At 40.6% G+C, this 288358-nt stretch overlaps 1 protein-coding gene across 1 annotated transcript; it reads left to right on the top strand.

The window, feature by feature from the left end:
• The first annotated feature begins 20361 nt into the window (after positions 1 to 20361).
• On the top strand, positions 20362 to 153467 carry hsd17b4 (hydroxysteroid (17-beta) dehydrogenase 4). Its single transcript, XM_063068703.1, has 24 exons — positions 20362 to 20460; positions 24685 to 24738; positions 30879 to 30986; positions 39347 to 39406; positions 45740 to 45761; positions 51364 to 51410; positions 52873 to 52957; positions 53076 to 53263; positions 56096 to 56187; positions 56296 to 56320; positions 70561 to 70689; positions 72814 to 72914; positions 74066 to 74299; positions 88197 to 88248; positions 90506 to 90577; positions 92300 to 92403; positions 95098 to 95163; positions 97108 to 97177; positions 124958 to 125064; positions 126622 to 126708; positions 135993 to 136082; positions 144673 to 144811; positions 151065 to 151192; positions 152791 to 153467. The coding sequence occupies exons 1-24, from the start codon at positions 20403 to 20405 to the stop codon at positions 152878 to 152880; spliced, it is 2208 nt and encodes a 735-aa protein (XP_062924773.1). The 5' UTR covers positions 20362 to 20402; the 3' UTR covers positions 152881 to 153467.
• The last annotated feature ends 134891 nt before the right edge of the window (positions 153468 to 288358 follow it).

Below are 288358 nucleotides of genomic sequence, written 5' to 3' on the forward strand. Positions count from 1 at the left end.
ATCTGCCGTTGACCTGTTGCTCCGGTAGGCGAATTGCAAAGCATCGAGGTTGACCGGTAGGCTGTGGTTGATGTGTGCCATAACCAATTGCTTGAAGCACTTCACAGCAATTGATGTCAGAGCCACAGGTCAATAGTCATTCAGGCATGCCACCTTGCTCTTCTTCAGCACTGGGATTGTCGTTGCCTTCTTAAAACATGAGGGGATCCTAGACTGAAGCAAGGAGTAGCTGAAGATGTCAGCAAACACCCCAGCTAGCTCGCTTGCACAGGCCCGGAGAACCCGTCCTGGGACGCCATCTGGGCCCATTGCCTTCCTTGGATTTATCTTCAGGAAGTCCCTTCTAACGTCCTCCTCGGTGACGATGAATCTCAATGCCACCAGGTCTGGTTCATCCGGAGGGAGCGGGACACTCCTCTTCTGTTCGAATCTTGCGTAGAATACGTTAAGTTCGTCAGGAAGAGAAGCACCACAGTTATTGATATTTCCGGCCTTTTCTTTGTGCCCAGTGATCTCACTTAGACCCTGCCATAGTTTACTGGCATCCCTCTGGTTAGCCTGGGCTTCCAACTTGGCTCAATATTGTCTCTTGGCACCCTTAATGGCTTTCCAGAGTTCACGCCTGGATTCTGTGTAGCGACTGGTATCCCTGGACCTAAAAGCCACAGCCCTAGCCTTCAAAAGGGACTTGACCTCATAATTCATCCAAGGTTTCCGGTTAGGGAATACCCGGATCGTCTTGCGAGACACACAGTCCCTTGTGCATTTCCAGATAAAGTCCGTGACAGCTGAGGCATACTCATCGAGGTTAGCTGCCGAGTCCTTGAATATTAACCAGTCCACTGATTCAAAGCAGTCAAGGAGCACCTCATCGGTTTCCTCCGTCCAAGGTGACACCACTTTTGACACCGTAACCTCCCACTTCAGTTTCTGTTTGTAAGCCGGGAGGAGGAGTACGGCCTGATGGTCCAATTTTCCGAAGTGAGGTCGTGGGACGGAATGATAGGCATCCTTGACTGCTGTGTAGCAGTGGTCAACTATATTCGGGCCTCTAGTGGGGCAGGAGACATGTTGGTATATAGACAGGATGCAGAGTTGGGCAGATCGGGACTACACAGTGGCGTTGTAGCTGAATTCTGAGGGAAGGCAGTTTTTTAAAAAAACTTCTTCAAGTGCAAGAAGGACGAGACTGTGCAGGCGCATGATATAACAGGACAGCGCAGTGAGTTTAAAAAGGAGACCACCCTATACAGCGGGCAGCGGAGTGAGTGGTAGCAGAGTGTAGGGCTTTGGCTTCAATGGCTTCAGCGGTAAACAGGAAGAGGCGCTTCTTCCCCCCTGCTTTCGTGAATCAGCCCGGACAGACAGAAGAACAGCAGGGCTCTCACAGCTAACGGCAAGAGCTAATGGTTTAAAAAGTTATTCTGTTTGGTGAGGTAAGTGGGTGAGTAGACTTATTTTTCCTGTTTCATTCCTGTAGAATTAGATAGTATGCCTGCAGGGTTAGTGCTTTGTTCAGAGTGTCAGATGTGGGAATCCTGGGAGACCTCCAGCCTCCTTGATGGCCACATCTGTGACATGTGCACCGAGATGCAGCTCCTCAGAGACCGTGTTAGGGATCTGGAGCTGCAGCTTGATGACCTACTGCTTATCAGGGAAAGTGAAGAGGTGATAGACAGGAGCTACAGGGAGGTAGTCATCCTTAGGCTACAGGGGTCAGACAACTGGGTCACTGTCAAGAGAGGGAAGGGAAATGCCCGGACAGTGGAGAGCACACCTCTGGCTATCCCCCTCAGCAAAAAATATCTTGTTCTGGATGCTGTTGAGGGGGATGACCTGACAGGGGACGCCCACGGTGACTGGGTCTCTGGCACTGAGCCTGGCGCTGTTGTGCAGGAGAGAAGGCAGGAAAAGAGGAATGCGGTAGTCACGGGAGATTCCATGGTCATAGGACAGGAGATTCTGTGAGCCTGATAGAGATACCTACATGGTGTGTTGCCTCCCAGGTGCCAGGGTACAGGATGTCTCGGATCGGGTCCAGAATATTCTGAAGGGGGAGGGTGAGCAGCCAGTTGATAGGACAAAGGAGGAGGTCCTGATGAGAGATTTCTGGGAGTTAGGAAGGAAGCTGAGAAGTAGGACCTCCAGGGTAGTAATCTCGGGATTGCTACCTGTGCCACGTGCTAGTGAGGGCAAGAATAGTAGGATCAGGCAGATGAATGCGTGGCTGAGAGACTGGTGCAGGGGGCAGGGCTTCAGATTCTTGGATCATTGAGATCTCTTCTAGGGGATGTATGACCTGTTCAAAATGGACAGGTTACACCTGAACACGAACAGGACCAATATCCTGGTGGGGAAGTTTAATAGAGCTGTTAGGGAGGGTTTAAACTAATTTGGCAGGGGGCTGGGAACCGGAATGATAGAGCGGAGGAAGGAGAAAACAGAAATAAATCTAAGATAGTGAGCTGTAAAGATGTCAGGAGCCAATAGGCTGGTCCTGGACTTATTTCCTGGCATAATTTACATATTACTATTTATGGTTTTATTACTAGTTAATTATTTATGGTGCAACTGTGACAAAAACCAATTTCCCCCGGGATCAATAAAGTATGATTAAAGTATGACTATGACTATGAAAAACAGGCAGGTGATGGGGCAAATTTGTAGCCATTGGGATAAGTTGCAGTGCAATAAAGTTGCAGTGAAATAAAAGCGAAAAGTACCAAATACTGGTCTTAAGGTGTTATACTTAAATGCACGCAGCATAAGGAATAAGGTGGATGATCTTGTCATACAGCTACAGATTGGCAGGTATGATATTGTGGCCATCACTGAGACGTGGCTAAAGGATGCATGTCTCTGGGAGCTGAACGTCCAAGGATACACGGTGTATTGGAAGGATGGGAAGGTAGGCAGGGGGTCGTGTGGCTTTATTGGTAAGAAATGATATTAAATCATTAGAAAGAGGTGCTATAGGATCGGAGGGTGCAGAATCTTTATGGGTTGAGCTAAGAAATCGCAGGGGTGAAAGGACTTGATGGCAGTTATTTGTAGGCCTCCTAACAGCTGCAGTGATGTGGACTACAAATTAGAACAGGAAATAGAAAAGGCTTGTCAGAAGGGCAGTGTTATGATAATTGTGGGGGATTTTAACATGCGAGTGGATTGGGAAAATCAGGTCGGCACTGGATCTCAAGAGAGAGAATTTGTAGAATGTCTGCGAGATGGCTTTTTAGAACAGCTTGTTGTTGAGCCCACTAGGGGATTGGCTGTACTGGATTGGGTATTGTGTAATGAACCGGAGGTGATTAGAGAGATTGAAGTGAAGGAACCCTTAGGAGGCAGTGATCATAACATGATTAAGTTCACTGTGAAATTTGAAAAAGAGAAGCCGAAATCTGATGTGTTGGTATTTCAGTGGAGTAAAAGAAATTACAGTGGCATGAGAGAGGAACTGGCCAAAGTTGACTGGAAAGGGACACTGGCGGGAAAGACGGCAGAGCAGAGTTTATGCGAGAAGTGAGGAAGGTGCAAGATAGGTATATTCCAAAAAAGAAGAAATTTTCGAATGGAAAAAGGATGCAGCCGTGGTTTACAAGAGAAGTCAAAGCCAAAGTTAGAGCAAAGGAGAGGGCATACAAGGAAGCAAAAATTAGTGGGAAGGCAGAGGATTGGGAAGTTTTTAAAAGCTTACAAAAGGAAACTAAGAAGGTCATTAAGAGGGAAAGGATTAACTATGAAAGGAAGCTAGCAAATAATATCAAAGAGGATACTAAAAGCTTTTTCAAGTATATAAAGAGTAAAAGACAGGTGAGAGTAGATATAGAACCGATAGAAAATGATGCTGGAGAAATTGTAATGGGAGATAAGGAGATGGCAGAGGAACTCAATGAGTATTTTGCATCAGTCTTCACTGAGGAAGACATCAGCAGTATCAGACACTCAAGGGTGGCAGGGAAGAGAAGTGTGCGCAGTCACAATTAGGACAGAGAAAGTACTCAAGAAGCTGAATAGTCTAAAGGTAGATAAATCTCCCGGACCAGCTGGAATGCATCCTTGTGTTCTGAAGGAAGTAGCTGTGAAGATTTGAGAGGCATTGGCGATGATCTTTCAGAAGTCGATAGATTCTGGCATGGTTCTGGAGGACTGAAAGATTGCAAATGTCACTCCGCTATTTAAGAAGGGGGCAAGGAAGCAAAAAGGAAATTATAGACCTGTTAGCTTGACATCGGTGGTTGGGAAGTTGTTGGAGTCGATTGTCAAGGATGAGGTTACAGAGTACCTGGAGGCATATGACAAGATAGGCAGAACTCAGCATGGATTCCTTAAAGGAAAATCCTGCCTGACAAACCTATTACAATTTTTTGAGGAAATTACAAGTAGGCTAGACAAGGGAGATGTGGTGGATGTTGTATATTTGGATTTTCAGAAGGCATTTGACAAGGTGCCACACATAAGCCTACTTAACAAGATAAGAACCCATAGAATTATGGGAAAGTTACAAACATGGATAGCACGTTGGCTGATTGGCAGGAAACAGAGAGTGGCAATAAAGGGATCCTATTCTGGTTGGCTGCCGGTTACCAGTGGTGTTCCACAGGGGTCCGTGTTGGGGCCGCTTCTTTTTACACTGTACATCAATGATTTGGGTTATGGAATAGATGGCTTTGTGGCTAAGTTTGCTGATGATACGAAGATAGGTGGAGGGGCCGGTAATGCTGAGGAAACGGAGAGTCTGCAGAGAGACTTGGATAGAATGGAAGAATGGGCAAAGAAGTGGCAAATGAAATAGAATGTTGGAAAGTGTATGGTTATGCATTTTGGCAGAAGAAATAAACGGGAAGACTATTATTTAAATGGGGAAAGAATTCAATGGTCTGAGATGCAACGGGACTTGGGAGTCCTTGTACTGGGTACCCTTAAGGTTAACCTCCAGGTTGAGTCGGTGGTGAAGAAAGCGAATGCAATGTTGGCATTCATTTCTGGAGGAATAGAGTATAGGAGCAGGGATGTGATGTTGAGGCTCTATAAGGCGCTGGTGAGACCACACTTGGAGTAATGTGGGCAGTTTTGGTCTCCTTATTTAAGAAAAGATGTGCTGACATTGGAGAGGGTACAGAGAAGATTCATTAGAATGATTCTGGGAATGAGAGGGTTAACATATGAGGAACGTTTGTCCACTCTTGGACTGTATTCCTTGGAGTTTAGAAGAATGAGGGGAGACCTCATAGAAACATTTTGAATGTTGAAAGGCATGGACAGAGTGGATGTGGCAAAGTTGTTTCCCATGATGGGGGAGTCTAGTACGAGAGGGCATGACTTATGGATTGAAGGGCGCCCATTCTGAACAGAAGTGCGAAGAAATTTTTTTGGTCAGAGGGTGGTGAATCTATGGAATTTCTTGCCACGAGCAGCAATGGAGACCAAGTCATTGAGTGTATTTAAGGCAGAGATTGATAGGTATCTGAGTAGCCAGGGCATCAAAGGTTATGGTGAGAAGGCGGGGGAGTGGGACTAAATGGGAGAATGGATCAGCTCATGATAAAATGGCAGAGCAGCCTCGATGGGCCAAATGGCTGACTTCTGCTCCTTTTTCTTATGGTCTTATGGTCTTATGGAAAAGTGGCAGATGGAGTTTAATCTGGCTAAGTATGAGATGATGCACTTTGGAAGGACAAACCAGAAGGCTGAGTACAGGGTTAATGGGCGGTTACTTAAGGGTGTGGATGAACAGAGGGACCTTGGTGGTCAAATCCATACGTCCCTCAAAGTCGCTGCACAGGTTGATAGGCTAGTTAAGAAGGCCTATGGGATGCTAGGCTTCATTAAGAGAGGGATTGAGTTCAAGAGTAGAGAGGTCAAGTTGCAACTTTACAAATTTCTGGTGAAACCACACTTAAAGTATTGTGTTCAGCCCTGGTCACCTCATTATTGGAAGGATGTGGAAGCTATGGAGAGGGTGCAGAGGAGATTTACCAGAATGTTGCCTGGATTGGAAAACAAGTCTTATGAGGCAAGGTTAGCAGGGCTGGGACTTTTCTCTTTGACGTGTAGAAGATTGAGAGGGGACTTGATAGAGGTCTACAAGATTATGAGAGGCATAGATAGGGTGGATAGCCAGTACCTGTTTCCCAGGGCACGAATAGCAAACACCAGAGGGCATATGTACAAAGTTAAGGGAGGAAGGTTTAGGGGAGATATCAGCGGTAAGTTTTTTTACACAGAGGGTTGTGGGTGCCTGGAATGACTTGCCAAGGATGGTGGTGGAGGCTAAAACTTCAGGGGTATTTAAGAACCTCTTGGACAGGCACATGGATGAAAGAAAAATAGAGGGTTACGGGGTAGTATATGTTTAGTATTTTTTTAGGATTATATGGGTCGGCACAACATCGAGGGCTGAAGGGACTGTACTGTGCTGTAGTGTTCTCTTCTCCGTGGATTGTCGCCTTGTCGTGGTGGAGAAGCTTGTGTGGTCCTGTGATCCCGAGAGCAATGCCGTCTGGAGCTATGCTCCTGGTAGGGTCACCCATGGCGGTAAGGTCAAGGGTGAGGTCCCTGACAAAGAACAATCCAACCAAGATCTCAATGGTGGAACAGGTGGACGAAGTTACTTCGAACTCAACGGCTGTGAAGGCGGATGAAGGCTGTAACAAATCCATCAGCTCCATTCATCGCGGTCTCCATGCCACTGGAATCAGTTGGCTGATTTGTGAAGTATCGTGTGCTTCTTGGAGTGCAACATCAAGTACACGTTAAACAAATACACGCACAGGCGTCTTCACTCTGTGGGCCACTTCTTCAGAATGAAGGCCATCATCCTCGACCTCGACGGATAGCCATGATGACATAGTGTTCTATGGTTCTATGATACCCAGTCTACTGTTTGAGATCTAATAGTCTTTACGTATGGTCTGTAGCTTGTCCATTGATTAAATTGTACAGGCGTTTCACTGCCCAGTACGACTTTAGAAATGGTGGTATAATTAACCAGCCTACAAACAAAAACAAAAGATGGTGAAAACCCTCAGCCGATCACAAGTTTTATCCATTCCTCCCTCATCCAATCAGTGATTTTAGATGAATCAACAATTCATTTGTACTTCTCCCAATCAATGTACTGCACTCAGTGTCCATAGTGAAGTTTCCTATACTAATGTAGTGGATAACCACTTTAACATTAGCCGTGGGTTCTTGGGTTACTATTTTAAAGTTTTTCTTCATTTCTTTCAAAGTCAAGTCAAATCACACTTACTGCCATATTCACAAGTACATGTCTGCACTGCACAGGTGCAATGAAAAACTGACCTGCAACAACATCACAGGCAGATAGCATTAGAGATACAACATTCAGGAAAAAACCATAAATCATACATAAACAAAAATTGTACAAGGAAGAGCACTATTAAACCAAAAAGTGAAGAAAGTTCATTGTAGAGCAAAGTAGTCATAGTGTAACTACTGAAGCAATGATTAGAGTTATACAAGTGCAGTTCTCTGGTTTTTCAGAATTATGACAGTATTTGCATTTGTGCTTTGAGATCGGTAAGTTAAACTAGTACTAACTCACCAAACTAAACTCTACCAGGCCCTTGTAAGAGATGTGCCTGGACAAGGTACTGAGTACTGTTTGAGCTCCTCCACACCTTCCCCTTAACATGACATCTGATGATTAACTGATGATTAAAGGCTAGCTGTACATCCTGATTAATATTTCACTTAGGACAGATCTCTTTCAGTCCGGGTGAAAACAGCATGCACATAAAAATGCAACACTCACAATCCTTTCCGGGGCAAAGTCTCAGAAGAGGAGTTCAGAATTTTATATTAGTATTTTAATCTGTTCAGGGTTGCTGGCTGTTCACCTTGACCTGGACAATGTTGCTGAATTGGGCTCAGACTGTCCAGTTATTATTCATTGGTTTCATTGCCCTTCCAACACGAATTGTTTTGAAGGGAATCCTTTTCCACCACACACATAGAAGTGGATTGTTCAACTGTGTGATTTAAACATTTCTCTTGTGATTTCAAGACCCCATTGGGCATGGTAATATAGAATACTGTAAGAGTGGTACATTGGTTCCTTGGCGAGACCAATGGCAGAGGAGCAGAGTGGCCTCGGTGTTGCACGGAGTAGGCCCTCGTACCACAGTGCCACCTGTTGCAGACAGTCAGGGGAGGAGGCCCCGGAGGCGGTGTGGGAGAGAACAGAGACAGAGCAGGCGCACTGGAAGTATTACCCTAAGCGGGTTGGGGGCTGGCTTCTCCCATTCTCCAGAGTTCATTCCTTTGAAGGTGGGCCACATCGCCCGCAGCTGACCCAGTGCCAGACAAGCCAATTTGCCTTCATCTACCGAACCAGGGTGAGATGAGGAGTTGCTGCATACTAGTTCCTGCAGAAAAGTGGCCCCAGGACAACATCGCATGCGTTAGGGCATATTCTGGAGTTAGGGAACGCAGCAGTTACTAACTTCAGCAACTAACTTAAGCAACCAATCTTTACACCTGAATGAGGAGTGTAAATTTAATTTAAAACACAGCCATGGACCATAGTTTCCTGGAGCTGTGGATACCAGTTAATTGAAAACTAGGCAATGCAGATTAATGTTCATTTTGGGTGTCTGGAGTGTGGGTGCGAAGATCGAGGTGTGAAAATTATATGTAATTCAAAGGAAGCATTGTAGATACAATGTAATTATAGAATTGTCCTTTGATCTTTAGCATAAAAAATGTTGTATTTTGACAGGTCAAACAGGCCTCTTCCTGTCAGAGTGTCTCATTTTCTTGAATAAAGCACTTCCGTGCTTTGTTCTGTGTCTCTCCAGAGACTTTGTTCATGTTACAGAACCATGCACCATCAATCTTCAGGTCATAGCATTCAGGAGCTTGTGCTAATATTAGTTTTCATGATTGTCTGTGGTATTGTAACTATTTGTGCAGTTTGTCATTGCATGTACTATGTTTTGCACCTTGATCCTGGTGGAACCCTTTTTGTTTAGCCGTATACATGTGGTATCAAAATGGTTGTTGTGTTGCATCTGGTATGGTAGTGTAGTGGGTAGTGCTTGTCATTCTTACTTTCAGCTTCCACCACTGGCCAGCAGGCTTTCGAAAAGGAAAGCTGAATGCATAATTCTCCCTGCCAGTACATAGCCTCTCCAACAGCAAGTCTCATGTAGTTTCTCCTCGCTGGTGACACATGGAAACTGAACTCCTTTCAGACTCAGGATGATCTACTGAGGAAGGGGAGGAGGTCTGGCCCCTGCAGCACACGTAGCACACAGGCCCACTGGTGTGCGGACACACCCTGGTGCTCACGAACCAGATCCCCAGCCATGGGCAAATAGCCCCACCCTCTTGTGGGAGGTCTCAGAAAAGATGAAGACCACAGGAGTAAATCCAGACAGCAATTCTGGAGTGGAGCACCTAAGGCGGCTGGACATCATTGAACATCCTTCCAGCAGCTCCTGTATTGCCAAATGTATTACTTCGTAAGCTTTCCTTTGGGCTACACTGATGAGGTCAAGAGGGGGACCTTGATGACTGGGCATCTCAGGATCTCCATACCTTCTGTCCAGGCTTGTGATGATGATCATCGTCACCCATTGTCATTGGAGACAGATGGATGCCAACCATACATCTGTATGATTGAATGACAATTACACTTGAACTTCAACACTCTCATCAAAGACTGGGACCCTGCAACTTTATAACATATTTAGCAAGTTTCCATTCCTATAAATACTTTGGTATATCTGATTATTATAAGATTGATTTCAGATAGCAGTCTCCTCTATATAATCTAATAACATAACCACACACCAAAATGTTCTACATGAGTCATTATTTATCTCCAAAGCTGTCAACAATTGTAAAATTCTGCTACATACATTCTGATTTTTATCATCTTTCCTCTCACTATATTTGCAAAGCTAATAGTAGATTTGAAATAAAATGGCCCCAAGAAAAGCATAGTATTTGGGATGTAAAATAAGCAGAGTGAAAGTCATTTTAGCGAAAGGATCAGCTGCATTTAATCTGTGCAGGCTGTGTTCTTCGTGCTGATCTTGTAGTACCCATTTTTGAAGGAATTAAATTGTATGTCCTTAGCACCATCTAGAGGCAAAACAGGATATAAATTAAATCCCAGTGCCAGTTGTTCCTCTGAAGTTGATCCTGGGTGGCAATGGTACACCTATCACTCTTCTCCATCAAAGGACTTAACATGGAGCCCAATGCCAAAGTCCCCATATCCATGGTACTGGAGACACTGTTTCCTGTAATCCTGTAACTTTCCGTCAGTTCACCCTCCCGAAGGATGCTCTCACATCGGCCTCAGAGACTGCAGTCACAGGGTCATCAGGGGCTATGGGAGTTCATGATGGTCCCTCCATGATTTGGCGGTGTAGGTGAGTATAGAAGGCATTGATCTTATCTGGGACTGAAGCCTTACTTCACCTTTGTCGCTTGGTTTCACTTTTTAAGAGGTAATAGCATTCAAGCATCCTTCTGTGATTCAAGTTTGGACTGGAATCACCACTTCGCACATGAAATCTTGCCCTGAAGTCCTTAATTCTCTTCTCCAGCGACTGTACATTTGCTAACAAGATACTGAGTCAAGGGAGTTTCATTCCCCTGTGTTCTAGTCTTGCTGGGAGTCCTCCCCTCCTCCCTGTTTCTCAGCTGTGTCAATGTACCTTTTCCCACTTAAAGGTGCCGTGCCTGCCTGCTTGACAGTTAAGTCCACCAAGTCCTCAAGAAGATTATGAAATTGCTAGTTCATTAAGACAGTTCAAAAGTATGTTGCTTCATAGGAAACTGCAGGTTGCAGATTGCTATGAGAGTAATTCAGTAGAAATATATTTAGAATCGCTAACATGAGCAATTTGGAGATGCTGGAAATCCAAGTAACACACACAAAATGCTGGAGAAATTCAGTAAGCCAGGCAGTATCTATGGAAAAGAGTAAACAGTCGATGTTTTGGACTGAGTCAGTCTTTGCCTGCGACTGTCTTGGACCGCTGCCCGTCTACAGGATGGGAAACCAAGGGGAGACGTCAGACTAAGATGATGGGGCGAGGGGAGGAAGAAGTACAAGGTGGCAGGTGACAGGTGAAAACAGGAGAGTGGGAGGGACGTGGTGAAGTAACGAGCTGGGAATTTGATTGCTGAAAGAGATAAAGAGCTGGAGAACAGAACCTGATATGAGAGGATAGAAGACCATGGAAGGGAGGGAAGGAGAAGGAGTACCAGAGGGAAGCAATAGACAATTAAGCAGATAAGGTGAGATAGGGAAACAGGAATGGAGAGTGGTGGGGGTGGGGGTGGATGAAGCAATTACCAGCACTTCGAGAAGTCGATGTTCATGCCATCAAGATGCAGGCTATGGACTGACATGTTGGAATTGGAATGAGAAGTAGAATTCAATTGGGCGGCAACCGGGAAATCCTACTTTTTCTTGAGTGAAGGTGCTTGGCGAAAAGGTCTCCCGATCTACATCAGGTCTCACCGTATACAGGAAGCCACACCAGGAGCGCCGGATACAGTAGATGACCACAACAAACTCATGGGTGAAGTGTTGCCTCACCTGGAAGGACTGTTTAGGGCCCTGGATGGTAGTGAGGGAGGAAGTGTAGGGGCAAGTATGGCACTTGGCTTGCAAGAGTAAGTGCCCGGGGGGAGATCAGTAGGGAGGGCCGAGTGGACAAGGGAGTCATCGTTACTGAAAGCGGAAATTGCGGGGGAGGAAAAGATGCTCTTGGTGGTGCAATCCTATTGGAGACGGCAGAAGTTATGGAGAATTATGTGCTGGACACAGGCTAGTGGGGTGGGGGGAGGACAAGGGGAAACCTGTCCCTGCTGTGGTGGCAGGAGGAGGGGATGAGCAACACTCACAACACACTGGTGGAACTCAGCAGGTCGGGCAGCATCCATGGAAACGATCAGACAACGTTTCGTGCCGAAACCCTTCATCAGGACTGAAGAGGGAAGGGGTAGAGGCCCTATAAATAAGGTGGGGGGAGGGTGAGAAGGAGAAGGCTGGTAGGTTCCAGGTGCTTCAGGATGTGGTTGAAGAGTCGGAGAGAGGCAGAGATACCCCCGAAACGTAATGAAGGGTTTCGGCCCGAAATGTTGACTGATCGTTTCCACGGATGCTGCCCGACCTGCTGAGTTCCTCCAGTGTGTTGTGCGTGTTGCTTTGACCACAGCATCTGCACAGTATTTTGTGTTTGGGATGAGGACAGATGTGCATGAAACGGATGAGATGCGGGTGAGGGCAGTGTTGATGTTGGAAGAAGGGCAGCCCCTTTCTTTGAAGAAGGAGGACATCTCCATAGTTCTGAAATTAAAAGCCTCGTCTGGAGAGAAGACGTGGTGGAGACAGAGGAACTGAGAGAGGTAATGGCATTTTCACAAGTGACTCCATGGGAAGAGGCATACTCCAGATAGCTGTGAGAGTCAGTGGGTTTATAAAAGATACCAGTAGATAGACTGTCCCCAGAGGTGGAGACAGGGAGATCGAGAAAGAGGAGGGAGGTGTCAGAAAAATGTGGTCTGATCTTCATCTAAGTCACAATAATAGACAAACACAGTCTGCCTAAATTATTACCACACAAACAATTGTACTTCTTCTCATCAATACTAAGTACACCATTTAAACAATCACAGTCCAGGTTAAAAAAGTAAGTGTACCTCTGGGGTAATGTCTCCTACAAAAGCTGTTTGGAGTTAGGTGTTCCAATCAATGAGATGAGATTGAAGGTGTGGGTTGTAGAGGTGCTCTGCTCTATTAAAAAGACACACAAAGTCAGGTTACTGACAGAGCCTGCTCTTCCCAAGAAAAATCTGTTTAAGTGCACCATGCCTCGATCAAAACAACTTTGAGAGGACCTTAGAAGAAGAATTGTCGAGATGCATGAAACTAGAAAAGGCTACAAAAGCATTTCTAAAGACCTGAAGTGTTATCAGTCCACAGTAAGAGAAATTGCCTACAAATGGAGGAAATTCAGTTCTGTTGCTACTCTCCCTAGGAGTGGGTGTCCTACAAAGATCAAGAGTACAATGTGCTATGCTGAAGGAGGTGAAATAGAACCCTAGGGTAACAGCAAAAGACCTGCAGAAATCTCTAATTCTTGCTCAAGTCTCCGTTCATGTGTCCACTATGAGAAAATTACTGAACAAGAGTGGTGCTCATGGAAGGACACCACAAAGTTGAATGATGCAACAAGACAATGATGCAAAACGCAAGAGTAAACCACCAAAAGAAAGTTTTTAAAATAAGAAAATTCTTGTTTTGCAATGGCCAAATCAAAGTCTAGATCTTAACCCAATTGAGATGCTGTGGCATGACCTGAAGAGGGCTGTTCATGCAAGATATCCCAGAAATATTGATGAACTTAAACAGTTCTATATGGTGGAATGGTTTAAAATTTCTCCTCGCCGTTGTGCAAGTCTGATCAGCAGCTACAGGAAATATTTGTTGGAGTTTATTGCTACTAAGGGAGGTTCTACCAATTACTAAATGCAAGTGTTCATATGTTTTTTTCCAGCCTGGACAGTGAATGATTAAACATTGTGCTTAATAAAGACATGTAAAGTACTATTGTGTGTTATTAGTTTAGGCAGATCGTGTTTGTCTATTATTTTGACTTAGATGAAGATCAGACCACATTTTATGAGTAATTAATGCAGAAAATCAGGTAATTACAAAGGGTTCACAAACCTTTACTTGCAACTGTCAGTAGATAGACTGTCTCCAGAGATGGAGACAGAGAGATTGAGAAAGGCGAGGGAGGTGTCAGAAATGGACCAAATAAATCTGAGAAACAAGAGGAAATCTGCAGATGCTGGAAATCCAAGCAACACACACAAAATGCTGGAGCAATTCTGTGGGCCAGGCAGCATCTAAGAGTAAACAGTTGATGTTTCGGGCTGAGATCCTTCAACAGGACTGGAGAAAAAAGTTGAGAAGCAGAGTAAGAAGGTGGGGGAAACTGCTAAGACTGTCCAACGTTGGGATCACTGTGATGATGGCAGTCATTATTCCCAACTCCATCGATACTGGTTTCATCCTGAAGGCGGTGTTTACCTGGGTTAAGAACCTGAGGCAAGAACCTGAGGCAGGTGAAGGCATTAGTAGACTCTGGGAGAGCAGATAACTGCCTGTTGGTTCGACATAATGCTGCAGCATTTGAGTCAGTTTTTGCCTGCAACTGTCTTGGACGGCTGCCCGCTAGGTTCCAGGCAGATCCAGCAACAGACTGAGGTGTTCCAGATGAGGAGAGGGGATCATGTGTAAGACATTAGTTTCTACATCATTGTCTCTCCACTTATACCCCTTGACTTTCTCAGCATAACCCATCCATTTGCTGAAGGGTGGGGAGAATCACTGCTTGGTCCAGGCATTGTAAGAGGGTTTGTTTCTGGCTTGGCATTCTGACCCTCAAACTCTCCTGAGACCAGCAGCCAGTGAGGGGGAAGACTTCTGCTCAAGGTAATCTGGAGCCTTCAGAATACCCAGTCCTACCTTCAAGGGAAGACAAACCAGCTCCAACCATGAGGCCCCTGTGAGTCCTGATCCAGTTCAGTCAGGGGTGTGCTGGAATGAGATCTGTAGTTCGAGCATGCCATGGAGGTGCCCAAGCAGTTTGGAACTCTAGCAGCTAATCCAAGGGGTTCAAGTTGCCAGTTCCCAAAGGGGAAGGCTTCAAGATGGAGTTCCTTGGAACCTAGTCCCAGAGGCATAAAGGCCCATTTGTCAAATTTCACTGTCGAAGTCTAAGGAGATGGATGAGTACTTGGACTGTGAATTGGCTTCTGTTTTCTTTAAAGACTCTTGTGGACCAATGGGGGAGACTCTGGGGTTTGCTGAAGCATCCCCAGTACCGATAGAGTCTCAGAAATCGTCCTCATAGGAAGCTTTGGGGGGAATTGCGAAATCCCTTCCACCTACAAGAACTTGGAAGAGGTCTTCAGTAAGAGAAAGGCCTTGAATCTTCCATTGCACCATCCCTATGACTGTGCAATAAACCTACTGCCAAGTATGTGTCTTCTGTGGGGTTAATTATATGTGCTCTCAGGCCCAGAGAGAAGAGCTATGGTGGAGCCTATTAAGGTCTCTCTTGCCCTGGGATTCATTCAGCCCTCCATCTCTCCACCTGGTGCTGGCTTCTTTTTCGTACAGAAGAAAGACTGGAGTCTGTAGCCTTGCATTGATTATAGAGAGCTGAATTGCATAACGGCCAAGAATCATTATCCTCTTCCATTCATGCTTTCAAGATTCTCCAAGAGGCAAGAGTATTCTTGAAGCTGGACTTGTGGGGTACTTACAACCTGGTCCGCATAAAGCGGGGTGATGAGTGGAGAGAGCATTCAACACACTGACAGGACACTATGGGAATGCTCTTGCCCTGGAATTCATTTGGCCCTCCACCTCTCCGGTTAGTGCTGGCTTCTTTGTACAGGAAAAGGATGTACAGGAAAAGGATGGGAGTCTGTGGTCATGCATTGATCATAGAGGGCTAAATCCCATAATGGCCAAAAATTGTTACCCCTTCCACTCATGAACAATGCCTTTGAGATTCTCCATGGAGCAAGGGTATTCTCAAAGCTTGACTTGTGGAGTGTGTACAATTTGGTTCGCGTAAAGGAGGCTGACAAGTGGAAGACGGCATTCAACACACCGACAGGACACTATGAGTACCTGGCCATGCCCTTTGGCCTTGCAGACATGTGAGCAATTTTCCAGGCTTTTATAAATGATGCGCTCCGGGATGCTCTCTGTAAGTATGAATCCGTCTACTTGGATGACATCTTAGTTTTCTCGAAGTCCATAGAGAAGCATGTTGCTCACGTCAGAGATATCCTAAAGAAGTTTCTTCTTCATGGACTTTACATCAAGCTGAAGAAGTCCGAATTTCACATAACCACTATTTCTTTTTTGGGCTTCATCATCTTTAATGACTACCTCAAGATGGACACTAGTATGATGCAGACTGTTGGAGATTGGCTACGACTATCCAGTGTGAAACAAGTCCAACTATTCCTGGGATTTGCCAACTTTTACTGAAAGTTCATCAGAAACTTCAACTCACTGGCAGCTCCACTGACAGCACAAAGCAAGGGATCCACAGGCCCTTTTATTTGGACTACCGAGGCAGAGGCTGGTTTTGCAGAGCTCAAACAGCATTTCACAACAGCTCTAATTTTGGTCCCATCTAACCCGGACCTTCCCTTCATTGTGGAAGTGGATGCCTCGGATGTCGGGGTGGCTGCAGTGTTGACTTAACAGACATCTTTGGACAATAAATATAACCGTGTGCATTCTTTTCCAGATGACTATCCTTGGCAAAGGTGAATTACAACATTGGGAAAAGAGAGCTACTTGCAGTCAGGGTGGCTCTGGTGGAATGGTGTCACTAGCTCAAGAGGGCCAGAACCCTTTTATCGTATAGGTGGACCAGAAGAGCCTGGCTTACATTCAGAAGGCCAAGAGACTGAATTCCAGGTAGGCCAGGTGGTCTCTTTTCTTTAATCATTTGAATTTCATCCTGACCTATTGACTGGGATCTAAGAACCAGAAGCCAGATGCCTTGTCCCATCAGTTTGAATAACCCAAACGAGAAAAGTAGCCTATCAACATTTTGCCCCAAGCCAAGGTGATAGCATCAATTCATTGTGGGATCGACTCACTTGTTCACAAGGCCCAGGCGAAAGAGAGATTCCTCAGAACGGCCTTCCAGGTAGGCTGCTCATTCCAAACCCGGTCTCAGGACATGCTATGAGATTGCCATTCCACCCAGGGATTGCCAGGACCCTCAAGCTCATTAAGAGAAGATATTGGTGGCCTGGAATGGCAAGGGAGGTCCATCAATATGTGCAGGCATGTGAGGTGTGCACCCAGAACAAGAAGCCTCATACCCAACCTCAAGGGCTCTTTCACCCTCTGCTTGTTCCAGAAAGACATGGATGCTCATCTCCATGGACTTTGTCACGGAATCTGGATATGCTCCACCACTCTTCCTTGGGGTTCCTGCTGCTGAAGATCTCGTCCCATGCTGCAAGGAGAGATGGACTAGGGCAAGAGAGATTTTATTAGCTTCTACCCAGAAGGCTGAAATAAAGGCTAACCGCAAGATAAGACAAGGACCAATTGTGCAGCCTGGGCAACAGGTCTGGCTGTTGACTTAGAGGATTTGCCTCTCCAAATGGAGTCTGGGGAATTGGTGCCCAAGCTCATTGGTCCCTTCAGGATTCTCAGGAAAGTAAACCCAGTGGCCTAAACCTTGCAGCTCCCCAAGACCCTCAAGATCAATCCCACTTTCCATGTTTCCAAGTTAAAGCTTATGAACATCAGCTCGTTAGGCTCTCCACCATCAGCCCAGCCGCCACCCAGGTTTGTTGATGGGGAACAGGTTTTCATCGTGAGAAGAATTTTGGACTTGCATACTGTTTGAGGGGTTTGGCAATATCTCGTGGACTGGGATGGTTTCAGACCGGAGAGAAAGTGCTGGGTGCCTGAAAGAGACATCTTGGATCTGGCTCTCATCCACAACTACCATCATCATCTCTCTGAGCAGCCAGGGCCGTCAGGAGTCAGACGTAGGGGAGGAGGTCCTGTTACTACGTGTATCGATCCACACAAACTTCTGAGGTTTAGATGCTCTGGAATCTCAGAGTATGCCCCTTTAAAGATTCAGGACAGTCCCGCTAATTGGTAATCATGTTTTGGCTGCCGAGGACTGAGCATTTAAGGAGCACCTGAACTGAGGTTCGGTGCTCAATCATAAGCCTAGTCGTGATCCCGGCTAGTATTTGTTTTGTGCTCAGACTCTCGATCCAGTTTGAAGCCGTGTCTCAATCCTAGCCTTGGATACTCCAGCATTTGGGTCCAACCCGTTCTCATCAAGGACTCTCGTCACATGCACACAGTTTGATGAAGCTTTAGTTCCAGGCCATAACTGAAAGGTTTTTAACCTTGTACTGGTACAGTCAACACAGAATGACTGTCGAGCTGATAGGGATTGGGACAAAGGTCTGAGCCTGCTGTTGGAAGCCATCTCTCAGGCAGAAAGGGGGGTAGAGATGGCAGGAAGCGATGGAGAAGATGGAGGAAGCAAACAGGGTTTGGTTCTGGGTGATAGAAGCTGTATGGAGGAATGCAAATGGCAGGATTCTGGGAAATGAAGAATTAAACGGCAGATTGAGAATTGTAGTGGCTTATCATTCAGTGATGAATGTAGGAGAGAGGATTTAAATAAAAGAAGGAATGAAGAGCTTGAGGTTTTTTTGAGATTTGAATGTGGACCCATTTCAGATATCAATCCAATTATACTAAATAAGGATTTGAAAGAAGCATCAGTAGATACTTTGTGTGCAAAACCTTTAAAAGATGGGGCACTCAGTATCTTGCAATGAAAGTAAGCAATGTGAGAAAGCGGAGTTAAAAACTGTGGGAGGAAGGAAAGTAACACCAAGAAATTACATTGAACGACAGTGGCTTTGGGGGAGTAATTTATATTATTATAAATAATTTAGTTGGGAGAAATGTTGTGGACACTCAACATTTTAGGAGTTCCATGGTGGAGTTAGAACAGGTAGCTTAAAGTGCCGGATCGGGTTAATTTAGGTTATATGAGTTTGAGTCAATGTGAAATGTTTTCAATGCCAGAAGTTAGTTCAGGCAGCAGCTGTGTGTAAGGGTAAAAAGTGCTGTGGTGGAAGTGATGGAGAACATGATTATGAGAAGACATTAGACTAAGTTGTAGTGACTGTAGAGAACATTGCTCTGCTTATGCAGGGGGTCCTGTACATAAGAAAGCAGTGGAAATGTTTGGGTGGAAATGGCCATATCATATGTAGAGGCTCTGCAGAAAGAACAGAAAACAATGCCAAGGAGAGCTATTAATAGCCGGAGTACAAATAGTTTAAAGACAGTGGGCAAAGTGCATGATTGTATAACAAAGTGTTCTCTGATTGTTGATAAAATAAAGTCTGCTACTCTCATGGCAGAGGTGGTCAATTGTTCAGCACAAACCAAAAGTAGGACAGAAAATATGTATTAAAAGCTGTAGAAAAACATCCAGAGATATAAGACTTAACTCTAGAAGTGATTAATGATGCCTAACAAGGAGTAGTAAATAATGTTCAGATTTAAAAAGAGAGTTTTTACTGGTTTTTCAAATCTTACAATGGAATGATAGAAGACTGTTAGCCAATGGTCAAGAATTAAAGAAATTTCTTGAAGATTTACCAAATAAACCTGATGTCAAATGTGTACAGAAAACCTGGTTGAAAAGTCTAAGTTTTAAGATGCAAAGTTATATTGATATAAGACGTGATCGGAAAATGGGCAACAGAGGAGGAGCGGCTACCTTTCTCAAAAATGGGTTAGCACACCAAGTTTTGGAGATTGGGATTGTCTGAGTCAATTGTGGTTGAAATTTGGGGAAACAACAGTAAAGAACATAAAATAAAATTTTATAGCTCTTGTCAATACATAACACCTGATATATTGGAAAGGCTGGGCGGAAATGGGAAAAATTAGGTTATATGGTGTGGGGATTTTAATGCTCATAGTACTCTGTGGAGTAGAAACGACACAAATGTGAGTGGGATGGTAATTAGAAACTTTCTGGAAGGAAAGTGTCTGGTGTGCCTGAATGATGGCCGAAGTACAGTAATAAATCCATTTAACATCTCTGTTTCTGCCAAAGATCTTGCACAACTATCTGAGGACATAACAAATGTGTGTAACTGGGAAGTATATGATACAACAGTGGGGAGTGATCATTTCCCCATAATATGTACAATGGGAATCGATGCATATCAGAGAAAAGGTTCTAATCCCCAGATGGAATTTTTAAAAAGTAAATTGGGATATATTTGATGATTTATGTGTAAGTGGATTTCCTAATAATTTTGTAAGGATATCGAGTTGAGTAACAATACCTTATGCCCTGCACTCAGCTCAAGAGCTAAGAAGTCAATTCCCAGATCACTGGGAGATAATAAACGGAGAGCTGCACGAATGGAAGTAAAGGAGCTGTGGAGTGGAATAAATTGCTGTATCAAGATCTTTGGGACAGACACAACTTAACATGGGAAGTTTGTTCGGATATCACTGCCAACTAATGTATATTAGTGTCTATTCGACTCTTGTTTGAGGTTTTTTCTGGAGGGAGGGGAAACTTAGTAGGTATATTTCCTGTCTCTTTGCTCCATACTCGAATGCACCTTATGTTGGTTTGCCAATCACCATTAAACTTTACAAACAGAAGAAGTTAACGGTGACTGACCACATCCTCCTTGGTTGGCGATGCGTCGCAGGTGGGAACTACACCACCCAGGGTGCAGTGCGTGTCAGCATTGCGCCTGCTCAGCGGCGTCCGGCTCAGGGCTGCGAAATGGCCGTCCCTTTGCGCTTCGACGGAAAGGTGGTACTGGTGACGGGGGCTGGAGGAGGTCGGTAAATGTCGGTGTACTTTGCGTTTGCTGAGGTTTACAAAAAATGGTTCTGTATGTTGGGAAACGGCGAAGTGTTGAAATGAGGGAGCCAGAGCAGCTGGGCCGAGGTTAAAAGCTGGCAATTTGCAATCACTGATAATGCTCAGGGTTTACAAACTTGCATGAATTCACTACTTTTAGTTTTTATTTGCTTTTCTTTGATGACAGTATGTTTTTTCCCCAAATCCATGTATTCTGCTGATGTGTGTTGTCATTTTGAGTTTAAAATGGCACTTTCTGCTGGTTCTGTTTATTCGAAAACATAAGTACAGCTCTTTGCATTTAAACAGGTTCATTAACTATTCTGGAAACATCACTAAGCTAAAAGCTGTACGTTTGGCCTTAACATTTACCTAGAACAAATAATAAACACAACAAGTGATGCAAGGAATTGACTCCCCAAGAAGTTAATTTATCTTTTAAAACATTAAACATACAAAATAAGTGGTACATTCTTAGGCAGTCTCTTGTGATTGAGGATGACATCTGCTCGGTTATGGGGGTTCTGGAGAGGCCAATGTGGTATCCAGTGGCAGGACAAGAGGTAGGTGGTAGATAGTGTTCCTTTTGCTTGTTTTGTAGGGCTTCTCTGTGCTTGTAATGCAGTGTTGGGAAGGTTCAGCAGGTTGGCCAGCATCTTTGTAGATAGAAGCAGAGTTGACCTTTCATCAGATGATCTGCTGGAAGAGCTCAGCAGATTGAGCAGTATCTGTGCAGGCAAAGAGGTGGCTGACAATTCAGGCGGAGACCCTGCATCAGGACGTTGGCTGTGTACTTGCCTCTGCAGATGCTGTTTGACTACTGAGTTTCTCCAGCAGTTCTTGCTCCCAAGTTCCTCTACCTGCAATCCTTTTTGTCACTTTTAATTAGACAATCTTCAAATAAAAGAGGACATACAACTTAATGTTAGCAAGCTGGTAACAGTTGCAGGGGTTCCAATTTACTTTTAGGAAATTAACTTTTTTGCTTTAATTTTTTTTAAAATTAAGTATGCTTTGTTTCATAGTGATTCCAGGAATGAGGCACTTCGGTTAAGTAACCCATAGTTCCTGCTTGTTCCGCTCTACTGAACTTGTATCCTTGTATCTTGACTCCATACTCTATCAAGTCTCATCCTTGCATGCTTTTCACCACTTGATCAGCTTTTAGTACTCTGGCCCCTAGCTGCCTCATTTTCACCATGGATATGTGGTCCTTGTATGCTTTCATTCACCCCTCCCCCTTTAGGAAGCCCTTGGGGCTCTCAGTTTCTTTCTGGATAACAGACCCAACTGGCTCCTCCACCTCTAACCTCCTCCATCTGGCACAACTGATGTTTACGCTCATTAACTCTTTTGGATCCTTGCACTTTCTCCAGACCAAAGGTGTTCCCACGGGCGCGCGTATGGGCCTGACAAATACGTGTCTTATTGTTGGCTATGTGGTGCAATGCCTTTTCCAATTCTACACCGGCAATGCTCCCCAACTCTTTCTCCACTGCATTGACAGTTGCATCAGTGCAAAGCTTGTCAGTTGCATCAACTTCTTTTTAAACTTCCACCCTGCCCTCGTATTTACTTGATTAATGTCCAACACCCCTCTCCTTTCTTCATCTCACTGTCTCCATTTCAGGAGACAGACTCCCACAGTTACCTTGACTATGTCTCTTCCCACTCTGTTGCTTGTAAAAACGTAATTCCCTTTCTCTATTCTTCTGTCTGTTACAGAAAATGGGATCTTCCATCTTCCTCACTGCACATTGCTAAAGATGGAGCCCTCACCTGCATCTTCCTTTACCTCATTACACCTTCCTCCCCAGCCCCCCATCAGCCTACACAAGCTATCCTCTGCATCTTCCATTATCTCCAGTGGCATCCCACCACCAGGCACTCTTCCCTGTACTCCAAGCGTCATGTCCTGCAGGGAACCCTCTCTCCATGACTCCCTTGTCTGCTCCTCCTTCCCTTTCCAGGCTCTTATCCCTGCAACTGGGCTGAGTGTTGCACTTCAGTCCTGACGAAGGGTCTCGGCCTGAAACGTCGACTGCACCTCTTCCTAGAGATGCTGCCTGGTCTGCTGCGTTCACCAACAACTTTGATGTGTGTTGCTTGAGTGTTACACCTGCCCCTCTGCCACCTCTTATCACCAGCATTTGTGCACCTAACAATCCTTCTAGTCCTGGCCAGCTACTTTAAATTCATTTCTCAGTCCCACACCAACATGTATGCCCAGGGCCTCTTACCCTGCTGAGTTGATTCTGGACGCAAATTAGAAAAACACCATCTCTAATTCCACTGTGGTAGTCTCCAAACTGACAGCACAGATGTTGATTTCTCTAACCTTTGGTAACAATTCCCCTCTGACCCTTACCTTTCTTGATCTGATTGGCTCCTATCACTGTCTTTCTCCTCCCCTTCCCTATCTGCCCATCATCCACACAATCCTCTCCCTGATTTCCTTCTGCACCTGCTTCCCTTTATTTCATGGTCCACTGTCCTCTCCTATCAGATTCCATCTTCAGCCCTTTGCTACTTCCACCTTTCACCTATTTGCTTTATTCCCACTCTTCTCCCTTCATCATCCACCAATTACACCCACCCCCTCGGCTGGATCTATATCACCTGCAACTCTTGCTCTACCCCTTCTCCCTTCCCCCTATCTTTTTATACTGGCCACCTCCTTTCTTACTTTCCAGTCCTGATGAAAGGTCTCAACCTGAAATGTCACCTGTACATTTCCCTCTACAGGTGCTGCTTGACCTCTTGAGTTCCTCCAGGTTTTTTGTGTGTTGTCGTCATCTGTAGTCTCTGGTGTCTTTAGTTATGTGGAGAGACTGGGAAATCGAATTTTACCATAAACAGGTAGTGCACTGATGCAGGTATTTATGGGCATAGCATTGAAGACAAAGAGAACTTGATTTAGTTGATGGAGAAGTCGAGTGTTAGGGGGAAAAAAAAGAGAACAAAAGTGTTTAGCAAAAGAACCAAAACTGACATGATCTATTTACACAATGAGTGGTCAGTGGTTGGAATGTATCGTCAGCATCTCCTAGTCTCATGCTGAAGTCATGTCTCAAAGCAGTAGTTGTCTGAATGATGTTTATAATTAGCTAGAATGTTTGTGAATGATTTAAGTGAATTGTATTGCTTGAGTAAAGGATTGTATTTTCTTCCATTCACAATTGAAATTGAAGATTTTAAACTGTAGAGCAGTACTAACATTACAATAACCAATAGTGTGTTCATAGAACTTTATTGTTTTGGTATCATCTTATTTTCTTTCTTGTAATAAGTTTCACACTCCATTTTCCAGCTTGTGGTTTTTAATATGCTAGATAATTATCAAGATAAATGTTACTTCTCAAAGTAATTGAAATTCAATTAAAAGGAAGTCAGAGGAATTAGATATGGAAAGAGGTTATGGTTTGGGATGAGGATTGATGTGGACTACTACCTACAGTATCGGTCTCCTTGTTTAAGGATGCATTAATGTATTCCAAAAAAGGTTCAATACATTAAAATCTGGGATAGACAGGGAAAGGTTTGAACAAGCTTGTTTTGAACCTGCTTAGTTTAGAAGAGTGAAAGATGATGTAATTAAAACACACATTCCTGGGAGAGTGGATGTAGACGGTGGCAAGAACATGACGACCTTTCGCAAGAATTAAGGAAAAGAGAACAAAATTGACAGGGAAAAGAACCAGAACTGACATGAACAATTCACACAGTAAATGATTCGTGAATTGAATATATTGCCGGGGTAGTACTGGATGAAGAGTTCTAAAAGGAGTAGATGAGTTTCTGAAAGGAAATAATCTATGAGGCTTTGGGAAGAGGTTGGGGGATTGGAACTGGCTATAGTTTTTTTTTCATAGACATCTGCAAAGACCAATGGGGGGGGGAAGATTCTATGTTTCTATCATCCAGTGATGTGTGTGATCAATTCCTAAGTTTTAGTGACAGAAGAAGATATTTTCTGTACCCTATCAGGTCATTAGGCATCTTCATTGAATTGCCCCAAAATCACTCTGCTAGCCAAAAGACTGCAAGCATAATTTATACATTTATACAAGTGGCTTATTGGGCCAGCTGCTTAATTGGGCCAAAATGTACTGGTCCCAGTGTGTTTCAATTAATCAAACTCCACTGTATAAAAATGTTCTTGGCTGCTCGGCTTTTCAAAGTTTACTTTTTGTTTTTAAAGGTTTGGGAAGAGCTTATGCATTATTATTTGCGGAAAGAGGAGCTTCTGTTGTTGGTGAGTGCTCTTGAAGGTCAAATTCCTATTCCCCATAATGTATATTCTGTGTTTTAAGTTGGTCCTAAATACCCCAGATCTTCTGAGATGTTGACTTGCTGGATTGTGCTGCTGTGGGCATGAAAAACTGAGAAACCATCTTCCATGTACTCTCAGCATTGGTGAGTTCCATTTGCCTGTATGACTTTGGAAGACACAAGTAAAACCATTACAATTGTTAGTGCTGTTTGTGCAAGCAATGCATTTTCTGCAGTCAAGGTAAGAATGATGGTCAATTTTCTTCCAACTGCAGTTGTACAGGGCCCTGGTGAGACCACACCTGGAGTATTGTGTACAGTTTTGGTCCTCAAATTTGAAGAAGGACATTCTAGCTATTGAGGGAGTGCAGTGTAGGTTCATGAGATTAATTTCCGGGATGGCGGGACTGTCATATGTTGAAAAATTGTAGCGACTGGGCTTGTATATACTGGAATTTAGAAGGATGAGAGGGGATCTGATTGAAACATATAAGATTATTAAGGGATTGGACATGCTAGAGGCAGGAAACATGTTCATGATGTTGGAGGAGTCCAGAACCAGAGGCCACAGTTTAAGAATAAGGGGTAGACCATTTAGAATGGAGTTGAGGAAAAACTTTTTCACACAGAGGGTTGTGGTTTTGTGGAATCCTCTGCCTCAGAAGGCAGGGGAGGCCAATTCTCTGGATTTTTTCAAGAAAGAGTTAGATAGAGCTCTTAAAAATAGTGGAGTGAAGGGATATGGGGAGAAGGCAGGAAAACGGTACTGATTGTGGATGATCAGCCATGATCACGGTGAGTGGCGGTGCTGGCTCGAAGGGCTGAATGGCCTACTCCTGCACCTATTGTCTATTGTCTAACTGCTTGCTTGGGTGAGATTTTATTAACATTTTAGCACAGTTCAAAATTGAGCGAGGGTTTCCTGGTCTCAGTGCCTTAAGTTGTGTTCTCAAAGCAGTAATTCTCTGAATGCTGATTATAGTTAGATAAGACTGCCAGTGAATGATTTAGTTGAATTGTTTTGCTTCAGTAAAGCGCTGTATTTTTTTCCTTTCACAATTGCAATACAAGATTTTAAACTGTGGGGCAGCTTTAACATTGTAATATATAAAAACCCAATAATATGTTCATATAACTTCATTGCCTTTGGTATATTGTTATTTTCTTAAAAATGCTTCCTTCTGATAAGTTTTACACCACATTTTCAGCTTCTGGTTTTAATACTGAATTAATTATGTAGATATTGTTATTTCTCAAGGTGATTGAAATTCCATAATAAGGAAGTCAGCTGAATTATAGAGGGTATAGACCAGAGAACATTTGTTTTATTTGTCCTCATTGAAGGATGAATGTCTTAGGAATGAGTGTAGTGCACCTTAACCAGAATGGTATCAAAGGGATGTAGGTGGGTTAAGTAAGTGGAAAAAGATCGGCAAATGGAGTATAAAGTGGGAAGTATATATGACATTTTCCATTTTGATAAGATTTTTTAGTCAGAAAAAGAAACACGAGTTCTGAGGTGCAAAGAGGTCTTGATATTCCAGTGCTAGGATACATGTGGCAACAAGTAATTAGGACAGTTAACAATGTTGTTTACTTCGAGGAACTGGATTATGGTTTGAGAAGGGATGGATGAGACGACAAATAGAGTACTACCTCAGCAGTGGTTCTCAATCTTTTTCTGCTCATTGCCCACTTGTGATTTTCATTTACTCCCATGAATCCCACCCTCCATAGTTTCCATTAGTTCCTAATTTTTTTTTTGGTCAACTGTACTAACTATTCTAATATACAGTCCATATTTCTGTTTTAGCAGGTTATAGGTATATGTTAAATATAATTTTACAGGTGTATATGAAAAATAAAACTATTTCAAAGCTCTGAATCGGATACTTTATAATATATATGATATTCTTTTAACAGCAATGAAAAAGTGTTTAATATTGTTTGGGTATTTAGTGAGATCCTTGTGACTGATGCAAACTAGCAAGTTTTTTGAATATCTGGTTGCAACTTGGTTAAAGATAATCAAAGATCACCTCTTTTCACAACATCAAAATAGTACGAGCTTTTGATAGCAGATGAAGAGCTTGACTAAAACCACACTCAATTAGATGAGTGTTGGGAAATCCACTTATAAACAACTTTGCTTTCTCTCAGAACATCACTAATTATCCAGAAATTTTGCTTTCTGTGTTCGAGTTTTGCTTGAGTTGTTATATCACTTTGCAGCTCAATAAGACATTCTTGCGATGTGGTGTCAACATCATTCACATTCACCTCAAATGGATCCACCACCCAATCTGGAATATGCATCTCCAGTAGGCCTCTGAACTGAAATTCCTTATCAGTGTAACCAGATCATCATTTGTAATTCTATATTAAAGTGACCAGTGAAAGGAATTCCATAAACTCGTGACGTCCAATATTGCTGCTGAAAAGTTTGAGTTTTCCAAGGAAAGTGGTAATAGCCTCCTTGCATGATATGAGATTACAGACTTTTCCTTGTAACTGTTTGATTAATAAATTCAGTTTTTCAAATATATCTGACAGATAAAATCTGTCATACTTAGCAGCAATTTGTTCTCTAAGATGCTTTTCACTTAGAAATACTGCAGTACTATCCTAAAGTGCAACAAAGCAACAAGGCTTTTGATTACCTTTTGATTACCATCAGAGCTCTGTATGCATAAGTAGCCATTCAAAATCTCAGTTTTCCTCACAAAGTTGATGGAAAAGACTATTTTGAGCCAAACCCCACGCCACCCCACCCATGTAATTCAAGAGCAGGGAGGTCATGCTGCAACTGTACAGGGTACTGGTGAGGCCACACCTGGAGTACTGTGTGCAATTCTGGTCTCCATACTTGAGGAAGGATATACTGACTTTGGAGGCAGTGCAGAGGAGGTTCACCAGGTTGATTCCAAGGATGAAGGGGTTAACCTATGAGGAGAGATTGAGTCGCCTGGGACTATACTCTCTGGAATTCAGAAGAATGAGAGGGGATCTTTTAGAAACATACAACATTTTGAAAGGCATAGATAAGATAGAAGTAGGAAAGTTGTTTCCATTGGTAGGTGAGACTAGAACGGTTAAGCAACCTTAAACACAAATGATTTTCTAGCATGCGTTATTCATTAATATGAGGCAAAACATAACTAGATGTATTTAAATGGATAATTCCCATATTTCAAGTTATTTTTATGGCATTTATCTGGCCCACCGTTCACTCATTAATCCGCGATCCGGCCTACAGAGGCAAAAAGATTGCCGACCCTTGGACTAGAACTAGGGGACATTGCCTCAAGATTCAGGGGAGAAGATTTAGGATGGAGATGAGGAGAAACTGTTTTTCCAAGAGAGTGGTGAATCTGTGGAATTCTCTGCCCAGGGAAGCAATTGAGGCTTATTCACTAAATATATTTAAGATACAGTTAGATAGGTTTTTACATAGTAAGGGAATTAAGGGTTATGGGGAAAAGGCAGGTAGATTAAGGGCTTAATTAGGAAAGGGAAAAAGATTATGAGAGAAAGCTGGCAGGGAACATAAAAACTGACTGTAAAAGCTTTTATAGATATGTGAAAAGAAAAAGATTGGTTAAGACAAATGTAGGTCCCTTACAGTCAGAAACAGGTGAATTGATCATGGGGAACAAGGACATGGCAGACCAATTGAATAACTACTTTGGTTCTGTCTTCACTAAGGACGACATAAATAATCTTCCGGAAATAGTAGGGGACTGAGGGTCCAGTGAGATGGAGGAACTGAGGGAAATACATGTTAGTAGGGAAGTGGTGTTAGGTAAATTGAAGGGATTGAAGACAGATAAATCCCCTAGGCCAGATGGTCTGCATCCCAGGGTGCTTAAGGAAGTAGCACAAGAAATAGTGGATGCATTAGTGATAAGTTTTTCAAAACACTTTAGTTTCTGGATTAGTTCCTGAGGATTGGAGGGTGGCTAATGTAACCCCGCTTTTTAAAAAAGGAGGGAGAAAGAAACCGGGGAATTATAGACCGGTAAGCCTGACATCGGAGGTGGGGAAAATGCTCAAGTCAGTTATCAAAGATGTGATAACAGCACATTTGGAAAGCGGTGAAATCAGACAAAGTCAGCATGGATTTGTGAAAGGAAAATCATGTCTGGCGAATCTCATAGAATTTTTTGAGGATGTAACTAGTAATGTGGATAGGGGAGAACCAGTGGATGTGGTATATTTGGATTTTCAAAAGGCTTTTGACAAGGTCCCACACAGGAGATTAGTGTGCAAACTTAAAGCACATGGTGTTGGGGGTATGGAATTATTGTGGATAGAGAATTGGTTGGCAGACAGGAAGCAAAGAGTGGGAATAAACGGGACCTTTTCAGAATGGCAGGCAGTGATGAGTGGGGTACCGCAAGGTTCAGTGCTGGGACCCCAGTTGTTTACAATATATATTAATGACTTGGATGAGGGAATTAAATGCAGCGTCTCCAAGTTTGCGGATGACACAAAGCTGCGCGGCAGTGTTAGCTGTGAAGAGGATGCTAAGAGGATGCAGGGTGACTTGGATAGGTTAGGTGAGTGGGCAAATTCATGGCAGATGCAATTTAATGTGGATGAATGTGAAATTATCCACTTTGGTGGCAAGAACAGGAAAACAGATTATTATCTGAATGGTGGCCGATTAGGAATAGGGGAGGTGCAACGAGACCTGGGTGTCATTGTGCACCAGTCATTGAAAGTGGGCATGCAGGTACAGCAGGCGGTGAAAAAGGCGAATGGTATGCTGGCATTCATAGCGAGAGGATTCGAGTACAGGAGCAGGGAGGTACTACTGCAGTTGTAAAAGGCCTTGGTGAGACCACACCTAGAGTATTGTGTGCAGTTTTGGTTCCCCAATCTGAGGAAAGACATTCTTGCCATAGAGGGAGTACAAAGAAGGTTCACCAGATTGATTCCTGGGATGGCAGGACTTTCATATGATGAAAGACTGGATCGACTAGGCTTATACTCACTGGAATTTAGAAGATTGAGGAGGATCTTATTGAAACGTATAAAATTCTAAAGGGCTTGGGCAAGCTAGATGCAGGAAGATTGTTCCCGATGTTGGGGAAGTCCAGAACAAGGGGTCATAGTTTGAGGATAAAGGGGAAGCCTTTTAGAACCGAGATGAAGAAAAACTTCTTCACACAGAGAGTGGTGAATCTGTGGAATTCTCTGCCACAGGAAACAGTTGAGGCCAGTTCATTGGCTATATTTAAGAGGGAGTTAGATAAGGCCCTTGTGGCTAAAGGGATTGCGGGTATGGAGAGAAGGCAGGTACAGGGTTCTGAGTTGGATGATCAGCCATGATCATACGGAATGGCGGTGCAGGCTCGAAGGGCCAAATGGCCTACTCTTCCTATTTTCTATGTTTCTAGATGGAGCTGAGTTTACAGACAGATCAGCCATGATCTTATTGAATGGTGGGGGAGGCTCGATGGGCCGGATTGCCTACTCCTGCTCCTATTTCTTATGTGCACATACTCACAGACTAAGCTGTTTTGATGCCTCATTTGCATCATTAGCATATTTTCACATTCGTTTCGTTCGGGTTTCAATTAAATTACATATATTTGTTTTTTATTTATATATTTTAGCAATATTTCATTAAAACAGCAAACTTAGCATGGTCCATTCAGAAACTCTTGTGACCCCTAGTTTCTTCTATTTTTTACTTGTGGCCAGTACGACATCGGCATGGCTACCTGGGTGTCCATATGGCCCACATTGTGAACTACAGATGTACATATTAATCTCTTTATTTAAGGAATAAATGATACATTAGATCCATTCTGAAAAATGTTTAGCAGACTTGGAATAGACCAAGATATGGACTGTATGTGCTGGAGTTTAGAGGGATGAAAAATGACATAATTAAATTGAACTTAGATGAGGAGATATTATGTTTTAATTTTAGGAGATGTACAGAGATACTGTTAAAATGAAGTATACATTTCTAAATTTCCTAAAATATTTTTTTAGGAATGGGGAGTTCAGGGATTGAATTTGCTACTCTTGCTTATGTGTCCCTGCCCACATCATAGAAGCTTGAAATAATGCTTTCTGTCTGTAATACGTATCATTTTTTTTTCTCTTCAGTAAATGACCTTGGCGGTGACATCAAAGGAGAAGGCAAATGTTCATCTGCTGCAGATAGAGTGGTGGAAGAGATAAGGGCAAAAGGAGGCAATGCTGTGGCCAGCTATGGTATTGTGTTTATCTTTTTTTAATTTCAGTTTAACAAGTTCCCTTATTTTACTATAGAAATGCATCAGTATCTGTTTCCTGACTACGCTGTAGAAGATCATAACAGTTTAACTACCAAGAAAAATATATTTGAGACAATTTAACTATTCTTTTTAACTATCAACGTACAACAAATTGCAGTTTTTGTAAATGTCCTAATTATATCCATTGTTCCCTCTAAGGTGTGCATGTGTGCACATCTTTTGCTACTAGCGCGCAAAGGAATTTAAACTGCGCAAAAAAGGTTGTAACCCAATACCTCATTGGTATGTTAAGTATGTTTTATGATTGTATGCAATTACATTTCCTTCTCTGGTTTGTCATGTGGACGGTGTTGACAACTTGGAGTTTGCGATGACTGTCTGCAGTTTTTAGAACTGGCTTATTTATACTCCTTTTATTGAAGGAGGAGGAGAAGATGGCAGCGCGACGCAGTGCGCATGGCCACTCTGGTGAATGATATCTGTAATCTGTCAAGTAGAGTACCGTGCACAATTCTGATTTGATGGAGACAGACGTGAGAGTATGGAAGAACATCTGGAGAAACTTCTGAAATGCCCGCTTCGCTGCCGCTGCTATTGTGTGGTCCGGAATCTCCGGAGGAAAAGGCCCCGAATCCTCGGCTATGCTTGTTTTGGCAGCCGGGGCGGGGTCGGAGGCGCTCGGTAGAGGATGGTGCTCGGGAGGTTGTATCGGAGGGGCTGGTTGGAGGCTCGAAGTTTTCGGATGGATGGACTCAGTGTCGGCTGTTGTCGGGTGCTTCCAATGGATTGGCAGTTGTCGGTGCCTAGAGGTTTATGGCAGGGAGTTTCTCCCTTTTGCCGCCTGCTATCGGGGACTCGGGAGTCGATCGGGACTTTGAGACTTTTTTTTTTTACTGTGCCCATGGTCTGCTCTTCATCAAATTATGGTATTGCTTTGCACTGCTGTAACTATATATTATAATTATGTGGTTCTGTCAGTGTTAGTCTTTGGTTTGTCCTGTTTTTCTGTGATATCACTCTGGAGGAACACTATCATTTCCTAATGCATGTATGCATGTCTAAATGACAATAAACAAGGACTGAGTGTTATCATAATCTAAATTATTCAGTGAGCACATGTTGTTGTCACTGGGCAAAAAAAATGCACAGCACAAGATTGTTGCGCACACTGGTCATTACAAATGAGAGAGAACATTGATTATATCCTTGATAGAATTAGGCTTGAAGTCTTCAGTGAAGAATGATTTCATGATGTTGTAACAATAGGTTCTGGTCATACTGTTGCGGTTTTATTTTTGGCATAGTTTTTTTGTGTATTGTTTATTTACCTTTGCTATTTGTAGTGGGGGAAAAATTATCAGTCTTTCAGTCAATTAAAACAGAAAGTAGTGACAATGTTGATTGAACACGGCATTTTGAAAATGGTATGGCATGCAGTCTCTTCTGACTTTACCAATAAAAGGGTGAAAATTCTAATTTTTTTTCCATCCATATTCTTAGTGTTGCAAAAATTGCATTTGGGTAGGTAATTGAGCTAGATAAATTCTGGCTAATACTTGCTGTTAACTAATTTGTAAAGAATGTGTCTGAATAATGTTGTTTGACAGAGTGTGAATTCTGCCAGGATGACTTTACTTTATACTTTATTGTCGCCAAACAATTGATACTCGAGCGTACAATCATCATAGCGATATTTGATTCTGCGCTTCGCGCTCCCTGCAGTACAAATCGATAGTAAATATTAAAAATTTATATTATAAGTCATAAATAGAAAATAGAAAAGGGAAAGTAACGTAGGGCAAAAAAAACCGAGAGGCAGTTCCGGATATTTGGAGGGTACGGCCCAGATCTGGGTCAGGATCCATTCAGCAGTCTTGTTACAGTTGGAAAGAAGCTGTCCCCAAATCTGGCCTTATGAGTCTTGAAGCTCCTGAGCCTTCTCCCAGAGGGAAGAGGGATGAAAAGTGTGTTGGCTGGGTGGGTTGTGTCCTTGATTATCCTGGCAGCACTGCTCCGACAGTGTGCGGTGTAAAGTGAGTCCATGGATGGAAGATTGGTTTGTGTGATGTGCTGGGCTGTGTTCACAATTCTCTGCAGCTTCTTCCGGTCTTGGACAGGACAACTTCCATACCAGGTTGTGATGCACCCTAGAAGAATGCTTTCTACGGTGCATCTATAAAAATTAGTGAGGGTTTTAGGGGATGGGCCAAATTTCTTTAGCTTTCTTAGGAAGTAAAGGCGCTGGTGGGCCTTCTTGGCAATGGACTCTGCTTGGTTGGACCAAGTCAGGTCATTTGTGATATTGACCCCGAGGAACTTAAAGCTTTTGACCTGTTCCACTTGAGCACCACCGATGTAAATGGGGTTGTGCGGTCAGCTACTCCTTCTGAAGTCAACAACCAATTCCTGCGTCTTGCTGACGTTGAGGGATAGGTTATTGTCTTTGCATCATGCCACCAGGTTCTTAATTTCCTCTCTGTACTCAAACTCATCATTACCCGAGATGCAGCCTACAATTCTGGTGTTAACAGCAAACTTATATATTGAGTTCGATGGAAACTTTGCTACACAATCATGGGTGTACAGTGAGTACAGCAGGGGGCTGAGTACACAGCCTTGTAGGGCACCAGTGCTCAGAGTGATTGTAGAGGAGAGTTTGTCCCCTATTTTTACAGCCTGGGTCCTGTCTGTGAGGAAGTTGAAGATCCAGCTCTAGATCTGAGTGCTAAGGCCCAGGTTCCGGAGCTTAGGAATCAGTTTATTTGGAATGATGGTATGGTTGGAATGAAGGCAGAGCTGTAGTCAATGAAATGGAGCCTTACTTATGTGTCTTTATTCTCCAGGTGTTCTAAGGAGGAATGTAGGGCCAGAGAGATGGCATCTGCCTTTGACCTGTTGCTCCGGTAGGCGAATTGCAAAGCGTCGAGGTTGACCGGTAGACTGTGGTTGACGTGTGCCATAACCAATCACTCGAAGCACTTCATAGCAATTGATGTCAGAGCCACATGTTGGCAGTCATTCAGGCATGCCACCTTGCTATTCTTTGGCACCGGACTTATCGTTGCCTTCTCAAAACACGAGGGGATCTTAGACTGAAGCACGGAGCAGTTGAAGATGACAGCAAACACTCCAGCTAGCTCACTTGCACAGGCCTGGAGAACCCATCCCGGGATGCCATCTGGGCCCGTTGCCTTCTTTGGATTTATCTTCAGGAAGGCCCTTCTGACGTCCTCCTCGGTGATGATGAATCTTGATGCCACCAGGTCGGGTTCATCCGGAGGGAGGGGGACGCTCCTCTTCTGTTTGAATCTCGCGTAGAATACGTTAAGTTCGTCAGGAAGAGAAGCGCCACGGTTATTGATATTCCCAGCCTTTTCTTTGCACCCAGTGATCTCATTTAGACCCTGCCATAGTCTACCAGCATCCCTCTGGTTAGCCTGGGCTTCCAACTTGGCTTGATATTGCCTGTTAGCTGCTAATGTGTTGGCAGCATCAGTTTGAGTGGCTTCCTGCTTACGATGAAGCCTTGCACTCTTCCACCTACACTTGCTTCATGTGATTCTGTGTAACTAATTGAGTAGGAGGACTGCAAGTGTACTGTTACCTGAAGCCAAACGTTTGTCAAAGGACACTAGGCCTTGGCCTGGCAACCAGAGCATCACCCTTCCCACACCTCCCCAAAAGAAATATGGAAGTCATTTCATTGTTTTCTGCTGTCAAGAGGTCTTTCTTATTGTCTTTAAAGCACTTTGATGGTAAGATGCATTCAAATAGTTCTATTAAAAAAGGTGCAAGTAATTATGAAAAATAAAAATACTTCAGCTACTAGAAATTAATATTAATGAATGATAAAGTAAAATAAAATCAATGATTTAACTGCATTTTCTTTTGTAAACAAGTTCAGTAACCTGTTAAAATGAATGGGCCCATGATAGCTGCACCAGCTATAAGCAATGGCAGGCATAAATATTGTACAGGTGAAACAAAATGCACCTGGTTACTTGGCTTAGCAGGTGATGCCTCTCAGCTGGTCTGAGAAGTCAGGGATGCTGGTGGCTTGTCATCAGAGTCTTGAAGACACAAGGTATAAATGAATCAAACATGTAGAGCTGGAATGTGTGGATATTTAGTCTGAGGTTCTTTGGGATATGACTAGGGTGACTTAATTCTGATTACTTCAATATTTATTTTTTCAAATGTAGAATTACGGTTTGCAGATGTAATGTTGGGATTCATTGATTTTGAAATTCGTATTGTTTTAGAACTTCTGTGCAACTCCCTTATTTTCCCTTGCTGTACACTCAATGGGCACTTTATTAGGTACACCTGTTAATACAAATACCTAATCACCCAATCAAGGCAGCAACTCAATTCATGAAAGCATGCAGACATGGTTAAGAGGTTCATTTGTTGTTCAGACCAAACATCAGAACGGGGAAGAAATGTGATCCAAGTGGATTTGACTGTGGCAGGATTGTTAGTACCAGACCTAGTGGTTTGAGTATCTCAACAATTGCTGATCTCCTGGAATTTTATGGCACTATAGTCTCCAGAGTTTGTACAGAGAATGATGTGGAAAACAGAAAACCACCCAGTGAGTGGCAGTTCTGTGGGCAAAAATGGCTTGTTATGAAAGAGGGCGAAGGAGAATGGCCTGACTGGTTCAAGCTGTCAAGAAGGCAATAACTATGCATTACAATGTTGGTGAGCAGAAGAGCATCCCTGAATGGAGAACACTTCAAACCTTGAAGTGGATGGGCTTACAGCAGCAGAGGGCCATGAACAAACATGAGGTACCTAATAACGTGACCACTGAGTATCTACATGAAACATAAGTTTCTGAGCTGTTTCATTCTAGCCTGTAATGGACTTGAAGCCCCATCAACATTTTCTGGTGCCAGTGTCTTGATCAGTAATGTGAAATAACTGTCTGACATTTTATCTGTCAAGCACATTCCAATGCTAGGCTACTCCTATTTAAGAATCCCCCCCATCTCCTAGAGAATATTTTATTTCTGCCTCCCTTTATAGGGGTTCCTAATGGAGATTGATGCCCCTGTATTTCAGCACCATTATTTTGGTAACCATTTACTCTTCTCCTAATTTTTCCATCATTTCCTATGTTTGTTAATGGCTGACTATTTATAAATCATTGGCTCTTTTTTATGGTAAAGGCTATGTTACTGTAGTAAATAAAAGCAATTGGCTCAGCTGTTATTGACTGTACATGGGCTATAACTGAAAATCACCAGTCTTTGCTGCACCATCAAGTATAATTAAAAGATAAATCATTCTTAACTGTAGTCTGGTGCCTCATATACGCTGGTTTTGGATTTCACAATGTGTTGCATACTCTAACAAAAATTACTTTGGGTCGTACAGCCTTAAGGTTGGTGAAAGACTGAAAAAATGGAATGGACAAGTGCAGCTCTGTTATGCATCCATCAGTCTATAAATGTGAACCCGAGCTTCCAGTGTCTCCCATCGTGTTCTCACACTGCACATTTGCCTCCTTCATATTGGATCTTTGTTTAGTTTCTGATCCTTAGGGTTCTTCTGGGAGTCAAAGATGGCGAGCGGTCATAATTGGAAGATTTTAGTTTATTTCAGAGTACAAACAGACATACAAATCCAAAGTAAGCTAAAGAGACCGCTGAGAAATTATGCCAATGACCACAAAAGGGTGTAAAAGGAATAAAAGACAGCACTTCTGAATAATCTGTCAATTTTATAGATGAGATAAAAGAAATTCCTTAGTGATAAGTTAGTTAAGACTACATAATTAACACAGTAACATCAAGTGGGTAACGTGCTAATACTTGCAACATAGAACATAGAAATTTACAGCACATTACAGGCACTTTGGCCCACAATGTTGTGCCGACCTTGTAACCTACTCTAGAGACTGCCTAGGATTTCCCTAGCGCATAGCCCTATATTTTTCTAAGCTATCTAAGAGGCTTCTAAAAGACCCTATTGTATCAGCTTCCACCATCGCCGGCAGTGCATTCCACGCACCCACCACTCTCTGTGTGGAAAAACTTACTCCTGACATCCCCTTGGTACCTATTTCCAAGCACCTTAAAACTATGCCCCCTTGTATTAGCTATTTCAGCCCTGGGAAAAAAGCCACTGACTATCCACACAATCAATGCTCCTCATCATCTTGTGCACCTCTGTCAGGTCACTTCTCATCCTCCATCACTCCAAAGGGAAAAGGCCAAGTACACTCAACCTATTCTCATAAGGTACACCCTCTATTCGAGACAACATTCTTGTAAATCTTCTCTGCACTCTCTCTATAGTATCCACATCCTTCCTGTAGTGAGGTGACCAGAACTGAGCACAGTATTCCAAGTGGGGCCTGACCAGGGTCTTGTATAGCTGTAATATAACCTCACGGCTCTTGAACTCAATCTCTTGAATTTAGCCAATGAAAAATGAGAAGGGTGATAAACTACTGCTTTGGCTGCTATACTGCTGCCAGTAAGTGTGAAAAATACATGAGTTTGTTAAAAACTACAAATCTTATAAAAAGTTATTAAGAAAACAGTGTTCAACATTCGCTAATTCAGCTAAGATTAACATAAAACTAAGAAACAGCGAATTATCTTCTGACTCACATGTTGCCACACTGAGTTTGGCTATTCCATATCATCTGCATTTGGTGTTTACATTCCAGATTTCCAATGTTTGTTTCTGAATTAGACTGTTTTATATTTTTACTTTTTATTAGTACCTATTTAGGTTTATTAGTATCAACTTAGGTAATTTTACATTTTCCATGCTTTTATTACTTAATCTCTTTTGTTTTCTCTTTCCTTCTCCATTTTCTCTGTACCTTGATCCCAATGTGTCTGTAACAATGAACATAACAGGAAATCCTGGAAATATTCTGCATGGCTGTCTGCGTTTCTGGAGATAAAAGAGAACAAGGTCTTATAACCTGGGTGGCTTAATTCAGCCTTTCTTTCTTGTATGCTGCCTGAATATTTGCAGCTCTTTTCTTATAACATTTCACTCTCCATGGCTTGTGTCTCTAAACTGATTTATTTTCAAAACCAACATTTGACTGCTGCACTAGGGCATCTTTGTTTTGAAAATCAAACTGCATTATGATTGAAATCTTAAAAATTACTTTTGAAGTTGTCTGAGATGTGTTTCTGGATCTCAGAATTTTTATGAGACTATTTGACTTTGTATTACCAGAAAAGCATGTTTGGGCTGTCAGTCTGTTCCAAGTTTATGACTATAGCAGTGTCTTCTGAGTTACATGAAATTAATAAATGTACCCAGGATGGAAAGAGAGCTGCTGTAGCAGCTCTAAAACAATATTAGCCTGAAAATCAAAATGGAATACTAATCCAACCACTACATTTTGTAGGTTTACTTCACATGGAGAAACGAAGAATAAACATGTAAGGATTGACATGGCACAGTATTTCATAAAGTTATTGTGACAGCACTTCCTTTGGCCTTCAATATTGCTCTGCTTTTCTGTTCTTGTTTCTGCTTAGTTCATCACTGGTTTCTGTAAATATTCCCTTTTGCACAATTGCGATAGAGATGTTTGTTGTGTTAGAAATACGTATTATGTTTTATTGATCTTTAAAATAGAATGTAGGCATGGGTTGTGTTAGATGTCAAGTAATATTTGGATGAGGCTAACAGTATGTTCCAATAATAAGGGATAAGTTCGGTTTGGATTTTTTTTTTAAACCGCAATATGTTCCACTGTATTATAGTAACCTGTGGGATCTGTGCGGATCAAGCTGTTTCCTGAAGCTATGAACATCGTGAAATGATAAAGGAAAAAGATGTAATACAGTAAAACTCTTAACTGTCTGCTGTCCAATTATTTGAAAATCCTAATGGTTTGGTAACTGGCTCGTTAAGTAGATGTTTTCTACCCTCCCTTTTCTCTTACCTGGATTTTGGTTCCCAACTCATTCTTACGCATTCAGACCCTGATTTCTGAGCTACATTTCCATTACTTGGCTCTGGTTTCCGTGCTCGCTCTAGCATTTCATGGCTCGTTCCCATGCTCCTTTGCTCAACGGGGCTCTGATTCCCATCCTCTCTTCCCAATCACCAGGTCTGTGATTCCTTTTAAAGCACTGGCAACTGATTTAATTAATCTGTGGCAAATGTTCAAAGACTTGTTCAGTAAATGCATTAACATTTAGAAAATTGAAATAAGATTAAAGCTATGGTTGAGTTGTGCAATAAAACTGCAATATACATTCTATGCACTTGGAATTCTGAGGACTTTTTACAAGCAATATGCAATTTGACTTTCATTTAGCAATTCTAAATGTGGTTTCCTGTGACTTCCAGATTCTGTTGAAGAAGGAGAAAAGGTTGTTCAGACTGCTTTAGATACCTATGGAAAGATTGGTGAGTGATGATTTATTTGATGGTATTTACACTTAATGACGACCTACAAAAAATGAGCTTGTTGCAATTTAATGGGGCCAGTATGTTGTCCATGTCCTTAGGGATGTTAGCTGGTGCTGCTTGTGTTGTATTGAGGGAGGTTGAATTAATTTGGTGGGGGTGGGGGTGGGGGGAGGGGATGGATGCAACGGGCTTAAGCAGAGAGAGATAAGAAAAAGAAAATATTCAGGGAAGTAATAATATAGTAATGAGGTGAATGGGACAAAAAGTTACAGGTTTGTCTAAGAAGGTGTTACATACATACTGTATACTTACAAATACTTGTAAGTCTAGTCATACTATTGTGGACTGCAGGCACAAATAACCATGTGCCATTTTGATACAATGGCATTAACTGAGGACTGGCTCAAATGCAGAATGTGCACTTCCTACTTGGGAGAAATGCAGGAGTTGGAGTAGTAGAGATAATGAGAGAATTTTAGTTATCCTATTAATAATGGAAATAACACTGTAAAAGGAAAAGTAGAGTGATTCCTGAAATTGTACAAGGGAACATCCTTGGTCAGTATGTTTTCCAGTCCAGTGAGAGAAGTGTTAAAGAGAGGAATAAGCTCTCATTCCAATGGTGGATGAGCTAGTGGGGTTAGTGGAAGTCATTTGGGGAATAGTAATCATATAATTAGGATTAGATGCGATATGGGAAAGAAGAGGATAAGGAGGAGGGATAATTTCAGTGAGTTGTTAAGTGATCTGGGTATGTTTGTAATCAAAGATTATTAAGCAAAGTAGTAAATGAACAACAAGTCACCTTCAGAGAAAATAGTCTGATTGAAAATCAGAGACATTACCACAAAAGGAAAAAGGAAAGTCATTGTAAAAACTTACTGGTTTATGAAAGATATTGAGATTAAAAATAAATAAATGAAATTTATGATAAATGTTGGGATCATAATTTAAGAATCTGGCTGAATTTAAAAATTATATGGGGGGGTAGAAAAGGAATCACAGTGAAAGTAGTGACTAACTCAGATAGCACTCAAATCATCGTAACAGCAATCGGGTAGTTTTTGTTAAATATGGATTGGGTTGATTCATGGTCAAATAGACAATTGTTTACTGTTGTTTAAGGTCTACAACCTACAAGAACAATTCCATTGCTTTTCAATTATTTTAAGTTAGAAAGTTTGATTTAAATGTTGAGGACTTGGCTCTTCACTTGCATTGCATAAAAATAGAGATGGTTGGTAGCAAAGAAAATGTACAAAGGTCACATTAACCAGGTAGTTTGCATCCCAGAACACTGAGGAAAATAACAAAGTTAGAAATTATATAGCATTTGACCAACATTTTCTGCTCTAGTAAGTGAAAATAAAAAACAGGTACTGTAAATCTAAAATGGAAACAAAAATGGTCTAAATATTTATTAGTCAGGGTGCATCTTGGAGAAGAGAAATGGCTAAGGATTCAGGTTGAAGGTCTTTGTAAGAAATAGGAAGTAGACAAAAGCTCGAGAGAACTATAGTGTGGTGATACTTGTTTGTAAAAGCAGTGTGACCATGGGAATAAGCTGCAAACAAGGTTATCTGGTTAGTAAGTGAACAGGAGCAGTTAGAGTGAGAACATGGACAAAAGTATGAAAACAAAGAATGTAGGAATAGCAGAATCAGGTTTATTATTACTATCTTATGTGAAATTTGATGTCTTACAACAGCAGTGTAGTGCAAAAACATAAAATGACAATTCAAAATGAAGGAATAATGAGGTATTTTTCATGGACTGTTTAGCAATCTGTTGATGGAAGGGAAGAAGTTAGTCTTGAATTGTTGAGTGTGGGTCTTCAGGCTTCTGTTTCTCCTCATTAAAGATCGTAATGAAAAGAGGGCTGTCCTGGATGGTGTGGCCCTTAATGATGGATATACCTCTTTCTTGAGGCACTACCTCTTGAAGGTGTCCTTGATGTGGGGAGGGTTGTGCCTGTGGAAGTCTCCAACCCTCTGTAGCCTCTTGCGATCCTGTGCATTGGAGCCTCCATACAAGGCTGTGATGCATCCAGTCAGAATGGTCTCCACTGTTCATCTGTAGAAATTTGTAATGGTTTTTGGCAACATAACAAATCTCCTCAAACATATAATGAAGTAGAGCTGCTGGTATGGCTTCTTCGTGTTCATTTCAGTGTGTTGGGCCCAGGACAGTTTCTCTGAGATGTTGACACCTAGGAACTTAAAGCTATTCTACCTTTGTATCACTGGCCCCTTCATGAGAACTGACGTGTGTTCTCCTGAGTTCCCTTTTCTGAAATCTGTGATCAACTCCTTGGTCTTGCTGATGTTGAGTGTGAGGTTGAGATTATCTCACTCCTGTACATCATCTCTTTTCCATCTGAGATTTTGCCAACAACCATGGTGTCATCTGTAAATTTATAGTTGTTATTTGAGCTGTGCCTAGCTACACAATCATGAGTGTAAAGAAGATAGAGCAGCGGGCTAAGCTCAAGCCCTTGAGGTGTGTCTCTGTTGATTGTCAGCGAGGAGATATTATCGTTGCTCTATACTGACTGTGGTTTTCCTAAGAGGAAGCTGAGGATCCAATTCCAGAGGGAAATACCGAGCCCCAGGCAGGTAGGGAAAAAAAGAGGAGGGTGTGTGATTATCCACTTTATTAGAATAAATAGAAAAGGGGATTTTTTTTTTGTTTAAATCGAAGAAATTGGGAGGTGATTGTATCGAGAGGGACCTGGATGCCATTATACATATTGTAATGGCAAGTTCAGATTCAGGTTCAGATTTACTTGTCACAGGATGAAGCAAACAATTGGGAAGGTAAATAGTATGCCAAGAGGATTTATTACAAGAATAAAGACTTTTTATTGTTAGAAAGGGCTCAGATGAATAAATTAAATAAATAAAATAAAAGCAGTTTTGGTATTCCTATTTAATGATAACAGACAATGGTTCATGAGATAAATCCTACTTCCCAGAACCTATCTTGTGATCAAATATTAAGTAGCACGAGTCTGTACTGTCTTGGGTTCAGAAGCATGAGAAGTGATCGTATTGAGACATAATTCTTATTGTGCATAAAAGGGTAGAAACAAGGATAATGTTTCCCCGGTAGAGTGTTCAGAATTAGGACCACAGGTTCAAAGTAAGGGTGTTAATCATTCAGGACTGACGTGAAAAGAAGTTTCGCCACCCAGAGTATTAAACCTTAAAATTCTCTACCTAAGAGGGCTGTGGAGATTCAGTCACTGAATACTCTATAGAAAGAGATCAATAAAAGGATAGATTGTCAGTGCAGGGAGGTTCCTAACTCAGTTTATTGCAGCTACTTCTGATCATCTCACTATTGGGTAACTCGTTGACAGTTTCAGAGGATATTTATTGGGATGGTAGTTTGTGAGAGAGGTTATAGAAATTGAGATTATTTCCTTAAAGCATAGATGAAGAGATTTGTTAGTATTGATGGAACCTGCTTTTACTATACTGTGGGGAGAGGGAATAATTACCATTCATAGGGAATACTTTAAATCTGTGATAAATTGTCAGAATTGTTTGCATTTGTTATGTATTGAATTCCAATGTGTCAATTTTTATAATCATTTGTATTTTCTGGAGTGAAAATTAGCTGATGTTGAAGCATGATGTTCCTGAGTATGTTGTTGTATAAATTTAATACATTTTAAATATTTAAAATATGGTGGTGATATCACTCTCACTGAATGATTCAATGGGAGGCTTTTTCCTTTGGGAAAATAAGTGTAATTATTGAGTTGAATGTCAGAGATGACAATAGTGGTACATGTTTGGAGGGTGGCTAATGTAACCCCACTTTTTAAAAAAGGAGGGAGAGAGAAACCGGGGAATTATAGACCGGTTAGCCTAACGTCGGTGGTGGGGAAACTGCTGGAGTCAGTTATCAAGGATGTGATAACAGCACATTTGGAAAGTGGTGAAATGATCGGACAAAGTCAGCATGGATTTGTGAAAGGAAAATCATGTCTGACGAATCTCATAGAATTTTTTGAGGATGTAACTAGTAGAGTGGATAGGGGAGAACCAGTGGATGTGGTATATTTGGATTTTCAAAAGGCTTTTGACAAGGTCCCACACAGGAGATTAGTGTGCAAACTTAAAGCACACGGTATTGGGGGTAAGGTATTGGTGTGGGTGGAGAATTAGTTGGCAGACAGGAAGCAAAGAGTGGGAATAAATGGGACCTTTTCAGAATGGCAGGCGGTGACTAGTGGGGTACCGCAAGGCTCAGTGCTGGGACCCCAGTTGTTTACAATATATATTAATGACTTGGATGAGGGAATTAAATGCAGCGTCTCCAAGTTTGCGGATGACACAAAGCTGGGTGGCAGTGTTAGCAGTGAGGAGGATGCTAAGAGGATGCAGGGTGACTTGGATAGGTTGGGTGAGTGGGCAAACTCATGGCAGATGCAATTTAATGTGGATAAATGTGAAGTTATCCACTTTGGTGGCAAAAATAGGAAAACAGATTATTATCTGAATGGTGGCCGATTAGGAAAAGGGGAGGTGCAACGAGACCTGGGTGTCATTATACACCAGTCATTGAAAGTGGGCATGCAGGTACAGCAGGCGGTGAAAAAGGCAAATGGTATGCTGGCATTTATAGCGAGAGGATTCGAGTACAGGAGCAGGGAGGTACTACTGCAGTTGTACAAGGCCTTGGTGAGACCACACCCGGAGTATTGTGTGCAGTTTTGGTCCCCTAATCTGAGGAAAGACATCTTTGCCATAGAGGGAGTACAAAGAAGGTTCACCAGATTGATTCCTGGGATGGCAGGACTTTCATATGAAGAAAGACTGGATGAACTGGGCTTGTACTTGTTGGAATTTAGAAGATTGAGGGGGGATCCGATTGAAACGTATAAGATCCTAAAGGGATTGGACAGGCTAGATGCAGGAAGATTGTTCCCGATGTTGGGGAAGTCCAGAACGAGGGGTCACAGTTTGAGGCTAGAGGGGAAGCCTTTTAGGACCGAGATTAGGAAAAACTTCTTCACACAGAGAGTGGTGAATCTGTGGAATTCTCTGCCACAGGAAACTGTTGAGGCCAGTTCATTGGCTATGTTTAAGAGGGAGTTAGATATGGCCCTTGTGGCTACAGGGGTCAGGGGGTATGGAGGGAAGGCTGGGGCGGGGTTCTGAGTTGGATGATCAGCCATGATCATAATAAATGGCGGTGCAGGCTCGAAGGGCTGAATGGCCTACTCCTGCACCTATTTTCTATGTTTCTATGTTTCTATGTTTCATAAACACAGACTGTGACTACTATTCATGACTCTGCTGTTGCTTCCAGATAGGGATGCTTGAATGCTCTTCATTCGATAGCATCAGCAATGACAGATTACGAGAGTGATCAGTTGGAGCTGGAGCAATTTTTTCTTCGCTCATTTATCTTGCATTGCTAAACCTGTGCTTCAGCTTGTCTGTTTCATTACTCTGTTTCTGGATTCCTGTTCCAATAGGCTTCATTGAAGTTTAAAGAAAATATTCACTAGAGTCATGGAGTTGTAGGGTCTGCAAACAGGCCATTTGGCCCACTGACTATGATTTTCATCTATGCTGGTCCCACTTGCCTGTATCCCTTTAAGCCTTTCCTATTCATGTACTTATCCAAATACCTTTTAAATGTTGTTAACTGCTTCAATTACTACTTCTGGTAGCTCATTACATATATCAGCTACCCTCTGGGTGAAAAAGTTGTTCCTTAGATTTTTAATATGTCTTTCCCCTTAGATTTTTAATAAATGTTTCCCCTCTCATATTAAACCTATGCCCTTTTTTAGTTCTTGATTCCCCAACTCTAGGAAAAATTCTATGCACATTGAGCCTATCTATGCCCCTTGTGATTTTATACACATAATATCACTGCTATCTTGTCCTCTAATGAATGAAGTCTAAACCTGCCCAACTTCCCTTCAAGACTTGGCAGCATTCTTACAGATCTGTTCAAGATTAACTATCAGCTACATCAGACATTCTTGTTCTCCTTGCTTCAGCCCTTACGTGTTTTAGAAGATTTTGTTACTCAAGGAAGAATGGCAAGTGAGAAGTTTCAGGGGTTTTCAAGTTAATTTTGGAAGCTTTGAAAGTCAGGCAGGCAGGTCACTCAGATAACTCAACCTTTTTTAAATATGCTTTTATCGTGGAATATTTCTGGCACAATATAGGTCTTCATCCCCACAATTTAAGGTTGGTATTCTGGATGATTGTGTCATATTTTGAAAACATTTTTGAAAAATTGATTTTAAATTCTGGTTCAGCCTTCCAACTTAATAAATTCTTTTTTTCTTCTTCCTTGTAGATATTGTTGTTAACAATGCTGGGTGAGTAGTTTCTGCAATACCTCATTTATTTATCTTTTCCAAGTATTTTGATTCTAATTGCTGGCTACCATAAATGTTGTACATATGGAAATGCTGATGAAGGTGAGCATGTTTGACATATATGCACTGATTAAATATTTTTTTGAAACAGTGCATGTTCGCACTGAGAGTGCTGGAGGAACTCAGTGGGTCAGACAGCATCAATGGAGGGAAATGTTTAGTTGATGCTTAGTAGACCTTTCACCTGGAGCTATCTGACATGCTGAGTTCCTCCAGCACTTTTTGTTTTGCTCCAGGTTACAATATCTGTAGACTCTTCTGTATCTATGTTCAGTCTGAAGATTTGATGTGAAGTACCTGCCATAAAGTTGCGTAATTCATTGTGGCTCAAAAATCTAGTGAAATGACACAAGTTTGTTTGGCCTTGGCACTGAGGTGACCCACCAGTCCCAGACATCCCACCCTGCAAAAACTCATTTTAGGGAGGTAGCACCATCAATTTGCAGGAGACTTCCGGAACTTCCGGGAGAGGTGGGATGTCTGCAATAGAGTAGCTCCTTAGCAGCTAGCCAGCTAGTTTAAATAACGTTAGCTATGCTAATGAACGAATGACATCTGTTAAACTCACCTCAACGTGTCTTTTACAGTCTTAACCCACCATGGGCAATAGAAAAGTCACTGTTGCAAACAGTGCAGTGAGCAACACTGTCATTATTTTTGACCCCTATTAGGCAGGGGTACACTTTAGTGTAGTCTGGGGTGACGTACGTTTTATATTTTCTTTTTTTGGAACACTCTGCCATGTTCTCTCCCTCTTGTGGTTGTGTGCTTGCTCTCTCTCTCTCTCGCTCAAAAAAATTGATTTCTGGGACATTTTATATAATTTGCGGGCATCAGGGAGCCACTATTAATACGTGGGAGGCTCCCTGAACTTCCGGGAGAGGTGGGATGTCTGTAGTCCCATAGCATTGCTGTGCTTTGCCTGACCTCTTTTCAACTTCCCAGTCAGGTTTAATTATTGATCTCTCAATAAAGGAAGCCTAAGGAAAGAGTAATCATTGCTTGATAGAATTTTGAATTGAATTTTAATGTATAAAGCTTTGGTCAGATACTATTTTAAACTCACTAACAAGAAGAAGATGTACTACAGGAAGAATGCAACATCCACGGTCAACTAAGCAAGTTAAGAGTGCTAGCAAGTTGAAGAAGAGGGTTTACAATGTTATGAATGTTAGTGGTAGGCCAGAGGATCGAGAAATCACTAGAACCAAGCAAAAGGTGCTGAAAAAATTGATAGCGAAAATTAGGTTTTGTGAGTAATGTAGCAGATTATTAAAAAATCTTAGCTAATCATTTCATCTATGTCAGAACTATTTTTTGTTTCCTTAATTTATAGAACTGTGAAATAAATAATGGGTAATAGGTTAAGAATGTCAGAAATTCAAAATAAATTCAGTCCTCCTGGTAGAATACAGATTTAATGATAATAGGTAATCAAAGAGGGGAAAAATATAAAGCAGAATGAAAAGTACCATGCAAATTAATGAACGATTGTCCAGCAAACCACCTGAGTTTAATGGCTCACATCATAGGGTTTTATAGAAAGTGGCTGTCTGGTGAATATTTTGATTGTAATCTACTAAAATTTCCAGGATTCAGGAAAGCTCCAAGTGTATTGGAAAACTGAAAACATAATACCACTATGAGGAAGGAAGTGGATGGTGAGCAGGAAACATTTTTAAGGAGGGGCACTAGATTCCTTAATTAAGGTGGAATAGCAAGATATTTGGAAAAGCGCAAGACAGACAAACAAACAAGTTCAGTTTGACTTTTAGAAAAGGTATTTTAAAACAGAATTTAGTGTTTTGTGGGATGTAACACAAAATGGATAAAGGAGTATTAGCAGAAGTGAGGTATTGCCCTGCAGAGGGCACATAACAAGTAACTGTTATAATGCTGTTCGGCACATAACATCTTCCACGAAACGTAACCTGGGACTGACTGTAATTAGGAAGGTATGAGAATCTTAAGGGCTATGGAGCATAAAGGGAAAGAAGATTTGATCCAGCTTTACCAGAGCTGGATACGGTGTACTGCCATTTTAGTCTTTAGCCTTCTTGGGAAGGATGTGCTTGTGTTGATGACAGTGTAGAAGGTGGTTCATTATGTTGGTTACTGAGATGAAGGAATTGACATTTGAAGAAAGGTTGAGGAGGATGGCCTTGACACATTGAAGAAAAGAGAAATGAGAGGCATACTGACTAAAACATAAGAATTTGAGTGGGATTGACAGGATATATAATGAGAGGAAATTGCCTTTTGGGGAGATATCTAGAACTAGGTTGCATAGTTTCACAATATGGGATTGCCTATTTAAGACTGAAATGAAGGGGAATTACTACTTCTGTGATTGTGAATCTTTGGAATTTATTATCCCATGGAGCTGAGGAGGGAGAATTAGAAATTGCAGACTGAGACGAGGGATGTAACTAAGATGGGAAAAGTGGTATTAAGGCGAAGGATGAATTAGTTGCGCTCTTATTCAATGATGGAGCAGACTACAGTGGCCAGTGGTCTGCTCCTGCTCTTATCTTTTAGTGTATGTTCACAATCCTACAGATCAAGGAGAAGACACAGAAAGGCACTTTTGACTGTGTCTTTTCTTCCTGTAGACCAGTGGTCCCCAACCACTGGGCCGTGGACTGGTACCAGGCTGCGAGGAAACGATATGATTTAGCAATATGGGTCAGCTGCACCCTTCCTCATTCCCTGTCACGCCCACTGTTGAGCTTGAACGCACGTGAGGTCATTACCCATGCCAGAGGTCATCATTCAGTATGAGTAAAAAACAAACGTCGCTTGAGAGTTCCTTTGAAAGAGGTGGAAGAGGACATAAAAGCTCTAATGATGATGTTAACACAGACAGCTGAGGCAGAGACTGCAAAAAAAAAAGAAAGCTTCCTTTAACAGAAAATACGACGAGTTGTACATAAAATAGGGCTTTATTGCGACTGGTGACTCGCACGCTCCAATCCCCCTGTGTGTGATATGTGAAGACAAGCTGTCTAATGAGGCAATGAAGCCTTCAAAACTGCTTCAGCACCTTGAGTCCAAGCACCCTGCACTTAAAGACAAACCCGTTGAGTTTTTTGAGCGGAAAAAACGTGAGCAAGCGGGACAGAAGTGTTGAGAGCCACCACCTCCACAAATGCTGCTGCTCTGAGAGCGTTGTACTTAGTGGCTGGCCGTATTGCTAAGGCTAAGAAGCCTTTCACTGTTGGTGAAGAATTGATTCTGCCTGCTGCCAAGGACATGTGCTGTGAACTGTTGGGAGAAGCTGCAGCTAACAAGATGGCACAGGTTTCTCTTTCAGCTACCACAGTTTCAAGGAGAATCGATGACATAGCGGAGGACATCGAAGCACAGCTGTTGGAACAGCTTAACGAGTCACCATGGTATGCTGTCCAGGTCGACGAGTCTACTGATGTCGACAACAAGGCAATACTGCTGGTTTATGTGCGATATATATTTCAAGACGATGTGCAGGAGGATATGTTGTGTGCACTGCCGCTGCCAACTAACACAACTGGGGCAGAAGTATTCAACTTTCTGAATGACTACATGTCAGGCAAACTGGACTGGTCATTCTGTGTTGGAATATGCACAGACGGGGCTGCAGCTATGACTGGATGGCTGTCTGGTTTCACTATCTGAGTCAGAGAGGTTGCTCCTGAATGCCAGTCTACACACTGTGTCACACACAGGGAAATGCTGGCTAGCCGAAAAATGTCACCTGATCTTATCAGTGTATTGAGTGACGTTGTTGAAGTTATCAATCACATCAAAGCAAAAGCCCTTAACTCAAGTCTGTTTGAGCAGCTTTGCGAGGAAATGGATGCAGAGCACAAACACCTTCTCTTTCACACTGAAGTCAGGTGGCTATCAAGGGGGAGAGGCCTGGCCAGGGTTTTTGAGTTAAGAGAGCAGCTACAGAGATTTCTTTCAGGAATAAAAGTCACCACTGGCAGCACACTTCAGTGACGAGGAGTGGATAGCAAAACTCGCTTATCTGTGTGACACCTTCAACCTGCTCAGTGAACTCAATTTGTCACTTCAGGGGAGAATGACAACTGTCTTCAAGTTGGCAGATAAAGTATCTGCTTTCAAAGCCAAACTGGAAATGTGGGGACGGTGAGTGGATGGGGGCCATATTTGACGTTCCCAACATTAGCTGGGATTTTGGGACAGACTGAGGCTGTACCATCTTTCTCACAGCTGGTGTGCGATCACCTAATTTCTCTGTCGACAGAATTTGAGCGTTACTTCCCAACCGCAAATGACCCAAGACGTGCAAAGGAATGGATCTGTGACCCATTTGTGAATGTCCCTGGTGAATCATCCATGGTAGCGCGGGAAGAAGATCAACTCCTCAAGCTTGCAAATGACGGTGGGCTGAAAAGTATGTTTGACATAACACCTCAACTGGCATTCTGGATCAAAGTCAAGGCTGAATACCCTGAGATAGCCACGAAAGCACTGAAAACGTTGCTTCCATTTCCAACATCGTATTGCTGCGAAGCAGGCTTTGTGCAAAGAATGCAACGAAAACTAAATTGCGGAATAGACTGGACATAAAGGAACCCCCTTCGAGTATCGCTGTCTCCCATCACCCCTCGATGGGACCATCTTATTGCAGGGAAACAAGCCCAGGGCTCCCACTGATTCAGCGATATTGGTGTGTTGCAATGATTTTATATGTTCATATGGGGAAAATATGTGCTGTGTGTTTAATATCCAAACGTTACTTAAAATGTTATGATGCTATTGAGTTATAAGTGACTTATAATTGACTTATCACTATATTTATGGGAGGAAAATCTGCGCTGTATGTTTAATAAATTCGTTAGATAAATCCTTTTAGAAATGAAATTGAGTGTATTATTAGCCACTTACAAGTGACTTATAGTTTCACCTATATTCCAGTCGTGATAACATCCGCTCTACCCCCCGGTCGGCCAGTCCGCAAGAATATTGTCAATATTAAACCGTTCTGCGGTGCAAAAAAGATTGGGGACCCCTGCTGTAGACGACTCCCAAAATGTTTTTAGAAACAGTCCCAGAGAATTTCTGGAAAAAGTGCTTGAATGCTTAGTAAGTCTTAATGAAGTATTCCAGAAAGTCTTCCAATGTGCTTTAATTGTGCTCTTCAAATCTCCTGCAGTGTATTATGCAGCACATAAGATCCTGTGCAGAATAATTTATTCCTGATTAGTGAAGTGTGTTAGCTGCCCAAGTACCTTGAAACCTCTTTGATGCATGGCAGCATAGCAATTAGTTGTCCAAATATCCCATGGCTGGATTTCCTTAGGGCAAGTTTTATCTCCTTTACAAAAAATAGTATATTTCCTCAAATATGGACCAGTTAAATATTTTACATCCTAGTTTTGCCATCACTTCTTTGGCATCTTATGCGGAGGAAAATCATCTCATGCAAGTTTGTCTTTCTTTTACATCTTTAGAATTGAGTTTGTTTTTTAAAAATTTTATTTGGTGATATTTGATTAGTTCAAAATAGGTTATCATTTATTTTTAATATTTTCAGGATTTTAAGAGACCGTTCTTTTGCAAGAATAAGTGATTTGGATTGGGGTGAGTATGCGCAGAAATGAGCTGTGGTTTGAATTAAACCTTGTAACCAGATTTGCTACACAGCCAAGCTTTTATGTGAATCATTTTCCTTTATTAGATTTTCATTTGAATTATTCACCTCTCATAAGATATTTAATTATTTACAACTATTATATGAACTTATTGTAACTGCATAAGCAGACATGGTAAGTGTTGTTATACTAATGTCAGATCGGATGACTACATAGTATTTAGCACTATTTATTGGCTTAGAATTTTTGCTACTGTTTTAATTAGTTTAAAACCAACTATTTTTTTAAAGTACACAAATTTCTACAGGAAAGTTAATAAGCTTTCAAATCAATTTAGACATTACCAACAGCACCTCCTGTCGGTCACCTTTGAGTCTGCAGCTTATTTCTCAGTTCCAGCATTTTCAAACCGATTGCTCTCTTTGGGAAGCTATTTCCTCTCTATGTATGTGTTTAATTAAAGGTTCTAAAATTGAAATACTATATTTGTCCATGCATTTATTTTTAGTAGGCTTGACTACTCTGTAATGGTAATAGGTACTCTGTAATAGGTCTCCGTAAAAAAAAAATCCCTCAAGTGGCTGCAGCTCATTCAAAATGCTGTGGTTAGAGTCCTTACTAAGACCAAGAAAGTAGAGCACATCACTTCCGTTCTTAGATCACTACACTGGCTTCCTGTCCATCAGAGGATTGACTTATAAAAATATTACTACTGGTTTATAAAGCACTAGGGCCAAAATACATCTCTGATCTCTTGTTGCATTATGAACCTTCTCGAGCTCTCAAGTCATCTGGGGTGGGTCTGCTTACTGTCCCCAGGGTCAAAACTAAACATGGCGAAGCAGCTTTTAGTTTCTATGCTCCACATATCTGGGATAATCTTCCAGAGGATCTGAAGTCTGCTCCAACTTTAAGCTCTTTTAAATCGAGGCTTAAAACTTCTCTTTTTGTTGTAGCTTTTAATTAGAACCTCCTGCACTATAGCTTTTATTTCTTTATTTTTATGTTTGATTTTATCTTTTTATATTGTTTGAAATTTAATGTTTGATTTTTATATCTTGTTGTACGTAAAGCACTTTGAACTCCCTTGTGTTTGAAGAGTACTATACAAATAAACGCCTTGCCTTACATGGAACCTATACTTTCTTGCTCAGCTTTCACAATTCAATATAATACTATCTTCTGAATTTACTGTATCTATTCCTTATATTATCTTGTGTATCTCTGAGTGATCATTCTCTTGTTGCCATTTTGTTTGGTTAAAAAGCAGGAATTCAATTATTCCTTAGAGTCCTGATATAAGTATTCAGCCTGGTGACTTTCTCCCTTCAAAGCACTTTAAACATTTTAATTAATATTCCCTTTGACTTGAATGAAAGCACTTTGTTTTTGTAACTTATTATGCACCTTTTAAATTCAGCCACTGTTTAAAAGAAATATTTGCCTTTAAGATTTAATCCAGAGAGTTCACTTGAGGGGTTCATTCAAAGTCACAAGGGCAGCATGGAACTACATGAAGAATCAAAAGTATGGCAGGTAAAAAACTGAAAAATATGGTCCTTTTATTTAGTTGCAGTTTTATTTTGAAGACCTATTGCATTGTTCAGTCTGTTTTTTCAAAAAAGTCTTAGAGTTTGAAATTTTTTTTTGCTAGAATTATTATGACCACATCTGTTTCTGGAATTTACGGTAACTTTGGACAAGCAAATTACAGTGCTGCTAAACTAGGACTTCTGGGTCTGGCAAATACCTTGGCTATTGAAGGTCAAAAGTACAATATCCAATGCAATACTATTGCTCCAACGGCTGGTTCCAGATTGACCCAAACTGTACTTCCTCAAGGTAAGTAACGTAGGAGCATTAGAGAGCTGCTAAAGTTAACTGTTAATGAGAGTTGTTCACTAATACCTCCTTTAGGACCTCTGTTAGGCAATCTCTGGGGACTTACTTCCACTTGGGTTCTGAGGTATCTAATGGAGCCAGCTGAACTCTGGCACACGCTGGAGATGAGATGCCAGATGGGATGGACTAGTTGGTTAGTTTGTGAGGTAGTCCACTACTGCCATTGTGTTGGGCTTGCCTGTGTATTTCCAAAATGGACAGGAGTTCTTGATTTTAACCCAGATATCCCTCCTCCATATTGATTGGTCATGAACCAATGATTTCTAAGTGATGGTGGGGATCTGTGTGTTTTTCACGGAGGCTTTGAGAAATCCTTGAATCCTTTTCTTCTGTTAGTCTCTTTTTCCAACAGAGTTCATGATAGAGTGCTTTGGGAGCGCAGGTGAGGTGGTCTGCAAAGTATAGCTGAGTGTAATTTGGGATCTCAGTGGTGGGGAAATTGGCTGGAAGAGTACACCATTGTTGGCCCATGTTTCCTTATAGTAGATTCAAATGTTTCTGAGGAGAAAGCTCTGATGGTATTTCTGAGTTACCTGCTGTAGCCCATGTCTCAGAAGAATAGAGAAGAGCAAGGATATCAAAGATGGCAGGCAGACAGTGAATTTTGTTGCATTTGAACTCTTGACCTTAACATCCTTGTGCTCAATTCACCAAAGGTTGTGCTGGTGCACTGAAGATAATGGTGAATTTCATCTTTGCAGAGAAGTGTTTTACACAATCTCGAGAGTGGTCTGCATTTTCCAGTTTTTTGGTGTGAACTGTTCTCATCAACGGCGACTTTAGTACCGCCAGCACCTCTTGTTTGACAGGTGTTCAGTCTAAGAATCATCTTTTGCTATGGTTCGGTAGACTCAGACCTTAGTCTCCAAATATGTGCCAGTGTAGATCCCCTCTGCATGCTGTAGCTAAACTGCAGAGGTCCATAGAATATCATTTTAGTGGCTTGTGGAGTATTCCCATTTCAATAATCTCATTTGTGGTAATTATTGTGAATATTTAAACATGTATTTCCTTTTAAATAAGCCAATGTTCTGAATTTAATGAGCATTTTTACCACGAATTATGTGATGTCATTTTGGGATTTCAATCAGTTAAATATTTTAGGCTCAACATTATGAGTGACATTTTCACAGGAAGCTAAAAGTTCCTGTTTCCTTGGCAATGTGTATTCCTTGACTGTGGCTGCAGAGATGAGGACAATGGTGAACTCATTTTGTCCATGATTCTTATAGCCAGCAGAGAGAGCAAGAAGCCTTCAAAAAAAATCAGATGAGTCTTGACTTTAGCTCAGAGGCACAGCATACTCTATCTGCAATCTTTTTTATTTGTTAAAAGTTAATGCTGTATTTTAATTTAATTGTCTTTCCTTTGACAAGAATATAGTGGACTTCATAATTAGGTTAAATTCAAACTAAGATCAAAGACTTAATCAAACCATTTATCTTCAGTTAATAGTCCAGGTGATAGTAACTTTAAGTTTGTGGTCATATGTGCCTTTGTTGTTGACCTTATCCGGATCCTGTACTGTTTGTGTAAATTCAAGGCTATTTTTCGTCTTGATGTGCATCTTTCTGATATGAAAGCCTCTGCATATGGTACTTAGACACACCTGTTAGGGTTGCTATTTCTGAGATGCATCATTCTATTTAAATACCTAAAGTGACAAAAATAATTTAAATAAAAAACCAAAAGGAGTTAGGTCTGGATTTCCATCAGGGGAATATAAACCATATCCTTTAAATTGCTGTGAAAGGCTGTCCATCCAAACATCTTCTCTTCCCATAGAAGATTTTTGGATGGACAGCCTTCCAAGGTGAAGTAAACTTGGGTTTACTATATTTCAATCTTAGTATTGTGCAGAGGTATTGCTCAGCTGAATTCCTTTGGCACCTTATCTGATGCAATGATGATAATGTCACAAAGGGCAAATACCACACGATAAGTTCGTGGTCTAAGGTAGAAGGAGTCAATTTTAGAAAACCTAGCACATTTATTTTTCAACATGGTCCCCTCCTACATTTACACATTTAGTCCAGCGGTCGTGGAGCATACGGATCCCTTCTTTGTAAAGTCGGCGTCTTGGACCTCCAGAAAGTGGTCCTCAACAGGGGTGATTGATAAGTTCGTGGCCTAAGGTAGAAGGAGATGAGTTATTAACTTCAAACTTGCTGCATAATCATTCAAAGAGTTGAACTGCACGTGCATGTAACGAGAGCTGTATAACTCCTTCTACCTTAGGTCACAAACCTATCAATCACCCCTGCTGTAGACCACTTTCTGGAGGTCCAAGATGCTGATTTCTGCAAAGAAGGGATCCATATGCTCCACGACCGCTGGACTAAGTGTGTGAATGTAGGAGGGGACTATGTTGAAAAATAAATGTGCTAGATTGTCTAAAATTGACTCCCTCTACCTTAGGCCACGAACTTATCAATCACCCCTCGTAGAGATACTATGGTGCTTTTACGTGTCCATGCATGAATAGATCCTGAGGGGGAAAAAAATTACTTGCCATTCTACTTTCAGCAGTTCATTGGGCAGACCTGCTTCTGGACTTTATTTTTAAATGCAGCTTAAGTTTGTTTTGAGGGTCCTTTAAAGTTTAGTTATCTGCAGAATGCTGCATATGAGCTTGGAATTTAGAGGTAGTTGAGTGGGGAGGGAGGATGATTCTGTTTTAGATATTTGAAGAATTGGTATTGGTCTTGCATCTTGAAAAACTGTTACACTTTTTAATTAGATACACAAATCAATGTATTCTTTTCATTCTAGACTTACTGGATATTCTCAAACCTGAGTTTGTAGCACCTTTGGTGCTCTGGTTGTGCCATGAAAGTTGCAAAGAAAATGGCGGCTTATTTGAGGTAGGATATTTATCTCAATTTAGATCAGATTTCGATTCATCTTTTGTTTGCTTTTTACATGCAAATATGTTGAGAAATAACATTTCATTTTTATTTCTTTTCAATCAGGTGGGAGCAGGCTGGATTGGCAAATGTAAGTGATGATGTACGCTAGAATGTTATAGAATAATCTTCACAAATGCTGATACAGTAAAGCTCCATTAATCTGGCATGCTCACAACTTTGGTACTAGATAGGCATATTTTCCAGACTATTGATGTTATTCCTATCAATTACTCCAACTCAATTTACGTTCTTGGACTATATTGCCTGTCGACACATTTTGCTGTAGGTTTTGATGTACATATGACAAATAAAGCTAATCATTAACAAATCTTCCACTGAACCCTGAGTTGAATGGAAATGTATTAATGATTAGTATGGGATGCAGGGCCCTAACAAGTTTAAAAGGAATGCAGAAACTGATATGTTAATAGAGAATTGTCAGCCTGCATGTCAGATAGGTTCCTAAGGTTGTGTCATAGGCGGGGGTGGTAGTGGGGGTAAGCTCCCACTACCTATAGAGTGCGCCAAAAGCCGTGCATTTCTAACAGCCTCTGACAACCAAGTCCAACTCTTGGCCTCCAATTGTGGCTTAGCTACTAGGCCTGGCAGAACTGCTTTTGTTGGCGAGAAGGGACAAAGTAGGATCACTGGCGCCTCAAAACCAATTGCTTTGGGCAGGTGGGGCTTGTCAGTCTTGGATGACAGCCCACCTAGGAGAAGGAAAACTCTGATTTTAAACCTCCGCTGCCTCGCGGCCATACTCACCCATAGGAGAAGCTATGGGAGTAAACCCTGAGGAAGAAATCTGGAGCGGGGGACCCTAAGGCAATTTGATGTTGTTTGCAACTTCACTCTGGCAACCTCTGCGACAACATTGGTTCCAAGCTGTGTTGGTGCTTGTCCTTCCCTTGGACCACATCAGTGACATGGAGAGGGGGAACCCGCTGCATGGGCAACAGCTGGTTCTTCAAATCTTCCCGCCTAGGCTTGTGCCTTGGAGAGGACACAGAGGCGCAAACCCATGATCCCCTGGGATTGACGGCTGCCTACTATGCCAGATGTTGAACTATCTCACATTTTTCATGGAATGCATATTGGATTATTGGAGTTTTACTGTAGTAGACATTTCATACTTTATGCAGATATTTGTGCAAGTCAAAAAATCAATTTGAGAGGATTTAAAGTAAAAAAAAGTTTTTAAAACTAAAAAGTTTTAATGTGGGTTTTAAAAAAATTTTGGGGTTCAGTGTTTTAAGCTATAACTTCATGATTTTTAACTACTGTGGCATTTCTCTAATGGCTGCAGTAAACATTTAATTTTGTACAAATGTTACAGTTGTCCTTTTTTGCTAGAGACAGTGTCAGAGACTTGAGCACTGACACAACAATCCATATTGAAGCAGTACTGTAATTTTAGATTCTGGATAATTTGTATATTTGAGTTATTAAATTTTAGCTTTGTCACCTGCATATATATATAAAAAAATCATTGGACAATTCAAAGAAGGGTAGCAAATGATCCTATTTGACCTGGCTACTAATAATATTTCAGCCAAAATTTTGAAAGTAGATGATCTATTTCTGTGACACTTCTGTTAGTACTTGGTCATCGAGTTGTAGAACACTACAGCACAGAAGCAGGTCCTTCAGCCCTTCTAGTCTATGCTGAATGACTAGTCTGCCTAATACTATTAACCTGCACCTGGACCATAGCCCTCCATGTAAGATCACCTCAAGATAGGAAACACCTATATAACCATACTCTATATGGTTCATGACCTCACTGCTAATTTGCCTCATTTCCATAGACTCTTGTGTCCACCTCTTGAGTAAATACAGATACAAAAATTGTCCCACCTCTTTCAGTTCCCTGTATGGATGACCATTCTGATCTCACAGAGCCCATTTTCGTCCCGTGCTATCTTTTTGCTCTTAATATATGTTGAATCCCTTTGGATTCTCCTTCACCTTGTCTGCTAGAGCAGCCTCATGCCTACTTTTAGTCCTCCTGATTTCTTTTTTATGTGTTACCTTGCATTTCTTACACTTGTCAAGTACGTCATTTGTTCCTGCCTACCTATACCTGCAATACACCTCCTCCTTTTTCTTAACCAGGGCCTCAGTATCTTAAAAAACAAGTTCCCTAAACCTGTTATCCTTGCTTTTTTTATCTGACACAAAAATACAAACTCTGTACTTGCAAAATTTCACTTTTTCACTTACAAAGTACGCATTTGCCAGAAAGCATCCTGTCCCAATCCACACTTGCAAGATCTTTTCTAATACCATCAAAACTGGCTTTCTCCAGTTTAGAATCTCAGCCTGACAACCAGACCTACCCTTCTTCATAATTATCTTGAAATGAATGCCATTAGCTGCAAAGTGTTCCTCTACACAAACTGTCACCTGTACTGTCTCATTCCCTAAATCGAGATAGTATTGCACTTTCTCTAGTTAAGACTCTATGTAAAGATTAAGAAAATTTTCTTGAACACATTTGGCAAACTCTTTCCCATCTAGTCCTTTTACAGAAGGGGAGACCGGGTCAATATGTGGAAAATTAAAATTGCTGCTATCACAGCCTTATGTTAATTGCAACAGGCTTCAATCTTTCTACAAATTTGCTCCTCTGGCGTCAATAGATAAGCTCTCTGGTCTCTTCTTTCTGAACGCTGCCATGCCATTTTCTCTGAGTAGTAATGCTATCCCTTCTCCTTTAATCCCTTCCACTCTATCATGTCTAAAGCAATGGAATCCCGGAACATTGAACTGCCAGGTCTGTAACCAGGCCTTGCAATCAAGGCAACAATGTCATAAGTTTGTGAGCTGAGCTCCAAGTGAGCCCCAAGCTTCTGACTTTGTATGTAGGTTTAATTACATCTTTTCCCACAATCACTCCACTATCTGCTCTGGTTCCCATCTACCTGCAACTCCAGTTTAAACCCTCCTCCCCCCCCCCCCCCCGGACCTCACTTCCCCACTCACCATGTGGCACTAGAAAACCTTCCCGCTGGGATATTAATCCCTCTCCAATTTGGGTGCAAACTGTCCTTTCTGTAGAGGTCCCACCTTCCCTGGAAGCAAGCCCAATGGTCCAAAGATCTGAAGCCCTCCCTCCTGCACCGTCTCCTTAGTCACATGTTAAACTGTACTATTTTCCTAGTTCTGGCATCACTAGCACATGGCATGGGTTGGGTAGCAATGCTGAAATCACAACCCTGGACATCTAGCCCTTTAACTTAGCTCCTAGCTCCCGGAACTCATTTTGCAGGACCTCGTTACTTTTCCTACCCATATCATTGGTACTGATGTGGATCACAACCTCTGGCCACGCACACTCTGGATTAAGAGTGTTGTGGACTCGATCCGAGATGTGTCTGATCCTGGCACCTGGGAGGCAACAGATTATCAGGGAATCTAGTGGTCCACAGAATTTCCTATCTGTTTCCTTAACCAATGAATTCCCTATTACTACAGCTCGCCTCTTCTCCCTCATTTCCCTTCTAAGCCACAGAGCCAGACTCAGTGCCAGAGACCTGACCATTGTGATTTTCCTCTGCTAGGTCATAGGTCATCCCTACAACAATATCCAAAATGGTGTATCTGTTGTCGAGGGGAACAGCCACAGGGGAACTCAGCACTGGCTGCCTATCCCCTTTCTCCCTCCTGACAGTCACCCGTTTACCTGTGTCTTACACTTTGGGTATAACTTCCTCCCTGTATTTTCTGTCAATCAGGTCCTCAGCCTCCAGAATGATTTGGAGTTCATTCAGCTCCAGCTCCAATTCCTTAGCATGGTCTGTAAGAAACTGCAGCTGGATGCACTTCCTGCAGGTGTAGTTGTCAGGGCACTGGACATCTCCCTGCTTTTCCACATCCCGCAAGAGGTGCTTTCTACTATCCTGCCTGGCATCCCCACTGCTCTAACTCAGCAATAAGAAAGAAAGAAATATTAAACAAAAACATTTGTCTACAGTTTCCACCTCTCCTTGCCGAAGCCTTGGAGTCAAAGCCTGAGCTCCCCACTCAAACAATGGCCATTCACTTATACCTGACTTCTTTTTATTGGATCTTGACAAGTGCCTAATTACACACATTTCAATGTTTCCTTGGGAATTGTAGTGTGCAGAATGTCCCGACTCTTCCCCCATCCCGCTTGCTCGTTTTGAAACCTTTCTCCTGCTGTGCAATCCCATGTGTCCTCAGGAATTGTGGTGCGCAGCTTGTTCAGAGTACTGCTGATTCCACAGTACAGAGGTGGCCATAAACAAATCTCTTTTGTCTTCATAGTATGAAAAATATTGATAGACAAGATACATAGCTAAAATGTATAATAATTCTAAAAATTTAAATGTCACTGTTGATGTTAACGTCCTTTTGTAGAGCTGCGTGGCATATTCCTCTGTGTTCATTATTTGTGAGACCTTTTACACCTACATGGATGTGACTCTTTGTCTCCTTTTTTTGTATTATATCTTGCATAATATGTGCAATTCTTCATATTTTCACTGGCATGTGTCTTTTTCTTTATTTAGTTTATTAATATGTGGTGCTTCTTTCCACTGGTCTGAAAGTGAAATTCTTAAGTCACTTTTCCTTCAAAATGTATGGCACGTATCTTGCAAGCAAACTCCCAGATGATCTGTTTTAGCGACATTGATTAAGGGATAACTATTGGTCAGGAAAACGGAAAGCAACTCCACATCTTTCCTTCAGAATAGTTCCATGTGATCCTTTACATCTGTCTAAGACAGGAGTTTAAAGCTCAGTGTAAAATTTCATCCAAAAGAAAGCATTTCTGTTATTTAGTACACAGTCAGTTCTGTATTTGAATGCCAACTAAGATATTTGTGCACAAGTCCTTTGGCACAGTATTTGAAACTAACACATTGATTTGGATGACTTGAGCATTGGATACACTTAAAAAATGTATGTATATAAATTCAGAAATGTATGAATGGTCCTGCTTTGCAAGTGGAATGAAGCTTCCTCTTGGTGGTGCTATAGGTCAGTTTTTTTACAATATGATCATCTTGTCGCAACCATTTTACATGCTAAGTGGCATTCTTCATGTGATTTGTCCAGAATAGTAGCAATTACATATATTTTGAAACCATCTTGTCAAATCAACATTGAAATAAAAATGGAGTATATTTTCACTTGACTACTTAAGAGTTTTCATTCGATAGAGAAGAGCCAATGCGCTTGATAGTAAATTACTTATCCCTCAGATTTTGGCATGTTGTTAATCACTCTTTGAAAATGTGATCACTAAAGAGGTAATTACCAAGTCCTTGATAGTATTTGTAGATTTAACTGTGAATTAGAATAAGTTGGAATTTGGAAACAATATAAGAAATGTGAAATTCAATCTTTTGACGTGGAAGGTAATTCATCATTTGATAAAAATGAAATAACACTAATCCAAGTATAAAATCAGTTATTATTGTTTGGTATGCCAATACCAATTTTTTTAAGATGAGAATTATTAGATTAATCATTTCTTATATCCCTGCAACATGTTTGCTGTACATTTGGTTGAAGGACAGCTTATATCTTGCTGTAATAAGGCTATTAAATTTAACAGTATGGACTCTTGACCTCACAGTCTACTTTGTTACTGCCTTGCCCCATACTGTCCATCGGCACTGCACTTTTTCTACAACATTAAAACATTTTGTTCTGCATTTGATATTGTTTTCCCTTGAACTACCTCAATGCTCTATTGCAGTGAATCAATCTGTATGGATGGCATGCAAAACAAAATTTTTCACTGAACCTCGGGTTGTGTGACAATAATAAATGGATTTTCATTGCATCCAGCTTTGGGGCAATGAAATCTAAAGATATAGCTAAAGCTTGTTTTAATTTGAAATTGCCAAGCAAACTGAAGACTTATAAAAGTCAGCCACAGTTCACAATATGGTATTTTTGTGGCAGTCATCACACATACTTTGGTTGTAATGCAGCAACTCTTAAATTGGATTTTTTTGTGATGGCGTTAAGTAACTTGTAAAGTTCTTATTAAAGAGTATAATATTTTGAATTAATTTGAAGCTATTTTGAATGGTAAAGACTGCTCAGTACCATCAATATCTTTCATGGTAGAAGTCTGGGAATCGAGCACTGAAATTGGCCACCCTCTCATCTTTTTTCTAGCACCTCTTTTTTAGCTCTTCCTTCCGCCCACACATCGTAATCCTCAACTATATGCACAAAAGTATTGTACTATAGGGATTTCTTTTTAACTATTAAGTGTTTTGAAGGTTGCAGTTTACTGGATTGTTTGACTTTTCTGTTCAAGTAAAATACTATATAGGCCGTAAAGAGCCTATACCAATTTATTTGTGCTGCTTTGAATCAACTTCAGACCATTTGAAATGTAATTACAGACAAAATTATACAGAGCTACCACTTCTTCATAAAGACTCTCTACCAACTTTGTCACCTTATCATTTGAAGCTTGTAAACCAGTTCTTTGCAGGACCTGTACCCCAAAACAGTCCGAAATCTATCCAGTCATAAACAAGTTACCCTTCAATGGAAAAAATATAGATATTTTGACAATTGATTATCTGGAAACTAATGCCCAAGGCAAAATTAGCATTAAAATGTTTGACAAGATGTTATTTGGTCTGATCTGAGGTTTCTGAATAAACCAAGTTTGTCAATTTATCAATGAATACAGCTTTTATTAACAAGGTTAACAGCATGTGTTAATTGATTTGCACTTTTGTTGCAGATTAGCAAATAGTTAATAAGCCTTCTGGAAAGAAATTGGATAATTTTTGGCAAATTGCCCAGTGTTGCTGATAGCCTGAATAGATTTATGAGAATTTTGCCAGGTCTTGGGACTGAATTATGGGGAGATATTGGGCAGGTTTGGACTTAATTCACTTTACGGTAGAAGAATAGGAGGTGATTTTATAGCTGTGTTTAAAATTATGAGGGACATAGATAAGCTCAGTGTGTACAGCCTTTTTCTCAAGGTTGGGTTATCTAGAATTAGAGGGCATAGATTTAAGAGGGGAGCAATTTAATAGGAAACTAAAGGGCCATTTTTTCACTCAGAAGATGGTTCATATATGCTATGTGCTGCCAGCATATTGGTGATGATGAGCAAAAATGAAATTCATATTTGTAAATAACACTTGGGGGGAAAGAACAGCCACTCTAGCTAATTTTCAACCACCCTGCATAACAGGCTATTGAAGTCAGAGGATTTGTTACTCTAGTCTAGCCTTTCTCAAACTTTTTACCTTGGAGGAACTCTTAAAATAATTTTCAGGTCTTGGGGAATTCCTGCATAAAAATTATTATATATACAACTCACAGTACGTTAGCGTAATCAGTTAGTTATAGGTATAGTAATACAAGAATAATTGTCAATGCCCTTTTGAATAGAGAATTAGTTTTTAGCCAACGTTTCTTGGAAAAAAAAAGGTAGTTAAGTTTAGCTTACCATTCTTGAAATTATTCTCTTTCTTTCCCTTTCATAAATTTAAAAAACTTATTTTCACTAAGACTCGACTTTCTGTTATCCTTCCTCACTCTCAAGCCCGAGTAGCAGTGGAAACATTTCAAGATTTCCTTTTGTAAAATGATTTTTCCAAAGATTTAGTTTCCTTTTAAATCCAATAATCTTCTTGTCACTTGAAGTCAAAGCATTTTCTCCAGGGGCTTGCAGATTTGTTCAACTGGTTCATATGATGGAAAATGTCTGCCAAGTAGGTTAGTTTCTACAGCCATTCTTCATCCTCAAAGCTCTCAACAAAATCTTGAAAGTACCCCTGCAATTCACCTTTCAGCTCAAACACCGTGTTGAGAGCTCTTCCTTTGCTAAGTCACCGGATTTCTGTATGTAGCAGGAGATTGGTGTGCTCTTTGTCCAGGTTTTCACACTGTTTTTTAAATGTTCTCAAGCTGAAAAAGTTTTAATCATTATTTACAAATCTTACAAATGCTACAATTAAATTTATTGTTGAAGTCTGTTAACTTATCAAGCTAGATAGAGAAGCTGTTGTTTTTCTGTTTAGCACACAAAACTTCTTCAGCATTGTGGCATGTCATCAATGTGTTGACTTACTGTACTGTTTGAGAGTGAAACCTTTTCAATTTCTTGTACTGCATCTTCTATCACAGGAGTTAATAAAATATAAAAAAGATTGGTTTATAAATAACGAAATGAGAAAACCGTAAAAACTACGGAAACTTCACAGTACAATTCACCTCGAACCTACACAATTCACACTCTGCAACATTTACAACAGCAAAGCAGCAATCCAGCAATTGAATTGCAGTGCATAAAAAATTCCTTCTTTAGAATGAAAATTTCCCTCCAATTTTCTCCTACACCGGTAGGGTTTGTTTGCTCTCATAAGCGGAAGTTGCGTAGGATTATTCGGGGGAGAGAGGTGACGTCGCAACCTAAGTTGGGCGAGTCCATTCAATACTCAGAAAACGCTCTTCACGCTCCTCACCAGCCGACCGTCCTCTCCTCTGTGCAATACAGTGCTCGCCAATTATCATCGGCCTCCCCTACCTCGCATCAAGAAGAATGGACTCAATCCAATAAATATAGTCCCACCGTGCACTGCCATACTGGGCTGAGAGACCAGACTGCTAATGGGGCTTCACGGTCACAGTATACCGCTATGAGCGCTAGCATCACGAGTAGCACGAAGTTCAAAATCTATGTTTTTTTTAGTTGATCTCTGGTGGAACCCCTACTGACCTCTTGTGGAACCCTGGTCGAGAAGCCCTGCTTTGGTCAATGGTGTTGACTATATGGGTAAATGTTGCCGGAGGGAATAGTTGAGGCAGGCACAATAATAACGTTTAAGAGACATTTGGGCAGGTATGTGGATAGGATAAATATTGAGATATATGGGCCAAATGTAGGCAACTGGGACTTGTACAGAAGGTTTTCTTGGTTGACATGGATGATTAGGGCACAAGGGACTGTTTTTGTGCTGTATTACTCTGGACTCTAGCCCCATCAATTTACTTTTTATTTTTCATCTGGTGATAATTATTCACAAGACCTTAAGACAGAGGAGCAGGAGTAGGCCACTCAGCCCATTCAGTCTGCTCTAGTATTCTATCATGTTTGATTTATTTTCCCTCTCCACCCTGTTCTCCTGCATTATCTCTGTAATCTTTGATACCCTGACTAATCAAAAATCTATCAGCCTCCACTTCGAATATACCCAATGACTTGGCTTCCATAGCCATATGTCTGGCCCTATCCTCCCCCCAATGTAGGAAAAGTCCTTACCGCATTCACTCTATTTCGGCTTTTCAATATTTGACAAGTTTAAATGTGATTACCCCGCATTCTTCTAAACTTCTGCAAGTACTAATGCTCTTCATAGCCTTTTCATTCCTGGAATCATTCTCATGAACCTCTTCCGAACCCTCTCCATTGCCAGTACATCTTTTCTTAGATAAAATTGTTAACAGTGCTCCAAGTAAGGTCTGACCAATGCTTTATTAAGCCTCAGTATAACATCCTTGCTTTTATATTCTAGTCCTTTCAAAATGAATGCTAACACTGTACAAGGACTCCCAAGTCCCTTTGCAGATCTGGTTTTTGAGTATTCTCCCCACTTAGAGAATAGTCTATGCCTTCCAGCAAAGTGCATGACCATACACTTCCCAACACTCTATTCCATCTACCACTTTTTTTTTCCCATTCTCCCATTCTGTCTTAAAGTCCTTCTGTGGACTCTCAACTTCCTCAGGACTACTTGTTCCTCCACCCACTTTCATATCGTCTGCAGACTTGGCCACATAGCCATCAATCCCGTCATCCAGAGTGCTGACATATAATGTAAAAGAAAACAGTCTCCACACGACCCCTTTAGAGCACCACAAGTCACTGGAAGCCAACCTGAAAAATGCCCCTTAACTTCCACTCTTTTCCTCCTACCAGTCACCCAACCTATCCATGCTGGTGTCTTTCCTGTAATACCATGGGCTCTGATCTTGTTAAACAGCTTCATGTGCAGCACCTTGTCAAAGGCCTTTTGAAAATTCAATAAACCCCCATCCACTGACTCTCCTTTGTCTATTCAGCCTGTTACTTCCTCAAAGAATTCCAACAGATTTGTCAAACAATATTTCCTGTAAAGGAACCCATGCTGACTTTGACCTATGTTATGTGTCTATGTATATATTTAATCCACTATGATTCAATGTTGTAAAACAATAAGTCATGGAAAACCTTTTGACACTGATCAACAGAAAAAGACTCTTGTGTCAAAGTGAAAACAGATCTGTACAAAGTGATCTAAATTAATTACAAATGTAAAACACAAAATAGTTGATTGCATAAGTATTGGCCCCCTTCAAGTCAGTATTTAGTAGATGCACCTTTGGCAGCAATTACAGCCTTGAGTCTTTCTGAATACGTCTCTCTCAGCTTTGCACATCTGGACCATTCTTTACAGAACTGCTCAACCTCTGTCAGATTGCATGGGTATTGTGAGTGAACAGCCCTTTTCAAGTCCAGCCACAATTTCTCAATTGGATTGAGGTCTGGACTCTGACTTGACCAATCCAGGACATTAACTTTGTTGTTTTTAAGCCATTATTGGGCTTTGTGCTTGGGTCATTGTCTTGCTGGAAAACAAATCTTCTCCCAGGTCGCCGCTCTCTTGCAGACTACATCAGGTTTTCCTTCAAGATTTTCCTGTATTTTGCTGCAGTTATTTTGCCCTCTACTTTCAACCAGACATGGCATTTAGTCTGATGGCCAAAAAGCTCAATTTTGGTTTCATTAGACCATAGAACCTCTTCCAGTTAACTTCAGCATGTCCCACATGCCTTCTGTCAAACTGTGGCCGAGATTTCATGTAGCTTTTTTTTCAACAGTGAATTTCTCTTTGCCATTTTCCCATAAAGCTGCGAATGGTGTGCTCTTCCAATTCTCGGTATCCCCCTCCTGCTTTTCAATAACGATTTTGCGGAGTTGCTTGGAGTGTTCCTTTGTCTTCATAGTGTAGATACTGATTCATCAGCAGTTAGACCTTCCACATAAAGGTGTATTTTTTACTACAATCATTTGAAACACCTTGACTGCACATGGTGATATATATACCTTTGGTATGCTCTTTAATGCGTTACCTTCTGTTGGTTTTTAAAAGTTTCCCAACCCTCTAACGTCCCACTAATACTTGCTATATTATATGCCCTCTCTTTTGCTTTTATGCTGTCTTTGACTTCCCTTGTTAGCCATGGTTGCATCATCCTCCTTTAGAATACTTTTTCATCTTTAGTGTACATCTACCTTGCACTTTTCGAATAGCTCCCTGAAACTCCAGCTGTTGCTGTCTGCCATTATCCCTGGTAGTGTCCCCTTCCAATCAACTTTGGCCAGCTCCTCTCTCATGCCTCTGTAATCACCATTGTAACAGAATACATCTGACTTTAGATTCACTCTCTCAAACTGCAGGGCAGATTCTATCATATTACAATCACTGCTTCCTAAGGGTTCCTTTACCTTAAGCTTCCTAATCAAATCTGGTTCATTACACAACACCAAATGTAGAATTGCCTTCTGAACGGGGCTCAAACTCAATGGACCTTCTACAAATTCCATCTTTTGGAATCGAGCATCAATCCAATTTTCTCAATCTACTTGCATATTGAAAACCCCTATGACTATTGTAACATTGCCCTTTTCACATGTCTTTTCTACCTCCCATTGTAATTTGTATTCCACAACCTGGCTATTGTTTGGAAGCCTGTATATAACTCCCATCCGTGTATTTTTACTCTTGCAGTTTGTTAGCTCTACCCACAAGGATTCTACATTTTCTGACCCTATGTTACCTCTTTCTTAGGATTTTATTTGTTTTTTTTTACCATCAGAGACACCCCGCCTACCTGCTTTTTGATACAATGTGTATCCTTGGATGTTAAGTTACCAACTATGATAATCTTTCAGCCCGAATTCAGTGATGCCCCAACGTCATAACCTCCAATCTGTAACTGCACTACAAGATCATTTATCTTACTTTGTATAACGTGTGCATTCATGTATAACACCCTTTTAGATTTTGCCCCTATGTTACACTTCAAATCATTCCACTGCCTTCAATTTTGTCCTATCATCTGCTAGCCTTTCCTCACAATCTCACTTCATGCTGTATCTACTTGTATGCTACCTGTCCGATTCTCACCCCTATCACATTGGTTCCCACCCCCTGCTAAATTAGTTTAAACTCTTGCTAACAGTTCTAGCAGACCTGCCCGCAAGGATATTGTACTCCTTTTTTGAGTCATACCTTCCCCAGAAGAGATTCCAATGATAGAGAAATCCAAAGCCCTGCCCCCTGCATCAATTCCTCAGCCATGCATTTATCTGCCAAATCATCCTATTCTTACCCTTGCTGATGTGTGGTACATAGCAGTTCAGAGATTCCTACTCTGGAGGTCCTGCTTTCAGCTTCCTACCTTAACTTCCTATGTTCCTTCTTCAGGACCTCCTCCCTTTTCCTATGCATGTTGCTGGTGCAAATGTGTATTATGACTTTCGACTTCTCATTCTCCCCCTTTAAAATGTTGTGGACCCAATCTGAGGCATACCCGATCCTGGCATCTGGGAGGTAACATATCATCCAGGTGTCTCTTTCGCATCCACAGAATCTCCTTCTGTTTCTCTAATTATGGAATCCTCTATCACTACTGCACTCCCCTTCTTCCCCCCGCCCCCCCTTCCCCCTGAACCACAGAGCCAAACTCAGTGCCGGAGAAGCTGTTACTACTGCTTCTTCCTGGTTGGTCATGCGCTCCCCCCCACCCTTCCCACTCCAAACAGAATCCAAAGTGGTATTGAGGGGGAACAGCCACAGAGCTACTCAGCACTAGCTTCCTATTCCCTTTCCCTCTCCTGACAGTTACTTTGGGTGACTACCTCCCTGTAGCTCCTTTCTATCACCTTCCTATTCTTCATTATGAGTTGAAGGTCTTTGAGCTGCAGCTCCAGATCCTTAACATGGTGTCTAAGGAACTGCAGCTCAATGCACTTCATACAGATATAGTTATCAGAGAGACTGAAGATCTCCCAGAATTCCCACATCTCACATGAATGACGCGTCTAATCCTGGACAGATTCTCTCCACATTATGTACTAATTGATAAAGAAAGAGGAAAATTATACTTACTAGAAATTTACTTTGAGCCTCCATTTGTTGTCCCTAAAGCCTCTTGAACCACTCTAATACTGCTTCACTTATGCCTCACTTCTTTTATTGGCCTTTGCTGACTTCCTAGTAGATTGTTACGATTGCAGCCCGCTGAAAGGTCCTGAAAGGCTCAGAACTCTTTTTAAATATTGTGTCACCTCAGCCAAATAAGTGACTGTTCATGATGATTACAGCCCACCTTAGATCAAATATTGAAAGACCTGGGTGATCAGGTTTTTAATTTTGAATGAAATTGAAGGAGTACTTGGAAAGAAACTTATTGAGATGCAATAAATTGGTGATTACCCTTTAAGTTCAGAACCTTTGTTTCTGAATTAACTATGTCAGTCTCCATCTTAATGAAGAATTCCACCATATTATGGTCACTCTTACCCAAGGGGCCTCGCACGACAAGATTGCTAACTAACCCTTCTTCATTGCTCAATACCCAGTCTAGAATGGGATAATATCAATACCACTAAGATAAACAGCCATGTTGTTTTTGAGGAAACTTATTTTGCCAAGATGTCACAGCCGATTGTCTGTTAGAATCAGCAGAATATCACTTATAAAGATGCAAATCTCCTCCTGTACTATATGGAAATATAAAAGGTTTTAGCCAGGTTGTGTGCTGGAGCTCTGTGATGAGGTTGAGGCTCTAGTATGTTGATTTTGAGGTAAGTGCTATTACCTGAGGCAGGGGAGACAAAAGTAGCTATTTTGTCAGTATTATGACCAGCAAAAAAATGATGAAGATGTTGACATGTGCCAAGTTCCTTTAATCTAGAATGGTGGTATTTTCAGGGGGCTTATTCTTTCACAAAGCTAATTTGGTTTGGTAAAAACATTTTTAAATTGAAATGCTCCGTATATAATACAAGTATTATTTGAATCCTCATATCAATGCACTGTTTGCTTAGAAATTAAAATTAGTATTTCTCTATCTCGAGCTATTTGTTTTAAGTTGCATAATTGTGTTCAAACTTTTGAGAAATGTTTAGAAATGAAACAAATCTCTTAATTTTGAACAAATTTTATAAAAGTTAAGTTTTCTCCTTCAAAGGCAATAGGAATCTTGGAAACAATTTCTATTGTGCTTGGCTTAATTTAGCAACCTTTTTAATTGTTCTCTTTTAAGTGCGTTGGGAGCGAACTCAAGGTGTTACTGTAAGACAGAAGAATCAACAAATGACCCCCGAAGCCGTGCGTGACAACTGGAAACAGATCTGTGACTTTGATAATGCATTGAAACCCAAAAGTGGTCAAGGTAATTCTTGAAAATTTTGTAAAAAAAATATTAAGAGTTTGTGAAAGTGCAAGAGCCAAGTATTTGCTAGGGGTAGAGCTCTGAAATGGGCCACATTTAAGGAGCTAATTAAAATAAATATCACTGTGCATTGATAGCATCAACAGTAAAAGAGTGATGCTTAATATTGTTGTAACTAATAATAGACTTGAAATGAGGTATTTGGTGATTTTTGACGCAATTTTGGAATGTAACATGAAATTGCATAGAAGGAGGTCATTACACCTATTATGCATGTATTGGCTTCTTGAAATATGACCTCTGTATAACTCTGTAGACAATGTTTCTTCAAATTAAAGCACTATCCCCAAATACCAGCCTGTAGCATCTGATTTACCAATCATTCCAGTGTTTATTGACCTATATTGCCTTGATTTTTAACTGTTCCTATTTTTGTACATTCAAGGGTTCAAAGGTTGAATTTAATGGCAGAGAAATGTATACAATATACATCCTGAAATGCTTTTTCTTCACAAACACCCATGAGAACGGAGAACTGCCCCAAAGAATGAACGATAATTAAATGTGAGAACCCCAAAGTCCCCCTGTGCATAAGCTGCAGCAAGCAACGATCCCTCCCTCCCTATCAGCAAAAAAAAGGCGCATTGATACCGTCACCGAGCCCAAGCATGTGCTAAGCAATAGCAAAGACACAGACCAAAGTTAACCCAAAGGCTTCGCATTTCATCCGACGTTTGACAAACCACAGGTTCTCCCTCTCCCTGGTAAGGGAGAGGGAGGTGTCCCCCATTTTCACAGCAAGCAGGAGAACATAACAACAGCCCACTGGATAACGGTGTTAAAAGTCCGCTTCATTGCTTTGTTCAAGCTCTGTGTCCGAAGATCGCAAAGACTCTTTGGGCCCATAGCGAAAGATTTTCCGGCCTCCCTGACGACATACGAGTCTCCTGCCATGACACCGACTCTCGATCCGCCCGCCTCCGGAGCCCCGAGATCTTAGGCTTCCGACATGATCGAGACTCTCAGGCCAAACTCTTGGCATGTGGAGTATTGGCCAGTCGTGCAACCCCGAGAACAGGTCCCATTCCTGCAAAGGACCGAAGCCTGCGTGTAACTCCAGATCAGGGTCTGCAAAAGAACCCTGAAAGGGGAAAAGTTAAGATATTAAAGGTGGAAATAGAGCTATTTCTGAAGATGCAAGCAAAGGAGTTGCCGTTAAGCGCCATTATCCCTCCTAAGCTCAGCCTATGTATGCACGTATGAATCCCGCCATAGCTTTGCTGCGCCTCTTACCTTCTGTACAATCTAGTCTTTAAACCATCCAATATCACTGTGCTCTTCCAATTCTTGGTTCTTTGTCCTCAGTTTTAATTGTCTGACTGTGCCTTCAGTTGCCTAGGTTTTAAGTTCCATAATCCTGACCTTTAATTCCTTTACCTTTTTTTTTATGATGCTCTGTAAAAGTCTCTAAATGTTAGTCATGAAGTAATAACTTTTATATGGCTACTGCTAAATATTGTTTACTAACCTCTGGGAAGCAAGGAATTAGGATATTTCATGATTATAGTTCTTTTTAAGACGTACCTAAATCTTGTATCAAAGTTAACATGGAATTGGTTCCACTATCCTTTCCGGCACTTGACGCCTGTGAGTACTAGAACATTGTTAATCTGCTTATTCTATGCTCAGGATTACCTCAGACAATTCTACTTTCTTGCATCGATACTAACTGGGTGTTCAGATGTTGATTAAGTGACATTCTCCCCCCCCCCCCCCCGTGCGTAGTTAAGGGGTCAGGGTTTGGTTCTTCTGCTGTTACAGGTTGAGGGGGGTTGCTGCTTGTGCAAAGAGAGGGGGGCTTCGGAGCTTTGATGTTTCTATCATTCTATGGGTTTTTTTATTTTTTGCATTTTAATGAAGTAGATGAATTTCAGGTTGTACCTGATGCTCTGATATTAAATGTACCTTGAAACCTTTGTTACTTTGTTCTGCTACTCACTAAAGCAGATATGTATATATTATTTTTTTTTAAATTGCCTAGCCAAATGTAGCTCACAAGATTTATAAATGGTAAAAAAAATGTGAAGTATGAGTTGCAGGTTATGCTCTTGTATTTTGTTGCAGATGCACTTAATGAGCTACTGAACAAGCTGGACACTAAAGAGGGAATCTCCACAAATCTGACCAGTAGCCCAGTGCAGACTAGCACGTCAAGCATCAGTCCAGTAAGTGCCATGTGTAAATATGTTGCCAAAATAATTATCACAAAGAAAATCCTTCTATATCAAATACTTGTCTAGAATATGATCTATGCATTTTTGTTCTTAAATTTGTCTTTAAGGACTTTGCGACAGAATGCCAAATAATCCAAGTGGTTTATCTCCTTGGAATAGTTAGCTCGTTGGAAAAGGAAGTTTAGATTGTGCTTTATCTTCATGTATGCTACTTCTGTCACCAAGGTATCGAAGAAGAGCTCAATTTTCCTATTACTCATGTCCTAAAGTAAATCAGTATAGATAGTGACCCAAAAGTATTTCAAATCTTTAATGGACTCTTCAGATGTATCAAATATATCTTGAATCTCTGCTAGATAGGTTATCTAAATTTCTTTGTTCTACTCATTTAGATTTAACTTGCTAAAGAATTAAACTCATTAATTGCATCTCCCTTTTCATTTGCATTCATTTCAAACATTTTTCTCAGTTCCAAGTACTTAAACATCTTAATGTTTCAGTGTCTTATCCTTGTTTGAGTGCAGGGCGGTCTCCATACCTATGATATTTCATTACTTGAAACTCTTGTTCCCAAAGTTGGAAAGCTTCTTTTCAGGCAGCTATGTAATTCTGGAAATTCTCTAGTAGGAAGTCATTCTTGGTTGCTCAGGCACTCAGTTCTTTTTTCAGTTCCTCAGATATGAATCAGTCTATATGTGAATGCAACAAGATTCAGGTGGAACACCAAGTGGTGAATAACATCTCTTGCTTCTCCTTGATAGTTAGTAACCAATATCAAATTTTATGCCTCGATCCCCTAGGGTGGTCACCACTGACTTGCCATTTAACTTGGCCAATTGCATAAGTGCAGTAGCTTCTAGTGCTGACCAGAAGCTTGGTGTTATCTCTTTCTTTGTATTTGTGATGTTTTTCATTGCTGTCTGGGACTATTTTCTGCAGTTGAAGACATTGGTATTTAAATGTTTGTAGTCTTTTGTCCTAGTCAGTGGTTTGAAGGGCTATAATCTGATCTAGGAACCCATTAGTAGTGTGATACTTCTGTGCTTCAAAAATTATAGGTGTTTTTTTTCACCCTTAAATCTTTGTTGGGAATTGGTTTGAAAACTGCAGATTTAATCAACCTCAACGTCTTTTTAATACAGGTTGAAGCTATCGGGAAAAAAATGCCTTTGAAGGTATATACCTACAACAATTTTCAGCCTATTCTCTATGCTCTTGGAGTTGGCATGACCACAAAGGATCCAGATCACTTGAAGTTTCTTTATGAAGGAAATGAAGAGTTCTGTTGTTTGCCTACTTTTGGAATAATTCCTGCCCAAGGTTCTGTTACCGATGGTTTTGAATCACTTCCTGGACTGAATATCGACTTCACAAAGGCAAGTCTGGTGGTGATTTTGAATAACCTTTCACAAATTTTTGTTGTTCATGCATAAATTTCCTACAGTTAGTTTCTTGTAGAATCTTGTCATCCGTAGTAATTGTGGGATTTAAGACTTCATGGTATTAAGACTCCACAGTGTTAATATAACTTAGCCAAACTCATTTGTGTTTTTGACGCTGTCAAGATCAAGCATATTTAATCATAATATGTGTAAAACTTTAGTTATGTATTGGTTGTTGAATGTTTCTAGGTGCATTGTTCTTTTTGTGTGAAAGGAACAAAATGAAATTTGTCTGTATTTTACTGCCTACAGCCCCAGTATCTAAAGTCATTTTGGAAACACTACTAGTTATTTAGCTTTTTTCCACCACATAATTTTCTGTTATTTCCTATTACTGTTAGGGTTTGACATTAATACTGAAGTATAATTCCATATGCTTGTACCTTTATATAGAACTTTATATAGAACTGCAGGATATAGAACTCCATTAAGGACATAGCCTGAGGTTGAAATGGAGATTGTAATGCTTTACCTGAATTGGTCAATTTGTTTAGTTAACAGTTCATCCATCTACAAATATGCATCTTAACATGTATAATAATGAGTATATTCATAAATTGTCATTTTGAAGGAAATAATGTTTTTTTTGCATTGGGAACCACTAGATATCTGATCTAAATATTGGGAAGCAATTTTCTCCTTTACTAATTGATTATTCCACTGATTCTGGAATGGTTGAAAGCTGTGACCATACCTGTTTTCCAAATTGAGATGATTTGCAGTTGCTAATGGGATAACCAGTGATACCTTGTGTAAGACATGATGTACTTAAGGAACGTGATATTAAATATATAAGAATGAAGATCCGCAAAAGACTTGGCAGACACTTAGAAATCTTGAATGCAAAAGTTAATATAAATTTGCTAATTTTTTGACAATTTATATTTGTTTTATTGTTTAAGCTTAAATGTATTTCTTAGAGTTTGCAGAAATGATTTTTGCACTAGATGTTTCATATTGTTTTGTCTGACCAACACTTTGTGTAGGAGATCCTTTAATGCTTGGAGCCAGAAATTAATGTATATAAATTTAGCTGATCTTTAACCATCAGATTCATACAGTAAAGCCCAGTTACATAACATGGAGTGAATGATTCTTCTAAACACTGATTTATCCAATCTGTAGCTCCAGAGCTATCAGTTGACTCTCAATTCCAGTCAGTTTAACATTCTTCAACAAATGTACAAACTTCAATGGTTCCATTTAATATCAGAGAATATATATAGTATACAACCTGAAATTCTTACTCTTCGTAGACATCCATGAAAACAGAAGAGAACCCCAAGAATGAATGACAAAAAATGTTAGAACCCAAAGCCCCTCTCCCCCTCCCACACATAAGCAGCAGCAAAGCAACAACCCTTCCCCACTTATTTCAACAGAAAGCATCAGCACCCACAAGCCACCAAGCAAGTGATAGCCAAGCCCCCAAAATAAGACCATATTCTGTGGTCCAACAAAATCTATTGTTCACCTGACAATTCAACATGCCACTGGCTATCTCTCTCATTAACAAGGGACAGAGAGGTCCCTTTCCACAGCGAGAGAGGAGACCAACAAAACAAACAGCTCGCTGTTATGATGTTATAGTCTGCCACGTCGCTTTTATACTGAGTTTCTTCCAGGTCACTCCTGGAACTATCGAAAATGGCCAGTTGGCGAACTTATCTGTCGTGAAGAACCACAGCTGTAGATCATGGACTCTGACACGAACTGCAGCCACCCTGAAAAGGAAAAAAAAGAGACATTAATGATAAGAAATTAAGTTGTGTTGCACATGAACTCAGAGAAGCCATCCTCTATCAACATCTTAGCTCAGCCTCAAGCATGTAGGTTTTTGTCTAGGTAGCATTTCATTTTGTGGAATTAAGAAGGAATGTTTTGTTGGGAGGGTGGGTTGGGCAGTGGGGAGAAGAATGGTGACCACATCATGGTGAAAACCTTCACTTATAAAACCTTCACAAGTCTCCTTTTGGCAGCCAATGAAGTAAGACGCTTGTTGGCGCTACTTCTTCCTTTCACAACTTACTTTCCACTAACAACAGGAATACTGCAGATGCTGGAAATTCAAGCAACACACATCAAAGTTGCCGGTGAACGCAGCAGCCTGAAACGTCGACTGTACCTCTTCCTAGAGATGCTGCCTGGCCTGCTGCGTTCACCAGCAACTTTGATGTGTGTTACTTTCCACTGCTAGTTTTGTTTAAACTTTCAAGATTTATTACCTTTAGTGAAGGATTTACCATTTAATCACGATGGCTGGATCCTGAACTGGAATCGAATTAAGACGAGGCAAAATTGTTTCCAAACCTGAACAAACAAAGGAGTCAGAAGAAGTCTCTACTTCAGAAAGAATGTTTTCTTTGATGCAAGATATTAATATCACGATCAGAATGGTGGACACCAAGATTGATAAACTGATGAATGCTAATGAAAAGCTTGAAAAAAATGTCTCTGCTGTCCAGGAATCTTTGAAAAATCTGGAATTTCAGTATCAGACAATTAAAAAGGACACTAATAGAATCGGAAGAGAACTGGAAACTGTGAATCAAGTGATTAATGAACAAGAATTAAAGATACCTACCATGGAAAAGAAAATTCTTGAGCTTTCTTCGGAAATACTGAGAATTAAGAAGAAAACGACTGATCTGGAAAGCAGAAGTCGTGGGATGAATTTAACTATACAGGTTTCCCCCGCTATCCGAAGGTAGTGCGTTCCTATGAAACGGTTCGTAAGCCAAAAGGCCCTAAAGCAAAGAAGCAATTACCATTTATTTATATGGGAAAAATTTGTGAGCGTTCGCAGACCCAAAAATAACCTACCAAGTCATGCCAAATAACATATAAAACCTAAAATAACAGTAACATATAGTAAAAGCAGGAATGATATGATAAATACACAGCCTATATGAAGTAGAAATACTTCTCTACGATCATTGCCTGCACTGTTCTCCATAGCGAAAATCTCATGCAAGCGCTCTCCAATAACCTTTAAGCTATGAAGCTGCAAAATCATACCAAGTAACGCATAAAAATACACAGCCTATATAAACTAGAAATAATGTATGTACAGTGTAGTATCATATACTGGAATTGGGAAGACAGTGCAGAGCACACTGATGATGGTGTGTTAGGCTGAGCCGTCGGAGGTTGGGGTGGTGCAGTGGCCCCCACCCTCCAGGCCGAGGATCGATCCTGATCCGTGAAGCGTACAGCGGTAGCCGGGAGGCACCCAGCACATCTTTAAGAAAAAAGCCGAAATAAACAAGCTAATTAATTACGTGCCGGGCGGCACCTAATTAATTAGCTTGTTTATTTCGGCTTTTTTTCTTAAAGATGTGCTGGGTGCCTCCTGGCTACCGCTACATTCTCTGCGAATCGGTATCCGTCTGCGGCCTGGGGGTTGGGGTGGTAGGACACTGGGGTGTTGACTGTTTCTATCGGGGCAGGCAGGTCATCTTCTTCTATGTCTGCCTGCCTCGATGTCAAAGGTCGAGGTTCGTCGTCTGCTGTGGCTGATGTGGAAGGCTTGCTTGACTGCTAGCCTCGCGCATTTTTCTATCATACAGTTCTTTGTAAGCACTCAAGCCACCTTGCAAATATCCCCTAAACCGACGTACCCTTCCAAAATTAAAGTCGTACTTTTCTGCAATCATTGCAGCGAAAATCTCACGCAGTTGCTTCATGTTAAGTTCCTGGACGACTTCACTTTTGGTCTGTTCGCTACTACATTTGGTTTCGATTGTTATCCTTTCCTCTTCCAATTGCATCTGCTCTTCATCTATCAGTTCTTGGTCTTCAGCATCATCTTTGTCAACTTCCACAAACCAAACTCATTTTGTCCTTACTTCGTTCACCACGATAGAAACGCTTAATTATGTCTAGTTTTACGCTAAGTGTAACACCCTTACGAGCTCTTTTCGGCTTTTCCGATACCTTAGAACTCATCTTGCGAACGGCTGCTCACAGACACATGTTTAAGCAATGCCGGCTAGAATGCAGTTCCAAATCTGGGGGTGAGTGGGCTGCTCGGGGTATGCGCTGCTTTTTTCGCACGCTGCCTTTTTTCATAACGGTGAAAACGCCTTCTGTTAGCGAAAACAGGGAACTAATGTAGGTCTTTCGTAACAGTGAGGTTTCGTAAAGCGAACATTCAAAAAGGGGGAGACACCTGTACTGGGTTTGCCTGAAAACATGGAAACCGGTGAGCCACTAAAGTTTTTCATGAATATGCTACATTCACTTTTTAGTGAGATACTTGGAGCTCCTCCAATGATAGATAGAGCTCTCCGAATCCTCCGCCGGAAACCTTCTGTTGAGTTGAAACCTCGCCCATTGATTGTATGTTTGGATTACTTTACTACTAAAGAAGCAATTCTTCGAGATGCTAGGAAGCAGTGGAAGCTAATTTATAATGGAGTAGAGATTCGCATAGTTGAAGATTTTGCCCCAGAGGTTTATGCAGAAAGAATTAAATACCGGGAAGTGATGGCTGAACTTTATAAGAAGATCTGTTGCCCCACTTTGCGTTATCCAGCTTGTTTGAGAATTTCCCTGTCTAATGCTCACCCAAAACGATTTGATTCCCCAGAAGAGGCTTAGAAATTTATCAAGGAGTTTAAGCCTGTCTTGCAAGCAATGTAAGCAACTTAAACACTTAACCCTTGGCTGGAAGTCGTTTGTAGCTGGATTGCTGAAAGATTAATCTGCTTTTTATGTCTGCCCAGACATCGTTATGTCTGTTTTATTTTTTCCTTTAGGATTTGTAAGAGTTTAATACTAGTCGTAACATATTATTTGGTTGGATCTATCTTTTTTGAACATATGATCTATTTTTATTAAATGAATTTAAGATGGCCACTGTTAACTGCGTTTTAACCTCTGTTAGACATAATAAGCAAGCAACTTAAACACTTAGTCCTTGGCTGGGAGTCGTTTGTAGCTGGACCGTTGAAAGTTCAAACTGCATTTTATGACTGCCCAGACATCGTTTTGGCTGTTTTATTTTCTCCTTTAGGATTTGTAAGAGATTAACACTAGTTGTATCATATTATTTGATTGGATCTATCTTGAATATATGATCAATTTTTATTAAATGAATTTAAGATGGCCACTGTTAACTACGTTTTAACTTCTGTTAGACATAATATCAAAATATTTGAAATTTGTTTACTTTATGTATGTGTTGTGTCTTTAGTCAGTGGTGTTAGCGTATAACTTTTTCAAAAGGAGGCTGCCTATTGGAGACAAGGGGTTAAGGGATTATAGTTTAGCATGCTGTCCGCCTATTGGATGGTTATTGGGCTTTTGGGGGAGGAGTTGGGCTATTAGTTTAAGTTTTTTCGACTGGGCAGTCCTGAGAGGTTTTCCTGTCAATCATGTTTTTTTCCCTCTCTGATCGAATCCATAATTTGTTCTTCCCTGCGGGTGTGGTTTGTGCTGGCGCACTAACTTATTTTATTAAACCTTAAGTTAAAGCCTTATTATGGATGTTATTAAAATTAATATAATCTCTTGGAACCTGAATGGCTTGAACCAACCTATTAAGTGTAGAAAGATCCTTAAGAAATTAAAAACACTTCAAGCTGATACTATTTTTGCGCAAGAGACCCATATCTGTAGGGAGGATGACAACTTTTTGTCATTTTGGAGGGGTTTTCAGTTTCACTGTTCATCAATAACTAAAACTAGAGGGGTATCTATTTTTATTAATTTTAAAGCCCCTTTTGTACTTCTTAATACTGTCACTGATTCAATTGGAAGATACTTAATTGTTACTGGTTTGTTATGTGGTCAAAAGATGGCTTTGCTGTGCGTGTATGCACCTAATGTAGATAGCCCTGAATATTTTAAGAAGTTATTTTCTGCGTTGCCGAATTTAAATGAATATAAGTTGATCGTGGGCGGTGACTTTAACTGTTGCCTCAATTCTTCGATTGATAGATCATCAACCAATCCGTGGCTTCCTAACAAGGCTGTGACCTGTATTAATTCTTTTTTACTAGAATACAGCCTGGTTGATATTTGGAGATTTCTTCACCCTAAAGATAAGGATTTTTCTTTTTTTTTTCCACATGTACATCATAAATATTCAAGAGTTGATTATTTTTTTGTTGGATATGTGACTGGTGCCTTTTGTTGCTGACTGTGTGTATGACGCTATTGCGTTGTCGGATCATGTGCCCACGAAACTAATACTGAAGTTCCCTGATAATATAGGGAATGCACCTCAGTGGAGATTTAATGCTACACTGCTGCATGATTCAGCATTTGTAAGTTTTATTAAAGAGCAAATTTCTCTATTTTTTGAATTAAATACAACTGAGGGTATGTCAAATTTAGCTATTTGGGATGCGATGAAATCTTTTCTTAGGGGACAGATAATGTCATATTCAGTAGCTTTAAGAAGGAAAACTAAAGCGGAACTTTTGGTGATTACTAACAGGATTAAAGAAATAGAGAAAGTTTACTCAGTAATACCTAGTGAAGATCTATATAAGGAAAGGGTAGAATTTCAAACACAGTATGATCTGCTTCTGACTTTTTCCATTGAGCAGCAACTTTTGAAATCTAAAAGTCAATTTTATATAAATGGGGATAAATCAGGTAAATTGTTGGCTGGTCAACTTAAAGCACGGGTCCCCAACCTTTTATGCACCACGGACCGGTCTAATATTGACAATATTCTTGCGGACCGGCTGACCCGGGGGGGGGGGTGTTCAAGTAGGGTTAAACTAAAGATTAACTATGAAAGGAAGCTAGCAAATAATCTCAAAGAGGATAATAAAAGCTTTTTCAAGTGTATAAAGAGTAAAAGACAGGTGAGAGTGGATATAGGACCGATAGAGAATGATGCTGGAGAAATTGTAATGGGAGATGAGATGGCGGAGGAACTGAACGAGTATTTTTGCATCAGTCTTCACTGATGAAGACATCAGCAGTATACCGGACACTCAAGGGTGGCAGGAAAGAGGAGTGTGTGCAGTCACAATTACGACAGAGGAAGTACTCAGGAAGCTGAATAGTCTAAAGGTAGATAAATCTCCCGGACTAGATGGAATGCACCCTCGTGTTCTGAAGGAAGTAACTGTGGAGATTGCGGAGGCATTAGCGATGATCTTTCAAAAGTCGATAGATTCTGGCATGGTTCCGGAGAACTGGAAGATTGCAAATATCACTCCGCTATTTAAGAAAGGGGCAAGGAAGCAAAAAGGAAATTATAGACCTGTTAGCTTGACAATGCTCCTTTGTCTTATCGTCTTATGGTCTAAACTCACCTCAACATGTCTTTTACAGTTAGGGTAGCCAGCTTTCTCACTCATAAATAAGGGACAAAAGTAGCAGTCAAATCCCGGTACACTTTACCCCAGGAAAGACTACAATGACCATGAAGCCTTGCGCGTGCGCATGCGTGACGTGCGCATGTGATGTGCGCATGCGCGTATGTGCCGATTTTTTTCCCACAAATTGATTTTGCCGCCTTCTTCCTGACTATACTGTAGATACATTATTTCTACTTTATATAGGCTGTGTATTTATCATATCATTCCTGCTTTTACTATATGTTAGTGTTATTTATTTTCAGTTTTATGTGTTAATTTGGTATGATTTGTTAGGTTATTTATTGGGTCTGGGAACGCTCAAAAAATTTTCCCATATAAATTAATGGTAATTGCTTCTTCGCTTCACACCATTTCGGCATGAAAGGTTTCATAGGAATGCTCTACCTTAGCGGGGGAAATACGGGACAAGGGCAGTCCTGTACGGATCAAACCAATTTAGCTCAATATATGGGATGTCCCAGCAAATACGAGACAGTTGGCAACCCTATGTTCAAGTTTAACAGTGCGTGACAGGGAATGAGGAAAAGGTGCAGCTGACTCATATTGTTTCCTCACGGCCCGGTAGCACATGCTTTGCGGCCCAGTGGTTGGGGACCGCTGACTCAAAGCACCTATGGCTGGAAGACGGATTTTGAAAATACGAAGAGCTGATAGAACTGAAATGTCAGATTGTCAGGAAATTAATAAGGTACTTCTGGATTTTTACCCTAACCTTTATAAATCTGATTTTCCAGACATTCCTACTTTTATGAATAGATTCTTGCAAAGACTGAATATCCCCAAAATTTCTATTCAGGATATGAATACATTAGAAGCGCCTATTAAAGGAGAGGAAATAGTAAGGGCTATATCCTCTCTTCAATCAGGTAAAGCTCCGGGACCGGATGGATTTACAGTAGAATTTTTTAAGACTTTTACTGAAATACTTACACCTTATTTATGCCAAATTTTCACTGATTCTATATCCTCTGGGACACTTCCGAAAACTTTCTATGAGGCATCAATTTCATTAATTCCCAAAAAACAAAAATATTTATCTGAATGTGCCGCTTACAGACCAATTTCCTTTTAAAATGTGGATTCTAAAATTCTGTCTATGATTTTGGCCAACAGGCTCGAGAATATTTTACCTAAGGTCATTTCTAAAGATCAAACTGGATTTATTAGGAATAGATACTCATATTTTAATATTCAGAGATTATTGAATATTATTCATACCTCTCCATCTAAAGAATCTGAATGTGTTGTTTCCCCTGATGCAGAGAAAGCCTTTGATAGGGTAGAGTGGTCCTATTTATTTGAAGTTTTAGAAAGATTTAATTTTGGTCCAGGTTTTATTTCCTGGATTAAACTGATCTATCAAGCTCCAATGGCAGCAGTTATAACTAACAATCAAAAATTTCCTTATTTTAGGCTATACAGAGGTATCGGCAGGGTTGTCCTCTTAGTCCGCTGTTATTCAATCTGGCTTTAAAACCTCTTGCTATTGTCCTTTGGGACTCCAAGAATGTTCAAGGTATTAAGGGAGGAGATAAAGTGCATAAGGTTTCATTGTATGCAGATGACTAGTTAGTTTATATTTCAGATCCTAAGAAATCTATTCCTTCTATGTTATCTATATTTTCTGAATTTAGTAGTTTTTCTGGATATAAATTAAATTTGCACAAAAGTGGGGTATTTTCTATTAATAACTACTTGGATCAATACGATCAAATTCATTTTAGCATTGCTAAAAATAACTTTACCTATCTTGGTATTAAAATTACCAAAAATTTTAAGGACCTGTATAAATATAACTTTCTTCCATTAATTGAATAAACACAACAATTACTTTTAAATGGTCTCCTATGACATTATCTTTAATTGGTCGAATTAATGCTATTAAAATGATAGTGCTACTGAAGTTCTTATATGTATTTCAAGCAATCCCTTCCTTTGTTCCTAAACAGTTTTTTGATAGAATAGACTCTAAAATTTTATTTTATATTTGGAAAAATAAAAATCCTAGATTGAGTAAACCTCTGTTGCAGTAATTAAAAAAGCATGGCTTCGCCAAATTTTAGAATGTATTACTGGGCAAATAATATTTGATATAATTCGTTTCGGATTCATTATTCAGACATACATGATTGTCCTTTATGGGTAGATTTGGAGAAGAACTCAGTGAATGGATATTCTTTGGCCTCTTTACTGGGAGCTTCTCTTCCTTTTTTGCTTTCTAAGATTGATAGCTGAGACCGTAATCCCATTATTAAACATACATTAAGAATTTGGTTTCAGTTTCGTAGATTTTTTGAGTTTAATAACTTTGTTCTTTCTAGTAAAATCCATCTTAATTTTTTTTTTAAACCATCAATTTCTGATCAGACCTTTTTATTTTGGAAAGCCAAAGGAATAATAACTTTTTTGGATTTGTTTATGGGGGATTGTTTAATGTCTTTCACTCAGTTAGTGGACAAATATGATTTATCTAATGCACACACTTTTTCAGATATTTACAAATTAGGAATTTTTTACGTAGTTTACTTCTAAATTTTCCCTCTGCTTATCCACCCAGTATGATAGATACTCTTCAGGTTAAACCGTTTCAAAAAGGACTGATAGCTATCATTTATAAATGGTGTAGCCCCCCGCCCCCCCCCGGCCACCCTCAGGGTCGCTCAGCTCGCTGTCGTCTAGGGAAACAGCCTCAGCCTCGCCAAACTGGGTAATAGTTTGTGTGGATGCTGTGTGATGTACCCCACCCCACCCAAATAACAGACAATACACCAGATACGATTAAATCATTTACAGTTTATAGATATTACTGGAACTATATAATTAATAGAGAATAAAATATAAAAGGCGCCACATGTATCAAAGTTCAATCTCTTCGTGCACAAAACAGTTGGAGCTCAAGGACCTCCTTCTTCACGCTGCGACCCCTCGGACCACCTCGACCGGCCGCCTGGGACCACCAACGGTGGTCGACCAGAAGCTTCACATGAGTCCGTCTCTGTCTCCGTCTCCTCGCCGAACGCCCTCCTCGGGGTCCGACCCCATTAGCGGACATCACAGCACCTCATCCATCCTGTCTCGCTCTCCCGCCTTCTCCCCAAAACCTCGCGCATACAATATCTTCAAATACACCAAAACCATAACAACTATCCCAATTGGTTAATAGCCCTCTGTTATCACACTCTAAAGCAAAACAAGCTGCTAGCGCAAACTTTCTCAGCTTTTAACACAACAAAGCCGCATTCCCCAGATTAACGTAACAAAGACGCCATTTTAATTAGCCTCCGCAGTAATATAAAAGTTGAAACCCCCTTACAATGGTTATTGAATTTGCGAAAGGTATCTAACGATAAAATTAAAGGTGTGTGAGAATTGGAATTTCGAGAGTCACTTTCAGATAATCAACAGGATAAAATTTTTCATTTGGTAAATACCTCATCTATTTGTGTCCATCATTCCTTGATACAGTTCAAGGTAGTACATCGGGCACATACGTCAAAGGATAAATTAGTCTGTATTTTTCCAATATTAATCCTATTTGTGACAGATGTACAAACGTTTGTAATATTGAGGTGGCTACTTTAACTCATGTGTTTTGGTCTTTTATCAAGACAGACAATTTTTGGAAAGATGTCTTTTAAACTTTATCAAAAGTTTGGAACTTGGACCTACAACTGAATTTATTTACAGCAATTTTTGGGATCATTCCACCGGAAGCAGGATATGTTCCTGTTTCCCCTCAATGGATTATAGCTTTTACAACTTTATTGGCTAGAGGAGAGCCATTTTGCTTAAATGGAAGGACTCTAATCCACCTACTGTTTTTTTTATTGGTTTTCCTCCATTATGTCCTGTCTAAGGTTAGAGAAAATAAGAAGTCGGACACTTGATACATCCTTTAAGTTTGAAGAAACTTGGCGACCTTTTATTCAATATTTTCATATAGTTTGATTTATTGCTCTCCCAGTTACTCTCTTGAAACTTCGGATTTGATCAGAAAGTTTTTCTTTTTTGCTTTACTGTCAATATGGGCTGCCCAGTCCTCTTTTTCTTCCCTATATGTAAAATTATAAAAGTTTCTTTATCTTTTTTCTCTTTTTATGAAATGATAAGAGGAGAATTGAGTATTTTATTTTTTATTATATACTATTAGATTAATACTATGTATGATCTTGATGTTTATTTTACCTTATATATGTATTGTTATCGATATAGATATCTGAGATAATCCTCCTCTTGTTTGTATATATGTACTTTTTAAAATTAATAAGAAGATTGATAAAGAAAGGAAAAAAGAAAGAAAACCTTCACTTGAGACAAGGTAGTGATTGTCCTTTGAAAGAGGGATCCATTTTCTGAAAAATTGAACCGGCCGTTCTCCATCCCACTCACCCAATTCATCTGACTGAACTACAGCTATTCTTTATAATCATGTCTAATTCAACCTAGCTGCCTTGGGCCTTGTCCATTGCATCTTATGGTTTTTGTCTCTTAGAACCATAGAACCATAGAAACTACAGCACAGAAACAGGCCCTTTGGCCCTTCTTGGCTGTGCCGAGCCATTTTCTGCCTAATCCCACTGACCTGCACACGGACCATATCCCTCCATATACCTCCATACACCTCTTGTAGGAATTGTTATTTTCAAATAGATGGTTTATAGAATGTGGTCAACATTTTTGGTCACTTTTTGATGTTTGAAATATTTCTGTTTGGGGTACATCTTAATTGTGCTTTAATGTAGTCATGCTGCATGATTTTGTAAACAGTTCTTGCACTCGGGTAAGTGCAATGTTGACTTGGGGTTATAGGTCAGAAGGTGGGATTAGCAATGGCCAGAAATGAAGATAGTGGTAGTAGTTAACAGAGTTGAAGGATGTGGTGTACTGTTCGTTTGCAATAGGCTTCGGCTTAATATGAGGGGACAAGAGGAGTATTCTAGAAAGTTGAACCACTGCACAAGTCTGTGGCTTCCTGCACTATTACAATAAGGCTGAATGTAACTTGACAAACAACATCTTTCTTTCATTTGAGCACATTGCAGTTTTCAGAACACGATAACAAATTATTCAAATTTGAGAAAACTGTTCTTTCATTCCATTTGTATCAGAACCAGTCATTTCTGCCAGTCATCGTTTTGGCTTGGTTTTACCCTTTTTTAAAAATTTCTGACCCTTGCTGTTAAGTAACAACATATGTGGTTAGTTAACACTAACCATGCTATTTCTTGTTTTCTTAATATCTTCTTAACTTCTTCTTACTTAAGCTAACTAGTCTATGCTTATCCATGTTTTACCTTCCTCCCCCTTCTTAAAGTATGGGATCATAATTGCTCATTTCCAATCTGTGCTGTCTCCATAGCGAACTCTCTCCACACCTTGAGTTATAGTTCATCAGCCCTGAGGATTTATTTGTTTTCAGATCCATTAATTTCTCCAATACTGTATTTTAGTGTTTCTTTTTAGCTCCTCAACACACTATACATGTTGCTCTGAACTATTTTAAGGGTTTGTTTTACTGTCTTCTTTTCTGAAGGCAGAGTTAGAATATTTGTTTAATTTCCTTGCCATTTCCTTTATCCTCAAAACAATACAGGTGTCCCCTGCTTTTCGAACGTTCGCTTTACGAAACGTCACTGTTACAAAAGACCTACATTAGTTTCCTGTTTTCGCTAACAGAAGGTGTATTCACTGTTATGGAAAAAGGCAGCGCGCAGAAAAAGCAGCGTGTGAAAAAAGTAGCGCGCGATAAAAAAAAGCGCGCGCCCCGAGTAGCCGCTCTCCCCCGGATTCGGAACTGCATTCTAGCCGGCATTGCTTAAACACGTGTCTGTGAGCAGCCATTTACGACGTTCCGGCGATGAACCGTTTCATAGGAACGCTCTACCTTCAGATGGCGGGGGAAACCTGTATCTTCATTGTGGGTCTGTAAATAAGTCACTTTACTTTTCTCTAATGTTCTCCTTTTTACTTGCCTGTAGAATTTATTACTGTCTGTCTTTGTGTTAGACAATAGGTGCAGAATTAGGCCATTCAGCCCTTCGAGCCAGCACCACCATTCACTGTGCTCATAGCTGATCATCCACAATCCTTTTCCTGGCTTCTCCCCATATCCCTTCACTCTGCTATCTTTAAGAGCTCTATCCAACTTTTTTTTGAAAGAATCCAGAGAATTGGCCTCCACTGCCTTCTGAGTTGTATCTGTCTCTTTCGATATTAAAATTTTAATGGCCCTTTCCTGGCTTCTGAAACTTCCAGTTGCCTTGCTTCCTGCTTTTTTTTTAAATTCTTTCATCTGACCTAATATTACTTCAACTTGTTAACTAATAGATCACTTTTGCTGGGGACTTTTTGTGCCTTAATGGTTCGCATTTGTCATGAACTATGTCCTGATCCACTTGATTGTGCTATAATTTAAAAGCCTGTTTAAGTCTTAACTTGTTTTTCAAGGGATTCACAAATGTGTGTTGGATTTTCTTGATTTATTATAGATGTTACATGGGGAACAATATCTGGAACTATACAAACCTCTGCCAACTTCAGGTAACAGCAATTTTTAGAAAATCACACAAGAAATCTACTCCATTGAACTACTGCAATGCTGTTCCTGTTTGAAATTATCCCAATATGGTACCTTTCAGTGAAAAACTAATATCAATACAATAGCTTTGATGGAAGTAGATGAGGAGAAGCTGTTCGCTCTATCAGGAGGTCCAGTAACCAGAGGGAACTGATTCAAACTATTCGGAGAAGTACTAAATAATAGATGATTTACATAACAAATGTTAATGATCTGCAGTCATTCCATGATGATAGTGACTGTCAAAACTAAATTGAACTTGAACTAAATTGACTATATACTTGGAAAGTAAAGTAGAAGAATGAGGAGGCATCTCATTGAAACCTCTCAAACATTGTAAGGCCTGGATACAGTAGATATAGAGAGAATGTTTCCAATTGTGGAGGAGTCTAGGACCAGAAGGCACAGCCTCAGAATAGAAAGGCACCCCTATGGAGTAGAGATGAGAAATTTCTTCTGTGAGACGGTGGTGAATTTGTGGAATTCATTATCACAGGTGGATGCAGAGACCAAATCAATGGGTATATTTAAAGCAGAAGTTGATAGGTTGATTAGTAAGGGTGTCAAAGGTCAATACTGCTCCTATATCTTGCGTCTTAAATGTATTATAAATATTCCTTATAAGCATTAATGATATGCACAGTAAGCTGAATGATCTTTGTTCTGACATTGTATGAAGTCAGTTTTTCCAGCCTGATTTCCTTGAATACAGTGTGAAATCCTTAAAGAAGAAAATAATCATAAATTACCTTGAAAAGACCAAATAAAATCTTGTTTTATTTGAGATTACAGTTAAATGCTATGGCTAAGAAATTCAATTGCAACAAGTAACACAAAGAAGTATTTGATAGTGATCATTTGAGTATTATAGTGGTCATGGTACTTGTCTTGCAACCAGAGAATTGATCTTATAAATCTGTTAACTTGTTTCTTAGAACCAAGAAAATTGTAAAATTGGTGCCTTTCATGGTAGAGAAGCTGCCACTCATCCATGGTTTGGCCAATATTTGATGGGGATCTTGCGCTTTGTGAATGACTCTTAAACACTACAGTGAAATTGGAAAACCTGATCACACCCAACCTCTTTCTCAATGCTGAACAATTTAGGTTCTCAATGAACATGCTTTTCAAGCAACGAATTAAGCAATTGAATCCTTTGATCATATTGCAGTGCCTTTTATGCAGTGTATGTGTAATTTGTGATCTGAGTTCATGCTTGTACATCATGGCTTAAGTTTCTACCTCATACCTTTTGTTAACAACAGTCTATCAATCAAAGCTACTAATTGACCAAAATGTTTTCCAAATTTCTAAGCAGAGCTTTAGACTAAACACAAAGAATTGAATTTTTTCTCATCAATGTGTAACCTTTAGAGCAGATGCATTGACAGTTGCACCACACATACGCATGGACACAGCCATATACTTCTGAGTTCCACCAGCAGATTGTTTCTTGCCTTCAACTCTATTTGCTCTACCACTCACAGATTGGTCTCTTTTTAACCTCTTCCCTGTTGCCCTCTTGTTGCACTCTTGGTTTTATGCAGGCTATATTCCATCTTCACACTTAGCCCTCATACAGGGTTTTGACCTAAAATGTTGACAATTCATTCACCCAACCACCTTCCCTCCAAGATTCCTGCTCAAATCGCATTTTGTTTGGTGCTTCAGATTCCAGTATCTGCAGTCTCTTGTGTAATGAAAATTGTCCTTTCACACTCATTTCTCATTACCTTCGCAGATATTTCTCCATGGTTGAATATCTAATACTTGCAGTCACCCGATCTTACTTAAATGCAAGCTTTGCTGCGTGCATAATCTGTAATCTCCTGCCTGTTCAGAACACTTCGCCTTTACAAACACCAACCTCCTCACTAAGCTCTCCTGGGTTCTCATTGTCCCTGAAAACTAAGTTCATGATTCTTATTTGAAACATTAATTTCTTCCATTGGAACTCAGTGCACACCTTACTCCCACTGCATTCCGAAATTCTTTATTGCTTTCGGTCAGACATTTTCTTTGTACCTCTTAGGTACTTGTGCATTTTTTCCCAGTATTTAGAAATGTATGGATTGAAAGTTGTGTAATTAACATTGGTGCTTATTGAAGCTCTGACTATTGATCTGTTGGAAAGTGAAGCTGTTTTCTTAAGCAGCCTAAATATTTTAGAGGAAAGAAGTTTATTTTTTTAAGGCTAACTATGTTTGTTGTAATTGATAGGGACACTGAAATCAGAGGGTACCATTGCAGATATTCTTGATAAAGGATCCGGTGCTGTTATAATTCTAGATGGCAAGTTTCATATCATTAATATTTTCATTTTGTGGTTATCATTGTATATATTAACTACTCAAACCAGTTTTGCACTTTCTGTTTGCCTTTGGTAATTATTTTTTTCCTTTTCTTTAAGATTGTTTGCTATGTTTTTAATTAATTGTCAAAATGTAAAAACATAGGCCATTCCGTTGGTTCAGATCAATCTTGACTGTTGCATCCTAGATGTCTACATTCAGACGATATGCAAGCCAGGGCCGTACGATATAGAGCGCAAGCTGTTGCCCGTGCAGTGGGCTTCCCCTCCATGCAGCTGATGAATCGGAAGGAACAGCAGGGATTGATACAGTTTGACGTCAGTAGTGTTGCAGGAGTTGCCAGTCAGCATTGAACTCAACATAGAACAGCTTTAGGGACTCCAGCTTCGGAGTTTTTTTTTGGGGTGTACGCCCGAAGTGTTCCCCATGCAAGGCAGCGGAGGTCTGAGATCTGGGTTTTCCTTCTCCTAGATAAGCAGATGGCTGAGAAGCCCCATCTGCCCAAAGCAGCTGGTTTTAAGGCACCAGTAGCCCGCCTTCGCTCCTCCTCCTGTAGGTAAAAGCAGTTCTGCCGGGCTTAGTAGCTAAGTCACGTATGAAGGCCAAGAGCTGGGCCAAGAGGTTCTTTGAGACGCACACTATTGGGAGCTTTCAATAGGTAGTGAGAATTTATCCCCACTACCCCCTCTACCACAGCTATGACAATCTTAAGGAAAATATAGTATTACCAATAATAAAAAGGGATATTGGATAAAAATAATGTTGTTAAATACTTCTACTTTGAATATTTGCCCAGAAGGTTACACATTAAAGGCTACTTATTTCAGTGTTTATCTTTGTACTGAAATAACCTTTTTCATTGGGCAAAATGCAATAGCAACCATATTTGGGTCAATTTGCACCACTTTGGAAATTCATTGAGCATTTCCTTGTGAGATTCACACTTTCTGCATCAAATGCTATCACTTCCCCTTTCAATCATTGCTTAGGAAATTGGTTCATGTTGAGTTGATCACTGAGCACTCCCAGGACATAGACCATAAGCCAAATGAGTGTTAATTTGTTTCTCTGGTATGGGACCCAGCTAATTCAAGCCCTGTTATTTTGCTGTCCGCCCCTGCTACCACAGTCGTCTTGCTGGCTGCAGCCCTGAATTTTCCTTGTTCCAATAGCCCTTTCCCTTCTTCCACTCTCCAGATACGAGACGTCTTGATCTCCAGGTAGCTGACTATGCCAGTCTCTTGGAATCAATCTCCAGACTTCTCAACCACAGTCACCACCATTAGCTCTCCCATAGCTCTTTGACTGCTGGGTTTCACTTTTATTCCACCTTTTCAGCTTTTGAGATCTAGCTTTGTTTTTGCACCTGCAAAGACAAATGTGAAGTGAGGTTTGCTGTGGTAGACCAACAGCCAATTTTGAGATACTGTCACCTTGTTTGGAAAGCATTTGTATAGAAAATATCTGTAGTATCCTGCAATTGAAAGAAGAAATGGGATTAGACCAGCAGGCTGCAGGTTTTTGATTTCCTACATTCTAGAGTCGAAGGGTATGAGGTTATAAAATGCCTTGCCAATTAAACAAATATTAACCTTCTTTGTGTGCCATTAAATTTGTGAGTTTTTTTATTCTCAGTTCAATTACTGAAGCTTCCAGTGGACTGAATATATAGGAAACTGACAGTAATGCTATTTATTTTCAGTTCATACTTACAATGGAGGAGACTTGATCTGCTATAACCAGTTCTCTACGTTTGTTGTTGGAGCTGGAGGCTTTGGTGGAAAAAGGAGGTCTGACAAAGTTAAGGTAAGTATGCTTGAAGAATTTTTAAAAATCTCTTCTGTCATGTTAATTTCAAACAATTCAATCATAATAGTGTGTATGTGAGTACAAAGCATGTACTTCCAATCCAAGCACAATGAATATGTGATTCAATTAAAAACCGGCCATACCAAACATGGAATATTTCGTAGTAAAATTTGTGAGCCTGTAGGTTCTTGAACTGGTTATAAACTATAATCTTTGACTTCTTAAATTTTAGCAGTAACATTTTATCGTCATGAGTTAAAAATCGCTGCAGTCACAAGTGCTCGGAATACATACTTGGTCAAACCTGTAATCTGCTTTTTGTTGAGTTTTACCTTCCTCATTTTGTCTTGGATGAGCTGCAGTTATCTCCAGAACTGACATCTTTGGCCCCATCCTGACACAAATATGTGGCCATTGTCACAGGCTGAACCAGAACTTCTACATTACTAGAATCTTTTTGACCCCTGTAATTCCAACCTGATATATATCTATATCTATATATATAGTGTTGGCGCATGGCGAAGTGGACAACCTCGGTGGCGTGGAGAGGGGAGACTTGCAGCATGGGGCAACTGCTGGTCTTCCATACAATCTTGCCCAGGCCTGTGCCCTGGAAACCTTCCAAGGTGCAAATCCATGGTCTCATGAGACTAACGGATACCTATATATACTGGCTCATTTGCTGGTAATCTTATCTGTGGTTTTGTTACCTCACAGATTTGATTATTCTCTCCAGGCTTTCTGTCATCTTGTATATTCCCAATGCTTGCCGTTTAAAACTCTGAAAATGCAGTGGATTCCAGTTAATTAGGGCATATCAGACAGTACATTTTGGTCCAATTAAGCAGCTGCTCCAATTAGCCGAAGTTACATCGAACTAGGTAAAAATGTATTAAAAAAAGGCAAACCACCATTTAATTGAGTAACAAATTGTGTATTTAAATGAAATACAGAACGAATTAGAACACTATCAATACTACTGGTTGTTGTCGTTTGTCCGTCGGTGACAGGATATCTGTGCAAGACAGTTTGTAAAGCAGAAAAGCCACTGGGGCAGTTCTACACTCTTGACCTCAGAAGTCTGGGTCCAGTGGGACAAGCGGACATCACAACTGGGGTCTTCCATGGTTGCAGTGGATGACTGTAACTTCTTCTGTGCCTTGTGGTGTCATTTGCTCTCCATGTAGTTGCAGAGTCTTTGGATCTCCGCTCGGTTCACTGGAGATGACTTTGTGTGCTAGGATAGGCATGTCCCTATCTGACTGGGCTATGAGAACTGCCAGCTACTCTAACCTGACATGCACAGGACTGATGCTAGTTAGAATATGTTCAGCAACAATATTCTGCCCCAATTAAACGGCATATTGTCCCAAATAAACAAAGGGAATTCCAGCTATTTTCTCGATTTGATTTTTGTTCTTTAAGAGTGCCCCAAAATAAGTGGCTGCCCTGATTAATCAATGGCCCAATTAACCGAAATCCACACACCCCCTCCTGTTCATTCATCACTTTTGTGCATGATGATCTGTGTTAATTGCCTGAATTCCCCAGAGGCTTAGTCAGTCCCTATTTCTGTCACCTCCTCCAGATATATCATCAGTTGAAAAGTTGGGATTTCTCTATCTTTTTCATAGGAATCATGGTCCCTAGATATAAATTGTGCCTTGTGGGCAGCCTTGGGAGCGACAAAGTCTACGGGGGATAAATCCAAACAGCAAATCCAGAGTGGAGCCCCTAAGGCAGTTGGACATTATTGAACTTTATTCCAGCAGCTCCTGCGGCCAAGCTGGTGCCAAACATATTGCTTCATAAGCTTTCCTTTGGTCTGCTCTGGCGAGGCCAAGAGGGAGATTGCCATATCTTCCACCTCAGTTTGTGATGATGATCATCATCACCCACTGACCTCCAAGTCAGACGGATGCCAACAACAAATAAAACTGATAGCAAGGAATAATTTCCCAGCTGCAGGAAAGCACCTGTTGTCTCATTCAGTGGACACCTAAATTAGTTCTGAAGAAGTATGCAGTTTTGCATTTTGGTAGAATAACCATGGTGAGGAAGTAAATGATAAGTATCAGAAGCTAAACCATTTGGAGGAAAATGAAAGGCATTTGGAAGGCATTCGACTGATCCCTGAAAGTAGTGAGAAAAATATGTAAGGTGTTAAAAAGGCAAATTAAATATGACTTTATCTTTTCCATTGGTTACATTTCCCCACTTAGTTCCATGTAAACAATTCTCTCTTACATGTCGCCATATACACTGTGGTTTACAGCAGCCTATTAACCTGTCAGTCAATATATCCTTGGGTGTGAGAAGAAACCTGAGCACACAGGGAATGTATAAACTCTATATAGACAGCATAGGAGGCAAATTGCTGGAGCTATGAGGCAGCTGCATTGTTGCAAACACAAAATACTCTGCAGATGCTGGGGTCAAAGCAACACTCACAACACGCTGGAGGAACTCAGCAGGTCGGGCAGCATCCGTGGAAACGTTGACTGATTGTTTCCACGGAAGCTGCCCGACCTGCTGAGTTCCTCCAGCGTGTTGTGAGTGTTGCATTGTTGCAACATTGTGCCACCTGATGCATTTCACCCAGTACATATTGTGTGTCAATTATTCATTGGTTTTGCAGTTGAACATTATATTTGGTGAAAACATTAATAAAATAAGTCTTGTTTTGTCCAGGTTATTGTGCAACCTCCCAATAGACCGCCTGATGCTGTAATCAGTGATGCAACTAGTATAAACCAGGTATATCTTTCTTGCTTATGCCAGTTTTATAAGCTTTCTTTCAATAGAAAATCCATTGTAATGAGGATAAATTTAAAATGCTTCTTTGTTTTTATAACAATAGCCAATATGCTTTCAATTCATTATATTTTGGTAATATACTTATTACAGATCTGCCATATTATAGGAGCAGAAGATTGACATTGGAGACTATATAAATATGGAGAAATTCATTCAGTTTTCAACATTAAGAATTCTGCTAAATGTTATGTTGTGGGATGTGTGCAATTGATGGGAGTAAAAATATGGATCAACATGTTGTTTTCCTATAAGTTAGCTGCAACTTAGAAAATAAAAAGAACACAGGGTTACCTCAATTAATTGGATGAAAGGAAATTCAGTCCTTTCGCATTATATGTTGAATAACTCATTGTCTTTCATCCCACTTGTATATGTGCTTAGGAATACTTTAGGTTTAAAATAACATTCTATGGTACAGTACTGACTGCATGTAGAACAGCCATTAACATCAAAGCAATATTTGGCATTAAGAAGTCCTGGTGAAACTTAAGTTATCAAAGGGGAAACATTTCAGTGTTTTGAGGCATACCTTGTCTAAAGAAAGGTGGTTGTGGTTTTTGGAGGTCATTATCTCAGCTCCAGGGTAACACAACAGAAGTTGCTCTTAACAGTGACCTTGGTCCGAGCATCTTCAGTTGTTTCAATGAGATTCCCTCCATCATAAGAGAAAAACGTGAATATTTATTGTTGATTGCATAAATTCAATGCAACAATGAAACAATGCTTGCCTGCATACCCAGGGAAGCCTGTGTGCATAGATTCAGAATTGGCTTGCCCACGGAAGGCAGAGTGTGGTTGTAGATGGGGTGTATTCCGCCTGGAGGTTGGTGACCAGCAGTGTTCTGCAGGGATCTGTTGTGGGACCACTGCTCTTTGTGATTTTTATAAATGACTTGAATGTGGAAGTGGGAGGGTGGGTTAGTGAGTTTGTAATTGACAGGAAGTTTGATGGTGTTGTGGATAGAAACTTGTTGAGGCTTACAACAGGGCATTGATAGGACACAGTGCTGGGCTGAGAGGTGGCAGATGGAGTTCAGTCTGAAAAGTGTGAAGTGAGTCACTTCAGAAGGTCAAACTTGATGGCAGAATACAGGGTTAATATCATGATCCTTGGCAGTGTGTGGAGAAACAGAGTGATCTTGAGGTCCACGTACATAGATCTTTCAGAGTTGTTGCACAAGTTGATGGGGTGGTTAAGGTGAATGATGTATTAACCTTCATTACTCAAGGGATTGAGTATGTGAGGCAATGTTGCAGCTCTTTAAAACTCTGGTTAGACCACAGTGGTGTATTGTGTCCAGTGCTGGTTGCTTCATTATAGGAAGGATATGGAAGCTTTAGAGAGGGTGCAGAGGAGACTTGCCAGGATGCTTGCCTGGACTGGAGAACATATCTTATGAGGTGGAGCAAGCTAGGGCTTTTCTCCTTGGAGAAGGAGGATGAGAGGTGACTGGATAGAGGTGTACAAGATGATAAGAGGCATAGATTAAGTGAAAAACTAGAAACAAGGTGGCAGTGACTAATATGAGGGGCATAATTTTAAGGTGATTGGAAGAAAGTATGGGAGGATGTCAGAGGAAAGTTTTTTTTACACAGGATGATGGGTGTGTGGTACACGCTGCCAAGAGTAGTGGTAGAGGTAGATACTTTAGGGATATTTAAGAGATTCTTAATAACATTCAGGCTATGTCCTTAATCTCCATAGATCCAGCCTCTTAATTATAATGGTTACACAAGTAAATCAGACTAATGTAAAAAGCATGGAAAATTTAATTGAATATGAAATATGTGCTGAAATATTGCAAACTTGTAATGCATGACATGCACTTTTGAATGTTATGAAATACTGTACTGAATAAGAAGGGAATAATTCCTTTGTTACAGGCTGCTTTATATCGACTGAATGGAGATTGGAACCCTTTGCACATTGATCCAACTTTTGCATCTTTTGGAGGTAATGGTCTTTCATTCCATTAACATTCATACATATTGATTTCTACTTCGAATGAATACTATTTTGAAGCTTCCATGGCCTTCTAGGATAGTGAATTCTAAAGTTTGACACTCTGAATGAAGATATTTTTCCTTACCTTAGTCTTAAGTGCCTACCCATTGTTCTGAAACAATATACCCTGATTCTGGTTTCCTTTCCTTTCAACTAGCCTATCAAGACTTTTCAGAATTTTTAAAGTTTCAGCTTAGTTGTATCATTGGCAAATTTATAGGTGGCGTTTGAACTGTGCCTAGCCACGTAGTTGTGGTTGTAGTGAGAGTAAAGCAATGGGCTATACACATGCTTGAGGTCTGCCAGGTTGATTGTCAGTGAGGAGGAGATGTTATTTCTGATCTGTACTGACACTTGTTCTTCCGATGTGGAAAGCAAGGATACAGTTGCAAGGGGAGATACAGAGGCCCAAGTTTTAGAGCTTTTTGATTACTACTGAGGGTATGATGATTTTGAACACAGGGTTGCAGTCAATAAACAGCAGCTTGATGTAGGTATTGCTATCATCCAGGTGATCGTAGGCTGAGTGGAGAGCCAGTAATATTGTATCCTCTGTAGACCTATCTCACGAGGCAAATTGCAGTGAGTCCAGGTCCTTGATTAGGCAGGAGTTGATTCTAACCACGATCAACCTATCAAAGTACTTCATCACAGTAGATATGAGTACAACTGGTTGAGGCAACTCACCCTGCTCTTCCTGGGCACTGGTGTGATTGTCACCCTTATGAAGCAGATGGGAACCTCCGACTGCAGTATGAGAGACTGAATATGTCCTTGAACACATCCACCAGTTGGTTGGTACAGGTTTTCTTTCTTTTTCAATCTTTTTATTAGTTTCAACAACAAACACGTTACAAAAAGTACATAATAATTGGGATTATGTTAATTGATAATAATTACTAAAGTTTACAGTCAGGTAGCACATAGTTAGAAACATCCCAAAATCATACAGATTAACAACAAAATATAAAAAGAGTATACATAAAATATAAAATATTGTAGTTAAAAGAAAAGAAAAAGAAAAAAAAAATCCTCTTTAAAAAAAATCTACCCAAACTAAAGAAAAAAAAAGAAAAGAAAGGGCTATTATGATATCTCAGATAGAACCAATAGTGTCGCCACTTCCGCTCCTCTCTCTATATATTGAAATCACAAAATAGATTGGCAGGGGACAAATTACATCATGTGGAAGTATTGAATAAATGGTCTCTCAAGTCTCATCAAATTTAATAGATGGGTCAAAAATAACACTTTTAATTTTTTCTAGATTTAAACAAGATATAGTTTGAGAAAACCAATGAAATGTTGTAGAAGGATTAATCTCTGTCCAATTCAATAGTATAGATCTTCTAGCCATTAAAGTAACAAAAGCGATCATCTGACAAACTGAAGGGGTCAAATGATGTTTTTCAATCATTGGTAAACCAAAAATGGCAGTAATAGGATGAGGTTGTAAATCAATGTTCAAAACAGTGGAAATAATATCAAAAATATCGTCCCAATATTTCTTCAATAAAGGGCAAGACCAAAACATATGAGTTAATGAAGCTATCTCCGAATGACATCTATCACATAAAGGGTTTATATGAGAGTAATAAGGAGCTAATTTATCCTTAGACATATAAGCCCTATGTACAACTTTAAACTGTATCAACGCCTGTTTAGCACAAATAGAGGAAGAATTAACTAATTGGAAAATTTTTTGCCATTTCTCAGTAGGTAAGGTAAGCTTAAGTTCCCTTTCCCAGTCATTCCTAATTGTATTGGAAACATCTGGATTTATTTTCCTTATCATATTATAAATAATTGCTGTTGAACCTTTCTGAAAAAGGTTTAAATCCGAAATTTTTTCCAATATATCAATAGAATATGAAATCGGAAAGGTAGTAAGAACAGTATTTAAAAAGTTTCTGATCTGTAGATATCTAAAAAAAAATGTGATCTAGGTAAATTATATTTATTAGATAATTGTTCAAAAGACATAAAACAATTATCTGAAAATAAATCAGAAAAACGTATTATACCCTTTGTTTTCCAAACCAGGTATGCTTGATCCAAAAAAGAAGGTTGAAAAAGAAAATTAGATATAATAGGGCTAGTTAAAATGAATTGATTCAGTCCAAAAATTTTTCGAAACTGAAACCATATTCGAAGAGTATATTTAACTATTGGGTTATCCATTTGTTTATCCAGTTTAGAAAAGTCGAAAGGAAGTGGGGTCCCTAAAATAGAATCCAACAAAAATCCTGAAACAGAATTGCATTCAAGATTGACCCATTGTGGACTTGGAACTGTATCCCAATTCCATGTCCAAAATTTTAAATAACGAATATTAATCGCCCAATAGTAGAACCTGAAGTTTGGCAATGCTAAGCCACCCTCCTTTTTGGGCTTCTGTAAGTGTTTTTTACCTAATCTAGGATTTTTATTCTGCCATATGTATGAGGAAATTTTTGAATCAACATTATCAAAAAAGGATTTTGGAATAAAAATTGGCAATGCTTGAAATAAATATAGAAACTTAGGTAAAATAATCATCTTAATAGCGTTGATCCGACCAATTAATGACAAAAACATTGGTGACCATTTAGTTATCAAACCTTTAATCTGATCAAGTAAGGGTAAAAAATTAAACTTAAATAAATCCTTGTGCTTCTTAGTAATTTTAACTCCTAAATAAGTAAATTGATCAGTAACTAATCTAAATGGTGAATACTTATAAATTGGAACCATCATATTTAACCGAAAAAGTTCACTGTTATTAAGATTCAGTTTGTAACCTGAAAATTTACTGAACTTATCCAACAAGGATAAAGTTGCAGGAATAGATTTTTCTGGGTCAGACATATATAATAGTAAATCATCTGCATATAATGATAACTTGTGTATCTCCTTCCCACGAGTAATCCCAAAAATGTTCGGTGAATCTCGAATTGCAATTGCTAAAGGTTCTAAAGCAATATCAAATGATAAAGGACTTAAAGGACAGCCCTGTCTAGTGCCACAAAATAATCGAAAAAAGGGAGATCTTTGATTGTTAGTCAATACCGAAGCTAAGGGAGTATGATATATCAATTTAATCCAGGATATAAATATCGGGCTAAAATTAGGTTTCTCAAGCGTAGTAAATAAATATGGCCATTCAACTCTGTCAAAAGCTTTCTCAGCATCTAATGAGATAACACATTCTGGAGTTCTCACTGAAGGAGTATAAATAATACTTATTAATCTCCTAATATTAAAGGATGAGTAGCGATTTTTGATAAATCCAGTTTGATCCGCAGAAATAATTTGAGGTAATACCTTTTCTAACCTAGATGCTAGTATTTTAGAAAAAACCTTGGAATCAACATTCAATAAGGATATCGGTCTGTATGACGCACATTCAGTGGGATCCTTATTTTTCTTTAAAATTAAGGAAATGGAAGCTCCATAAAATGATTGTGGCAGTTTACCTATAATAATTGCATCTCTAAAAACTCTGCACAACTGGGGAGAAAGAATAGAAGAGAAAAACTTAAAACATTCTGCTGTATAACCATCTGGGCCGGGTTATTTACCAGGATTCATTGAAGAAATAGCACCCATTATTTCTTCATCAGTAATAGGTGTTTCTAACTTTAAACGTTTGTCGGGTGTTAATTTCGGAAAGTTCAAATTCCTAAAAAAACTTGCATCTCCCCAGGATCATGAGGAAATTCTGACTGATATAAAGATGTATAAAATTCTTGAAAAGATTTATTAATCTCATCATGATCAACTGTAGAGATATCATTAGGTTTACCAATCCTATTAATTTGACGTTTAACCGAAGCTGTTTTTAATTGATTGGCAATAATTTACCAGATTTATCACAATGTATATAAAACTCAGTTCTTGTTTTCATTAATTGATTTTCTATTGACGATGTTAAAAGTAAACTATGTTCCATTTGAAGTTCAACTCTCTGTTTGTAAAGCTCCTCATTGAGAGTAATGGCATATTGTTTATCGATATCTTTAATCTTGTCAATCAACACCAATATTTCATTTTTAGTGCGTTTTTTCAATGCAGCCGAGTAAGAAATGATCTGACCACGCATATAAGCTTTAAAAGTGTCCCATATAACCCCGCTGGAAATTTCATCCGTAGTATTGGTTAAAAAAAAGAAGTCAATCTGATCCTTGATAAATTTTACAAAATCTGAATCTTGAAGTAAGTTAGAATTAAAATGCCATTGTCTGGTATTAGAAGGTATATCCCATAACTTAATAGAGAGATTCAATGGTGCATGATCAGATATGGCAGTGATATCATAGTTACACTCAATTACAGATGGAATTAGACGAGAGTCTGAAAAAAAAAGTCGATCCTAGAATAAGTATGATGTATGTGTGGAAAAAAAAGAAAATTCTTTATCCTTAGGATGTAGAAATCTCCAAATCTTGGAGATTCCAGAATCAATCAAAAACGAATTGATAAGAGAGGCCGACTTATTCGGTAGCACCTGAGTTGGTACAGATTTATCCATCGAAGGATTTAAGCAGCAATTAAAGTCACCCCCCATTATCAACATATAGTCACTTAAATTAGGAAAAGAGGTAAATAATTGCTTAAAAAATTCAGGGTAATCCACATTCGGGGCATAAACATTAACCATAACAACTTTCTTATTAAAAAGTAAACCAGTAATTAACAAGAATCTACCATTCGGGTCAGAGAAGGTGTTGTGATGTACAAAAGCAATTGAAGAATCTATGAAATTGAAACTCCTCTCACTTTAGCTTTGGAGTTTGAGTGAGACTTAATTTTTCCAAAACTTGCTGATTATCCTCTTTCCTCACGAGTTTCTTGAGCAAAAATAATATGGGCATTCATTCTATGGAATACTTTAAAAATCTTTTTCCTTTTAATCCGATGGTTTAGTCCATTTGTATTCCAAGAAACAAAGTTAATCCTCTGAGCCATGTTAACCATAAATCAGTCTTTTGGTATATAAAGTGTTAACCAGAGTATAAACCCATGTAACCGGAAGAAGAACCAGCATTCAGAAAGGAAACGGAAGTTGCGACAAAGCAGACATTGTTGTAGTTCAGAATTAGCCCAATGAAAAAAAAAGCAAAAGCCCCCCTGCCTGCCGCCCAAGAAACCCTAAAACTAAGCCACGAGAGGCCAGAAAGCTAGATAAGACTAAATCTACCCCCATTTCTCCAGAAGGCAGCTCCCAAGTATATGTTGGTAAAAAGACCACCTGAGAAAATACTACACTATAACAGCAAAAAAAAACAATAAACTTAAGTACAGTAAAATAAAATATCTTAGCATTATAATCACTAACATGCTAATAAAATAAAAAGAAAAGAGATACCAATACGTATTATTCAATGTAAAATATTTGTAAGGCAAAACAGTTAAGTATAAGAAAAGGCGTAACCGGGAAGAAAAGTATTGTGGGGGGAAGAAAAGTATTATGGGGAGAAGAACCCAAAAAGATGGCGCGGTGAAAAAACAAAAGTATAATGGAAAGAAGAAAACAAAACGCCATCTTAATTATGCCACAGGGGAAAAAACTTAATATTCCCCCACATACATTATTAAAAAAAAAGAAAATAACCGATAATAACGGTAAAATTAAGTATAAAGAATAGCAACACTACTGATCAAAACTGAAAGTCTTATACTTATAAAAGTCGATCTTCAAAAATGAATCGTATGATTAATAGAAATTGAAAAAAAAACACGAGAAGCCAAAGCCAATATCCCAAAGATCGTATATTAATTAAACCGTGGCGGCTGATTCAAATTCTTCCAGAAATCTTCGAGCAGCACTTGTAGAGTTGAAAAAAAAAGTCGTGAGCTGTTCGGAGGAGAAATTCTTAAGCGAGCGGGATACAGTAATGCTGGTTTAAGATCTTTTTGGTAGCACTCCATCATCAGAGGTTTGAAAGCCAATCGCGCTCTCATTAACTCAGGGCTGGAGTCCTCATACAACTGGAATTGATGGTTTTCAAATTTAATCATTCCCTGCCGATGGGCTACTCGTATGAGTTGCTCTTTAACATGAACATAATGAAATGGGATAATTACTGGTCTCGGTTTAGCTTCAGAATCTGATTTATTCCGAAAAATTCTGTGAGCACGGTCAAGCAATGGAGGGTCATTCGGGAACTCAGAGCTAAATACAGTCTTTAAAAGTTTCGAGAAGAATACTGAAGGGTCTCCTGTTTCAACTCCCTCGGAGAGACCAATTAAACGTAAGTTCTTTCTTCTAGATCGGTTTTCCAAATCAGTAATCTTAAATGTAAGACTCTCCAACTGTTTATCTGTCGAAGAAACCTCTTGTTCCAAACTCTTGATTTTTTTCAAGCAGCACACATCATAAACGCAAACAACAGGAATTCTGCAGTTGCTGGAAATTCATAAACGCAAACAACAGGAATTCTGCAGATGCTGGAAATTCAAAAACGCAAACAACAGGAATTCTGCAGATGCTGGAAATTCATTTTTTCATCTTTCTTTTGTGCATCTTCCTTCAATTCAGTGATAGTGTTTTGTTGCTGTTGAACTTGATGATCAAGCGCACCAAAAGCTTGCAAAATTGCCGAAATCTCTTCTTTAAAGCTTCGACGTATTTCATCAGCATGATCTCAAAACACATTCATCAACACTTCTCAAGTTATCTCAGGATGTTTAGGATCGGGTTTCTTTTTTCCGTCGCCATCGGTGTCTTTTGCAGGTTTAGTGTCTCGAACTTCCGGTTTTGTAGCTGGTTCTCTGCTCATCTCTTCGAAGTTCAAAATCCAGAGCTAAAAGTAGAATTAAATAAAGGTGATCATAGATATAAAATGAAAAAGTAACAGAGTGAAGCCGAGAAGTGACCTCACTGCGTGAGCGCCATCTGGAGAATGGCACAGGTTTTCGGCACCCTACCAGGTACACCATCAGCTTGCGAGGGTTTACTTTCATGAAAGAAGTTCTGATATCAAACTCTGAAACGAAGTTACAGAGTCACCAAATACTGCGTGGACTTCCATAGATGTAGTTTCATTATCTGTTTCAAAGCCTGTATAAAAGGCATTGAGTTCATCTGGAAACATCACAGCCATTCATGATATTAAGTTCCTCCTTTTACGATGTAATGGCCTGTAAACCCTGCCAGAGATGATGTGCATCCTATTCGGTCTTTAACTTCAATTGGAATTGGTTTTTCACTCTTAAAATAGCCTTCTGCAGGCCGCACTTGGACTTGTTGTATAGTTCTGGATCACCAATTTTGAATGCTGCAGATCTAGCCCTCAGCAGACTATTAATCTTATGGTTCATCCATGGCTTTTGGCTTAGTTACGTCCAGTATGTTCTCAAAGGCAGACTATATAGGTGCAGTAAGAATCTGTAAGGAGTTTGTAAGTTTGTACATTCTCCCTGTGACAAAAGGGTTTCCTCCAGGTGCACTGATTTCTTTGAGCATTCCAAAAATGTATGGGTTAGTAAGTTGTGGGCATACTATGTTGTTGTCAGAAGCATGGTGACACTTGTAAGTTGCTGCTTGGACTGTGTTGATCATTGACACAAATTTCACAGTTTACTGTATATATTGATGTACATGTGACAAATAAAGCTGTTCTTTATCTTTGAAAGACTTCCTTGCCTCTGAAATCAAATATCTTTTGGTAAAGGCTAACATACCATTTGCCCTCCTAAATTGCCGTTCGTACCTGTGAATTGAGCTTGTGAATCAGTGCACCCAAGTCTCTTTGAATATTGACCTTGCCCAATCTTTCACCATTTAACAAATTGTGTACTTTTATGTTAGGTGCACTGAAATGGATGACCTCACACTCTCACATTGTATTCCATTTATGTTTTTATCTATTTGCTTGTCTTCTCCATGGCTCCTGAATCCTCTTTACATCTTTCTTCAAGTTCATAACTTGGCGCATTTTGTGTATTTTCTTCTTAAAGACAGATGCAAATTAGGAGACTTCCGGTAGAGCTCATGGAGTGAAGTCGTGCTCTTGACTCGCTCCATTACCTCTGAGTTTTTTTTCTTATGATCAGCTATATTTAACTAACCATCAAGGCATCGACTTTTACGATAATCTGAAACAAATTGGGCTTTTTGATATTCGGATGCTTTTAAGGTCTGCTATGTCCAAGAACGGAAAAAATGGGAAAAATGGCAAACCTCCGGTTAGACCGAGAGGTACTGATCTCTCTCCGACTGAACCACCGTTGACTCTGAAAGCTATATCGGATCTAATTCAAAGGGAAATTTCAACCTCTATAATGGAGCTGATTCGCGTGGAAATTTCAATTAATTTCCAGAAAATTGCGGATTCAATCGATAAAATGCAAACATCTATCATGGAACATCAGTCGGCTATATCTAATCTTCAAAAATCCACGCAACAAAATGAACTCAAGATGGAGAAAATTGAAGAAACAATTACTACAATGAAGAAAAAACTGGACTTTCTGACTTTTAAAAACTCTGACTTAGAATCCAGAATGCGACGGCAGAATATTCGAATTATTGGTGTTCATGAAGCTGTTGAATCTGACAACCCTATAAAATTTTTTTCTCAACTTTTAAAAGATGCATTTCCTACCGTATTTCCTGACCAACCACCGTTATTGGATCGGGCTCACAGAGTTCCATCATATTCGTCTAAGTCAGATAAACCTCGACATGTCATTTTACGTTTTCATTACTTTCAAGACAAGGAGAAACTGCTTCGATTTGTTCGATCTAAAGGTTATATTGATTTTTTGGATCTTCAGTTCCGATTTGTGGAGGACTTCAGCAACAGATTCGGGATGAACGGGTTCGTTACAGATCTGTGATGTCGGAACTCTACAAGATGGATTTAAAACCAGCACTGCTTTACCCTGCGCGTTTATGGATACGTACGCCTGATGGAGCCCTTCATTTTTTTGAATCTCTATCGGATGCCCAGAGTTATCTGGATCAATTTTCACCTTCAACATCTTAATCGTAATTTTTAATTATCTCAGTTTGATTGGAGGTTGTGAATCTGTTGGGTTTAATTTTTGGTTGCTTTATATGGGCAGAAAAGTTTTTTTTTGATTAATTAATATGATTGCCAAACTTTCTTTCTAACTGCGTCATTCCTTTCTCTTTCCTTGGGGATTCTGGGTGGCTATTCCCTCAGCATCATTTCGTGTATTTCCTTTGAGGCTTTAAATTTCGTAGTCTTTAAATGTACTTTTTTCTGTAGGTTTTCCTAACTAGTTTTATATTAATAATTCCGTTTCTTTTTTTTGGTTATCATAGGGTCTGTGGTCTGTTACGGTTTTCTTTATATTTTCCGGCTTTTTCTCTGTTTTATATCGTGTTTGTCTTAACTGTTCTACTTTTTTTATTCTTTTACTGTTTTATAACTAGCTGATCTTTTTATATTTACACTTTTTTTAGTGAGCGTCTATCGGAAGTAATGGGGGTAGTTCTAGTGCTTGCTTCTTTCTGGCGGGTCTGCTTTAGATTTAGCCTTGGGGTCATGGGATGGGGGTGGTGGGAGGGGCTTCACATTTTAGTTTTTTTCTTCTTGGGCTATTTACATTACTGAAGCATTGGTTGCGTTCTCCTACCCGTTATCTCTGGTTTGTTCTGTTCCCTTTCCTGGTTCGTGGGTCGAACCTATCGTCAATCCTCTTTTTTGCGGGTTGACTTTAGGGTTTATGGAGTCTATTATTAATTTTGTCTCCTGGAATACTAATGGTCTTAATCATCCTATTAAGAGGAAAAAAGTTTTTAAAGTATTCCGGAGACTTAAAGCACATGTTCTATTTTTACAAGAGACCCATGTGCGGAGGGGGGGACAGACTACGTTTTTTTAAAATCTGGAAGGGACAACAGTTTCATTCGAATTCTAACGCTAAGATTCGAGGCGTCTCTATTTTTATAGACTCCTCAGTTACTTTTGTACAACATGATATTATCTCTGATCCGAATGGTCGATTTCTACTGGTTAGTGGTATACTATTCAATAAAAAGGTAGTTTTGGTTAGCATTTATGCTCCCAATATGGACTGTCCGGAATTTTATAAATCATTATTTAATCAGTTCCCAAATTTGAATGAGTTTTCATTGATCTGGGGCGGAGATTTTAATACTTGCTTATCTCCAGTTTTGGACCGTTCGGCTCCTCTACGGACCTTACCTAATAAATCTGCAACTTTGATTAACTCATTCCTCTCTGATTCTGGGTCGACGGACATTTGGCGTTTTTTGCATCCTCAGGAAAAAGATTTTTCTTTTTTTTTCACATGTTCACCATTCCTATTCAAGAATTGATTTTTTTTATTGACTCTCGGCTTATCTCTTCAGTGATTAAATGTGATTATGATTCTATAACCATTTCGGATCATGCTCCACTTAAGCTTTCTATTAAAATTCAGGTCAATATACAAAATAATAGACACTGGCGTTTTAATTCGTTGCTGCTTCAGGACTCGGATTTTGTTAACTTTATGAATGAACAGATTGATTTCTTTTTTACAATCAACTACACAGAGGATACTTCTGTGAACATTCTTTGGGATACTTTTAAAGCTTATATTCGTGGTCAGATTATCTTGTATTCTGCTGCTTTGAGGAAGAAGTTGAAGCAGGAGGAGTTGGTAATTGTGGACAAGATTAAGGAAATTGATAAGAAATATGTTACAGCTCCCTCTGAGGAGCTGTATAAACAAAGAACTGAACTTCAAATGGAGCACAGCTTATTTCTTTCATCCTCGATTGTAAACCAATTAAAGAAAACAAGAAGTGATTTTTATGTACACAGTGACAAAGTTGGTAAACTGTTGGCTAACCAACTGAAGTCTAATTATACTAAATCTCAAATTAATCAGATTTATAATCAGAATGATCGACTGATATTTGATCATGCGGAGATCAATCAAACCTTCTTTGATTTTTATTCTTCCTTATATCAATCTGAGTCTTTACGAGACTCTAAATATATGAATGACTTTTTAGATAACCTAGATTTCCCTGAGATTTCACAGGATATGTCTTCTATGCTTGATACTCCCATTACTACTGATGAGATTAAGAATGCTATTTCCTCTCTGAACCTGGGGAAAGCTCCTGGCCCTGATGGGTTTACCATGGAATTTTATAGGTTTTTTGCACCTTCATTAATCCCTCGGTTCTGTAGCATTTTGGAGGCTTCGTTAAAACTTGGTAAACTTCCCGAATCCTTTTATAGAGCGTCAATCTCTCTAATATTAAAGAAGGATAAAGATCCTGCTCAATGTGCATCTTATAGACCAATATCTTTATCAAATGTTGATTGTAAAATTTTTTCTAAATTATTAGCAAACAGAGTAGAAAAAGTACTCCCTTTTGTTATTTCAGAAGACCAAACGTGTTTTATTAAAGGTCGTTACTCTTTCTATAACATTCGCATGCTGTTAAATATTGTTTATACCCCCTCACAAAAGGTTCCTGAGTGTGTTATCTCTTTAGATGCTGAAAAAGCTTTTGATAGAGTAGAATGGCCTTACTTATTTAAGGTGCTTGAAATGTTTAATTTTAGCTCGAAATTTATATCCTGGATTAAACTGTTATATCATTCTCCTATGGCCTCGGTCCGTACTAACTCTTTAAGCTCACCTTTTTTCCCTCTTTTTCGAGGTACTCGACAAGGTTGTCCTCTTAGTCCTTTATTATTTGATATTGCATTAGAACCTCTTGCAATTGCAATTCGAGAATCTCCAAATATTATTGGGATAACTCGGGGCCTAAAGTCCCATAAGATATCACTGTATACTGATGACTTACTTTTATATATTTCTAATCCTCAAAAATCTATCCCTGCTGCTTTAGATTTATTAGCACAATTTGGTCTTTTTTCAGGTTATAAATTAAACCTTAGTAAGAGTGAACTTTTTCCGATTAATAAACAACTTCCCTTGTATCATAACTTTCTGTTTAAATTGGTTAATAATTATTTCTCATATCTTGGGATTAAAATTACTTGTAAATACAAAGATTTATTTAAGACTAATTTTTTTACCCTTAATTGATCATATTACTCAACTTTCATCTAAATGGTTTCCATTATATTTAACTTTGATTGGTTGTATTAATGCAGTTAAGATGTTTATTCTGCCAAAATTTTTATATATATTTCAGGCATTACCGATTTTTGTTCCAAAATCTTTTTTTGATAAAGTTGACTCTAAAATTTCTTCATTTATTTGGCAAAATAAAAACCCGAGATTGGGTAAAATACATTTACAGAAAGCCAAGAGAGATGGAGGTCTAGCATTACCTAACTTTAGATTCTATTATTAGGCAATTAATATTCGACATATGAAATGTTGGTTACTTGACCAAGATACACTATCCATTCCTAAATGGGTAGTATTGGAATTACAATCTGCTCAGGGCTATGCACTTGGCTCTATTTTAGGTTCCTCTCTTCCTTTTGATTTGAAACGCCTTAAACTGGTCTCTAACCCGATAGTTAAGTATACCTTGCGTATTTGGTTTCAATTCAGAGAATTTTTTGATCTCAACCAATTTGGGCTAGCGATCTCTATTTTAGGTAACATTTTTTCCTCCCTCTTTTACGGATCGTGCGTTTCAAATTTGGAAGACTAAGGGTATTTCACGGTTTTTGGATTTATTTTTAGATGGTTCCCTTATGTCTTTTGAACAATTATCTAATAAATATAATTTACCAAGAATACATTTTTTAGATATCTCCAAGTTAGGAATTTCCTAAGTACTATACTCTCTTCCTTTCCGACGCTACCTCCTACATATATTTTAGATACTATAATTAACTTTAATCCATGTCAGAAAGGTGTAACGGCTATTATTTATAATATTATTATGAAACTTAGGAAAGCTCCATTTGATAAGATTAGGTTAGATTGGGAACAAGAATTGGGTTCTATTATTTCCGTGGATGACTGGGGGCAGATTTTACAATTAGTCAATACTTCCTCTATCTGTGCTAAACATTCCCTAATTCAATTTAAAGTTGTTCATAGAGCACATATGTCCAAAGATAAATTAGCTCGTTTCTATTCTCATATTAATCCTTTTTGTGATAGATGTCCAGGGCAGATAGCCTCTTTAACTCATATGTTGTGGTCTTGTCCTACTCTAGAAACTTTTTGGAGAGACATTTTTAATATTATCTCAAAGGTATTGAATATAGATATTTCTCCTCATCCTATTACAGCTATCTTTGGATTACCTAAAATTTCCAGTAATCTTTCCCCTTCAGCCCGTAGAATGATTGCATTTCTTACTTTAATGGTGAAAAGATGTATCTTACAACATTGGAAAGAGCCTAATGCTCCAACTACCTTTTTTTGGTTTTCCCAGACGATATTATGCTTAAATTTGGAGAAAATTAGAATTAGATTATGATTCCTCACTTAAATTTGAACAGACCTGGAGATCTTTTATTCAATATTTTCATTTAATGTAATTTTTTTTTTCTTTTGTTCCATATTTATATTCCCTTCTTGCCTTTTTTTTTTAACTTTTTAATGGAGGTCAGGTTTGATGATGTGATTTTAAGTTCTTTAACTCTACCTGTTTCCAGGTTAGCCCATTGCTTTGCTTTGCTTTTAGTTTAGTTGCACGGTGGGTTTTTTTTGGGGGTCTTTTTTTGGTTTTTTTTCCCTTTTCTCTATTGATATATATATATATATTAGTATACTATTATTTTACTATATTATTTTATGTTTAAATTGCACTGTTTGTATCAATTTTTTCTTCTGTATTAATATCTCCTGTAATTTCTAACAGTGTATTATTGCCTTTATGGGTTACCCTTTGTATACTTATTTAATAAAAAGATTTAAAAAGAAAAGAAAGACAGATGCAAATTAATCGATCTCACTGCAGATTCCTTATTCCCAATTATAAATGGTAAATACTTCTGCCAGTCTCTGCAATGGGACCACATTTGTCCATGCTAGTCTTTTGCTTTTAGTTCACGTATAAAAACTTACTAATTTTTTAGAAAAACGAGATTCTGCAGATGCTGGAGATACGGAGCAACATCCACAAATTGCTGAAGGAACACAGCAGGTCAGGCAGCATCCATAGAGGGAATAAACAGTCAATGTAATGTTTTGGGCCAAGACCCTTCATCAGGATTAGAAAGGAAGCCAGAATAAGAAAGTTAAGGGAGGGGGAGGAGGAGAAGAAATTGTTCAACAGCCTTCACATTTTCCACTTATCACCTCCCAGCTTCTCACTTCATCTCTCTTCCCAGTCATGACCCACCCACCTTCCCCCTATATGGTTTCACATATCACCTGCTAGCTTGTGCTCTCTTCCTCCCTCCACCTTCTTATTCTGGCTTCGGCCTTCTTTCTTTCCAGCCCTGATGAAGGATCTCAGCCCAAAACGTCAGCTCTATTCCTCAGCATAGATGTTGCCTGACCTGAGTTCGTCTGGCATTTTGTATGTGTTGCTCTAGTAAATATTTAGGTTTTATGACTGTGTACTCTCATCTTGCCTTTGTTCTTCCTTTGCTGAGTTGTAAATTTGTCCCAATCCTCAGGACTACTGCAGTTCCTGGCAATTTTATAAGTTTATACTGTTGGCTTAATACCATCTTTAATTCTTCTTGTCACTCATGTTTCACTTTTCCTCTTGGGTTTTGGGGATATGAGGCTGTGTCCACTATTCTTATCTTAGCAATATAAATCAAAGAGATATGATGTGTCAGTAAAAACTTTGTGAGCTAGCATAGTGCTTGAGAATAATACATTTTGCAGTTATCCTACAGCTGTGATAGACTAAAGGATATGAAAAACACAAGAGATTCTGTAGATATTGGAAATACAGAGAACACACTGAGCACTGGAAGAACTCAACAGGTCAGATATCATCTGTGGAAATGAATAAACAGTCAACATCTTGGGCTGAGACCCTGCTTCAGGACTGGAAAGGAAGGCGTGAGATGCCAGAATGAAAGCTGGGGGGAGGGGAAGCTCAAAGGTGATAGGTGAGGCCAGGTGGGTTGAAAGATAAAGGGCTGGAAGAGGAGGAGGAGAAGGATATCAATGGCAATGACTTGAGAATTGATATGAGCAAGTTGCTTCTGCTTGGGTGGTGTCATTACTTCATTATTATCGCAGTGGTATTGTTTCTGCTAAGCAATGAATATGAACTTTTCAGATAGGGGAAAGTCTTTGATGGGTTACAAATTGAGCTACCAGTCACTGTTTCTGTCCTTGTAGCCACAATGTTGAAATAATGATCTGACTAGATTTTGGGCAGTAATAGTAACAAGTTGTAGGCGGTAGTATCTTAGTCAAGAAGGTAAGTAGCAATAAACTCAGATTTATTTTTTGTTAAAATTGTTTATATGCGTGTTAACTGGCAAATGTAAACCAGTCATAAGACCATAAGACATAAGAGCAGATTTACGAAATTTGGCTCATCAAGTCTGTTCCACCATTCAACTCCATTCTAATGATTTCAAAGGTTCAAAGGTCCAATTTAATGTCAGAGAAATGTATACAATATACATCCTGATGTGTTTTTTCTTTGCAAACATCCACAAAAACAGAAGTGCCCCAAAGAATGAATGAGAGTTAAACGCGAGAACCCCAAAGTCCTCCACCAGCTCCCCTCCTGCATAAGTGGCAGCAAGGCAACAATCCCCCCTTGCCCCCCAACCAAAAAAAAGCGCACCCGCTGCTGAGCACAAGCATGAGCTAGGCAATAGCAAAGACACAGACCTTGCAGTTACCCCAAAGACTATCGCATTTCATTTGGCATTCGACAAACCTAATAAAGGAGAGGGAGTTGTCCCCCATTTTCACAGCGAGCGGGAGACGTAACAGTAACCAGCTGGCTTACTATGTTAATAAGTCCTTTTTGTCGCTTTTAATGAGCTCTGTAGCTGCAGATTGTAAAGATCTCGGGTCTTCGGGCCCACATCGAAAAATTTTCCCGATGACACACGAGTCTCCTGCCGTGACACTGACCCTCGATCTCCAGAGCCCTGAGATCTTAGGCTTCCAAATACAAGCCGGACTCACAGGTTGAACCCTTGGCGTTCTGAACAACGGCCGGTCCTGAAACCCCGAGAATGGGTCCCATTCCCGCAAAGAACCGAAGTCTGCATGTAACTCCAGGTAGGGTCTTCAGAAGAACCCTGAAAAGGAAAAATAGATTAGATTAGATTATGAGGACACGCAGTCCTCTTTTATTGTCATTTAGTAATGCATGTATTTAGAAATGATACAATATTCCTCCGAGGTGATATCACAAAAACACAGGACAGACCAAGACTGAAAAACTAACAAAACCACATAATTATAACATATAGTTACAACAGTGCAACAATACCATAACTTGATGAAGAACAGGCCATGGCACAGTAAAAAAAAGTTCAAAGTTTCTCGAAAGTCCCACATCTCACGCAGACGGGAGAAGGAAGAAATCTCTCCCTGCCATGCCCGACCACAGTCTGACTCTGAGTTGTCCGAAAACTTCGAGCTCTGATTAGCCCTCTGACACCAGTACCGAGCACCATGTCTATCCGAACGTTTCGTCCTCAGCCTCGGTCACCAGTAGCAGGCAAAGCTGGGGATTTTGGGGCCTACCCTCCGGAGATTCTCGATCGCTCAGTAACAACAGCAGCGAACCAAGCATTTCAGAAATTTCTCCAGATGTTCCTCTGCTTCTCACGTCTGTCTTCATCAAATCAGAATTGTCCATGGCCCCTATTTAACAGGTACGATATCATTTCACCGGAGAGCTGCGCGCGCTGCGTCACACTGCCATCTTCTCCTCCCAATTAAAGATGGAATTAGAGCTGTTTCCGAAGATGCAAGCAAAGGAGTCGCCGTTTAGCGCCATCTTAACTCCGCCTCCATCTGAGTTCATGTCATAATCTTTGATGCCCTAACTAATCAAGAACTTATCAACCTCTGCTTTAAATATATACAATAGCTTGGACTCCATAGCTATCTTTGACAAAGAATTCCACAGATACACCACCCTCTGGTGAGTGAAATTCCTCGTTCTCTCTGCTCTAAAGGGATTCCTTTCTATTCTGAGGCTGTACCATCCTTTCTTAGATAAGGGGCCCCAACTGCACACAATACTCCAAGTGAGGTCTCACCAGTGTCTCATAAAGCCTCAGCATTGCATCCATGCTTCTGTATTCTAGTTCTTTTGAAATGAATCTAGTTGCATTTGTCTTCCTTTCCACTGACTCAACTGGCATCTGGAGTATTGCCTTCATTTCTGATCACCCTATTATAGGGACAATGTCAAAGCATTGGAGATGATGTAGAAGAGGAGGGTGAATCCACGAAAAGCATTGGCCCAGTTGGGTACCTGATCAAGTACTAAAGACAGGGTCTGGTAGCACTTACATTTACAGTTAAGTGTCTTGAAAGTTTGGTGATGAAACATATCAACTCCTGCCTGCAACTTAGATCTGTTTCAGTTTGCTTACTGAAGCAGCAGGTCCACAGCAGATGCTATCTCAGTGGCTCTTCAGTCAGTCATGGAACATATGGACAGCAAAGATGCATGAATCAGGATGCTTTTTATCAACTACAGCTTAGCATTCAATACCATAATTCCCTCTAAACTTATTAATAAACTCCAGGATCTTGGCCTCAATGCTTCCTTTTGCAATTGGACCCTGGATTTCCTCAGTTGCAGACCCTAGTCAGTTCGGATAGGCAACAAACTCTCTTCCACAATCTCCATCAGCACAGGTGCACCACAAGGCTGTGTTCTCATCCCCCTGCTCTACTTGCTTTACACTTATGATTGTGTGGCTATGCACAGCTCCAATGCCATATTCATTTGCTGACGATACCACTGTTGTTGGCCAAATCAAAGGTGGTGATGAATCAGCATATAGGAGGGAGATTGAAAATCTAACTGAGTGGTGCAATAACAACAACCTTTTATTCATTGTTAGCAAGACTAAGGAGCTGATTATTGACTTCAGGAGAAGAAAACCAGAGGACCATGAGCCAGTCCTCATCGGAGGATCAGAGGTGGAGAGGGTCAGCGACTTTAAATTCCTCGCTGGTGTTATTTCAGGAGAACTGTCCTGGGTCCAGTATGTAAGTGCAATTATGGCAAAAGCACGGCAGCACCTCTACTTCCTTAGGGATTTGCAGCGATTTGGCATGACATCTAAAACTTTGACACACTTCTATAGATGTGTGGTGGAGAGTATATTGACTGGCTACATCACAGCCTGATATGGAAACACCAATGTCTTTGAATGGATACAGCCCAGTCCATCACAGGAAGCCCTCCCAACCATTAAGCACATCTATATGAAATGCTGTCATAGGAAAGCAGCATCCATCATGAGGGAACAACACCCTCCCCAATTCAGGACATACTCTCCTCTCGCTGTGGCCATCAAGACAAAGGTACTGGATCCTCAGGACTCGTGCAACACCACGTTCAGGAACAGTTACTTCTCCTCAACAGTCAGGCTCTTGAACCAAAGGGGAATAACTTCACTCACCACATCATTGAAATGTTGCCTCAACCAATGAACTCACTTTCAGGGGCTCTTCATCTTATCTTCTCAATTTTATTGCTTATTTATTTATTATTATTATTTCTTCTTCTTGTATTTGCACAATCTGTTGTCTTCTGCACCATGGTTGAACACCCTAGTTGGTCGGCCTTTCATTGATTCTGTTGTGGTTATTATTCTATAGATTTATTGAGTATACACCAGGAAAATGAATCTCAGGTCCATACATGGTGACATATATGTACATTGATAATAAATTTATTTTGAAATTTGAACCAGGATGCTCCCTGTATTAGTGGTCGTGTGGTGTAAGGAGATGTTGGATAAGCTTGTGTTGGTATCTGGAGTATCAGAGACTGAGGGGAAACCTGATGAGATTTATAAAGTTGGGGCATAGATAGACAGCCAGTATTTTTTCTCCGGGTTCGTATCCAATACTGGAAAGCATGTATTGAAAGTCAGAGGAGGTAAGTTCAAAGGAAATCTGCAGGGCAGGCGCTTTTTTTTTTACAAAGAGTAGTTTTATGTTTTGAGCATTGATTTTTTTCACTTTCTCATTTGATTTTTTTTTCATTTTGTTTTCCATTGTTTCTTTAAAAACATAAGGCTGTAGGCAGGGATGGTAGTGGACTAGTAGTAGAAAATGCGAGTATCTGTTAGGAGATTCAGATACAAAACAATCCTTAGAACAGCTTCCTATGGTGGGGTAGTGAGGCTTCATGATAATTTGTGTTGCTATTGGAACTAAGGCTGGAATTATCAGTAAACAGCTCCATTCATAGTATGACAAAGGTATATTGTTTAGCATGTTGAAGGTGGAAGTTCTTCATGAAGCATCCTGTAGACATAGCTTGGTGACCTGCAACTGTAATCACCTTACTGCACCTTGGTATGATTTCAGTGTAGAGAAAGTTTTTCATTTCATTCTGACTGGCCAATTCTATTAGGGCACCTTGTTATCATGTTTTAGTGAATGCTGCTATGATATTAAGAGTAACAACTCTCACCACTACTTTTAGGTTTGTGATACTTTCAAAAAAAAATCTATCAACTGATTTGATTGAAAGGGTAAAAGAAATAGGATATTGTTTTAGTCTTTTTTGTAGTAGGTTTTGTTTAATGTAATGTATTAAAATAAGGTTAAAGGCAATGTAAGAAAAACTGATTACTCAATTCAACATTTTACTCAATGATTCATTTTAATACAGTTCCTTCAAAGCAAACAGGAAATAAATATATAAACAGATAGGACATCCAACATAGGGCAGTACTGTGCTGTACTGTTCTGTAGCCCAAAATTCTGCACTGACCTTTTAACGCTTCCCTCTCACATAACCCTCCACATTCTTTGACGAATGTGCCTCTACTACCTTGGCAGCATGTTTCACGCACCTACTACTCTATATTTAAAAAAAACAGTACTTCTGAACCCCCCCCCCCCATACTTTCCTCTAATTATAGTAGTCCTTTGGTATCCGCGGGGGATTGGTTCCAGGGCCCCCCACGGATACCAAAATCCGTGGATGCTCAAGTCCCTTATATAAAATGGCATAGTATTTGCATATAACCTATGCACATACTCCCGTATACTTTAAATCATCTCTAGATTACTTATAATACCTAATACAATGTAAATGCTATGTAAATAGTCGTTTTACTGTATTGTTTAGGGAATAATGACAAGAAAAAAAGTCTGTACGTGTTCAGTACAGACACAACCATCGTAGTGCTTCTGGGAACGCTGATGCTGCCGATGCCGATTCTCCGGTGATCTTTAAGTTCTTGTGGCTGTAGCGCTTTACATAGCTAGCCAGCCATCCCTTACTAACCTTAAACTCCTTCCTTTCGCTCACAACACAAGTAGCAAAGGAACGAGACGCGAGGCGAGCAATGCTGAAACGAGTGCCAGAGAGAGACTGAGGATCTGTGAAATGGCGGGAGGCTACAGCAGGGTATGCCTACACATCACTTCATTCGCGTAGATTCAGCGTAGTGCTTGGTGCGTGGCAAATTCAAGTTTTGCTTTTTGGAACTTGCTGGAATTTTTTTTTCAAATATTTTTGATCCACAGTTGGTTGAATCTGCCAATGCGGAACCCGTGATAAAGAAGGCCGACTGTACCTTAAATTTATGAACCTTGATATTAGCTATTTCCACCTAAGGGAAGGGTCTGGTTTTCCACTCTATCTGTGTCTTTTATCTTATACACTTCTTTCAAGTCACCTCTTACCCTCCTTTGCTCCAAAGGGAAATCCCCTAGTTTACTCAACCTATCGTCATAACAAATGCTCTCTAATGCAGGCAGTAGCCTGGTAAATCTCCTCTGCATCCTCTCTAAAGCTTCCACTTCCTTACCGTAATGAGGGAACCAGAACTGAACCCAATGCTCCAAATGTGGTCTCATTAGAGTTTTATAGAGCTGTAACTCAAGAGTTACAGTACAGCAAATAAGACACCTGTAGCTGTGCAGGAGCTTCCTTATTTCAGTGGAAGAAGGCTGCACTATCACTACAACCACCTACACGAAGTTGCAACATGTATCCTGTACATCTTGGCAATGGGTTCAACATAGGTGTTGAGGAGAGGAACTTCCAGTGAGGGCTGATAAGAGATAGGCTAGCTGACAAGCTTTATTTACTATTTGGCAAGCAAGAGCCATGTGGTATGGTGAAATATAGCAATTCAAGAATAACTAAGATGTGCGTTGCAAGAAGCAGAACAGCCACATGTTAAAGCTGCAACCAGCAAATGGTCATATGCAATTTGGGATCTTACCAAGGCCAAGCCATGAGATACTCTATAATTCATGAATTTATTGGATGCACATGAGAAAATAATTCATCCATCTTATTTTAGCTGTTACTTTATATCTTGTATATAGTAGTAACTTGTGTTCACTCTAAACGTTATTTTAAAACTTCAAGAAGTATAGGGAAAATATAGGTCTATAGGAAAATTCAGATACATGAAGAGTAAAAGAGAGATGAGAGTAGATATTAAACTGCAGGAACATGATGCTAGAGAGATAGTAATGGGGGACAAGGAAACAGTGGACGAACTTAATAAATATTTTGCATTAGTCTTCACTGTGGAAGACACTGGTAGTATGCCAGAAATTCGACAGTTGTCAGGGAGCAGAAGTGAGTGTAATTGCTATTACTGAAGAGAAGGTGCTTGTGAAGCTAAAAAGTCTGAAGGTAGATAAGTCACCTGGACCAGATGGACTACAATCCAGGATTCTGAAAGAGGTGGTTGAAGAGATTGTGGAGGCAATAGTAATGATCTTTCAAGAAATGCTAGATTCTGGAATGGTTCCAGAGGACTGGAAAATTGCAAATGTCACTCTCGTTTTTAAGAAGGGAGGGAGGCAGAAGAAGGAAATTATAAGCTAGTTAGCCGGACTTCAACGGTTGGGAAAATGTTGGAGGATGAGGTTTTGGGTTACTTTGAGGCACATGATAAAATAGGCCAAAGTCACTATGGTTTCCCTTGAGGTGAAATTTTGCCCGAGAAATCTGTGGAATTCTTTGAGGAAACAACAAGCAGGACAGACAAAGAAGAGTCAGTAGATGTTGTTTACTTGGATTTTCAGAAGGCCTTTAAAAAAAAATGCTGCACATGAGGCTGCTTTAGATGAGAACCCATGGTATTACAGGAAAGATAATATCATGGATAAAAGATTGGCGGACTGACAGGAGACAGAATGGGAATAAAAAGGACCTTTTCTGTTGTCTGCCAGTGACTAGTGGTGTTCTGCAGGTGTCGGTGCTAAGACTGCTTCTTTTCATGTTAATATCAATGATTTGGATGACAACTTTGTGGCAAAGTTTGTGGATGATACATAGATGGAGGGGCAGGTAGTACTGAGGAAGCAGGGAGTCTGCCGAAGGACTTAAATAAGGAGAATGAGCAAAGAAGTGGCAGATGGAATATAGTGTAAGGAAATGTATGGTCATGCACTTTGGTAGAAAGAATAAAGGCACAGAATATTTACTAAATGGGGAGAAATTCCAAAAATCAGGGTAGAGTGGGACTTGGAATTCCTCATGTAGGGTTCCCTAAAGGTTAACTTGCAGGTTGAGTTGGTGGTAAGGAAGACAAATGCAATTCTAGCATTCATTTCAAGAGGACTAGAATATAAAAGCAAGGTTGTAATGCTGAGGTTTTATAAGGTATTTGCCAGACTGCATGGAGTATTGTGAGCAGTTTTATCTAAGAGATGATGTACTGCCATTGGAGAGGATCCAGAAGTTCACACGAATGGTTCTGGGAATGGAAAAGTTAACGTGTGAAGAGCATTTGATGGTTCTAGGCCTGTACTCATTGGAATTTAGAGGATTGAGGGGGATCTCATTGAAACCTATCGAATATTGAATGGCCCAGATAGAATGAAGGTGGAGAGAATGTTTCCTATAGTGGGGTAGTCTAGGAGCAGAGGGCACAGCCTCATAATAGAGGGTTGTCCATTTAGAACAGGGATGATGGGGGATTTCTTAAATCAGCGGGTACTGAAATCTGGAATTCATTGGAACAGATGGTTATGGAGGCCAAGTCATTGGATATTTATAAAGTGGAGGTTGATAGGTTCTTGATTAGTCAGGTGTCAAAAGTTATGGGGAGAAAGCAGGAGAATGGGGTTGACAATGATAATAAATCAGTCATAATGAAATGATGGAACAGAAGAGATGGGCTGAATGGCCTTAGTCTGCTCTTGTGTCATGGTCTAAAGTCTCAGCAGGAAAGTTCAGAACTAGGGTTAGGTTCTATGGCATATTTTAGCATTTATTTTTCTCTAAGTTGATCTGTGTTCTAATAAAAAGATCAGGTTACTCTTCTGCAGCTTTAGGATTACCTTAAATATCAAACACTATTTAGAAGCCTCAGTGTTGAGCACATGACTTACCAGGTATTGACTGCTGACTTGTCTTCCAACTGACTGGGATCTTGGTCCCTGTGCACGCTATAAACTTACCAGGTTCACTGGAAAAAATATTGTACTACAGTGCAGTAGCTTAAAAAAAGTCAATTAAAAGTAACTTGGATATTGATGGAATAACAACCAACAGTCCAGAAAATCTACTTATCTAGCACCTTCAAAGTCCCAGGCATGCTAGTTCATAGGATTTTAACTCTATTTATCTATTTCTTTAACTGATCAAAAGGAACAAAAACTGAAATCATTGCGCTAATCATCAAAATATTAATTTTTGGCATTGATTGCTTTCAGCACTATTTGAAATCTTGTAAATTAAATGGTGTTTAATTCATTTTTTAAAGAAGTTGGACAGAAACTGATATTGAACAGATTATAAAGATGCAAATTTACACACCTTAAAAGAAAATCTGACTGTCAGCCACAAAAGTCATCAGATGCTGGAAATCCAGAGTAACACACAAAATGCTGGAGGAAGTTGGCAGGTCAGGCAGCATCTGTGGAAAGGAATAAAGAGTCAACGTTTCAGGCCGAGACCCTTAATTAGGACTCAAAATAAAGGGAGAAGGAGACAGAATAACAAGGTGGAGGGAGAGGATGAAGTACATGCTAGAAAGTAATAGGTGAAGCAGGTGTGGGGGGGGCAAGGTGCATGGATGGTGGAAGGGGAATGAAGTGAGAGGTGGAAAAACTAAAGGGCTAACAAAGGAGGAGTCTGATAGGAGAGGAGAAAGGGAAGGAAGGGCACAGGAGAGAACTGATAACTAGTAGATAGATAGATGAACTGATTATTGGCTGTAGGAGGAGCAAATTGAAGGTCCATAAGCCTCTCCTTATCAGGGGATCAGAGTTGGAAAGAAATTATTATTTCAGAGGATTTGTCTTAGATTCAGCGCGGAAGTGCCATTACAAAGAAGACATGGCAACTCATCTACTTTCATAGTAGTTTGCACAGATTCAGCATGTCATCTAAAACTTTACGAACATATATAGATACACTGCTGAGAGCATCTAGACTAGCTGCAGTACAGCCTGGTGTGGAAATGCGAATCCGCAGGTACAGAAAAGCCTGGTAAAAATAGTGGTACAACGTAGAACATCACAGGGAAAGCTCTCCCTACAATTCAGCATATCGATAAGGATTGCTGCTGCAAGAAAGCAGCATCCATCATCAAGGACCCCCATAATTGAAGCAATGCTCTTTTTTTGCAGCTGCCGGCAGGAAGGAGGTACAGGAACCTTGGGTCCCAATAATCATCAGGTTCCTTAACTAGTGCAGATAACTTCACTCGCCTTAACACTGAACCGATTCCACAACCTTTAGATTCACTTTCAAGGACTCTAGAACTCATGTTCTTAATGTTATTAGTACTTATATATTTATTTTTATTATTATGTTTTTCTTATTGCATTTACACAGCTTATCATCTTTTGCACATCACCAATCTTTGTAGTTTTTCATTGATTCTATTGTGATTCTTTGTCTCTACTGTAAATGCCTGGAAGAAAATGAATCTCAGGGTAGTGTATCATGACATGTACAGTACATACTTTGATAATATATTTACTTTGAAATTTGATAGGCGGGGAGATAAACGGAAGAGGTAAGAGGGGAGCCAGAATAGGGAATAGAAGCAGAGAGAAAGGGCAAGGGAAAGAAATTACCAGAAGCTGGAGAATTTGATATTTATACCGTCAGGTTGGAGGTAATATCTTGGTAGTCGAGGAGCTATGACATGTCAGAATGAGAATCGGGATTGAAATTAAATCATGTCAAGTTAAGTCAGGTTTATTGTCATTTAACTATATACGTACAGTGCCTATAAAAAGTATTCAGCCAGCATCCCTTCCATACCTGCCCCCGGAAGTTTTCATGTTTTATTGTTTTACGACATTGAATCACAGTAGATTTAATTTGGCTTCTTTAACACTGATCAATAGAAAAGACTCTTTTGTATCAAAGTGAAAGCAAATATCTACTAACCAGTCTAAATTTATTACAATTATTAAACACAAGATTATTGATTGTATACTCACCCCCTTCCAGTCAGTACTTAGTAGATACACTAATTATAGCTTTGAGTCTGTGTGAATAGATCTCTATCAGCTTTGCACATCTGGATACTGCAGTTTTTCCCCATTCTTCTTTACAAAACTGCTCAAGCTCTGTTAGATTACATGAGGATAGTGTGTGAACAGCCCTTTTCAAGTTCAGCCACAAATCCTCAATTGGATTGAGGTCTGGACTCTGACTTGGCCACTTCAGGACATTAACTTTATTGTTTTTAATCCATTCTTTTGTAACTTTAGCTTTATGCTTGGGGTTATCGTCTTGCTGGAAAACAAATCTTCTCCCAAGTTTCAGTTCTCTTGCAGACTGCATCAGGTTTTCCTCCAGGATTTTCCTGTATTTTGCTGCATTCATTTTACCCCCTACCTTCACAAGCCTTCCATGGCCTTCTGCGGTGAAGCATTCCCACAGCATGATGCAGCCATCACCATGCTTCACCATTGGATGGGGGGGTTTTTGATGATGTGTGGTGTTTGGCTTATGCCAAACATAGTGTTTACTCTGATGGTCAAAAAGCTCAATTTTGGTTTCATCAGACCGTAGAACGTTCTTCCAACTTTTGTCTTCATGGTGTAGTTTTTGCCAGGATACTGATTCACCAGCAGTTGGACCATCCAAATAATGGTGTGTTTTTACCACAATTGACTGCACACAGTGATGTCTGTTTAACTAATTAAGTGACTTCTAAAACCAAATGGCTGCACCAGTGATGATTTGGTGTGTCATAATTAAAGAGGGAAAGTACTTAAGTAATCAATTATTTTGTGTTTTATATTTGTAATTAATTTAGATCACTTTGTAGATATTGGTTTTCACTTTGACACAAGTCTTTTTCTGTTGATCAGTCTAAAAAAAGCCAAATTAAATTCACTGTGATTCAATGTTGTAAAACAATAAACATGAAGACTTTCAAGAGGGGCTTGAATACTTTTTATAGGCACTGTATAGATAATGTATTTAACCATATAATGTATATAGATTAATCTCACATAATGACAAACTAAAGTGAGCAAATTGAACATTGTAAGGTATGATACAGGTTAACCAGCGACACTTCGAATACGATGCAGCAGGGGAGTTCAAAAGCCTAATGGCTTGAGGGAAGAATCTGTTTCCCACCATGACTGTTCTTGTTTTTATGCATTGGAGTCTCCTGCCTCATGGTAGAAAGTCAAAGACGATACTGATGAATGGGATCCTTAATACTAAGGGCCCTAGGTACACAGCACTCCTGATAAATATCCCCAGTGGATGGTAGGGAGAATCCTATTGTTCTCTCAGGTGTTCTCACAGTCCTTTGTAGCACTTCTGGTCTGATGCTTGGCTGCTTCCAGACCAGATGGAGATGCAACTTGTCAGGATGCTCTCAATGGTTCTCCTGTAAAATGCAGTTAAGGTGGGAGAGGGGGTGAGCCTTGCTTGCCTCAATCTGCTTAGAAAGTGGAGCTGCTGCTGTGTCTTGTTCAGGGGAGTGGTTTTAAGGAACCAGGGGATGTAATCTGTGATGTAAAATCCCAGGAACTTGGTGCACTTAACTCTCTCCATGGAGGAGCCATGTATTCACAAATTGGTTGGCCATTGGGAGATCCTCCTTGTTGCAGATGGAGCTAAGGTGCTCGACAAAGCAGCCTCCAAACCTACCATTGGGAGATCCTCCTTGTTGCAGATGGAGCTAAAGTGCTCGACAAAGCAGCCTCCAAACCTACATTGGGCCTCAATGTAGAAGGCTGCACCAGATACAGCTGATGTCCTTGACAGACTTAAACGTGAAGTGTTGCCTCATCTAGATGGACTGTTTGGGGCCCAGAATGGAGGTGAAGGAGGTGGTGAAATGGGCAGGTGCGGCACTTCTTTCACTTGCAGGGATAAGTGCCAGGAGGGAGATCAGTGGGGAGAGATGAATGGACATGTGAATCAAGGAGTGAGTGTTCCCTGCAGAGAAAGCAGAGAATGGGTGAGAGGTAAAAATGTGTTTGGTGGTAGGATCCCACAAAACATGTCTTTACCTGAAGCTAAAGCTTACAGTCTTCGGTAGAATGAGAAAATTGCAACATTTGTGCAACATTTGCAATCCTTTGGTGAAGGATTATAGCAACACTGAAGCCTGTTAAAAACTATAACTGTGGCAGGAAAATGTATATATTATGTAATATTTTAGTCTATTAGAACTATGAAAAAATATCAGATTGATCAAACTTTTTTTTTCTTCTATAAAGGGTTCAGAAAGCCTATTCTGCATGGATTGTGTTCTATGGGGTTTGCTGCACGGCATGTCTTAAAGCAGTTTGCAAATAACGATGTGACAAAATTCAAGGCAATCAAGGTATAAAGCTTCAGATTTTATATCTGATGTGGCATTTGTATTGTCTTATTCACTGAGCACTGGATTGGTTTAGCTCTTTGTGCAAACGTGTTATATTTATCAATTATACACAAACTGTGGTGTTAGAACATGTGCTCGTTCAGTTTCTTAAATATTTTTAGAGTACTTGATCCAGCAACCTTTCAGGCAGTGTGTTCCAGACTTCATCCACCCTTTGAGAGAAAAACTTCTACCTGAAATCCTTTCTAAGCCTCTTTAGTCACCCCTTCCCCACCTCTGATTTAGCCATCTCTGCTGTTCGGGTTGGGGTCAGGGGCAGGAATGCCTCTATATCAGTCCTATCTAAGCCCCTCATAATATTGTACACTTACCAGGTCCCCCCAGCTTTCTCCATTTCCAGGAAAAAATACCTAGTCTATCCAATCTCCCTTCATTCCATTGTTCAATCCAGGCAACATCATGATAAACTTCCTCAGCATTACTTAGTGCAATAACATCCTTCCTGCAGTGTGGTGACCAGAAATCTGCAAGGTATTCCTTCTGTAGCCTAACTTGTGTATTACGAAGTTGAACCATAACCTCTTGCTCTGATATTCTGACAATGAAGGCATAATTCCTATAGGATATAGATATACTGCCTAAACCACCTTTGCTGCTTGTGCTACTTCACTAGGTGGATTCATGGATACTAATACCAAGATACCTCTGTTCTTGTACTTCCTGGAATCATATCAATTTGTTCCTGCCATTAGTAGTCCTTCTAAAATGTAAAATCTCATACTGTTCAGGATTAAGTTCTTTGTGTCATTATTGCCTAAATTACTAACTCACCAGTGTTGTTCTCCAACAGAGGGTTAGTCTTTTCACTATCAACTGTACCATCAATTTTAATCAGATTTATAAGTTTACAATACGATTTGTAAACTTATTCATCTTGCCTCTCATACATCAGATTGGAGTGTTAATGTGACAAAATGCAAAGGTTCCTGTACTGATCTCTGCCACATGCCACTTGTCACAGATTTTTAGTCACAAAACACACCTTGATTGTCACTCTTTTCATCCAATTATCAAAACAATTTTGGATCCAGTTTCCAAATCCTGGGCAATGTGATATGACCTAAATGCCTTGCTTTTCTGGCATAATTTTGCTGTCTGCCTCAGTAGTTAAAACTAGTTTTATATATTTCCTGCTTCAGTGGTTTGTAATTCAAAGTAATTTGCAGACTTCATGTTGGCAAGAGAAATATGGTAAGTTTGTTATTAATTACAAAATCCATAATGCATTTGAATAAAATGTGCAAAATTATGTGCAAGAATAACAGGAAGAGCTGTCCTTGCATATAAATCTGCGGGCATGTTGATGTGCGCATTATCGTTAACGTAGGACTACACATTTCTATATATTTTGGTGTTTTTTGGAAATGTATCAATTTATGATGCAACAGACTTGACGATTGTTAGGAGCCAGTACATTAAACTAAATTTACCTTTTCAGTGGCTGTATGTTCTTTATAATGTTAGAATGGTTACTGTTAGAAATAATCTTTTCAACAGGTTCGTTTTGCAAAACCAGTCTTTCCTGGACAAACAATAGAAACTGAAATGTGGAAAGAAGGAAACCGCATCCATCTTCAGTCAAAGGTCAGAACTTTCTGATCTTCATTAGCGAAATGTTTTATATTAAAAACAATACAAGTAGTAAACAGACTTCAACCATTGCCTAATTATTTGTTTTACCTGATTGGAATCAGCTTTTTCAGTAAGGGGCTGATGTGTATGGAAACTCCTTTTCATCCCAGTCTTTGAAAATGTGAGATAGCAACAGTAGTAGAGCTCAGAGTTATAGGGATGTTTTTTTCTCTGCCTGTAAGATATCCTGAAAGAAAAGTTAGAACTCCTCAGTTTTATCTGAGAATAAATCAAAAAGTATTTTATTACGTCAACAGAGAGAGAAAAAAATAACCTTTATATTTTGAATTCACAAAGTCCTGGTTGAAAAATTGTTTCCGTGCCTGAAAGCGTAGATCATATTTTAACCCATATTACAGAATCACCAGAGGTTAAAACACTACAAAACACTTTTTTAAAGTTAAACCAAGCTCAAGGATTATCTTGTGAAGAATAGAATTATGAAGTGTAAGCCAAGCAAAACTTGCATCATACATTCATTCAATGAGTTTTCAACATTGTTCTGGTTGCCATATTATAAACAAGATAAGGAGGAATTAGCGAACATATAGAACGCTCAGCAATAAGATTATCAAAATTGCAGATCATATCCACCAGGAAATAGTATACAGGCTGGATGTCTTCTTAAAATAAATGGTTGAATTGCCATCTTCAAAAATTTTTAAGGTTTTGAATAAGAAAGAGATAGGGAGGTTAGACAAGCAAAAGCTATGAATACAAGGTGACAGCACCAAGATATCAAGCTCCAATTTCTGATGAGATGTGAATTTATTATTACAGGAAAGATAGGGTGAATAATTCATTTAAGTGAAATTTACATAAACGTGTAAGGGTAAAGAGAATAGATTTCTGTACAAATGTGCAAATTACGAGCAGGAGTGAGCCATTTATTTCTTTTTGTCTTCTCTGCCATGTAAAAAGTTTAAGCTGATTTGATTGTCCCTTTGACTCCATATTTCCACCCTCCCTCATTAACCTTCAACATATTGATAATATGATATCTCTGCTTTAAAACTATTAAAAATATGCAGATGCAAACCAGGCCAATCCAAACTTACCTTTGTCAACCCCATCCATTTCGGGTTTCAGTCTGTTAGATCTTTGAACTGCTTCCAATGCATTAACATCCTACCATTGATAAAGGGACCACTGCAATATGTGGTCTCACCAGTGTTCTGTACGACTGCGTAAGTGTCTTTTGGGAATTGTGCACAAAGACATTTGGATCCATCTGCATTAATGCTCTGTAATCTTTCATCATTAAGGTAGATGCATTTATTATTTTTCCTGTCAAAGTGCGCAGTTTCTCACTTCCTATTGTTGCACTCTATTTAACATATCTTTGGAAACTTAAGTATCTATAATGCTGCTTTATGTATTTTTGTGAGGCACATTCTATGTAGCATGGAAGTTGGATGCCTGCCAGTCATCAATTCTCTGCCACTTGGTAGAAAATATCAAGCAGCAGGTGATTTATATTTGCAGCCTTCTGAGATTAGTGTTTTCTGTAAACATTTTCTAACAGAAATAAATGTGTAAATTCTTGAACTGTTTTAATAATAATAAATATTTTAGAATGCATTTTTTATCTGTCTTAAACTTGAAAAGGCCTAAATGGGACAGTACTAGAAAACAGACACAAGCATTCAAACGTGGTATAAGTTTTCATTTCAGTTTTTGAAGGAAGCATACGTAAACAGACTCGGCGATCGTTGCATAGAACACATACACTCAGTCTGAGCTCCTGGTTGCAGACCATATCAGATCCCCCTCCTGTTCCTACACTGACTTGTCCATCCTACACCGCCTTTTCTTTTTTTCTCTCTCTCTCTGCTTCCATCTATCATTCACCTGCCACAAGCTTCCAACTACATCCCAGCTCACCCTCCCTATCTGGCACTACCTGCTTGTCATCTTACATTTCTCTTCAGTCCACCAATTGCCTCGGAATCCTTTCTTGCCACTCCCCTTTTCCTTCTCCTCTCCATGCTGGCCATCTCATTTACCACCTTCCTAAATCCATGCCTGCTTTCTCTCAAAATTTTGAGGAATCTTATTCTCTACTGTATTGAACTACGACAGGATTGTCATCACTTGTGATTTCAATATTCATAATGATCTTTCAAATATGAACTCTATGGCAACTGAATTCATGAGCTTACTAGACAGCCTAGATCTTACCCTGCATGTCACTGAGCCCACCAATTGACTTGGCAATACACTTGACTTAATAATGACAAAAGGTTCTCTCTGTCTGATAACACCATCTTTGATCATCTTTGTGTACTTTTTGATGCCCTCATACCTGTTGACCATTTGTCAACAGAACGAGGCTAGGAAACTCACTACGCCAACTGTACTTTATCGGCTATGCACAAACAACAATGTAACTATGCTGGCCCCAGGCCAACAAGTTAGTACATGAATTCTACTGTTCCTCTGTACCAATACTCACTCAGACAACTTTTCCAATTTATAATACCGAAATAGGGGATCTCTGTTGGCCGGATGATCAATCCTTTCTTCGCCCAGCCCCTGGCATGGAGGTCCTTCCTTGCGATGATGGGTCTCTTGAGAGTTATCGCTGATAGCACACTTGAAGTATCCACTTTTGTATTCCTTCCTTACCAATTCAAATACTGCATTCCAGTGCCATTGGCTGTAGGTCATCTGATTGACCTTTAACACCTTTCTATTGGCTCTACTCCAGGGCAGCATCCATTTATTGCCTTATCCCAGCAAGTGACACATGATAATTTATGGCTATTTGGTTGGTAACCAATTTGAATCACTCAAGGCAGGCATCAACCCCAACATTCAAAAATCTGCATGTTATATTATATCACCTCACAAATAACTTTTTTGGAAATGACCTCTAATTCAGCAGATTACCTGAAACGTAATTGTGTCTACTTTAAACCACAGAAAGCAAAGCAACTTCATCTCACAAAATGGAGGACATTAAACAGTTCCACAAAATGGCAGCCTCCATCCTCAATCACATGGCAGGAACAAAGACAATTGATCTGTCTGCTTCCACTGTCCATGACCCATTCGAGTTTGACATTTTCTTCCATATTTTAAATCCACCATGGCCAACATACCTAGAGCCAAGACCATGAAAAAAGTAGTTAGAAAACAGTTTCTTGATGCTGCAATACAACTAAGTTGTTTGAGCTGGGTGGTTTATCTGACCCATGTGATCTAAACTGCTCAGTAAATAAAATAGTTGATTTTCAACAATAACTTGACAAATATATTAAATACAGTTGCCCCACCTAGGGTTTAAAAAAAATCACTCAGTAAAACATCGCTTTAGTTAAATAATTCTGTCCGCAAACTCAAGCGATCATGTAGAGTAACTGAGAAAATGGAGGAGTACTAGGATAGAAGTCCACCACAATATTTTTGATGAAAAACTAGTCTCCTTTAATGCTGCTATCCGCTCTGTAAGAAGAGCCAGTTTTTCCAAAATTATTACAGAGAATAGATGCGATTGAAGAACATTTTTTTTTCAACTTTATACTGACTATTGAACCCTGTTCCAATCTGTAATGTCCTCAGTCGAGCATATGCCGCAAAGTGTGAGAAATTTGTGATATTTTTTATCAACAAAATTATTTCTGTTAGGGAAAGTATTGGTACCGATACTGGTAACCTTTATAGTCAGCTTTGTAAAGAGTCGGCAAACGTGTCAAAATTTACCAACTATTTCCATTTTGGACCTCTACAAGATTGTAACAAAGTGTAACCTGTCTACTTGCTATCTCACCCCTGTCCCTATCATACTTTCTAATGACTCTTTTAATAGTGTTTTCAATTAGGAAAATTATTAACCCTTACCTTGAAACTGGAGTTTTTCCAGATGCCTTTAAAATTGCTGCTGTCAAACCCCTACTTAAAAAGCCAAACCTTGGTTGTGAGATACTGGCTAACTACAGGCCTATGTCAAATCTTCGCTTCCTGGCCAAGATTCTTGAGAAAGTTATTTTCAACAAACTCAACACCTTTCTGAATGAGAATAATATTCTCAAAATAATTCAGTCAGGTTTTACAGCAAACCTGAGCATGGAGCCGGCCTTTACCAAAATTGACAGTGACCTTAAGCTCAGCACTGATGCCAGCAGACTCTGAGTTCTAATTCTGCTGGATCTATGTGCTGCGTTTGACACGATTGACCGCAACGTTTTCCTAGATTGCCTTGAGAACTGGGTTGTTCTCTTTGGTACTGCGCTTAATCAGTTTCATTCATTTACCTTGGAGAGAAAATTTTTGTCTTTCTTGGAGACCAATTTTCTAAGAGATACAGTGTACCTTTTGGTGTTGCTCAGGGAAGTTGTCTTGGTCCTCTACTCTTCTCCTTGTACATGCTGTCCTTCGGAGATAGCATTGAAGAGCATAAATGTGATTTCCACATTTAGATTAGATTAGATTCAACTTTATTGTCGTTGTACCAAGTACAGATACAAAGCCAATGAAATGCAGTTAGCATCTGACCAGAAATGCAAGGAATAGTGTTATTTACAAAATAACTGTGAATAAAAATTAAGTGCTACAGCACACAAATATAAAAGTACTGAGACAGTACAACATGGATGCAATACTGCTTAGCGCTGTGATGTGAGGTTCAGCAGGGTCACAGCCTCAGGGAAGAAGCTCTTCCTATGCCTGCTGGTGGGGGAGCGGAGGCTCCTGTAGCGCCTACTGGATCGGAGGAGAGTAAAAAGTCCATGGTTAGGGTGAGATGCATCCTTGATAATGCTTTTCGCCCTGCCCAGGCAGCGTTTATGGTAGATGTTCTCAATGGTGGGCAATTGGGTGCCGATAATCCACTGGGCAGTTTTCAGCACACGCTGGAGTGCTTTGCGGTCCGATACGGGACAATTGCCACACCACACTGAGATGCAGTTGGTGAGTATGCTCTCAATGGTACAGTGGTAAAAGTCCATCAGTATCCTGGGACAGAGGTGAGCTTTCTTGATGCGCCGCAGGAAATAAAGACACTGTTGCACCTTTTTGATCAGGATGGAGGAGTTCAGGGACCAGGTGAGATCATCGGAAATGTGGACACCAAGGAATTTGAAGCTTGATACACGCTTCACTACAGTTCTGTTGATGTAGATGGGGATGTGAGTGTGGTTCCTAGCATGCCTGAAGTCCACAGTGATCTCCTTGGTCTTCTGGGTGTTAAGGTCCACGTTATTGTCAGCAGACCACACAGCCAGGTGCTGGACCTCGTCCCTGTAGGCCGTCTCATCATCGCCTCTGATCAGGCCAACCACCGTGGTGGCATCTGCGAACTTGATTATGGAGTTAGAACCATGTCCAGGAACGCAGTCATAGGTGAAGAGGGCTCAGCACACAGCCTTGAGGCATGCTGGTGTTCAGGGTGAGAGTGGAGGAGGAGAAGTTGTCTAACTTAACTGATTGGGGTCTGTTATTTATGCAGATGACACACAATTGTATATCTCAGTTGAGCCTAATGATGATAACACTTTATCTTTTCTGACTTCTGGCATAGTAATAAACAATAGATAATCAATAATTTCCTAAAGCTAAATGAAGATAAAACTCAGATACTTTTGGTTGATCTCAAAGCCAAAGGAGATAAATTCTTTGAAAAATTTGGGAACTTGGCTTGCCTTGTAAATTGAGAAGTAACAAGCTTGGGTGTTATCCTTGATTTGGATTTGAATTTTAAATCAGTGCAGCATTTCTACACTTCAAGATTCAAAATTGTTTAATATCATTTCCTGTATAAAGTGTAAAGGAGAATGAAATAATTTTTACTCCAGATCCGATGGAGAACAGAAAAATATGCTATAAGATAAAGAATGCGATAATACTAATAAATATACTGTAAATGTATAAGATAGCTTATGTACATTGATTGTATGTTAATAAAGTGATGCTAGTCACAGGAGTGTCTACGTAAGGTGACTGACAGGAAATGATAGAATAGTGGTTGTTGGAGACATGGAGGGTTAGAGGGTGGAAACCTAAGAACAATTGCAAAGGTACATCCATTTCTGTCATGCGATGATGCTGAAAAAAACTAATTTGTGCTTTTTTTTATTGCATTGAATAGATTACTACAATCCATTTTTGACTAGCTTTCTAAAGCAATCTAGTGACAAATTTCGACTCATTCAGGACACCGCTGCTTGACTTTTAACCAAAACCTGGATGAGGGAGTATGTCACTCCCACCATAACTACTCTGCATAGGCTTCCTGCTAACTTTTAGAATTAATTTTAAAGTTCTCTTACTGGTTTTTAAAGCTCTTAATGGTCTGGGACCGGAATACATCATAGAACACAGAATCATTTTCATCTTATTATCCTGCTTGAGCTCTTGGATCTTCTTCAGCAGGTGTCTTAAATTTAAACAATCTCCCTCAAAAGATAGATGGCAGGTTAGCTTTTCTGAACTATGCTCCTAAACTGTGGAATTCAATACCTAAAACCCTAAGGGATGCTGACTCAGTTGACACTTTTAAATGTCAGCTCAAAACCTTTTTATTTAACCTGCTGTTAACTAACACCTTTTTGTCTTTATTTTCATGTTTATTTTTATTTTATTTTCTTGTTACACTTTATCCCATTGTAAAGTACTTTGAAATACGTTGTATGAGTATTGCTCTGTGAATAAATTATTCCTATTATTACTTTGCCTCTGATGCAAGAGTTTCAACCTGAAATGTCGATAATTTCTCCTCACTGATGCTGCTAATCCTACTGAATTTTTCCAGGAGATTATGTGTTGATATGTATTCCCACCTCATTATTACCATTTCGGTGTCCAGGCCTTGGCATTTGTGCATGACACAAGAATCACTTTAGTTGGTGGCTGAAGTAACTGAAATCAGCTAGCTTTGAAACCATCTGTACACCTCTGGCAGTTTGGATGCAAGCAAATGTTTGGGGCCAAGATAAGCAAGCATGAGAGCATGATGGCTAAAATACAGCTTTAGAATTCCGATAGCACAATGCTGTGACAGCTCGGGGCATCAGAGTTTGGAGTTCAATTCCAACGTTGTCTTTAAGGAGTTTATATGTCCTCCCCATGAACATGTGGGTTTCCTCTAGGTTTTCCCCCTGCTGCATTTGTTAGTAGGTTAATTGGTCATTGTAAATTGTCTTGTGGTTAGGCTAGGATTAAATAGGTGACTTGCTGGGCAGTTTGGCGTGTTGTCTGGAAGGGCCTGTTCTGCTCAGTTATCTCAAACGAATACAATAAAATAAATATCTGGACTTCAAAACCCACCACATTACATAGACGTATGAAAATTAGTGGAACTTTTTAAAAGGCTAGTTTTGCTAATGATTACTGTAAATTCTTACACTTCAATTCATTCAACAAACAGAAGTCATTCAGAACTCTTTTAACTAGTAGAATGCATTTTCCGTTGTATGGTTAAATAAGGTGTTAAGCTAAATCACTGTGGCCTGGTTTTGCAAAACCTTGCTAAATCAACTGCTTACTCTGCATACTTCAGGCTTGCCATGCACACACTAGCACCCTTTCTTAAAAGGAAATTGTTATTTATTTGTAGGTTCTGGACATTGTTGGGAATGTTAGCATTTATTTTCTGTCTCTGATTTCCCATAGGCAATTTCAGAGAGCACTACCACCCTTTCCAATTTGTGCAAGTCTCGATACGAAAGTGCAACTTTGAATCAAATCTGCGCCCATAATGTTGAAACTTAAATAAACCAAATAAAATTAAGTTTCTCTTAAAGGCCCAGTCACCTTTTTTCACACAAACCTACTTTGAATATTTACTCACCTTTTTAATGGTATATCGTGATCAAAATTGAAGGCAAATTTCAGAAAGTTTCCTCATTGATCACTGCACTCCCTCATTCGTATTATGCTGTTTGATACTGTTTCATTATGTTTACTTTTAGGAGCTATTTTATTAGTTAATTAGCTTCAAAAGAGGGAATGGTATTTGGTTTGATTTTGCAAGTGCTAGTGGTTTTGAATGAAACCATTTGGTTTCAGCCGATTAAGTGAGAGTAAATCTTGGGTCCAAAAGCAGAAACCTGAAACTGGCTAACAAATAAGGAATACTTTATAAGTTACACTATATTGCATCTAAAAGTTTCTTGATTAGAGAATGCAGGACTTGATGGGCTGAATGCCCTCATTCTGTTCCTATGCAGGGACAAATATTGTGCTAAGATTCCTTGATGTTTAAGCTAGTCAATTGCCCAACTGAGCTTGGAAAGAATTCCAGACAATAAGGATTTGAATTGGAACCACAGGATTGCAGATTGGGAGTTTTAAGGAAAAATAATGCCTTGTGTTTTGAATTAGTTTGCTTTGGTTGAATGTTCTTAATTATGTATTTTTGGTTAACATTTAATTAACAAATGTATTTTTTTTCTGTATTTGCTCCGATTTTAATTGTTTTCGTTTTCTCAGTCTCAGACTTGTTTTAAGTAAGTTCTAAATAACTTTGATTTCCAAGAAGGTCAGAAGCATGTTAAGGCTTTCTGAAGCATTTCAGATGGGAATTTTGTACAATTTTTATTGTTCAAATTATATTGCTAGAGTTTGGGACTTTTTGGAGTCAGTGATATTGGATCTGCAGTGGATCAGGTTAAGTGCAATGATGGGAGGTAATATGACAGGACGATCAAGATTAGAACATATTACCTTGTTAAAGATTGCTCTTCATCATGTACCTCCCTCCAAGGATCATTACTTTGTGGTGGAGAGGCTTGTGAGTTCCTTTGATCCCAGGAGCGATGCTGTCTGGAGTTTAGCCATCAGGCACTTAGCTTCTGGTGGGGTCACCCATGGCGGTAAGGTCAAGGGGGAGGAACAAGAACCCAGTGGTGGAGCTGGTAGCAGATGATGTCTCAAAACAATGGCAGTGAAGGTGGAAGAAGGCTGCAGCAGTAAAAGTTCCTTAATCATCTTGCATTCCATGCCACTGGACCCTGATCCCAGTCTATCAAGGACCATGTGGTGGCTACTGTGCATCACCCTCCCCATGTTAAACATGTTGCACACAGGCATTCTCCATTAAGGAAATCCATCCTAACATCCTGGATTAACGCTTTAGGAGAACATCATACCCGACTTGAGTGATTGCACTATTATACCTATCGACTTGTATCGTACTGCTTAACATTCAACTTTGTGATTTTTGTTTTTAAAGCTTGTATTTCCCTTTTGAATTTATTTTTAATATTTTGTTTTTTTTTTAACCCTCTTTTACTCAGGTGAAAGAAAACAATGAGTTTGTGCTTACTGGAGCATATGTGGATCTGCAAGACACTGTGTATAAGCCCAGAGCTAATGATACTGGCATGGTAAGCTGTATTATTCAAAGGGTGGAAAACACCCTGCTCTCAAATGCCATTGGTATTACGTAGTACATTACCTAGTGCTGCAAGGGATGTGTGAGTGATAGTAGAGACTTCAAAAAATTTGGAAGAATTTCTTCACTATGCTTAAAATTGATTCTTAATACAGTGTCTGAATTATTTCAGAAATAATTAAAACAAAGGATACTTTAGTCATAATTTTTGAATATAAAGACAATAATCAATTGAATGAGCATGCATTAACAAAAATCACTAATCATAATTTTGCAGTGTTTTGAGACGTTCTGTATTGAACGTATTATAAAAATTGTTCACCTTTAAAACTGCTTTTTCTCAGACAACTAGATTGCATGTTTGGACTGAAATTAATACAGATTTATAGAGCATTGCAACAGGCCCTTCAGCCGGCTGTTTTGCAGACCTTCAAGTTTCGTTCTACACTGAACTTTGCAGCACTTGATCTTTTCTACCATGTTTCAGATGCTCATTTAAAAACTTAAAGTTTTGAGACAGTTCCCCTGTAACCACCCCTTCAGGCAGTGCATTCCTGATTTCAAGCACACTCTGTGTGGAAAAACTCTTCCTCAAATCCCCTCTAAATCTGTCCTGGTTTCTAATGCTAGTTCATACCCCTTCCCATAAGTTATGGGTGGGACAGGGGCATAAACTTTTTCACAGATGTTTAGACAGATCCTTGTGTGCTCATGAATAAAATATCCAAAGATTTTGTAAGAATCTGAGAGTCAGAGAGAGATGTACATGGAAACAAGCCTTTTGACTCACAAAACTGTGTAAGCTATCACACATCCAATATTACAATGATCCTATCTGGCTCATTTTATTCTCTCCACATCCCCATCAAGATTACAGATTTTACCTTTGCACTGGCTTAATTTACGGTGGTCAAGCAACTTACCAACCCGTATGTGTACTTTAATATGTAGAAAGAAACTGGAGCATCCTGAAGAAACCCTGCACTCACAGGAAGAAGCTGTAAACTTCAAACCAGACAGTGCCACAAGTCACAATTGAAGTCATTGGTGCTAGGAGGGGGTAGCTCCACCATCTGTGTTACTCTGTCATTGCAAATTTTTGAATTTTGACTTTTTTTTCGTTTCATTGGTAATTCCAAAGTACTTGTGAAACATTCTGAAATTATTTGGAACTTTTATAGTTGTCCATCTTCCTTCATAGTAGATGAAATGAAGAAAATACAAAGGGTTGTGTAGCTAGCAATGCCAGTTGAGGTGTGTAGATACCTTTGCCCTGCAAATGTATTTAAGGGTCATGACAGAGAAAATAGACAAGTTAGTTATGCTTTTTGATGGAGATTGTCCACCTCGCAACAAGGTATGTGCCCAGTGTTACGAGAATACACATAAAATTAAGATGTTTGCTGGCCTGGGCTAGCATCAGTGGCATCAGCAGTTGGTCTGCCACCTGCCCTCAGGGGAAGGAGAGATAAGGAACAATGGAGCAGCGTCTGGAGATGTGTAATGAAGGGATGTGGGAGAGAGAACTGTCTGGAGCGGCTCCCCCCTTTGAACCCTGAACTGTTTGAAGTGATGGACAGGCGATACCCCAGCAGGGGGATAAAAAGGGACAGGTTCGCTAAGACAGGACACACGCCACCCGAGGTAACGAGACCCTGGAAGCGGTGCGCCTCTCACGAGTGGGTGAGAAGCACCAGACAACGACAAGGGTGGAAAGGTACGATCAGCGGGAACCCGGTGTGTGTCCGCCCTTGCCTGGGTGCCGGGTTCACTGCAGAGGATCGACCGCATCTGGAGGAGGGGTCACAGTCGGTGACCTCAGGTGACATCACCAAGGACCCGCCCAAAAGCTGTTTGTGAGCCATCTCGCTGGTCTGTGAGTGAAGCCGTGTTCTGAATGATCAGTTGTTCCTATTCTATGTCTCTCTTCCCCCACCTTGTCCATCGCCATGGCAACGATTACTGCGAACTGAACTACTAACTGGACTGAACTTTGAGTCATTTTGAAATTGGTCATTTACCCCTAGACAACGATAGAGCTTGATTGATGCTGTTATCTTACTTCTGTGCACATGTGTGTTTATCATCACTGAACTGTTGCATTTATTATCCTTTCGATTACTGTGTTGCTTGTTTCTTTAATAAAACTTTCTTAGTTCTAGTACTCCAGACTCCAACCGAGTGATCCATTTCTGCTGGTTTGGCAACCCAGTTACGGGGTACGTAACACCAGCTATTACAATATTTTCTATTATTTTGCCTGTGGTTCCTTCCACAGATCATATAGTGTCACATAGTAGTAGGAGAGAAAATTTATGAAGCTACAATTTAAAATTAATTGCTCAGGAATCAATCACAATTCTCAGAAGAGGTTTCCAAACTTGTATCATCCATGTTGCCTGTATAAGTACGGGTCCACAGTCCCTTATCTGAAATCCTTGGGGCCAGTTGCATTTTGGAATTAAGAATTTTTCAGATTTCAGAAAATTGATAATTATATTGATAATTAATCTGTCTCAGTGCAGGTGGACTTTAGGACCCAGGGAAGCTCCGGACCTACGCATATCCTCCCGTATACTTTAAATTATCTCTAGATTACTTATAATACCTAATACAATGTAAATGCTATGTAAATAGTTGTTTCACTGTATTGTTTAGGGAATAATGACAAGAAAAACAAGTCTGTACATGCTCAAACAATGAGTGCTGGAGAGAGAACTTCCGGGTTTTCCCGATCTGCGCTCTTTTACAAATATTATTACAGTTTATTTATAGAGTAATGTACTGATAAATGAAATAGTGGGATAATTATAGGCCATAAATACACTCGTTCATTTTATTTCCAATAAAACCACTCAATAAAACATAAAAATATACAGCTTCAAATGAACTGAATCAAACACATGGGAAATGACTTATTGGAATAAATGTAGAACATAAATACTCTAGGACATATACAGGTTCAAACTAAACTGAATACGTACAGGTACCTCTAGTTAAGCTGTATTACGTCTGGCAAACAAAGCTAAATACTCTACAAGTACCTGATGGGCCAGGAACAGGATTCTCAAGTTATGAAGCAGCACTACGACAGACGGCGTTTTTAAAGACTTCTTCAAGTGTCATCTGTCTCATTAACATAGGTTTATGTCTAAGCAATTTCTCTTTAACTGAGTAAACTGCCATAATCTCTTGCTCACTGATAAATGCATGTTGCTCAAGGCCAGCAATTAACTGATCACACATTTTCACCATATCGTCTATGGCGATTTTTTTTCACCTGTGTTCACTATGTCATCATCATTACTACTATCTTCATGCTTATCTGTATTTAACACCATTTCAGCAATTTCCCCATCACTCAAGGAATGCACAACCGGTGCATCATTGTCAATGTTCAGCATTTCTTGGATGTCAGCTTCCTCTAACTTATTTTTTAGGTTAGATTATGAGGACACGCAGTCCTCTTTTATTGTCATTTAGTAATGCATGCATTAAGAAATGATACAATGTTTATTTTACAATATTTGTAAAATAATACAATATTTACATTTTTGTTTGATAACATTTTAGCGTAAGTTGCGAGATTTGATATCATCATCTCATTAGTGACGCAAAATCCTTCAAAGTCTTGATCTGTAGGTTCATTTACATCAAACATCGTTGTAGGCCAAAGTCTGTGCCAAGCATTTGTTAATGTTAATTTATCAACATCATTCCAAGCATTAGCAATTGTGTAAATGGCATCCTTAACACTGAACTCTTTCATGAAGTCTTGGATTCCTACTCCTCTGTTGACTGCAGAAAGCATACAATTCAAAAAATAGTCTTTATACTTGCTGTTCATTGAGCGTAAAATTCCTTGGTCACAAGGCTGTAATACAGATGTCACATTGGGGGGCAAGTAAATTGTGAAAACATTACTTTTCACAAGAAGTTCGGCGGGGGATGTGTGGAGCAGTTGTCCAGGAACAATAAAATTTTACAGTTTTCTTCCAGTCCAGCTTGCCTGCAATGAGCTCGTGCCACTGGTACAAAGTGGTTATTGAACCTCTGAATATTGACACTCACCTTCAATGTTCAGTTCTTCATGGTATATTCTAGCTTGTTTCATGATCAACATGCCATTCAGTGGCATATGTTCACTTCTTCGTTGTCTAATCCACTCCATCAATACATGGTCAAGATCTTCATTTTTTGCCCTGTGCAGTGTTTTTTCCTATTTTTCATTAGTATGGTCATCACTGTCACTATAAAACTTCAGTAACTTGTCTTTCTGTTTCTTTAAATCATATACAGTGGTAGTTCCGACACCATATTCTTCAGTAAGACGCCACACAAACACACCATGATCAAGCTTCTGCAATAACTCCACTTTCTGCATTGTTGATATTGATAGATGCTTCCTTCTCCTTTTGTCATTGTTACCTATGGGGGTATCTGCAGCTCTTTTTGACATTTTCACAGTGAAATTAAACACAAAGTCAACAGTGAACACAAAATATCAGCGAACAGCAAATTCACGTGTAACCAGTACGAGTGCTGAGCCACAACTGATGTCTGGTGGCCTCTGCTAGTGCTGCCACGTCACACCTGAGTGACGTCAGCTGTTGGCACGACAAGTCTTGTTACGACACGCTCCGCACTTCACAAAAAAGCTTTGGTTTTTGGAGCTTTTCGGATTTCAGAATTTCGGATAAGGGATTGTGGATCTGTATTTTTTTCTGAAACTTTATCCAGTCCTAGTTATCAGAGTGGTTTTCTACCTATCCTATTTATTTCACTTAATATCCTGAATAAAATCACACCCCAACTTCTAAATTCCAAGTACCGTGTAAGGTGTTTCTTCTTTTATGTTACTGAGTATGTTAATCAAAATGGCTTCTTTGTTATGTTAATCTTTTATGTTACTGCGTATGTTAATTAAAATGGCTTCTTTGTTATGTTAAATTCTGATAAAGTCTCTAGCTAGCACTTTGTTTGGGTTATAACAGAGTAAATGAACCAATGGGTGTCCATGTTATTCTTTCTTGGGGTGATATGCTGTCTCATATGGCTGGGAACCAGGGGGTTTTGGCGGGGAGTCGGAGGAGAGACCGCGAGGACGATCATATGGCTGGGAACCAGGGGGTTTTGGCGGGGAGTCGGAGGAGAGACCGCGAGGACGATCATATGGCTGGGAACCAGGGGGTTTTGGCGGAGAGTCGAAGGAGAGACCGCGAGGACGACGGACGTGCAGGGAAAGCTCAGGTTGATCATTCCGGGTGGTCCCGAGCTGCGAGTCGACGGGGTCAGGGTGGTCCTGAAGAGGCCCCCGAGCTCCAACGTGTGCACGAAGAAATTGAACTTCGATAAGTCTGGTACCTTTTCCATTCCTTTAAATAGTGTTCTTTTTGTGTGATTATGTTATGTTATCCATTTGGCCTGATAGACACCGGATATGGAAATATGAAGATGAGGGAAATGATGGAGTGATCTGAACTTGAGCTAATGTCCATACAAGATGCCAAGAAATGTATTGTTTGCTTATGACATTATTTCATGCAGGAAGACAATGAAGGCAATTCATTATCTGCATTAAGTGTCTGCGCTGATTTTGTTCATCAAAAGAGCATGGTAGTATTAACTCAATGAATTCTTCTGTCAGTAATTATTAGGAACTAATACACATTTTTGTAGTACTGTAGTAGTATTGCGGCTGACTGTATCAAAGGCCTTGGTCAGGTCGCTGAATGCTGTGTACAATCCCGTGTTCTGTTCACGGCACTTCTGTATCTGGCACAGGACGAAGATCATGCTGGATATGCCTCTGTTAGCTCTGAATCCACACTTGACTGTCTGACGTTGCTGTCGACAATGGTAGGGATGATTCTATCTCAGAGAATTCTGGTGGGGATTTTCCCGGTGGTGGACAGCAGGGTAATGCCTCTAGTTTAAGCAATCTATTTTCTCCCCTTTGTTCTTGTACAGAGAGACAATTACAGTGTTGTGTAGGTCACTTGGGACTGAACCTTTTTCCCAACGGAGTGCAAACGGGTTTGTGAGTTCGCTCAGGAGAATGTCTCCACCTATTGTGTACGCATCCGCTGGGATCCTATCAATGCCTGGGGCTTCATGGCATTTCAGCTTGGAAATTGTGGTGTTTACTTCGTTGAGATTTGGTGGGCTGTCAAACTTAAGCCTGATCTCATGTTGGGGGTCATTTCAATGGTTGGTTCTTATACTTGATGATTATCCATGAAAAGGCTCTCGTAGTGCTCTGTACATCGCTTCATGATGGCTTCCTTGTCTGTCAGCAGGCTGGAGCCGTTGGATGAGCATAGAGGGGCTTGAATCTGACAAGTTGGACAATACACTACATACAGCAATTTGTAGAAGGCTCGATTCTTGCCAGTGTCTGCACAGTGCTGTGTTTGCTCTGTTAGGGCAGTCCACCAGTCGTTGTCCGTCTGTCTCATTTTGGCTTGGAGGGTTCTGCGTGCAGCTCTGTATTCTGTCTTGGCCACTTGGTCGTTGGGTCTAGGCAGCACCACTTGATGGGAGGAGCGTTTCTTCTAGAGCAGGTTTGCGATGGTCTCTGGGAGATTCTGTTGAAGCGCATCTATCCCCCAAAATCCTTCACCATCCTACAGCAGCTCCATGAAGGCCAAAGTGGTCAGGTTTAACACCTGTCTGTCCCTTTCCCCATCAGTACCAGGCTGTGTTTTGGCATCAACACTCTTTGCCATCTTTTTCAGCATGATGTTACGGGAAGTGAAAGAGACGACCTTAGAGAGCATCTACATTTGATTCCACACTAACGGAAATATTTTCACCCTCCGGTGACCAAAAACCATGCAAGAGCCCGTGTTCAAGCCACTATATGCGGATGAATGTGCTCTCCTCATGCACGCAGAGGACCCGCAACAGGCTGCAGTTACTCAGTTCACCAAGGCTGCAAGGGCTTTTGGGTTAACAGTCAGTTTGAAGAAAACAACGATCCTTTATCAGAAGCCCCCTCGTGGCGTTTACAACCCACTTTAGATCACCAGTGATGGCCATCCTCACACCACAGTTGATCAGTTCACTTACCTGGGCAGCATCAACTCCAACAACGCTACGACAGTAAGGGGCATTGACAGTCAACTTGCCTAAGCCAGAGTGCTTTGGGCACCTCCAGAAATGTGTGTGCAAGAACCACCAGCTATGTCTGTCCACAAAAATCCGTCTATGCAGGGCTACCGTCGTCACAACAGTGCTATACGGCTCCGAAGCCTGCGTCTTGTACCACACGCAAATTAGTTGCTTGAACGCTTCCTTCAGCGCTGCCTCTGCTCCATCATGGGTATCAGCTGGCAAGATCGTGTCTCCAACAATGAGGCCCTGGAGAAAGCTCAACTTCCAAGCATTGAAGTCACTTTACTGTTCAAGCAGTTCCACTGATGTGGCCACATGTCTTGCATGGACAACTCCAGGTTACTGAAAGCAGTACTCTACAGAGAGCTCTCTCAGGGCAAGAGAGATCGTGGTGCCCCGTGCAAGAGTTATAAAGACCAACTTAAGTAGCAGTTCCCTCAGGCAAATATTGAGGTCAGCGAGTTGCAGCAGCTGGCTTGTGACAGAGATCACTGGAGAACGCTGATCCACAGAGCTGCCAAGAATTTTGAGGAATCCAGGGGAGTGACTCCTGAAGAGAAGAGGAGACACAGGAAGGATCCTACTACCCATGTGACCACATCCCTGTTGTCACCGTGTCCCTACTTTTCCAGAGTCTGCAGATCCAGAATTGGCCTCTACAGTCGTCAACGATCGTGCCATTGCTCCTGAGGATTCTTCTTCCCTCCTGATCTTCGCAAGTGAAGAACCACCCAACATCAGTAGTATTGGTGGTGCTCTAATTTGTTCTGTATTTCAATTAAATACATAATTTGTTATTCAGTTAAATGGTAGTTTGTCTTTTTTTTGTACTTGTAAAACTATTTCCTTGAACTTTTGGGGCAGTCACTTAATTGGGCCAAAGATGTGCTGGCCCTGATGTGTTCAGCGAAATTCACTGTATCAAGTAACTTCATTGTTTTAAGTATCTGATTTTAAAGTGTTTTTATTTGTTATTACCATTTTGGAAATGATAGTAATACAGTATGTAATAACATGTTCAATCTTTGATAGTTTTTGGCAAGCTTTTGACTCAGTTTGTCTAATTGAAGTGCTTCTATTGGTGGGTTAGGCAATACTGGAATTTCTGCTGAATATCCTGAAAGCCTTGCTGTCAAGAATCTTGCACTGTGACAACCATACTGATAAAGTTATTTAATCTTCTACCTAGTTTAATTCTGCCCATTTTTCTAAGATTAACAGTAGTAAGTCAGATATTGGGCAGTGTCTAGAGAGAAAAACATTTTTAATCCTGAGTTATGGCATTATTTGTTTTCCCAAATATTCATCAATTCTAATAGAATTATGTTTTGAAAATTGTCATGTTTAAGCAGTACCGTTATAAATTGTGCTGACATTGCTGTTCCAGTGGTAGTGTTCATTTATTACAAGTAGTTTTTTTGTGAACTTGTGAATATGCTCAAAGTTGTATTATTTTCTTTTAACAGAGAGCAGAGCTGCAAAGTGATGTAGTGTTTGCAGAAATTAGTCGCCGCATTAAGGATGTTGGCAGAGAGATGGTTAAAAAAGTGAATGCAGTGTTCCAATGGGATATCACTAAAGATGGGAAGACAGCAAGACAGTGGAGTAAGTTGTACAGTTTCATAAGATGATATGTATTTTCAATGTAACAAATGTTCTCCTCTTTTAACCTTCCTGACTACATGGATTACAGCATTTGTGGCAAGTGAAATTCAGATAAAAAATAAACCAGGATGGGCTAGATGGGTTGAGCTTGAAAAGCCCAAATGTGATTGTAAGGTGCACCACAGATTGTTTCCAGGGATGGTTGCTTTGTTGTTTGAGGAAAGATTGAGTAAAATAGACTTTTAAAGTCTTGAGTTTGGAAGAATGGGGATTGATTGATCTTACTAAAACTTATAAATTACCAGAGTAGTTGCAGGCATGATGTTTCAGTTACAAAGATGAAAATAAATTTCTTCATGTTAGTTGTAGTGAATCTTTGGAATTATTTAACTTAGGGGGCTGGAGAGATGCTGTTTAGTATACTAAAAAAAATGGTTCCTAGGTTTTTAGATATTAAGGGAATCAAGAAATGCCAGGTGAGAAGTGCTGATGCCACAGATCAGCTTTGACCTTTTGAATAGCAGAGAAGGCACAAGAGTTAAAATGGCCATTTTCCTGTGTTTTTTATACCATTGGTATAACAAAAACCATGGACCTTGAGTAATAAGCTCAATGAATTACATTTAAATTTAGGTTTAACTTGTAATGAAATAAAATTAAAACATGTCAAATTGGAGAATGTACTAAAATAGATAACTAGATCTCAGCTGGTTGAATGGTGTTGCAACAGTGACATTCTCACTCATTGTCACCCAAGAACAAGGAATTGATTGTGGATTGTGGAAGGAAAAGTTGGTAGAACACACACCAGTCTTCATTGAAGGATCAGTGATAGAAGAGATGAACAGATTCAAGTTTCTGGGTGGCAACATTTTGGAGAATGCTTCTTGGGCCAAATATATTGATGCAATCATGGAGAAGACATTCCATCAGCTGTACTGTGTTAAGAGTGTGAGGGAATTTGGTATGCCCACCAAAGACTCTTGCAAGTTTTTATGGATGTTTTGTAGAGAACATTCTGACAGGTTGATATAGAGCAGTGTTTCCCAACCTTTTTTAGCCCATCACCCCCATAAAGCACTTTCATGATTGCCAACACCTCTCTTAGGCACAGTGTACTTTCTGGCACCCCCGTAGTGTAAAATTATGTCTACCATATGTTAACACGAGAAGAATGATTTTGCATAAAATTTTTATTTGTCTTTAAACCTAGCTTCTTCAGTACTTGTGCGCTGTACAGCAGCTTTCATATCAATGTGATCCTTGGCTTAATGGTTTTTAGCAAGAGCTGAAATATCTGGTTCAAGCTTTGGTAGCAAAAACCTTAAATCCCTAGCATAACAATGTCCATGTGGTTTGTTGTTGGTGAGTACGTGGTTCACTACCCTGAATCCTTTTTCAGCAAGGTAGCAGGATGGAAATGCAATGAGGAGCAATTTGGCTCTTTTTCAAACACTGGGAAACTTCATATGACAGTGTAGTCACATAACACAAAAGCTGACAGTTTTTGAAAAGCATTTTTGCTTAATCATCATTCTGAATTTGGATAATTTCTTCTTGCAAGCTCTCTTCCTGTTCTTCCACCTTGCAAAGAAAAATGGATTGCGGAATTTCCAGATCGTTCAAATCCCTGAATTAATTCTGAAAATCCTCCTCTGTGACTGCAGGTGTTAGCAGTACTCTTGCAAATCACCCTTTGAGAAAGAGAGTGTCATAATTTCCATTCAGGGAAACTGTAAGAACGTTCTTTTCCCAATATTTTGCTTATGTATTTCCAATTTTCTGATAATAGTGGACACTGCACTTCTTACCTGGATTACATTGAAATTCTGACCCTGCAGTTTCATATTTAGAATTTTTTTTTTGTCATACAGATTGGCTAGGTATTCCACATCTCCATGTAGAAGTTCCATCTTGTTTTTGCCTGATTTATGCATGGGAAACAAATGGGTTTTCGGGCTATACACAGAAAAACTCCAGTGCATCAAGAAAGGGTGAAGTCTTAATTTTTAGATGTGATCTTATTAGAAAATTTAATGTTTTTTGAAAAACAGTATTACGTAGATCATCTGGTGAACTTGTACTGAACGATGGTTAGACCATATGTAAAGCACCAAGTGCAGTTCTGAATTTAGTGGTACTGGAAAGGGTGTAAAAATGATTTATAGAATGACCCCAAGTATTTTTTAAGTCAGGCTGAACCTATTTTTTTGTTTGAAAAGAGAGGTTGAGGTTGACCTAATAGAGAGAAATTCTAACAAAATATCCTTATATTTGAAACATCAGGCAGAGTATATTCCCACTTGTGGTAAAGATGAAAACTGGGACCTTTAAGTAACTTCAAAGAAATATTTATATAATCTCAACAAATTTGGATTCTACTGAGAAATTAAAGCTCCATGCAGAGGTATTATTTTATGGCTGACTAAACAAGTTAATGATTGCACTGGATTGAAATGAGAGCATATGATATTACAGAGTTAGAAGTTGTGTGAAGGAGAATCAATGGATTTGGTATGCCTAAGACCTGGAACAGTAGGGCACTCTTATTGAGTGGAATGGTAGAATGACCGTACTACCTCTGGAATTTAGAAGAATGGTAGGTGATCTCATTGAAACACAAGGTTGGTTGTGCCCCTTTTCAGGCAAAGAAAGAATGCATTCTCAGAATGAGGTGTTGGAAATTAAAATTAATTTCTTAATAAGGTAGTGAACATAGGGAATTCTTGAAAAAGGATCTAGTGCTTTCCTGGCGTATATGACAAATAAACTCTTCTTGGCTGGGTAGAGGTATTGACTTTAACTGATGTTTCAATGACGAATTCTGCCGCCTTCATCAAGGGTGATGCCTGGACATGTCTAGTCCGGGGGTATATATACCCCCGTCATCTGTCCCTCCTGATTGGTTAGTCCTCATCCAGTCAGTTTTTACTGTCCCACCTTGTTTACAATCGAATTCCAATTTTTCCTTAGAGCGAGCCCTTCATCTTTGTTAAAATTCTATTCTTCTAGTTTTATTTCAATGGCTTCCTTCACCAGGTGGTCCCAAAAGCCATTGGTGTGGCACAGTAGTTTTTGTGCTGTTGAAGTCAATCCTGTGGCTGGTACGAATGCAATGTTCTACTGCTGATTCCTTTGGGTAACCGAAACAGATAGACCTCTTATGCTCCTTGATGTGGGTCTCCAGCGTGCACCCCTGATGAACTTGTCATTGGAACTTCGGTTAAAATTACCTGGCTGGTAGCCCAAGAAGAGCTTGTATGGAATTCTTTATTCCAATGGCTTGTTGATGGTCAGTCATTGTATTCATTCAAGACCCAAGTGTGACAGATTTTTGGAATCCACTTGAATCTAGAAATGTGGGATTAGTAGAAGACTCCGGTTAAGGAAACAGATCTGTTGGATGTGGCTCATGGCCTTGCAGCTTTCTCTTTCCATTTGTTATTCTTATATAATGCCTTCAAGTTTTTTTTGTTCCCTGTGAAATGGGTGTACGAGTATGTGGGGATTTTAATACCGAGGGAACATCATGTTGAATGGAATTACTTGGAGGAGAAATTCACTTGAAGCTATAAAGTGAGCAACAGTTAATCGGCTGCTTGTTACATTCACATGATTTTCCTGTCTGTTGACTTTAGTGAATCTTTTCTGATGGCATTTTGCATCCTGCCACAGTGAAGTTTCATTTACTGCAACTCAAGAAGAATAATTTTTTTAGTAACACACACAAAATGCTGCAGGAACTCAGCAGGTCAGGCAGTATCTACGGAAAAAAGTACAGTGGATGTTTCAGGACCTGCTGAAGGGGGTCTTGGCCTAAAACATCAACTGTAATTTTTTCCATAGATGCTGCCTGGCCTGCTGAATTTCTCCAGCGTTTTGTGTGTGTTGCTTGGATTTCCAGCATCTGCAGATTTTCTCTTGTTAATTCTTTAGTGTTATTTTTATTTTGATGAAGTTAGTGAAGAGTTTCTGCTTTAGTTGCAAGGAGTGAATGAAAATTGTAATATTTATTTTAATTTAGCATCTATTTGACAGTCGGACCTATACAGATAACGCAATTAAATTTTAGGAGGAAATAACTTGTTTGTGCATTTGATTTCCTAACGGAAGATTAGTGAAACCATTGAAGCTAACAGCAATCTGCAGAATACATATTTCTGGATGTTTTGACTTAAGGATTAATCAGTAATTGATCAAGTAGAGTTAAGACTAATGTTCAAGTAACTTTGTGTTTTGCTTAAAATGTAGATGCTGACATTGGAATTCCAAAATTTTACTTGTGTTCTATATAACAACGAATGAGTTTAGTCATTTATTACTGTAATGTGAACACAGTTGTTTTGAAGATTATTTGAGTTTATGCAACATTTCTGGTGTATTAGTACAGTATAGATGTAGTGAACATTTTTTAAAACTGTTGACATTGATATTAACATTCAGTACTCAAGGTTTTTTTCGAAGCATCCAAATTATTACCATACAATGACAAAAATAAGCCTATTTCAGAATTTCATTCTTGGTTTTCCCCGAGTATTTGACAAACTAACCCTCGAAGGGATCCACAAGATGTGTGACCCCAACACCTTCCCCCTGGCCAGATGCTGCAGACCATTTACTGAAAAGTGGCCATTTGTGTTGCCGGCACCTTCTGCTACATAACTTAAATAAACCTAGGTAAGAAACTCCTAGGTTGGTGTTGGGGACCTGACACACAAATGGAGAACTCTCTTTAGTTAACATTTAACAATTGTTAACTCTAATTGTTTTGCTGTATTTTCCTTAATGGTCTGCAGCATGCTTTTCAATTACTTACTCCCAGAGGCTGCAAAATATTGACTGTGTTCATCGATATTTTCTGCCTGTAATGTACCTGATGCTAAATGGGTTGTTCATTTCTGTTGTCACACACGTAATGTAAAATCTGTTATCTGCATTGTGGCACCAGTGAGCTACAGAAATGACAGCTATAAGAAATAATTTGAACCCTTTTAGCTCATTACTGTCATATATGACAAGTTGAACTGAAGCATCTTCAGTTATTGTCCTTGAGGCTGGGGAAAGTGAATTTGGCAGGTTCAGGATGATGTAAGTGTTACTAGGCCATAGCAGAAAGGAAACAGCACAATTTCAATCCTACATAGGTATCTACAGTATCTCGGGGTGAAAGAATATAAAATACTGGAATTCCCCTTTCCTGTTGGCTGAAGTTGGTGCATTTTCACTTATAGAGCCTTTCTAAATTTCAATTTGCTGTTTACTAGTTGGTTTCTATCTACTCAATGAGAACTCTGTCCTGGAGAAGCAGACTTTAAGCCAATTTTCCTTGTGAAGTTCTTTCCTTGGGAATTTTGAATTGACTTCTAGAATGTTGACAAGATTCTGTGTAAAGAACAATAAAAATAGTCCAGCTAAAAGTGATTTAGGTGTCAAATTGATGCCTCTGAATTTAAAAGAAAAGGTTGGTATTTGATTTACATTTCCAATGTTGCGTTGTTTCATTCCAAATTTTAAACATTTTCAGATTATTAGTGCCTATGGACTATAAAGCTCTCCAACCTGCAACACATGAAGGAAAAATCAAAAGATACAACTTTCTTGTTTGATCAAAGGATAGAACAGTTTAAATTTCAGTAAAGACCAAAACCTAAAACATTGTTTGAAAATGATAAAGATGTCTCATTGTTTTTCCTCATTTACTTGATGAGCAGAAAACTAAACAAATTTCATAATAGTTGTTTTATTTTATTATACTCCATATCATTCAATTGGATTCATTTACAGTCAAAATTGACTTTTCCCTATCTTATGGAAATCTTAAAGTAGAATGGAATTCTATTGAACCATTCTGTTTACTATAAAATGTTGGATTGCACTTCTCATTTGTATTGTAAAATGTTTCACCTAGAATATGTGCGGAATTACTTATTTTTGCATTATAAATGAATCCACTACTCTTGTTGTATAGGGCATTTTAACACATATTACTGTCAAAAATATAACTATTTTATAAAATTAACAAAGCTATGTTGTCTATTAGATTTTAACGCAAAATAGAAACAGAACAACAGTTTGTTTTTACACTTGTTATATTATATCTGTTTTTAATTTCTAACAAATTTCCCATATTTAATTGTGCATGTTTAATTTGACAATGCACTTTTCAAAAATCAACTTAAAAAATTCTGAAATGTTGGTATTAATCTAATAGCCTTTTTCCCCAATGTGTCTTCTAATAATCTGTGTCTTTCAGCTATTGATCTTAAGAATGGTTCTGGAGAATTGTACCAGGGAGTGGCACGGCATCAGGCTGACACTACCTTCAAGTTATCAGATGAAGATTTCATGGAAGTGATATCAGGAAAGCTTAATCCTCAAAAGGTAGATCTTAAAAATATAATTAAAAAAGAGAGAAAGATGTCTTGACAATATGTTAACACAAAATGGTCTAAGTGTTCCTCCTTCATCTGTGTCATGGTACTTTGGACAATATATTGTATAAGTATCCAATTGAGAAGGACTTAGCTGATTCCATTAACCAAAACTTGGTCCATATCCTTGATAATCCAAGTGCTTACTTCAATATTGTGAGGGCACCTGGCTGCATTATCCAGTCAGGGAATGCATTCCAGATTACATCTCTTGGGTAGAGAAATTCTTTCACAGATCCTCACTATTTTTCTCATTCCATAGTTTTAGATACTTTGCAATGAGAAAACTTTCCTATTATCTACCCATGTAAGCCTATCATAATTTTGTATCGAGTATCCCTTCAGCCTATACACTAACTCAACCAATCCATTTCCTCCTCTTATACCAAGGGTTGGATGTGGCAAGGTTTGTCCTTTAAGATCTCAAATTCATTAAGGGTTGAGCAGTAAATTCTTTGTTTCTCTGTTAGATGGTGCTAAAACCTACTTGACGGGAGTAGGTACAAAAATTATTACAGACCCTTAAATTATGACAACACAAATTGATTCAGGAAAGCTTTACTGTGCCAATAAGAGAGGATACTTCAGAATGATCTGAGGTCAAATGGATAAAGCACAGGGACAAAAATTCCATTAATTTTGCAGACTTGGGACGTTGGTGCTGAATTGGCAGGTTTCCTGATCTTTTAGATGTTTTTCCTTTTGATATATTCTTACTTCTCCTTGTTTTACAGTGTTGCACTGCAGTCAACAATATTTTCTAGTGAACACAGTAAATTTAAAGGGAATGTTAGAAATAGGTCCCTGGAGTGTTTCCAGGGAAGCATGGGAAATGCCATTCTGGTGCATTTAAAAGGAGTAAGGGACATATCACCCAGTGTGCAAATGCTGAATTATTAGGAGTCCTACATGATCAGAGGTTTATGGGGAGTTTTGCTGTGCTGCTTTAAAAAAAAACTTATGCAAGGTAACTAGTCAGAAACTATATATATTGTAGACTTTTACAACAGATTTCAATGTCCACCTAAGACCTGCTGCCCTTCCTCTCCAGCTTTAATAAATTTGAAAATGTTTTTGCCAGACGGATCTTGTTCTTGTATCTGGGTTCATGTCAGCTTTATTGTATAATACTGGTCTTAAAATAAATTTTCACTTAACCACACAAAAATAGTCAATTTTTGATAACCTGATGCGTCAGGAACAGTGGCTGGTTTTGTGCCCTCTCAGAAAATGGTCTTGTTGCTGCTGAAAATGGATGAGACCTCCAGAGGGTAACCTTGACAGGTTTCCTAGGAAATAAGGTGGAAGGCATGTGATGTTTCTGGCAGTTGCATGCCATTCAGTTATTTTTGCCTGTTCCTGTCGCCATTTCCACCCACAGGAAAAAAAAATTTCAAAATAGCAAAGAGGTTAAAATAATGTTCTTTCTTTATCTATTTGCATGTGGTAAATGCAAATTAGAATGCAACTTTTTAAAATTTTAGGACAACAATGTTACCTTCTCTATTATCTTGATACCTACTTGAGTTATTGTGTTTTTTTCAACAGGCTTTCTTTTCTGGCAAGCTGAATATTAAAGGAAACATCATGCACAGCCAGAAACTTGAAATGATTCTTAAAGATTATGCAAAACTATAAGAAAATCATGACTTTTGAGAATATGATGCTGTTTCTCTGCAGCACCCAAAGTCTTTGAAGTACAGTAGTAAAACTTCTCAAATGGTATTATGTTCTCTTTTTTTCATGCATAGCTATCGCTAAAATAAACTGACTTTGTTTCAAATGGTAAATTTGCCCAAATTACTCACTGGCTAACAGTTTTGTGCTTTTCTCTCATTTCTGTTTGCTACAGATTGTGGCAGGATGATGTTCATTTTTAAATCACAGAAGATAAATTGTCTATTATTTCTGTACTCTGCGTAATGGCCTTGATTTTCTTAATGTTTGTATTATTTACAATGTTCAGAACAAAAATTGTTCTGTTTTTTTTTGTAAAGCATCACTGTTTTTGAGGAATGGAGACAGCTGGGAGAGCATCCACTTATGTGCTTGCTTCAGGCGGCTGCTGGATTTAAAACATTCAGAGGAAGCAGTTTTTGACTGAACAGTTGTATTTATATTCTGGGACATTTTCTCAAATTAGAAAGGTAACTTGCTGCTACTGACATGCCTTCCTCCCTTTGTTTCAGTTTAACTTTTAATTCTGAATAAATTATCATTTAAAATTTATGAAAAGAATTGTGGATGATGTTGCATACGTGTATCTTTTCCAAAAAAAAACATTTTTATATTAATTTTAATGTGATAGAAATGTAATATAGATAGGTGGTTTTGTCTTTCACTGAACGCACACAAAATGCTGGTGAACGCAGCAGGCCAGACAGCATCAATAGGAAGAAGTACAGTCGATGTTTCGGGCCAAGACCCTTCGTCAGGACTAACTGAAAGAAGAGATAGTAAGAGATTTGAAAGTGGGAGGGGGAGGGGGAGATCTGAAATGATGGGAGAAAGCAGGAGGGGGAGGGGTGAAGCTAAGAGCTGGAAAGTTGATCGGCAAAAGGGATACAGAGTTGGAGAAGGGGGAGGATCATGGGACGGGAGGCCTAGGGAGAAAGAAAGGGGGAAGGGAGCCCAGAGGAAGATGGAGAGCAGGCAAGGAGTGATTGTGAGAGGGACAGAGAGAGGGAAAAAGAGGGGGGGGATAAATAAATAAATAAGAGATGGGGTAAGAAGGTGAGGAGGGGCATTAACGCAAGTTAGAGAAATCAATGTTCATGCCATCAGGTTGGAGGCTACCCAGACGGAATATAAGGTGGTGTTCCTCCAACCTGAGTGTGGCTTCATCTTGACAGTAGAGGATGCCATGGATTGACATATCAGAATGGGAATGGGACATGGAATTAACATGTGTGGCCGCTGGGAGATCCTGCTTTCTCTGGCGGACAGAGCGTAGGTGTTCAGCGAAACGGTCTCCCAGTCTGTATCGGGTCTCATCAATATATAGAAGGCCACACCAGGAGCACTGGACACAGTATATCACACCAGCCGACGCACAGGTGAAGTGTCGCCTCACCTGAAAGGACTGTCTGGGGCCCTGAATGGTGGTGAGGGAGGAAGTAGAAGGACGTGTGTAGCACTTGCCCCGCTTACAAGGATAAGTGCCGGGAGGAAGATCGGTGGGAAGGGATGGGGGGGACGAATAGACAAGGGAGTCATGTAGGAAGCGATCCCTGCGGAAAGCAGAGGGGTGGGGGAGGGAAAGATGTACTTGGTGGTGGGATCCCATTGGAGGTGACAAAAGTTATGGAGAATTATATGTTGGACTCGGAGGCTGGTGGGGTGGTGGGTGAGGACAAGGGGAACCCTATTTTTAGTGGGGTGGGGAGAGGATGGGGTGAGAGTAGATGTGTGTGAAATGGGAGAGATGCGTTTGAGAGCAGAGTTGATGGTGGAGGAAGGGAAGCCCCTTTCTTTAAAAAAGGAAGACATCTCCTTCGTCCTGGAATGAAAAGCCTCATCCTGAGAGCAGATGCGGCGGAGACAGAGGAATTGCAAGAAGGGGAAGGCATTTTTGCAAGAGGCAGGGTGGGAAGAGGAATAGCCCAGGTAGCTGTGAGAGTCTGTAGGCTTATAGTAGACATCAGTAGATAAAGCTGTCTCCAGAGACAGAGACAGAAAGATCTAGAAAAGGAAGGGAGGTGTCAGAAATGGACCAGGTAAACTTGAGCGCAGGGTGAAAGTTGGAGGCAAAGTTAATGAAGTCAATGAGCTCAGAATGCGTGCAGGAAGCAGCGCCAATGCAGTCGTTGATGTAGCGAAGAAAAAGTGGGGGACGGATACCAATATAGGCGTGGAACATGGGCTGTTCTACAAAGCCAACAAAAAGGCAGGCATAGCCGGGACCCATACGGGTGCCCATGGCTACACCTTTAGTTTGGAGGAAGTGGGAGGAGCCAAAAGAAATTATTAAGAGTAAGGACTAATTCCGCTAGACGAAGGAGAGTGGTGGTAGAGGGGAACTGGTTAGCTCTGGAATCCAAAAAGCAGAGAGCTTTGAGACCTTTCTGGTGGGGGATGGAGGTATATAGGGACTAGACATCCATGGTGAAAATAAGGCAGTGGGGGCTAGGGAACTTAAAATCGTTGAAAAAATTCAGAGTGTGTGTTTCACTGTTGCGAATGCACTAATTGAAGTCTATCTCTATTTGGCTCAATTGGAAGAAATGAACTATGCTAAGCAATCTAAATAAAGGACACACTGAGGACAAAATAGAGACTGAGTTTATTTAATGGACAATCCAAAATGGATTTTTTTTTTAACTTTGTGATGGTGCAAGGATCCAGTGATTAGCATAGTTCCGTGTGTATTGTGAAAATCTGTTATTGATTGAATTTCAATTTACTTCCATTTGTGTAAATATAAAACTGTGTTTATCATAATATAATCTCTAATGTGGGAACATGATAAATTATATTCTGATCAAGTAAAGATGAGTAACACAAACTGATATGAATTCCACAAGTGGGAATGAGGAAGGCTGTTCTGGGCCAGATTGCCCTGCATACTTTACCCCAGGTGCAGGTAGAGAACTTGCAGCTCTAATAATGGGAGCCAAGAAGGGGATATAATTCACAAACCGAGCATATTTTGAAGGTTTGAGATTTAGGAATCCAGAAGATGGTTAAGATTAGTAAGCTAGCAGTATGTATTCCACAAACAATTTTTCCATTGCAGTTGAAACAACAATGTCTATCTTAGATGTGGAAAATTGTCTGGGCTCTAATGAACATAGTTAACTATTACCCAATCTGTTAACTATCAATCATGATCTATATTTGAAGGTGACATCAAACTTGATCTATGATGCTCAGTTATGTTTTTCTTGAATCAAGCAACTCCAGACACAGCAGAGGTTTGGGCAAAACGTGGGTTGAAGAGCTGAATTCTGGGGATGGTGTGAGATTAACTGCTCTTAATATCAAGATAGCATTTAACTAAGTGTGGCATCAAAACAGCCTGAAAAAACTGAGTATCAAAGAAAAAATATTTCACTGATTGGAGTCATGTTTTGCAGAGCAAGGTAGGAGGTTGATAAATCTCGCCCCAGAACAGAGTTCTTAGTAAAATGTGGGACCAGCTGTCCTCAGCTGCTTCGTTAACAATCTTCCTTCCATAAAAAGGTCAGCTGTCTGTTCATGGTTTCACGATGTTCAACTCTTTTCACATCTTTTTAGAAAAGGTAATAGTTCACACTATGAGAGCTAGACAATCAAATAGCTTTTGATTTTTATTTAAAAAATGCATGTAACATTTTCATTTCAAGAATGATAATCTAGCTACCAGCCCATGATAATTGAAATTATCTACAATAAGTCAGCAGCTATGTGAAAGAGGTGGTATGTTGTTACAGATGTAGATACATTAAAGGATTGTTTCAGCAGGAAAAGAAAATAGTCTTTTCACCCCCCCCCCCCACCCCTGCCTCTCCAAGGAATCTCGCAGTTATATCCATTTCCAATATTTTCATTCCACACGTATTGGAGTTTGTTTTGTTTAATTTCCTCCGTGGCCAAGTGGTTAAGGCATTGGACTAGCTACCTGAAGGTCGTGAGTTTGAGCCCCAGCCGAGGGAACGTGTTGTGTCCTTGAGCAAGGCACTTAATCACACATTGCTCTGCGACGACACTGGTGCCAAGCTGTATGGGTCCTAATGCCCTTCCCTTGGACAACATTGGTGTCGTGGAGAGGGAAGACTTGCAGCATGGGCAACTGCTGGTCTTCCATACAACCTTGCCCAGGCCTGCGCCCTGGAGAGTGAAGACTTTCCAGGCGCAGATCCATGGTCTTGCAAGACTAACGGATGCCTTTTAATTTATTAGATTAGATTATGAGGACACTGAGTCCTCGTTTATTGTCATTTAGAAATGCATGCATGCATTAAGAAATGATACAATGTTCCTCCAGAGTGATATCACAAAAAAAGGACAAACCAAAGAATATCACTGACAAGACCACATAATTATAACATATAGTTACAGCAGTGCAAAGCAAATAACATAATTTGATAAAGAGCAGACTATGGGAACGGTAAAAAAAAGTCTCAAAGTTCCGATCGACTCCTGATAGTCCCCGATAGCAGGCAACAGAAGGGAGAAACTCTCTCTGCCATAAGCCTCCAGGCACTGACAACTATTGATGCATTGGAAGCACCCGACCACAGCCGACCCTGAGTCCGTCTGAAAACTTCGAGCCTCTGACCAGCCCTTCGACACCGAGCACTGAGCACCTCAACCCCATCCCGGCCGCTGAGCAACAAGCAAAGCCGAGGACTCGGGGCCTTCCCTTCCGGAGATTCTGGATCACACAGTAACAGCAGCGGCGAAAAAGGCATTTCAGAAGTTTCTCCAGATGTTCCTCGGTTCTCTCACGTCTGTCTCCATCAAATCAGGATTGTGCACGGCAACCTACTTGATATCATTAAGTATCATTCATATACAGATATCATTCACCGGAGTGGCCGTGCAAGCTGCGTCGTGCCGCCATCTTCTCCATTTCAATAGAAAATCAGGGGTTAATCAAGAGGGAGGAGCTTAAAACAATCCCATTTGAGGGAAAAAATACGATGTAAATTAATCGGACCAAAGGCTGACATTTCGTCAGGTCTCGCTATCTTGCATCTTAAAATAAGTGACTGCATTGCCTGTGTTCTTTCAAAATCCTCAAGGCCCAGTGGACTGGAAAATGGTAAACATGAATCTATTCATAAAGGAGGGAGGCAGAATGGAAGAAACAATAGGGCAGTTAACCTGACACTGAATGGGGGTCTAATACTAGGAAGACAGAAAAAAATCATGCAATTTAGCAAAGTCAACCTAGTTTCATGGAAAGGAAATAAAATCAAAAACTTCAGCAGGTCAAGCAAATCTGTGGAGAGAGAAACAATAGTTAAACGTTTAAGGAAGATAATGTTTCATTGTGATTAGCTCATTTCCTCCTCTCTGCATGTGGCCTAAATTTATAATGATTGCAGTATTTTCTGTTTTTTACATTTTGGGTTTCCAGTTTGTTGCTTTTTGATTTTCAAAACGTAGTTCATGTTAGACAAATTTATTAACATTCTCTAAAGATAGGTTAAGTGGGAACTTGTTGAGTGTTCATGGTAGTGCCACGTAAAAGATAAAAGAGGAAGGTAATGTGGATAAAGAATTGGCTAGCAGAATCTAAGGCTATACAAGATATAAATGCAGTGAAAGATTGTGCTGGCAGTTACCAATGAAATAATATTAACCTTTAGAGTCAAAAGATAGATAAAATTACAAGATGCAATTGTATTCACTAATCTTAAGTCATTGGTTTGTACTATTCTGTATACTGGCAGGAACCAAGTGCTTCTAACCTTGCTTTCTCTATTTAAAAGGGATCTCTTTGCTCTTGTATATCTAGGTACATTATTAACAAGTTGTGTATAGACCCTCATTATTAATAAATTTTTACCATCATGTTGGGATAAAATTTAGATCAGACCAAATGACAGGAACAGAATTAGGCCATTTGGCCCATCGAGTTGGCTGTGCCATTCAATCATGGCTGATCCTTTTTTATCCCCCATCCTCAGCCCCACTCCCCGGCCTTCTCCCCATAACCTTTGATGCCGTGCCCAATCAAGAACCTATCAATCTCCAGCTTAAATACCCCCAATAACCTGGCTTCTACAGCTGCCTGTGGTAACAAATTCCACAAATTCACCATCTTCTGGCTAAAGAAATTTCTCTGCATCTCTGTTTTAAATGTGTGCCCCTCTATCCTGAGGCTGAGCCCTCTTGTCCTCGACTCCCCCACCAGGGGATACATCCTTTCCACATCTACTCTGTCTAGACCTTCCTACATTTGACAGGTTTCAAAGTGATGGCCTTTCATCCTTATAAATTTCAGCTAGCACAGACCCAGAACCATCAAATGTTCCTCATTTGATAGTCATTTCGTTCCAAGTATCTTGCTTTTGAAGCTTCTCTGAACCCTCTCCAATGTTGGCACATCTTTTAGATAAACAGCCCAAAACTGTTCACAATACTCAAGGAGAGGCCTCACCAGTGCCTTTTAAAGCCTCTGCATCACATCCCTATTCTTATAGTCTAGACCTCTTGAAATGAATGCTAACATTGTATTTGCCTTCCTCTCCACTGACTCAGCCTGCAGGTTAACCTTCAGAGTGTTTAGCACAAGGACTCCCAAGTCCCTTTACAGCTCAGATTTTTCAATTTTCTCCCTATTTAAAAATAGTCTGCACACTTATTTCTTCCTCCAAGTGCATGACCATGCATTTTCCACCATTTTATTTCATTTGCCACTTTCTTGCCCATTCTCCTAATCTATCTAAGTCCTTCTGCAACCTTTCTGTTTCTTCAACACTACCTGCCCCTCTACCAATCTTTATATCATCTATAAACTTGGCAACAAAGCCATCTATTTCATCATCTAAATTATTGATATAAAGCATAAAAAGAAGCGGTCCCAACATTGACCACTGCGTAACACCACTTGTTACTGGCAGCCAACAGAAAAGGATCCTTTTATTCCCACTCGCTGCCTCCTCCCAATCACCCATTGCTCTAGCCATGCTAGTAACATTCCTGTAATACCATGGGCTCTTAACTTGGTAAACAGCCTCATGTGTGGCACCTTGTCAAAGGCCTTCTGAAAATCCACATATACAACATCCACTGCATTCCCTTTATCTATCCTACTTATAATCTCTTTAAAGAATTCCAACAGGTCCATCAGGCAAGACTTTTCCTTAAGGGAACCATGCTGACTTTATCCTATCTTGTCTTGTATCACCAAGTACTCCATAAGCTCAACTTAACAACTGACTCCAACATCTTCCCAACCACTGAAGTCAGGCTAACTGGTCCATAATTTCCTTTTTGCTGCCTCCTCCTTTCTTAAAAAGTGGAGTGACATTTGCAATTTTCCAATCCTCCGGCACCATGCCAGAGTCCAATGATTCTTGAAAGATCATTACAAATGCCTCTACATTCTCTATCACTGCCTCTTTCAGAACTCTTGGATGCAGTTCCTCTGGTCTGGGTGACTTATGTATCTTCAGGTCTTTCAGCTTTTGAGCACCTTCTCCCTTGTAGTAGTAACTCCACTTACTTCTCTTCCCTCAAACCCTTCAACATATTGCATACTGTGAGTGTCTTCCACAGTGAAGACAAATGCAAAATGCTCATTTAGTTCATCTGCCAGCCCCTTGTCCCCCATAATTATTCCTTCGGCCTCATCTTCTAGTGGTTCTATATCCATTCTCATCTCTTTTTTTTATATATACTTGAGAAAGCTTTTCCTACCCGACTTGATGTTGTTTGGTAGCTTGCTTTCATATTTCATCTTTTCCTTCCTAATGATTTTTTTAGTTGCTTTCTGAAGGTTTTTAAAAGGTTCCCAATCCTGTTATAGCTCCACCAATTTTCCTGTATTGTATGCCCTTCCTTTTGCTTTTACATTAGCGTTGACTTCCCTGTCAGCCATGGTTATATTATTTTGCCATTTGAGTATTTCTTTGTTTTTGGAATACAGCTATCCTGTACCTTCCTAATTTTCCCCAGAATCTCAAGCCATTGCTGCTCTGCTGTCATCTCTGCTAGCATCTCCTTCCAATTTACTTTGGCCAACTCCTCTCTCATACCACTGTAATTTTCTTTGCTCTGCTGAAATACTGCTATGTCAGGCTTTGCTTTCTCCCTATCAAATTTCATGTTGAACTTAGTGATATTGTGATCACTTCCTCCTAAGGGTTCCTTTACCTTAAGCTCCTTAATCACTTAAGATCGGTACATAACATCCAATCCAATATAGCTGATCCTCTAGTCGGCTCAACAACCAACTACTCTAAAAAGCTATTTCTTAGAGACATTCATCAAATTCACTCTCTTCGTATCTATTACCAACCTGATTTTTCCCAATCTACCTGTATGTTAAAATCTCCCAAGACTATTATAACATTGCCCTTTTGACACACCCTTTCAATGTCCCGTTGTAATCTCTAGTCCACATCCCAGCTACTATTTGGAGACCTGTATCTAACTGCCATCAGGGTCTTTTTATCCTTGCAGTTTCTTAACTCAATCCACAAGAATTCAACTTCTTCCAATCCTATGTCACATATTTCTAATGACTTGATGCCATTCTTCCCCAGCAGAGCTATGCCACCCCCTCTACCTACCTTCCTTTCCTTCCGATAGGACATGTCACTTTGTACATTCAGCTCTCAACTACAGCCACGATTGAGTGATGCCCACAACATCATACCTGACAAACTGTAAAACTGCAATAAGATCATCCACTTTAGTTCTTTTACTCCGTGGATTGAGATATAACATTTTGAGTTCTGTATTTGCTACTCTTTTTGATTCTGCATCTCCAATTCACTGATAATCACCCTGCTGGCTACAATTTTGTCCTATCATCTGCCTGCCCTTCCTGACAGTCTGACTGCATGCTACCATCCATCCTATCCTGCGTCCCTTCCCAACCCCCCGCCAAATTAGTTTAAACCCTCCCCAACAGCTCTAACACATCTGCCTGTGAGAATATTGGTCCCCCTCTGGTTCAGATGCAACCCGTCCCTTTTGTACAGGTCACACCTCCCCAGAAGAGATCCCAATGGTTCAAGAACCTGAAGCCCTGCTCCCCGCACCAACTTTTCAGCCACACATTAATCTGCCATATCATTCTGTTTCTACCTTTCTGGTGCGTGACACAGGTGCAATCCAGAATTTACTACCCTGGAGGTCCTGCTTCTCAGCATTCTGCCTAGCTCACTAAATTCTCTCTTCAGGGCTTCTGTGCTTTTCCTTCCTATGTCATTGGTACCAATATTTACCAAAACATCTGGCTGCTCTCCCTCCTCTTTCAAAATGCTGTGGGTGCAATCCAAGTTGTCCCTGACCCTGGCATCTGGGTATCCTGTTCACATCCACAGAATCTCCTGTCTTTTCCTCTGACTATTGAGACCCCTATCACTACCACTCCCCTGTTCTCCCTCTTTCCCTTCTGCACCATGGACCCATGCTCAGTGCCAGTAACCTGGTCTCTGTGGCATACCCCTGGGAGGTCATCCCCATAAAAGTATGCAAAATGGTATACTGTAATTATTATTCAGGGGAATGGCCACAGGGGTGTTCTGTACTAACAGCTTATTCACCTTCCCATTCCTTCTCTTGACGGTCACTCCGCTAGCCACCTCTTACAACTTACAACCTCCGTGCTGTGTGCTGCTCCCGCCACTGATTGGGTTTCTGAAATTTAGATGAGAATGTATACGTGTGTTAGTTTGGACAATGAAACTTAAGTAATTTAAAAACTCATCTTTTGCACTGATGGTTGTGCTGCAATTTGTTAACAAGTAAAGTTATTTACACAAGAATCATTTTACTGAATGAGAAGGAATGAATATATTTTCCTATTCTCTTTTGTTCTGTTTAAAGTGCAGATTAAACACTAAGGCACATAAGCAGTAAAGGACCAGAGGAATTAAAACAGATTGTACAGTAAGTAAATTACTATGCAGTAACTTAATTCCCCCACGTGGCGGTGCTCTTTATCTCATTAGGCCTTGGGGAAATACATTTATAGATAAAACATTCAGTGGGTGCCTAGTTTGAGTATAATTAGTATTTGCATTATACTTAAACTGTGATTTTGAGCATAATGCGAATGCCAATGCTGACATGGTGTCTATTGAACACAGAATGAAAGTTTAATATTCAAGAAGTTTTATTGGACGTAACAAACAGCTTGAAAATGAAGCCAGCATCACTACTGTTTAACTGATGCAATTTATGAAAACTCAGAGAATCATGTCAACAGCATAAAAAAAGGCCATGCTAGCTTCTGGTAGGGTTCATTTGCAGGATTAAAATGGTGCAAATGTGATCTGTGGTGCACATTTCTCCTATGGCAGTCAACTGCGCTGCCATTATTTAATCAAAGTTCTAACAAAAAACTTTAAATTAAATGCGGCATTTTACATGCCTAAAATGCCTCAAGGACTTCACAGCCAATGACATACCTTTGCTGTTTAATCACTCCTTTAACGCAGGAAATGTAGCAGACAATTCGTGCCTACGTTCCTACAAACAGCTTCACAATAATGGCCTGATGATGTTGAATTAAGGATAACCATTGGCCCTGGCAACAGGAATTATTCTGCTCTTCTTGAACTAGTGCTGGAGGGATTTTCATGCCCATCTGCGAGCAGTCGTGCTTAATTAAGTAAGTCTTCAACAAACAATACCCCCTCAGCTCTCCACCCAGTGTCAGCCTAGTTTTTTTGTGTGTGTTTTTTTAAAGCTTGTTCATGTAAAGTAGGCTTCACAGGAAATTCCAGCTTCCAACTCCAGACTGTCAACCACGTAAAGCAATGTGTAGTGTAAGGATAGCAGGTGGCATAGCAGGACAGTTGCTAAGATTTTAATGTTTATTATTATTGAGACCAGCTTAAAAAAACAGATGTACTTAACCTGAATTTTTAATTTCCAGTTGTCTTTGTCAATTTCACAAGCCTCTGGATCTCTTAACTGTTATGTCAGCAGGCTCTGGACAAGGAATATAGCTGAATAAATTATACCGAAAGTAAATGTAGTCTCCAGCCAATAACCTGAATGTGTCAGTGGTTATAGATACCTTGAAAGGCACTGAAGCAGAGCTTCTGAAGTTTAAAGATTAGATTTACTTATTACATGTATATTGAGCTATTGAAATATGCAGTAAAAATCCATTGTTTTGTGTCAATAACCAATGCTGTACAAGGATTGTACCGGGGCAGCTCGCAAGTGTTGCCATGCTTCTGGTGCCAAAATAGCATGCCCACAACTCACTAATCCTAACTATACATCTCTGGAATATGGGGGGAAGCTGGAGCAACTGGAGGATGTCCACACGGTCACAGGAAGAATGTACAAACTCATTATAGACAGTGGCAGGAGTCGAATCCCGATCAGTGACCACTGGCATTGTAAAGTGATTGTGATACGTGCTGCGCTGTCGTGCCACTCTGAAGAACAAATAAACCCCAGCTATTGAACAGATGCCACTGGTAATCAAATTTGTGCTGTCTGCTTGTAGAGTAATGATTTCACTTCAACACATACAAAGTGATGGAGGAACTCAGCAGGTCAAGCAGCATCTATGGAAATGAATAGACAGTTGACGTTTTGGACTGAGACCCTATTTAATCAACTTTTTACTGCAGCAGGCCACTTCTGTGAGTAGGTTGCAAACCTGCATAACTTATCAGGAAAATGTAGCAGCACTGGGCAACTTCCAAATGACGCTGACCAGCGAATTGGGAATAGGTCAGTAATTGCACAGTATGAGCAAGCACATTCCATGGTTTCCCAGTGAAACTGTAGAAAATGGAACATTAATATCCAAGTTCTACAGGTGAGTGAGAAGATACATTTGGAAGCCGAAACAGGAGTTTGGCTCTGAAAACCACTCAGATTTTGTAAAATGTTCAATAACACATGAATGATAGTGAATAAATTTTCACAAGTATTGTCTACAAGCTCTATTAGCCTCTGACATTGCTCTATGCACAACATCCCCATCACTTTACCCAAATACCCATGTTTACAAGTTCCACTAGACCCTGGCATCATAGGCACTGATCCTAGATTCATGCTTGCAACTCCTGCTGGCCGCACAGGCGGATATTTAATCATGACCGGTACATTCCTCAAATATTACACATCACACTACCATTCCTCCCTTTTTTTTGGTGCTATGCCTCAGGCCAGTGGTGTCACCCTACTACTGTAGAGGAGATTCTGCTTACTGTCACCGAAGAGGTGATTTTTTATTAAGTCTGATGACTGGCAGGACAAAAGCCAAAAGCGCTGGTGGTATCATTGTTCCCAGTTTACATCGTCATGTTCCTATCCACAAGTCCTTTGATTTACCAGCAGCTAATATTATAAGCTTGCATCACATCATCTTCCCCTTTACATCTCCCCTCATCTCACCTTGTGCTTCTTCTTTCAGGTAGCAAGGAATATTGAGATAATGTGAAAGAACATGTAGACACTCAAGATGAAGACATGCCATCTCTCAGTTTTATGCTTTATACTGAAGCTGCATGAGATTGAAAGATTCAATTAGAAGAGTGAATTTTTATGTATTGAGAACTATATGTGAATGGAATACTGTCAAGAAATGGGTCAAGAAGGGACTCAACTCAAAATATCTAACGGTTTATTCATAGATGCTGCCTGACTACTGAGTTCCTCCAGTGTTTTGTGCCTGTTGCTCAAGAAATGAGTCAAGATTAACTGTGGTGCCAGCTCATTGTAGGGTGAAGTTTCATGCCAGTTCTGCTGCATATGAAAAAAAAAGTTTTTGGTGGTGCAATCTAAAGAAGAAGACAACAAAATGAATGATGTATTGGCAGAGCTGACAGGAAGTCTACAACAGTATCACAGTAATGGAAGACCCTGTATAAGATTTTGTGCAGAGCCTGAAGCGGTGGACATCTCTATTAGACCAGACATCATGTAGCACCTGGTGGCCTATGCTTTGTTGTTTTCAGTAGTACTAGCTAAGATTCCCAAGAGCTGTGTGCTGCAGTGAGAGATCAGGCATCTTTCGTTATAGCTTTTATTGTCAGTGTTCAAAGGTGCTTGCAATGTCTCACAATATTCCTACAATACGTGCCTCAATGAGTTACTAAGATTGCTGAGAGGTTGGCTGTGGAGCATGGATCTACCACCCACTTTGAGGATGATAACTTCACTAATTTCACCACTGACACTCCATCAGTGCCCTTCCTGCTGCCTGTCAGCCAAATCAAACTATTGCTGTTTATTCTGAGAAGGTAAAATCTGAAGACAGGAATTTCCCATCCTTCAGGACTCTTTTTCATTAAAAGTCAGCAATTTTCATCTGCCAGTATGGCAGCCACTAGAACAGCACTGAAGAAGAGCTCTGGAACTGGCAAAGATAACTGGAAAGACAGGCAGCAAGCATATGTGTGTGGATTACTTTTGGTTTTGTTCTATTTGGCATACTTTGACTGAATAAAATCCATTTGGTTTATTTATTTAGAGTTGGCTTTTTTGTAGCACTATGGGAAGTAGATTTTCAGCACTAGGGAGAAGTCAATGAATAAGGAACTGGTTATGTGCTTTACTGGTCAACAAAGTTGGTCGTTGCATAGCTTGTCACCCTCTTTCCCCCTATACTTTTCCTTTCTCACTTGCTTCCTGCATCTTCTTCCTCCTGCTTAAGAGTTGCTTCCAATACAATGGATGGCAAGGCTTGAACACCCATAATAATGAGGTTGTGTAGCCATACACAGATAGTGAGGTCCATGTTGTCAAATTTTCACCATTCTACAAGGATGGTACAGGCAGTGGAACTTTGGTTGAAACAGATAATCACTGTTCATTCGATATTCATGCTCCTCTGATGCATGACACCAGGCTCTGACAACTCATCTGCCTTTAGTCCCACTAATTTATGCAGTACTTTGACCTTTGCGATAGTGATTGTTATAGGTATTTCCATATTGTTTGAAACTAGTCTCTCAGAAATCTTTTGAGATATTTTGTGAATACTAATATAAAGTATTAATTTAACTTACCTGCCATTTCCTTGTTTCCTGTTATTAATTCCTCTTTCTCACTCTCATGGCATCTCACACTTTTTCTTTTTATACAGCAAGAGAAATTCTCCCTGTTTGTTTCGATATTACTTGCCAGTTCTTCTCATAATCAATTTTCTTCCACTTTATTCATTTTCAGTCTCTTATTACTGTTTCTTCTAAAATTCCTTTGGTCTATCACAAGCCCATGCCATGTTTATGCTCCAATTTCTGATTTAATATTTTTCTAGACTTTTTTTAATCATAGATGATTCATCTTAGTTTTGGGACTCCTCTTTATAATTGGGATAAATTTCCGCTGAATCTTTTAAAGCAGTTGTTTTAATATGCTGGCAGGGATGACAGCAGAGCAGCAATGGCTTGAGATTCTGGGAAAAATTAGGAAGGAACAGGATAGATGCATTCCAAAAACAAAGAAATACTCAAATGGCAAAATAGTACAACCATGGCTGATAAAGGAAGTCAATGCTAATGTCAAAGCAAAAGAGAGGGCATACAACAAAGCAAAAATTAGTGGGAAGGTAGAGGATTGGGAAGCTTTTAAAAACCTACAGAAAGCAACTAAAAGAATCCTTAGAAGGGAAAAGATGAAATATGAAATCAAGCTACCAAACAATATCAAAGTAGATAGTAAAAGCTTTCTCAAGTATATAAAAAAATAAAAAAGAGATGAGAGTGAATTATAGGACCACTAGAAAATGAGACCGGGGAAATAATAACTGGGGACAAGGAGATGGCAGATAAGCTAAATGAGTATTTTCCATCAGTCTTCACTGTGGAAGACACTAGCAGTATGCTAGATGTTGAAGGCTGTGAGGGAAGAGAAGAGAGTGTAGTTACTACTATAAGGTAGAAGGTGCTCAAAAAACTGATAATCTAAAGGTACGAAAGTCACACAGACCAGTTGAACTGCACCCTAGGGTTCTGAAAGAGATTGTAGAGGCATTAGTATTGATCTTTCAAGAATCATTGGACTCTGGCATGGTTCCAGAGGACTGGAAAATTGCAAATGTCACTCCACTCTTTAAGAAAGGAGGGAGGAAGTAGGAGGGAAAGTATAGACCAAGTAGCCTAAACTCAGTGGTTGGGAAGATGTTGGACTCAATTGTTAAGGATGAGGTTATGGAGTACTTGGTGACTCAGGACAAGCCAGGACAACATCAGTATGGTTTCCTTAAGGGAAAATCTTGCCTGATGAACCTGTTGGAATGCTCTGAGGAGATGACAAGTAGGATAGATAAAGGGGATGCAGTGGATGTTGTATATGCTGATTTTCAGAAGGCCTTGGACAAGGTGTCACACATGAGGCTGCTTACCCAGTTAAGAGCCCACGGTATTACAGGAAAGTTAGTAGCATAGTTAGAGCACTGACTGATTGGAAAGAGGCGGTGAGTGGAAATAAAAGGATCCTTTTCTGTTGTCTGCCAGTGACTAGTGGTGTTCCACAGTGTTGGGACTGCTTCTTTTTATGTTGTATATAAGTAATGTAGATGATGGAACAGATGGCTTTGTTGCCAAGTTTGTAGATGATACAAAGGTTGGTGGAGGGGCAGGTAGTGTTGTGGAAACAGGTAGGCTGCAGAAGAGGAGAATGGACAAGAAAGTGGCAAATGAAATACAATGTTGGAAAATGCATGGTCATGAACTTTGATAGAAGAAATAAATGTGCAGACTATATTCTAAATGGTGAGCAAATCCTAAAATCTCAGATGCAAAGGGACTTGTGCAGACCACCCTAAAGGTTAACTTGCATGTTGAGTCGGTGGTGAGGAAGGCAAATGCAATGTTAGCATTCATTTCAAGAGGTCTAAAATGCAAAAGCAGGGATGTGATGTGTGTGGAGGCTTTATAAGGCACTAGTGAGGCCTCACCTTGAGTATTGTGAACAGTTCTTGGCTCCTCATCTCAGAAAAGATGTGTTAGGTTCAGAGGATGTTCACAAGGTTGATTCCAGGAATGAAATAGTTTTCATATGAGGAATGTTTGATGGTTCTGGGCCTGTACTCACTAGAATTTAGATGGATGAGCAGGGAATCTCACTGAAACCTTTCGAATGTTGAATGTCCTAGACAGAGTAGATGGAAAGGCTGTATCCCATGATGGGGGAATCTTGGACAAGAGGGCACAGCCTCAGGATGGAGGGGCGTCCATTTAAAACAGGGATGTGGAGAAATTTCTTTAGCCAGAGGGTGGTGAATTGTGGAATTTGTTACCACAGGCAGCTGTGGAAGCCAGGTCATTGGGTGTATTTAAGGCAGAGAATGATAGCTTCTTCTTTGGCCTTGGCATCAAAGGTTAAGAGGAGAAGGCCAGGGAGTAGGGATAAGGAGGGGAAAAGAAAGGATCAACCATGATTGAATGCAGGAGCAGATTCGATTGGCCAAATGGTCTATTCTGCTCCTATGTCTTATGTTCATATCTGTACTGCTCATTAACTGAATTTTCCCTTAGCTTATTTCGTCAGACAGATCAACCTTCCTACTATTGTTATTGCCTATATTTGAGGTAATTAGTTATGACCCCGAGTTATTGCCTTCAAAACGACTCTACAGTTCTACCACCTTTTGAACAGTACTTGCAAATCCTTAACCACTTCGTATTTTTTCATCCTACCTCATTGCAGATAAGCAAGATCTGGTTGTTATTGTGCACAGATTGCAAAAAGTTATCAGTTGGTACAGGAAGTAGGGAGGCAATGATCATATTTGGTTTTCTTGCAAGAGGAATCAAATTTAGAAATAGGGAACTGTTATTACAATTGTTCAGGGTACTGATGCACTCTGGAGTACTGTGTACAATTCTGGTCCCTTTATTTAAGGAAAGATAGGCTAGCATTGGATTCAGTGCAAAGGAATCCAAGTGTCTATCTCATGGAATGAATTGAGTCACCACTGAGTACATCTACATTAAATTCTGTGGTAGGAAAGTAGGATCCATCATCAGGGACCCCCACCACCCAGGACACACTATCTTCTCACTGCTGCCATCAAGATGAAAGTACAGGAGCCTCAGGACTCACACCGTCAGCTTCAAGAACAGCTATTACCCTCAATCATCAGGTTACCCCAAAGGGGATAACTTCACTCAACTCCCTTTGCCCCATCACTGAAATATTCCCACAACCAATGGACTCACTTTCAAGGACTCTTCATTTCATGTTCTCTATATTTATTGCTTATTTATTATTACTGTTATTTCCTTCTTTTTGTATTCGCACAGTTTGTTGCTTTTGCACTCTAGTTGAACGCCCAATTTGGTGCCGTCTTCTATTGATTCTGTAATGGTAATTATTCTACAAATTTATTGAGTATGCCCACAAGAAATGAATCTCAGAGTTATATATAGTGACATATATGAACTTTGATAATACATTTATTTTAAATTTTGAATTGTGTTCTATGCTTGACTATCCTTGGCAGCAGGACAGAGCAGATGTCAATGATTCCAAATATGTGGAAATCTCTGATGATGAGATATTAAGAGACAGTATTTTTAACTGATGCATAGGATCATCTCACAGGTGGTGGTGAATCTCTGGAACTCTCCATGTTGGAGCAGTGGTGGAAGAGAGATTATTAGAGAAATTTGAAGCAGAAATAGATACTTCTTTAAAAAAATTGGGGAACTGAGGGCGTTGGAAGACTGGCAAGGCGGTGGACTTGAGGCCTGAGGCAGACGAACCATATCATTTAAAATCTTGAAGCAAACTCATGACCAAGAGGCCTATTCCTGCTATTTTCTTATATAACCTGAGGGGACATGCTTAAGATAATTATTGAGAGAACCAAACATGGCATGAAAGCAATAAAATATACATAACAAATTGTTGTGATTTAAAATATACTACCGCAAGTGAGATTAATGCACTTTTTTTTTAGCTTTAAAAGGTTTAGTGGATAAAAATGGATTTAGAGTGAAAACTTTAGCAAGACTAAGGGAAAAAGCAAGGAAGTGAGGTGAATGAAATAACTTTTTCAGTGGTGTATGGCAGCCAAAAAGAGCACATTCTGAAATGTATCATTTCATGATCTGCGTGAGTAGATTTGATTTGTATGATGTCAACCGATATTAAGTGGAATATGTCTGCTGACAGTTTAAGTCAAACTAGGGGAAGTAGAACAGAGCACTGCTGGCAACAGTGTCTGAAGTGCATTAATGTCTCAATTCGCTCTAAGTCCCTTTTGGCACCTCAAATAGATTTATAAAATTTTAGTCCTGCACACTTTCATCTTCTGTAATTCATCACTAACAGAAAAGCCTATGCCTGAGTATTTTAACCAGTTTTCACTCAGCAATTTCTTATCACTTTGCTATTTTATTCAGCTGCAGTACTTTGTGTAAGGGCATTAAAATCCCTTCAGTTATGGTGCAGTCCCATTTGGCATTTCAAAGCAATTAGGATTTGTACTCTAAAAGCTTTGCAAATTGTGGCGGATGGAATGCAGTGTAGGGAAGTGAATGGTCATGCACTTTGGTAGAAGGAGTAAAGGTAGGCTGTTGAATATTCATGTATATTTTGACCCTTACGGGTTGCTCTCAAGCTTCCCTGCATGTTATGTACTGAACGGAACATGAGAGGGAATTCTGGGTAGATGACTTAAAGAAAAATAAAGAGCTGAACATTAGTTCCTCACCTCTCCGTCTCTCGTGTATGTTTTCCACAGCCGCCCTGCTTCCTAGTTCCACAAATGTACTGAAACTGACGACGAGGTGATGAGTCCTCATGGTATATTTATGGTTTTGTTCCCTTCCTTCCAATGCTGGCAGTGTATTGCTGTGTAAAGAAGCCACTGCATGCCACGGGTTGCTGTCAAACGTAATGCGAGAGGATATTTTGGGTAGATGACAGGCAAGCAAATTAAACAACTGCAAGTTTCTTCCTCGTCTCTGCATCTCTCGTGTTAATCACGACCACCTGGCTTCCCAGTCCCTCAAACATAACGGACTATTTTCTAAAATCAGAGGGGCTAAAGGACTTGGGAGTCCTTGTGCAGAATTCTTGAAAGGTTAACTTGCAGATTGAATTGGTGGTAAGGAAGGCAAATGCAGTATTAGCATTCATTTTGAGAGTCTGAGAATATAAGAGCAAGGATGTGATGCTGAGGCTCCATAAGCTTTTGGTCAGACAACACTTGGAGTATTGTGAGCAGTTCTGGGCACCTTATCTAAGAAAAGATGTGCTGGCATTGTCGAGAGTCCAGAGGAAGTTCACAAGAATGATTCCGGGAATGAAAGGGTTAATGAACGAGTTGCGTTTGATGCTCCGGCCCTGTTTGTGCTGGACCTTAGAAGAATGAGAGAGATCTTATTAAAAGCTTTTGAACATTGAAAGGCCTAGACAGACTGGATGTAGAGAGGATGTTTCCTGTAGTGGGTGAGTCTAGGACCAGGACCAGAGGGTACAGTTTCAGAACACAAGGGCATCCATTTACAACAGAGATGAAAAGGACTTTTTTTTCAGCCAGAAGGTGGTGACTCTGTGGAATTCATTGCCGGGGATAGCTATGAAAACAGGTTGATAGGCACTTGGGTAGTCAGGGTGCCAAAGGTTGTGAGGAAAAGGCGGGAGAATAGCTTTGAGAAGGATAATAAATCCGTCATGATAGAATGGCAGAGCAGACTCGATGGGCCAAATGGTCTAATTCTGCTCCTATGTCTTATGGTCATATGGTCTAAATTCTGTTGAGCATATTAAATAAATTTTCAGCAAATCTAATTATCATCTGCAAGGGCATCTGAGCAACTGTATAAAAATATAAACTTCTTTACAAAGTATGTGCAATTAAAAAGGAAAAAGGTAATGTTGGAACATTTATCCAGATAAGAATGATGTGCCTTACTGTTGAGCCCTAGGATTTGTTTAACATGAGATTATAATGAAAATTTGACATTCATAATTAAGCACAAAATCAAATGACTTGAAGCTTGAAATAATTTGGTTCCAAATTTATTTGCATGTTGATATTCTAAAATCCCAATCTCATCCTTAATATATTTATCTTCAACTAAACCAACACATTATTTTATTATCCACAATAGCTGAGGTTAGAGAGACAAAATAGAAATTAATTGAGGAGTCTTTCAATATTTATTGACAAGATTTGAGTTTAGCAATAAATTTCTTTACCTTCTTTTAATTTTGAAGCCAATATTTGATATTTGGATTGATTCATCTACTTTACGAGGTTAATAAGTATGATTAGAATGCATCATAATGGGAATGGTATTTGTGAAAAGTTGTTAAAATATTTTTACAAAATGTTGTACAAATCTACCAGAATGCCAGCACCTATGAATTAATTAACAATTAATTTGAGCATTAACTACTGACTCTATGCCTGTTCTTTACTGCTTTTGGCAGTAGAGTGAACATTACTTTTCAAAATCCCTGATTTAGGAGAGAAACATATTCCCCTTCTTTCCTTCCAAAGGCCTTTGTATCAACGTTGCAGCTTCATTCTTATTCAGACTGAATAAGCAGCACTTCTGCAAATGTTGTAAATGGTGCACTGACAAAAATGTATTCTTTGAATAAAGTTCCTTTAATGTAGTTCTAAGTCTGTGCTATCAGTCTAAAGGGATAAGCTCATAATAATAAACAAGCATTCAGACAACCCTCTTTTTCCATAAACTAAGAATTATATTTAGCAGCAAGAATACATATTAGTAAAGCCATTGTGTGAAAATGGAATCAGTGACAGTCATTGTTCAGGTGCTACAGAAACAATTTTGGAGACCTAACTGATGTATATATACATGCATAGTCATTAAGAACAAGAGCTGGCTGCTGTACAGTATGCTCATGTTCTTGTAGTTTAAACTTCCTATGCTTGCTTGTATTTTTATTATCATACTTCAAAATACGAGTGTAAAGAAGAACAAAATTGTTGTTACTCCATATGATACAGCATTAGTTCAAAGTTCAAAGAGCCAAAGTGCTGAAAACCTCCAGCTAGTTAGCTGCATCTGGTATGGAGTCTTGAAGCCAAGTTTCTGTGAGATTGAGTGCACAGATATTCTTCATCTCTCACTGGTTCAGTCTCAGGTGTAGGTGGTCCAGTTTGCTTTAAAGTGCACGGACGTTTAGCCGGAAGAACAATAGGAGAGCTGGCCTGTAGGGTTTCGATCTGAGTTTCTCCTGGATTCCAAAGCTCTTCTCCCTCTTTAGCTTCTGATAGTGTGTCCCGCGGATGTCTGTAGCAGCCGATGGCATGGGCGGTAAGCCCAAGCTGCAGAGCTCCTCTGAAATCCAACAGTTCACTAGCGAGCTGGAATTTAAAAGGCAGCAGCGTTTTCCGATCAGAGCAAAGATACATTGGATATGAACGAACTATTACAACTGGAGAGTTTCAACATAAATTTACTAGTAAAATACGTATACGTCACCATATACAATCCTGACATTCATTTTCTTATGGGCATACTCCTCAAATCTATAGAATAATAACCATAACAGAATCATTGAAAGACCACCCAACTAGGACGCTCAAGCAGAGTGCAAAAGAAAACAGTGCAAATACTAAAAGGTGAAACAATAATAGTAAATAAATAAGTAATAAGTATCGAGACAGTGAGATTAAAGTGAGTCCATTGGTTGTGGGAACATTTCAATAATGAGGCAAGTGCATTTGAATGAAGTTATCCCCTTTGGTTCAAGAGCCTGTTGGTTGAGGGGTAATAACTGTTCCTGAACATGCTGATGTGAGTCCTGAGGCTGTTGGATCTTCTTCCTGATGGCAGCATCAAGAAGAGAACATGCTCTGGGTGGTGGGAGTCCCTGTTAATGGGTGCTGATTTTCTGCGACAGTGTTTCATCCAAATATACTCATTGACTTGGAGGACTTTACCCATGATGGACTGGGCTGTATCCACTTTTTGTAGGATTTTCCATTCAAGTGTTTTGGTGTTTCCTTACCAGGTTGTGATGCAGCGAGACAATATACTCTTCACTACACGTCTATACTTTGCTTTACTTTACTTTATTGTTGCCAAACAATTGATACTAGAGCGTACAATCATCACAGCGATATTTGATTCTATTCTTCGCGCTCCCTGGATTACAAACCGATAGTAAATATTAAAAATTGAAATTATGAAAATAGAAAAGGGAAAGTAAGGTAGTGCAAAAAAAAAACGAGAGGCAGGTCCGGATATTTAGAAGTTTGTCAAAGTTTTACATGCCATGCTGAATTTTTGCAAACCCCTCAGGAGATGCTGCTGTGCTTTCTTCATAATTGCACTTACGTGCTGGGCCCAGGGTAATTCCTCCAAAATAATAACACCTAGGAAGTTAAAGTTGCTAACTCTCTCTCCTCTCATCCTCCAATGAGAACGGGCTCACAGACCTCTAGTTTCCTTCTCCTTGGAATTGGTTGAGAGGTTTTTTGTTATGACACCATTCAGCCAGATTTTCAATCTCCCCCCTATATGCCGACTCATCACCACCTTTAATTCGGCCAGCAACAGTGGCTTCATCAGCAAACATGCTTGGAGCTGTGCTTATCCACACAGTCATAGTATAAAGCTACTACTGTAGGGGGCTAAGCACACAGCCTTGAGGTGCACCTGTGCTTAAGCAGATAGTGGACAGTATGCTGTTGCCAATCCAAACCGACTGGAGTCGGCAAGTGAGAAAATCCAAGATCCAATTGCAGAAGGAGATATTCAGGCCAAGGTCTTGGAGATTATTGATTAGTTCTGAGGGGATGATGGTATTGAGTGCTGAGCTGTAGTCAATAAAGAGCATCTTTGCTGTCCAGCTGTTCCATTAAAAACACAAAAAAGCATAAAGAACACAATAAGAAAACAACAGAAAAACACAATAAGTATAAAAATAAATGCTATCCTTTAAAACATATGTATAAATAACTATTACTTATACAATGATTGATTATATATGTACATAGAGGGACGTTAGGTGAAATGTATGTAGTAGTGGTGGGGTGCGTTAATGGTTGGAGGTGCTCATCAGCCCGATGGCTTGGGGGAAGTAATTGTTTTTGAGTCTAGTAGTCCTAACATGGAAGCTGCATAGTCTCCTCTCTGATGAGAATGCGACAAACAGACCCATGAAAGGGTAGGTGGGATCCTTTGTGATATTTATGGCCTTTCTGTATATATGTCCTTGATGGCAGGTAGGCTGGTGCCATTGATGTGTTGTGCAGTTTTAATGATCCATTGCAGAGCTCTATAATTGCCTATGTACAAGCAATTGTTTAGTAAAACTTTCCAGTAATTGCAGTATAGCTGGTACTGTATCATTCTAGAAGCATTTTATGTTTAATGAAACCTGTATCATATTTTATTGAACTCTGAAGTCTAAACACAAAAGTGCTCTAAAAATCTTTACATAATCACGTCTTCACATCAGACCAACCTCTTAAAGTGAAAGCCTAACTTCAATGTCGGTGGTTGTGCATTATGTACAATTTTCCCAATTACCTTACCCTACACAGGTCCCTCCTAGAGTTCAGTAAAGTCAGCACCGTGAGCCTGTCTGGGGCTCGGAAGAGCTGGCCAGTTCGGGTCCTGTGTTTCACGGGTGGAGGAACAGCAGGTGCCTCTGGGTGCCTCTCATCCAGGGGTGTGTTGACACGCTCATGGTCATGTTATGATGGCAGCGGCATGGCAGCAGAATACTCCACAGATCTTGGTGGGCCGATTTAAGGTGATCTACCGAAATACATTCAGGTTTACCCTTCTTAGTTGTGATTAAAATCTTTTCTCCCCTTTCCAAAACGTGGAACGGGCCATTGTAATGGAGCCTAAGGGGATGATGGATGAAAACAAAGGAGATGGAATATAGTTTCCATAGGAACCCAGGAGTGTTGTAGGCCATGATGAGAGGTAGGCATAGTGAAAAGGAATTGAATTTACTGAGGGGGTGGAATGCTGTTCAAAGGCCAACCAGATGGTTGTGGTGTCAGGAATGGGATCACCTGGCATTCGTAATGGCTGCCCATATGCCAAATCTGCCACGGACGACTGCAGGTCCTCTTTTGGAGCAGTTCTGAGCCCAAGCAGGACCCACTGGAGATGATCGTGCCAACACTCATCATTCAGGGAAGCCCTCAGAGCAGCTTCTAAGGAGCAGAGAAACTACTTGCATAGGCCATTGGACTGTGCATGATACACCATAGTGTGATGTAGCCTAACGCCGAAGTTCTGGACCATCGCAGCCCAGAGGTCTGAAATGAATTGGGGACCGCGGTCAGAGGAAAATCAGATGGGGTGTAAAATTGAGCAAACCAGGTACTGATGAATGCCTGAGCCACGTCTGCATCCATCGTCAGTGCTAGAGGGATGACCTCTTGCCACCTGGTGGTATGGTAGACTATGGTAAGAAGGTGCATGAAACCGTGGGAGCAAGGCTCACATTGATTATGGTCAAACCGTCACTCAGGAACCTTAAAGGTACCAGTGGTGCCTGAACATGATGCTTAATTTTTACCTGCACTCCAATCACACATGTCCTTTCTGAGGCTGTGCCAAACAAGCATTAGTGCAACCAGTTTCTGTGAGGCCTTCTGGCCCAGGTGCAAGAGGCCATGTATGGAGTGGAAACAGTCTGTCTCCAGTCTGCGGGCACGATGGGGCAAGGGCATCTGGTTGAGACAAGGCACAGAGAGAAACCTTAGCTTCCCTGAAATTAATGCCAGCCAACTGCAGGCTCATGTCTGCGGTTCGGTAAGCCTGGACCTTTGACTCAGTGGCTTGGTTCGCTGCCATGCCGGCATAGTCAACTCCTATGTATACTGCCTCATCGGCTGGCCATGAGGTGCAACCAGCCAAGGCATTATTTTTCTCCTTGATATGTTGTATATCAGTTGTGAACTGTGATATGTAGGCCAGGTGGTGTTGCTGAAATGCAGACCAAGGGCCTGACATTTTGCCCATCTTGTGCATGAGGGTTTTGTGGTCAATGAACGCAGTAAAGTGGCAACCCTCCATAAGTAAATGAAAATGGCGGAAAGCCAGATAGAGCCCAGAAGCTCACTGTCAAACGCATTCTGGGGGACGGAGCTGCCAGCTGAAGAAGACGAGTGGCTGCCACATGCCTCTGATCAACTGTTTGTGTACAGTATCTACAGCCTAGTCTGAGACAGCAGACTATGGGTATGGGGAGCTGGTGTGCCAGTAGGGTCATGTTAAAAAGGGCTCCTTTGGTATTATCAAATGCTCTGGTCATGTCCACTGACCAGTCAAGCACTTGATTAGGGATGTTGCCTACAAGAACACTATACAGGGGAGCATAAGTTCAGCAGTTTGCAGAATGAAGCGGTTATTGAAATTTACTGTACCTAAAAACTCTTGTGGTTTTTTTATTAGTGCGGGGCAGTGGGAAATCCATAATAGCAGCTACTTTTGATGAGAGCGTTTCGCACCTTCCGCGGAGATGCGATGGCCAAGAAGGTCAATTGCTGACAACCCAAATTGGCATTTAGCAGGATTAATAATCAGCCCGTCTTGGCTTAAGCACTCAAAAAGTGTGTGGAGATGAGATCATGATTGGATTTGGATTCACTGGTGACAAGCATGTCATCCAGGTAAACAAAAAAATTAAGTTTTTTAATACAGAGTTCATTAGCCGTTGGAAAGTCTGTGCTGCATTTTTCAGTTCAAACGGTATGCACAGAAACTCGAAAAGGACAAACGGGGTAATCACAGTTGTTTTGTGAATGTCCTCTGAGCACACAGACAGCTGGCGGTAGCCCCGAAACAGATCAACTTTGGAAAAAATTAACTTTCCAGCTAAACATGCAGAAAAGTCTTGGATGTGTGGGACCGGATAACAATCGAGGGAGGTTGCCTTGTTAAGCTGTTGGTTATCACCACATGGGTGGCAATCACCACTGGACTTTGGGACTATATGAAGGGGTAAAGCCCAGGGGCTGTGTGTGTATATATATATATATATATATATCTATTTGACTGGCATACAATGCTGAGTCTTTCCAGGCTGGCAAACCCAGCCTTCGCAGTTTCCAGCTTTTCTGGGTCTAGTCGATGTGCATGGACATGGACTGGCAGGCCAGTTGTGGGAAGAGAGGAAGAGCGTTCAGCCTCTGGTGTTAAAGCAATGTGTCAGTTCTCTGCAGTAGGGAAATCAGAGACAAAGCCATGGTGTGAAAGAGCTGTGGATCATTTGGGAACTTCTGTTTGTGTCATTCCACAAGCTTATTGCAACTTGACCACTCTGGATTTGGAGCAGTTGCCTGCCTTGAGTCCTGCAGAATTGGCAGCAGCCCAGTGAAACAACCCCTGTACAGGTGCCATTTTGTCATCCGTTGCAGAAGAGGATATGGCTCAAGTTGAAAAATCCTACTATACCCCTTCCGATGAGAAAATGCAACAAACTGAAGTTGAGGAACCAGATTTTATAGAGGGTCACATCTCCTCCAGACAGTCCTTGGCTTTCCCAGTTGGTTTTGTCTGAGAAGCTTTGGAGGATTGTGTTGAAGTTACTTCATGATGATTCAGGTCATTTGGGGTTTGACAAGACCTACGGATTAGTCCGAGATCAGTTCTAATTGGCCCTGGATGGAGCCTGAGGTTGGGGTCGTGCATTTAATGTATTTGGAGGAAGATGCTGCCTATAAGAATTGCTCCATTATCCCATTTACAGAGTGCCGGGCCACTTGATTTGGTGTGCATGGATTTCCAGCGACACTGCGAATGACTTCGCCATCACTGATCACTATACCAGATATGGTCAAGCCTTTCCCACAAAGGATCAGAGAGCATCCACTGCCACCAAAGTGTTATGGGAGAACTATTTTGTTCATTATGGTCTCCCAAGAAGAGTGCACACTATTCGGGGAAGGGATTTTGAGAGTCAGCTCATACATGAGTTACCGAGCATGCCTGTAGTCAAGAGGTCAAGGACCAGGCACAATCATCCTCAGGGTAATCCCAGGCCTGAAAGGTTCAAACAGCCATTGTTAGACATGCTTGGAACCCTGGATATCAGCAAAAAGAGCAAATGGAGTCAGCTTACTGGGCATTTAGTCCACTACTACAACTGTATACAGAATGAAGCTACTGGATACTCGTCATACTAATTGATGTTCAAGTGCAAAGCCAGAATGACTGTAGATCTCTGATTTGGAGCCGGTGATGAGGACTTGCCACAGAAGATATATCTTAAGTATGTGTCTGACATGAGGAAAGAACTGCAGAAGGCTTATAAGTTATCAGCAGTTTCTGCTACCAAGCAAAATCAAGGAAGCAAGAGGATAGGATGTAGAATCAAAAGATTAGGTTTTCTCATATGATTTTTTTTTAGCATATCGTACCATACATTCAGCCATTCTTGTCTGGCACATGGTGTCAGGATTAACCGGGTCACGTTATGAACGTTCCTGACTCGACCTTTGTATTTTTTACGAGGCCGAGTGGCTAGCTCGACACTCAACCTGGCACGGATGGAAAGCGTGCGCACGGGTGACTCGACCTGAATTTGAACTCGGGAACCTTCGCTCCAGAGTCTGGTGCTGATCTCACTGCGCCACCAGCCGGCCTCATCCGATGTCTGGAGACAAGAGTTTTAATAAGGAATTTGGGGCTACCAGGGAAGCATAGGCTGGCTGATCGCTGGGTGTCTATTCCTTATGTAGTGGAGAGCCGTATGTCAAATGTGGAGGTTCCTGGGTGAAGCCAGAAGATGGAAATGGCCTTGTCAAAATTCTCCATCGGAACCACCTTTTACCCCTAGGGCAGGAGGTTCATGTTGACCCAGAGCCTGATGTGGAACCTACACCTGGTAGGAGAACTCTGCACAGAAGGAGGAGAACGGCAAGGCAATCAGCAGAAAGACCTGGAAGGGACCCATCCGCAGAATGCTGTATGAACTCAGAGGATGAGGGAATGGGTATGTGGTATACATTACCCTATGCAAACTCCCCAGGAAATGATGAAGAGATACCTGAATTTCCCAACCCTGACTCAGAGGTAATGGGGGAGACGAGCAGTGGACAAGCAGACCCGATACTAGACAGTGAAGGGAAGCTGGGCTCCAATGTAATTGGCAATGAAGCTGAGCTCAGTCAGGTGACGGGGACCTGAGTTGCCATAATGGACAGGAGGAGGCATCCCCAAGTAGACAGGGGTGCTTGAGGCTGAAGAAGCTGAGGATGAAATAAGTAGGTCTAGACAGTCTAGAAACCCCCAGACAAGCTGGCATATATTGCACCAAGGAAACTGAGTGTGCATCTATTCCCATAGAGAGATATGGTACGAACATTTAGAAATTGGTTGGGGGCCTTGAAATCATGAAATTCATTTGAATAATGTGTTAATGATAATGGTTTGATAAATTTCAAAATCTTGAAGACATGCCTATTTTTGGTGGAGGGAGAATGTAATGCCCTGATTAAGATTTTTACTGCTAATGCTGTAGCATCTAGTAACTTTCTGTAAAAAGCAGCATGTAGAATGTTTTGGCTTCAGCTAAAGATAAGGGGCTATAGTGTTCAATTTAGGACTGTTGCGTCAGCCAATCAGGATGGTGGAATTGGGTTCTAGAGAGAGCTGGGGGGAGAGAAATTTATGACGAACACTTGGGGGGGGGGAGGCTGGGGTCCTTTTTAATGGGAGATGCAGAGAGGAGAAGTCAGGAGAGATGACTGTAGGATTTGATCCGATAGGAAGACATGATTGCAAGGAGTGCTTCATGAGATGAAGGAGTCCAGGATGGGAAGTTCTAGTAGTGACTGGTGATGAGAATTCAGCATCGTGAGTGATGGTCATACCCAGCTTTTGGACAATGTGAGCTCCAACGCATGTGCAAATTTGGACGGGTTTAATTGTAATGGGTCCTTTTATTTTTTCCTTTTCTTTGTCTTTTTCTCTTTTAATAACTGTTTGATAAAGCTGAAATTAGTAAATACACTTCCTTTGTAATTGTGAGTGGTGTACGATCTATTATTTCTTGCTGATGGATAATTGTGTATGGGCAGTATTTTCACAACATTCGCTCAAATCAGGGTTCGGTTAATCAAAACAGCCCAACTTTCCTGCTTGGATGAACCCAAATCAGAGAATTGAATTGAGTTGAATTGAATTGACTTTATTTCTTACATCCTTCACATACATGAGGAGTAAAAATCTTTATGTTACATCTCTGTCTAAATGTGTAATATGCAATCATAGTAATTTATAATAATTTATAATAAATAGAACAGTCAATGTAACATAGAAATACACTCAAATCAGCGTGAGTTAATCAGTCTGATGGCCTGGTGGAAGAAGCTGTCCTGGAGCCTGTTGGTCCTGGCTTTTATGCTGTGGTACCGTTTCCCGGATGGTAGCAGCTGGAATAAATTATAACTGGGGTGACTCGGGTCCTCAATGATCCTTCGGGCCCTTTTTACACACCTGTCTTTGTAAATGTCCTGAATCATGGGAAGTTCACAACTACAGATGCGCTGGGCTGTCCACACCACTCTCTGCATAATCCTCTCAGCAATTAAGGGAGGTTCAGTTTCCACACCAGGCAGTGATGCAGCCAGTCAGGATGCTCTCAATTGTGCCCCTGTAGAAATTTCTTAGGATTTGGGGGCCCATACCAAACTTCCTTAACTGGCTGAGGTGAAAGAGGTGCTGTTGTGTCTTTTTCACCACACAGCTGGTGTATACAGACTATGTGAGGTCCTCGGTGATGTGGATGCCGAGGAACTTAAAACCGTTTACCCTCTCAGCCCCAGTTGATCCATTGATGTCAATAAGGGTTAGCCCGTCTTCATTCCTCCTGTAATCCACAACCAGCTCCTTTGTTTTTGCAACACTGAGGGAGAGGCTGTTTTCTTAACACCACTGTGTCAGAGAGATGACTTGTTCCCTGTAGGCCACTCCTTATTGTTTGAGATTAGGCCAATCTATGTAGTGTCGTCAGTAAATTTAATTAGCAGATTAGAGATGTGAGTTGCGACACAGCCATGGGTATACAGGGAGTAAAGGAGGGGATTTAGTACACAGCCCTGAGGGGCTTCTATGTTGAGAGTCAGAGGGTTGGAGGTGAGGGAGCCCACTCTTACAACCTGCCGGCGATCTGATAGGAAGTCCAGGAATTAGCTGCACAAAGCAGGGTCAAGTCCAAGGTCTCTGAGCTTCCTGTCGAGCCTGAATGGAACTATGGTGTTGAATGCTGAATTGTAGTCCAAGAACAGCATTCTCACATCAACATCCCTCTTCTCCAGATGTCTAAGGACGGTATGTAGAGCAATGGCTATTGCGTCCTGTGTTGATCGGTTGTATCAGTTGGTGAATTGTAAGGGGTCCAGTTTGGGTGGTAGCAATCCTTGACCAGCCTCTCAAAGCATTTGCTTATTATTGAGGTGAGTGTGACAGGACGCCAGTCATTCAGGAATGTTACCTTGGTCTTTTTTGGTACAGGGACAATAGTGGATAATTTGAAGCAGGAGGGCACTCTACACAGGGAGAGGGAGAGATTAAAAATGGCTGTAAACACACCTGCCAGTTGTGCTGCGCACATCATGAGTACTCGCCCTGGGATGCCATCCGGTCCCGCAGCCTCGCTACTGTCCACTTGTTGGAAACATCTGCGTACCTCAGCCTCAGAGACGACCAGGTTGCAGGTTGTAGCAGTGCTTTCCTGAGAGGCTCAGAGTTAGCGACATCGAACAGAGCGTAAAAGCGATTGAGCTCAGCTGGGAGAGAGGCCGTGATGTCGGCAGCACCACTACGTTTGGCTTTGAAGTCTGTGATGGTATGCAGCCCTCGCCACAAGTCACGTATGCTATTCTTTGTGAATCTTGACTCAGTCTTGTCCCTGAATTGTTGTTTTGCAATCTTAATACTGACCCTAGATGTATGTTGTTTAAGAAAGGAGGCCTTCTCACTGTTGAGTCCGGTGGCTGTTAGCAGAGCGAGCTAATGGGACAAGCTTCCATACGAGCCCAGAGACGTGGGGGGATGGAGTACAGAAAAAGAAAGTCTGTCTTCAATGGGTTATATCTTATTTTGAAACAATGACCACTCCTTCTAGATCCCACTAAAATGAAAAAAGTCCACTCCACATCCACCCTGTCAGGTGCTTATATGTTTCAGTCAAGATGCCTCTCATTCTTCTAAACTCAGACATATACAGGCCTAGCAATTGTTTTCTCATAAATTATGCAATATTTATTTTATTAAAGAACAAACATGAAACACTCATTTCCCCTTTTTAAATGAGAGATTAGGCTTCTCCATATGCATACAGGATAGTCCCTTCTTTTGGTTCCTGTTGACATTTTGGTTTGCCTTCAGACACTTAATCTCTACAACGTTTGCAATCTCCAAACACCATTAGGTAAAATAGAAGTTCTACCACCATAGCTTCCAGCTCCAAAACATATGGATTTGCCCCAATTCCACTGCTAGACCTCCCAATCAACTCAGCTGTGACTTTCTAACACCCACATCTAATGGTATTTCTGATACCCAATGGTGCTCACAAAGTTTACCTAGCCCCAGACAACAGTGCTGAGGACTGAGAATTGTATCCTCTCATCTTCCAAAATACTCCCATAATTCATGATATTTTTAACTGTTCCTGCAATAAATTCTATTCATGGAATATAAACCCAAATTATCCTCCAACAATTTTCACTACTATCATCCAGGAAGTCTATAGGTCAGCACGCTCTGCCAGATTCTCAATTGTGTAATGTGCTTAAGAAATCCTTGACATAAATCTGAATTCTTTCCTCTGTTAACTCAAGTCAGAAAGTAACTGCAATTTTGCAAAATACAAACAGGTTATATCCTGTTTTTCTTATGTTTGGTGAAGAAAGATCATATATTGCATCTACTGCAATGATGTCATTCTGAGCAATTTTACATTTAGGAAATATTTTTTTAACTTTGTAAGCCATAATGTATCTTGAGACTGGAAGTCATTATCGTTTTATAAATGTCAAGCGTGAATGTAATTAAATCATACATTCATTGTGGTAGTTGCTGACGATTGGTTTAGCAGTCCATTCATTTCTAAGAAGCTTTCTGAGATCTGGCAAGCTTCCTCGCTTCTTTGACCTCCCTTAGTTAAGTGCTTAAGGGAAAAGACTAACAACATGGGAAGATTTGTCACTTTTCTTTAAAGAGAAGTTGAAACACCAGTGAATTTTGGGGAATTTTGCCCCACAATTTCATGGCAGCGGCAAGCCTCCATTGTCGGAATGTTTCCTTTCTACTGGGTCCACACTGAGATCAGATCGTCACGAAACAGCTTTCTGACTAAAGCCGGTAAGGCACTATGTGACACAGAGTGTTCCAAATGTGAATAGCATTTACAGGCAGGCTTAACCAAACCCTAATCATGGAAATTATTTAATAGACATGCCTCCATATTAGTCTATCCTAAAATCAGTAATGTTTCTAAATGTCTTTGAAATTAAGAATATAATTCACTTCTCAATTTTTGCAAATAAAAGATGGCAGCACCATCACTTACGATAATCAAAACAAGTACATATACCAGGAGTTCCCAACCTGGGGTCCACAGACCACACAATTAATGGTAGGGGTCCATGGCATAAAAAAAAGGTTCAAACCCCTGTTTTAGACACACAGGCATTGCAATGTTCAATGGAAGTCCTAGGAGAGAAAATCTCATTCAAGTTGTGCAGGTGTTTGATGAAGCTGATACTGGGGCAAAACACATTTTGTGTGCTGTGAATGTCAGTGCTGTGTTGATTCACTCGGATGATTCCTGAGATGAGGAAGATGTCCTTTGATTCCCTCTGCTGTTTGGATTTCAGAAAAATTATACTGGCAGGGTAGATAATAGGCCACTGTTTCCTTAAAACAGCAGAAATAGTGGTTGGAGGTGGGGAAGCATAGTGGCACAGTTACAGAATAATGGACAGTCATTCAGGATTGAGGGGAGATTTTTCTATTTTTACTCTTTGGAATCCTCTCACTGGGGGCTACGTAGGCTTTGCTCTTTTGTATGATAACTGGATCAAAAATGACCTGACAGAACGATACAGCAAGCGCAAGCATTGTATACTCTCCCCCACCCTGCACCTCTTCCCTACTCTGACTTCCTATGTCCTCCACAATGCAAATGTCAACCTGACCGCGCGCTTATTTTTCTAGGCCATATTCCACTCGTAGAGGAGATGCTAAAATGAAATTAATTATGTTGTCGTGGAGAGTTAACATTTTGGATAGATATTTTCAAAGCACAGCAGTGAATTCTCTGAATATCTGAAACAGGTTATATGATCATGTACTTCTCTGCTATTTCTGGGTCCCTGCTGTGCACAAGTTAGCTTCCGTGATTTCTTACTCTGAAGCAATAAAGACTTGTCAAAAATAGTTAATTGAAAGTGATTACTAGGGATCATTCTGCAGTCTTGAAAGGAGGCTTATGCATGTTGTTTCTTTCTGCCTGTTCTTTTAATATTTTATCTGCATGTCTTTTAATTATTATACCTTGATATCATTGCATACTAACCAAACAAGGATTTAGAATAATATTTCATTTTAGAACTTAAAGAAGAGTGAGAACTGTCAGAAATGAAGCTCAGAGAGTCAGACCTAGATCAGAAATTTTACATTTTAAGTCCACTAACAGAGCAAATTCTTGGTTTTGTTATTACTCCTAAAAGCACGATGAATTTTTTTTTTCTCTGCAGGTCCTTCATGTGAATGTGCTCGATTAGGTTTCCCTTCTGATTGCCTTTCTTCACTAGTGAATCAGAGACTACATTTTCTTCCGGTGGATTTGACACTCTGGGAACAATCTGATGTATTTTGATTAAGAGTATAATCACAATGAAGAGTTAATGTTTATTTTAGAAAATAAACTTGATAGATAAAACGGAAGTTTGCAGAACTTTTTAACTTAATGTTTAGTCATTTGAAAAATGATCTGATGAAGAATTAAATAGTTGTGATGTAATACATGTTTGAAAAGGTGCTTGTACTGTTTTGCTGGTCTTCATTACTTATTTCATTAAGAACATTAAAGAAATGTGAATCGAATAATAACAGAGTCTACACAGACCATCAAGTATTTATATACACTAAATTTATTTTATTTATTATTGCATATTTCCATCAGCTCCCTTCAGATTCTATCACTCATTCGCTCTCATTACAGTGACCAATGAACCTAACGATCTGCATCTCTTTGGGATGTAGGAGAAAATCGGAGCCTTGGAGCAAATTGATATTGTATAGGGAGTAAGTACAAACTCCAAATAGTACCAAAGGTCAGGATGGTACTTTCCTCCTCGTCTATGCAGTTCCAATCTCGACAGTTGAAACCTTAGAGAGGAGGGTTAGCAACCACATCAGGAGATGGCTGGGGCTGCCAAAGAGCCTGAGCAGCATCGCACTCTATGGACACCACAACAAACTGCAACTACCCTTCAAATCCTTGGAGGAAGAATTCAAGGTAACAAGAGCGAGAGGAGTGCTACAGTATAGGGACTCAAGTGCCCCGAAGGTGGGTAGAGCAGGGATCCAAGTAAGTACTGGCAGGAAGTGGAGGGCAGAGGAAGCTGTTCAGGAGGCAGAGGCGAGGCTGCGTCACAGGGGGCTGGTGGGAGTGGTCATACGAGGCCGATCTGGGCTAGGATCCTTTCCAACTCCCCAAATGGACACCAGGGGGAAGGAAAGGCGTCATCTAGTTCAGGAGGAGGTGAGAGCAGTAGTGGAGGAGATGAGAGCCTGCAAGGCGGTGGGAATGAAGCAACAGGGAGCTTGGACAAGATGGGAGAATGTGGTTGAGAGGAAAGTGACCTGGGCTGATCTTTGGAAAGCCGACCACACCGCATCCAATTTCTCATCCAGGCAGTGTACGATGTGCTTCCAAGCCCATCAAACCTGCACACATGGGGCAAGGCAGAGTCATCTGCGTGCCCACTGTGCTCCAAGTGAGGAACCCTGGATCACGTCCTCAGCGGCTGTGCAAGGGCACTTGGTGAGGGACGGTACAGGTGGAGGCATGATCAGGTCCTGAAGACCAATGCTGAAGCCGTCAGCGCAGGAGTTGAGTGGGTGAAGCGGTCCCGACCCTCCAAGCAGACCATTGCCTTTGTCAGAGCTGGGGAGCAGCCAATACCTGCCAAAAGAACATCTGCAGGCATCCTGACCTCTGCAAGGACTGGCAGCTGTTGGTGGACCTCGAAGGGCTGCTGAAGTTCCCCAACCATATCGCAGCCACCACCCTGCGACCAGACATTGTCCTAGTGTCTGAGTCTACTAAGCAAGTGGTGCTGCTGGAGCTGACAGTCCCATGGGAAGATAACTTGGAGGAGGCCTTTGAAAGGAAGCTCTCCAAGTACGCAGGACTGGTCAGCAACTGTCAGCAGGCTGGATGGAGAGCGAGGTGTCTCCCAGTGGAGGTTGGTTGTAGGGGATTCGTAGCCCGTTCCTTAGTTAGAGCCTTCAGCATTTTGGGCATCGAGGGAGAGAGGAAGAGGAGAGCCAACCGCAGTACCACCGATGTGGCAGAGAGGGCCTCAAGATGGCTGTGGCTCAAAAGAGGGGAGCCATGGAGTCATAAGTAGCTAGCCATCTGGACACAAGCTGGGGTCTGATCGGCCCCGGCTGGGTCACCTGGAGGAGGTTGTATGATGTTGAAAGACCCGAAACACCCGATGATTCCAGGAACATCACTGAAGATGTGTCCAGAAGCATCAGTAGATGTACGTACACAGACTGCTGAAGCTGTGGGATTCTACTAGTTACACCATTGTGCTGCTTCATCGAGAAAGTGCAATAACTTGACAGCCAAATGCAAGAGGTCATTGCCAATAGATGTATGTTGAATTTGTGTATTAGGTGCAGAGATCAGTTCCAGTGAAATGCACTGAGATTTCCTGCTTGTACTGAATGCATTATTTCCATGTAAGACACAAAATAAATTGTATTATAGCTTATACCAAATAACGCCTGTGACTACTTCAAGAAGTTTTAAGGGGGGATATGAAGAATATTTGAGCGATTTGCAATTGAGATTGTGGTACCATACGGAGAAATGAAAAGCAGTACTTTTTGAGAGTTACAGTATCTGCTACTGTATATTGCATTTCAATGCTTTAGCTTTACCTGAGCAAGATCTCAAGGATTTAAGACCATAACACCATAGGATATAGGAGCAGAATTAGGTCCAGCCCATCGAGTCTGCTCTGTCATTTTATCTTAACCCTATTCTCCTGCCTTCTCCCCCATAACCTTTGACCCTCTTACTAATCCAGAGTTCATCAAACTCAGATTTAAGAGTTTAAGAAGAAGCAAGTGCAGTTTATCTGCAAGTAAAGTGCCTTTACCTGGCCTATTTTACTTAAAGATCTCTAGTAAATTAGTAAACCTTTACCTTCTTTTCATAAAATAATGGTAACACTGCTTAGTAAATTTTATGATCTTCGAGATGTCCGGCTACTACCTCCCCAGACATTTTCCCAATTACGGATTCTACGCTAACTAGACCATTATTCCTAGTTTCTTTCTTCTTTCTTAAATGGTGATGTTACAATTGCGTTTTTCCATTCCTTTAGGACCTGAGGTTACCTATTTTATGGAGCTCTGGAAAATGCATTTACAGCAGGATTGTTAGAAAAAAGGCCTTATTTTCTCATTCTCAGAATAAGCACCAAGGTCACATTATCTTTTTAATTATTTAATAACCCAATTATTCCATTATTACACTTGATACCCCATTGGTCAATATACTGTATGGCATCATACCCAGAGCTTCCTATTCAGAGGTTTAAAAAGAAAGTTCTTTTTTATTCTCCTTGAAGTTCTAAATTACGATTAGCTTCAACAGAGTTCCCGAGGTAAAGAACAAGTAAAAACCCTAAGACATCAAATGTGAAGCAGCTTGCAAGTGCACGTCTCTGGATGCAGTGAGTTGAAACAGATATTCCTTCTCCCTTAAGTTTATCTGCTGTAAGCAGTCAATCCAATTCCCTTGTTCTGATCAAAAGCACTGCAATTGCAGAAATCCAATTTGCATAATTAATAGAATGTGCTAAAGTATATTGTTATTTGGTTCCATTTCCTCAAACAACATTTTTTCTAGGATAGAATGATTAGCATTTTGAAAAAATGTCAAATAATTTATGTATGTGAATAAACAAGACCTGAAAAATGAGAGATGGTAAGTTGATTTTAACCTTACTCCTATTGAATTCTGGAATTTAAGCAGGACGAAAAATGCCTAGAGCACCATATCTACTCCAAGTTATCCAGATACTCTTTGACTCCATGTATTTATTTAAGCAGCTTTGTGTTAGAATGGGTAAGTTAGCGAGTAAAGAAGTATCTGGGTTTATTATTGATTTACTTTCTGGAATCTGGGCATCTCTGTCAAGGCCCATATTTATTTTCTAATCCTATTAGCCTTGAGAAGGTGCAGAAGAATTTCCTTTTCCTTGTCTTACCCTACTCTTTTCTCTTTCACATCCAGATAGCTCTAGATTTGGTACTCCCTCCCTTTTGGTTTGTGGGAAAATTTCCCCCTGAATTCTTTCTCGAATAACAACTGCTGCACTGACACTGGTTTGCCTTCTGATGATTTGGAAACCTTCATCTTACAGTATTCCATTTTTGTCTTTATCCTTTTCCATCAATGCTGTACATTTAACTGAATTAGATTTCAACCACAAAATGCTTTCTCCCATGTGTATACTTCAGCTTCATTCTCAAAACCTGAATCCAGAATTGTCTGAATGTTATTTAGAAATCCTGTGTACACTGTTTTCAGATTAATTTAGGAATTATTGAAATCCCCTGGCATGACTACTTGGGTAATATTGAATTTGCCAAAAAATTTGCCTGCAAGTTCACTCTTTTCTCTCATGTACTATTTGTAATTCTGTATAATTTACTCCCAGAAAGTGATTGCCTCCTTTTTCTTCTTTAGTTTAATCCTTAAAGTCTTATTTGATGATCCTTCTAATATTCATTCTTTCTCACAATTCTAATTATTTCTTTAACCAACAATCAATGAATGTGACGTTAGTTCTTGCTAACATATACTACTTTAATAATAAATTTACTTAGAATTTCGAACCTCCTCTCCTCATTGATCTACCTTCCAATCTGCTTGGAGAACCCTGTGGACAGGAGTGTTAATCTGCCACTCTTTCACCTTTCAGTAATCGCTAAGGGATCATTGTTCTTCTGTGTTCTTGTCCCTGCCTCTGCTCTTTTGCCTTTTTTTAATATACACTCACCATCATTATATGCTGTGTTATATGCCGTAGGCATAAGTGTGGGCACGTGGCCAAGTGGTTAAGGCATTGAACTAGCGACCTGAAGGTCATGAGTTTGAGCCCCAGCCAAGGGAACGTGTTGTGTCCTTGAGCAAGGCACTTAATCACACACTGCTCTGCGATGACACTGGTGCCAAGCTGTATGGGTCCTAATGCCCTTCCCTTGGACAACATTGGTGCCGTGGAGAGGGGAGACTTGCAGCATGGACAACTGCTGGTCTTCCATACAACCTTGCCCAGGCCTGCGCCCTGGAGAGTGAAAACTTTCCAGGCGCAGATCCATGGTCTCGCAAGACTAATGGATGCCTATCATGGTCTCATGACCATGATTATCCTCGGCAAATTTTTCTACAGAAGTGGTTTGCCACTGCCTTCTTCTGGGCAGTGTCTTTACAAGACGGGTGACCCCAGCCATGATCAATACTCTTCAGAATTTGTCTGCCTGGAATCAGTGATGGCATAACCAGGACTTGTGAAATGCACCAGTTGCTCATATGACCATCCACCTCCTGCTCCCATGGCTTCACATGACCCTGATCGGGGGGCTAAGTAGGTGTTACACCTCACCCAAGGGTAACCTGCAGGCTAGTGGTAGGAAGGAGCACGGTACACCTCCTTTGTTAGGGATGTAGCTCCACCCCATCACCCACTATATACTGTACATCTTGTATCTAATCATATACCATTACATGCCAACTCTGCTTTGTTTCTCTTCCATTCTTTGTTTTCATTATATTCCAAATCTCTCACTACTTGACTACTCATTGCTAAAATGACAAACTATTTTAATTCTACTTCCCATTCCCATTCCAACATGTCAGCCCATGGCCTCCTCTACTGCCATGAGAGAGGCCACTCTCAACGTCTCATTCTCTGTTTGGGTAGCCTCAAACCTGACAGCATGAACATTGCTTTCTCTAATTTACTGTAATTTATCCCACTTCTCTCTATTCTCTTGTTCCATTCCCCATTCTGGCTTCCTACTTAACCCTTCTTTTCTCACCAGCCCATCATATCCTTCTCGTGCCCTTCCTCCTTTCCTTTCTCCTATGGTCCTCTGTCCTATCCTATTAGATTTCTTTTCCTTCAGTCCTTTACCTCTTCCACCCAACTTCTCACTTCGTCTTCCCTCCCCAACCCACCGACCTTCTTCCTCACCCAATCTCATCTATCATCTGTCAGCTTATACTCCTTCCCCTCCCTCCACCTTCTTAATCTGGCTTCTTCTGCCTTCCTTTCCATTCTTGGTGAAGAATGTTGGCCTGAAATATAGACTGTTTATTTCTCTCCATAGATGTCACCTGACCTGCTGAGTTACTCCAACACTTTGGATGTATTGATCTGGATTTCCAGCATCTGCAGCATCTCTTATTCTAATTTTCTGACTTCTATTTCCAGCTCCGCTTTTCTCCTTTCTGAATCTTTGCTGAGTGAAGAATGGAATTAGTTTTCAGGGGCACAGGGACAGACTCATGGATGAATGAGGGTATGGCAGGTGAAATATAATCTTGAAAAATGTGAAGTCATCCAAATTGATAGAAAAAATAAAAAGGCTGGAGATTTTTGAAAATGATGAGAGATTGAAATTTGTTGGTATTGAGAGGGACCATTGCTCATAAATCACTAGAAGTTAACGTGCATGTTCAGCAAGTAATGAGAAGACAAATGTCTTTGAATACAATAGTGAAGATGTCTTCCTGAAATTATCTCCCAGAGAGACTGCAACTAGAGGATTTGTGCAGGTCTAAGGCAAGGTCTGAGGGAGTGAAGTGAAAGTAAGATCATAAGACCATAAGGTGTAGGAGCAGAATTAGGCCATTCAGTCCATCAAGTCTGCTCCGCCATTCCATCATGGCTGATCCCAAATCCCACTCAAAGCCATACACCTGGCTTCTCGCCATATACTTTGATGCCTTGACCGATCAGGAAACAACTAACTTCTGCCTTAAATATACACATGGACTTGGCCTCCACTGCAGAATGTGGCAGAACATTCCACAGATTTACTACTCTCTGGTTAAAAAAAAATTCCTCCTTATATCTGTTTTAAAGGGTTGTCCTTCAATTTTGAGGCTGTGCCCTCTAGTTCTGGATACCCCCACTATAGGAAACATCCTCTCCACATCCATCCTATCTAGACCTTTCAATATTTGGTGGGTTTCAATGAGATCCCCCGCATTCTTCTAAATTCCAGTGAGTACAGGGCCAAAGCTTCCAAATGCTCTTCATATGTTAGCTCCTTCATTCCTGGAATCATCCTTGTGATCCTCCTCTGGACTCTCTCCAATGACAACACAACCTTTCTGAGATACATAGAACATAGAATAGTACAGCACAGTACAGGCCCTTTAGCCCACAATGTTGTGCCGACCCTCAAACCCTGCCTCCCATATAAGCCCCCACCTTAGATTCCTCCATCTACCTGTCTAGTAGTCTCTTAAACTTCACTAGTGTATCTGCCTCCACCACTGACTCAGGCAGTGCATTCCATGCACCAACCACTCTCTGAGTAAAAAACCTTCCTCTAATACCCACCTTGAACCCCTTACCTTGAAGCCATGTTCTCTTGTATTGAGCAGTGGTGCCCTGGGGAAGAGGCGCTGGCTATCTACTCTATCTATTCCTCTTATTATCTTGTACACCTCTATCATGTCTCCTCTTATCCTCCTTCTCTCCAAAGAGTAAAGCCCGAGCTCCCTTAACCTCTGCTCATAATGCATACTTTCTAAACCAGGCAGCATCCTGGTAAATCTCCTCTGTACCCTTTCCAATGCTTCCACATCCTTCCTATAGTGAGGTGACCAGAACTGGACACAGTACTCCAAGTGTGGCCTAACCAGAGTTTTATAGAGCTGCATCATTACATCGCGACTCTTAAACTCCATCCCTCGACTTATGAAAGCTAACACCCCATAAGCTTTCTTAACTACCCTATCCACCTGTGAGGTAATTTTCAGGGATCTGTGGACATGTACCCCGAGATCCCTCTGCTCCTTCACACTACCAAGTATCCTGCCATACTAGGCCCAAAACTGTTGACAATACTCCAAGTTTCCCTGACTAGTGTCTTATAAAGGCTCAGCATTATCTCCTTGTTTTATATTCTATTCACCTTGAAATAAATGCCAACATTGCATATGTCTTTTTTACCATAGACTCAACCTGTAAATTAACCTTCTTTACTTTACTTTATACTTTATTGTTGCCAAACAATTGATACTAGAGCGTACAATCATCACAGCTGTATTTGATTCTGCTCTTCGTGCTCCCTGGAGTACAAATTGATAGTAAATATTAAAAATTTAAATTATAAATCATAAATAGAAAATAGAAAATGGAAAGTAAGGTAGTGCAAAAAAAACTTAGAGGCAGGCCTGGATATTTGGAGGGTATGGCTCAGATCTGGGTCAGGATCCATTCAGTAGTCTTATCACAGTTGGAAAGAAGCTGTTCCCAAATCTGGCTGTATGAGTCTTCAAGCTCCTGAGCCTTCTCCCGGAGGGAAGAGGGACAAAAAGTGTGTTGGCTGGGTGGGTGGTGTCCTTGATTATCCTGGCAGCACTGCACCGACAGCGTGCGGTGTAAAGTGAGCCCAATGATAGAAGATTGGTTTGGGAGATGTTAGTTCTTGGAGTCTTGCACGAGGACTCCCAAGTTCCTCTGCACCTCTGATGTTTGAACCTTCTCCCCATTTAGATAATAGTCTCCACTATTGTTCCTTTTACCAAAATGCATTATCATACATTTCCCAACACTGTATTCCATTTGTTACTTTTTTGCCCATTCTTCCAATTTGGTCCAACTTCCGTTGCAATCACATTGCTTCCTCAGCACTACCTACACCCCACCTGTCTTCATATCATCCACAATCTTTGCCACAAAGCCATCAATTCCATTATCTAAATCATTGACAAACAATGTGAAAGCAGCGGTCCCAATACTGACCCCTGAGGAGCAGCACTAGTCACCGGAGCCCAAACAGAAAAGGCCCCTTTATTCCCACTCACTGCCTCCTGCCTGTTAGCCATTCTGTTATCCATGCCAGTATCTTTCATGTAACACCAGAGGATTTTAACTTGTCAACCAGCCTCATGTGTGGCTCCTTACCAAATGTCTTCTGAAAATCTAAGTAAATGACATCCACCGCCTTTTCTTTGTCCATCCTGCTTGTTACTTCCTCAAAGAATTTAATAGATTTGTCAGGCAAGATTTCCTTCTACAGAAACCATGCTGACTTTGATTTATTTCATTATTAGTCTCCAAGTATCTAAAAACCTCATCTTTAATAATACTTTGTAGACTCCAACACTTTCCCAACTGAGGTTAAGCTAATTGGCTTATAATTTCCTTTCTTTGGCCTTTCCAGTCCTCTGGGACCATGCCAGAATCAAGTGATTCTTGAAAGATCATGACGAATGCATCTGTTATCTCTTTTGCAAACTCTCTCAGGACTCTGGGATGTAGTCCATCTGGCTTTGGTGACTTATCCACCTTAGGACATAGAAACATAGAAACATAGAAAATAGGTGCAGGAGTAGGCCATTTGGCCCTTCAAGCCTACACCGCCGTTCAGTATGATCATGGCTGATCATCCAACTCAGAACCCTGTACCAGCCTTCCCTCCATACCCCCTGATCCCTTTAGCCACGAGGGCCATATCTAATTCCCTCTTAAATATAGCCAATGAACTAGCCTCAACTGTTTCCTGTGGCAGAGATTTCCACTGATTCACCACTCTCTGTGTGAAGAAGTTTTTCCTAATCTCGGTCCTAAAAAGGCTTCCCCTTTATCCTCAAACTGTGACCCCTCGTTCTGGACTTCCCCAACATCGGGAACAATCTTCCTGCATGTAGCCTGTCCAATCCCTTTAGGATTTTATACGTTTCAATAAGATCCCCCCTCAATCTTCTAAATTCCAACGAGTATAAGCCTAGTCGATCCAGTCTTTCATCATATGAAAGTCCTGCCATCCCAGGAATCAATCTGGTGAACCTTCTTTGCACTCCCTCTATGGCAAGAATGTCTTTCCTCAGATTAGGGGACCAAAACTGCACGCAGTACTCGAGGTGTGGTCTCACCAAGGCCTTGTACAACTGCAGTGGTACCTCCCTGCTCCTGTACTCGAATCCTCTTGCTATGAATGCCAGCATACCATTCGCCTTTTTCACCGCCAGCTGTACCTGCATGCCCACTTTCAAAGACTGATGTATAATGACACCGGGTCTCGTTGCACCTCCCCCTTTCCTAATCGGCCACCATTCAGATAATAATCTGTTTTCCTGTTTTTGCCACCAAAGTGGATAGCCTCACATTTATCCACATTAGATTGCATCTGCCATGAATTTGCCCACTCACCCAACCTATCCAAGTCACCCTGTATCCTCTTAGCATCCTCCTCACAGCTAACACTGCCACCCAGCTTCGTGTCATCCGCAAACTTGGAGATGCTGCATTTAATTCCTCATCCAAGTCATTAATATATATTGTAAACAACTGGGGTCCCAGCACTGAGCCTTGCGGTACCCCACTCATCACTGCTTGCCATTCTGAAAAGGTCCCGTTTATTCCCACTCTTTGCTTCCTGTCTGCCAACCAATTCTCTATCCACATCAATACCTTACCACCAATACCGTGTGTTTTAAGTTTGCACACTAATCTCCTGTGTGGGACCTTGTCAAAAGCCTTTTGAAAATCCAAATATACCACATCCACTGGTTCTCCCCTATCCACTCTACTAGTTACATCCTCAAAAAATTCTGTGAGATTCGTCAGACATGATTTTCCTTTCACAAATCCATGCTGACTTTGTCCGATGATTTCACCGCTTTCCAAATGTGCTGTTATCACACCTTTGATAACTGACTCTAGCATTTTCCCCACCACCGATGTTAGGCTAACCAGTCTATAATTCCCCAGTTTCTCTCTCCCTCCTTGTTTAAAAAGCGGGGTTACATTAGCCACCCTCCAATCCTCAGGAACTAGTCCAGAATCTAAAGAGTTTTGAAAAATTATCACTAATACATCCACTATTTCTTGGGCTACTTCCTTAAGCACTCTGGGATGCAGACCATCTGGTCATGGGGATTTATCTGCGTTTAATCCCTTCAATTTACCTAACACCACTTCCCTACTAACATGTATTTCCCTCAGTTCCTCCATCTCACTAGACCCTCTGTCCCCTACTATTTCCGGAAGATTATTTATGTCCTCCTTAGTGAAGACAGAACCAAAGTAGTTATTCAATTGGTCTGCCATGTCCTTGTTCCCCATAAGCAATTCACCTGTTTCTGTCTGGTGGGGACCTACATTTGTCTTAACCAATCTTTTTCTTTTCACATATCTATAAAAGCTTTTACAGTCAGTTTTTATGTTCCCTGCCAGTTTTCTCTCATAATCTTTTTTCCCTTTCCTAATTAAGCCCTTTGTCCTCCTCTGCTGGACTCTGAATTTCTCCCAGTCCTCAAGTGAGCCGCTTTTTCTGGCTAATTTGTATGTTTCTTCTTTGGAATTGATACTATCCTTAATTTCCCATGTCTGCCATGGGTGCACTACCTTCCTTGATTTATTCTTTTGCCAAACTGGGATGAACAATTGTTGTAGTTCATCCATGCAATCTTTAAATGCTTGCCATTGCATATGCACCGTCAACCCTTTAAGTATCATTTGCCAGTCTATCTTAGCTAATTCATGTCTCATACCTTCAAAGTTACTCTTCTTTAAGTTCAGAACCTTTGTTTCTGAATTAACTATGTCACTCTCCATCTTAATAAATAATTCCACCATATTATGATCACTCTTACCCAAGGGGCCTCTCATGACAAGATTGCTAATTAGCCCTTCCTCATTGCTCAATACCCAGTCTAGAATAGCCTGCTCTCTAGTTGGTTCCTCGACAAGTTGGTTCAAAAAACCATCCCGCATACATTCCAAGAAATCCTCTTCCTCAGCACCCTTACCAATTTGGTTCACCCAACCTATATGTAGATTTTAGTCACCCATTATAACTGCTGTTCCTTTATTGCACGCATTTCTAATTTCCTGTTTAATGCCATCTCCAACCTCACTACTACTGTTAGGTGGCCTGTACACAACTCCCACCAGCGTTTTCTGCCCCTTAGTGTTATGCAGCTCTACCCATATCGATTCCAGATCCTCCTGGCTAATGTTCTTCCTTTCTATTGCCTAAGGACTTTTTCTAAAGACCTTTGAGTTTGCTTAATACTTTAACCTTTTTAATAACAATGGCACTCCCTCCTGCTCCCTGACACTCACGGACCTCTGGCACACTTCTGGTGTCTTCCACAGTGAAGGCAGATTCAAAGTACTCATTAAGTTCATCTGCCATTTCTTTGTCCCCCATTACTACCTCACCAGAATCATTTTCCTTTTGTCCAATATCAACTCTCACCTCCCTTTTACTCTTTATATAACTGAAAAAACTTCTGGTATCCTGTTATATATTATTGGCTAGTCTGCCCGCATATTTTATCTCTTCCCTTCTATTGCTTTTTTAGTTGCCTTTTGTTGGATGTTAAAAGCTTCCCAATCATCCAATTTCCCACTCACTTTTGCTACCTTATATGCCCTTTCCTTGGCTTTTATGCAGTCCTTAACTTCCTTTGTTAGCCACGGTTGCCTACCCCAGCCATTTGAGAACTTCCTCCTCTGTGGGACGTATATACCATCCACCTTGTGAACTATTCCTAGAAACTTCAGCCACCTCTGCTCTGCCCTTATCCCCGCCAGTATCCCCTTCCAATCCACCTGGGCAATCTCCTCTCTCATGCCTCTATAATTCCCTTTATTCCGTTGTGATACTGATGCATGTGCATTTTGCTTCTCCGTCTCAAACTGCAGTATGAATTCAATCATATCATGATCATTGCCTCCTAAGGGTTCCTTTAAGCTTCCTAATAAGATCTGAGTTATTACACAACACCCAATCTAAGATTGCCTTTCTCCGAGTAGGCTCAAGCACAAGCTGCTCTAAAAAGCTATCTTGTAGGCATTCAACAAATTCCAGCTCTTGCGATCCGACACCAACCTGATTTTCCCAATCTCCTTGCATGTTGAAGTCCCCCATTACAATCTATAAGGCAATCAGATCAATTCCTGACAGGACAGCCTTGCCCTCTGAAGAGACTGTGCCTATCCTCTCTTAATGTACCAAATCCCTATGGGGCTTGACAGAGTAGATGCAGGGATAATTTATTCATCCTTTGGCTGAGGTGTCTCGAACTGTCTTCAGTTATTCCGCTTCGGTTGGTTGGCAGACGCTATGCAGGCTGCCTGGGCACAGTGCAGTGCAGTGCAATGGGGTTTTGTGGAATCACCTTTAAGAGGGTAGGTGCTTTGACTTAGAAGGGATCTCAAGCTCTCTTGCTCTTTACACGTATCCCACCCCTCACTCTGTTTTCATGTGTCATTAGATTTTCAGAGAATGAGAAGGGATCTCATTGAAATATGCAATATTCTGGAAGACTAGAGAATCGTGGGACATCTAGAAGGAGGGGACACTGCCTTACGATGCAGATAAGAAATTTAGAACTAAAATGAGGAGAAATTTCTTCACTCAGAAGGTGATGATCCCTTGCCATCTTCTATCAAGGAAGGCAGTAAAATTCAAGTCATTGAATATATTTAAAAAAAGACAGAAAGATTTCTAGACATAAAAAGCATTAAGTTGTGTGGAGAAATCAGGATTCTGGTATGAGGATGGAGGAACACTGTTGAGTGCAGAAGCACTCTCAAATGCTGGCTTGCTGCCTCTTGGTTCAATTTCCTATGTGTCCCTGTTTCATCTTTCTCTTTCAGCTCTCTCCCCATTCTGGCAAATATCTAGAGCAGTATCTGACTAGCAGAATATTGTAGTCTTCAAAACTATTTATTACCCCCTCGTGCTTGTTTGGCAATATCTTCCATGAAGATTTACTTCTGAGGAAGAATTTAGTTTTGCTTTTTCCATGCTGAGAAACATAGGTAGGAAATACTTACCCTCAGCCTGCCGAAATTCAAGGTTGTGCGTGTCATGTTATCTCAGTGACATACTGTATAACTAATAAGAAGTCAGGTTGAGCATGGCCACTGGTTGGGTGGCGGGGTACGCCACAGGTCCAGGCTAAAACTAGCTAAAAGGATGAATGGAACTGAACAGAGCAACTGAGTATCAACCTAGCATTGGACTCCAACTCGGATATGATTTGTCTGCTTTAAATTTTCAGATTCAGATTTAAATTTATTTCATTTATTGCATATACATCAAAGTATACAGTGAATTGTGTCATTTGCATTATTGACTAACCCACCCAAGCATGTGCTAAGGTCAATCGTGAGTGCTGCCACACATTCTGATGCCAATGTAGCATGCCCCCCCCCCCCAGTGAACAACACAGAACACCACAAAGCAGAACATACCAAGCATCATAGTAACAACAGCAAAACAATTCTCGTTCCTCCCTTCCACCCATCCATGCACAGACACAGCCCTCTAGCTCCAGGACAGGCTGCCTTCTTTGGTCTGTAGTGGAGTCAAAGATTTCAGACGCTGGGCCTTGACTTCCCCAATGGACGCGCAGAGATTTGCAGACCCAGGTTACAGTCTTAGGGCCTCAACTTCTAGACTTCCGATCAACTTTCAGGCTTTGATCTGCACTTCCAAGAGCCCTTTGGGATTCAATTTGGACTTCCGATTGATTATTGATTGTAGGGATTTGAGGCAACACTGGCTGAACAATCCCTTAAATATGTCTTAGGCATGTTTATGGAATCATCCAGCATTTCAAAAGCTGGATGAACCCATCAGTGATAGAGCACAATGATAAACAGTCTCCACTAGGAAGGAACAATGATAGTGTATTCCATGAATTAATGGTATCAGATCAACCAATAACAAGAACACCTACCATTGAATGCCACCCTCAGCTGCTGAATCAACTACATTCTAAACCTAAAAGAGTCCTTAGATCTGATTGTTAGAACAGCCCTAATTAGGCCCGAAGCCTCAGTATCAGTCCATCATATTAGCGGGCACAGATGTCTGTCTTTATAGCCTCAGCACCACGGAGAGAGGAGTGAGCTAAAGTGGCTCTCGCCTCTGATCCTGACATACTGTCCAGTATATCTGGGCCAGGATTTAAATTGCCCAAACAGCAAAATGTACCTTGCACTAGCACCTGGTCACCACTGCAGCGATAGGCTCCGTGCCTAATTGTGCCAAGCAGCCTGAAGCGGCTCTGGATTTCTCCAAATCGGTTTGGCTCCCAGGGCAATCCAGGCTCGCACCTGGGCCAGTGGCAGAGGCATCAGAACTCCTCTGCCTCAGCTCCTCCTCTCCAAATGGCTCACTCCATCTGTGTCGATTCTGCAACATACCAGCACGGTTCATCCGCCAAGTTTACTTTGCCTTCACTCACCTCTTAATTGATTGCAGTGATAATTTACTGCAATTTACTTCAGGAAAAGTGTTATTAGTAATGCTTTTAGTCAAGATTTTGCCTTTTAAACTACCTTTGAGCTGTTGCAAGTGTTCGGTAGTGCTATCTTAAACTGGACTTCTTGTGTTACTTCGCACTGGACCATTTAGGTTTTGGCCTGAGGATTATCTAGTGACCCCAGACTGCTAATCACAAATATATACAGTGGATAGAATGGCTATAACTTGCACATAAGTACCAGTGGTTCTGGTTCAATTTGGTTACAGAGGATGTCCACTAGACTGAGTAAAAATCTAAAAGAGATGGGAAGTTTGATTGCACTAATGCCACTGTTTGGCACTGGAATACCAGCTAAACCCATTGGATTAATGTTATTAATAGCTAACCTCCAGGTGATCAAGAGAAAAGTTGATGAATTAAGGGTAATTCTGACCTACCCAAGAGAACTGAAGGATTGTTATGTGCCATGTCTCACTGAAACGTGGCTTACACCTGCTTCACTTGACTGTGCCATTCAACCTGAGGGCTTCTCAATTCACCAGATGGACAGTATGGCATCTTTGGGCAGAGGTAGCTGTGGAAGAACTGCTTCTTAATCAGCTCCTTGTACAACTCGGTCATGATGGTTCTGGTGAACTCCTGCTTACCCAGGTTGGAATATCTAGTGGCGAAGTTTTGCCCATACTATCTGCCATGGAGTTCACTTCAATAATCCCGAAAGCAGTCAACATCCAACCTCAGATGGTCAGAAAGCCTGCACTCAATGAACTAAACTGTTCTCAACAACCTTCAGATGGGATACCCACAGGCACTTTTCATCTTTGCTGCTGCCTTTGACAGGCCAGCAAGCGTTAACATAAAACTACCAGCACTTCTTCTGTGCCACTAGGGTCCTAACCATATTCGACATTTGCTGCACAAGCATCAAAGATTTCTACCAAGCCAACCATCCACAATTTGGTAAATCAGGCCACCAGACTGTGTTGGCGCATGGCCAAGTGGTTAAGGCATTGGACTAGTGATCTGAAGGTCGCGAGTTCGAGCCTCAGCCGAGGCAGCATGTCACGTCCTTGAGCAAGGCACTTAACCACACATTGCTCCTTTATAGCCCAGTGGCGGCCGTTGGTGCAGTATGGACAAGACAAGACTGTGCTCTTACTCCCTGAATACAAACAGTCAGTTGCACATTGCTGTTGTGAGGAAACATGTGCTTTCAGGTGATTGCTTTGAATCAGTAGACTGACCCATATTCAAAGGCTAACTGCCAGGCTAGATGGGTAAAGAGTGACAACCATCATGGACTTCACCAGCAAGCATGTTGAGGATGACGTACTAAGAGACAGTACCAGTCTAAAGTCGAATCCCCCTCCTGACATCAGCTGTGGCAGAGTTTACATACAATATCAGATTACAAAACAAAGTCAGGTAGCATTGCTGATAACAGCAGATCCCTTCCCAGTGAGCTTAATGCATTCTATGGACATATTGAACAGAAGGAGTGGGTATGTCACCATACATTCTAACTACCTGAATCTACAAAGTAAGATCAATCACCCAGGATAATGTCCTTTGATCTTGTGTGGATCACCTGGCAGGGGAATTTGCAGACATCTTTAACCTCCCTTTGCTTCAGCCTGTGGTTTCTGTCTGCTTTAAGAAGACCACTATCATCCCAGTACCCAAGAAAAATAATATGCATTAATGACTATTATCTAGTGGCTCTAACATCCACCATCATGAAATCCTTCAAGAGGCTGGTCATGGCACATATCAACTCCCGCTTTCCAGATAATCTCGATCCACTGCAATTTGCCTAGCACCAAAACAAGTCCATGATGGACATCATCTTCCTGGCTCTGGTCCATTGTTTATTGATTATTGACTACAGATCTGCCTTCAATACTATTTTTCCAAATGTAATCAAAGCAGCCAGTATTATTAAAGACCCTACCCACCCCAGAAATTCCCTCCATCGGACAGAAGATGTCATAATGGTGGGCGCATTGGGAGCAAGGGTGGACCCAAATGCAAGACACATTTTGTGAGGTTAATTAAATTTAGTTTATTGTTCGATACCAGGAGAGCAAGGCAGGAGCAGAAATAGCGAACTGGACAAGGAATCAGGGCTACGACTAGGCTGGGACTAAGGGTCTGGGCTGGGACTCGGAAACGGATCCCAAAACTAGAGGCGACATGAAGAGGCTGCGGTATGGACTCCGAGCCAGAGACTGGGCAAGGACCCAGTACCTGGGTCTTGCCTCGGGCTTGGATCCCAGAACTAGGCATGGACATGACATGGGCTAGGGAGAGGAGGAACATGGAAGAACAGAGCCTTGGTCTCGGGGAGCAGGTAGATGGAACCATGGACACATACACAGAACACGGAGTCAGGACCCCTCCTTGGGGACAGGACATAGGGCCGGGACTCACACATTGAACAGAGAGCCAGGACCCCTCTTGGGTACAGGACATAGGGCCGGGACTCATGATCCCCCCGCGGGGCAACGACAAGACAGCCTGACTTACCCCACGGAGGCAAGGACAAGACAAGACCAACACAAAAGAACACCAGGCAGTACCTATCTGCTCCAGCGACAGAACTAGACTGAGGTGCAGACGAGGAACTTGGATGCCGCCAGGAACGGGACTTGACTCGGAACTTGGATGCCGCCAGGGTCAGGACTTGACTGGGTACTTGGATGCCCCCGGAGCCAGGACTTGACTTGGAGCCTCCGGGTAGTGGCGAGTTCTCGACTTGGCCCAGGAGCAGTAGACGGCGGTTCTTGATTCCCTCCGGCGGGTTAACTGACGGACCCACCTCGGTGAGGAAACTTTGCAGGCTCGCTTTAATGAGGTAACTTGACAGGGTTGCTCCGGTGTGGAAAGGCGAATTACTGGCACTCGCTTCGGGCGGAGACTAGGCTTGCTCCGGCCAGATGACATTGGCACGCCGTACCTTTGGTGACTTTGCAAACTCTCACGTGCTGAACGGCTGAAAGCCGGAGACTATAAACTACCGGTTTAGTGGAGAGTAAATTTCCTCCAATCACCAAAGCCGAGGGACACGGGAAAACAGGGAACCAAAGGGAAACAGGGAGTCAACGGTCTGGATTGTAACATAAACAAAGTAAATTTAAAGGGACCCCGATCCGGACCATGACAGAAGATACAGAAACAGCTTCTATCTCACTGTTTTAAGACTATTGGATGGAGTTCTAGTATGATAAGATGGATTCTCGGCCTTACCACCTACCTCAATATGATTTTGCACTTTATCTGTGCTGCACTTTTTCGGTAGGTTTTACATTTCATTCTAAATTTTTATTGTTATACCTTATGCACTATGTGATGATTTGATCTGTATGAACAGTATCTTGGTACATGTAACAATAATAAATCACACCAATATAAATCTCAGTCTACTCAATAATCACTGGACAACCTTTGCCAGATGTAAAGTTGAGAGTAAGGATTGCATAAATTATATTACAGAATCCAACAAAACACAAGAAATAGGATTTTGCTTGTGGTTACATTTAACAGGCTAGCATCATTCGTTTGCAGATTATGTTCCCATCTGCTCTGTAGTTAGGAAAACAGTGCAGACGTATGAAGGAAATCTTCATATGCTTCCTTTACACTTGCAGCTTAATTATTTTGTATTCAAAAGGAGAAACTGCCTTGTGCCAGGATCTGAATACAAATACAACAGCTTCTACTCTGTGTCAAAGGAGATCCATGCTCTGTCAAACCAAAATGCACAACATCACGATTTTACCTTTACAAAAACTGGTATCTAACCTTAGCCATATGAAGGATCAAGATTGACATGAATAGCAAACATCCTCTTTTCACAGAAAACTCATTGTATCTTACTCTAGTTGAGAGTCATATTGAAATTGCTAATCCAATGGAAAGCATATTTACTTGCAGAGCACTGCAGGCAGATGAGGATCAGCTCTCCTGTTGATATAAAAAGAAAACCAGCACGAGCTACATGGGAAGTCAATTTCAACACTGTCTTTGTTTATGTGTGGTTTGTCATTCTCTGGGTGTAGTTTGCTTGTCAATCGTGTGTAGTTGCTTGTTGCCCTTTGTATGTGGTTTTTAAAAATTGACTTCATTGCATTTCTTTGTTATACTGTAAATGACTCCAAGAAAATTAATCTCGGTGTACGATATGGTGACATGTATGTACTCTGACAATAAATTGACTTTGAATTTTGAACATTGGAAGACAGTTAATATTTGCACCTGTTGAATATCATTGTATCAATCTGTATATGAGCTTCCTCCATACCCTCTTGAATAAGAAGGATTCATTCTGGAGCTTTAACACCATATTTTGTAATTTTGAGTTTACAGGAAAGCATAATCACTGAAGCACCTTGGAGAGGTCAAGCCTCCTGAACAGTGCAGCAAACCTGCATGTTCATAATGAGTTCCTGGCAACTGTCAATGATGGAAATAGTTGATTGATTTGGCCATATTAGAGGGGTGTAAAGGGGGGAATGAAATGAGAGGTATCTTAATTATGTGTAGATTTCACCACATTTATTCTCTCTGTATATTTTATCTCTTCCTATTGTTTGAAGGGTTTCTAAGTATAATAACCTCTTCTGCACACAGCGCAGATGTGACCCTGAATCTTAAGTGCCGATTGTTAACTCTGAAAAAACTGCCATCAGGTTTTGCTTCACTGTTACAGGGTAAATGCAATATTGTTAGATGGCATTGCTTACTGTCTGAAACATAGATTATACTTGTTTAATGTGGATCAAGTACTCTGGGTATCAGAAAGCAACGTCATGAAAATCAGATAAATAAAAAAATTGCTAATTCTTATAATCAAAATGACAATTAAAATATGCTACGTCAATCAAATTTAGAAAAAGAAAAGCATTAGTGCCACTCACAAAACGCTGGAGGAACTCAGCAGGTCAGGCAGCATCCGTGGAAACGATGAGTCGACGTTTCGGGCCGGAACCCTTCATCAGGACTGTAGGGGGAAGGGGCAGAGGCCCTATAAAGAAGGTGGGGGAGGGTTGGAAGTAGAACGCTGGTAGATTCCAGGTGCTTCAGGATGTGGTCGAAGAGTCCTACCAGCCTTCTCCTTCCAACCCTCCCCCACCTTCTTTATAGGGCCTCTGCCCCTTCCCTCTTCAGTCCTGATGAAGGGTTCCGGCCTGAAACGTTGACTCATCGTTTCCACGGATGCTGCCTGACCTGCTGAGATCCTCCAGCGTGTTCTGAGTGTTGCTTTGATCCCAGCATCTGCAGATTATTTTGTGTTTAGCATTAGTGCCACAACTGATGAGATATTTTTGAGGGACATTAGTGTCAGAATCATTAGTCTGTTGTTCATTTTCAGATGTTGTTATACATAATATATTTCTATCTTTTTCTGTTTTATATAAGAATATAAAAACATAAGAAATAGGAGCAGGAGCAAATAGTACTCCAGAGCGGCCTCACCATTCTGCTATACAGTTGCAGCATAACCTCCCTGCTCTTAAATTCAATCCCTCTAGCAATAAAGGCCAACATCTAGCCCATTGAGTCTGCTCCACCATTCAATAAGATCATGGCTGATCTGGCCATGGACTCATCTCCACCTACTTGCCTTTTCCCCATAACCCTTGATTCCTGTACAATGCGAAAATCTATACAAATTTGTCTTAAATATATTTACTGAGGTAGCCTCTGTTGCTTCATTAGGCAGAGAATTCCACAGATTCACCACAGTTTGGGAAAAGCAGTTCCTTCTCATCTCCATCCTAAATTTACTCCCCCAAATCTTGAGGGTATGTCCCCTAGTTCTAATCCCACCTATCAGTAGAAACAACTTTACTGCCTCTATCTTATCTATCCTTTTCATAATTTTGTATGTTTCTATAAGTTCTCCTCTCAGCCTTCTGAATTCCAGCGAAAACAGTCTATTGTGACTCAATCTCTCCTCATAGTCTAACCCCCTCATCTTTGGAATCAACCCGGTGAACCTCCTCTGCACAGCCTCCAAAGCCAGTATATCCTTCCCCAAGTAAGGAGACCAAAACTGCTTGCAGTACTCCAGAGTGGCCTCACCATTCTGCTATACAGTTGCAGCATAACCTCCCTGCTCTTAAATTCAATCCCTCTAGCAATAAAGGCCAACATTCCATTTGCCTTCTTGACAGCCTGCTGCACCTGCAAACCAACCCTTTGTGATTCATGCACAAACACTCCCAAGTCACTCTGCACAGCAGCATGCTGCAATCTTTTACCATTTAATTAATAATCTGATCTTCCACTTTTCCTTCCAAAGTGGATAACCTCGCATTTACCAACATTGTATTCCATCTGCCAGACCCTTGCCCACTCACTCAACACATGTCTGCAGACTTTCTGTATCCTCTGCACAATTTGCTTTTCTACTCAATTTAGTGTCATCAGCAAACTTAGCTACACTACACACGGTCCCCTCTTTCAGATTGTTCATGTATATTGTGAATAGCTGGGGCCCCAGCACCGACCCCTGCAGTACACCTCTCACCGATGATTGCCAACCAGAGAAACACCCATGCATCCTAACTCTCTGCTTTCTATTAGTTAACCAATCCCCTATTCATGATAATACTTCACCTCCAACTCTATGCATCCTTATCTTATGTGGCACCTTATTGAACACTTTCTGGAAATCCAAGTAAATAATGTCCATCTGTTCCCCTCTATCCACTGCACTTATTATATCTTCAAAAATCTCCAGTAAGTTTGTCAAACAGGGCCTGTCTTTGCTGAATCCATGCTGTATCTTTTTTTTAATGATAGCTTCAAGTATTTTCCCAACTACAGATGTTAAACTAACTGGCCTGACTTTTACCTGACTTTTGACTACATCCTTTTTTGAACAGTGGCGTGACATTTTCCTTCTTTCAATCTGCCAGGACCTGTCCACAGTCCGGAGAATTTTGGCAAATGATCGCCAAAGCCCCTACTATAAATAAACGTTGACTGTACCTCTTCCTAGAGATGCTGCCTGATCTGCTGCGTTCACCAGCAATTTTGATGTGTGTTGCTTGAATTTCCAGCATCTGCAGAATTCCTCGTGTTTGCAACTATAAATTCTGCCATTTTTTCAGTACCCTGGGATGTATTCCATCAGGACCAGGGGATTTGTCTATCTTTAGGCTCACGAGTTTGCTCAGCACTACCTCTTTAGTGATAGCCACTGTATCGAGGTCCTCACTTCCCATCGCATCCATGTCATCGCTCTTCAGCATGTTAGACTTATCCTCCACTGTGAAGACCAACACAAACAGTCATTCAAAGCTTCGGCCATTTCCTGATTATCCAATATCAATTCCCCTTCCTGTCCTCCAAGGGACCTACATTCACTTTGGTCACCCTTTTCCCCTTTATATAGTTATAAACACTTTTACTATCCATTTTTATATTAAGAGCTAGTTTATTTTCAAAATCTATCTTCCCTTTCTTTACTGCTTGCTTAGTGGTTCATTGTTGCTTTTTTAAGTTTTCCCAATCTTCCAGTTTCTCACTACTCATGGTGACTTTGTACGCACAAGCTTTTAGTTCGATGCCTTTCTTATTTCCTTAGTTATCCGTGGCTGGCTCTCCCCACCCTTACTGTCCTTGCTTTTAGCTGGAATATACTTCTGTTGAGCACCATGAAAAATCTCTTAGTAAGTCTTCCACTGTTCCTCAGCCGTCCCACCATATAACCTGTGTTCCCTGTCTACCACTACAAAAGCCTTACCTGCTACTTAACTGTGCCTCTTCACTGAAGCCTCTTGAACCAAAGTTGCTAAACTCCGCTCTCTTTAATAGATAATCATTTATCTATAATTTAATAGGCTTAAATCATCAATCAAAATGTGTTATTCAGAAAGTAGAAAACAGCAAATTGTATCAGTTTAAATTTACTTTATTTTATTTAGAGATACAGCATGGAACAAGCCCTTTTGGCCCAATGAGCCACACCACCCAGCAATCCTATTACAATGACCAATTTACCTATTAACATCTTTGGACTGTGGCTGGAGACCGAAGCACCTGGAGGAAACTCATGTGTTCATGGGGAGGACATAGAAACTTCTTACGGAGAATGCTGGAATGAACTCCGATCTCCAATGTCCCAAGCTGTTGCAATGTTGTGTTAACCACTTCGCTACCATGGCAACCTCCATTAAATACTTCTATAGAATGTTGTAGGAAAATAAACTGATAGTTCTAACCTTTTCCCAACTCTGCAGTCTTAACTCTGGCTGCTAAAGCAAACTGCATTTTGCTTTAACTATATTTTGAGGTCCATTGCATATGCAGTACAGTACCTCGGATCTGCCCAGACTAAATATTGTTATTTTATTTATAAACCTTTCAAACCATGACTTATGATTTAGTCTATGCATATTTTGAGCAGTAAGTAATCATTTCAATACATGTAGAGAGAGATATTCTTTTATGTTTGGCTTTTAAAATTAAAACTAGAGCGCAAATATAATGAATAAGTATTATTTGGGAATAGATTTTCCAATATTTTTACTTTTCCAATATTTTTATTAATTTACCTATAAGAATACAGAGTACAGGAAAAAAAATATATATCAATACATTATACTAAATCGCATATAAAGACTCCTTACCCTATATTCATACAGGTTAATTAATTCGTAACATTGAAATGTAGTAATTTTATTATATAAAAAAAATCTAACCCACTACCAAGACTGAAGCTGATTAGTAAAGAAAAAAAGGAAAAAAAAATTAGTCATCATCTGTACTTTAACAACAAATCAAAGGTTTTGAAAATAATTCAGAAAAGGTCCCCACAATGTTTGAAAGTCTTGACTAGATTCAGAGATTGAGCATCGAATCTTCTCTAAATTTAAACATGACATCACATCACGTAACCATTGGGCGTGAATAGGAGGGGCCACATCTTTCCATTCAAGCAAAAGCATCCTTCTGGCCATAAGAGACATAAAAACCAGCATGTGCAAGTCAGATGACTCCAAAATAATATCCTTTCCTCCAACAATACCAAGTAAAGTGGTCAAAGGATTAGGCTTAAAGTTTACTTTAAAGAGTATTGAGAAAGTTTGAAATACTTCTTTCCAATATTTTCCAAGACTCGGTCTATACCTTCATACAAGAGGTCTATTTAGTAGCCTTATATCACTGAGCCTGTTGGCATCTTCTGCCCAAAGGGAGGAGGGAGAAGAGAGAATGTCCATGGTATATGGGGTCTATCAGTGGACCATACTTCAGTGAAGGCATATAGGCCCTATCTTGTCCATGCCATCCTTGTGTTATCTACACTAACTCTATTTAAATGCACTGTTTCTGCTTCACTCCTCAGTGACTGCACCCTCTTCACATTTCGCCAACAACTCCCAGTCACCCTGCTCTCGGCTACGTACTGTTCCACGTTTACTGGCTAGTTGCTTCGTCAGTCAGTCTGCCCTTGCTCCTGGTTCATCCTACACGGCCCGTGGGGCCGTCACCCTTCCAGGTCTGCTTGAGTCCCAACCTATCTGCTTGCTCATTTCGTGGGAAATTGGTAATAGTAATGATACACAGTGGAGCTGGGATCCATCTGGAAAAAGGGTGAGAACAACGTTCTAGTGGAAAGGATAAAGTGAGTGTCAGTAAGATGTTAAACGTAAAAGAACTAATAAGAAGGGAGGAGGAGTCTGGTTAAAGTAACAGATAGGAAAATTACTTAAAACCTAAATTCAATTTAGTTTTAATAAATAATAATATTTATATTTGGGGCCTTTCTCTCTGGAGAGAAGACAGATAAGAGGTGACGATAGAAGTGTACATAATGATGGTGGGAGGCGTAGATTGAGTGGACAGCCAGAGATTCATTTCCAGAGCAGAAATGGCTAATATGTAGAGGCATAAATTTAAGGTGATTGGAGGAAAGTATGGGGGGATGTCAGAAGTAATCTTTTTTACACTGAGAGTGGTGAGTGCATGGAAAATACTGCCAGGGCTGGTGGCAGAGGCAGACACAGCTGGGACATTTAAGACACTCTTAGATAGGCACATGGATAATAGAGCAAAACTTACAGTCATTTAAAAGTTTGGCACAATATGATGGGTGAAGGGTCTATACTGTGCTGTAATGTTCTATATTCTATATTTAGGAATCCAAGAGCTTTTCCTTGCTGACCAGCATAATAGGCAGATTATTACAGTTGTACTTAGGAATAAGGGAAATAGAGATTATCTGAACAATAGTTGGTCAGTCAGAAAAGATATGACAGTGAATATACATGGTGACTTTCGAAATAAGAGGCTGAGGGGTAACTTTATACTTTATACTTCATACTTTATTGTCGCCAGACAATTGGTACTAGAACGTATAATCATCACAGTGATATTGGATTCTGCACTTTCACATTCCCTGGATTACAAATATTAAATATTAAAAATACTAAAAATTTAAATTATAAATCATAAATAGAAAATAGAAAAATGGGAAGTAAGATAGTGCAAAAAAACCAAGAGGCAGGTCCGGATATTTGGAGGGTACGGCCCAGATCCGGGTCAGGATCCGTTCAGCAGTCTTATCACAGTTAGAAAGAAGCTGTTCCCAAATCTGGCCGCATGAGTCTTCAAGCTCCTGAACCTTCTCCCGGAGGGAAGAGGGACAAAAAGTGTGTTGGCTGGGTGGGTCGTGTCCTTGATTATCCTGGCAGCACTGCTCCGACAGTGTGCAGTGTGAAGTGAGTCCACGGACAGAAGATTGGTTTGCGTGATGTGCTGCGCCGTGTTCACGATCTTCTGCAGCTTCTTTTGGTCTTGGACAGGACAACTTCCATACCAGGTTGTGATGCACCCTAGAAGAATGCTTTCTGTGGTGCATCTGTAAAAATTGGGAGGGTTTTAGCGGACAGGCCAAATTTCTTTAGTTTTCTCAGGAAGTAAAGGTGATGGTGGGCCTTCTTGGCAGTGAACTCTGCTTGGTTGGACCAAGTCAGGTCATTTGTGATATTGACCCCGAGGAACTTAAAGCTTTTGGCCTTTTCCACTTGCGCACCACCGATGTAAATGGGGTCGTGCGGTCCGCTACTCTTTCTGAAGTCAACAACCAAGTCCTTTGTCTTGCTGACATTGAGGGATAGGTTATTGTCTTCGCACCATGCCACCAGGTTCTTAATTTCCTCTCTGTACTCAAACTCATCATTACCCGAGATACAGCCTACAATTGTTGTGTCTTTATCTTTATTTTTAGGAGCTTAGGAATCAGTTTATTTGGAACGATGGTATTAAAGGCAGAGCTGTAGTCAATGAATAGGAGCCTTACGTATGTGTGTTTATTCTCCAGGTGTTCTAAAGAGGAACGTAGGGCCAGAGAGATGGCATCTGCCATTGACCTGTTGCTCTGGTAGGCGAATTGCAAAACGTCGAGGTTGACTGGTAGGCTGTGGTTGATGTGTGCCATAACCAATCCCTTAAAGCACTTCATAGCAATTGATGTAAAGGAGATAAATAAAGTGAACTCTGCCTGGTTGGACCAAGTCAGGTCATTTGTGATATTGACCCCGAGGAACTTAAAGCTTTAGACCTGTTCCACTTGCGCACCACCGATGTAAATTGGGTCGTGTGGTCCCCTACTCCTTATTTATAAAGGAGATCTTTTAAAATTGCATAAGATATTGAGTGCAAATACATGAAGGAGTGAGAAAGAAAGACTTGTTTGTGGGACAGAATAAAATCAGACAGCGATCGTACAAATTGAATAGGAAATGCAGGAAAATAAAACATTGTTAGTCCCAAGGTGATAAAGACATAGAATTTGCTTTTATAGAAAATGTTTGGGGAATAAAGGTGACTTTAAGGGAAATCTAAAAAATACATGTAGGGAGAAGGTAAAGGAGGAATGGTGATGGAATTAAATGAGGCAAGATGGAAAGAGGCTCAATGTGAGAGTCATACCAGCATGGTATAATGAGAATGGAAACAGAACAGTAGCATTGTGGTTGTACAACGGAATTAGTAATCTAGTGTCCTGAGTTCAAATCCCCATCACACAATTGGAAATCTGAATCTAGGTAATTAAAAATCAGTATTTAAAAATGGCATTAATAACAATAGTCATGGAACAGCTGGACTGTTGTAAAATTACTTCTGGTTCACTAACATCCTTTTGAGAATTAAATCTGTTATCCTTACCTAGTTTGGCACATATGTATCTCCATACTTGTAGTGCTGTGGTTGATTCATAAGCTCCTGTATAAGTCACCTAGTTCAAGAGCAATTAAGGAGGCACAATAACTATTAATCTTCCCAGTGAAATTTAATCCTGCGAATAAATAAAAGGGATGGATTGTTTGAGCTGAATGTCTGTTGCTGAGATATTAATTCTATCTAATCCACTTAACTTTGGTAATATCACACTTTGAGTAGACTGAAGAGTTCTGCTTCCTAAATCATTGAAGGCACGAGAAAAAGTGGAGAAAGATTTGTCAGGATGATTCTAGAAATTAATAATTATACCTAACAGGGAAGATTAGTCAGACTGGGGCTCATTTCTTATCAAATTCTTATTGGACTGACTTTCAAGGGTTCTACAGCTTATTGCACTCACTTTCAAGGACTCTGCAACTCATGTTCTCAGTTTTATTTATTTTTCTGTTTATTGGCTCCAATGATCCCGAGTGGATCCAAAACCCACTGTTGCTAATGCTGGTTCCTACAACCCTGGATGCCTTCAGACTGAAAATAGTGTGGCCTCTAGCACCAGCTCCAGCCTGGACCTTGACCACCAGTACTTTCAGGTTGAGACATTACTCTTTGCCGTTGGGACCCCGTTCTCCCCTTCCCTCGCTACCGCTCTCCAAACCCGTGTTTCTCAGGCTCCACAGTCACTTCTTGGGTCCTCAGGGACTCCATTTTCCCCCCACCCCACCTTTTCTGAACACCCCAGCCTCCTCCCTCCTCTGGCACCACCAACTCTTATTCCCCCACCCCCCCACCCCGATCCCAGCTCTAATCCTTGCTGTATCTTCACCATTCCCTCCACCCTTCCCCTCTCTGAGGCAGAATGTTCTGTCCTCAGAAAGGGCTTTACCTTTGTCTCCCTTCAACCACCCTTCAGTGAGTTCCGTGTCCACCACAATGCTGAGCTCTACTTTCATCACCTCCATCTCTGAGCCATCTTCAAGTGGCATGAATTCCACACCCCGCACTGATGGCCCCTTCTCCCATCTCCAGCCCTCCTCCTCTTCTTGAATATCCTGCTTGGTTCTCTGCCTGCTCTGGATCTTTTCATCTTGAATTGCCGATGAGACATCAACTGTCTTGACTTCAGCACTCCCTTCTCTCCTCGAAAAATACCCTTTGAAACTCACCGCCCTCCACTCTCTCTGCACCAATCCCAACCTTTCCACCAAACCCGCAGACAAAGGGGGTGCTGTCGTAGTATGGTACACTGACCTCCACCTTGTTGAGGCCAGGCGGCAAATCTCAGACATCTCCTCATACTTACCCCTAGACAAGAAGCTCATGCCTGACCATCAGAAAACTGTTTCCGACACCATCACTGACCTCATCCACTGCCATCAAACTTACCCCATACTGCTCACTTCTACCTCCTACCCAAGATCCTCAAACCTGTCTGGGTAGGACTATTGTCTGCCTGCTCCTTCCCCTCTGAATTTGTGTCCTCATACCGCGACTCTATTCTCTCCACCTTGGTTCAGTCCCTTATCACCTATATCCATGACGCTTCTCATACTCTTAATTTCCTCAGAAACCCTCAACACCGTGGCCCTGACCACCTCATTTTCACCATGGATGTTCAGTCCCTATACACTTCTATCTCTTATCATGAAGGCCTTAAAGCTCTCCACTTCTTTCTTAATAAAAGAACCAACCAGTTCTTAACTGGTTATCATAACTGGTTGTTATGCTCAACAATTTTTTCTTTGGCTCCTCCTACATTTTCCAGACTCGAGGGGTAGCCATGGGCACCTGCATGGGCCCCAACTATGTCTTGTCATGGCTATCCTTCGAGGTTGAGGATGATGGTCTTTATTCTGAAGAAGTGGCCCAGAGAGTGAAGACACCTGTGTGTGTATTTGTTTAATGTGTACTTGATGTTGCACTCCAAGAAGCACACAAATCAACCAACTGATTCCAAAGGCATGGAAACCACGACCATTGGAGCTGATGGTTTTGTTGCAGCCTTCATCCACCTTCACAGCCGTTGAATTCGAAGTAACTTCATCCGCCTGTTCCACCGTTGAAGTCTTTGTTGGATTGTTCTTTGTCAGGGACCTCACCCTCAACCTTACCGCCATGGGTGACCCTACCAGGAGCATAACTCCAGACGGCATTGCTCTTGGGATCACAGGACCACACAAACTTCTCCACCACGACAAGGTGGCAATCCATGGAGAAGCCAACTATGTCTACCTCTTTGTTGGCTACATATCTATGTTCTAACCCTTCCCTGTAATGCTCCCCAACGCTTCCTCCGCTACATTGATGACTGCATTGGTGCTGCTTCACGCGTTCATGCTCAGCTCATCAACTTCATCAATTTTGCCTCCAATTTATATCCTGCCCTTAAATTCACTCTGTCCATTTCTGATACCTTGCTACACTTTCTTGATCTCTCTGTCTCCACCTCTGGAGACAAACTGTCAACCGACATCTTTCATAAAGCTACTGATTACTATGGTTATCTTTGACTATATCTCTTCCCACCTTATCTTCTGTAAAAATGTGTTTGCCTTTCTTGGTTCCTTGGCCTCCGCCATACCTGTTCCCAGGATGTGGTTTTCCTTTCCAGGACTTCAGAGATTTCTTCTTCTCAGAACAGGATTTCTCTTCCTCCACTATTGTTGCTGCCCTCACTTGCATCTTCTCCATTTCCTGAACATCCATGCACATAGAGTCAAAGAGTCATGGAGTCATAAAAAATGACAGCTCAGAAACAGGCCATTCAGCCCATCTAATCTGTACCAAACCACTTAAACTGCCTACTCACATCGACCTGCTCTGGGACCATAGCCCTCCACACACCTACCATCCATGTACCTCTCCAAACTTCTGTTAAGCATTGAAATCAAGCTCACATGCATCACTTGTGCTGGCAGCTCATTCCACACTCTAACAATGCTCGGAGAGAAGAAGTTTCCCCTCATGGTCCCCTTAAACTTTTCACCTTTCATCCTTAACCCATGACCTCTAGTTGTAGTCCCACCCAACCTCAGTGAAAAAAGCCTGCTCACATTTACCCTATCTATACCTCTCATGATTTTGTATACCTTTATTAAATCTTCCCTTAATCTTCTATGTTCCAAGGAATAAAGTCCTAACCTATTCAATCTTTCCTTGTAGCTCAGCTCCTCCAGAGTGGGTGCCATCCTTGTAAATTTTCTCTCTACTCTTTCAACCTTAATTACATCTTTCCTGTAGGTAGGTGACCAAAACAGCACGAATACTCTAAATTAGGCCTCACCAACATCTTATACCATTTCAAGTTAACATTCCATCTCCTGTGTTCAGTACTTTGATCTATGAAGGACAATCTTCCAAATGATTTCTTTACAACACTATCTACCTGTGACACCATTTTCAATGAACTATGGACCTGTATTCCAGATCCCATTGTTCTACCCCACTTCTCAGTGCCCTAACATCCACTGTGTACAACCTACCCTGGGTCATCCTACCAAAGGGCAACACCTCGCATTTGTCTGCATTAAATTCCATCTGCCATTTTTCAGCTCATTTTTCTAGCTAGTCCAGATCCCACTGCTAGCCGTGATAGCCTTCCCCGCTGTCCACCCCACCGCTAATTTTGGTGTCATCTGCAAATTAGCTGATCCAGTTAACCACAATATCATCCACATCGTTGATATAGATGATAAATAGCAATGGACCCAGCACTGATCTCTGCTACACTCCACGAGTCACAGGCCTCCAGTCAGAGAGGCAAACATCTTCTACCATTTGTCTTCTCCCACAAAACTAATGTCTAATCCAATTTGCTACCTCATCTTGAATGCCAAGTGACAAACCTTCTTGACCAACCTTCCATGAGGGACCTTAATAAATGCCTTGCTAAAGGCCATGTAGACAACATCCACTGCCTTGCCTTCATTCACTTTCCTGGTAACTTCCTCGACAAACTCTATCAGATTGGTTGGACATGACTTACCACATGAAGCCATGTGACTATCTGTAATCAGTCCTTGTCTATCCAAATACTCATATATTCAGTCCCTTAGAATATCTTCCAATAACTTTTCTGCTACTGACTTCAGCCTCACCGGCCGATAATTTCCTTTATTTGTTTTCAGAGCCTTTCTTAAACAGCAGAACAACATCAGCTATCCTCTATTCTCCAGTCTTTCATCCTATCTTCTTGATGTCTTAATAGGGATAGAGTTCACCTTGACCTTACCTAGCATTCTGTGAGCCTCCATATCTAACAGATCGTCCTCTGCAACTTCCACTATCTCCAATGGGATCCCACCACTAAACATATTTTTACACATCCCCCCAAGCTTTCTGCAGGGATCACTCCCACTGTGATTCTCTTGTCCATTCGTCCCTCCCCACCAAACTTCCTCCTGGCACATCCCTGCAAACAGCCTAAGTGCTGCACCCTCCCCATTCACCTTGTCCCCCAACTCCATTCAGGGCCCCAAACAGTCCTTCCACATGAGTCCACACTTCACTTGCGAATCTGCTGGGATTGTCTATTGTGTCCAGTGCTCCTGATGTGACCTCCTCTACAGTGGTGAGACCTGTCATAAGTTGGGGAACTGTTGCGTCGAGCACTTACACTCCATCCACCAAAAGCAGAACATCCTGATGGCTAATTTTAATTCCAAGTGCCATTCTCATTTTGACATGTTGGTCCATGGCCTCCTCTTGTGCGAAGAATAGGCACACACAGAGTGGAGGGACAACACCTTATATTTCATCTGTATAGGCTCCAACTTTATGGTGTGAATATTGATTTCTCTTTCCTGTTTTAAAACATATCCCTCCCCTTCCCTTCTTCTTCCATTCCCCACTTCGGCCTTTCACCTCTTCTCATCTATCTATCACTTCCCCCTGGGTCCCCTCCTCTTTCCCTTTCTCCTATGCTCCACTCTCCTTTCCTATCCGATTCCTTCTTCTCCAGCCCTTTACCTTTCTCAGTGATCTGGCTTCACCTATCACTTTCTAACTAATCACCTTCCCCTCCTCCCACCTTTTTATTCTGGCATCTTCCCCCTTCTTATTCAGTCCTGAAGAAGAGTCTTGGCCTGAAACATCCAATGTTTATTCATTTCCATAGATGCTGCTTGACCTGTTGAGATCCTCCAGCATTTTGTGTGTATTGCTTTGGATTTCTGTAGATTTTCTTGTGTTTTTTTTGTTCTTGTATTTGCACAGTTTGTCTTCTTTTGCATATTGTGTACGTGTGTGTGTAGATTTTAATTGATCCTATTGTATTTCTTAGTTCTACTGTGAGTGCGTGCAAGAAAGTGAATGTCGGATGTTGACATATACATACATGGTTAATAAATTTACTTTAAACTTTTAACTTTTAAACTTTGAAATAAGAATGTTAAAAGGTTGCCTGACTGAGCTCTGTACGCTTATCAGCCAGTGACAACGGTTCAATTCCGGCCACTGCCTGTAAGGAGTTTGTACGTTTTCCCCTTGACTGCATGGGTTTCTTCCTGATGGTCCAGTTTCCTCCACAGTCCAGAGACATACCAGTTGGTATATTAGTTGGTCATTGTAAATTTCCCTATGATTAGGCTAGGTTTAAATTGGGGGATTTCTGGGCAGGGTGACCTGAAGGGCCTATTCTGTGCTGTAGCTCAGTAAATAAATAAATAAATAAAAGTTTGCTGGTTTACATGGAAGCTGTTTCATGATATTGAAACTAAGAAAATAAGTTTAAATCAAGTTAATTAAATCATTGACAAATCTAATTGCAAATTCTGTAAAAAAAAATTTAGAGCCTGGTAACAATGTGGAACTCTTTACAACAAGGGGTAGTTGAGCTGACAAGTAGAGATGTATTTAATGAGAAGGCAGATAGATTTGCGATTTTGTTCTCCATAACAAGACTGAATTGACAATGCAGGATAAATGGGCAATTCAAACTTGTGGCTTAGTGATTTGCAGAAGTATTGTATCCTCAGTAGATGGATTACCAAAGCTTCATCCTTGTTTGCAGCAAAGAATTTTGCTGACAGATTTTATGGTCCTGATGGATCACCACTGGGAACACCCCTAGAGTAAAGCAGTGTACAAGAAGATTATTTGGCCCGTCATAGCTGTGTTAGTTCTTTATAAAGGTTATCCAATTCATCTAACTTCCCTGAATATTTCCCACTTTTATACAGTCCATAGATTGGGTATGAATTGTAGCCAAAATTGTGCCTCGTTTGTAAATGGCACTTTTGCTGGAATTGATGTTTATGTCTATAGGCCATGACCCAATGCTGGTATTTTTAAACATTTGAACAAGATTTAGCTATTTAGAATTACTCTTTATGGAAATTAGTTACAAAAATAAATCTTCATTTAGAAATGGTGGTTGTCCATCATGTCCGATGATGACAGGAAACCTGTGTGGGAGAGTTCATAAAGTGGAAAAGCTGTTGCACTGGGGCAGTTTCAGCCGTCGACCGCAGAAGTCCAGGTAGTACGAACAAGTGTCACAAACTGGGGTCTCCCTCGGTGTTACAATCACAAAAGGCAGACAAGTTAAATCAATGCCAATCTGCCACATTTGAGTTACTTGAAAATTATGCAAAGTTACTGTTATAGATATTCAGAATTATTTGTACTGCATTACAGTACTTACATTTTTAATACATTTAAAAGCACCGTGTTTAAAACATTTCAAACCCGCTTTGAGTGTCCTCATGACGTGTTTCAGTTTAATTTTCAGGGCTATCTCAAAAGCCTACAAATGAGCACAATTAATCAGCACCTTCCAGTGATGGTTAATTAACCCTGAGGGCATGGCAAGTTTTGAGGACTGGAATGGCTTTTCAAAATTAATGAAAAACGTTACAGATACACAAGTTTTGCTAATTAAAAGTAAAGCCTAAATTTTGCAACAAGACTGTGGGCATATTAAAAATGAACTGGATTCGTAAGATTCAGTGAGCACAGAAACAGGCCTAGCTATGATAATGGTATTTGTCTGCATTTGGCCAATCTCAGAATCTGAATCAGGTTTATTATCACCGGCATGTGACGTGAAATTTGTTAATTTAGCAGCAGCAGTTCAATGCAATACATAATTTAGCAGAGAGAGAAAAAATAGTAATAATAAATAAAATAAAACATGATAATAAATAAACAAGTAAATCAATTACGTATATGTGTGAAGTGCAAAATGTGAAAAGAACAGAAATACTGTATATAAAAAAAAGTGAGGTAGTGTCCAAACCTTCAAAGTCCATTCAGGAATCGGATGACAGAGGGGGAGAAGCTGTTCCTGAATCGTTGAGTGTGTGCCTTCAGGCTTCTGTATCTCCTACCTATTGGTAACAGGTACATGAATGTTTCTTATCCATGTACAATACCTGTCCTAATGTCTTTTTAATGTTCAGAATCAGAATCAGAATCAGAATCAGGTTTATTATCACTGACATAAGTAGTAAAATTTGCTGTTTTGTGACAGTGGTACACAAGCAAGCTTCATAAACTTACTAAAAGTTACAATGAAGAAAGTGCAACAGAGGAACAACGAAGTAGAGTTCCTGAATTCATGGACCACTCAACAATCGGACAGCAGAAGCTGTACCTAAAGCATTGAGTGTAGGTCTTCAGGCTCCTGTACCTCCCCCGCTGTTGGTAGTAATGAGAAGAAGGCATCTCCTAGGTGGTGAGGGTCATTAACCTTCTTGAGGTCTTCTGAAGATGTCCTCAAAGGTGGGGGGTCTCCACTGCTTCCTCTGACAGATCGTTCTTTTTTCCTATCCTGCTCCGCATGAAGAATGTATTTATCCTTTTTGCTGAGATACAGCATGGAGTTGGCCCTTCTGGCTCTTTGAGCTATGCCACACAGCAACCCATCTATTTAATACTAGCCTCATCAAGAGGCAATTTACAATGACCAATTTACCTACTAAGTGGTATGTTTTTGGAATGTGGGAGGAAACCAGAGCACGTGGAGAAAGACGTTCATCGGAAAGACATACGGACTCCTTACAGATGACATTGGAATTAAACCCTGAGCTCTGTCATCCCGAGCTGTAATAGTGTTGCACTAACTGCTACGTTACCATGGCGCCCATCAGATTCCCTTCAATTTATGCTCTTCTCACCTTAGATCTATGCCCTCGAGTTTTAAACTCCCCTACCCTCGGATAAAAACTCTGATCCACTAGCTTATCAATGCCCTATGTAAAGTCACTCTTCAGCCTTATTCGATCCAGAGAAAGATTTGCAGTCGAACCAATCTCTTTGAATATATCAGACTCTTCTTATAACTCCTTATAAATCAACCCCTACTGAAGTTAAAAGGAAACTTATCTGATTGCCATCATGGATTGATGCTTTTACATCCATTTATCATCAAAATCAAACTTAAACTTAAAAAAAATGAAGATTCAAATTCATCCATCTGGCATAACTTTGTATCTGAAATAGGCGTTTAACCCATTTTTGATCAATGGGAAGACTGTTCAATTACATGATCTGTTTATAGTATGCTTAGTTAGTGCTGGGATATCTCAAGGGTAACAAACAGATGAGAAAATAAATTAAAATATAAAAATTACTAACAGATATAAAGTGGTGCTAGTACATGAACATACCATGGGGAAGATTGTGCTGGGACGGCATCTAAGTCACAGTCCCAGGGAAATCTCTGTAAATACTATTAATCACATTAATGGAAGATCTTTCTCCATGGACTTACTACTTAATAAGCTATGCAACTTGACAAGAGATCATATGAGACATTAGCTAAATAATTAGAACACTACTGTGCATCCCCAATGTTTGAAACATTCCAACTGGCTTCCAGCAGCTAATTGCCATATGGTATGCAGATTTTATTTTATACCTACAAGTGCTACATCATGTTGCTCACAGTGTTGTTTCTGAATTACTCTAGATGACTTAAATCAGTGGCTTATATGGTCTTTACTTTAAGATTACCGGCCATGTGCCTCTGGAAGATTTGACGTTTGATTTCTGCACAGACTAAGTACTGTCATTGAATGTTGTGCACAGAAGTGGACTATTTGGGTAGCTGTGTACTTGCCAGATACAAGCACCTTCCAATATTTGGTTCTTTAGCCAGGGAAGACTGTAAAATGATGGTCAGATCCTTTGCAATAACTTTTCTCACTTCTTTAATGTTGTTAAGGGATATAAATGTGCATCCCACTCTAATTCCAGTGCTTGGCTTAGATATCTGCATATGCTGTCTCTTCAAGAACACATCAAGTATGATTTACTTGATCACATCAAGTATGATGATGTTTGGGCAGTAATTTCATGTTCTAGAAGCACATTTTTCCCTCCTTCCCCCCACTCTCTGTTTTACTTACCTCATCCTTCACCACATTTAGGGTCTAAATGGTCCTTCCAGGTGAGGCAACACTTCACCTGTGAGTCTGTTGGGGTCATCTACTGTATCCAGTGTTCCCAGTGTTGCGTCTCCTACATTGGGGAGACCTGATTAAGATTGGGAAACTTCTTCATTGAGTACCTTCAATCCATCCGTCACAAAGGCGGGAATTTCTCGGTGCATTCCCATTTCAATACAACTTCCAATTCTCATTCTGACATGTTGGTCTATGGCCTCCTCTATTGTCACAATGAGGCCAAATTCAGATTCAAGGAGCAACACCTCATATCCATTTGGGTAGTGTTCAACCTGATGGAATGAATATCAATTCCTCCAACTTCTGGTAATTTCCTCTCCCTCCTCCTTATCTCTTTTTCAACTCCCCATTCTGTCTCCCTTCTTATTCATTCTCTTTTCCTCACCTGTTCATCACTGCTCTCTGGTGCCCCTTCTTCTTTTCTTTATCCCATAGTCCACTGTCCTCTCCAATCAGATTCCTTCTTCTTCAGCTCTTTATCTGTCCCTCCTATCACCTCCCAGCTTATTACTTCATCCTTACTTTTTCACCTACAAACCTTCCCCCTCATCTCATTGCACCTATCACCTGCCAGCTTTAATCCTTTCTCAGCTCCCACCTTCTTATTCCAGGTTCTTCCAAATTCATTTCCAGTCCGAATGAAGAGTCTCAGCCCAAAATATTATCTGTTTCAAACAAGAAAAAATCTGCAGATACTGGAAATCCAAGCAACACACACAAAGTGCTGGAAGAACTCAGAAGGCCAACTGGAGTTCCTCCAGCATTTTGCGAATATTATTCCTTCCCATAAATGCTGCCTGACCTGCTGAGTTTCTCCAGCATCTTGTGGAGTGTTGCATAATATTTCTAGGATCTGCAGAATCACATTTGTCCAGAGGAAAAGTGTTATAATCTGTACGTTAAACCTGCACATTTGGTTTTTGCTCCTTCTGTAAAGGTTGTTTTTATTATTCTGTTTAAACCCCTCACAATTTTAAACAAATTAATTACCTTTGCTCTGCGTCCTCTGTTACAAAATAACATTAACCAACCTTCTCCTGACAATTATTACAAAAAAAGAAACATTTAAAGTGCTGGGCAGTTTTCAGACCATGTAAAAATTTTCTGCTGAAAGCAGGTCCATACAACTGCAAAAAATATTAGAGGGAACATTGATGAGGTTCCAAAAAGAAAAAGGAGCTGCTTTGTCCAGCAGTGTCTGAAGCTTACTGAGGATTGTTTGAGCTGCACCCATCCATGCAAGTGGAGAGCTTTAGTTCAGTAGAAAGACCTTCTCTGGTGTCTCTGGTATTTTATACTTCAGCTGAATGGGAAATTATAATTTACAATTATAAGCAATCTTATCTGTACACAAGTAAATTGCTTCTCACAGTACAATATCTTCGAAGTGCTCTCTTATTTACAAATATTATCATTTGTGTGTTTTTGTATTCTCACCATTCAATGTACTTTCACACATTCTCTCTGTATTTCTGTGGATATTAACTAACATATAAGATTTTTTAAAAAATGACTTGTAGTTGATGGAAAGGCTTTGGGGTGCCAGGAGGTAAGTAAAGTATGATTGAGGAAGGAGTATGAGTTTTTAGAGTCCAGTTAATCTGCATTGACAGAGGGAGGGGAAGATCGGGAATGATGTCAGAAGCTGGGTGAGATAGGTGTAAGTGACAATGGGCTGAATCAGAACAAGGTTTAATACCACTGGCATACATTGTGAAATTTGCTGTTTTGTGATCAAAGCTATAAATATAAAAATTAAATTAAATAAGTTGTGCAAAAAGAGAGGGAAAATAAAAAAAGCTGAGGAAGTGTTCATGGGTTCAATATCCATTCATAAATCTGGTGGGGCAGGGGAAGAAACTGTTCCTGAAAAGTTGAGTGTGTGTCTTTAGGCTTCAGTACCTCCTCCTTGATATTAGCAATGGGAAGAGGGCATGTCCTGAGTGATGGGTGTCCTTAATAAATGATGTTGCCTTTTTGAGGTGTCACCTTTTGAAGGTGTCCTGGATGCTAGTGACCATGGCGGAACTGGCTAAGTTTACATCTTTACGCAGTTTTTTTTCTCATTCTGTGCAGCGTCCTGTACATACCACATGGTGACGCAACCATGTTTTCCATGGTACATCTGTAGAAATTTGCGACTGTATTTGGTGACATACCAATTCTCCTTAAACTCCTAATGAAGTATAGACACAGTTATGCCTTCTTTGTAAATGTAACAATATGTTGGGCCAAGGATAGAACCTCAAACATATTGACACCTAGGAATTTGAAACTGCTCTTCCTTTCCACTTCTGATCCCTTGATGAGGACTGGTGTGTGTTCCCTCAACTTAATATTCCTGAAGTCTACAATCAATTCCTTCCTCTTACTGATGTTGAGTGCAAGATTGTTGCTGCGACACCACTCAGCCAGCTGATCTATCTCACTCCTGTACGTCTTGTCACCATCTGAAATTCTGCCAGCAATACTTGTGTTGTCAACAAATTTATTAATGGCACTTGAGCTGAGTCTGGCCACACAGTTGTGGGTGTATACAGAGTAGATCAGTGGGCTAATGACACATCCTTGACATATGCCAGAGCTGATGGTTAGTGAGGAGGAGATGTTATTTCCTGTTCTTACAGACTGTGGTTTTCCATTGAAGAAGTCAAGAATCCAGTTGCAGGGGGAGGTATGGAGGCCCAGGTTTTGGAGCTTTTTGATTAGAACTGAGAGTATGATTGTGTTGAATGCTGAGCTGTAGTAAAAAAAACAGCAAATTGATGTAAGGGTTACTATTGTCCAGGTGATCCAAGGCTGTGTGGAGAGTCAGTGAGACTGCATCTGCTGTAGATGTATTGTAGTGATAGACAGATTGCAGCACATCCTTGGTTAGGCAGGAGTTGATTCTAGCCATGACCAACTTCTCAAAGCACTTCATCAGAGTAGTTGTGAGTGCCACTGGGTGATTGTCATTGAGGGAGCTCACCCGGCTCTTCTTGGGCACTGATATGATGATCACCTTGTTGAAGCAGGTGAGAACCTCCAACTGCAGCAGTGAGAGACTGAAGATTTCCTTGAGCACTCCTGCTGGTTGGTTGGCACAGGATTTCAGAGCCCTATCAGTTACACCTTCAGGGCCTGACACTTTGTGAGGGTTCACCCTTTTGAAAGATCTTCTGATGTGGGTTTCTGAGATAGAGATCAGAGGGCCACCAGATGCTGCAGGGATTCAAGTAGATGTAGTTTTATTCTCCCTTTCAGAGAATGCATATAAAGTGTTGAGCTCATCTGGAAGTGAAGCATCACTTCCATTCATGATGTTAGGTTTCACTTTGTAAGGTGTAATGGTCTGAGGTTAGAGATTCTGTCTGTAAACTCAATTGGAATCGTTCTTTTGCTCTTAAGGTCGTCTTCTTAGATGGTACCTGGGCCTCTTGTATAGATCTGGATCTCCACTCTTGAACGCCACGGATCTAGCTCCCAGCAGACTATGATTCTCCTGGTTCATCCACACCTTTTGATCTCAGTATGCCTGGTATGTTCTCGAAGGCACACTCTCATCCATACAGGTTTTGATTAAGTTGGTGACAACTGTGGCATAGTCATTCAGACTTGAAGATGAATCCCTGAATATCGTCCAGTCCACCAACTCAAAGCAGTCCTGTAGGTGCCCCTCTGCCTTCCTTGACCAAACCTTCTTGGTCCTCACCACTGGTGCTGCAAGCTTTAGTCTCTGCCTATATGCTGGGAGTAGAAGTACAGCCAGACGATCAGACTCTCCAAAGTATGGGTGTGGGATGGCACAGTAAGCATTCTTGATGGTGGTATAACAGTAGTCAAGTGTGTTGGCTCCTCTGGTTCCACAGGTGTTATGTCGGTGACAGTTGTTCAGAGATTTCTTCAAGCTGGTTGAAATCTCCCACAATGATAGGGAAGGCAGCAGGGTATGCAGCTTCATGCCTGCTGATTAGATTAGCATGATTATGGAATCTAGTAGGCGAGGAAAGTTGAGTATGGAATGAAGGAAGGGAGGTTGAGAGGGGAACCAGTGGGAAGAACCTGTGGGTGATGGGCAAATAGAGAGGTTGACGAAGGGGACAGAGGGTGAAGAGAGCCAGGTGGATCAGGAGCAGAGAGAAAAGAGAAAAGGAAAAGGAGACAGAGGCAGAGTAGTTACTGGAAATTGGAGAATTTAATGTTCATGCCACCAAATTGGAGACGGCCCAAGCAGAGTATGAGGTACTGTTCTTTTCAGTGGAAGAAGTCAAGGACAGACATATTGGTATGTGAAGAGGAAAGGTAATGAATACGGTTGGCCTCCGGCAGATCCAGGTGGCCATGGTGGACAGAGTGAAGGTACTCAGTGAAATGGTCTGCATCTAGTCCTGCCGATATAGAGCAGGTTGCAATGGGAGAACCGGATGCAATAAGTAACACTGTAAGATAAAGAAGGGACATGAAGATTGACATTGAGAGTCTTATAATCATTCATATAGAGAAGTCCAATGCTGAAATGAATTTGCCACCTCACAAACTACCCACTTGCCCGTGTCATCAAGCACCTCCTGCCCCACCTGTGATAGAACCTGCAGATCCTACAATGTCCTCATTAGGAGTGAAGTAATCCTCAATCCTGAGGGATTGATTAAAACTGTACTTTTGGCCATAACAGCACAAATTCATATAAGTTTTTGAACTAACAGAAAGACTTGAGTATGTCCCTTCTTTCCTTCCCTCTCAGAAGCTTATACTTGGATATTAAAGAAATGTTTATTCATTGAAATCATCAGTTATGTTTATGTAACAGGGGGCTTAGTTCAAAATTATAAACTATTTAGCTGAATGGTAAATTTCCAGATGTGATTCAGAATGATCCAGCAACTAAAGAATCTTTACAGATTTATATTGCAGTGGAAATTAATGGACCATAGATTTGCAAATGGGCAGAACAGATGGAAACTGAAATAAGTTCAAGACCTAAAGAACTATTAACGTGAGAACTTGGAGTTAGTGTGGGTACCATTGACTTAGTGTGAGAGTGTAAAATGGGTGAGAGCCAATCAGCAGACCATTTGACAACACTCTCAGGAATTGTTTCCATGGCTTCTACATCACATTATTATAATAATATCATAAAATAAATGAATTATGTTTAAAAGTCAATTATTTTTATAGATGTGGGGGTTAAATAATAACAATATTTAAATTAAAAACTGCAGCATTAACTTTCTAAGAAAACTTGCAATACCTTTTGTAGAAAAGCTTTCTTCGTTCTTTTGCATTTCTTGCTTCTGTTTTCAACTGTACAATGAAAATGAACATAGCATAAGATCAGATAAAGGAGCAGAATTAGGCAATTTGGCCCATTGATTCTGCACCGCCATTACATCATGACTGATCCAATTTTCCTCTCAGTCTCAGTCTCCTACCTTCTCCCCCTATACCTTCACGTCCTGACCAATCAAGAATCTATCAACCTCTCCTTAAATATACATAAAGACAGCCACCACAGCTGCCTGTGGTAAAGAATACCACAGATTCAGCACTCTCTGGATAAAGAAATTCCTCCTCATCTCTGTTCTAAAAGGTCTCCCTTCTGTTCTGAGGTTGTGTCCACTGGTCTTAGACTCTCCCACCATAGGAAACATCCACTCCACATCCACTCTATCGAGGCCTTTCACTATTTGATAGATTTCAATGAATTCACCCCTCATTCTTCTGAATTCCAGCAAATACATGCCCAGAGCCATCAAATGCTCTTCAAGTGACAAGCCATTCAATCCCAGAATCATTTTTATGAACCTCCTTTGAATCCTCTCCAGTTTTAGCACATCCCTCTAAGATAAAGGGCCCAAACCTGCTCATAATACTCCAAGTGAGGCCTCACCAGTGCTTTATAAAGTTTCAAAATTATATCCTTGCTTTTTATATTTTCATCTTCTTGAAATGAATACTAACATTGCATTTGCCTTCCTTACCATAGACTCAACCTGCATATTAACATATAGGGAATCCTGCACAATGACTCCCAAGTCCCTTTTCACCCCAGGTTTTTGTATTTTCTCTCCATTTAGAAAATAGTCAACCCTTTCATTTCTCGTACCAAAGTGCATGATCATACGCTTCCCAACACAGTATTCCATCTGTCATTTCTTTGCCCATTCTCCTAATCTGTCCAAATCCTTCTGTAGCCTCGCTACTTCCTCAAAACTACCTGCTCCTTCACCTATCTTATCATCATCTGCACATTTTGCCACACAGCCATTAATTCCATCATCCAAATCATTAACATATAACGTAAATGAACTGGTCCCAACATAGATCCCTGTGAAACATCACTAGTCACTGGCAGCCAGCCAGAAAAAGCTCCCTTTATTCCCACTCTTTGCCTCCTGCCAATCAGGCTAGATACTTTCCTGTAATACCATGGGCTCGTAGCTTGTTAAGCAGTCTCATGTATGGCACTTTGTCAAAGGCCTTCCGAAAATCCAAGTACACAACATCAACTTATTCTCCTTTGTCCATCCTGCTTGTGATTTCTTCAAAGAATTCCAACAGATTTGTCAGGCAAAATTTTCTTTTGAGGAAAACATGCTGACTATAGCCTATATTATCATGTGCCTCCAAGTACACTAAGACCTCATCCTTAATAATGGACTCCAACATCTTCCAAACCACTGAGGTCAGACTAATGGGCCTATAGTTTCCTTTCTTCTGCCTCTCCCCCTTCTTGAAAGTGGAGTGATACTTTCAATTTTCCAACCTTCCGGAACCATTCCAGAATCTAGTGCTTCTTGAAGGATCATTACAAATGCCTCCATGGTCTCTTCAACCACCTCTTTCAGAACCCTGGGGTGTACACCATCTGATCCAGGTGACTTATCTACCTTTAGACTTTTCAGTTTTCCAAGAACCTTCTCCCCAGAAATGGTAACTTCACACATTTCATGACCCCTGACACCTGGAACTTCCACCATACTGCTCATGTCTTCCACAGTAAAGACTAATAGTAAACACAGTAAAGATTATTCAGTTAATCCGCCATTTAGTTGTCCCACTTTGCTACATCTCCAGCATTGATTTCCAGCAGTCTGATATCCACTCTCAACTCTGTTTTACACTTCATGTATTTGAAGAAGCTTTTGGTATCCTCTTTAATATTATCGGCTTGCTTACTATTGTATTTCATTTTTACCTTCTTAATGACTTTTTTAGTTGCCTTCTGTTGGTTTTTAAAAGCTTTCCAAGCCTCTAACTTACCACAATTTTTTTGCTCTATTATATGCCCTCTCTTTGGCTTTGACTTTTCTTGTAGCCATGGCTGTGTCATTTTTCTCTTAGAATACTTCTTCCTCTTTGGGATGTATATATCCTGTGCCTTCTGAATTGCTTCCAGAAATTCCAGCCATTGTTGCTCTGCTGTCATCCCTGTCAGTGTTCTTTCCAGTCAATTCTGGTCAACTCCTCTCTCATGCCTCTGTAATTCCCTTTACTCCACTGTAATATGGATACATCTGACTTAGCTTCTCCTTCTCAAATTTCAGGGTGATTTCAATCATATTATGATCACTTGACCCTAAGGGTAGTTTTATTTTAAGCTCTCTAATCAATTCTGTTTCATTGCACAACACCCAATCCAGAATAGCTGATCCTCTAGTGGGCTCAACCATGAGCTGCTCTTAAAAGCCATCTTATAGGCACTCTTGAAATTCCCCCTCCTGTAATCCATCACCAACCTGATTCTCCCAATCTACCTGCATATTGAAATCCCCAATGACTATTGCCCTTTTGGCATGAATTTTCTATCTCCTGTTGTAAATTGTAGGCCACGTTCTTAATACTGTTTGGGGCTCTGTATACAACTCCCTTCAAGGTCTTTTGACCCTTAGTTCTGTCCACATTGATTCAACATCTTCGAATCTTAAGTCGCTGAACTCCCTTGGAGTGGTGAGCCAGCAGTTCTAACTGCTATGCCACTATGCCCCACACTAACAACCAGGGAAACGCAGTCTATTGCCTGGAAATTACTTACCCTGATTTGAAACATTAAGGCTGGTTCAATGTACTCCAGTTCTTTCAAAAGTGATGTGAGAAAACTTGGTAGGTTCTCTTGCTCCTTAGCCAGAGAGTGGTGAACCTGTGGAATTTGTTGCCACAGACGGCTGTGGAGGCCAAGTCATTGGGTGTACTTCAAGCGGAAGTTGACAGGTTCTTGATTAGCAAGGGTGTCAAAGGTTATGGGGAGAAGGCAGGAGAATGGGGTTGAGAAGGAAAATAAATCAATCATGGTCGAATAGTGGAGTAGACTTGACAGGCTGCTTGACTTAATCTGCTCTTATATTTTATGGTCTTATGGTCTAAGTCATCTAAGGGTATTCGTTGCTGACCATTGCACAGGGATCAACATAATCCATGTGCTGCCTATGACCATGTATCAACCATGCAGATCCCAACAAGATTTTGAATGTACTGCACAACGTGAAATATGTTTTGCTGCTAGGTGATGTGTGCACTAAACAGAGAAATTCAATCATATAATGCACAAAACAATTGCTCAACATGACTGAACCTTTCTGTAAGGCAGCATCTATGGAAAGGAATAGAGTCGCCGTTTTGGGCCAACACCCATCACCAGGACTAGAATGAAAGGGGAACGAAACCAGAGTAAGAAGATGGGGGGAGGGGACGTACGTTTGTGAGGGGTGAGGTAGGTGGCTGGGGGCGTGGGTGTGTAATAAGAAGCTGTGAGGTGATAGGTGGAAAAAGTAAAGGTCCAAATAAGAAGGAACCTGATAGGAGAGGAGACTTGGCCTTTCTCCCGTGATATATTATTGGAAAAGATGGGTCTGGATTATAAGACATTGGTATTGGTTTATTATTGTCACATATGTCAAGATACAGTGAAAAGCTTGTCTTGCATTCTGTTCATACGGGTCCATTCATTACAGAATTCAATGATGTAGACCAAGGTTAAAAAAAACTATGTGGAATAATGTGTAAAGCTACACAGAAAGTGGACTGCAGGTAAACAATGAAGTGCAAGATCATGGCGAGGTAGATTGTGAGGTCAAGGTTCCATTTTTATCATGCACGAGGTCTGTTCAAGTCAAGACAAGTCAAGTCAAGTCACTCTTTATTGTCATTTTGACCATAACTGCTGGTATAGTACACAGTAAAAACGAGACAACGTTTTTCAGGACCATGGTGCTACATGAAACAATACAAAAACTAGACTGAACTACGTAAAACAACACAAAAACAACACTAGACTACAGACCTAACCAGGACTGCATAAAGTACACAGAACAGTGCAGGCATTACAATAAATAATAAACAAAATGATAGGCACAGCGGAGGGCAGTAGGTTGGTAGTCCGATGGCTTGGGGGAAAACCTGTTACATAAATAAACAGCTGAATGGCGGTGTCTGGGATTCCATCCGTTTCTGTACTCCCGCTGAGTACTTCGTTGCAGTTGGATGTAGTCCAATTTAATGTCTATTGGAGAGCAGAATGGATGGGAGAGCCGGCCGGCTAGGGCTTGCTTTTTTCCTGCACGGACTCCTGCCCACACCTTGCTTCCGCTTCCTCGCACACTGCTTACGACGTCCCCACCTCCACATTGGCATCAGGCGACTTCGAGGACTACAGGCCTGATTCTCTCAGCAAGTCGAGGCTGCACAATTTAACCAGCAGATCTTCATGAAGGTTTGTTTTTGGGCGATCTCTGTATTGTAGCAATAGCTGGCGATGGTAGACAGTCACCCTAAGCCCTAATTGTGCCTTAAAATTAAATTTAAAAACTAAATTAAAGTAGCACCAGATCCGAAAGGCCGCTGATTCCGTGCCGCACCGCTGCTGGATATATCAAGAGTCTTATAGCAGTCAAATAGAAGCTATTGTTAAGCCTAGTGGTTTAGCTTTTGTATCTCCTGCCTGATGGGCGAGGGGAGAAGAGGGAATGACTGGAGTGGACGGGGTCTCAGTTTTCGTGCTGCTTTACTGAGGTAGTGAGAAGTATAGACAGAAGTTCAATGTTGCATCCATTTTACTTTTGTCTGGAAGAGGTTTATTGGGGAATTCATGTTTCATTTTGCAGGTTTTGAGGTTTTTAATTAGGTTAGGTGGTGGCCATGAGATTTCAGTTGGTCAAGATGGTGAATTATTTCTGTTCCATAGTAGGTACTGTGGTCATTAGAGAATTAAAAAGCAACTGTCCCAAAACAGAAGAATGATCTGTGTTCTTCTGAAGAAATATTTTGAGGTTGTCATGTACAAGGACGGTCCATTGTCTGTGAAGTTCTCTGAGAAGAATGACAAAATATAAGCAAGAAGATTGACAATAAATTCAAAGAGTGAATCTATTCAAATGATTGACCAGAAGACTCTGAATGAGGAATTGTTTTGAGAATTCATCAGTGTAATAATATTCTGAAATAAATAAACTGAAACTTATCTAGTACAGGATAAGGGACAATCTCTCCAATATAACATTTTCTTAGCTTCACTAAGCTGCAGCCATAAACTAAGAAGTTAGATCCTTTTACTAAGACCTGAGGTCTCAAGGCCTAATTAATTGGAAGCAATGAGACTTGCCTATTGTTAGTAGTGAGAAAAAAAAGGGTCCACTCTGAGACATTTCATGGTCATGGGATCCATGTGGGGAAATGAGTTCTTTGTATGAACTCTCAAGGGCAATCAATTCCACACTCCTCTGAACCCAATTGGCTTAGCACCAATAACTAGAGTGCATCACAATTGGTGAAGTGGAAATTGAAGATATACTATGACAGCCAAAGGTTTAGCTGCATCAGGATGAAGATGTATGAAATGGGGCAAATGTAGGCAAGACTGTTGATGTGATGTGGCTTTGTTTGAAGAGTACAGAAGGAAAAGGCAGGGGATGGGTTTTGAAAACAGGACTTAACTGTTGACTAGAATCCTAGAGCAGTACAAGAAACTGGAAGCCTAGGATCAACACTTGCAAAGATAGAAACTGTGAGTCCATTGCACAGGGAGCTAAGGAACACCACAGGTTTGATCAAGACTGATTATATCATGATTTGACCTGTAGTATACTATGCAAGGTTTAAGTGTTTGTACATTGAATTCAATTAAGAGTTTGAAGAAACCTAAATGTATGTAATATAAATGTCAATATGCAGAACAGCATATTCTCTCAGCATTTTTGATCCATTACTATATCTTTGGTTTCTATGGAGTGCTCTCAGCAGTCATGGAGAAGCCCTGAGGAACTCATCTTAAAGCTTTGCTCTTTAGCTCAATAACGTTCACATACTTAATTTGGCTATTCTCTGAGTGTGCTGGGAATAATAGGAACACCTGATCATCATATGAAATTATCAATGGAAAGGAGCCATTCAGCCCATTGAGACTGTGTTGGTTCTCAGAACAATGCCGTCTCTCTTCTTGCACCACTTACGTGCCAGCAACCTCTCATATGTCCATCAACCATTCTCAAACAATTCTCCTGGCATGTACGTCGAGGATAATTGACACTAGCAAATTACATGATCAAACGGCACATATTCAGAATTTGGGAGGAAACCAGAGCACCCCGGGGAAACCCATGCAGGGGAAATATGCAAACTTCAGAACATCCAAGGTCAGGATTGAACTTGGTTCCTTGGAATGGTGAGCCTGCAGCTCTGACTGCTAAGCCACCATACCCCGCATTAGCAATCAGGGAAATGCAATCTATTGTCTGGAAGTTATTTCCCCTGATTTCAAACATTAAAGCTGGTTCAATGTACTCCAGTTCTTTCAAAAGTGACGTGAGAAAACTTGGCAGATTCTCTTGCTGTCTCAACTATTCTTTTCTTCTTTTATGCTATACCTCAGGTGGCTTTTGTGCAGTCTAAATATTAACCTTCTGAAAAATCAAGTTTCTAAATAGCAGCAACTTGAAACAAATTAAACCTAAATATCTTCCAGCGATTTGGCTCAATGTCCATTGATAGCTTTTTGACAAGTTAAGCTTACATTTGAAAGAATCTGAAATATTTATATTGCAATGACTGGATTGTCTGTGGGATAGAATTTGTGATATTAGGGAAATTGAATAAGTACACATCCATGCAGGATTAACTATTTGACTTGGAAGAACATTGGCTTCCTTCCAGACAGCCAGAAACTAACCTATGAAATTTTTGCCCCGGGCTATTTTTCAGAGGGTGTGATGGTCTTTTCTAGTTTCAACTGAAATTGATGCTGGTTGGGAACACTGTCGGTGAATTTCAATTTAATAGGTCCTATCACATGCTTTTGCCAGTGAAACATCCAAAGTCTTTCAATTAATTACTGGAGAGGATAAGGTTAGTGCTTTGCAGGTTCCTCTTCAGTCATACCATTATAGATTAATCTGCAATTGATAGATAATTAAAACTCAGCAGTGGTAATCTATGATGCCCCCCTTTTGACTAATTCTAGACAACTGACTGTACATCTGCTGCACCTCTTCCATTAAATCTGGAGCTGGCAATGATGAGATTATCCTCTGTATATAACTGTCAACTTTCATCATACTGTTCAGTAACATTTATGATTTTCAGTAGATTTTATCTGCTGACTATTGGCATTTCAACCTGCTGAGGAGTACTTTGAGCTCAGCAAGTATATATTAAGCACTGATATTCTTGGTACTGAGTGATTAAATGTACTGAGCACTTTTAATTTAAGATGGAATTGAAAAAAAAAACATTGGTTCAGTAAAACATTTAAACCCTTCTCGCTTTTTCTTTCCTCATTCTGGTTCTCCTCTCACTCCTCTTCTCCTTACTTGCTATCAGCTCCTCTGGTACCCTTTCTCCTTCCATTTCTCCCATTGGCCACTTCTCTATCCCATCAGATTCCTTTCTCTTCAGCCCTTTGCCTTTTCCACCTATCACTTCCTAGCATCTCATGTCAATCTCCTGTCCACCCCACCTACCTTCCCTATCACCTGCTTTCACCTATCATCTGCCAGCTTGTATTCCTTCCCCTCCCCCTGCCTTCTTATTTTGGCTTCTCCCCCCTTCCTTTCCTGTACTGTGAAGGATATTGGCCCACAATGTTGACTGTTTATTCTTCCCCATAACTGCTGCCTGACTTGTTCAGTTCCTCCAGCGTTTTGTGTGTGTTGCTCTGGATTTCCAACATTTGCAAAATCTCTTGTGTTTAAATATTTAAACCAGTCAACTTTCTTTATTCCTGAAGGCTGGAGAGAGATTTCATAGCTATCCGTTGCGTCATCTGTAATTCTGGCCAACCTTGTTGCTATTCCTGCCACAGCCATTCGTACCATTCTTCACAATCATATCCATTGGGTGATGGTCAAGATAAGCCCATGGTTTTTGCTTCCTTCCACAAACCACTGAGGGTGACTGCAGAACCTTTCTCACAACCACGTCTGAGGTGAGCTACTTCACCAAGTAAAAACAGAAAATTCTGGAAATACACAACAGGTCAGGCAGCATCGGGGGAATGAGAGAGACAGTTAATGAATGAACGGTCTTGACTTGAAATGTTAACTGTTTATTCCCCTCCATAGATGCTGTCTGACTTGCAGAGTACTTCCAGCTTTTTGCGTGTGTGTCACGAGCTCTGCAACCTATGCTCCCTGCTCATTACACAGTGCCCAGTCCAAAATTCCCTTTTCACCAATTGACTCAACTATAAGCCATCTCATAGGCATTCTACAAATTCCATCCCTTAGGATCCAGCACCTACCTGATATTTCCAATCTGCCTGCAGATTGAAATTTCCCATGACTATGGTAACATTGCCCTTTTAACATTCTTTTTCTATCTCCAATAGTGATTTGTACCCCATATCCAGGCTACTGTTTGGTGGCCTGTATATAACTCACATCAGGGTCTTTTTACCCTTGCAGTTTCTTAACTCTGCCCTCAAGGATTCTATGTCTTCTGATCCTATGTCATCTCTTTCTAAGGATTTAATTAATTTTTTTTTACCAGCAGAGCTACCCTACTCCCTTTGTCTACATGCCTGTCCATAAGACCATAAGACCATGAGAGAGACATAGGAGCAAAATTCAGCCACTTGGCCCATTGAGTCAGAAACATAGAAATCTACAGCATATTACAGGCCCTTCAGACTACTAAAATACTCTAGAAGCTGCCTAGAATTTCCCTTTCACATAGCCCTCTATTTTTCTAAGCTCCACGTACCTATCTAAGAGTCTCTGAAAACACCCTATTGTATCTAACTCTACCGCCATCACTGGCAGTGCATTCCATGCACCCACCACTCTCTGTACAAAAAAACTTGCCTCTGACATCCCCCTTGTACCTACTTCCAAGCACCTTAAAACCATGCCCCCTCATGTTAGCCATTTCAGCCCTGGGAAAAAGCCTCTGGCTATCTATATGATCAATGCCTCTCATCATCTTATTCAACTCTATCAGGTCACCTCTCATCCTCTGTCACTCTAAGGAGAAACGGCCAAGTTCACCCAACCTGTTCTCATAAGGCATGCTCCCAGTCCAGGCAAAATCCTTGTAAATCTCCTCTGAACTCTCTCTATAGTATCCACATCCTTCCTGTAATGAGGTGACCAGAACTGAATATAGTACTCCAAGTGGGGTCTAACTAAGGTCTTGTATAGCTGTAACATTACTTCATGGCTCTTGAACCAGCTATTTTCACCATTTCCTCATGACTAATTTATTATCCCTCTCAACCCCATTCTCCTGCTTTCACCCCTTAACCTTGATGCCCTGACTAACCAGGAACCTATCAACATCTGCCTTAAATATACTCAATGACTTGGCAGTCTGACCAATGCCTTAAAAAACCTTGCTCTTATACTCCAGCCCTCTCAAAATGAATGCTAGCATTGCATTTGCCTTCATTACCACTTACTCAACCTGCAAGTTAACCTGCACAAGGAATCCCAAGTTCTTTTTGTACCTCTGATTTTTTAATTTTCTCCCCATTTAGAAAATAGCTTGCACCTTTATTCCTTCTACCAAAGTTCATGACCATACACTTACCTAACAATATTCAATCCACCATCTTGACCATTCTCCAGATCTGTCCAAATCCTTCTGCAGGTTCCCTGCTTGCTCAACATTATCTGCTCCTCCATTTATCTTTGTATTTTCTGCAATCTTGGTTGCAAGGCCATCAAATCAATCATCTGAATCATTGACATATAACATGAAAAGACATGGTCCCAATACCACTGTCACTAGCAGCCAATGCGAATGGGCCCCTTTTATTCCGACTTTTTGCTTCCTGCCAATCAGCCAAATAGTTCATCCATGCCGGTATCTTTCCTGTAATGCCATGGGCTCTTATCATGTTAAGCAGCCTCATAGAAACATAGAAACATAGAAAATAGGTGCAGGAGTAGGTCATTTGGCCCTTCGAGCCTGCACCGCCATTTATTATGATCATGGCTGATCATCCAACTCAGAACCCTACACCAGCCTTCCCTCCATACCATTCCCTCCCTGTAGCCACAAGGGCCATATCTAACTCCCTCTTAAATATAGCCAATGAACTGATCTCAACTGTTTCCTGTGGCAGAGAATTCCACAGATTTACCACTCTCTGTGTGAAGAAGTTTTTCCTAATCTCAGTCCTAAAAGGCTTCCCCCTTATCCTCAAACTGTGACCCCTCGTTCTGGACTTCCCCAACATCGGGAACGATCTTCCTGCATCTAGCCTGTCCAATCCCTTTAGGATTTTATACGTTTCAATCAGATCCCACCTCAATCTTCTAAATTCCAACGAGTACAAGCCCAGTTCATCAAGTCTTTCTTCATATGAAAGTCCTGCCATCCCAGGAATCAATCTGGTGAACCTTCTTTGTACTCCCTCTATGGCAAGGATGTCTTTCCTCAGATTAGGGGACCAAATCTGCACACAATACTCCAGGTGTGATCTCACCAAGGCCTTGTACAACTGCAGTAGTACCTCCCTGCTCCTGTACTCGAATCCTCTCGCTATAAATACCATTCACCTTTTTCACCGCCTGCTGTACCTGCATGCCCACTTTCAATGACTGGTGTATAATGACACCCAGGTCTCGTTGCACCTCCCCTTTTCCTAATCGGCCACCATTGAGATAATAATCTGTTTTCCTATTTTTGCCACCTGTTACGAGAATACACATAAAATTAAGATGTTTGCTGGCCTGGGCTAGCATCAGTGGCATCAGCAGTTGGTCTGCCACCTGCCCTCAGGGGAAGGAGAGATAAGGAACAATGGAGCAGCGTCTGGAGATGTGTAATGAAGGGATGTGGGAGAGAGAGCTGTCTGGAGCGGCTCCCCCCTTTGAACCCTGAACTGTTTGAAGTGATGGACAGGCGATACCCCAGCAGGGGGATAAAAAGGGACAGGTTCGCTAAGACAGACACACACGCCACCCGAGGTAACGAGACCCTGGAAGCGGTGCGCCTCTCACGAGTGGGTGAGAAGTGCCAGACAACGACAAGGGTGGAAAGGTACGATCAGCGGGAACCCGGTGTGTGTCCGCCCTTGCCTGGGTGCCGGGTTCACTGCAGAGGATCGACCGCATCTGGAGGAGGGGTCACAGTCGGTGACCTCAGGTGACATCACCAAGGACCCGCCCAAAAGCTGTTTGTGAGCCATATCGCTGGTCTGTGAGTGAAGCTGTTCTGAATGATCAGTTGTTCCTATTCTATCTCTGTCTCTTCCCCCACGTTGTCCATCGCCATGGCAACGATTACTGCGAACTGAACTACTAACTGGACTGAACTTTGAGTCATTTTGAAATTGGTCATTTACCCCTAGACAACGATAGAGCTTGATTGATGCTGTTATCTTAATTCTGTGCACATGTGTGGTTATCATTGTTGAATTGTTGCATTTATTATCCTTTCGATTACTGTGTTGCTTGTTTCTTTAATAAAACTTTCTTAGTTCTAGTACTCCAGACTCCAACTGAGTGATCCATTTCTGCTGGTTTGGCAACCCAGTTACGGGGTACGTAACACACCAAAGTGGATAACTTCACATTTATCCACATTAAATTGCATCTGCCATGAATTTGCCCACTCACCCAACCTATCCAAGTCACCCTGTATCCTCTTAGCATCCTCCTCACAGCTAACACTGCCACCCAGCTTCGTGTCATCCGCAAACTTGGAGATGCTGCATTTAATTCCCTCATCCAAGTCATTAATATATATTGTAAACAACTGGGGTCCCAGCACTGAGCCTTGCGGTACCCCACTAGTCACCGCCTGCCATTCTGAAAAGGTCCCATTTATTCCCACTCTTTGCTTCCTGTCTGCCAACCAATTCTCCACCCACACCAATACCTTACCCCCAATACCGTGTGCTTTAAGTTTGCACACTAATCTCCTGTGTGGGACCTTGTCAAAAGCCTTTTGAAAATCCAAATATAACACATCCACTGGTTCTCCCCTATCCATTCTACTAGTTACATCCTCAAAAAATTCTATGAGATTCGTCAGACATGATTTTCCTTTCACAAATCCATGCTGACTTTGTCCGATGATTTCACCGCTTTCCAAATGTGCTGTTATCACATCTTTGATAACTGACTCCAGCAGTTTCCCCACCACCGACGTTAGGCTAACCGGTCTATAATTCCCCGGTTTCTCTCTCCCTCCTTTTTTAAAAAGTGGGGTTACATTAGCCACCCTCCAATCCTCAGGAACTAGTCCAGAATCTAACGAGTTTTGAAAAATTATCACTCATGTGCAGCATCTTGTCAAAAGCATTCCAAAACTCCAAGTAAGCAACTTCCACTGACTCGCCTTTGTCTATCCTGCCAGTTCCCCACCAGTGAAGTCAGGCTAACCGGCTGATAATTTCTGCCTCCTTCTTTCTTAAAGAGTTGAGTGCCATTTGCAATTTTCCAGTCCACAGAACCATTCCAAATCTAGTGATTCTTGAAAGATTACTACTAATGCCGCTACAATTCCTCCGGGTACCTCTTTCAGAACCCTGGGGTGTATATCCCATCTGGACCAGGTGAATTATTTACCTTCAGGCCTTTCAGCTTCCAAGGCATCTTCTTAGTAATTGTAACCACTCACTTCTGCCCCCTGACATACTTGAATTTCTGGCATACTGCAAGTATCTTCCACTGTGAGGCTGACACCAAATACTTACTAAGTTTGTTTGCCATTTCTTTGTATCCCATTACTATATCATTTTCCAGTGTTCAATACCCACTCTCACCTCTGTATTCATCTTTATATGTTTGAAAAAACTTTTGGAATCCTTTTTGATATTTTTGACAAGCTTACCTTCATATTTCATCTTTTCTTTCCTTATGCTTTTTTTCAGTTGCCTTGTGTTGATTTTTAAAAGTTTCCCAAACCTCTAACTTCTCTCTAATTATTACTATATTATTTGCCCTCTCTTTTGCTTTTATACTGTCTTTGACTTCCCTTGTCACCAATGGTTGCCACATTCTCCCTTTAGAATACTTATTCATGTTTGCAATGTATCTGTCCTGTGCCTTCTGAATTGCCCATCCCACAGCAAATCTAGTGCAGTTGCAAGACCGTTGTGGAAATGGATATGCCTGGTCCTTGGGTTGATTTTTTTAAATTGGAGAAGGTCAAATTTGATGGTATCAGAAAGGGTCTGGCAAGTGTGGATTGGGACAGATTGTTGTTCTTGATAATTGGGAGCCCTTCAAAACTGAAATTTTGAGAATGCAAAGTTTGTGTATTCTTGTCATAATAAAAGGTAAAGATAACAGGTTTAAGGAAGCTTCATTTTTGAGAGATATTGAGGCCCTGGTTAAGAAAAAGGAGATGCATGCAGGCAGGAACAAATGAGGTACTTGAGGAGTATTAAAAATACAAGAGAACACTTAAGAAGGAAAGCAGGAGAGCTAAAAGAAGACATAAGGTTGCTCTAGCAGACAAGGTGAAGGAGAATCCTAAGGACTACTACAGACATGTCAGGAGCAAAAGCATAGCAAGGGACAAAATTGGTCCCAATGGAAAATCAGAGTGGTAATCTATGCTTGGTGCCAAAAGAGATGGTGGAGATCTGCATTTACTTGGAAAAGTACACAAAGTCTATTAATTTGAGGCAATGCAGCACTGAGATTATGGTTCCTATACAGTTTACAAAGGAGGAGTTGTTTGGTGTCTTGAGAGAAATTAGATGGATAAATCCTGAGGGCCAGAGAATGTGTTCCCTTGGATCTTGTGGAAGATTAGTTCAAAAATGCAGGGGCCCTAGTAGAGATATTTAAACATCCTTAGTCATGTGTGAGGCGCTGGAAGGTTGCCTAATGTTGTTCCACTGTTGAAGAAATGCTCTAAAAATAAACCATGAAATTATAGTCCAGTGGGTCTGACATTAATAGTGGGAAAAAATTTGGAAGTATTCTAGTAGATCACTTTAGAAGTATTTAGATAGACAGGATCTAATTAGGGATTGTCAACAGGGCCTTGTGCATGGTAAGATGTGTCTAACCAAATTTAAAGAGTTTTTCAAGGAATAACCAGGAACATTGATGAAGGCAAGGCAGTGGATTTTACCTACATGAAACTTAACAAAGCCTTTGACAAGATCCCACATGGGAGGTTGATCAAGAAGGTTTAGTTGCTTGGCATTCAAGATGAGGTATTAAATTGGATTAGATATTTTCTTGGTGGAAGAAGCCAGAGAGGGTTGGTAGATGACCATCTCTCTGACTGGAGGCCTGTGACTAGTGGTGTGCCACAGGGGTTGGTGCTGGGTCCTTTGTTGTTTGTCATCTACAGTATTGTGCAAAAAACTTAGGCACATATAGTTAGCTAGGGTGCCTGAGATGTTTGCTGAGTACTGTAGTAATTTTATGTATTGCACTGTACTGCTGCAGCAAAAAAAAAATTCATGATATATGCGAGTGATGGTAAACCTGATTCTGATATGGGTTTCTATTGTGGATAGAGCATAGGAAGGTGGCAGGGAAAGGGGAATCATGGTTGGGAAAAGGGGAAGGGAGAGGGAAGGGTGTGTGATCATATTGGTTTATGATCAATAAACCACAGTTTTGGAATCAAGTGACCTTGCCTGGTGTCTCAGTGCTGGGCGTGTCTGCACCAGCATCACTCCTGCCCCTGGCACTCCTTCTCTGCCACTTGTCCCACATCCCTCCCTCTGCGCTCCACCCTCACCATTCCCAACATTTGTTGCTCCCACCAGATTTACAAACTCCTTCTCTGCTCCAACACTGTTCAAAAGCCTTAGGCATCCTAGCTATATATATGTGCCTAAGACTTTTGCACAATACTGTATGTTAAGAATCTGGATGATAAGGTGGTAAACTGGATAAGCAAATTTGTGGATGACACCAAGATCATGGGTGTAGTGGACAGTGAAGAAGACTACTAAACCTTGCAGTGGTATCTCAGCCAGCTGGAAAAGTGGGCTGAAAAAATGGCAGATGGAATTAATGCAGACAAATGTGAGGTGTTGTACTTTAGGAGGACCAACCTGGATTGGTCTTACTCGGTGAGTGGTAAGGCACTGACAATGTGGTAGATCAGAGGGATCTGGGAATACAGATCCATAATTCCTTGGAGGTAGCATTGTAGGTCGATTGGGTTGTGAACAAAGCTTTAGGCACATTGGCCTTCAGAAATCAATGTATTGAGTACAAGAGTTGGGATGGTATGCTGACATTGTATAAGACATTTGTGAGGCCTAATTTGGAGTATTATGTCGAGCTTTGGTCACTTACCTACAGGAAAGATGTACGTAGGATTGAAAGACTGCAGGCAACATTTACAAGGATATTGCTGGGAATTGAGGACATAGTTAAGGGGAAATTTTGAATGGGTTAGGACTTTCTCCCTCGAATGTCAAAGATTGAGTGGAGGTTTGATAGAGGTACATCATATAAAATTATGAGGAGTATAAGTAGGTGAAATGTAAGCAAGCTTTTTCCATTGAGATGGGGGAAACCACAAATAGAGGACATGGGTTAAGGGTGAAAGATAAAATGTTTAAGGGGAACGTGAGAGGGAACTTCTTCACTCAGAGGCTGGTGACACCTGCCAGTGCAAGTGGTAGATGCAGGATCAATTTCAACATTTAAGAGAGATTTTGAGAGGTACATGGACGGGAGGAGTATGGAGAGTTATGGGCTAGGTGCATTTGATGGGACTAGGCAGATTAATGGTTCAGCATAGACTTGATGGGCCAAAAGGCCTGTTTCTATGCTGTAGTATTCTATGTTTCCATGATTCTAATCCGTGATTTTTACCAAAAAAATGTCACCCGGACATGTGTCCGGGGTTTGAAGCCTAATACTAAAATCTTAGCAAAGCAGACAGGAAATGTGGGTAAAATCAAACAAGAAGCATCTTTTGCCCATACCTGATTATCAGTTTGAGATACTCATTTGTAATCAGTTTGCCACGATTATTGTTTTAATTCAGATGTAATTGTACTGAATAGCCTACAGTTCATTTTTTCATTCGTTAATTTACATTATTGCAAACATAGATTTTCCAGTCTACAGAATGTAACCACTTTTTCCCATTGAAAATGATCTTTTACATGTTTAACTGATGTTACTTTTATTATGCAATATCATTGTCCAGTCCTCTGGCTAGCAATTTGATATAAATATCAATTAAAGTTATGTAACTTGACCTGTTCTAATTTTAATAAATTCATTGATTATGTATTCATCATGCTCTTAATATACTTTTCTGATCAGAATAAAAGTTTTAGAGTTGTTGGTGATTGGCTGCTTATATAAGCTAAATAAGCATCAATTGAAGAGCCTTTTGAAATCAATACAATAGACAGACTCCTGGAATCCTAACCTGTGACTGTAGCTTTTGCATGGCCAGACACTACCCAGATTAACTGAATCTGAATGAGTACACAAGACAATCAGAGTCAACATGATTTTATGATTTTTAAATAGCTTTTGAAAAAATTGCTTGAGATCTTTGAGGATGTAATAAACAGGCTGGATTAAATGGAACCAATTGATGTTGTAAAGTACATTTGGATTTGCAGGAGTCATTTTAAAGATGAAACAGCACACAAGATTTGCTGCAATATCTGGCTGGATAGAGCAGTGGCTACTGCAACAGAACATCAATATAAATGGGCCATTTTTGCACTGGCAATCTGTAATTGCTTGCCACAGCGATCAGTACTGAGACCACAATCATTTACAATCTATATTAATGACCTAGCTGAAGGGAACAAGTTTACTGTAGCCAAATCTGCTGATGAAAGGAAGATGGTTTATCAAGTTAGGAGGAAGATATAGAGTCTGTAAATGGATATACGTAGGTTATGTCAAGTGAGTTTTACAAAGTTTAGCAGATGGAGTATAAAAATATAAGGTGGAATAAAGAGCAAATTATTTCTTAAAAGGTGAGACTACAAAATTTGATCTTTACTAGGCTTTTAATCACCTAGACATAGCAATACCTACATCAGGATGCTGCTTAGCAATTACAGCTCAGTATTCAATGCCATCATCTCCTCAGTCCTAATCAACAAGCTTCAAAACCTGAGCATCTGTACCCTCCTCTGCAACCGGATCTTTGACTTTCTTATTAGGGCACCACAATGAGTACCAATTGGTGACAAAATCTCCTTGCTGGCAATCAATACAAGTGCCTCTCAAAATGTGTACTTAACCCATTGCTCTACTCTCTCTCTCTCTACACTTGTAGGTATGACTGCTTGGCTAGGCATAGCTCAAATGCCAATGATGTCACTGTTGTCAGCAGAATCTCAAATTCCAATGAGGAGGAATGAAATACATCAGCTGGTAAATGGTGTCCTGACAACCTTGCACTCAACAAGACCAATGAATTGATTGTGGACTTTGGGAAGGGAAAGAAGAGAACATCCACCATTCCCCATTGAAGGGTCAGCGTTGGGAAGCGTGAGCACTTTGCAGTTCCTGGGCATCAACATGATATTAATGCAATCATGATGAAGGCACACCAGTAGCTGTATTTCATCAGGAGCTTGAAGGGGTTGGTGTGTCACAAAAGACTCTAGCAAATTTCCACAGGTGTAACATGGAGAGATGGTTGCATCACTGCCTGGTATGGAGGTGCCAGTGCAGGGGTTGTAGACTCAGCAGCTCCATCAGGGCACAAGCGTCCCCAACACCGAGGGCAGCTTCCAAAGGCAAGGTGACATCCATCATTAAAGACCTTCATCATCCAGGACATGCCTTCTTCTGATTACTACAGTCAGAGAGGAGTTTCTGGTGCTTGAAGAGCTACACTCAATTCCCCTCTGCCTTCAGGCTTTTGAATAGTCTATGAACCCATGAACACTACCTAATTATTCCCCTCTTGCACTATTGATTTGCTTATTTTATTGTAACTTATGCAGATTGAGCACCCCTTATCTGAAATCCCTGGGGCCAGAAGTGTTTTGAATTTCTAATTTATTTTGTATTTTGGAATATTGTGATCTATATAACGAGATACCTAGGGGATAGACTCAAGTCTAAACACAAAATCCATTTACATTGCATATACAGCTTATGCATATACCCTGAATGTAGTTTTATACAATATTTTTAACAATGTTGTGCATGAACCAACCATCAGAAAGGCAAGCTCTCACTACCTTGGCTGCCCAGGCAGACAGTCAGTGGCCTTTCTGGCATTGCCATCATTCCCGACTCTGAATTTATGTGCTACAGGTAAACAGGCTTTGTCTTACACTTGTTCATCACACTTGTGCATTGATTCAGCCATTCAACATATTATCAATAATGATCCTGGAAAAATTCATCAATAAATTTCTCTGCTGCTTCATGTTTAGCAGATACTTTATCGCCACATTATTTAAAAATGGAATGTTGTGCCTCCTCTTAACTTTGTGCAACTAGCCTGCTGAATATTTACAATTAACTTCAGTTTTCAGTTTGTTGTGATAGATCTTTGCTTGCTTCATGATTGGCATATCGTTAAGCTGTTCAGTCTAACACTGATGAATCCACTCTATTAATACATGATCCAGAGCTTCCTTTTTTGCTTTAAGCAGTGTTTTTCTATTTTCAGTAACTGCTGTTCATTACATATATGAGGCCATTTCTCAGAACTGTCTGTGTTCGCAGAGACCTGTGCATTCCCTGGAAACCTTACCCGCATCTTGTGAAATTTTCCATTTGTGACGCCATGTGAGTGCTTAAAAGAATTTCAGGTTTCAGAGGTTTTCAGACTTTGGTATTTCGGATGAGGGTTGCTCAACCTGTAGTAACTTGTTATGCTTGCGCTGTACTGCTGCTACAAAACAACAAATTTCACCATTTATGTCAGTGGGAATAAATCTAATTCTGATGCAGAATTTTGCAGAACAAAGGGGTCTAAGGATCCTTGAACACAAAACGTTAGTGTGCGGTTAAGAAGTAATCAGAAGGCTGATGGAATATTTGCCTTTATTGCGAAGTGTGCAGGGAAGCCAAAATAGATCTTTACAGGGCATTGGTGTGATCACGTTTGGAATGCAGTGTACATATTGTCAAATCCTGATGCTTCAGGAGGGTCTGAAAAATTGAGGTTGAAGAAGTGGATGAGCCCACTTAATCCAGCTTCACCCTGATTTTCTCTGTATTTAACCTATTGGATTGGCAGCAGGGGTAGAAGTGTGTTCTTCATCTCATGTAATAAATATGTATTGCATTCAGCTTCTGAAATTTTCATGGATGCAATTGAGGGAAAATTTTACACCAGAACTGTTCAAATTTAGAGATAGAATGAGCTATAAACATTTGAAAATCCCTTGATGAGGAAGAGATACAATGGAAGAGTAAAGAGTTCATTTAAGGAAAATATTTAACAAGGCACTAAAGCTGTCATTATTACATTTATAAATATTTGCTTTCAAGATCTTTCTCTTGACTGCATTCAATTCTTACTGTACTTAGAGAGAGAGAGAGATTAGCATCTTCTTACCAAGATGATTGGAAATTGGAAAAAATGGTGTTTATGATGAATTAAATGGAATAAGTTGTTTCAAGTGATTGTCTGTCAAATTTGTGCATGCCTAAAATTAAACAAAGCAAACTTAATGAGAAGTTAAATATGTGGGAACGTCAATGCAATTGTATCGCAGTTAAAATCTACTTTTAGAAATATAAAACTTAACAAGCTCCAAATGATTCCTGAAACATAAGGTGCATCTCAATGAAGTTGTAATTGTGTAGGCTTGTTTCAGCTAAGTGGATTGTTATTGTGTTGTTATCAGTGTACGTTTTCATCCTGTCTGTAGTATGTGAAATAACAGGTATTCACTTGAAAATAAACATTAGGACCACCCACTCTTCAGGTCAAACAAAAGCACATTTTCTTTTAATGATCTTACATCTGCAAGTAGGAGAAAGCTGTTCATATTTTCTCCCCAATTATGGCATTTTGTTAGAGACTTTGTTTATCATCTTCGAGTCATAGTGTCAGAAACTGTCACTGCATGGATGCATGCCAACTCATCTATGCTGATCAAGAGGTCTTACTGGGTTAGTTCCACCTGTCTACATTTGGCTGATATCACTCTAAATCTTTCCTATAGATGTACCTATCCAAATATCTTCCAAATGTTGTAAATATACTCACCTCTTCTGCATGTTCGATATAAGCATCTCCCTCTGTATGATAAGATGGTCCCTCAGGACACCTTTACATCTATTCTCTGTCACCTTAAAGTTATCTTCACCCAATATGCAGATCTTCTCTGGTCAGCAAGGACCTAATCAGGTTGAAGTAAGCTCATGATTGCCTTGAGCCTGTGGGTCTACCTCCTACAGGGCCTGGTGTCCAGCACTGTTGGAGTAGAATGTGTTGTCCCTGCGTGTTTGATGACTGCACCAACCACAGGCTGGCTATCATTTGCTGCTGGTGTTGGTTTACTATTGTCACATGTACTGAGATACAGTGAAAAGCTTGTCTTGCATACTGTTCATACACATCAGACCATTGTATGTACATTGAGGTAAAACAATAACAATGTAGAATAAAGTCTAACAGCTACATAGAAACTCCAGTGTAGATAAGCATTAAAGTGCAAGATCATAATAAGGTAAATTCTGAGGTCAAGATTCCAACTTACCACACTGTAATAGTCTTATTAGAGTGGGGTAGAAGCTGTCCTTGAAACTGGCAGTATGCACTTTTGGGCTTCTGTATCTTCTGCTCAGTAGGAGAGTGGAGAAGGCAGAATTTCCAGGGTGGGTGGGTCTTTGATTAAGCTGGCTGCCTTACTGAGTATAGTCAGAATCAGTAGAGTCAATAGAAGGGAGGCTGGTTTCGGTGATGTACTGAGCTGAGTCTACAAAGCTGTGCAGTTTCTTGCTGTCAAGTGCAGAGCATTTGCCCTGCCTATGGCATATTGATAAATAATGGTAAGGGTTTCTTTTGCTTCCTGAAGGCCCAGAGGTTAGCTTTCCTGGTGCATCAATGTTGTTGGATCAGGGCAGTCGACTTACGATGTTCACAACTAGAAGCTTGAAGTTCTCAACACCGTAGATGTAAACAAGAGCCTGTGCACCATCCCCCTTCCTGAAGTCAAACTTTTACACTTACATTTCCTCCTAGGACATTGGTGTTTTTGGTTTCCAAAATGGGGGCCTTGTAAAATCCAATTCCTCACTGCAGCTTTTCAGAAGGCTAAACCTATTCATAATCCTCCTCTTAATTGTATTCCAGCAGAATCTGTTTGGTCCTCCATTCTTCCTACCACAGCAAAGGAGAGAAGTTCTGATTTCCATCTCCTTTTAACGATTATCCTGCTTAGTTTTAGCTTCTAAGGCTATAAGACATAGGAACAAAATTGGACCATTCAGCCCATTGAGTCTGCTCTGCCATTCTATCATGGATGATCTATATCCCTCTCAACCCCATTCTCTTGCCTTCTCCTCATAACATTTGGCACCTCGACTAATCAAGAATCTATCAACCTCCACTTTAAATATACCTAATGATATGGTCTCCACAGCCATCCATGGCAAAATGAATTCCACAGATTCACCAACCACTGGTGAAAAACATTCCTCCTCAGCTCTGTTCGAAGAGGATGTTCTTGTATTCTGAGGCTGTGGCCTTTGATTGTACACTCCCCCACCATAGGAAACATCCTCTCCACATACAATTTTCTTGTTTGTTTCCCTGCTTGTTTACTTCCAGTACCAGGACTAACTGTTAATTGACTGAAGACAGTGATTACATATCGTTTATCTTTACTCATGCAAAAATTAATCTTTTATGCCTGTCATCTTTACAGCTACGCTATACCGATCCTGATTAGGCAAGCTGTTCTGTTTCAAACCCAGAACTGGTGCCAATTGCAGAAATTGATTTTAATTAGGAGTTGACATTTGGGGACATTTCTACTTCTAAGGTAGGAAGATGTTGAAACCCGAGAGGCTAACTACAAAAGATGTGGTGGTATAAATGAATATTATTTCATGCTTTATGCATTATATTTGCCTAAGCTATTCTAATTTACAGTTATTGCCTGAAAAAGCAATAACTTGATTTGCAAAATGATCAGGCAGAACAGAAATCCCCATAGCACCTAATTTCATGCTATAATCACATCTTTCTTTTCCAAACCTGTGGCAGATTAACAGCATCAAAGACTCATGGAGTTGCGTGGAAACAGAATTTCTCCCACAAACGAATCCTCTTAGCAAATGCATATATACTGTAGACTCCTGTTTACAACATGAGTTTAGAAAGCAAATAAAGTCTTATGCTTAATATTTTATGAATCTATCTTATCGAATGCTAGCTTTTGGCCTATTTAAATCAGATAAAGAATAAATTGACATTAAAACATGCAACCCACACAAAATGCTGGAGGAACTCTTTTCCACAGACGCTGCCTGGCCTGCTGAGTTCCTCAAGCATTTTGTGTGTGTTGCTTGAATTTCCAGCATCTGCAAATTTTCTCTTCTTTGTGACATTGAAGCATGCTCTTATAAAATCATGTTAAAATTTCATTTATATTAACATGTTATTATAATAAAAACTCAATCCTAATCCTTGTATAGTGTATATGCAAAGTGTTGTGGACCAAAAGTGGCAGCAGTAATTTTCAACACCGTAGTCTTTAATCTCACAGGTCTGCAGATTCCCAATTTTACTGACACAATCAAGAAAGAGGATCAAACGTGCTTCCTTGAAAATATCCCCAACTTAGCAATAGTAGAGTTTAGCACATAAGATATAATGTATAGTGTGTGAATAATGTTGGAACCATCCACCAAGATCCATCTTGGCTCCCACCCAAGATCTTTACTGTTAACAAAATGCTGGAACAATCAGAAAGATCAGAAAATTCTGAGCCATGGGGAACTGGCTCAGAAGAGGAAATGAAGCCTGGATCAGATCAGTCATGCCCGTTCCGAATGGCAGAGTAGTTCTGAGAGGCTGAATGGCCTACTTCTGCCACTGAGCATGAAAATGAAGGCACTTGAGCAAATATAATCTGTTTCCTGACACTTATTTTGGGTTTCACCAGGACTTCATTCAGCTCCAGACCTCATCAACACCATGCTCCAAGGATGGACCAAACCGCTGAATTGAAAATATGATTAGTCCTGTGGTGTCCTGGTAAAAATGAAGTTAGTGGATATTAAAGGGAAAGCATTCCAGTGGCTGGAGCCAATCCTCCCACAAAGAAAGGTGATTGTTGTTGTTAGAGGTCTATCATTCCAGCTTTACAATATCACTGCAGTTTCCAAGGCTCAGTCATTTTCAGCTGCGCCTTCCTGCCGACATAAAGTGATAGACAGGGATTTTAATTAATGATTGCACAATGTTTGAGCTCAGTCACATCTCCTGAACATCTAAAGCAGCCCATGCCTATGTGCAGCCAGAAGGAGACAACATCCAGGCAAGGTCTGTCATGTAGCAAGCAACATTTGTACCATAACATTGCTATGCAATGATAATGTCCGAGAACAAAGTGACCGAACTCCTATCCTTGGCACCCTTGGACAAGATGGCACCAGCAAACAATAATTTCTTGGGCAACATCTTCCAGATAGTCAATCATTTCAGCTTTTCTACATCTTCTACTTATTCATTTTATCTTAATTTTGTTTTGAAAGCTGTTGGAGCCTGTGACCTAGAGTCTTTAGCTCAATTGAGTGAGCTAGTACTCTGCTGTCCCCGAGAAAACTCCAGGAGAGAAATGCGAGCACGAGCTACCACTTGGAGAAGCTCAGAGATGAGACTAGGGGCCATGATCGACTACATTTCTTGCTGATTAAAGTGTTGGGGAAGATTAAAACATCATGGCAAATGTGGAGCGTTTCTAGGAGAGCCCATTGGTTCATGTCGCTGCCATCGGAGGGGCTACTGGTTCAAGTCACTGTGGTTGGAGGAGCTGCTGGTTCAAATTGCTGCCATCGGAGAAGCTATTGAAATTCTAAGATTTATGGATTGGTCTGCAGTTCATATTGGCCTCTTCCAGTTCAATGTTTTATTCATGCTCTCGCCCATTCTTTCTTGTTGCGAAATGTCAGGCTGTGGGTTTAGGTAAATGGTTAGTTTTTGTGCAAGGGAGTAGTTGGGTGTGTTTTGGGGTTTACAAGTCTTTGTTCCTTTTTCTTTTCATGTGGGATGGGGTTTGATTCTTTCAACTACTTATATGGTTTTCTGTATTCTATGGCTATCTGGAGAAGACAAATCTCAGAGTTGTATTCTGCATACATTGATAATAAAATGAACCTTTGAACCTTTGAACCTTTGAATCTTTAACAATGGCATTGCCCTTGTCAAATCCTTCACTGTCTAAATACTTGTGGTCACAACTGGACTTGCTATATACTGTAAGTACTATGGCCACAGAACAGATCAGAGTATCCTGCAGGAAATGACTTCCCTCTGATTAATCCATTCTCTATAAGACACAAGTTAACAGTGTGATGGAAAATTCCACATTTTTTTTGGATGAGAGTAGCACCAACTCCTTTCAAGAAGCTGAACATTTTTTCGGACAAAACAACTCATTTGATTGACACCCAAGCAACTCTGTTAAATATTTATCCACCTGCCCACCACTGGCATACAATGGCTGAAATGTATGCTACCTACAAACCATGCATCAGTTATTTATCCAGGCAATGAGAAAAACTCATGTTCTCAGTTATTTCAGAATCAGAATCAGAATGAGGTGTAATATCACTAGCATATGTTGTCAAATATGTTGTTTTGCAGCAGCAGTACAGTACAATACATAATAAACAAACTATAGATTACAATATATACAGTATACTGCATACAGAATTAAATTAGTAGTGCAAAAAGAGAGCATAAAAAAGAAAAAATAATAATAGTGATGTAATGTACATGGATTCCTTGTCCATTCAGAAATCTGATCACAGTGGGGAAGAAGCTGGTCTTGAAATATTGAGTGAATGTCTTCCTTGATGGCAGCAATGAGAAGAGGGCATGTCCTGGGTGATGGGGTTCCTTAATGTCATGGTCCGGATCGGAGTCCCTTTAAATTTACCTTGTTTGGTACGATCCGGACCATTGATTCCCTGTTTTCCCGTGTCCCTCGATTTTGGTGATTAGAGGCAATTAAAGCTCGGCTGAACTGGTAGTTTATAGTAACACACATAAAAGTTGCTGGTGAACGCAGCAGGCCAGGCAGCATCTCTAGGAAGAGGTGCAGTCGACGTTTCAGGCCGAGACCTTTCGTCAGGACTAACTGAAGGAAGAGTGATAGTCTCCGGCTTTCAGCCGTTTGGCGCGAGAGTGTCTGCAAAGTCATCAAAGGTACGGTGTGCCAATGTCATCTGGCCGGAGCAAACCTAGTCTCTGCTGAAGCGAGTGCCGGTAATTCGCCCTTCCTCACCGGAGCAACCCTGTCCAGTTACCTCACCGAAACGATCCTGCAAAGTTTCCTCACCAAGGTGGGTCCGTCAGTTAACCCGCCGGAGGGAACCAAGAACCACTGTCTACTGTTCCCTGGCCGAGTCGAGAGCTCGCCATTACCCAGAGGCACCACATCCAAGTCCTGGCTCCAGCTGCATCCAAGTACCTAGTCAAGTCCTGGCCCTGGCGGTCTGTGATTCCTGTCCTACCCCCCCGTCTGAATCTCTTCTCTGCCCCTCTCGCCTCTAGCCCTCATCTGCAGCCCTCGCCTGCACCTCAATCTAGTTCTATCGCTGGAGCTAGATAGGAACTGTGTTGTTCTTTGGTGTCTGTCTTGTCTTGTCCTTGCCTCCGTTGCGTAAGTCAGGCTGTTTTGCCATAGCCCCGCGAGGAGTCATGTCTTGTCTTGTCCTCGCCTCCGTGGGGTAAGTCTGGCCGTCTTGCCGTTGCCCTGTGGGGAGTCATGTCTTGTCCTTGCCTCCGTGGGGTAAGTCAGGCCGTCTTACTGTTGCCCCACGGGGAGTCATTTCTTGTCTTGCCTTGTCCTCGCCTCCGTGGGGTAGGCCAGGCCATCTTGCCATTGCCCCGCGGGGGGTCATGTTTTGTCTTGTCTTGTCCTCGCCTCCGTGGGGTAAGTCAGTCCGTCTTGCCATTGCCCCGCGGAGGGTCATGAGTCCCGGCCCTATGTCCTGTACCCAAGGAGGGGTCCCGGCTCTCTGTTCTGTGTGCGAGTCCCGGCCCCATGTCCTGTACCCAAGGAGGGGTCCTGACTCTGTGTTCTGTGTATGTGTCCATGGTTCCATGTACCTGCTCCCCGAGACCAAGGCTCTGTGTTCCCATGTTCCTCCTCTCCCTAGCCCATGTCATGTCCTTGCCTGGTTCTGGGGTCCAAGCCAGAGGCAAGACCCAGGTACTGGGTCCTTGCCCAGTCTCTGGCTTGGAGTCCATACCCTAGCCACTTCATGTCTCCTCTAGTTCTGGGATCCAGTTCCGAGTCCAAGCCCAGACCCCTAGTCCCAGCCTAGTCGTCGTCCTGAGTCCTTGTCCAGTTTGCTATTTCCTGCTCCTGCCTTGCTCTCCTGGTATCGAACAATAAACTACATCTAAGTAACCTCACAGGATGTGTCTTGCATTTGGGTCCACCCTTGCTCCTAATGCCCCCGCCACTGTGACACTTAATGATGGAAGCTGCCATTTTGAAGCATTGCCTTTTGGAGATGTGCTTGATGTTGGGAAGGCTAGTCCCTGTCGTGGAGCTGGCTGAATTTGCAACTTTCTGCAGCTTTTTCCGATCATGCACTGTGGCCACTCCATACCAGATGGCGATGCAGTTAATTAGAATTCTCTCCACCGTACATCTGTAGAAATTTGTGAAAGTCTTCCGTTGCATACCAAGTCTCTTCAAACTCCTAATGAAATATAGGCACAGTCATGCTTTCTTTGCAATTGCATAAATATGTTGCACATATTTTTAACACAATTTGCCTTTTTTTGCACACTGTTTGTTTGCCAGTCTTTGCTTATGTACAGCTTTTCATTAGTTCTATTGTATTTCTTTCTTTTCCTGTAAGTATTTTCAAGAAAGTGAATCTCAAGGCAGTACAGTATATGGTAATAGATATATAATTTGATGATAAGTACTACGAGGGGTGATTGATAAGTTTGTGGCCTAAGGTAGAAGGAGTCAATTTTAGAAAGCCTAGCACATTTAATTTTCAACATAGTCCCCTCCTACATGTACACACTTAGTCCAGCGGTTGTGGAGCACATGGATCTTGGACCTTCAGAAAGTGCCCACAACAGGGCTGATTGATAAGTCTGTGGCCTAAGGTAGAAGGAGATGAGTTATACAGCTCTGGTTACATGCACGCCCAGTTCGCCTCTTTAAGCGATTGTGCAGAACGTTTGAAGTTAATAACTCACCTCCTTCCACCTTAGGCCACAAACCTATCAATCACCCCTTGTACTTTGACTTTGATTATTCTGACAGCTGGTCCAAAACTTATGACCTCCAACATTAAGAAGGACAGTGGCAACAGGTTCATGGGATCACTTCCACTTGCAGATTTCCTTTCAAGATGCACACCATACAAACTTGGAAATATATCACTCATACCTCAGCTCTGGGTCCATGCTCTGCAAATATCTCCCCAATAGAACCTTCCACCAGAAAGACTGGATTGTTTTAAGAAGCATTGCACAACCATTTTCTCAAATGCAGTTAGGGATGGGCAATAATAGATGTTCTTTTTTTCAATCTTGCCCAGCTCCTGAGAATAAATAAAAGAAAATTATATTTTAATATAAATTTATCCCTTATCTGATTTAAAAATAATTCATAGGCCCAAAGATACGATTAGATAAGGGTGATTCATCAAAAGTTCTTTTGTGTCTCCCAGTTCATACAAGTAATCTATCCTCTTTCATTATTAAAGCATACAGACAGATGGAGCTAGACTGCAAAAACGTTGTTTAATATGAAAAGAGTGTGAAGCAATTAGCATAGTCAACATAGAGGAGTAAAAAAGATGCACCATGTTATTATGCAGTAAGGATATTACCAAATTTTTCAAATTTTGATCAGATTTTTCTTCAAATAGTGCAGTGTTTTATTTCTTACTATGAAAATGCATGAGATATAAACATTTGCTGAAAAGAGGGCATTATATTCCTATGTTTCTGAACTAGAAAGAGAATGCATTGATTATAAAGAAATATATAGTATTATTGAGTTATCACAAACAAAATTTCATAAGCATTTATTATAAAGTATGTACAACGGATATTTCAATCAAGTCAGAATACACGGTAACACTGGTGCAGTCAGACGGAGAGGGAATGATGGGCATATGCAATGAGCGAGGTCGGGGGAAGCAATGGGAAGGGTGAACAGAGGGTGAAAGAAAACAAATGGGCAGATGAGTGTGAGCGTGCGAGAAGAGTGCATGTGAGGTGCGAGTTATCCGAAATTGAGAAGCTTAGTATTCATCCATTGGGCTGTTGTCTACTCAGCTACCCAATTGGAATATAAAATGTTGTTTTTCAAATTTGTGTTTTGCCTCTTCGTATCAATGGACATGGATGAGGACAGAGGGGTTGGTGTGGGAAAGGGACATTAATTAATCACATGAAACTGTAAAATTGCTGATAGGGAAGGTTGAAAGGATGAGGAAATCCTTAAGAGAGCGATCTCTGTGGAAAGCAGAAGGTGGAGATAGGCAGGGATAAAGGGAGATGTGAATGGTAGTGGAATTCTGTTGGAGCTGGTGGAAATGGCAGAGGATTATATGTTGAATGTGGAGAATGGTGGGATGAAAGATGAGGACCAAGGGAACTCTACTACTTTTTGCCTTGAGTGAGGGAGGATCAGAGCAGATATGCAGGAAATAGAGGAAACATCTGTGAGAGCCCCATCAACTATTGCAGAGGGGAAGCCTTGCTTCAGGAAGGAAGAGGACATTTAAGAATCTCTGGAGCAGATGGTGATAACAGATGAGATGGAGAAAATGAAAAAAAAAGATGTCTTCCTTACGGGAGGTAGGGTGGGAGGTGGCATAGTCAAAGTTCGCTATTGGAGTGGGAAGGTTTTTAGAAGATATCAGTGGCAAATCTGCTTCCTGATAAGGAGACAAAAGGATCCAAACAATGAATAGAAATATCAGAGATGGATAATCTGAAGGCTTCTGCACAAAACACTGGAAAGTCCAAAGTCATTTTCTTTCGCCACTGATGTGAATTCAGTGCCCTCGCCTTGATTCTACCTCCAGTTGGCAGTGGTCTCAGGCTAACCAGTCTGGGTTCTGTATCAGTGACTTACTTAGTCACCAGTTGGCATCACAACCCAATATTTGTCTCTAGTATCTTGTATTGCTACTATTGTTACAACAGTGTTTCTAACTTTACCTGTCAAAATAAACTTTATCCATGTTCTTGTTCTCTCCAGAGTCAACTGTTTGAATGTTCTCCTGTCTATCTTAATATTATCCAACTTCTTAAACTTCACTTGGTCCAGAATTCTGTGGCTATCTCATAACCCTTAGCTCCTGCTCACCCATCTTTCCCTTCATTAATAATGTTTAATTATGCACTGTCTCAAATTGAAAATCCATTTTGCTTTGGTTCTTCTGTTCTTTTCTGCTTTTCAACATCATTATCCATCTTTGGATACATTATCCTCCCAATTCCTTATGAAACTGCCTTTCTTCACCACTACTGGCATTCTTGTCTTTAATTACCTAAAGTTAAAGTACATCAGAATTCTTTTCCAAAACCCCTACACCCATCCTCTTTAAGGTCACCTTTACAAGTAACTTTTAGCCCATACTTTATGCTGTCTTTTTTAATCTTCCTTTTTGGCTCAATGTTTATTTTACTTTTATCCTTTCGATTTTTGTTCTCTGCTGAAGAAGTTTCACACTCAGTGGTCACTTTATTAGGAACCCTGTGCACCTGTCTGTTAATACAAATATCAATTCAACCAATCATTTGGCAGCAGCTCAATGCATAAAAACATGCAGACATGCTCAAGAGCTTCAGCTGTTGTTCAGCTCAAGCATCAGAGTGGGGAAGAAATGTAATCTAAGTGACATTGACTGTGGAATTCTTGTTGGTGCCAGATGGGGTGGTTTGAGTATGTCACAAAGTACTGATTTTGTGGGATTTTCACACACAACAGTCTCTAGAGTTTTCAGAGAATGGTGTGAAAAGCTAAAAAAGATACAGTGAGTGGCAGTTCTGTGGGTGAAAATACCTTTTTAATGAGAGTGGTGAGAGGAGAATGACATGAGTGGTTTATGCTGATAGGACAGTGACTGTAACTCAAATAACCATGTGTTACAACAGTGGTGTGCAGTAGAGCATCTCTGAATGCACCAATGTCGAACCTTGATGTGGGTGGTCTGCAGCAGCTGAAGACCACACTGGATTCTACTTCTGTACCTAAGAAAATGGGCACTTATGCATAAAGACAAGACATTGTGGTACTACACTAATATATATGAAAGAATCTTATGGTGATGGTGGTAAAGAATGTGATATAGTAAAATAAAATCAAGAGGTTGGTATTCACATGAGGTTTCTTCCAGGTAAGTTATACGTGAAGCTGATCATCATCATTGTTACGCATCGTGTAATATGACGTGGGCGCTCATGGTCTTTGACCATGATTGTTCTTGGCAATTTTTTCTACAGAAGTTGTTTGCCATTGCCTTCTCCTGGGCAGTGTGTTTACAAGATGGGTGACCCCAGCCATTATCAATGTTTTACAGAGACTGTCTGCCTGGCATCAGTGGTCGCGTAACTAGCACTTGTGATACCCACCAGCTGCTCATGCAACCATCCACCACCTGCTTCCATGGCTTCATGTGACCATGATCCGGGGTGGGGGGGCTAAGCAGATGTTACACCTTGCCCATGGGTGACCTGCAGGTTAGCGGAGGGAAGGAGCTGCTCACACTTCTTTTGATAGAGATACACTGTATCTCTACCAATCCCCCATCTACTCTGTAAGCAATTCTGCATAAATTGCCTGCTGCTTTTCCTGCCTCACCACAGTGAAATTACCTCAATGATTGTAAAGCGCTGTGCCATGTCCCTTGCAAATATCTTCTTCTTTGCTAAGACCCAGAAACAGTGACTGACTGCCTCCTCAAGGCCCATAAAACATTTAATTATCATGGGGGCTGGCTTCCTGGCAATTAACCCATACTAGTATTTTACAGAATTTCAAGGACTTAATTACCATTAATGTTATTAATAATGTGATCAATTTTCATGGATTTTAGCTGCTTTCAACACTGACTGTTGGAGATAATTCTGTTTGTGAATCAATTTATTATGTTGTATGAAAATTCTGAAAGTTGTTGATTGCTGGAACAGGATTATATAAACTGGATTATGAAAATGGAAATATGGAGAAATCAGAAGTATATTAAATTAAGAGTGAGCATATAAACATAAAAATTAGACACAGGTGTCTGATCTTTTGAATATGTATACTAACAAACTGGTAACAGGACATGATATGGAGAGACTAATTAAATGTGCCAGGACATAGTATGTGTAACATTATGGAGAAAAAAAAATGGTGGCATCACCTTTTGTAGTAGTAATAGCAGAACCAAAGTAGTTCTGATATGTCTGTTGATTCTTAAAACATATGCCTTAAATTTATAAGACCATAAGACCATAAGATATAGGAACAGAAGCAGGCCATTCAGCCCATTGAGTCTGCTCCACCATTCAACCATGGCTGATCCAATTCTTCCAGTCATCCCCACTCCTCTGCCCTCTCCCCATACCCTTTGATGCCCTGGCTAATCAAGAACGTATCTATCTCTGCCTTAAATGCACCCAATGACTTGGCCTCCACAGCCGCTTGTGGCAACAAATTCCACAGATTTACCACCCTCTGATTAAAGTAATTTCTCCGCATCTCTGTTCTAAATGGACGTCCTTCAATCCTGAAATTGTGCACCCTTGTCCTAGATTCCCCTACCATGGGAAATAACTTTGCCATATCTAATCTGTTCAGGCCTTTTCACATTCGGAATGTTTCTGTGAGATCCCCCCTGATTCTCCTGAACTCCAGGGAATACAGCCCAAGAGCTGCGAAATGTTCCTCAAACGGTAACCCCTTCATTCCTGGAATTATTCTCGTGAATCTTCTCTGAACCCTCTCCAATGTCAGTATATCCTTTCTAAAATAGGAAGCCCAAACCTGCACACAATACTCCAAGTGTGGTCTCATGAGTGCCTTATAGAGCCTCAAAATCACATCCCTGCTCTTATATTCTTTACCTCTAGAAATGAATGCCAACATTGCATTCACCTTCTTCACCACTGACTCAAACTGAAGGTTAACCTTTAGGGTATCCTGCACAAGGACTCCCAAGTCCCTTTGCATCTCTGCATTTTGAATACTCTCCCCATCTAAATAATAGTCTGCCCGTTTATTTCTTCCACCAAAGAGTATGACAATACACTTTCTAACATTGTATTTCTTTTGCAACTTCTTTGCCCATTCCCCTAAACTATCTAAGTCTCTCTGGAGGCTCTCTGTTTCCTCAACACTACCTGCTCTTCCACCTATTTTTGTATCATCAGCAAATTTAGCCACAAATCCATTAATCCAATAGTCCAGATCATTGGCATACATTGTAAAAAGCAGCAGTCTCAATATCAACCTCTGTGGAACTCCACTGGTAACTGGCAACCAGCCGGAATAGGATCTCTTTAATCCCATTCTCTGTTTTCTGCCGATCAGCCAATGCTCCACCCATGCTAGTAACTCCCCTGTAATTCCTTGGCTCTTATCTTGCTAAGCAGCCTCATGTGTGGCACCTTGTCAAATGCCTTCTGAAAATTCAAGCACACCACATCTGCTGCAACTCCTTAGTCTACCCTGCTTGTAATTTCCTCAAAAAATTGCAGTAGTCAGGCAGGATTTTCCTTTCAGGAAGCCATGATGGCTTTGGCCTATCTTGTCATGTGCCTCCAGATACTCCGTAATCCCATCCCTAACAATCGATTCCAACAATTTCCCAACTACTGATGTCAGGCTAACAGGTCTATAGTTTCCTTTCTGCTGCCTCCCACCCTTCTTAAGAGTAACATTTGCAATTTTCCAGTCATCCAGTACAATGCCAGAATGTATCGATTCTTGAAAGATCATTGTTAATGCCTTCACAATCTCTCCAGCTACTTCCTTCAGAACCTGAGGGTGCATTCCATCAGGTCCAGGAGATTTATCCACCCTCAGACCATTAAGCTTCCTGAGCACCTTCTCAGTCGTAATTTTCACATACTTCACTCGCTGACACTTTGAATGTCCGGTATTCTGCAGATGTCTTCCACTGTGAAGACTGATGCAAAATACGCATTCAGTTCCTCTGCCATCTCTGCGTCTCTCATTACAATATCTCCAGTGTCGTTTTCTATTGGTCCTATATCTACCCTCCACTCTCTTTTACCCTTTCTATCCTTAAAAAAGCTTTTAGCATCTTCTTTGATATTAGTCACCAGCTTCCTTTCATAATTCTTTTTTTCCTTCCTAATGATCTTCTTAATTTTCTTCTGAAAGTTTTTAAAAGCTTCCCAATCCTTTATCTTCCCACTAGCTTTGGCTTCCTTGTATGCCCTCTCTTTTGCTTTTACTTTGGCTCTGACTTCACTTGTCAGCCACGGTAGTGTCTTTCTTCTATTTGAAAATTTTTTCTTATTTGGAGCATATCTGTCTTGCACTTCCCTCATTTTTCATAGAAACTCCAGCCATTGCTGCTGTGCTGTCCTTCCTGCTAGTGTCTCTTTCCCGTCAACCTTGGCCAGTTCCGCTCTCATGCCATTGTAAATTCCTTTATTCCATTGAAATACCGACACATGGGATTTCTGGTAAGATGGCGATAGGTTAATTGCTTAAAACTGTCGCTCTGTTTCATTTCTTACCTCCGCACTTATCTTCGTTTTTCTACCCTAGACAGCTAATTTTTTTTTTGTTTTCCTACCTGCCTGCAAATACGTCTGTCCTACAATGGCTTACAAGCCCTCTAAAGCAGGGAAAAAAGTCTCTGTGACTGTGACTGTCTCCAGTTCCTCTGCCGACATTATCACCATTTTGGATCAGCACCGACAAGAGATTATATCTGAATATGAGTCCTCTTTCAGTTCGTTGGAGTCAAAATTAGATCAAATTAATTTCAAAGTGGAGGATCATGCCATTCATCTCTCTCATCTTGACTCAGAAACTGAAGATTTAAAATGTTGTGTTCAGCAGCTGGAAGCCGTTTGCTCTAATTTGAGTGAGTATAACACCAAGTTATCATCTAAAATAGCTGATCTTGAAGGTTGGAGCAGAAGGCATAATCTACGAATAACAAACTTCAAAGTTGCTGGTGAATGCAGCAGGCAAGGCAGCATCTCTAGGAAGAGGTACAGTCGACATTTCAGGCCGAGACCCTTCGTCAGAACAACACTTATGTGTTGCTTGAATTTCCAGCATCTGCAGAATTCCTCGTGTTTGCGTTTTTATAATCTGCGAATCCTCAGTCTGCCAGAGGCTATCGAAAGCGGAGCTCCTGTTGAATTTTTTTCTTCTTTATTTTGTGAGATTTTTGAAAAAGATACTCTTCCGAATTTACCCGAGTTAGAAGGAGCTCGCTGTACATTTTGGGCCAAGCCCGAGTTAGGCTCTCGGCTACTCCCAGTTATACTCTGTTTTCATCGATATCAGGTGAAAAAACTTTTGTTTATGGAAGCACATCGGAGAGGAAAATTGCATTATAAGGGTCATTCCATTCGTATTGTTGAAGATTATGCTCCTCAAATTTTGAGGCTGCGCGCTGAATAAAAAGTCGTTATGAAAGTGTTCTACAATCGTGGATTCAGGCCCTCTCTGCGCTATCCTGCCCATCTCCGAATAACTCCTAGTACTGGGGAAAAACAATGGATCAACTCTGTTACAGAAGCTCAGGAATTCATCGAAAGTCTCCCTGCCATTGCGACTAATTCAGACTCGATTTGATTATTTAAAATGGCCGATTACTACTTCTTTTTCTCTCTTTGTTTTTTTATTTTTTTTCTTTTTAAATTAAATTTTTAAATTACTGAAAATGGTTTAACTCTGTTACAAGAAGTTCAGAAATTTAACTAAAGTCTCCCTGCCATGGCGATTCCTTCAGACTTGATTTGATTATTTAAAATGGCTGATTAGTACTTTTTTTTCTCACTTTGGTTTGTTTTCCCTGTTTTCTTTTTAAATTTAATTTTTAATTACTGAATTCTTATTTTTTATAGTTTTTTTGTGGGTATGGTACTCTGGATTATTATTTTAACTTAAGTCTGATACTTTTTGATATTACTGTTTCTTTTTCTCTTTATGTACAATTTTAATTCGAAGTTCATAAGCTCTCTGTTTTTTTTATGAACTGTTAATTAAACGGAGCTTATGAAGATATTCAGAAACTGGAAGTTGGGTTTAGGGGTAATTTTTTTTCTGAAGAGCTTGCTGCTGTTCTTTGGTAGCTTTCTTGCTTTGGGATTAGAAGGGGGGCGGGAGGGTTCCCTAGTGCCAATACTATTTATACAACCTTTAGTTATTCTTTGTTGCTCAGGACATTTTTTTTGTCCTGATTTCCTTGTCTTATACTTTTGTCCCAGAGCTGTTATTAGAATGTTTGTTCCCATTTATGCCTACTACCCTATATGCTTTTTTATATGACAATGGTTAGCCTGTTGAATCTTATAAGCTGGAATGTTAAGGGATTGAACCATCCTGTTAAATGAAGGAAGGTGTTTTCACATCCTAAGCAGCTCAAAGCTGACGTTGCTTTTTTGCAAGAAACACATATTCGTAGTTTTGATAACTCTCGCCTTATGTCTAGGTGGGTGGGATAGCACTTCCATTCTGCTTTTCAGGCTAAAGCCAGGGGAGTTTCAATCCTTATTAATCAGAATAGTCCCTTTGAGCTTTACAACAAAATATTGGATACAAATGGTCATTTTATTATTGTCTCTGGGAAATTATATAATAATAGGGTAGTCTTGGCTAACTCCTATGCTCCCAACTCAGATGATGTGGACTTTTTTGATCATTTTTTTTCTTTATTGCCTGACTTGAGTTTATATTCCCTCATATTGGGTGGTGATTTTAATTGTTGGTTAGATCCAGTATTGGACCGATCCTCTTCTGTTCCTAGACTCCCTAGTAAATCTGCTTTATCTATTCACTTTTTCCTTTCTAATTATGGTATCTCTGATATGTGGCATTTTTTTCCCGTCCTACTGAGAGAGATTATTCCTTTTTTCACATGTCCATCATACTTTTACTAGAATTGATTATTTCTTAATGGATAATCAGCTGATTCCATCTGTTCGCTCTTGCGATTATCAGAGTATATTGGTTTCGGATCATGCCCCAGTTACCCTGTCCATAAATTTCCCTGGTTTCCCTCAAATGAACAAACATTGGCGTTTTAACCTGACCTTGCTGTCAGAAAATGATTTTGTAAAATTTATGAAGGACCAGATAACTTTTTTTTTAAATACTAACATGTCATCTAAAATCTCATCCCAGGTTGAAATAACATTACTTCGAATCATTCTAATATTAATGATACATTTAGAAACTATTATTCTCGACTTTATACCTCTGAATCTTTAAATGGTAGTATCTCTGTTGAGCATTTTTTAAATAGTTTAAATATTCCTTCGCTCTCCTCCGACTTCAAAGCAAAACTCAATGAACCATTATCATTAGAGGAAATATCAACTGCCATCTCTGTATTACAGTCGGGTAAATCTCCTGGACCTGATGGCTTTTCCGCAGAATTTTATAAATCATTTTCTTCACTGCTTTTGTCTCAATTATTTTTAGTTCTATCTGATTCGCTTAAACATGGTAAATTATCTGCATCATTTAACGAGGCATGTATCTCTCTTTTAACCAAAAAAGGTAAAGATCCGACAGAGTGTTCTTCACATAGGCCGATTTCTTTGTTAAATGTTGATGTTAAAATTTTGGCTCGTAGATTAGAGAACATTATACCTTCTATTATTTTTGAAGATCAAATTGGTTTTATTAAAAATCACCTTCCTTTTTTAATGTACGGCGCTTATTTAATATCTTATATTCACCCTCAATTGGGACTCCTGAATGTGTTATTTCTATTGATGTGGAGAAAGCGTTGGATTGTGTGGAATGGAATTACCTTTTGCGGTTTTAGAAAAATTTTATTTTGGACAAAGTTTTATTACATGGATTAAATTGTTATATTCATGTCCCGCTGCTTCTGTTTTGACGAACTCTCAGCAATCCCAGTCTTTCAGCCTTAAATGTGGCCCTTGTCAAGGTTGCCCTTTCAGTCCCTTACTTTTTGATTTGGCTATAGAGCCACTGGCGATTGTGTTTCGTAGCTGTGCTGAATTGATGGGAATTTGGAGGGGAGGTGTTCAGCATAAAGTTTCCCTTTATGCTGATGATCTTTTACTTTTTATATCAGACCCGACTACCTCCTTACCCCCAATGTATTCACTTCTTAATAAATTCAGTCAGCTTTCTGGTTATAAACTTAATTTATATAAGAGTGAACTCTTTCCAATTAATAGAGAAGCACAAGCTTTAGTATTCCATGACCTCCCTTCTAAAGTAGTTAACAATCAATTCACTTACCTTGGTATTACAGTAACAAGGAACTTTAAGATCTTTTTTGAGAAAATTTTACCAATCTTCTAAACTCAACAAAACAGAATTTGACACAATGGTCACCCTTGTCCATGTCTCTTGTAGGTCGAATTAATGTTGTTAAAATGTACATCCTTCCTAAATTTTTGTATCTATTTCAGTCTTTACCAATTTTTATTTCTAAAACATTTTTGATGCGTTAGATTCTATATTTTGTCCTATTGACAGAAGGGTAAACGCTTTAGACTTAATAAAGCTCACCTTCAAAAATCTAAAAAGGAAGGTGGTATGGCCTTGCCTAATTTTCGTTTATATTATTGGATAGCCAATATTTGTTGTCTTATTTTATGTTATTTCTTCCATAATCAGTCTGACTGCCCAAAATGGGTGGAATGGAGCTGAACTCTTCTAAGGATCTTCCCATTTCTGCACTTCTCGGATCCGCACTTCCTTGTCATTTGCCCAGATTAATTGTTAATCCTCTTATTAGACATACTCTGAGAATATGGGCTCAGTTCAGAAGATTTAATGGTCTTCATGGTTTTTCTCTCTCTAGCCCTATTTTACACAATCATCTCTTCCTACCTTCTATGCGGGATTCAACATTTTACAATTGGCATAGAAAGGGTATTAGGTGATTTGAAGATCTTTTTATAGATAATCATTTTGCAACTTTTCAACAACTGTCTGTAAAGTTTAACCTACCTAATACTCACTTCTTCAGATATCTTCAAATTAGACATTTCATTAACCCTTTAATATCAAACTTTCCTGAGATGCCTGAGAAAAACGTTCTGGACCTGCTTCTTTGTATCATTCCATTGGGTAAAGGTTTAATATCTGCTATTCGGGATAAGTTAGTAATTTTGAGGCTTGCCCCCTTCGATAAAATTAGAACTGCCTGGGAACATGATCTAAGTATTTCCTTATCTGATGAGATTTGGGATTCAATTTTTAAGTCAGTTAACTCCATCTCTTTATGTGCTCGTCACTGCCTTTTGCAGATTAAGGTTGTACACAGAGCTCACATGTCTAAAACTAAATTGTCACGGTTTTACCCTGACATTAGTCCCATTTGTGATAAGTGTAAAGTGGGTGAGGCTTCTCTTATCCATATGTACTGGCCCTGTCCTAGTGTAGAGAAATTCTGGAGAGAAGTTTTTTCAACCCTATCTCATATTCTTAATTGCCATTTAGAACCTAACCCTCTGGTTGCTCTTTTTGTTACCTTGGGTGAAGTAGACATACACTTGAGTACGACTAAACATCGAACATTATCTTTTGCCGATCTCTTGGCTAGATGGTTAGTTCTTCTTAGGTGGAAAGATGCTGCCCCACCCAATCACGCTCAATGGCTTAGTGATGTTATGTCCTGTTTAGACCTTGAAAAGATTCATTATTCACTTCTTAATTTGAACATAAAGTTTCATAAGGTGTGGGAACCTTTTCTTGAATGTTTTCATAACTCCTCTTTAGGTTAAGTTTATCCTTTTTTTTGTATGCTACAATCCCTTACTTTCAGCTTTTTTTCTGTAAGTTTTACAGTTTTTTTGTTGTGAATTACATTATAGTTTTGGTAGTTGCCATTATATTTTCTTTTTTCTGATATATATTTACGGCTCTGTGGGGTTGAATGCTCCGATTATTTTTTTTTCCTTTTATACACAGAAGGGTTTTTTTTCAGTGGGAGGTTGGGGTGGATACTAATCTTACATGATTTTATTTTAGGTGCTTTTTTCATTGTTATGAATTATATATTGGAGACGTTTGTTTTGCACTGTATAAATCTCCATTTTGTTGATTTTTTTTCAGTAGCTCTATTGTAGAAACACATAAAAAATTAATTAAAACAAAGAAATACCGACATATTGGAATTTAGTTTCTCCTTCTCAAATTTCAAAGTGAACTTAATCATATTGTGATCACTGTCCCCTAAGGGTTCCTTAATCTTAAACTCTCTTATCACCTCCAGATCATTGCACAACAGCCAAACCAGCACAGCCAATCCCTTAGTGGGCTCAACAAGCTGTTCTAAAAAGCGATTCCTTAGACATTTTACAATTTCTCTCTTTTGTGGTCCAGTACTGGCTTGGTTTTTCCAATCCACTTTCATGTTAAAATCCCCAATGATTATCATGATATTGCCCTTCTGACACGCCTTTTCTATCTTCTGCTGTAATTTTTAATCCACATCCCAGCTGCTGTTTGGAGGCCTGTATACAATTACCATTAGGGTCCTTATTATAATATTTGGCTGAATCAGAGTTGCAGTTGTATCATTTGAGTGGGGTGAATTACTCTCTACCTTCCTGACTTCTTCCTCACCTGTCTGTTGCAGAAGGCTCAACAAAGAACATCTCTTACATCGGAGTTTCTTTATTACTTCTCTGCAATAGGACACTTTAAAACATCTTTGTTTTTATGGAATGCTAAAATGGCTGTTCATTTTATTATTAAATGTGAAACAATGCTAAGTATGCTACAGCAGGCTGTGTTAATATTGACTTCACCAAACTACAGACCTGCCATTTAAATTCAGTTGGGTGTGTCTATAGTTGTGATTTACAGCCTTGTGCAAAACCAATAGAGCTTTTGAATATATTGTAAAATTTAGTTGAATGAGGGGAGCATCTCATTGAAACCTATGAAACATTGAAAGACCCAGGTAGAGTGGATGTGGAGAGGATGTTTCCCATAGAGGGGTAGGGCACTGCCTCAGAATAGAGAGATGTCCCTTTAGAACAGAGATGAGGGTTAATTCTTTTGCCAGAAGATGGTGAATCTGCGGAATTCATTGCCACAGACTGCTGAGGAGTCCAGGTCATTGAATATATTTAAAGTAGAGGTTGACAGGTTCTTGATTAGTAAGAGCATTAAAGGTCACAGGGAAAAGGCAGGAGGATGGGGTTAAAAGGGATAATATTTCTGCCTTGATAGAATGGTAGAGCAGACTTGATGGGTCAAATAGCCCTATTCTTATGGTCTTAATAAAACCATGACCTCTCATCCCAACTTAATTTTCAGCAGTTTCCCTAAGTTTCTTGCTCCTTTCTTGAAACAATCAAGAGACTTTCCTTCAATCAGTAATGCTTCATTGCCAATTGTCACTTCAGCTGATCTGTCTTATAGAATTAATTTGACAGCATGTCACTAAAAATCGCAGATTGCTGATACTGGTCTGAATTTCAAGTTGCTTTTACGAAGCGAAATTCAAGATGTTTCCTCTATTTTAACACTTCACTAAACTCTATGCCTAAGCAGTCATACTATATTTGACCAAATTCAGTACTTATGTTGGTTTATGGACTTCAGCCAATCTGATTGCGAGCTCCAGATTGTCTGCAGTTTCAATTTCAAATAATCTGCCAATTTCAGACAAACTGAAGATGGAGTTTGAGGGAATACACAATCATGATTCTTCAACAATTTCAGTTCTAAAACAACTTCAATACTTACATTTGTCATATCTAATGGAACATGAGGTATAGTTAAGAGGGAGAGAAACTTTACAGCTGTGATGGGAGTTGGTTGACAGCCAACACACACATAGCGAGCTCTTGAATTATTCTGTGCTGCTCAATTGCCTGTAACAGGGGCCAATTCATATCAGATTAGAATCAGATCAAGGGAATATTGTTTCTGATATACTGTATTCCATCAAGCCTTTGTCTCCTGCATCGTCACTGACCTCATCAACATCTAGGAATCTCACATCCTCTGCCACCAACCTCATAGTTTTCTTACCCCACACTACTCGTTTCTATCTCCTACCCAAGATCCACAAACCTGACTGTCTAGGTAGGCCCATTGTGCCTATCTGCTTGTGTCCACATACTTTGACTCTATTTTATCCCCCTTGGTTTAGTTCCTTCCCCCAATCCATCACACTTCACATACTCTTGTTCTCATCAACAACTTTCAGTTCTTTGGTCCTGATCACCCATTTTCACCATCATTGTCCAGATACTACACACATGTATCTCTCATCAGGAAGTTTAAGTTTAATAAGTTCAAGTTTAAATGCCATTCAATCAGACATGAATACCCATGAATGATGTAACATTACTCTGGGGCCAAGGTGCAAAATGCAGCACCAATAGTCATACACAGCACAATGTACATATAGCACAAATAAGAAAAGGAGCAAAATACTAAAAAAAAATTAGTCCAAGTTCCTGAGTACATGAATATTGCAGCGGTGTGTAGTAGCTTGTCATCCACTGAGCAAACAGTGGAGGGCATCACTGGCACCAACCTGGATGCTGCGCCACACCAATTCTGACACCTCTTTCCTGGACAGCTGCAAGTAGGCGACACTCTGCCTTGAAGCCTAGTCTTCACCATGACTGTGACCACACAGCTCCCCCATTTTCTGTCCCACCAATAAACCAATGAATTGGACTAGCAGTATTCCACATTACCAGGTCTTAAAGCTCTTCAATTCTTTCTTGACAACAGACTCAACCAGTTCCCCTCCAATACCATCCTCCTCTGTCTGGAAGAACGGGTCCCCCCTCACATACAACAGCTTTTCTTTCAGCTCCTCCCATTTTCTCCAAACCCAAGATGTAGCCATGGGCACCCACATGGGCTTCAGCTATGCATGAGTTTTTGTTGGCTATGTGGAGCAGTCCATGTTCCAAGATTTTCTGGTAATGTTGCCCAACTCTTTCTGTGCTACACTGATGATTGCATTGGTGCTGCTTCATGCAGCCATACTAAACTTGTCAATTCCATCAATTTTGCCTCAAACTTCCACCCTGTCCTTAAATTCACTTAGTTCATTTCTGACACCTCCTTCCACTTTCTTGATCTCTTTGTCTCCATCTCTGGGAACAAACTCTCTACCAATATCTTTTACAAACCTAATGCCTCTCACATCTATCTTTATACTTCTTCCCACCCCATCACTTGTAAAAAATGCCATTCCTTTTACTCAGTTCCTTTGTCTCCACCACATCTGTTCCCGGGATGAGGTTTTTTTCTTTCCAGAACATCAGAGATGACCTCCTTCCTCAAAGAACGGTATTTCTTTTCCTCCAGCGTTGATGCTGCCCTCACCGACATCTTCTCCATTTTCTGGACATCTGCCCTCACCCCATCTTCCTGTTACTTTAACAGGGATGGAGTTCCTCTTCTCTTTACCCACCAGCTTATTCTGGCATCTTCTCCCTTCCTTTCCAGTCCTGATGAAGGGTCTCAGCCTAAACATCGACTGTTTATTCCTTTACATAGATGCTGCCTGACCTGCTGAGTTCTTCCAACATTTTGTACATGTCATTCTGTATTTAAATTTTGGATCAGAATATTCCAGTATTGTGGTGGCTGTGTTCATGTTTCTGATCTCTGTACAACAGACGTTTGAGTAAACAAATTTTCAGCTGGAGAAACTCTCCAGTTTGAGCAGTGTCTGTGGGAGAAAAGGAATTCTTGATGTTTTGCATCAAAACTCTGCTTCAGGACTGAGAGTGGAGAGGCAAGAGGGCCAGTAGAAGGAGGAGTGAGAGTGTGATGAGGCAGAAGCCTGAGGTGATTGGTGGACTGAGGAGGTGTGAAGGATGATGGGCAGGCAGAACTAGGTAGGGGAGGGTAGAGCAGAGCTAGGAGGAAGAGGCAGCTGGATAATGAATGGAGGCATAGAAAAACAAACAGGCATAAAGAGTGTGATGGGGAGCAGGAGAGCAAAGTTGGAGACAGGTGCTGGAATGTTTGGAAACATCCCATCAACTATTTTAATATAATTGTTATGTCAGTCCACAGCTGTTACATACTAGATCAGAACTTGCCCTGTGAGGTGGTAGGTGCTTCATGTTTTGTGCTGAGTAGAAAGGATCACATTGTCCAGCTGTCAAATCCATAAACATCTGATCTGGGTGGTCTCCAGCCCTGTTACAGCTACATTTCATTTTCCCAGGATGTAACCCATCAGCAATTATTTGTGATTCATTTCGAGATGCAGCATGTAATTTTAGCAAGGGCATCATAACGTATCCCAAACTAAGTTCTCTCAATCCCATCCTACCTCAACCCACTATTTATCCATTTACAACAGGCAAAGACCTTTGCACTCTGACAAAACCGAAGGTATCACAGAATGGGATCTCAATGAAAATATTAAAACCCTGGAAGTTCAGGATCAGGCTTTGTTTCTTCTTGACTGCAAACCACTTTTTTAAAAACATGAATGAAAATAGGGTGTAGCTAGCTCTAGCCAATTACATAAAATGAACAGATAATTTTCGACATGAGCTGTGTTGATGAGCATTAGGTTTTACTGATTCTGAAGGTGATTGTTAGTTGAAAAAAAGCACATGTGAAGTGTCGTTCATAGGTTGGTGCTGGTGGTCCGATCTTTTTAAAAATAATTAACGAGGGGAAATGGTCCGATTCAGAATGGGTCTGGACAGCAGGTGGCAAATGTTAGCATGCCCTAAAACAACACATTATCAAGCTGGGATACTTGAAGCCTCAATAATATCAGCAAGTAATGTATATGTCACTCAGTGATTGTGTGCTAGCTGTGCCATTTCTAAGTATTTTCCCCAGTGAATCCTGGTGCTGTTGATGCACACAGCTGCTGCCGATAAAACCAAGCACAAACAAATTGTTCTGCTGTTCCGCTGAATCGGTTTGAATATGTTATTTGGAAGCCAAAGTAAAGGGTGCCACTGCAAAGGCCAACAGATCTAAGGACAGCATTTTCTTAAGCATTCAAATAATGTTGTTTGAAAAAGTTTTTATCAAATTCCTTTGGATTGTATCCTTGACAGTGCACACTTCCAAAATTATATGGAGATACATTTCATATTCTGTCGTGGTAGACTCCAACTTGATAACATCAATATCAATTTCTCTAACTTCTGAAAACCACTTCCCTCTTTTCCTGGCCCACACCCACCTCTCCTTGTTTTCTCTTATCCCCCTGGCCTCTTTACCACTTTTTTCCCCCTTCCCCGCTTTCACATCCTGCCCATCCCTTGCATCTTCGTTCTTCTGTTTCCCCACCTCCATCCCTTTATTTCATAGTCTACTCTCCTCCCCGATCAGATTCCACCTTCTTCAGCACTTTGCCTCTTTCACCTATCACCTCCGAGTTGCTCATATTGTTCCCACGCACCCCCACCTACTTCACCTGGATTCACCAATCACCCACCAGCTTGTGTTCCCCCCCCCATTCCCCCCACCTTTTATAGTGGGCTCTGCCTTCTTTCTTTCCAGTCCCGATGAGCTATCTCAGCTCAACATGTCAGCTGTCCATTTCCTTTCCATTTCACCCTGCAGATGCTGTTTGACTTGTTGAGTTCATGCAGCACATTTGTGTGTGTTGCCCATATGTGCCACCCGGGAGAGGCAAGTTTACAAGAGATAGTCCCAAGCGTTCAATATTTTATAAAGTGATATGTCCCAGCATGGTGTTATCCTGGAGTGACAATGAAATCAATGGAGCAGCCATTGATTAGCACTCAAGTTTATGAAAAATATGTCATACTGTTGAATGGCTGTCCATGGAGGAAAGCATTTTAATTGAATGAGCAAAATAGGTGATGTGTAAAATGCTGGATGAAGCACAGCAAAGGTTTAAGGCAGACTGAGTATGGTTTTTCACAAACCCAAGAAAACCTGCAGATGCTGGAAATCCAAGGCAACACACACAAAGTGCTGGAGGAACTCAGCACGTCAAGCAGCATCTATGGAAATGAATAAACAGTCGATGTTTCTGGCCAAGACCCCCGAGCGTTTTGTGTCTTTTGCCCTGAGTATGTTTTTTGAAGAGTTCTTAAGTTTGATTGAATCACAAGCCAGTGAAGAGAAAGGCCTCCCTAATTAATTCCTATCCACAGTGATGTAACTATTGCTGATAGATCCTTTATTTTAACTCAACTTGCTTTTATTATTCATGATCTGTTATAATAATTCATTATATATGTTGAAAGGTTAAATATTTAAGGGGGACATGAGGGGTGGTGAGAGTGTGGAATGAGCTGCCAGCGGAAGTGGTAGATTTCAACATTTAAAAGAAATTTGGATTTGTAGGTGGATGGGAGGCGTACGGAAGGCTATGGTCTGGGTGCAGGTCAATGGGACTATGCAGAATAATAGCTTGCCATGGACTAGATGGGCCAAAGGGTCTGTTTCTGTATTGTAGTAGTCTATGACTCTATGATTCGATATTCTACAAGTACAATGTTCAAAGATTCCATTTAATCAGAGAATGTATACAATATACAACCTGAAATGTATTTGCAAATTAAAATTAATGAAGATTGGGTTAATTCTGTATTAATATCATTTGGTAGCTAATGATCCATTAGTTCCCATTTGTACTTCCTTGTACCTGGCTTATTTTGTTGTAGATTCTGAAAGCAAACTGTAGATGTTTGAAATTGGCAAAGTGAAGCAAGTGTTAACCAAAGAATTGTTAAATCCATTTCCAAATATCCAAACAAGTGAAGACCTACCCCGTCACCACTAACTACTGCATTGACTAATTTGAAGAACATTTCCGCTTGCATTCATTCCTGTTTCTTCATTCCATTTCTTAAGGATGTGAGTCATACTGTGCTTCTTTTCCACAGAGGAAGCCAAGGGCTTTCCCACATATTGCCCAACTGTCCAATTTTCAGCCACTAGTCTAGACAGTGAGTGTTACTGTGGGGCATGAGGTAATTATTCCACAGTTCCTTTAGTCGCCTTTTCAGAAATAGCACATTAATAAGGCAAAATTGTGTTTTCCTTTAGCACTCTTCTAGGCAAGTGCACTAGAGGGGAAAGTTGGATTTCCTGCAGCATCAATTTCTCTGCCATTTGGGACATTGGGCAACTAGGGTTTCATTTGTTTTAAGCTTTAAAACTTCACTTAAATTGATATAAGTCCAGACCTCTAAAACTTACAAGAAGTGAGCCAAAGCTTCTACTTATGTTGTGTTTTCTTTTATTTATTTAGCTCGAAAGCTTGTCCATGAAGTACAATATTCCCACAATCCCACTTTCCATTTCCATACCTAAACAGATCTGAGATGGTCTTTGTGGTGATGGAGAGCTGGTAGTGAAGTGAAGTGGAACTCTATTGGATTGGATATTGGGTATCAGTTTCATGGAAGCAATTACGAGACCAGTGGAGCTCAGTCCCTCATTCTGAGAATGATGAAGAGAAGGAGTGGTGTTGTACGTGAACTTTTATTGAGGTGCAGCACAGAACAGGCCCTTCCAGCTCTTAGAGACACACTGTCCAGCAATCCCTCAATTTTAATCCTAGCCTAATCACAGGACAATTTACGATGACCAATTAACCTATTAACTGGTACATCGCTGGACTGTTGGAGGATACCAAAGCACCAAGAAACTCAAGCAGTCAAAGGAAGAACGTACAGTCTCCTTACAGGCAGCGGCAGGTATTGAACCCAGGTTGCTTGTACTGTAAAGCATTGTGCCAGCCATTCTGCTACAGTGGCAACCACTATATGTGTAAAAATTGAGTTTCAAACTGGACACTGCCAATAATTGAGAATTTAACTTCTTCAATAAAACATTTTCTGTTGGTATTAATAAGCCCATAGATACTACAGTGATCTTGGGATTGGGCCATTGCTATCTGATGGAGTGGAAGGACAGTGATTTGGCATGAAGTAAATAGAGAACAGGTTTCTCATAGTAGAGCATGGACAATGACAGGCAGTGGATGAGTTGCACATGCTCGTGAAAGGTATGAAGGGGCTCAACGGTTCTCATGGCAAATAGAATTATTGGAAGGCTCTTGAAGACAAGTGATATAATCAAGCTTCTGGGGCAGCTCACAGAGTAGAGAACCACAGCAGTACAGATGAAGAGGAAGGTGATGTCACTATTATTGACTGTGCTGAAGACCTTGGGTTTCCTCACTTCATGAACTACGGATGAGATTTCATTGGATGGCATAATGAACACTTTGAAGAGACATCTTAATCTGACTTGGTTTGGACTTTTAAGGGATAAAAGTCAAGCACATGCAACTAGAACACCAAAAGAAAATAAGTGGTGATAGTTGGTTAAAATGAAGACACTGTCAAAGAGGTACAGTTTTCAGATATTTAATGAGAGGGTATTGTGGTATTCATTAGTGGATAAATAAGTTAAAGAATTTGGGTGGAATTATTTGAAGTACTGGACTTAATGTTCAAGGAAGCTTTTGGGTTGGACACCTGTTTGGATGTGCATGTGACAATGTCAGGTAGTTTTGTTTGGGCACAATTCTGAGGGTCAAGCAGGGAACAAACCCACAGAATTGGCAGTGGTAGTGTGGTCTCCTTTACGACTGAGGGCCATGGAACCTGCAAGAGAGGTTGGAGAATTTATCATGGAAGTGTTAAAAGCAGGAAAAGAGTAGGGTATAATGCATGGCTGAAGATGTCTGGAGAAAATAACTGCTGCTAAAACTGATGGGCCAAATTTCCCGTGGATTCCTGACAGCATATGCATAGAACAGACCTGTTAGGACATTGCATATAGATAATAAGGAGACGAAAATGAATGTGTTGGATGGTATCCATTGTACAGACAAAAATTATGATCTTTGGTACATTTGAGACCCCTTTATTGATTGAAGAAACTGTATCTTGAAACACTGCAAGGTGATTGCAGAGATGCCAGTACGGAGAGACATAGGTACACAGAAAGGTGCTGGAAAAGAGTCAGTAACATCATGAACGATCCCACACACTGTTTGTCCCACTCCCATCAGGAAGGAGGCTACAGAGCATCCATGCCAGGACCACCAGACTCAAAAAAACAATTATTTCCATAAACAACAAGACTGATCAACACTTTCAGCCACTAACTCCTCCTCTAATTTATTATTTCCCATCAGTCACCTGTCACTTAGCATAACGTCACTTTGTGGACATACAATCAATCTGTGTATATAAGCTATCTTAAGTATTTATATTTATTGTGACTTTTTATTATTGTGTTCTTTATCTTAGAATGATTTCTTTTGTGTTGCTTCGGATCCGGAGTAAAAATTATTTAATTCTCCTTACACTTGTGTACAGGAAATGACATTAAACAATCTTCAATCTTGAAACACGTGGGGGTATTTGTCTACCATTGTTATGTGCCATGGATGTAACTAGTAATCGTGGACATAATTTGAATTTAGACAATCAGGCTGAGGGACAGTACTTTGAAAGTCTTGTGGCACTGGGCATACAGATCTAAGGGCCACTTATGCTTCAGTTGTACTAAGCCCATAATGACCTCCGGTTGGAATCACAGAATGGGGTATAGTATAGAAGATGGCTATCTGTCCCATCAAATCAGTACCACACCTAATCAAGGATTATCCAGTTCCTCCTGTTCTGTTATCCTCTCTATATTACTCAGCAAATTCTTCCCTCTCAGATACATACCCAGCTCCTTTCTGAATGCTTCACTTGAAACTCCTCCATACCCAAACCACTTCTGACAGTTACCTTGTGGGGCAAGGTAATTGGTAGAAATGTACATCATTCACAACCACTGGCATTGAGTTGGCTTCACTTTAAGAGGCTGGTCTGTCGTGATGTTATATTTATGTGAAGTTCTGTTACCCCGCTCGTATTCAGTGTTTGCAGTACAATAAATGAATTGTTACAGTTTTTATTAAATATAAAATGCCTCACACTGTTTTATTTGCAAAAACCTACATTGGTGACCCTGATGCTCTAGGACAACTCTAAAGTTATTGAACATCTCGGTCAATGCAGTTACTTTGAAATTGCTGGAGTTTTGGAAGCAAAATGTTGTTGTTTGGTTTGCGTGGACCACACCAAATTCTACTATGTAGTAGCATCTCTCAGAAGTTCCACAGCATTGAAAGTGGTGAATCTACTAGAACATCCACCTAAGCACGATAAATACCCACCGCTGAAAATCCACCTTTTACAGACTTCTGAATTATTGGAGTCAGAGCATGCCAAACAGTTGCTCTCCTTGCCTGGCCTTGGCAATGCTAAACTGTCAGAGCTAATGGACCACATGCTGTCTCTCCTGGGAAATCACCATCCGTGTTTTATTTTTAAAGAACTCTTCATGCAGCAAATGTCTGATCAGGTTTGCATAGCCCTCGCTAAGGCACCTGTGAAGGACCGTAGCGAGCTTGCTAAAACTGCTGAGAGTCTACACTCCTGGAGGAGGAGCTACTCCTCCTCATTTCCTTGCTTCAATAATTCCACTCATCAAGGCATCAAACAGGCATGCGAAACAGACTACGCTGGTTTGTGATTTTACCATGCTCGCTTTGGTATGAACATTAGGAAGTGCAAACTGCCTTGTAGCTATGACAGTGCCAGTGCATCAGACATCAGAAGTCTGTGAAGACCACGGGTTCCAGTTGCCCGGGACATCTACTGCTCATTACGGATACCCTTTAAGGACAAAACTTCCTGTGTGACACAGGAGCTCAAGTGAGTGTGCTGCCAGCATTGTCTATTGATGAGTAAGTGAAGAGCAGCAAAACCTTGCTGGAGCCTGCCAACAGCAGCAGGATCCAGCCTTACGGGACACGACAGGCGACGCTCTGCTTCAGTGGGTAACAATACACATGGGACTTTGTCCTGGCTAAAATGGCTGGACGTCTTCTTGGTGTAGATTTCCTGTGTGCCCAGGGACTGTTAGTTGATCTTAGGAACTCCCAACTTGTAGATGTCAAGGACTTTGGGTTGTTACCCTGCTCCGCCAGTAAATTCTCCACACCAACTCTGTCAAGTGCATGCACCTCCGTATGTGAGATTACTCGAGTGCTGGGTGAATTCCCAAACCTCACCAAGCCCACGTTCTCCACTACAATCACAAAACATGGGGTTGAGCACCACATTTCTACAACTAACCTGTCAATCCATGCCAACGTGCGTAGACTGGACCCAGAAAAACTGGCAACTGTGAAGGCTGAGTTTGACATCATGGAAAGACTTGGAATTGTATGCCAGTCAAATAGCCTTTGGGCATTGCCCCTCTATTTAGTCTCAAAGTCCAGTGGTGGTTGCCACCCATCTGGCAATTACCAACGCTTTAACAAAGTTACTTCACCCGATTGTTATCTGGCCCCTCACATCCAAAACTTTTTGGCACATTTAGTTGGAAAGTTAATTTTTTTCCAAAGTTGACTTATTTAGGGGCTACCATGCCTGTGTGTTGAGAGGACATTCCCAAAATGGCTGTCATTACCGCATTTGTCCTCTTTGACCCTTGTAAATTCTGTGCTGACCTGGAAAATGCAGCACAGAATTTACAAGGGCCGTTGGACTCTGCATTAAAAGACTTAGAATTTCTTTTTGCTTACCTGGATGACATATTTGTCACCAGTGCATCCAAGTCCTAACAGATATCTCGACTTTGCATACTTTTCGAGTGCTTATTAACCTTGCTAATTGCCAGTTTGGGTTGTCAACCACTGACTTTCTCAGCCATCGCCTCTCTGCAGAAACTGTGAAACCCCTCCCATCAAAAGTAGCTGCTATCCCAGATTTCCCTCCACCTGCACTACTAAAAACCTGCAGGAGTCTTTAGGTATGGTGAATTTCTATCACCTCTTCATTTCACGAGCCGCTGACCGTATGCTCCCCCTGTATAGTGCGTTTAAAGGCAATATCCCTAATCAGGTCAGCAGACATGTTCAGGGCACCTGATGAAACCAAATAAGCTCATTCCAATGCAACCCTACTGGTGCGCCCTCTCTCCAATGCAGCCATAGCCACTGCTACTTAAGCTTCAGGCTATGCTATCGGTGCTGTGCATGAACAGTTGATTGCAGGCGTGTGGCAGCCGCTTGCCTTCTTCAGCCAGCAGCTCCGTCCCCTTGATAGGAATATAGCATGTTTGATCTTGAACTTCTTGGTATCCATCTGACAATGTGCTATTTTTGTTTTCTTCTGTAGGGTCACCATTTCATAGGATTTGTTGATCACAAACCCCTTGTGCACGTGATAGCCAAAATATCCTTCGTCTGCATGGCAGCAATGCCATCTGGCCTACATGACAAAGTTCACAACTGATATGCAACATTATCAAAGGGAAAAATAATGCTGTGGCTGATTGCCTCTTGTGGTCAGCCATTGAGGCCACACACATAGGGGAATGGTAGCTGACCAAACTACTGGCTCAGAGGTCCAGACTTACTGAACAGCAGTCATGGGCTTGCAGATGGCTGACATTAAGTTCAGGGAAGCTGCGGTTTCTCCCCTGTGCAATGCCTCAACAAGTCCCCCTCACCCCCACAGGGCCCACAAACCAGAGGTGGACTGTTTTGATCTCCATACATGGCCTCTTGCACCTGGACTAGAAGGCGTTCCTGAATCTGTGTGCAATAAAGTTTGTATGGCATGGCCTTAGAAAGGCTGTGCGTGATTGGACTGCAGCTTGTGTGGAGTGCCAGCGCGCAAAAATTCACCTTCATATTCAGGTGTCATTGGCACCTTTTGAGGTCTCTGAATGGCAGTTTGACAATGTCACTGTGCACCTTATTGGTCCTCTTCCTGCTTCCCATGGTTTCATGCACCTTTTTACCATAGTGGACCATATCATCAAGTGGCCAGAGGTTGTCCCTTGAGAATTGACAATGGCCACAGAGGTGGTTCAGGTGTTCAACAGCACCTGGATTGCCTATTTTTGGCCCCACATCTGATATTCCTCTGACTGTGGTCCCCAATTCTCTGAGCTGTAATGGCCCAGAACCTTGGTGTTAGGCTACATCACACCATGGCGCATCATCCACAGTCCTATGGCCTACACAAGCGGTTTCACCGCTCCTTAAAAGCTGCTTTCAGGGCTTCCCTGATAGAAGCATGTTGGCATGATCTTCTCATGTGGGTCCTGCTGGGTCGCAGAACAGCTCCAAAAGAGGACTTACAGTTGTCTGTGGCTGAGTTGGTATATAGGCAGCCATTATGAGTGCCAGGTGATTTTATTTCTGATAAAATGGCCTGGTCGACCTTTCAACAGCATTCCACCCTCCTCAGTTAATTCAATTCCTTAACACCTATTCCTACCTCCCATCATGGCATGCAGCACTCTTTTGTTCCTGTTGACCTACATTCCACATCGCTTGCTTTTGTCTGCCATAATGCACACCAACATCCCCTTCGGCCCCTTTATGATGGCCCGTTCCATATCTTAGAACGGAGAGAAAAGACTTTTATCATGGGTAAGAGCGATAATCCTCAATGTGTTTTGGTACATTGCCTTAAACCGGCCAACCAAGATTTGGAGGATTCCAGTAACATGCCCCTGTGGTGTTGATATGATCATGAGCATGTTAACACAACTCTGGATGAGTCAGAGGCATCTGCTGTTTCTCCATCTATGGGACATAGGATCTGAGCCGGGAAGCTTGTCCGAGCTCTGAACAGGCTCTCAATGCCGGTTTTAGTGAATTCTGGGGGGCGGGGGTTGGCTGTGTAGGGTAACGTAATTGATGGAAACATAATTTATAGACACCGACATCGAGTTGGGGTTTACTTCAAGAAGCTGGTCTGAAGTGATGACGTAATTCCGTGAAGTTCTGTACTGAATTGAATTGAATTAACTTTATTTTTTAAATCCTTCACGTACATGGGGAGTAAAAATCTTCACATCACGTCTCAGTCTGAATGTGTAATGTGCAAATTATAGTAATTTGTAATAAATAGTATGTACAGTCAGATATAGAACAGAACAGTCAACATAGCTTTGAAATACAATTGTGTCGGCATGAATTAATCAGTCTGATGGCCTGGTGGAAGAAGCTGTCGGTCCTGGCTTTAGTACTGTGGTACCGTTTCCCGGATGGTAGCAGCTGGAACAGTTTGTGGTTGGGGTGACTCGAGACTCCAATGATCCTTTGGGCCATTTTTACACACCTGAGTTTGTAAATGCCCTGAATAGTGGGAAGTTCACATCTACAGATGCACTGGGCTGTCAACACCACTCTCTGCAGAGTCCTGCGATTGAGGGAAGTACAGTTCCCATACCAGGCAGTGGTACAGCCAGCCAGGATGCTCTCAATTGTGCCCCTGTAGAAAGCCCTTAGGATTTGTGGATTCATGCCGAACTTCTTCAACCATCTGAGGTGAAAGAGGTGCAGTTGTGCTTTTTTCACCACACAGCCAGTACGTACAGATCAAGTGAGGTCCTTGGTGATGTGTATACTGAGGAACTTGAAGCTGTTCACTCTCTCAACCCCAGATCCATTGATGTCAATAGGAGTGAGCCTGTCTCTGTTCCTCCTGTAGTCCACGACCAGCTCCTTTGTTTTTGCGACATTGAGGGAGAGGTTGTTTTCTCGACACCATTGTGTCAGGGTGATGACTTCCTCTCTGTAGGCTGCCTCGTTATTATTTGAGTTAAAGCCAATCAATGTAGTATCATCTGCAAATTTAATTAGCAGGTTGGAGCTGTGGGTGGTGACACAGTCATGGGTATATAGAGAGTAAAGGAGGGGGCTTAGGACACAGCTCTGGGGGGGGGGGGTTCCTGTGATGAGGGTCAGAGGGGCAGAGGTGAGGGAACCCACTCTTACCACCTGCCAGTGATCTGACAGGAAGTCCAGGATCCAGCTGCTCTGTGTTCAGTGTTGGCAGTACAATAAATGAGTCGTTACTGTTTTTCATAACCATAAAACACCTCACGCCACTTTATTTACAAAAACCTACAATCTTAATTCTATGTCCCCTAATTCATGATCTCTCCCCCCACCCCCATTGGAACATAAAGTACATGCATTGTAATCCTAATATTGATTCATTTCAATACCACAGGGGTGATTATTAAGTCTTTATGAGGCCATGCATTTTGATTTCTTTTATTCATATTCCTTTTAGTCCTGTGCAATTTTAAGCTTCCCCAATTCAGGCCTCTTAAGTATTCCAGCTTTAGTCCCTCTGCTAATGGTTAGGAGTTCAGCTGCTTTAGCCTAAACTCTGGAATTTTATCTCAACTTCTCTCTCTCTCTGATCCTTTAAGATGTTCATCAAAACCTATCTCTTTGAACTAGGTCTTTGTTCTCTTGCTTTGATGCTGCTTTTAATCGATGAGTCAAATTTTAGTTTGACATTACTTGTGCTGAAAGACTGGTACGTTTCAATATATCTGAGGAGTTAGATATTATTTAAAGAAGGCTGTTAATATGTTGGAAGCAGATCAGAGAAGTTTTACTGGACTAATACCTGGAATGAGCTGGTTGCTATGTGAAGAAAAATTGACAAACTAGACCTGCTGGAACTTACAAGAGTGGGGGTGGGAGTCTTGATTGAGATGTGAGAATCTGGAGAATATTTAAGAGGCTTGACATGAGGATATTTCAACTTATGAGGGAATCTATAACTAGGGGGACACTGTTTAAAAATACAGAATTGCCGATTTAAGACAGAGATAAGAGGATTTTTCCTCTCAATGGTCATGAGTCTTTGGGATTCTGTTCTCCATGGATGGTTGAGAGAGTCTTTGAATTTGAATTATTTTTTAAGACAGAGATGATATATATACAGTGTACAGATATATAAATATATATACACACACACACACACACACACACAGGGGTGATTGATAAGTTTGTGGCCTAAGGTAGAAGGAGTCAATTTTAGGAAACCTAGCGCATTTATTTTTCAACATAGTCCTCTCCTACATTTACACACTTAGTCCAGCGGTCGTGGAGCATATGGATCTTGGACCTCCAGGAAGTGTCCACAGCAGGTGTGATTGATAAGTTCGTGGCCTAAGGTAGAAGGAGATGAGTTATATGGCCCTTGTTACATGCACATGCAATTCAACGCTTTGAGTAATTATGCAGAAAGTTTGAAGTTAATAAACTCATCTCCTTCTACCTTAGGCCACGAACTTATCAATCACTCCTTTTGTGTGTGTGTGTGTGTGTGTGTGTGTGTGTGTGTATGTTCTTGATTTGTGTTGACGCGTGGCCAAGTGGTTAAGGCATTCGTCTAGTGATCTGAAGGTCGCTAGTTTGAGCCTTGGCTGAGGCAGCGTGTTGTGTCCTTGAGCAAGGCACTTAACCACACATTGCTCTGCGACAACACCGGTGCCAAGCTGTATGGGTCCTAATGCACTTCCCTTGGACAACATCAGTGACGTGGAGAGGGGAGACTTACAACTGGGCAACTGCCGGTATGCCGGTCTTCCATACAATCTTGCCCAGGCCTGTGCCCTGGAAACCTTCCAAGGCGCAAATCCATGGTCTCATGGGACTAACGGATGCCTATTAAATTATTAAAATGTTCTTGATTTAAAAGTAGATGAAATATTACCACAGGTGGATGGTAATGCAGAGATTGGGTTACAATCAAGTCATCCATGATCTTGTTAAAAAACTGAGCTTTCATTGGTTTTCTCAAACTATATCTTGTTTAAATCTAGAAAAAATTAGAAGTGTTATTTTTGACTCATCTATTAAATTTGATGAGATTTGGAGACCATTTATTCAATACTTCCACATGATGTAATTTGACCCTTGCCAATCTATTTTGTGATTTCAATATATGGGGAGAGGAGCGGAAGTGGCGACAATGTTGGTTCTATCTGAGGTATCATAATAGCCCTTTCCTTTTTTTTCCTTAGTTTTCTTTAGTTTGGGTAGATTAGTTTTTTGAGGGGATTTTTTTTCCTTTTTCTGTTTTTTTATGATATTTTATATGTTACGTATACTGTTTACATGTTTTGTTGTTAATCTGTGTGATTTTGGGATGTTTCAACTATGTGTTACCTGACTGTAAACTTCAATAATTATTATCAATTAATATAATCCCAATTACTATGTACTTACTTTTTGTAATGTGTTTGTTGTTGAAACTAATAAAAAGATTGAAAAAACTGAGCAAGTGTATTAGTCTGAGTGGTCCAATATTCAGAATCAGAATCAGGTTTAATATCACGAGCATATGTCATGAAATTGTTAACTTAGCTGTACAATGCAATATGTGATCACATGGAAAAAAAAGTAAATTAATTACAGTAATATATATATATGTACATTAAATAGTTAGATTAAAATAGTGCAAAAACAGACATAATAAAAAAGTGAGGTAGTGTTCATGGGTTCAATGTCCAGTTAGGAATCGGATGGTAGAGGGGAAGAGTGTTTCTGAATCACTGAGTGTGTGCTTTCACGCTTATGCACCTCCTTCCTGATGGTAACAATTTGAAGGGGGCATGTCCTGGGTGATGGAGGTCCTTAATAATCGACACCGCCTTTCTGAGGCACTGCTCCTTGAAGATGTCTTGGGTGCTACAGGGGCGAGGACCCAAAATGGAGCTGACTAAGTTTACAACTTTCTGTAGCTTCTTTAGATCCTGTGCTCACTGACCGCCCCACCCCATACCAGATAGGGATGCAGCCTGTCAGAATGTTCTCCATGGTAACATCTGTAGAAGGTTTCAAGTGTTTCAGGTGACAAACCAAATCTCCTCAAACTCCTAATGAAATATAGTCACTGTCTTGCCTTTTTTGTAGCTGCATCAATATGTTGGGACCAGGTTAGAACCTCAGATATATTGACACTCAGGAACTTGAACTTTTGTTCCTGATTCATATGTTTGTATGAAAGTACTTGCTATTATATTATAAAAATGCTGCCCAATGCAAAATTTAAAAAAAGTGAAAAATGGTAGATGAGACAAACTCAGTTTCCATCAGGTAAAGAACATTTTCAAGATAAAGAGTTCTAAGAAAAAAAAACTTAAAAGCAGGGTTGTGAATTATACATCACAGGATGGCTGTGGAGATGATGGAAAGGTTAGAGGTGCAAATTTTGATGGTATTAGAAAGAATCTGTCAAATATGGATTGGGACTCTCGGTTTTCTAGCAAAAGAATACTTGGTAAGTGGAAAGTCTTCAAAAGTAATCGATGCATGGAGCCAAAAGAGATGGGGAGATCTTAAATGTATTTTTTGCGTCTGTATTTACCCAGAAGATGGACACAGAGACTATGGAAGTGAAACATCAACTTCATGGACCCTGTAGAGATTTCTGTGGAGGAGGTGTTTACTGTCTTGAGGTAAATTAGGGTAGGTAAATCTTCAGGGCTGACAAGATGTTCCCTCAGACCCTGTGGGAGGCAAATGTAGGTCCAACACAGGTAAGGGTAAGACAATGAGGAGTATGATAGGACAAAGGGATCTGGGAATACAAGTCCATAATTCATTGAAAGTGGCATCACAGGTAGATAGGTTTGTAAAGAAAGTTTTTGGAACATTGGCTTTCATAAATCAAAGTACTGAATACAGGAGATAGGATGTTAATGCTGAAGTTGTATGAGACGGTGAAATCTAATTTGGAGTATTGCGTGCAGTTTCAGTTACCTACCTACAGGGGAGATAAAAACAAAGGAAAGGTTGAATAGGTTAGGACTTTATTCCTTGGAACATAGAAGATTGAGGGGGGATTTGACAGAGGTATACAATGTTGTGTTGCCCTTAAGGCATCTATTTGACTTTGTTGGGTCTACGTTTTAAATGATTTGTTTGTAACTATTTTCTAGTTAAAGTTAAAGGTTGATAATTAAGTTACAGTATAACAAAGGTAAATTCATTGTCAATGGTATATCGCAGCACGTGAAGATGTCACCTCCGGTTTCGCCGCGTCTTGGTTCGGAGAAGGTGTGAAGGCGGATGCCATGTGTGTAGCATGATCATGTAGAGCTCTGTTTCCACCCACAAAGAAACATTATAGAAGCGATGCCATAAGTTCATAAGAATGTATTTGAAGTAAAAATATTAACGCGGTTTCTGTTAAGGAAGCGGCGGCTGGGGTGGTGCACGTGCCGGCTTTTCAATTTCAAACGCGGGGTGGGCTCCAGCCCGATGGCAGTTTGATGCGACCCCTTCGCCCGCTAGTCAAGGAGGCTGGAGACTCTCGCTAAAAGAAGAGAGTACGAGTGGTCTCCAGAATGAAACAGATGCTCTATAAGTTTGCAAGCATGAGGAATTCTGCAGATGCTGGAAATTCAAGCAACACACATCAAAGTTGCTGGTGAACGCAGCAGGCCAGGCAGCATCTCTAGGAAGAGGTACAGTTGACGTTTCGGGCCGAGACCCTTCGTCAGGACTAACTGAAAGAAGAGCTAGTAAGAGATTTGAAAGTGGGAGGGGGAGGGGCAGATCCGAAATGATAGGAGAAGACAGGAGGGGGAGGGATGAATCCAAGAGCTGGACAGATGATTGACAAGAGGGATATGAGAGGATCATGGGACAGGAGGCCCAGGGAGAAAGAAAAGGGGGAGGGGGGAAGCCCAGAGAATGGGCAAGGGGTACAGTGAGAGGGACAGAGGGAGAAAAAGGAGAGAGAGAAAAAGAATGTGTGTATATAAATAACGCATGGGGTACGAGGGGGAGGTGGGGCATTAGTGGAGGTTTGAGAAGTCAACGTTCATGCCATCAGGTTGAAGGCTACCCAGACGGAATATAAGGTGTTGTTCCTCCAACCTGAGTGTGGCTTCATCTTTACAGTAGAGGAGGCCGTGGATAGACATATCAGAATGGAAATTGGACGTGGAATTAAAATGTGTGGCCACTGGGAGATCCTGCTTTCTCTGGCGGACAGAGCGTAGGTGTTCAGCGAAACGATCTCCCAGTCTGCGTCGGGTCTCGCCAATGTATAGAAGGCCACATTGGGAGCACCAGACACAGTATATCATCCCAGCCGACTCACAGGTGAAGTGTTGCCCCACCTGGAAGGACTGTCTGAGGCCCTGAATGGTGGTAAGGGAGGAAGTGTAAGGGCATGTGTAGCATTCACATATATACACACATTCTTTTTCTCTCTCTCCTTTTTCTCCCTCTGTCCCTCTCACTATACCCCTTGCCCATCCTCCGGGGTTCCCCCCCCTTCCCCTTTTCTTTCTCCCTAGGCCTCCTGTCCCATGATCCTCACATATCCCTTTTGCCAATCAACTGTCCAGCTGTTGGCTCCATCCCTCCCCCTCCTGTCTTCTCCTATCTTCTCCTATCATTTCGGATATCCCCCTCCCCCTCCCACTTTCAAATCTCTTACTAGCTCTTCTTTCAGTTAGTCCTGACGAAGGGTCTCGGCCGGAAACGCTGACAGTACCTCTTCCAATAGATGCTGCCTGGCCTGCTGCGTTCACCAGCAACTTTGATGTGTGTTGCTGTATATGTTTGTATTTTTTATCAACAGTTTTCACCATACGATGTTCATGTGGAAGAGTGAACAGTAAATTG

The sequence above is a fragment of the Mobula hypostoma genome, chromosome 16, assembly GCF_963921235.1.
Source record: "Mobula hypostoma chromosome 16, sMobHyp1.1, whole genome shotgun sequence".
Lineage (NCBI taxonomy): Eukaryota > Metazoa > Chordata > Chondrichthyes > Myliobatiformes > Myliobatidae > Mobula > Mobula hypostoma.

Excerpts from the sequence above, each read along its gene's own strand:
- hsd17b4 (XM_063068703.1), top strand. The coding sequence starts at position 20,403 with ATGGCCGTCCCTTTGCGCTTCGACGGAAAGGTGGTACTGGTGACGGGG. Across the intron at positions 92,404-95,097 it reads GGAGGTCTGACAAAGTTAAG|GTTATTGTGCAACCTCCCAA; the intron begins GTAAGTATGCTT and ends TGTTTTGTCCAG. Across the intron at positions 126,709-135,992 it reads GCATCCATCTTCAGTCAAAG|GTGAAAGAAAACAATGAGTT; the intron begins GTCAGAACTTTC and ends TCTTTTACTCAG.